The following is a 288,358-nucleotide window of genomic DNA, read 5'->3' on the forward strand; positions in this document are numbered from 1 at the left end:
AAAACAAATGAAGCTGAATGCTCCATCAACAGGTCATCTGGCAATGCCCCCAGCCTCCACCCACCGACAATTATGACTTTGCCAATCACCAGCAAATGACCCCCACAGACCACCCCCAAGGGAATCCATTCCTCAGCAGAAGAAATGGCTGCTCATCCCTGGTATGGAGGGCAGACTGACCCCGTGGTGTTCACAACTTTTGCGAGCTGATGGCTCCATGTCCTTGCTTTTCAGTGAGTTGGCAAGCTGTTGCCGCAGATGGCACAAGCCATTCCAGACCCCTTGGCACTTGTTTTCGCTCCGGTTCCCTGACACAAAGCCATGACGCCATGCAGCGGGATCAATCTGCTTGAATGTCTCCTGGAGCGGTTCCTGGAAGGATCCACCTCAGAACGGGAAAAGTTCAAATGACTGGAAACGGAGCAAAATGAGAAAGTGATTTCCAGGACAAAGGGCTGATTTGCAGCTGTGCTTTGTGCAGCTTGTCTCTTATCTGGCTCTGTCACACGCAAGCAAGTGTGTGTGTGGCAGAGAGAGGAGGAGGAGGAAGAGGAGGAGGAGAGGCAGCCTCGTCTGTGGGTCACCTTTAGCAGCAGCGGCACAAGTATCACAAGGAGAATAATTCAGTCGTTGCTGTTATCAATAGTGTTTGTTTCTAAGTAGGGATGGGTAAGATGGGCAAGAGATTCAATTCATTTCACCCTACTTAATTCACACTTTCAAGAATGATACACGGACCATAATACAGCCATCCTTCTAAACTCCTACTTCTCTGAATTTTGCAGTGCACTTCTCTGGCCAAGTGGCATGGACAGAAATGCACATCCTAGGGTGAATGTGCATTAGAAATGCATACATTAGAGAAAATAACATACAGTGAGCACTTGTATTAGGGAAGCTTGCTTTGCAAAAATGTGTGTATTTGCAAAATAGCATAAAAAGAAGTATATTGGTGCTAAATACGTAGTCTGTGTGAATTTCTTGTAGGAGTCCAACATGCCACATTCTCTCATCCCCCAGATCAAAATTGACTTCTGATTTCTTCTATGCTTCTCTGGCACAAATGACAATGAGAACATAAGAGCATAATTTGAGTTTGCTGGATCCGGCCAACGATCCACCTAGTCCAACATCCTGTTTTCACAGTGGCCGACTGCATACCTGTGGGAAGCTGCCAAGCTGGATGTGAGCATAGCAGCATTCTGCTCCTCTATGTTTCCTGACAGTGGAGGTGGAACATAGCTCTTGTGGCCAGCAGCTGCTGATTGCCTTCTCTCCCGTGAATTTGATCAGACTTGAAAGACTCATTATCCCCACATTCATTTGCTAGAGCCATCAATTACCCTGACACCCAGGCATCATTGCAACTGAAAACACCTCCAATTCTCCTTCCATTCTATCACCAGGTTCTGCTGACTTCAATCCTAATTCCTGCAGACTGAAGCAATACTTTGGGTCCCCACCCCCATTTTTATTTTTTTGGACATCCTTCATTTTGTGAAATCTGCTTTGATCTCGCTCCATCTGCTATTCCCGACAACAGGCAAATAGATTTCTGGTTTTTAAAATAACTTCACTGAGCTGTCGATGGCTGCAGACGGAAGGAGAGGGTTTTTTTATGGCCATTCGGAGCCAGAAAGCAGTCTTTCAGGGTGGAAAATGCCGCCACCATCAGCTTTAGCTATAAGGACTAAAAAATAATTTGCCCATCATCTAACGCAAGCAATTTAAAAAGCAGAAGGCATTGTGGCTGGAAGAAAAAGACATTAGGATCTGCCTTGGTCATCTTTTGATAATACCTTCTTAAAGTCGTGTCTACAATCTGCTAGGAGGAAGAGTTGTCAGTTCTGCACATCCCCACATCAACTTTTCATGATTATTATTTTTTTAAATAAAAAGGGTCTTTATGAAAAGTCATCAGCATTTTTAGTGTGGATTTCTTCTAATGCACATTTTTGTGTGCGATTTTTGCCTAACTGAATTCATTTCTGCAAGGCAGGTTTCCCCCATAGGATGCATTTTGGTGTGTCATTTTAATAAATCAATGCATTATTATGCACCCTTTAACACAGTAGCTGCATTTGGGCATCCAAGCGGTATAAAAAATTAATAAATGCTATAGCAGCAATGTGTTTTCTGCTCATGACTTGGCTGGAAAAATTCATTGGAAATCTATATTCAGAAAGTGCAAATTTTGAAGGATGGCTGTGTTTCATATTACACATATTACATTGGTACATAGCAAGAGGCCTTATGCCGTGTCACCAGACCGGTGGTCCATCTAGGCCAATATTGTCTACACTGGCTGGCAGCAGCTCTCTGGGAAGATTCGTTCCAGAAAGTGTGAATGAAGTAGCCTTGCCTTTAAATGAGAAATGAATCGAATTCCACCCCTTTGAGCGAGACCCTGGCCTCCTACCTAACTTGATTGCCCTCTTTAGCATCTATACCTCACCTTTGCCAACTTGAGGCCCTCCAGATTTTTCAGACTACAACTCCCATCAGCCCCTGCCACCACACGCTGATGGGAGTTGTAGTCCAACATTTCTGGACGGGCACCAGGTTGGCAAAGGCCAAGTTAGACTTTGGTTAGGTGGAAGTTGAGCATCTGACTTTGTTTTATCTGAGCTGCCCTGCTGGTTCTGGGCCCGACGATAGCAGCCGCCGAGTGAATCATTGATGCCACGTAAGGACAATGCTGTCTATAAACCGAATTGTTCTTTTCGCTGAAATGATGCTTGTTAATATTGACTGATCTTCGCGTCCTCCCCCTTCTCCCCCCCCATGTCAAGTTTCCGAAGGTAGGAAATGTTCCCATCTCCTTCTTTGATTTTATTGCAAGATATAAATTTCTCCTTGTCCCCCCCCCCCTCCTTCCCCTGTTCCCATTGCGGAGGGAGGAGAGAGGGATTGCTTAGCAACCAGATTTAAAATAAAATAAAGAAAATCGATAAACTTCCACAGAAAAGCTACAAGCCAAAATTTGATTTGTGTGCTTATTTATTTAATTAGTATTAAAAAGACCTTTCCTCTGAGTTGCCCTCCCTGACGAGAACTCGGCCCAGTGCATTCTTATGAGACTGCATCCGTTTCACAGGACCGAGAACATTTTGATGTAGTGTGTTTTCAATCAGGAGTGGTTTACCATGTAGTCACACATGTGAAGCTATGCTGATTTAAACTGACTTGCATTATGGCTGCATTATGACGAAACAGGTATAGCCATTCCAGCAAACATCAGCAGGCTTAGGAGCCGTTCTAACAGCAGTGGTTTTCTCTGCCCATCAGTTGAACCTGGACCATTAGGGTGAGTGTGGCCCCAGCAACATCAGCTCTGCCCTTAGCCAGTCCCCACCTACTTCCCTACTTACAACCAGTCAAGCAGGCTGGCACTGGCTGCCAGCTTCCACCTCCTTAGACCTGGAGGAGATGGGCATCTGTTTATGCTTTAAGTGAGATTCTAGCATTGCAGATGGTTGGACTAGATGACCCTCAGGGTGCCTTCCAACTCTGCAACTCTAGGATTCTATGAGTTGGCTCTGCCTGTCATTGCTTCTAGCGCCACCTAGTGTTGACCTCCCTGCCTTCCATCCCACCAAAGGAACCCGGCCGACACACGGTTGTGATCCCCTTTTATTCTCCCAAGGAAGTGTGAATTACAGTGGTACCTCGGGTTACAGATGCTTCAGGTTACAGACGCTCCAGGTTACAGACTCTGCTAACCCAGAAATAGTACCTCGGGTTAAGAACTTTGCTTCAGGATGAGAACAGAAATCGTGCTGTGGCGGCGCAGCAGCAGCAGGAGGCCCCATTAGCTAATGTGGTGCTTCAGGTTAAGAACAGTTTCAGGTTAAGAACGGACCTCCGGAATGAATTAAGTTCTTAACCCGAGGTACCACTGTACTAGAATAATAGACTGGGAAGGGACCTAAGGGTCATCTAGTCCCACCCCCTGCGATGCCCGCATCCCAACTCAAGTCACCACGCAGCCGTCTTGTCGGAAGAGAAAGAGACGAACAAAACTAGTCTGAGCAACCTTAAGCCTAAAACTCCTTACTATTTCGGGGACCCCCATCTCTCTCTCTCTCTCTCTCTCTCTCTCTCTCTCTCTCTCAGGGTCAGGGTGTAGGAAGGCGCCGCGGCCGCGAGGAGTCGCCGTCGGGCAACGCTCTGTCCTTGCGGGAGGTGGGGTGGAGCGCGGGGTGGGGTAGGGGGGAAGAGTTGGATTAATTTTCTCTTTTCCCTCCCTTATTAAAGGCAGAATGCTCTCTCCGGCTGGAGGAATGCGGAACCTTCCCCCGTGCAAAGCAGACGGGCTGCTACTGCTTGCAGGAGTGATGCTGAAAGGGCAGGAGGGACGGGGAGGGACGCCGCGCTCCCCTCGCCCCCACCCCTAAGGGCTGCTGCCAGCCGCGCAGGGGGGGGGGTCCTACATGAAGCAGCCCCCTCCCCGAAATCGACAACCCTGCCCTCTCCTCCCCCTCCCTCCCTCCCTCCCGCCACCCCCCACCCCGGCTTGTAAGCCTCTCCCTCGCTGGCAGCTGAGCTCTATGAAGATCGCTTAGGGCAGAGTGGGCGCTGCTTCTCTCCCCCCCCCAACACCTGCCCCCCACCCGCAACGAGCGCCCCCATGGCGAAGGAGAAATATAAGAAGGCTCTGCTGGAACTGCTCCGGAGGGAGGGCAACGACGTGTGTGCGGACTGCGATGCGCCCGGTAAGGCGGAAAGGTGGGGTGGGGGCGCGTGGTGGTGATGGGGGGGGGGTCCTTTCTTGGGCTGAGCTGCGAGGTGGGGGACGAGGGAGGGACACCCCGGAGGGAGGTGGTTTTTTTGGGGGGGGCACGCACCTGCTCCTCGCAGCAGTCTAGCCCCTACCCCTCCCGCACCCCAACTTTCCTTTGACCGCCCCCCCTCCAGCCTCCCAATCAAATTGCTCCCGGGGCTAAGGGTGTGGCGCTAAATGGGTCTCCCTCCCGGACACTGTTCCTCAGCCTTATCTTGGAGGGTGGTAGATGACTGGGTGAAGCTCCTTCCTATCTTTCTTAACCCGATCCCCCCACCCCCCGCCGCCTCCGCCACCCTCCGGTTTCCCCATCCTCTTTCTCCTCCTCTTCTCGGTCTCTGCTAGGCTGTTGCAAGACTCAGGAAAGAGGAACCGGTAGCCGGTGGAAGGGAAGAGCGTCCTCGTTGCGCTGAGAGGGGGGGGGGATGGATATCTGTAAGCTGAGTATATGGGAACCCCCCCCCCAAAAAAAAAACTTCCAGAGAGGAACCTTAAGTCATCCCATTATTCATTCTTAGAGAAAGTGTGTGCTCTGTCCAAGGCTAGCCCTACTCCGAGTAGACCTATTGAGATGAATGGCTCCAATTTGCTGCTTTAATTCATTGCCCTGAGCCAGTTAACATCAATTGAAACACAATATGAAAAGCAGTTTGAAATGACTTACTTTTACAGAAATAAGGTTAGTCATGCCCTTTTCATTTCAGTGAGTCGGATTTGCACTGGAGATATAGATGACAGATATAGCTTTGGTGTGAGTGTGATCCAATGCCAACTTAAATGACAAAGGGAATCGAAGCACAGGATTGTTGGGTGGAGAGATTTTCCCTGAAATATACTGGGAGTCCTACATAACAATCTCGTTCTCTCTGGTTTTGTTGGGAATCAATAGCCACCTTCCTTGGGGTGGGAGGTGCAGTCTGTTTTCTCACCTAAAGAGGATGTTTGGTGTCAACTAAGGATGCCAACTTATCTAGGGTATCCTGCGCCTGCCATGGATCTGAATGTGCCGAAATCAGCAGGATAGGCATCTCACAGCACAGAAAGGTTGCCCTTATTGGCTGTGGAGGACTGACAGCAAAGTCTGCATGGAAGCTGCAGGAGTGTGTGTGTGTGTGTGTGTGTGTGTGTGTTTTGGTGGCAACCTTACAGCTTGTGGAAGAGGTCAGGCACACACACACACCCAACATACTATGAGAAGAGGCAGGGAGATGTCTCTCTTGACTCAGGCGACCCCTCCCCATCCTCTCTCGCTTTCTCCCTGGCTTGAGTTGGAAGTGTTGATGTCATACCAAATGCTACTTTGGGACTCAAGCTGTACGTCTGCTGCGAACTGCAGTGCAGGCTGCAATTCCTAAAAGAAGCCGGAGACAAGCATGCCTGTTTAAACTGGCATTGACAAGGCAGGAGCTGATAGGCTGGAGGGGGTGGAAAGTTGCACAAAAGACAGGAGGGGGGCACAGAAATGGACCCATGTAAACTTAATAAGCTTATTTTATATCTTCCAATCTGTGGAGTCTGGTTGATGGGAATGCAAGGGACGCTGCCCCAGCAACCTCAGACTGACCTGAGGGTGTGTTCGAATTAACACCTTAGAGTGCAGTGAAGTTGCTGGTTCCCCCTGCCCCTTGGTTGTTCACATCAGCATGGCTTTGTTAATGTCAGATTCATATACAGTGGTAACTCGGGTTACAGACGCTTCAGGTTACAGACTCCGCTAACCCAGAAATAGTACCTCAGGTTAAGAACTTTGCTTCAGGATGAGAACAGAAATCGTGCTCCGGCGGGGCGGTGGCAGTTGGAGGCCCATTAGCTAAAGTGGTACCTCAGGTTAAGAACAGTTTCAGGTTAAGAATGGACCTCTGGAACAAATTAAGTTCGTTACCAGAGGTACCACTGTACCTTATTTTACAAGGCATATTATACAGTACTGTGTATAAACTGCATTATACTGATTTACTGTAAATTTTGTTCCATTTAATCCCTGCAAGATGGCCACAAATATAGCTTGGCTTATACAGCGGCCAATAAATAAATACAGTGGTACCTCGGGTTACAGACATTTCAGGTTACAGACGCCTCAGGTTACAGACTCCGCTAACCCAGAAATAGTACCTCGGGTTAAGAACTTTGCTTCAGGATGAGAACAGAAATCATGCTCTGGTGGTGCGGCAGCAGCAGGAGGCCCCATTAGCTAAAGTGGTGCTTCAGGTTAAGAACGGACCTCCAGAACGAATTAAGTTCTTAACCCGAGGTACCACTGTATGTTTGCATACAAACTAGCGGGGCGTAGATGGGCGGGGATGACTTCACCCTACACAGAAGTGCTCATGCCTTGGCAGGAAACAAATCAAGGCTTCCCAATCATTGTAAAGCTTGTTTGAGAAACGACACATCCAACAGTAGTCACAGAATCATGGAGCTGGAAGGGAGCCCCGGGCCATCTAGTCTAGCCCCCTGCAATGCAGGAATCGTGGCCATCCAGTCTCTGTTCACATACCTCCAACGAAGGAGAGTCCACCTCCTTTGCTAATCTTTTATTGCAAGGATCTGTAGGCCCTTTTGGAGAACTGTTGTGTGTCAGCATGGATTGAAACCCGGTGCTTGAAACTCAGTGAGTGCACAATCAACAGGAGGTGCACACAGGGGCAGATGGGGCTCGTCAATTTGGAAGGGAGAAGGAAAACTGGCCCTAAACCTCCGCTGCCTTGCAGCTATCCTGATTCATGAGAAAGGCTTGGGGAGTAAACCCCGAGGAACAATCTGTACCCGCTATCTTTCAGGACACCTTTGGGAGAAGAAAAGGCCTAATAATAATAATAATAATAATAATAATAATAATAATAATAAAATTTATTATTTGTACCCCACCCATCTGGCTTCCAACAAGCTTCCAACAAGATTAAAAATACATTAAAATATCACACATTAAAAACTTCCCTGAACTTCTAAATGTCAGGTAGTTGTTTATAATAATAAAAATAATAATTTATTATTTGTACCCCACCCATCTGACTGGGTGGCTTCCAACCAAATATCAAAAACAATACAGTGTCAGACATTAAAAACTTCCCTAAACAGGGCCGTCTTCAGGTGTCTTTTAAAAGTAAAATAGTTGTTTATCTCTTAGACATCTGATGGGAGGGCGTTCCACAGGGCGGGTTCCACTACCAAGAAGGCCCTCTGCCTGGTTCCCTGTAACCTCACTTCTCGCAGTGAGGGAACTGCCAGAAGGCCCTCGGAGCTGGACCTCAGTGTCTGGGCTGAATGATGGGGGTGGAGACGCTCCTTCAGGTATACTAGGCCAAGGCCTTTGAGGGCTTTAAAGGTCAACACCAACACTTTGAATTGTGCTCGGAAACGTACTGGGAGCCAATGTAAGAGCAAATCCTACACAAATTTGGAGTGGAGTCCCTAAGACATCTTGTACACCTCCTTCCACCAGCTCCTGCAGCTAAACTGGTTCCCGGCATATTGCCCTGCTTTCCTTTGGACCATACCTGCAAGGCTGAGAGGGGTGGTCTTGACATCTGGGCATCCCAGGACCTCCAGACACTCTGCCCAGGACTGGGCTCCAAGGAGGTCACTTCAGTGCTGCTAACACTGCAAAAATAGCATGGGAGGCAGCAGAGAACACAGCCTTAGCCAGTCCTCAGCTATCTGCCTTCCTACTTAAACCCAGTCCAGGGGGTGACACTGGTTTTCTTCTTCCTCCTCCTTCGTCTCGGTGTTGCCAGCGCAGAACTCAGCAGAGAGGAGGTGGATGGGGACCGAACTGCAGTTAGATTGCTCTGCCTGCCATTGGTATCTGTTGTTGTCCTCCCTGCCTTCTGCCCTCTTGGCACCAGCCTCCACTGGGTTAAATCCCTGGCATCTCCATATACGGCTCCATATACCTTTGACTGAAACCCAGGAGAGCCCTTGCAAGCCAGCATAGACAATAGATGGGTCTGACTCTGCTGAAGGCAGTTTTCAGTGCCCGCTCTGACTGGCAGAGGCATCTGCAGGGTTTCAGGCAGAAATGGGCCCTTTCCAGCTCAGCTGCTTCACCCTTTCAGCTGGAAGTCTGGGGAACTGAACCTAGGAGCCCTTATTTACTGGTCATTCACTGTGTGGCTGCTCCCATCTTTTCATTGCCATGCCTTGCCTAGGAGAAGGCCTCCTGCCCTTCCAACTTTGCTGCCAGGCACTCCTTCACCAGCAAATATAATAAACACACAACACTGCTCTGCGACTGTTGGCAGAGACCTCCGAGAGGCACACGGCACGCCGAACTTTGCTCCACAACTTGAATGTGTACCTGTGTTTTTAAAAAATAAAGGCAAACAAGAACCCATCTGCTCCTGACTGCATTGCTGGGTTGCCTTTTTTAAATAAGAAAAAATCAGCAACTGACTGATTTTAAAACAACACAATTTATAAAAAATTGTGGATTATATACTCTGATGAACAGTAGAATAACACAAATTTGTTTCTTTAGGGCAGGGAGTAGGGGATGCTTTGAGCCTCAGGGCCACTCTGGGCAACTTCCTGAGGGCCACCTCTCAGTGGTGGGCGGGGCCAGGGCAAAAGTGGGCGGAGCAACCAGATTAACTGTATAGGCTAGTTCCTACACATACCCAATACACCTGGTTTTTTCCTCCATCCGGGCAAACAAGAGTCATTCTCAGAGTTCAAGGACACATTCCAGGCAGGCAAAAGTCCTGGAGGAAGGTGTGAAGCAAGGCTGGTGAGAGGCATGGCCTTGGGAGGGTCCCAAGGGCCTGGTAAGGATGCCTGGAGGGCCACATTTGACCCTAGGGCCTGAGGCTCCCCCACTCCAGTCAAGGGAAAGGACTGATGTTCTGTGTTCAGAAGGTTCTTTGCTCCCTGGCATCTCCAGGGAGAGCTGCAAAAGTCATCCTTCTCGAAAACCTGGTGAGCCACTGCCAGTCCGTGTAGATAGCACAGACCTAGATGGGCCAATGCACTGACTTATAAAAAGGCAGTCTGTCCATCCTTAGAGAAAAGGCGGGACAAAAACATGGCCTGCCCTATCATTAGGCAGAGTGAGGTAATGTCCTCAGGCGGCACATGCCTGAGGAAGAGCAGGGAGCTACAAACACCTAACTCATAAAACACGTGCCACCAGGGGGAATGTGGACTCCTCCGCCTTTGCTTCTGATTGGGGGCGTTTTGTGATTTAGATGACTGAACAATCTCGTGTTTGGCACAATCCCACTAAATATGACTTTATTTGGCAATGTTCGTGATCATTTGGCATGTTTGCTGCAAATATGAACGTTGCATTCCACTGTGGAATATATTTTACGCCACTCATTCTTTTTAAAGAAGATGGTGATTTTATTCTTCCTGCTTTTATGGATGTTGTTTTTTTTAATTACTTTTAGCTTGATGTTTTGTTTGTTTGAATAAATTGGGGCAACCTGGGGCAACCCAGCAGTGGTGTAATGTGGTTTGCTGGTGCCCCGGGGAAGCTCGGCTGAATGACATGGCCCTCGGTGGGCAAATACCCCTGATGCCTGCAGGCAGGGTGAAGAAGATGCAGCAGCCATGTGCCCTTTGACCCCAGCCTTGCAAAGTGAGGCCGATGCTGGGTTTGCATCCTTCCCACGCTGCCCTACCAGCCCTGCACCTCTTTGCGAGGCTGGGAGCTGATCTGAATGATTTACCTGGGGAGATGGAGAGTGTTGTGTTCATCCTGGACCCCTTAGAGGAAAGGTGTAATGAAAATGAAAAAGCAATTGAGAATACATACGTGTGTGAACCAGATCTCTGGGGCCACTCTCAATGGGACCACTCTCAACTGTGGATCCCTGACCTTGACATGTTGCATTCTCAGTTGGGCAACTGTAGACCTCTCTAGATTTCCCTAGATGATAGGACCTGTGTGATGTAGTGGCAAAGGTCCCAGGAGACCAGGGTTCAAATCCTGACTCAGTTTTGAAACTCAGTGGGTGACCTTAGGCCAGTCACACTGTTTCTCTGCCTAGCCTACCTCACAGGGTTGTTGTGAGCATAAAATGGAGTTTGAGAGAACTGTGTGTGCCACTTTGAATTCCTGGGAGAAAAAGCAGGATATGAATGGAGCAGTAATGCTTGGCTCACTCCCAGGTGTGGTCAGGCTCATTCTGTTGCATTTGTAACCCTGCTGCCCATTCTGCTGAGTGGGATCCTGGGCTTCTGCTTTTGATGGCACTGCTGGTCAGCTCCGATGAGCCCTGGCAAATACATCCAGCCACTTTCCCTGAATTCTTGCATTGCGGCTCTATGAGCCTGCTGTCTCCCTCTGCTTCTGCCAGCTGATGCGTCCATGTAACCTTATTAATCTGACACGAATGACATCTTGCTGGGCCTGGCTTGAATCTGACTGCAGTGATGACCTTGTTGAGCTTTGCCTTGCCTTTCCTGATCAAGAACTTGTGCAATTCCCAAGCCATGTGCTGTGAGAGAACTGGGAGCGTGCCGTGAAAACGTGATGTGGCTCCAGGTTTAGAAGGCTCCCCTGAGCCCCAAAGGCCTGCCAACAGAGGGGCCTGTCTGCTGTGTCTCTGTGACTACCTGCTCTAGCCCTGCCTCTTTCTAGCTACGTAGCTGTTCCTGGGGGACAGGCTCCTTCTGTTGCATCTCTGTAGTGGGCGATTGGCTTGCTCTGAATGTGGAGGTCCAGCAGAATGGGTGCTCCTGCTTGTTTTCCATCCTGTAGTAACCTTGGGGAAGCATCACAGAACAACGAAGAAAACACAACATTGTGTGGATGGCCTCAAATGCACTATTATTGTATCAGTAACGTTGTGCAGAATACACACATGTCTGCACCCCATATTTAACGCTCTATTGCACAACGTTAACTGTGATGGAATGTTCTGGAAAGTGGCGTACTTTGGGGTGGTTGCCCTGGGTGCAAAATTGTTAGGGGTGCAAAATTTCAGCACCTGATGCTGCCTCAATACAGCTGCACGCTTCTGTCACTGGGCTCTGATGAAAACAGCTTCTCCTAGCGAACCAGGAAGTCACCTCTCCAGACAATGGAACGACTCTTCTTTTCTCACCTCTGCAGCTGTGATCTCCTGGGTGGCGCAGATGCCATTAGGGAGTTGAATGCACATGTGTACTCCTTCTGTTTCCCTCCCTCCCATTCCACGGCCGCCCGGCCGCCCGGGCACTGGCGACCCATGCTACACCACTGATCCTGGGAACTGTAGGTTGCTGAGAGTGTTGACCTCACAGAGCTGCAGTTCCCAGCCCCCTAAACAAAGTACAGTTCCCAGGATTCTCCATGACTGTAAAAGCAATATCATAGTGCTTTACAGTGGCGTAGCGTGGGGGGTGCGGGGGGGGGGGCCAGCCGCACCAGGCGCAACATCTGGGGTTAGGGCAAATCCACAGGTTAGGGGGCGCAAATCCACGGGTTAGGGGGCGCAAATTACTTGCCTTGCCCCGGGTGCTGACAACCCACGCTATGCCACTGGTGCTTTATGTGGGTGTTGTGGGTGTGGCCATATATCCACAAAAACAAATGAAACCTAGCCGTCCAGAGGGGCCCTAAATAGTAAACGCCTTCTCTGATGTAGTTGCTTATGTAGCCAAAAGGACACCACATGCGCGTGTGCACACACACACGAGGGGGGGGGGGGATACCAGCAGCCTTGGAGGAAGCCCAAGAAGTACCAAAAAGGGGACTCCAAAAACAGCCCAGTGAAAATTGCACGTGCTTAGTGGGGATGGAATGCTAGTTGGCAGATCTGCTAGGAAAGAAATGGGAAAACTGGGGAGGGGTGAAATGGAGTACTCTGCCAAAGGGCATTGAGGGTGGCTGGCTGGAATCCTGGACAAGAGCACACTCCACACTACAATAGTAGTAGTAGTAGTAGTAGTAGTAGTAGTTGACATTAGAGTTAGGTAAAGGTAAAGGGACCCCTGACCATTAGGTCCAGTCGTGACCGACTCTGGGGTTGCGGTGCTCATCTCGCTTTATTGGCCAAGGGAGCCGGGGTACAGCTTCTGGGTCATGTGGCCAGCATGACTAAGCTGCTTCTGGCGAACCAGAGCAGTGCACGGAAACGCCGTTTACCTTCCCGCTGGAGTGGTACCTATTTATCTACTTGCACTTTGACGAGCTTTGGAACTGCTAGGTTGGCAGGAGCAGGGACCGAGCAACGGAAGCTCACCCCATCGCGGGGATTTGAACCACCAACCTTCTGATTGGCAAGTCCTAGGCTCTGTGGTTTAACCCACAGCGCTACCCGCGTCTCTTGACGTTAGGGTAGAATGGGATATTAGAGCAGATCTCTCCTGTTGTGTTTTGTCTCCCATTCTCCCATTGCATTTCTGTCCCCCACACCACCCCTTACAATGACTATGGTATAATAACACTTTTTAATTTTTATTTTAAAGCAAATTGCCCATTAGTCATTCCCCTGTCAGTTACCACTGTGGGGCTTCCCCCACTTGCCCTTTTTCTGCTGTTCTCTTACTTATCAATACATTCCTAGGAAATTAAATGCGTCTGAGATTCTGCATGGCTTTTAATGCTTTTGTCCTCACAGCAGCCTCCACCCAACCTGGTGCCTTTCCAGCTGTTTTGAAGCACAAGTTTTTGGGAATTGTACCCCAAAACATCTGGAAGGGGACAGGCTGGGGGAGGCTGCTGGAGAGGCTCGGCAGCAGATGATGCTCTGAAATCCATGGGCACTCCCAGTGATTTCAGATCACTTTGGCTTCATTCCTTTATTACTTCTGTGGCTTGAGAAAAGCAAAGACCCTACAAAAATGAGCCATCACATTTGTAACCTTTTCAAGAGTCAGAAACAGCAGAACTAGAAACCCCTTGGTGGGAAGGGAAAGGAAACAAGTTGGATCCTAAGTCCTTTATCATAAACTCCAGGCTTGAGCAAAATGCAAAATGCCCTTTCATGTTGATGGGTCCCCTGAGGCTTACCTAGTGAGTAGTAGCAAGAGCACTCAATGGGTGACTGGGTGATTGAGAACCCAAGGGGGTCATGCACTGGCTTAAAGTGGGATACAGTGGTACCTTGGTTCCCAAATGGCTTGGTTCCCGAACGGTTTAGTTGTCGAACAAGTGTTCCGGTAAGTGTTCCAGTTTGCGAATGTTTTTCAGAAGCCAAACATCCAATGCGGCTTCCACAGATTCCAGTTGAGTGCAGGAAGCTCCTGCAGCCAATCGGAAGCCGCGCCTTGGTTTTCAAATGGTTTCAGGAGTCGAATGGACTCCTGGAACAGATTAAGTTTGAGAACCAAGGTACCACTGTATCACTTTTGCAGCACTCTGAAATTCCAATCCAAAACAGGGATTCGAGATCCACAAAATCAAAGTTTGTGTATGCACGGTGCATTTAAAGAACATCATGCCCCGCCCCAAGAATCCTGAGAACTGTAGTTTGTTAAGGGTGCTGGGAATTGTAGCTCTGAGGGGTAAACTCCAGTTCCCAAGATTCTTGGGGGGGGGGGGGACTATGTGCTTTAAATGTATGCTGTGTATACAGCAAAAATGGCACTTGTCCAGTCAGATATTTATAAGCTCCGAAGTTGGAATTCTGTTCAGTGGTGGGAACTAACCTGGTTCAGATGCCTGTTCTTCTGAGTTAATTACCTCTGTTGGTGATTCCTCTTGGCTTATTAGTGTTTTTCTAGGGATAATAATGTTTTACGGCGTATTAATTATCTTCTGTGTTCTGAAACTGCTTGAATTCTGCCAGGGGAGGTGGTGGCTCCCATTAACCGGGAGCCTCAAGAGCTGAGTGCCTCCTTTTCATAAACAGTCACTGGAAAATTGGGGTCCTGAACTTGAAAATGTTTTAGGCACATAGCTACATGATCATGTTGGCATGGAGATCTTGAGGTGGAATAAGTGCCATTAAGCTGATTAACCACGTGTAGAAGTGACAAGGACCAGCAATTTCCACACACACTCTTGACAACCTGGAAATGCAATAGGATGGCCTTTTTGATAGGTCTATTTTGTATACAGGATGCGGGTGGCGCTGTGGGTTAAACCACAGAGCCCAGGACTTGTCGATCAGAAGGTGGGCAGTTCGAATCCCCGCACCGGGGTGAGCTCCCGTTGCTTGGTCCCTGTTCCTGCCAACCTAGCCGTTCGATAGCATGTCAAAGTGCAAGTAGATAATAGGTACCACTCCGGCGGGAAGGTAAACGGCGTTTCCATATGCTGCTCTGGTTCACCAAAAGCAGTTTAGTCATGCTGGCCACATGACCCGGAAGCTGTACCCCGGCTCCCTTGGCCAATAAAGCAAAATGAGTGCCGCAACCCCAGAGTCGGTCACAACTGGACCTAATGGTCAGGGGTCCCTTTACCTTTACCTTATTTTGTATAGAAAGATTTTACTTAAAACTCTCTATGTGCCGGCACACAACCAAATTCCAAATTCCTTAGCAGTTTCTGTCAGCTGGGGCCTTTTTCCAGAGCAAGACAGTGGCTAACAGTGCAATTATATCTTTCTTTACTTGGAAGTAAGTCCCATTGAGTTGGCAGCCCATGCAGATATTTAAGAACAGGTGCAATATGGCTCCGACTAGCCGCTCCATTTAAAAGCCAAGTCACTGTATCTTGCACTAGTTCATAGGCATCAGCTCCTATGGGCTGAGGTGTGGGTTTGTTTGTTTCTTCTAATTCTTCTTATTTCTTATTTCCTTTATATCTTCCAGATCCAGACTGGGCATCTCATACTTTAGGAGTGTTCATCTGCTTAAATTGTTCGGGAATCCACCGCAACATCCCACACGTCAGCAAAGTCAAATCTGTCCGTTTAGATGAATGGGACAATGTGCAAGTTGAGGTATGTACAAAGGAAAGGATATTGTGTCTTTTGGGGGGTGGGGGACAGACCAGGGCTTGTAACAAAATGGACTGAAATGCTTTCTTTTCAGAAATCCAGCAACTTGGTTTCATTCCCCCTCCTACCTGATTCTCCATTGGTTTGCACATTACAGTGGTACCTCGGGTTACATACGCTTCGGGTTACAGACTCCGCTAACCCAGAAATAGTACCTTGGATTAAGAACTTTGCTTCAGGATAAGAACAGAAATCGTGCTCCAGCGGTGTGGTGGCAGCGGGAGGCCCCATTAGCTAAAGTGGTGCTTCAGGTTAAGAACAGTTTCAGGTTAAGAACGGACCTCCCGAATGAATTACGTACTTAACCAGAGGTACCACTGTATTGCTAAAACAGCACACGCAAGAATCTTGGTTTAATCATGCTTATGATCACATCAAAGCTGCTTTATTTAGGGGCAGGAGAGTGATTATCTTATCTACCCACTTTTTTTTTAGGTTTTCGAGGCCCTATCCCATGCTGCTTTTAAGTAAATATAAAATGTCACGAGATCTGACCATAGATCTCCCACAACCCTAGGCAAGGAAGGATCTGTCCCTTTAGGTACTCTCAGTTTCATTTTCGCTTGGGTTGCCATACACCCAGATTTTCCCGGACATTACTTTTATGTGTGTGTGTTTTTCAAGAAAAAAAAGCTTAACAACTCTGGGAACTTTAAAAAAAAAAAAAATCTCAATTTTTTGGTGTCCGAATTATCACTTCTTGAATTATGGCAGCCCTAGTTTCTCATTTTCCCATTCTTAAATTCAGTTCTCTACACTTTGCAGCACTTTGAAGATTTTCTTCTTCTTAATTTATCATGAGAATTCATCGGCATTTTAATGTATATTTCTCCTAATAGATACACTTTTTGTATGCAGTTTTGACGGATGTACACATTTGTGCAAACAGTTTCCCCCAATACAATGCATTTTTGTTTGTTATTTTCATTAACATAGTCATTTTAATGTAATATGTACATTTTTATAAGCTTTGGGTGGAGATCTGCATCGCAAAATTCAGATGAGTGCGAATTTTGAGCTGTACTGTTTCCGAGGGTGCAGATTCCATAAATATGGCTTTCATATAACTACATAACAACAGCAGCTGAAAAAACAGTGAGGGTTATGCCATTGCAAGCACAATATTCCAATAGTCTTCTCATCAAAACACTGAAAATCCATATATCGCCCTTGGAGGTAATTCATATAAACTCCAAGAATCAGTGAATAAATTCTACTTTAACAACAATATCTCTGTAACTGTCATTATATTCTCTAAATCTGATTTAATAACTTAATTTAGCTGTTACTATATAATCTCTTATTTTGTTGTACCATTCTTTAATTGCTGAAATTAAAGCCCTCCTCTAATTGTTTGCATATAAGGTATTGGCAATTTCTAGCACATAGATTCAACTTTATATGCAAACTGAATCAAATTTCTCCATGGTTTGGCTGTGGGTAATCCTGAATTCTCATATACAGTGGTACCTCGGGTTACAGATGCTTCAGGTTACTGTCGCTTCAGGTTCCAGACTCCGCTAACCCAGAAATAGTACCTCGGGTTAAGAACTTTGCTTCAGGATGAGAACAGAAATCATGAGGCGGCAGCGCGGTGGCAGTGGGAGGCCCCATTAGCTAAAGTGGTGCCTCAGGTTAAGAACAGTTTCAGGTTAAGAACGGACCTCCAGAACGAATTAAGTTCTTAACCCCTGAGGTACCACTGTAATTGTGTGTAAAAAGCTGCAAAAGTCACTGTACAGGGATGCTTGTATGGTGTTTTATATCCCTAATGTCCCCCTCCCTTTTACTTACATACTTAAGTATATGTAAACTACTTTATAAAATAAACTCTGCCTCTGTGTTCATTCAGATCAAGAATTATAGTAACCTATTTTGTTGTGAGGAGGGCTTTTTGTTCAAAAGAACACACTTGGTAGTAAAAAAAACCTTTGTTGATTCTCTGGAAATAGATCTCAGTTGACCTTCTGCCCATCTCTGACATAGCAGCCCTTAAAAGTGAGGGAGGAATGATTAAAATACACTCTGTTGAACAGGACAAGGGCAATTTTGGTTCCCCCAGATTTTTGTTGGACTACAACTCCCATCATCCTCAGCCCGACTGGTTAGGGATGGTGGGAGTTGTAGTCCGGTAACATCTGGAGGGCCAAAGCTGCTCCTGCCCTGATAAGGAACTTGGGCAGGGAACCTGCAGCTGTCCATGTTGGGCTGGGGAGGTAGATTCCATCCTCACCTGTATGGTCCTAGGCTTCCCATCCCTGCTATAGAATTAAGGAAATTGGATGGCAAATTTTCATCTCTCTCTCTTAAACCAAACTTTCCCGTTTTCTCTTGCAGCTGATGGCTTCTAGTGGAAACAGCGTGTCGAAAGCAAAATACGAATCAAAAATCCCACCATTTTATTACAAGCCAACGTTTTCGGACTGCCCGTAAGTACCCCCCCCCCAAAATATAATTTTGCAGCGGTGGGAAAAGCCGTGCGTGCAGCTGCGCCATCTGCAATTTGAATTTTGCTTGTTTCTGCTGAATTTTTAATCCCTCGGTGGGGCTTGACTTAATAAAAAGGCCCTGAGAATTTCTGGCCTCTGCAGATGCTTTGGGGAGCTCAGCACATCGCAGCGCCTCTTCAGCAAATAACTTCTCTTATGCCTGGATGTTTCAGGAGAAATCAATGGCTTTGTTTTCCTTTCCTTATTTCGGACTGTCTTGGGTTATGAAAATGCCAGCTGTGAGCAAGTTTAAAAACAAAACAAAGCACTGGTTGTTGTTTTTTTAAAAAAAATAAATCACAACTTGAGTTACAGTGGTACCTCGGGTTACATACGCTTGAGGTTACATACGCTTCAGGTTACAGACTCCGCTAACCCAGAAATAGTACCTCGGGTTAAGAACTTTGTTTCAGGATGAGAACAGAAATCGTGCTCCGGCGGGGCGGCGGTAGTTGGAGGCCCCATTAGCTAAAGTGGTGCTTCAGGTTAAGAACAGTTTCAGGTTAAGTACGGACCTCTGGAACAAATTAAGTACTTAACCCGAGGTATCACTGTATTTATTTAGAAAGATATATCCCACTTCATAAAATAATCTCAAAGACCCAGTTCGCACATAACACCAAGCCACACTTTGCAATGAGCCCCATGGAGATGTCTTGGCAGGGCTGGTCAAAACGGCAGGAGGAATAGAATGGAAGTGCAGAACTGAATCCTGGGAAGGGACCCAGTGGACAGAGAGGAGCTGATTTAGATATTGGGGAGGACTCTTTTGCCTTTGACTACTCCTATTATTATTATTAATAATAATTTATCTATACCTTGCCCATCTGGCTGGGTTTCCCTAGCCACTCTAGGCGGCTCCCAGTAAAATATTAAAAACACAATAACACATCAAACATTAAAAACTTCCCTAAATAGTGCTGCCTTCAGATGTCTTCTAAAAGTCAGATAGTTGTTTATTTCTTTGACATCTGATGGGAGGGTGTTCCACAGGGTGGGTGCCACTACCGAGAAGGCCCTCTGCCTGGTTCCCAGTAGCTTCGCTTCTTGCAGTGAGGGAACCGCCAGAAGGCCTGAGTGTCCGGGCTGAACAATGTGGTGGAGACAATCCTTTAGGTATACTGAGCCGAGGCCATTTAGAACTTTAAAGGTCAGCACCAGCACTTTGAATTGTGCTCAGAAACATACTGGGAACCAATGTAGGTCTTTCAGGACCAGTGTTATACGGTCTCGGCAGCCACTCCCGGTCACCAGTCTAGCTGCCACATTCTGGATTAGTTGTAGTTTCCGGGTCACCTTCAAAGGTAGCCCCATGTAGAGCGCATTGCAGTAGTCAAGCGGGAGATAACCAGAGCATGCACCACTCTGGCGAGACAGTCCGTGGACAGGTAGGGTCTCAGCCTGCATACCAGATGGAGCTGGTAGACAGCTGCCCTGGACACAGAATTAACCTGTGCCTCCATGGACAGCTGTGAGTCCAGAATGACTCCCAGGCTGTGCACCTGGTTCTTCAGGGGCACAGTTGCCCCATTCAGGACCAGGGAGTCCTCTGCCCCCACCCGCCCCCTGTCCCCCCCAAAACAGTACTTCTGTCTTGTCAGGATTCAACCTCAATCTGTTAGCTGCCATCCATCCTCCAACCACCTCCTTAGCAATACACCTGTCTAGTTGCCTGGCCTGAGTAAGAATTCATGCAGGAGAGTAAGCAAGGGGTTGCTTCTGAGCTTGCCCATGTCATTCATTCCTGCAGGGCCATAGTTTGCCACCTCTCAGTTTCAGGGACTTTCTCAAGCCTCTCTGGTTCTCTGTTTTCCCTCTCTCTGCACAACCCTGTCAGTCTCTGAGTGGAAAAGGCAGCAAAAATTCCTTTCCCGCTTTTGGATTGAACCCAGCGAGCTATTTGTAGCTTCTTGGAAGCCTCCGGACATAACATTATTTATGTTCCTTTCTTAACCCCCCCCCCATCCCCACTTAGCTTCTCCCGGGATAGAAAGGAGAGGGAGAGGAATGGACTGATACCCAGCTGAAGCTACTTGCGTCTTGAGCTTTGAGTCAACAGGAACCTCTGTTGAGGTCTAGTGGCTTGTAGGGCCAATTTGGTTAGCAGCATAAATGTGGGGCTTGCTGTCGATCCTGGTGATGTAGTGATTGACACAGGCAGGAAGGCTCTGGCCCCTGGGGTCTCCCTTCCAGCCCCCAGCCTTGCCTCCTCAGCACTTGCCGCTATTTTTAAAAAATGCTTTAAGAAAATTTTAAAAAGCTGATACTGGTGCCGAAGGATGGAGAAGGGGAGAGAGGAGCTATTCTGCCTTGGTCAGACCGCATCTGGAATGCTGTGTCCAGTTCTGGGCACCACAATTTAAGAAGGATATTGACAAGCTGGAACATGCATGGAGGAGGGCAACCTTATGAGGAATGGTTGAAGGAGCTGGGTATGTTTGGCCTGGAAAATAGATGGAGAGGAGATATGATAGCCATCTTCAAATAGCCTAAGGCAGGGGTCAGCAAACCATTTCAGCAGGGGGCCGGTCCACTGTTCCTCAGACCTTGGGGGGGCATAATATATTTTTTTGGGGAAATGAACAAATTCCTATGCCCCACAAACAGTGGCGTAGTGTGGGGGGTGCAAGGGGGGCTGGCCTCACCGGGCGCAACATCTGGGGGGCGCACGCTCGCACTCGCAGCTCTCTGCCCCTACTAAAATCCACTGGTTAGGGGGCGCAAATTACTTGCCTTGCCCCGGGTGCTGACAACCCACGCTACGCCATTGCCCACAAATAACCCAGAGATGCATTTTAAATAAAAGCACACATTCTACTCATGTAAAAGCATGCTGATTCCTGGACTGTCCGCGGGCCAGATTTAGAAGGCGACTGGGCCTGACCCGGCCCCCGGGCCTTAGTTTGCCTACCCATGGCCTAAAGGCTGCCACATGGAAGATGGAGCAAGGCTGTTGCTCTGGAGGGTAGGACCCGAACCAATGGCTTCAAGCTACAAGGAAGGAGAATCCAACTGAACATCAGGAAGAACTTTCTGGCAATAAGAGCTGTTTGATAGTGGAACGGACTCCCTCAGGAGGTGTTGGACTCTCCTTCATTGGAGGTTTTTAAAGCAGAGGTTGGATGATGCTTTAGTTGAGATTCCTGCATTGCAGGGGGTTGGACTAGATGACCACCAGGGTTTTTTTTTAATCTGCGTTCATACAGCATTATCCAAAAGCATACACATCCTGTACTTCATTAATGAATACTTCTGTTTGACGTGTTCTCAAGCCAGTTTAAGATGGACTAGAGCCTTTAAGCTGCTCCTAATTCGTCTCTACTCAAGGCGTGAATGCCTTTGCATAGGGCAGAGACATCCCTGCCCCATCAATGCCCGCTGGTGTATACATAAACAGAAACGAATCTGACACTAATGAAGCCATGTTGATGTGAACAGCAGCAGACGGGGGGAGCTGTGAAACACAGGAGGGGTGGGGAGGACAGACACCACTGTGCTCCAAGGCGATGATTTGAACACACACACACACACACACACACACAGTTTCCAGTGGATTGCTCAGGGTTAAATGAAGTAAAAAAATTGCAGACTGCTGCATTCTCAGGGTGTGCGTGAAAGGAAGCGGCCGAGTTAAAATTATATTTGTTGAAATATTTCGCTGTGCTGCAGGAGCCCTCGTAAAGGGCTTTTTCAGGAAGCCTGTGGTGAGCCAAAGAGGGAAGCAGAGCAGGGTGGAGGATATACTGCATAAAACTTGGGGTGTTAGCAGCCGGGGAGCTGGAAGGAGCCATGTTTTGTGATCAAGACTGACTAGCATAGCTCAGTGGCAGAGCCCTTCCTTTGCATCATCATCATCATCATCATCATCATCATCATAATAATAATAATAATAATAATAAATTATTTATACCTTGCCCATCTGGCTGGGTTTCCCCAGCCACTCTGGGTGGCTTCCAACAGAATATTAAAATACAATAACCTATTAAACATTAAAAGCTTCCATAAATAAGGCTGCCTTCAGATGTCTTCTAAATGTCAGGTAGTTTGACACCTGATGGGAGGGCGTTCCACAGGGCAGGTGCCACCACTGAGAAGGCCCTTTGCCTGGTTCCCTGTAACTTGGCTTCTTGCAGTGAGGGAATTGCCAGAAGGGCCTCGGCGCTGGACCTCAATGTCCAATTGGACCGATGGGGGTGGAGACGCTCCTTCAGGTATACTGACCGAGGCCTTCAGGTATACCGTATTCAGAGCAGAAGAAGATGTTGAACATAGGAAGTTGTCTTAGGCCCCATCTGTACTATCTGAGGAAAGCAGTGCTGTGCCTCTTTAAACAGTCATGGCTTCCTCCAAAGAATCCTGGGAGCTGTAGGGTTTTATTTTATTTTGGGGTGTTGAAAGTTGTTAAGAGACTTCTCTGCTCCCTCACAGAGCTACCAGTTCTCAGAGTGGTTTAATAAACAACCCCTTTTCCTAGGGAACCCTGGGAATTGTAGCTCTGCGAGGCGAAGTTACTCAACCCCGGTTTCCAAAACAACACACGAACTGTCGTTCAGCAGTTCCTTGAAATTTGTGCACCTCCGAATTTTGAGTGTGGTTCTCCGGCCAAGTAATTTGCACCAGAACCAATGTAGAAGGGTAACGTGTGCATAAAAGAAGGGAAAATATCACACAAAAATCCATCATGTTAAAAGAAAGTGCCTCGCAAAGATGTGTATGTTGGGTAATATTGCGAACAAAAAATATGTTGCCTTAGTAAAAGGGACTCACTTGGAAAATGGTGGACTCTCCTTCTTCTTTAGCTGCATTGCAGGGGGTTGGTCTAGATGGCTCCTGGGATCCCTTCCAACTCTACAGTTCTAGGAGAAATTCTCACTAAAATGCTGATGTCTTTACATGAAGAATTGGGTTGGGGTTTTTTTAAGCAACCTATGTGGAAATGTAGAGAACTGAACTAACGATTGGAAAAATGAGAAACTCAGAGAAACCAAAACTGGCAGGTTTGCCCATCCTAACCCGCACTTCCCAATGCATTTTCCCGTTACCTTCCTTATCGCACAAAGTCCGGCCTTTTGGGGAAGTGGGTTTGTTGCGCAATGCCTGTCAGGCAACTATAATGGCCCGATTTGAATTTGCCAGCATGCGATTCAATCCTACCCAAAATGAGCGCCAGTCTGGAAGCATCTGCAGCCTGAGAAAGGCATTGCCTCCTGGGCCAGCATTTCAAAATCTAAACAGTGTGCGATGCTTGCAAAGTTTTATTGTTGTAGCTGGGGAGCCGACTTCTATTTCTTTCTCTTTTTTAAAATCAATTGTGTATTCAGAGAGGGGATCTGTTATATTTCCCCCCTCTTCCCCCCCCCCTCAAGATGTTAAGAGAAGAAACAGAAATGGAACCAGGATTCCAGTCTGTGTTTCAACTTATTTCTGTACGGTGCTGCTTTCGATGCAGAATTAATACATTCCTGGCTGATTCCTAACCATATATCTGATCCCCCCACTTTTTCCTTTATTTCATTTTTCACAGGCTGCTACGGGAACAATGGATCAGAGCCAAATATGAAAGGAAAGAGTTCATTTACATTGAGAAGCAGGAGCCTTACTCTGCAGGTAGTTGGGCGAAGTTTTCTGAGTTCAAATGTTTCTATTTATTGTTCAAAGATATCATTTAGCGGAATTTGTTTAAAGGCTCGGTTCAGATGCAGTGGGAAGACATGGTGCTGACTACAAAAATTAGTACTGGCAAGCATCTAGCTTATGCAGCCCCCCTCCTCTCGCCCTCCTTTTTCAGTCCCCAAAGAATGAGGCTGGAAGCCATAGTTTCCCATGGTGTCACACTTCCTCAAAACCCAAGGAAAATGTGGTTTGTTTAAACCAAGGTTCCCCATACTTGGATCTCCAGCTGTTTTTTGGCTACAACTCCCATCATCCATAGCGGTTAGGGATGGTGGGAATTGTAGTCCAAAAACAGTTGGAGACCCAAGTTTGGGAAACCCTGGCTTAAACTTTGAGGCTGTTTTCCTCAAATCGTGCCCACCTACCAATGTACAACCATGAGCCTTAAATTGCTCTCCCAATCGTGCATTGGCAAGAGAAAGCAGGCTTTGACTGTAAACTGCTGGATCGGACATGATGTTGTCATTGTGACACCAAGTGATTGACATGTGGGTAGCTCCACCCCAGGCAAATTTGACCTACAATGCTAGATCTGAATAAGTATCTGGTCCATGGAGCCAAAAAGCTTCCCCCATCCCTGGTTTAAACCACATTTTGATCTGGACTTGTTTTCAACAACCATTATTTAAGTTAGGGGTAGCCAATATGGTGCCTTCTAAATGTTGCAGAACTACAACTTCCACAATCCCTGACTATTGTCCATGCTGTCTAGGGTTGATGGGGGTTGGAGTCCAGCAGCATCTGGAGGGGCCCACATGGACTGTCCTTGGTTTTAACTAACCACAGTTTGCACAGCTTGGATATCACAAGGAAGAAGCTTCTCATCTCCTCAAGTGTACCAAAGAGGAGGGAAGGGAAAGGAGGAGCACCGGAACACAGAGCTTACAGCAGCTTGTGTTTTAAGGCAAGGGTCTAGCTCAGGGGTAGAGCATCTGCTTTGCATGCAGAAGGTCGCAGGTTCAATTCCTGGCATCTCCCATTAGGGCTGGAAGGGTCCCTCTGCCTGAAGCCCAGGAGAGAGGCTGCCCCTCACTCTCATGGCCTGGCAGAATGGCTGTTGTAGATGACAGTTGAGGGTTGGGCTTCATGTTGCAGGCCTTAAGCTAGAATACAATCCCGGGCCATTGGCCCATCTAGTCCAGCATCCTCTTCTCTCATTGGTCAACCAGATGTCTTGGGGGAGCCTTCAAGCAGGAGGTGAGCTCAGCAGCACTCTCCTCGCTTGCAATTCCCAGCAACAGGTGTGCAGCAGAGGCAAACTGCATATGTAAAAAAGAAAAAAGGTAAAGGACCCCTGGGTGGTTAAGTCCAGTCAAAGGTGACTATGGGGTTGCGGCACTCATCTCGCTTTCAAGCCGAGGGAGCCTGCGTTCGTCCACAGACAGCTTTCCGGGTCACGTGGCCAGCAAGAGTAAATTGCTTCTGGTGCAATGGAACACCGTGACGGAAACCAGAGTGCATGGAAACACTGTTTACCTTCCCGCCTATTTATCTACTCGCATTGGTGTGCTTTCAAACTGCTAGGTTGGCAGAAGCTGGAACAGGGCAATGGGAGCGGGGATTCAAACCACCGACCTTCTGATCGGCAAGCCCAAAAGGCTCAGTGGTTTTAGACCACAGCACCAGCTGCTAATATCCCTTGTCAGCCTTATCCTCTGTGAACTAATCCCATCCCAAGCCATTCAACTTGGTGGCCATCTCTGTCTCTTGTGGGAGATAATCCCATAGCGTAATGATGTACCGTCTGAAAGAGCACTTCCTTTTTATCTGCCCCAACATTCAACTTCGTCAGTCTGGAAGGAGGCCTGCCATGGAGGAGGCTTCTGAATGCAAACATTTGGCTGCAAATCCAGACAGCGTCTTACGTGCGCTGGGGACGATCTCTTTTTGGTTGTGGCCGCCAGTGTGGGAACGTATTGGGTCTGACGTTTGGCTTCCCCTTCTGTGAGTGCTGGGAAGTCCGGGGTTGCCTTTGCCGAGTCAGCTTCCCTTGTCGGAAGGAGCATTTGAGGCTTGTGGGCTTTGGTAGAAGAAGAAGAGATCTGCTTGCAAATGTGTTTTACCTTGGAACAGTGGTTCTCAAAGGGTGTAGCGCACCACATTGGTGTGGCAGGAGAGGAGGGCAAGCATGGCAGGAAGACTCGAAGACAATATTGTATTTGGGGAATGGTTTGTGTTCTTATGTAGCTGCATTGGTTTATACTTTCAGACGTCCCATGATCATATTATAAAGCAGTTGTGTTTTATATTATAAATCAGGTACTGCTAGGAGTTGCTTTCCCCCACCCCAGTATATTTCATATCAATTAAATTTTTTGTGTGGTGCAACCAAATTTTTATTCAGAAAGTGTGGCCTAGAGAAAAAAAGTTTGAGAAAATAACTTCATCTCAAAAAGCAGCTTGGCGGTTCCCTCACTGCGAGAGGCCAAGTTACAGGGAACCAGGCAGAGGGCCTTCTCGGTAGTGGCACCCAGCCTGTGGAACGCCCTCCCATCAGATGTCAAAGAGATAAACAACTACCTGATATTCAGAAGACATCTTAAGGCAGCCCTGTTCAGGGAAGTTTTTAATATGTAACACTGTACTGCTTTTAACACTTGATTGGAAGCCGCCCAGTGTGGCTGGGGAAACTCAGCCAGATGGGCGAGGTATAAATAAATTATTATTATTATTATTATTATTATTATTATTATTATTATTATTATTATTACATAGTCCTTTTCGGGGGATCCTGGGACAATGTTCCCCTCAAACCAGGGGTGGGGAAGCTTAAAGGCCTTGAGGCCAGATGTGGCTGTCCAGACCTCTGTCTCTTGGGACTCCCTCCAGGCCATGCCCCCCACTGACCTCAATTTGACCCCTCTGTGAGTGTCCTTGCCTGGCTGGAATGTGCCCTTGAATCCTGATCTCGCTTGCCTAGATGCTGGGTAGAGAGGGCCTACTGTATAAAGGCAACATTTGCGTCCATTGCCCCGACCATCTCTGCCTCTGGCCTCGCCCATCGCTCTTGAAGGTTGCTCAGGTGGGAATATGGCCCTTGATCTGAAGAAGCTCCTGTCTTGCCTTGAAGCAACCCTAGTCTGCCTTCAGCCTGCCCCCACTTGCCAGCCTGTGCAGGGGCTGGGGCTGGGCCTGGCTGTCAGCTTCCTCCACCTCAGCCTTGCCCTTGCAGAACTCGGCAAGGAGGAGGATGGGGTCAGAAGAAATGGGTTTGTTGCACAAGACCTTCCTGTCCACTGTAATCGTTCAGCCTGAATTTGTGCGGGCAAATGTGATTGAATCCCATCTGAAAATAGTGACAGCCTGGAAACATCTTAAGTAGTTTTATTTACAATGGAGCTTGACGTTTTTGGCATCCTTCTGTCTCAAGAGACAATGGAGTGTGCCTCCAGGGGTGAAGCCAAACCGGTGTCAGTAGCACCAAAGCAACCTCTGCCTGGGCAGTGTGCATGGAGGTCCTGGGCTGCCCACCTGACAAGACACATCTGTTGGCCGCGCTGATGTGGTCCAAAGGAAAGCAGAGCAATACCTTTGGCATCAGATTGGCTGCAGGAGTTGCCGGAAGGAGGCACACAAGATTGCAGAGGTTTGGGATCAGAGTTTTCCTTCTCCTAGATGAGCTACTATCCCAGGTTGACGGGCCCAATCTGCCTTTCAGCACATGCAGGAACCACCTTCTTGACTGTTGGACCCACTATTGGTCTCATTCGCTCAAACCGCCAGAGCCTATCTTTGCATGCAGGGGAAACTTGAAATATGTGTGTACAGTGGTACCTCTGGATGTGAGCGGGATCCGTTCTGGAGCCCCGTTCACATCCTGAAATGAATGCAACCCACGTCTGTGCATCCGCGGGTCGCAATTCGCCGCTTCCGTGCATGCACGTGACGTCATTTTGAGCGTCTGCGCATGCGTGAGTGGCGAAACCCGGAAGTAACGTATTCCATTACTTCCGGGTTGCTGCAGAGCGCAACTCGAAAATGCTCAACCCGAAGCTGCTTCAACCCAAGGTATGACTGTATGTGCATGCATGTGTGTGTATCTAAAAAGTCTTTTGGAGATAGACTGTCAAGTGTTTGCAAATGCCAAAGCAATGCAGTTGCAGCTCAACTGACAGTTGTACCTTAGTAGAGTCTTGGGAGAGAAAGGTCTTCGCTCAGCTCTGAGGCTCCAAAGCCCAAATGTGCTGGGATGCTTGAAGGAGGATCCTAGAGGGAGAATATGAATAAGCACCAAGGCTACCCCAGGGGTGAGTGAGGAAGAACCTCCATCTGGGGACCACGCCAGAAAGAGAAGTTTGGAAGCCTTGCAGAGTTCCCTGGACAGCTGTCAAAAAACCCTCTCTTCCACTTCGCTGATCCTCACGGCAACCCCAGACTTGTGTTTCTGGAGGATACGCAGAGCAACAGTCACAGCATTCCCAATGGTTGAGAGTTGACTTGGGGCCAGATGACACAGGGTAGTTTGACCCAGACATTTTATAATATTCTAAAAATCCAGCTGGAGAAGCTACAAACTAAAGTGGAAAACAAGCAGTGGGCTGGTTGCTCCTTTCGCATTGCTTTTGCTAAGAATTGGCCTTCAGAGCTTTTTTTCTGATTCCCCTGTCTTCACGGGGGGGGGGGATAATAAAACAGTTGCAATGAAAATATATGCAACTGAGGGTTTGTTGCAGAGGCAGGCAGCTGTCATGGGTGCTCCATATATTGCCTTTTTTGGGCTAGATGACCTCCAGCGCCATTTATGATTCTATGGGTTTGTATCCAGCCAAGTTAGAAATTGAGTAGGGTTGGAATAAAGCTTTCAATTTTGGTTCCTCTCATTTTCTCATCTTTCCAATCTTAAGCTTGGTCCATTCCATTTCCACATCAGTCTGCAATTCTCTCTCTGTGTGTGTAATTTTTTAAAGTTCTCATGAAAATTCATCAGCATTTTAATGTGCATTTCTCTGAATAGTCACATCATCATGTGCAATTTTTTCTAATACACATATTTTTACAAAGCAATTCCCCCCAGTATAGTGCACCTTGGTATGTTGTTTTCAGTAACAAATGCATTTATATGGACCTTGCTTTTTTGTACACATAACTTGGACCAAGGAACTGCTTTGCAAAATTCAGAGAAGTGCATTTTTTAAAAAAAGGATTTCTGTGTTTCGGTTGACTTATTGTTTCGGAAAACACAAATGGGGTAGGTTTGCCTGTAACCGTGAACTGAATCAAATTCCTCCCCCATCCCATACTTAGAGTAGACTCCTTGAAGTAAATGGGCCTAAGTTAGTCCTGTCCATTATTTCTACTGGGTCTATTCTGAGCGCTGGCTCCGCCCCCCTTTTAAGATACCAGAGTGGACCTGAGTGAAGCCTGCTTACTCTCGGTCCACTCCTGTGGCCCCGCCCCTGGCCCCACCATGGATTGGCTCATTTAAATAGATTTGGGTGGGAACCCCCAATGCGGCGCCGGGAAGGCGGGCTGGCTAGGGCAACCCGGTGTGTCTCCAAGAAGATCAGGAGTGCGGGCGCCAGGCCACAAATAATCCACCTTGGATTATTCTGAGTACGCTGAGCATTGGCTTCTTATGAATTTTGTAGGGGCTGCAAAATCCCCCCCTCACAAAACTCATTTGGCTCATACTCCTCTGACAATGGTTGGCTTCAATGACTGGGGGCTTTGGTTGGTTTTTCCTTTTAATAGAATAAGCCCGGCTGCTTCCATTCTTCCCAAAGCCCCCAAATTAATGGATGTATTAGGCTCATTGATTCTGGTGTGAGGAGCCAGTTCCCGCTAGCTAAGTAACAGAGTGATTAAATGCTTCAATGCCCTGCTATTGATCCCAAAGTTATGACTTTTTTCATCCAAGTGAGCTGTTTTCGTTTTGAACGTGGTGTATTAAAGCCAAATAATGTGTTCATGCTGTCCAAACCTTACGAAACGGAGTGTTATTTACACTGTATAAGCCATTTTAAAAACATTAGGAGTGTTCACTGCCATTGGATGTGTTGTATGCAATGGCAACAAGTAATTTTCCTACCCTTAAAGCCAGTTATTGAGCCCTCTAGACATTATTCTGCGCCGTTCTTTCACCAACAGTGCAACTCTGCATTTGTCTACTCGGAAGTAAGCCTAATTCAGTTCAATGGCAATGACATTTTTTCCCAAGGAAGTGTTTATAGGATCCCAACCTGAGAACCTTTGTGGTTATGTTTTTTTTTATATATATAAAATTTTTATTGGTTTTTCACCTTTTATAAAGACAAAATAAACACAAAAAAGACAAAAGACAAAAACATGTATAATTTCAAAAAATCCTACTTTCCTAACCTTGTTCCCTGACTTCCCCCCACCCCCCTTCATGCATCCCAATTCCCAAAATAATGTCAGCAAATTGGTATTTCTCCTCTTAACCATCTTAATATTACCTCTTTTATAATAAAAGATAAATTTTTCCTAAGTTGGACTCAAATTCCCTTCCATCGATTTCCCATTTTGTCTTAAAATAAAGGTCATATTATCTGAACCCGAAGGTCTTGAATGTTTTTAAAATTCTATTCTTCCCTCCCTCCCATCCCCGGTTTTCGTCCCTTCCCAATACATGTCCAAAGTAGCAGTTCTCAGCCAGGGTTCCTCACGTCCGAGGCCTTCCAATCTCTTTCAGTCCCTCTCCGCCGGTCTTGTTGGTAATCCTTTATGTCGGTCATCGAATCACGGAAGAGTTCTATCACCATCCAGCCATATTCTCTTCCCACAAGGGCATTTGGAAGCAACTGCTGAAAAATTTCCACAAGGCCTGCGTCTTCAGAGTCAGAGTCAAGGTGGAGGCCCCAATCATATTTCTTTATTTTAAGTTCCTGTATTTTATAAACTCCCGGGGCTTCCTCCTTTATCTTTTGCATCTTTCGCAGATTTGTAGTAGGTGTAATCCAAAAGTCTCCTTGCTTATATTCCACAGGTGCCAGCTCCTGGTTGGTACTTTCCAGCTTTACTTTCTCTTTTTCTTGTTTAGTCTCTTCCACTTCTTTAGATATCATTTCCGATTCAGCTGTGGATTCTTTCTCATTCAGGTCCACAATACATTCAGCAGAGCTGCTTGTTCCATAAGTCAAGGTCATGAGTTGTTTATTCATAGCAAGACTCTGCTCTTGTAAAATTCCCACCAAATGAAACATTCTTTCAATTTCCACTAGTAACTTTCCCTCCACAGCCATTGTAATTTCACAGAGTTCCCCCTAGAGGGAATCTGGTTACTTAGTAATCTTTCTCCAACAATCCTTTAACTTAATGTTGTTACTTTGTTTCCAACGATTTTAGTTCAGTTGTACCTCATTTTAGTCCAGAGGGATCTTAAATAACAATTTTTCCGCTCTAAACTGTCCGTTTAACAGCTTTGACAGCTGTCAAACTCCGCACCTCTTCCACAAGCTCAAAAACAGGACGCTCCCGGGCCCGGGAGGGGGGGTTGTTTACAACAAGAAGAAAGCTTCAAAAACTCCACTCTCCAGCTCAAAATTTCTTTTTGCCAAATCTTGGAAGTTAAAGTCTCTTTTTTTTTTAACTCACCCCACAAAGGGTAGGCTCTCCAGCTTAGTTCTTATATCGTTGCTTTAGATCGTCTGCAAGAGGGGGGGTGGGGACTTCCTTTTATCACACACCCCGGTCGTCTCAAATTCACGGGATAAAATTCTTAAAGTCCAATTTCGTCTTACTCACGGGTTGTTCTTTTCAATCCGAATTTCAAGGAAGGAAGTCAGCGCTCTTCGGTCATGGCTCGCGGCTTCGCTCAGCTGAGGTAGCGATCGACTCTCAGCGCCGCGCCACCCTCCGTATCCTCTCCGCAGCCTTTAAAAAGGCTCTTCGTGGATCGGGGGGGCGCTTAAGGCGCCCACCGAGTCTTCAGTCCGCAGGCTTCAGCGCCTGCGGTTTTTAAGGGTCCCCGCGTCGCCGGCGCGGCAAGACCCATCCTCAGCTGAACCGATTCCCTCCGCAGCTCGGAGGGAATCCGCCATTTCCAGATCGCGCCAACCCGGAAGTCCGAGAACCTTTGTGGTTATGAAGTGCTGGATCACAGAGATCTAGGTTCAAATCCCCAGTGGGTTGGGAAAGTCCTATACAACACACCATTCTATGGGATTAGAATTGCAGATATATTCTGAGCACAATAACTTTTTTAAATGATTGAGTGAACACTGTCCATAAAGGGTTTTTATTTTTTACATGTATTATTTTTCTGTTCTGTCAGTTGTTGGTTTTCTAGAGAGTGCCCATTTCTGCAGTGGTGTTAAACCTTTGTGTTGCTGAACTTCTCTCCAAAACAACATCTTGGTGACCTCAACTTGAAATCTATGCTTGCTCTAGAATTCTTTTACATTTGGGATAGGGAATCTGGTGCAGATGCTGCTGAACTAAAAACCTCATCACTGCTAGCCATTGCCTATCCTAGCTCAGGTTGATGGAAGTTGGAGCCCAACAGAACTTGAAGGGGGTAAATAGAGCAATTGTAAGGGCTGGATGAAATAACTATAGACTTGCAGCCATTAAGCAATGAATATTTTATTGGGTTTATTGCTGTGTTATCCTTCCCATTCTCCAAGGAACTCAATACAGTGGTGCCTCGCAAGACGAAAAGAATCCGTTCCGCGAGTCTCTTCGTCTTGCGGTTTTTTCGTCTTTCGAAGCAAGCCCATTAGCGGTTTAGCGGTTTAGCGCTATTAGCGGCTTAGCGGATCAGCTGATGAGCGGCTTAGTGGATCAGCTGTTAAGCGGCTTAGCGAATCAGCTGATAAGCGGCTTAACGATCAGCTGATAAGCGGCTTAGCGGATCAGCTGTTTAGCGGCTTAGCGGATCAGCTGATAAGCGGCTTGGGGAAAAGGGGGGGGGGAGAAAAGAAAACCTGCAGGAACTCGCAAGACATTTTCATCTTGTGAAGCAAGCCCATAGGAAATTCGTTTTGCGAAGCACCTCCAAAACGGAAAACCCTTTCGTCTAGCGGGTTTTCCGTCTTGCAAGGCATTCGTCTTGCGGGGCACCACTGTATAGCATTCATGCGCCACTCATTTTTATCCTCACAAACAACCCTGTGAGGTAGGTTAGGCTTAGAGTTATTGACTGGGCCAAAGTCACCCAGCGATATCACATTTGCACTATAAATTTTAAGCTATATAATACCACTTTAGACAGTCATAGCTGCCCCCCCCCCCCAATTAATCCTGGGAACTGTAGTCTGTTGAGAGTTGTTTCCCTCATGGACCCCTGCTACAATTCTCAGAGTGGTTTAATAGTCAAGCCTTCTTCTCAGGGAACTCTGGGAATTGTAGCTGTATGAGGGGAACAGAAGTTCTCCTTGCAACTCTTAGCACCACTGACAAACTACACGTCCCTGGAGTCTTTGGGGTAATCCATAACTGTTGAAAATGGTATTATAGTGTTTCATAGAGTGTAGATGGGGCCTGAGTTTCAGGGTTGAGTTGGACTGAGGCCTCCTTTCCCTAATCTGACATTCAAACCCTATACAGTGGTACCTCGGGTTACATACACTTCAGGTTACATACGCTTCAGGTTACACACTCTGCTAACTTAGAAATAGTGCTTCAGGTTAAGAACTTTGCTTCAGGATAAGAACAGAAATCAGGCTTCAGCGGCGCAGTGGCAGCTGGAGGCCCCATTAGCTAAAGTGGTTCTTCAGCTTAAGAACAGTTTCAGGTTAAGTACAGACCTCCGGAATGAATTAAGTACTTACCACTGTACCACACTATCTGTTGCCTAACAACACTGTGGCCTTTTGCATTTTTCATGTAGCATTTAAGACAGCAAGACCTGACGTTTGCTTGTGCAAAGTACAGATCTGAATCTCCAAATCCCATTAAGTCCCCTATCAGATGATGGAAGTGCAATCTGCATTAGGAGAAGAATCAGATACGTTACCATTAAAGTTCTCCCAACAGGATAAAATAACACTTTTCTTTCATCACCTTAACTTTTAATCCTCAAAGCACTCTGATTCTCGGAAACAACTTTTCTTCGTGCCCACTGATAACTGCTGTTATGAGAGGTGGGTTTGCGCATTAGCTTAGATGGCTTTAGAAAAGGGAATTAGACTAATCCCTGGTGTAGGAGATTGGTCTATCTATGAGACTAATGGCAAACTCATTCCCAAATTGGCTGCAAATGGGAGATTGCATTCACATTTAAAGGCAAACCTTACTGAAGATATTAATATCGTGCAGTTTGAAGTGACTGGAAGCATAGGAACTGACTCCTTTTGGAAGAAAACATTGTCCAGAACCATAAAAACATTATTACATTATTCAAAGTTTTCTTGAAGAACTCTTCAAAATAACAACAACAAAAGACATAACATGATACACCCAAAACATTCATACAATGTTTTGCGCTGTCCAGCACAGTCTCAGCATTTTAGAAATAAAAGATAACTCCAGAAATCAAAACAGCATCTCTCTCCCCAATTCTAGCCTTCCTTAGCCTCTATTGGAGAGCAATTAACATCCTTTTTCTCTCTGTGGCATTCAGAGAAAGGCTAAAGTCACCACCCTTTCAAGATGGCGATTTGCAACTCAATACCTTTTCACCTGACCTAAGGTTACTATGAGGCCAATAGGAGGTGGGGACAGAGAAAGTGTCAGGCAGGAGCCATCCCCTGACTGGTTGCAAGTACATAATAAAAATAATAATAAAAAAAACAGGTCTGTGTAAGCTTTTCTGGACAAAAAGGTTTGAGGTCAGGTGTTGAAAACAGTGCAGTGAAGGTGCCTGCCGCATATCATAAAATATAAATCCCCTTCAGACGCCCTGCAAATCTCGCTGATGTCACTGCTGCAAAGACTCTTTTTTTTCTTAGGAAGGTCATGGACTGCAGTCTTTCTTCCTCACGCTGAGGTTCCAATAAGTATATAAAAACCAGAAAGTGTGTGCACCATAAATAGTCTTGCCTTTACTCTGAGGCCATATATTTCTGTTGACATACCACAGTGTCGTCGCTCTAGACCATTTTATTTTTGTCCGAAGCAGACGAAGCGGCGAGCAAAGAAAACCACAAGAGCACTATTTGTGTAGGGGAGGCTTCTCCCAGTCTGAGCTATAGAACCTTGAACACTGGGCAGAAGAAGACAATCAAAACCTTAAATTTATTTGGAGTACCTTCCCTATTTGGGGCCGTTTAACGTATGGGGTGAGGCAAGGCCTGGATGGTGTGTGTGTGTGTGTGTGTGTGTGTGTGTGTGTGTGAGAAAAGATGGCAACCATGGAGGAAGGCTGTTGTGCTCATGTTCCAGGCTTCTTGAAGGTATATGAATGGCAACTTTGAGAAGACCTTTGATCTGATCCAACAAGGTTCTACTAACATTCTTAACCATAAAACTGGAGGCCATGGAGGGGCATAGATGCTCCCTATGCATAAAGGGCTTTTGTTTGTTTGTTTAAGTGTTTTGAGACCAGAAGTGAAAAGGCTTCACCCATTTGCCTAGCGTCACACCCATGCCCTACATTTGAAGCTCTCATATATGGCTTCATGGGTCATAATGGCTTTCCCCCCAAACATCATGGGAACTGTAGTTTGTGATGGGTGCTGGGAAGTGCTGGCCCGTGAGGTCAGCCCCTTCACAAACTACAGTTCCCAGGATGCTTTTGGGGAAGCCATGACTGTTGAAGTGCTGCAAGAGTGCTTCAGACGCATAGTGTGGATGTTCCCAGGTGGCCCTCTGATGACAGGGAACTATGACTTGGGAAAAATCACACTTTGGTCTTCAGAGAGCTGAGGTGCTTCAAAAGAAGACTGCTTGTTTCACCAGAGGACAAAATAAATCTGTGCCACAGTCAGTGATGCTTTTGTTGTCCTACTTTCAACTACTTTAAAAAAATCCAGAGGAGCAGCCGTTTTTAGTCTCCAGCAGCAAAAGCCATCAAAGTGTCTTTGATATATTAGAACATAAACTTTATTTATTATGCCACAAGCCCATAAAAAGCTGGTGCCGTAAGCTTGTTAGTCTTTAAGGTGCCACGAGGCTCTTTGACACTGTTCCAGTTCTGTAGCTCAGGGGTAGAACATTTGCTTTGTGTGTGTACTGTAACAAACCACAATTCCCATGATTCGGGGGGGGGGGGGGAGGGAGAAGCCTGTGGCTATTTAAAGTGATATGATGCAGCTCTAAATGTACCGTGCAGTGCTGGATTTACGTATAAGCTAAACAAGCTATAGCTTAGGGCCCCATTCTCATGTGGGCTCCCAAAAAAATTAAAGGGGAAAAACCACTGGATGTACATTTCCAAAATATAAGATAAAAAACAAATAAAATAAAACCTACATACAGCAACAGTGTTGATGATGTAAATAATGGGCCCCACCTGTTGGTTGCTCCCTAAAATATCACTGGTTTGCTCATTTCTATATATAGGGTGCCTACATTCTGCATGGACTGGTTGCAGGGCAACCTATTAGGTCCATAAATTACCATATAGCATATACTCAACACAAAAAACTTTGTGTTGACAAAGGACAGCTGGACATATAAAGGGCCCCATTACCTTCAGTAGCTTAGGGCCTCATCAAAGCTAAATCGGCCCTGACCGTGCTGGTGGGGCCCAATCCGAGCAAACCCTGATCCAAAGGGCTAGAAGGAGGTCAAGCTGGGGCTGAAGATTCCAGGCACCCAACACACTTATTGCCTTGCTTTGGGCGCAAAACATGCAAAAGAACCCGCTGTCTTTGCTGCAGTTTCAGTCTTCCTTTTTAATCATTTTTATTAGTTTTTGCATATATTTTCCAAACAAAACTTCACATCACATCATCCTCATTTTGGCTATTATAGCCTGAGACTTCCGTCAACCCTGTCTAGTGATTTTCAAATTTGTTACCTGATCTTGCATTTTATTGTTATAATTAATGCTTTCAAACTTCGTTTCCTAATGATTTCCTTCCTAAATCATTTTACAATAATTTATATAGTCCTCCTTACAAAACTTCTTGTAAACCTACAAGCAATGTTATATTAATGCAATTGCCTTTCAAATAAATCATATATTTCTTCCAATCCTTAAGGAAGTCCTGGTCTTTCTGGTTCTGAATTCTCCCAGTCAACTTTGCCAGTTCTGCATACTCCATCAGTTTTATTTGCTACTCCTCCTTCTTTGGTAATTCTTCCTGTTCCCATCGTTGGGCTAATAGTACTCTCGCTGCTGTAGTTGCGTATAAAAACAAGTTTTTATCCTGTCTATTAACTTCTGTACCTACAATACCAAGTAAAAATGCTTCTGGTTTTTTCCACAAATGTATATTTCAACATTTTCTTCATCTCATTATATATCATTACCCAGAAGCATTTTACTTTCTTACAAGCCCACCACATATGGTGAAAGGTACCTTCTTTTTCTTTACATTTCCAACATTTATTGCTTACTTTATACATTTTGGCTAACTTTACTGGTGTTATGTACCATCTATACATCATTTTCATTACAGTGGTACCTCTGGTTGTGAACGGGATCCATTCTGGAGGCCCGTTCGCAACATGAAAAGAGCGCAACCCACAGCGGCGCGTCTGCGCACGCGTGGGTTGCGATTCACCTCTTCTGTGCATGCACGTGATGTCATTTTGTGCTTTTGCGCATGCACGAGCGGCGAAACCCGGAAGTAACCATTTCCGGTACTTCCGGGTTGCTGCGGGATGTAACCTGAAAGAAAGTAACATGAAGTGGACGTAACATGAGGTATGACTATATGTTTTCTTTCAAAGCATTACATGCTGTAAAGTTTATACCTTCTTTCCATAGCTTTTCCCAATCTTCTAATTGTATATTGTAAGCAAAGTCTTTAGCCCAATGTATCATTGCTGACTTAACCTCTTCATCTTTCACATGCCATTCCAATAGCAAGCAGTTTCAGTCTTCCATCCCGTGGACAGACGGAACAGTAACACTATTGTTAACAAAGTGGTGGGCGCAGGACTGGAAATGGCACAGCTGAGTACATGGCGGCTGGTGGCATTCAGGGTCTTGAGGGTTGTGTTGGGAAACACACAACATCTTTCACAGCGTGCGGCCCAACAAGAACTTTGGCATTTACGGTTTCCCATTGTGTCCGTACGATCTAGCGCACAGACCCTTGTTTCATTCCTTGGCTGTGCAAAGCTGGGCCAGGCCTCGGCAGTTCTGTCCGCCCTTTGTTCCAAAGGACAACAACAACAAACAAGAAGGGAGCTTGTGGGAATATTAAGCAGCTAGCGTAGGATGAGGGAGCACTTTTATTGCCGCTGGAGCCCTTGCCCCGAGTCTTGTCTGATTTCAGAAAAGCAAACCCCTGACGTGTTGCGCCCAAAACCCTCCGTTCCCGCTAATGCTGAACTCAGCTGCTAACGTGCCAGGCCAGTGGGAAGCGAGAGGAAGGGGTCAGCTTTCTCGGACAGATCTTGAGACAGGCAGAAGTTTAGGAAACAGAAACGTCCAATTGGGCATCACCCAGCCAGCCTAATAAGGGCAGAGCATGCACAGATGTCTTCAGGAGCCTCTGAATGTTGAGTTTCAGTTGGGAAAGCAAAATGGAGAAGGGGAGAGGGGATCTCTGTGCTTGATCCTGTAGCAGTTCATAACATCCTGGCTGGTTGAAGCCATGTACAGGAGTAAAGAAAGGGGGGGAGTCTCATCTTCCCCACTTTCAATCAAGTCCAGCTGAACAATTAGCCTCTCCCAGGTCATGACATTAAGAATAGCAGAAGCAGCCGAGAAGGGAGAAGAGGAGTTCAGGGATTTTTTATTTTTTTTTAAAACCCAATATTTTAAAAATAAGCATATAAGTTGTCTGTCTTTGATCCTTTTACATGGTTTTTCAATGTGTTGTGGTACTTCATGGATTGTGATTTGCCCTTATTTTTATTGACCATAGCTTAGCAATTATTTATTGTAATTGTTAATAGGGAATTTCTGTTTCATTATTACTTGCTGGTGTTTTAAGAGTTAATTTTATTGTGTACTATTATATTCTAATAGATTATTGACTATTGTTATTGTTTAGTCACTTAGTCGTGTCCGACTCTTCGTGACCCCATGAAAGAGTCGGACACGAGTAAACGACTAAACAACAACAACAACATTCAATATTCTATTGAATATGACTTTATTTAATATAAGCCGTTCATTTTAAAGTTATGTTTTATTATGATTTTTTGTATTGGATCAGGTTATTATAAGGTGTGTGTTGTTTGTTGTATATTTTGTTGCCGTAAATTGCCCTGTCTATAGTAATATAGAATGGCGGTATACAAATTAAAAGTGAAAATAAATGGAAAAATTCCTGCCAATGTGGTGCCCTCTCACTGTACTCCCATTGCCCCCGTCCTTGGTCATTCTGAGTGGGGGCTGATGGGAGTTGTAGTCCAAAATGTCTGACGGGCATTGGCTCGCCCTGTGCTAGGGTGCAAGGATGTAGTGCAGCATTTTGGTGAATGTCACACGTTAGGCAGATCCGTAATGTGAGCACAGGGCCTCCTTCAAAGAAAACTAGGAACTGTAGTTTCACCCTCACAGAGCTACAATTCCCAGCCCCCTTAAACAAACTGCAGTTCTGGGGATTCTTTGTGTGGGGGCGAGTCATGTGTTTGAAATGCACATTGAACGGTGTATTTCCGACCCAATTGCCTTCTCAATCTGGCCCATGGACGGTCCGGGAATCAGCATGTTTTTACATGAGTGTGGTTTGTTTTTCATTTTTATGGTTGGAAGGGACCCCAAGGGTCATCTAGTCCAACCCCTGCAATGCATGAATGTGTCCTTTTATTTGAAATGCATCTCTGGGTTATTTGTGGGGCATAGGAATTCCTTCTATTTTTTATTCTTCCAAAATATAGTCCGGCCCCCCACAAGGTCTGAGGGACAGTGGACCGGCCCCCTGCTGAAAAAGTTTGCATTCACACATTAGAGCGGTCGCTGTTGTTTCCCGCATTGTACAAAAGGGTGCAATTTAAGGTGTGTGTGTGTGTGTGTGTGTGTGTGCATCTGCACCTGTCTTTTCTTTCAAAGGGCACATTTCTATATTGCACCACTCAGAAAAGAGCAAAATCCAAAGGATAACTATATTCCGATCTGCACAACAGGCCAGACGAGGAGAAACAGTGCTGTTCAGGCTGACATTTTTGTCAGGCTGCCTGCAGTGCATTCTTGTTCCAGCACTGTACAGTGGTGTGTATGTTTTTTAAAAATTTATAGGTGTATATGTATGCTGGTCTGTGACCGCAATAAAGATTTGGAGGTGTTTATCTTTATGACATAATCTTAGCCTCTGCGATGTGTCCCATTTGGATGGGAAAAGCTGGGTAGAAATGGAGGCAATAAATAAAACTTATATACGCACCAGGGGGATGAAATCGCTGACGGAAATAAAATGCATACACGGGCAGCAGTCGTGCATGGACTATATCCTTCAGCGTTTGGTTTAAATATCTTTAGTTCCTTCCTCTATATCATTTTTCTTGTTTAGTGTTAAGTTTTATGGGGGGACGTGGAGCTGAAAAGATCAGCGCAGTCGGGATTGGCACCCAGGGCTGAAATTACCCTTCTGGGCAATGCAGAAGTAAAATCGCATTGCTGGTGAGGGGAGGGTGCCTTTTCCCCAGGCAGCAGGGGAACTTGCCACAAAGCGGACTCACGGCTCCTCCATCAATTACATCATCCTGTCTTGCAGGGGGAATGAGTCATCCAGAGAGGCTGCTGAGTTTCTCGTCCCTGGGCACCAGGGAGCTGGCTCTAATGCCCAGCGCACGCTTCCCAGGGGGAGGCCTGGTGCCTGCAGGCGTTTGTTATTTTGCCGTCAAAGAGCAGTGCGCGTGTCAATGCAGAACGCACTTCCTCTGATAATAGCTGCAGCCTCCGTCTGCGGCTCAGGTTAGCAACTCATGTAAATATGGTGCAGTGGAAGGGATCAGAGGAGCCACTGCCATCTTCAACCTGGTGCCCTCCAGATGTTTCCTCCCCCCTTTTTTATTATTACAGCTCCCATCCTCCCTGATCATTGGGCATTGTGGCTGGGGCTGATGGGAGTCTGAGTTAGAGGCAGGCGAATCTGCCAGTTTGGGTTTCTCATGTTTTTCTAAACATAAGTTCAGTTTTACACATTAGTTTGCAATTTAAACACACACACACACACACACACACACACACAAAAATTCACCAGCATTTTAATGTGAATATTCCCAAATATGCACATTTTTGTGTACAGTTTTGTTTTGCCTACTATACACATTTTTGCACAGAGCTTTCCTCAAATAGAAGGCATTTTGCATGTTAATGTCACTTATTATATGCACTCCTATGCACACTTTATATCTTTATACACATTACCTGGCTGGAGAATTAATTTTGAAGGGAATGCCCATTAGGTGGATTCACCTTTAAATGCAAGATGGATCTAGGTTCTTCCCCCATCCCTATTGTAGTACAAAACAGCAAGAAGGGATCAGATTGGGAAAGGCTGAACCAAACCTTATGTAGCACTTTCACCAACATGGGAAAGACCGTAGCTCAGTGGGGGTGCATCTTCCTGCATGCAGAAGATCTTGGGTGTGATCGTCAGCATCTCCAGAGACCCCTGCCCCAAACCCTGCTGCCAGTCAGTGTAGAGTAGACTGTACTAAGCTAGATGAATCACTGGTCTGATTCAGTCTGATTCGGTATAAACCAGTTTCCTAGGTTCCTATATAATTCAGAATCATGAGGACTGGACCCTTACTTCCCTTTTAAGGAGAGTTCCATAAGCTCAGACTAAATGTGCTGCATTGAGTCCTAAGTATGTCCAGGTATCCTGATCCACCGGCTTATGGGAGTGGTTTGGTTCAGGTATCTTCTTCTTCTTCTTTGGTGATCCCTCGTAGCCGAATAAGATGGTCTTCCATAAACATGGTTTTAACAGTGAGTCTGTAAGTGACTGTAGAGGCCAGTTCTGGAGCCACATGTCCTTCCACAGTGGAGACATAAGTTTCCGGGTGGGAGTTGATCACGGTGTGGATTTGCCAAGCGTACCTTCCTCTTAGCACGTTTCTCGCTTTTGTCCTGAGTTCAAGCTTCTTTGAAGCTCATGACACTTTTGGTAAAGGCTGTTCTCCAAGTGAGGCGCTCGCAAGCCAGTGTTTCCCAGTTGTCGGTTTTTATGCTACATTTTTTTAGATTTGCCTTGAGAAAGTCTTTAAACCTCTTTTGTCGATCACCAGCATTACGAGGATGCAGGGACACCAAACAAGGATGCTTTATTAAAGAAAGGTGTAGACTTACAGCAAAGCAGCCTGCCTTTGCAGATGCCAGACGAACACTGTAGCAAGGAGACAGTGGCGTAGTGTGGGTTGTCAGCACCCGGGGCAAGGCAAGTAATTTGCGCCCCCTAACCCGTGGATTTGCGCCCCCTAACCTGTGGATTTGCCCTAACCCCAGATGTTGCGCCCGGTGCGGCCGGCCCCCCCTGCACCCCCCACGCTACGCCACTGCAAGGAGATGGCTTGTCCACACCCAAGCAAACATGCAGACATTATTTATACACAAAGCAGCATACTTTGTGCAGAACTGCCCATCTATTCACTTGACCAGTTGAGGGCATAGGTGGCAAACAGCCAAATCTTACAGGTAGCTCCCCTTTCTGGACTCACAGTCCAGCATCCCAAGGATAACATCACAAGAAGCCAATTGAATATAAGCACACCTGAGCTCATTGCTGCTACAACAACTGCCAGTTAATTGGAAGGTTATCTCGATTATCAAGATGACATCAGCAAAGCTTTTGGAACAGATCATCTTTGGTTCAACACAGCAGGTGGGAATGTCCTGCCTTTCCATGAGCCAGCTGGACCATCCGTAGCTTCCGGCGCACAAATTATCTGGTGGTCTCCTTTCCTTTTGCAGGTGGGAGAGGAACTTAAGGAAGAGGGAGAAAGCAACCCAGGTGTTTGAGCTGGAGGCTGCTGAATATCTCTTCAGGGAATTAGGTCACCCTCTAAGGGCAGGCAAGGCTGTATATGTTTCAGCGCTGCAGATGACAAAGCAGAGTTTCAGACAGGGCGCTGCAGAAAGGCTTCTGCCAGGGGTGCTAATGAGAGCCCTGGAAAAAATATATAGGGCAGAGATCTGTACGGTATTCGCCTTTCCCCACTCCTCTACCCCGCTGCTCACAGACAGTTTTCACCTTGAAATCCTTGGTGCACCAAATAGCATCTATCCCAGCAATTTCGCCTGCAGAGGAAAACTATTTGCATTATTTAACAAGACGCTGGATGAGGGAGCCTGTCATCACTTAACATCAGAAGAGTCCTTCTGGGTCATGCTGAGGCCCATTTGGTCCAGCATTCTGTTCTCACAGTGGCCAACCGGATGCCCATGGGGAGCCCACAAGCAGAGCATGAGCGCAACATCGCTCTCCCTGCATGTGGTCCTCAGTAACCGGTAGTCGGAGGCCACTGCCGAAACATAGCTCAGTCTAACCTACCTTGCAAGGCTGTTCTGAGTGCCAAACGGGAAGGGAGAGAACAACGTACACCGCATTTTTCACTCCATAAGATGCACCTGACCATAAGACGCACCTAGTTTTTAGAGGGGGAATGCAAGAAAAAAAATATTCTTTGAAGGGAGCACTGAGCAGAGCCTGTAGGCATCCCAGGCTCTGCTCAGCACTCCCTTTCACTGATGGGCTGCCCTTCTCACTGCTTGGGGAAAAGACCCCAAGAGGGGGGGCTTTTCCGGGAGGTGGGGGAAGGGACTGAGGGGCTATCCCCGAAGCTAGAACAGCAAGAGGGAGCGCTGCGCAGCGATCCCTCTTGCTGTTCTGGCTTCTGGGATAGCTGCACAGCCTGCATTCGCGCCATAAGATGCACACACATTTCCCCTTACTTTTTAGGAGGGAAAAAGTGCATCTTATAGAGCAAAAAATATGGTACATGGCCTTGAGACCTGTGAAGGGAAACTGGGAAACTGGAGTATCGTAAGTGTGGATGACTAGTTGATAAATGAACAAGCCACGGGGCAGAGTGGACTTATGCATGCTCCACTGTCATGCACAATGACCCAGAAAGCATCCTGTGCAAATCAGGGGTTGCCTGTTTTGGTTTACAGACGTCTGAGCAACTTAGGTCCAAGGTACCTTAGGGTTTTTCCTTTGCTTTTCCTTAAGGCATCCCTATTTTCATTGGAGAAATATTGGAGGGTGTGGAGTCATCCGATCCCTGAGCCATCTGAAGACAGCCCTGTATAGGGAAGTTTTTCAATGTTTAATGTTTCGTTATTTTGTTATATATGTTGGAAGGCACCAAGAGTGGCTGGTACAACCTAGTCAGATGGCTGAGGCATAAGTAGTAAAATAATAATAATAATGGAATAAAAGGTAAAGGGACCCCTGAGCATTAGGTCCAGTCATGACCGACTCTGGGGTTGTGGCGCTCATCTTGCTTTATTGGCCAAGGGAGCTGGTGGACAGCTTTCGGGTCATGTGGCCAGCATGACTAAGCCGCTTCTGGCAAACCAGAGCAGCGCACGGAAACACCGTTTACCTTCCTGCCGGAGCGGTACCTATTTATCTACTTGCACTTTGACGTGCTTTCAAACTGCTAGGTTGGCAGGAGTGGGGACCGAGCAACGGAAGCTCTCCCCGTCGTGGGGATTCGAACTGCCGACCTTCTGATTAGCAAGTCCTAGGCTCTGTGGTTTAACCCACAGCGCCACCCGCGTCCTTGATAATGGAATAGGACGTACCTATTTTCATTGGATAAATGTTGGAGAGTATGTGTATGTAATGGTTAGTGGATCTCCAATTTTAAACGTTTACACTGTTTTTATTGCATATGCATATGGTTGTCACAGACCGCTTTGGTTTTGTTTTTAATGAGCAGTGGTGCACCAATATTTCCAGAAATAAAAATAAATAAAATCCAGCAGCACTTGAATGGGGGAGATGCTTGCTTCTTTTTGACAAGAGAGGCCGTGAGCATTTTACCAAGCTTTTGTCTGATAGTTTAGCGAGAAAGACACTTTGGTTGCTGGCTGTATTTCACCGTATTGATTTCCAGTGCCTGGGAAGCAAAAGCTATCAATCCTTCCTTTCAAAATGTTCCTTTGGCTGTGATGCAAAGGGAAACAATTCTATAAGGGCTGGAAATTTGTTACAGATCTCCCCCCCCCCCCCAGTCATTTTCTCCTTTAAGCCTTAAAAGGAGAGGTCTTCCACCAGCTATTACTTGTACCAGAGATATTTTTTTTTAATTGTGCAACTGGACAAAAAATGTGCAGTTGGGAAGTTGATAATGTGCAGCTTGAAGAAGGATGGCAAGGGGAATTAGACGTGCTAGGCGTAAGCATTTATTAAGCCCTTAAATGGCAGGCAGTGCCAGAGACAGCAGGTACACAAATTAGATGAAGGTAGAATGGTCCCAATTTCTACAGTTAAATTACTCAAACCATGTCAAAACACCTTTTACTTTGTGGCCAGAACCTCCTCTTCTTCACCTTCACCTCCAGGCAGGTAATGTTTTGTCACAGATTGAAAATCTTCTTAAAAGTGTTCCCTGGGTAGTTTTTTAATTTTTGCAGCAGGGGTGGGGGGCATTCATAAATGAATCATCGCTGTATAGTAGATAAGAACTGCCAACTCCTATGGAGAAACCACCCTTGGAAAAGAGTGTGAGCTAGGAGCCCAGAATGCTTTGTGTCCATTCAGCTTCTTGCTTCCTCTAGTGTTTGGTGTGTGGTGGGGAATTTGCTTTTTCGGAACAAAAACAAAAAACGCACCTGACTCGCACCTGGCTCCATGCCTATGACATCATCTTGAAAGCCTTCCTAGTCTGCTTTCCAAACCTGTCAACATGCTTTCCTCAGCTCCAATTGGCTGAGATTTGGGAGCTGAAGTAGCAGGTTGCTTCCTTCTGAGAAGCGGAGCGCCGAAGTTGTTGAAAGCCAAATATGGTACATGGGTTTTAAAATGATTCGCACACCTTCCCCACCTTCTTTGACCCCTTGTGTAGTTGTGTTGTATATGTGATAAAGGGTGAAGGTATCCTCCTTTGCTTGTCCCTCTGCTAGTTTGAGTTTGTTGGTTAGCTTTTCTATGAGGGTGGTTTCCCATACATTTTGGTCCCATACTCACTCCTTTTTTTGTTACACAAAAGAAAATCTTTAATATTATTATTAGTAGTAGTACAGTGGTACCTCGGGTTAAGAACTTAATTCATTCCGGAGGTCCGTACTTAACCTGAAACTGTTCTTAACCTGAAGCACCACTTTAGCTAATGGGGCCTCCTGCTGCTGCCGCGCCGCCAGAGCACGATTTCTGTTCTCATCCTGAAGCAAAGTTCTTAACCTGAAGCACTATTTCTCAGTTAGCAGAGTCTGTAACCTGAAGCGTATGTAATCTGAAGCGTATGTAACCCAAGGTACCACTGTATTATTATTATTATTATTATTACAGTCATACCTCATGTTATGTTTGCTTCATGTTATGTTTTTTCAGTTGCGTCCTGCAGCGACCCAGAAGTACCGGAAAGGGTTACTTCTGGGTTTCACCGCTTGCGTATGCGCAGACGCGCAAAATAACATCATACACATGCGCATAAGTGGCAAATTGCAACCCGTGTGCACGCGGATGCGCCGTTGCGGGTTGTGTTCCTTTCATGTTGCGAATGGGCCTCCGGTTTGCAACCAGAGGTACCACTGTATGATGATGATGATGATGATAATGATAATGATGATCACCCTTCCCATCAAAAGGAGTGGTTTTGATTTGGGACAACACCGCGACAAAGCACACAGCAGCATCTAGCAAATGCATTTTTGCACCTATTACTTGGAGAACTGCGCCACAAAATTGGAAGGAGGATGAATGTTTATTTTAAAAAAATGTGAACTGAATTGAATGTCTCCTCCACCCACTAATCCATATTTATGATGGCTTGCTTTTGAGAATCTGAGAAGAAAATGATTCTTTCTTCCTCCTCCTCCTCCTCCTCCTCCTCCTCCTCCTCCTCCTCCTCCTCCTCCTCCTTCTTCTTATGAAATGTCTCCTCCGGAATGAACATTCCCCAGCATTTGAGATCTATCACTCAAGCACTCTGCAGAATGACAGTGTTGGAAGGGAACCTCAAGGCTCATCCAGCCCACCCCCAGGCAATGCAGGAATCACAGCTAATATATGAAGCTAAAACAGGAAGTGACTCCTCCTTCCACACACGTCAGATACAAAACAGGTCATATTTTCTTGACTTTTGAGGGGCCCAAATTATTATCGGTGGCCTCCTTCTCACTTTACCTGCCAAGCCTCTGTGATTCGAGTGTGGAATACTGCTTAATTCCATGTTGCATCGTACATGATAGATCACAAGGAGGCTGATGAAGTTCTCCCTCGGGAAGGCTGACAGAAAACAGACAGGTACACAAGCGATGCCTGGAGGATATGGTTGATTAAACCATCAGGCTTGCTCAAGAGCTGACAGTCACGCTTCTTGAGCTTTGACAGTTTTGGAGTCTTTTAACAGTTCACTTCCTCGAATAACAAAACAGCTAGCAGTTTTTTCTCCTGGAAGTATTCAGCCGGGTTGCTCAACGAGCCTTTCACTGACGTATGCCATATTTTAAAGAGCCTGTTCTGATAAATGTCAGCGTGGTGTGGTGGGTAGAGGGTTGGACTCGGGTTCAAATCCCCACCCATGAAGCTCACTGAGTGACCTTGGGCCAGTCACAGAACCACAGAATCACAGAATTGTGGTGTTGGAAAGGACCACAAGGATCAACCCGTTGCTATGCATGAATCTTTTTGCCCAATGTGGGACTCGAACCCACAACTCTATTATCCCAGGTGCTCACACCCTCTCAGCCTTACTTACCCCACAAGGTTGTTGTGAGGGTAAAATTGGAGTGGCTGGGAGAACCAAATGAAGAGTGGGACCATCAAAATGTTGCTAAGGGCCTCATCTGCACTATGCATTTAAAGCAGGACTGCTCCACTTTAAGCAGCCATGGTCCCCCCCCCAAGAATCCTGAGAACTGTAGTTGTGTGTGCATGTGGGTGTGTGAGAGGAGAAGGTGTGTCACTGGCCTAAGATTAAGAGAGCCAGTGTCGTGTAGTGGTTAAGAGCAGTAGACTCATAATCTGGTGAAGCGGGTTCGCATCCCCTCTCCTCCACCTGCAGCTGCTGGGTGACCTTGGGCTAGTCACACTTCTCTGAAGTCTCTCAGCCTCACTCACCTCACAGAGTGTTTGTTGTGGGGGAGGAAGGGAAAGGAGAATGTTAGCTTTGAGACTCCTTCGGGTAGTGATAAAGCGGGATATCAAATCCAAACTCTTCTCTTCTTCTAAGATTTCCCAAGATGCTTCACGGGTGAAGCTGGATTTGAACCTGGGTCTTCCCAGTCTTAGTCCAGCACCCAAACCCAGGGCGGCCCAACTTTTCCTACCAAGTGGGCCGCAAGAGTACATCAACATGGAACCTGCGGGCCGCACACTACCTTGTTGAATGGGTGTGGGAGGGAGGCCAAAATTTCTCTCTCTCTCTCTCTCACACACACACACACACACACACACAGTGCTCATGCTGCTTTCCCAAAACCAGATAAGTGAGGTGCCAGGCTTTGGGAAGGCAGTGTGAGGCTCTGGCAAAGTCCTAGAGCCCTTCCACCACCTTCCCAAAGCTGGGGAAGTGCTAATTTTCTGAGCTGAGCTTTGCCGTTTTCTGCGAGAAAAACATGGAATGGAGTTGAGAGATGATCTAACTTGAGGAGAAAACAGCAAAGACCTGATGAAGAGAGCACAGCAGAGGTTATATTTTCTGAGAATCCTCCGGAAAAACAATCTCTCAAAGGACCTATTGATGGCATTTTACCATTGTACTGTGGAGCGTGTATTAACTTATGGTCTCTGTGTGTGGTGTGGGAGCTGCACGGTCAGGGAAAGAACAATGCTGTCCAGGGTTGTAAAGACTGCGGAGAGAATAATTGGGTGCACTCTTCCCACCTTGGATCAAATCTATGCTTCCAGGTGCCATAAGAAAGCTGCAGAGATAGCGCAGGATAGTGCGCACCCTGGAAATGATCTCTTTCAGCTTCTGCCTTCTGGAAGAAGGTACAGGGTTATAAAGACTAGGACTAGCTGCCTGAGAAACAGTTTCTACCCAAATGCGATTTTGGTTTTAAACGCAGTGTAAGGAGTCTCTATGGGAGTATATTGTATTTAAAAATGGGGTATCAGAGTTTTTAGGGGGATAACCAGGTTGGGATAGCTGCGATAGCAGGCTTGTTGGTTTTTGAATGTCTTATATCATTTTTTCAATTTTGTTGTTCTGTATAGGACAATGACAATAAAGATTATCGTATCGTATTGTATCGGAAGCTGCCTTATACAGAGTCAGTGCATTGGTCCACCTAGTAAAACTGGCTGGCAGCAGCTCTCCAGGATTACTGGCAGGGGTCTGGAGAAGCCAGGGATTGGATCTGGGACCTTGTGCAAGCAAAGCAGTTGCTCTTCTGTTGAGCTGCAGCTCTTTCCCAAAGCAAGCTATGGATAGTTCCCCCACCACCACCCTGATATTTACAAATGGAATGTGACAAGCTAAACTGTTAACATACTTATGAAAATGACCAGAATACAATTTGCTTAATGGCTTTGTTGCGGCAATTCCAGTTAAAGCCAGTGGAAGGAGTGAAAGCTTCATCCTGGATCTGTCTGCTGTTGCCTTGGCTACCTCTAAATGAAATTGCACAGATTCCTAAGACCCTAGTCCTGCGGTCTAAACCACTGAGCCTCTTGGGCTTGAGAATCAGAAGGTCAGTGGTTCGAATCTCCGCGACAGGGTGAGCTCCCATTGCTCTGTCCCAGTTCCTGCCAACCTAGCAGTTCGAAAGCACACCAGTGCAAGTAGATAAATAGATACCACTGCGGCAGGAAGGTAAACAGTGTTTCCGTGTGCTCTGGTTTCTGTCACGGTGTTCTGTTGTGCCAGAAGCGGTTTAGTCACGTTGGCCACATGACCCGGAAGGCTGTCTGTGGACAAACGCTGGCTCCCATGGCATGAAAGTGAGATGAGCACTGCAACCCCATAGTTACCTTTGACTGGACTTAACCTATGCATAATATCTTAAGTAGATTGCTGCTTCCTCCTAGGGATGCTCCTCTCAGGCTCTCCTTTTCCTGTTCTTATGTTTTCCTGTTCTTAAGTCTCCACATTTGCCCAGCAGCCAAGAGATCAGAGCAGCAAACGAGGATCTGACATCTAGCCAGAAGGAGACATTGTGGCAACCACCTCAGTGCCAAAAAAAGGCTAATAATAATAATAATTCGTTTATATGTCGCCTATCTGACTGGGTTGCCCCAGCCTCTCTGGGCGGCTTCCAACAAATTAAGTTTCAAAAAGTTGCCATGGGAAGACTATATTTCTCTGTTGTTGTTGTTGTTCTCTTCCTCCATAGGGTACCGGGAAGGATTTCTCTGGAAGAGGGGCCGTGACAACGGGCAGTTCTTGAGCAGGAAATTCGTGCTTACAGAACGGGAAGGTGCCCTGAAGTATTACAACAAAAATGACGTAAGATAACAGGGGTTGGTTCCAAGGGGCTGGTCCTTTTTTCAGTTTTGAATAGCTAGCAGGTCACGTAATGGGCTCCCTTTGCTTCTTCTTCTTTTTTTACAAATACAAAGTATAAATAAACACAAACTAGTAAAAACATATCTGTATAAGGAGATTCTCCAAATCTCGAGACTTCCCTTCATCCCCTCCATGGGGGTCTCAGTTTAAATATCTACAACTGCATCTTCATCCATACTCCAGTTTTTATATCAAACCATATTGTCCATAATAATTTTTTACACTACAAGTGAGTCAAAATTCTGCTCTTGTTTCCATCTGCTTACAATGGTCTCCTGCTATTATTTTTAATGAAAAAATGATTGGATTATACATTTTTATCATATTACAACGCATCAGATCATCAAACTCAACAAGATACATTTCCCCAGTCCGTCCGTCCCCCCGACTTCCCTCAACTTCCTCTTCTGGTCCTCCCCCCATAATAACTCCCCCTGCTTGCTTTCAAATATCTTCATATGGTATCTCTATATTAATTGCTTACAGTTGTCTCCTAATTAACTTATAATTCCCTCCCCCATTCTTTTATAAAGTTTTTATCCTCTTGGTTTCTGAGTTTTCCAGTCAGCTTTGCCATCTTGGCATAGTCCATCAGTTTGGTTTGCCACTCCTCTCTAGTAAGGACAAGGCTCCTGATGCTTATTTGCTACTTCATTTTTATCCCATATGTAGCACCATCGGGGGGCTGTGCCATTGTACGGAGCACGCCAAGGAAGGTCTCAGCCCCAAGGAACTTCCAATCTAAAACCCAACACGGGGAAGCAGCAGTGAAAGGCAGGGGGGAGGAACCTTCCTTGGACCGAGGGCCAGACCCCCACCTGGTCCACCTTCTGGGGTCCATGTGCTGGTGGTGGGAGGGGCGAGAGGCAAAAGTGTGCAGGGGAGGGGAACTTGTCACTGCAGGAAGAGGAGACACCCATGCCTCTTCACCAGCCTGACTCGTCTCTGCCTCTTGGCCCTGCTCCTCTCCTGCTCCTGCCTCTGATTCTGGACTGCTCTCTGCCACAAACTCTCCCAGCTCACTAAGCCCTGTCACCCCTTCTGACACCTCCTCCTCCCAGTCTGCTCCCTCTTCTCCCTCTGACCAATCATCATTGTTCCACCACCACTGCCCAGACTCTGAGTCTTCTTCCCTTGGGGGTTCCCCAGCTGGTTCCTCCCACCACTCCTCTATGCCCAACCAGTCTGTGACGCTTGTAGACTTCCTGGAAAAGCAGGGACAGATCCACAGCATGCATTGAAACACATCCAGCACACATTTGAAGCACACAGCTCCCCTCCAGGAATCCTGGAAACTGTATCTTACTGAGAATTGTATCTCTGTGAGGGTGAAACTACAGTTCCAATGATGCTGGGCTAGGTATGCCTTTGGTCTAATCCAGCAGGGTCTCCTACCTGGGCTTGGTCATGGGTGTAGTTGCACAGGCTGGGTGAGTCAAGTCTTGTTTCTGGCCCTTCCGACTTCCACATGGGTTTGCCCACAAGTTGGTTCTGCCCAAGGGCCTCCTGGAATCTGGAGTCATCATCACTACCAAGAATCAGAAGTCAACTTCTCCAAAAAGTCTGTTCTTAAGAAAGCCACATATTGGCCATGCCCTGGAAAATGGAGGAGCGGTTGCACCAGGGAAAGAGGGTTCCATAGGGTTCCATAGGGTTCCAGAGTTCCATAGTGGTGTTGCAAGCTGTTCTCTTTTCCCAGGAAGCCAGTTTTAGATACAATCACCTTTTCCGCCCTTTCTCCAGGGCATTTCCAGGCTGCACTATTGCACCCACCTACTTAGGAGTAAGCCCCATTGAAATCGGTGCTGTTTGCTTTCAAGAAGACATGATTTGGATTACTTTGTCAAAGGGGGTTTCCCAGTGAGTGTGCTAAGATGCTGCTGCTCTTTCTTTCATATGGGGCTGAAGCCGTCTTGACCCTTGGGGAAGTGAGAGTCCACGGCACTCCATCATGAACTATTGATATCTAACTGGGTGTGGGAGATGGGTGGATTCCCCCTCCCCCCGGCTATTTCAAAACACTGGTCATGGTGTTGATCTCATCCACCATAATAAAGGGAACTGTTCCGTGTAGATAGATAAATAAAACTTTATTCGCATTAGCCAATGGCCATAGCAACAGTAAAACATTACAGTATATGCAGAAAAGGAAATTTGATATAAAAGCACAATTTAAAGTCCAGTGTTGGTCAATCCATATTTCATTTAACTGATTGTTGGCCTAGCCTTACTTATTTGCATTTTTTAATTGACTTAGGCGTTTGAGCTGCTGCCCCAGGCTGCACTTGTGCCATACATCTAACACATACATCACTTCCCCCAAAGAACCCTGGGAACTGTAGCTAGTTAAAGGTGCTCGGAATTGTAATTCTGAGGGGTAAACTATAGTTCCCAGGATTCTTTAGGTGGAAGTCATATATTCTAAATGTATGCCGTGTATGCAACTGCAGACCAAATAACTGGGAAACTCCCAGGGGAAAGGACCATAGATCACTGATAAGTATTGTATGCGTTTTGCATGTAGAAGATTCAACTCGTGGCATCTCTGGTGAAGCAGAACAGAGTTTCAGGTTATATTGAGTGTTTTTCAATAGAATAATAGAATGCATTGCAGGGGGCTGGACTAGATGACCCTCAGAGTCCCTTCTAACTCCACAATTCTGTGATGTTATGTCTTTACCACTGTACATAATCCAGCTAATTTGGGGAGTGGACAGAGCACTTTTTTGCACATTTCTCTGGGGTGTATGTGTGTGGTCAGGCCCTTTGCCCTTCCTGGAGCTACTGGATCAAGGCTGCACTCTCAGTAAAAGTGCTCTTTTGTTTTGAACGCCTGTGTTTTGCAGAGCATGCTTGCTGCCTTCGCCTTGGCTTCTTATTGCTCTCGGTTTCCTTTCTCCCCCACCCCCCACCCCCCAGGCAAAAGAACCCAAAGCAATCATGAAGATTGAGCACCTGAATGCCACTTTCCAGCCTGCCAAAATCGGGAACCCACACGGGCTGCAAATCACGTACTTGAAAGACAACAGCACAAGGAACATCTTTGTTTACCATGAAGATGGCAAGGTGGGAGCTCTGAAGTAAGAAAGGAGGCTGCTGTAAGAGCCGCCTTGCACGTGTCATAAGGAAAGGGCAGTAGAGAGCACCCATGGGTGGGACTTGCGCATTCCCCATGTTTCTTGGTTTTTGTGCAAACAAAGAAACTACGGCATTTCTCCCAGCTTTGTACCATCTGGGGAGAAAAGAAATAATTATATTGTGATGGCAATGACAATTTCTTACCTGCTTTTCAATGACAAGGGTAAAGAGGTGGATCTTCAGCATATGATGACAATCTAGTCCCAGATGTACCTCTTTCGGACAAGAGTCCTGCATTGTAGGGGCTGCCACAGAGGAGGCCCTCCCTCTGGCTGCCATTCCCTGAATTTCTGAGGGTGCGGGACCTACCAAGAGGGCCATCCATTCTGTAGATCTTAAGACCTTGATATTGAATGGAGATCTGCTGGAGCTGTCCAGCACCTGACAGTGGAGATTAGGCAACAGACTGTAGGTTTCAAGAAAGTGGATGTAGAGGGCAGAAAAAGGTTTGAAATCTTCAGGACATTGGAGAGCTCCTAGGCAAGTTAGATGTTGCCTTGACAGGAGTTGTATGGCATGATGTGTGGAGGAACAAAGAAGCTGCTTTAATACCAGCTCAGACTGTTTGCCCATCTGCAGACAAAGCAGATGCTCTTCTGTTGAGTCATGGACCTTCCTTGCCATCATGTTGACTACCAGGAGCATCAAATATCGCTCAATGTGTTTTTGTGTCGCGCCTGTTCCTGTTGCAAGTGCAAAATACCAGATGCATTGTGAGACCGAAATATACATAGGAGGCTTAGTTTGGTCAGAATCGAGTAAACACTTCCAGAGTTAATGCTAAATACATTACTTCTGGCAAATGAGCCACCATAGCCGGTAGAGGGCAGTGAAGATTTGTTTCCAGGGCTTTCTGCTACCCATGTACTATCTGAAACACAAGGGGTGCATTGGTTGCCAGCTGTTAAATATATTGGCATTATTTTTAGCTCTCCTACCCCACTAATAACCCTGGACAGCTGCTGCCAGCCAGTGTAGACCGTACTGAACTAGATGGACCAATGGTCTGAGTTGGTATAAGGCAACCTCCTATGTCCCTTTGTGAGGCTGATGGGAGTTGGAGTTCAACAACATCTGGAAAGGGCCACAAGTCCCCCACCGCTGCCGTACAGTATCATTTAGTACTGCAGTATAATGGCTCTGGAGGAGGAGGAGGAGGAGAAGGAGGAGGAGGAGGAGGAGGAGAAGGAGGAGAAGGATTCTGCTCTGGGTTACCTGGAGTCAGGAGATGCCGCCTGATCACAAATGGTTTGAGATCCACCTCACCAGTCCTCAGTTCCTTTTGTTTTCTTCTTACAGTTTTCAGATGCAGATAGGTCGATAGATACTTGCACCAGCCATTGCAATGTGCATAAATGCAACTAAGCAGATCAGATTCCCATACTAAATTAGTGATACGGCTTAAAGCTCAGAGAGCATCACTGCGGCCCCTACTTTAGTGCCTGTCGCTAGGAATATGTTCGCTAGGAATAGTTAGTCCACGCTGTCACCAGCTTATCTTGATCTGCAAGGAGAAAAGTCGCATCGTCATCATCAGCTGAGTTCTCTGGGTGAGGTAATATTAATAAAGGTGATTAACTCCTTACGCAGATCTCTTTGCAAAGAGCTCCACAGCAGTGCCCAAAGCAATGTTCCAGCACCACCATCCCTGTGTGTGGACAGGTGCTGTTTGTTTTGAGACAGTTGCCCTTTCACTGACTTGCAGAAAATGTGCATATGCTGCTTTTATCGGGGTGGATGCAGATTTTTTCCACTATACAGTAATTTGAAGAGAGGTATCATAGTGAGGAAAGCTGTGACTGGTCCATCTGCTGTACAGCTGCTAACTATTGATGGGCAATGTCAAGGGCCCCTCCTGCTCTCCCTTCTTAAGGTCATAGAATCAGTGAATCATAGAATTCATTTTGAATCCTAGACTCCTAGACCTGTGGAGTTGGAAAAGGACCATGAGGATTATCCAACCCAACCCCCACAATGCAGGAATATGCAGCTGTCCCATACAGGGATTGAACCTGCAACCTTGGCATTGCCAGCACTGTGCTCTAACCAACTGAGCTATCCTTTTATTCAGGGCCGTCTTACCCATAGGCAGTAGGGTTGCAGGGCACCAGGCGCCGGGCTCTCAGGGGCGCCAGGCCGAGAGTCCAGGGCCCGAGAGTTGAGTCCGGGGAAGAGCCCGCCCGTTGGTTGGAGTGCCGCAATGGGCTCTTCTGTGCCGTGAGTTCGGGGGCAACCGAGCCAGTGAGACGCTGAGGTGGCCAGCCAGCTCTGCCCTCCTGCGTGCCTGGGATTGAGCAACGGGGGGGGGGGGCACCAGGCGGATCTTTGCACCCCGGCGCCACATATGCTTAAGACAGCCCTGCTTTTATTTACACTGAACTTGAACCAGACAGCGCTTCAAGGATGCCTTCAAACAGAGGGCTACCCTGTGTAAAGCGTTTTGGTTTTCTGGATTTGACACCTCCCAGTGACTTGCAAAGTGTGCCTTCTATGATCTGATGAGCTGCTTCTTCTTCTTCTTCTTCTTCTTCTTCTTCTTCTTCTTCTTCTTCTTCTTCTTCTTCTTCTTCTTCATAAACCTGTGGTCCAGTAAGGCAGAAGAAGCAAGCAAGGCAGTGTTAGGTTTCCCCATTTTTGCACCCCGTTTTTTGACAGGGCTGGCAAGTCTTGATCGGCTCTGATCCCTGCGAAAGCATACAAGGATGAACTTAATTTACTAGACCTTGGGGACACAGCCCTGCTGACCTGCCTCTGCCTCTGCCTGCCCTTTCTCTGTCATCAGGGCACCACTTTGTAGCCGAAGCACCCTCTGCAGGCTGTCTCCCAGCCTTGCAGCAAATCTCAGCAGCAAGCTCTGGCCAGCAGATTTCTTTAAATGTGCTGCATTGATAACATACTGTAAAAGGTTGTTGCTGTCATTACGCCTGTGGGCTTGCCTTCGAAATGAAATCCTCAAAGGTGGTGATCAAAAGGCTGTAGGTTTGCTAATACAGTCAAACCTTGATTCCCGAATGGCTTAGTTGCTGAACAAATCAGCTCCCAAACGCCGCAAACCCGCAAGTAAGTGTTCCGGTCTGCGAATGTTTTTTGAAAGCTGATCACCTGCGCAGCTTTCTGCTTGAGTGCAGGAAGCTCCTGCAGCCAATTGGAAGCCGCGCCTTGGTTTTCGGGAGTCGAATGCACTCCCAGAACGGATTAAGTTTGAGAAACAAGCTTCCACTGTTATATATATAAGATTTCTAATAATTATCATTTTATGTTATATGCATTCTCAGGGCCCCTGCAGACATCCTTTTTCATTGCCCATTCATGAGGATTTGTGCTCCTGAGGGAATGGGGGCAATGATACGTGTTCAGACATCTGAAGGCAGCCCTGTTTAGGGAACCTTTTAATGTTTGATGTATTGCAGTATTTTAATATTTTTTTGGAAGCCGCCCAGAGTGGCTGGGGTATTTATTATTATTATTATTATTATTATTATTATTATTATTATTATTATTATTATTATCATCATCATCATCATCATCATCATCATCCCCATTTTCAGTACTGTTTATGACTGTAAAGATTTTGCAGCAGACGTACCATTTTGTTTCCATTTGGTGCCTGTCCTGTAGCTCCCTGCTGAAATCCTGTAACTTTTCACATCGCAAATAATCCAGGGGTGTTGCTTTCGTTGCACTGTAGTTGTTGTTGTTTAGTCGTTTAGTCGTGTCTGACTCTTCGTGACCCCATGGACCAGAGCACGCCAGGCACTTCTGTCTTCCACTGCCTCCCGCAGTTTGGTCAGACTCATGTTTGTGGCCTCGAGAACACTGTCCAACCATCTCGTCCTCTGTTGTCGCCTTCTCCTTGTGCCCTCCATCTTTCCCAACATCAGGGTCTTTTCCAGGGAGTCTTCTCTTCTCATGAGGTGGCCAAAGTATTGGAGCCTCAGCTTCACGATCTGCCCTTCCAGTGAGCGCTCAGGGCTGATTTCCTTAAGAATGGATACGTTTGATCTTCTTGCAGTCCATGGGACTCTCAAGAGTCTCCTCCAGCACCATAATTCAAAAGCATCAATTCTTCGGTGATCAGCCTTCTTTATGGTCCAGCTTTCATTTCCATATAGTGCAAGCGTGACTCTCCAGAGCCCTATCTGGACTATAGTTCTTTGCAGTGGACTCTAGGAATTGTAGCTCTGTAAGGAAAATGAGGGTCTCCTCTAAGCACCCTTAACTAGCTACAGTTCCCAGGATTATTTGGGAGAAGCCATGGCTGTTTAAAGTGAAATGACTCTGCTTTAAATGGAAAGCACCCAGACTTTCCTTGACCAGAAGTACGGTGAGAAGTTCAAATGTGGGCAAAGGAGGGTGACTGAGATGATCAAGGGTCTGGAAACGGAGTGTTTTGAGGAACGGTTGAGGGAGTTGGGGAAGAGATGACTAAGAGGGGATATGATAGCCATCTTCAAATATCTGTCATGTGGAAGATGGAGCAAGCTTGTTTTCTCATACTCTGGAGGGTAAGCAGTGGATTCAAGTTACAAGAAAGGAGTTTTCGGCTAAACATTAGGAAGAACTTTGTGACGATAAGAGCTGCTTGACAGTGGAACAAATGACCTCAGAAAGTGCTGGGCTCTCTTTTTTTGGAGGTTTTTAAACAGAGGTTAGACAGCCATCTGTTGGGGGTTCCTTAGCTGTGATTCTTGCATTGTTGGGGGTTAGGCTAGGTGATCCTCAAGTCCCCTTCGAACTCCACAATTCTATGATGGGATTGGACTCTGTTATGACTAGAGTTTTGTTTTTAATATCTGTTTTTATTACACGCACACCCCGTTTGTATTTTTATGTGTTGCTTAGAGATTTTAAAGGTTTAGAAATTATTTTGAAACGTATGTATTAGTAATAGATAAAATACACGAGGCAGCTTACAAAAATAACAGTGAAATGCAAAACGATTAACCTCCCTTCCCCCAAAAAGAAGTCTAACGCAAGCAATGAGTTGCCATGGAATAGGCGATTCCTAAGTTTATTAAGGACTGAGTCCCAGCAAACACAGTGGGACTTTGAAGGAAGCGCGCGTAAGAACCGTGGCGAAGACCAGAATGCTACAAAAGCCCGCAGAAGTAACCACCAGCAAATTTAAATTGCATTTGAATTCAGATCAAATCAGAGTTGACCTGAGGCTGGTGCAACATCTATGGACGTGCCCTATTGCTATGCCTTCTGCCTCTTTCCCCTCAAATGCTGTTTTCTTCCTCCTCCCAGGAAATGGTGGACTGGTTCAACGCCATTCGCGCCGCTCGATTCCATTACTTACAAGTGGCATTCCCTGGAGCGAGCGACCTTGATGTGAGTTCCTCATTCTCTCTCACCTTTTCTCTTTCTTTCTTCATTGCTTGATGTGTTGCTGTCAGTGCCTGGGGAGAGTCCCCTAAATCTCTTCTGGGGTTTTTCTCCCCATCCCTGTAGAGCTGATTTGCATAACCGGAAGTCCTTGTGGCCGAGAAATCTATTTTGTTGAAAATTTCCCTATATTGCAGAAACAACAGAAGGAAATGGTCTCGCTGGCAGGATTTAAATAAACATTTGCAATTTTATTTACAGAGAACAAGAAGTACAACAATGTGATAACATAATAGTGTAATAATAATAATAATAAAAAATTATTTATACCCCGGCCAAGACTGGGCTCGGGGCGGCTAACACTGAACAGAAATACAGAATAGAAATACCGAATAGAAATACAGTTAAAAACATTAAAAACAAAACAAAACAAACAGTTGATTAAAATATAAGTTAGAATACAGTTTAAAATGGAATTTAAAATGCAGCCTCGTTTTAGTGGTAGCCTATAGATCAAAGCCATAAGGGGAGAAAACGTGAAATATTCACCAGGGCCAACTATCCACGCTGGTCCTACATGGGCCAGCAAAAAGAGCCGAGGGAAAATTTATATACAAAATCTCATATAAGGGGAGCCATCAAAAAAATAAATAAATGAGGGGGGATGTATCATCTGACGTAATAAACCAGAAATGGTAGTTGAGGGAAGTCAACAGGGGGTGGGGGGTTGGAAAATGTATGTTTAGCAATGATATTGGAGACTTGTTTTGAGAAAAGAAAATTAATAAAAATTATTTTTTTAAAAAAGAATAATATTTCCCTACAGGCTGCCTGGTATCCTGCCTGAAAAACCAAACAGCCCCTGCCAATCAGTGTAGACAATACTGAACTAGATGCTCTGACTCCCCCTGTTCCTAGGTGTTTCTAGTTGAGTGGTCAGGAAGGGACCATTACGTTTCCGAGCACAATTCAAAGTGTTGGTGCTGACCTTTAAAGCCCTAAGTGGCCTTGGCCCAGTATACCTGAAGGAGCGTCTCCACCCCCATCATCCAGCCCGGACACTGAGGTCCAGCTCCGAGGGCCTTCTGGCGGTTCCCTCGCTGCAAGAAGTGAGGTTACAGGGAACCAGACAGAGTGCCTTCTTGGTAGTTGTGACCGTCCTGTGGAATGCCCTCCCATCAGATGTCAAGGAGATGAGTAATTATATAACATTTAGGAAACATCTGAAGGCAGCCCTGTTTAGGGAAGCTTTTTAAGGTTCAATGTTTTGCTGTGTTTTTATATATGCTGGAAGCAGCCCAGAATGTCCAGATAGGTAGGGTACAAATAAATTATTATTATTATTAGCAGGACTGAATCTCCCAGTCTTTGGAGACGGCAGCCAGAGATGGCTTTTAATCATGCAACTGCACTGCTTAAGTAGTGGGAGAAAAAATGGCATTGTCTTCTCTCTTGCCCTTGGCCAAAAGAAATGGCTGATCAGCATTTCGGCTTGGCTGAATGTACTCCTTTGGATTATAAAATCATTGCAGTACATTTTGTGCTGATGGGGGTCCTTTGGAGCGACTTGTTCTTCCTCCCGCTCTGAGGTTGTGTTTGTAGCAGAAATCAGGCCCTGTCGTGGATCCCCATAAGTATTTCAACATGATACAGTCCTAGCTTATTCACCCCAATGGCCCAGACAGCTGCAGCCTGGATGGCTTGCTGTTTGCACATGTCTGTGATCAGCTGGTTAGAGCATGGTGCTGAGAATGCCCAGGTTGCAAGTTCAATCCCTGTATGGGGCAGCCGCATATTCCTGCATTGCAGGGGGTTGGACTAGATGATCCTCAGGGTCCCTTCCAACTCTACACTTCTGTGATTTTATGAGTCTATCAGGCTTCCTGAGTCAGACTACTGGTGCACCAAACCCAGACGTTCTCCAGCCCTTTTCAGCCCTGCAAACAGGGAGATGCTGTGGGCCTGACCTTCAGAGCAGGTGTTCTGTCCCTGAGCTACACCCTCTTTGTGACATTTGGACAAGTGGGGATGTTTCTTTGGCAGGGTTATGATTCAGAAGACTCAGGGCAGGCGAAACGAACAAAACACTTTTTGCACATTGCAGAATTAACTTTATTCATTTATGTCCATTGCTTCCCAATACTCTGCCCTTCCCCTCACCAGAGCCCAGGGCAGCTAACAGCTATCTCAAAAATATGGCCTATGGAACTACCTGCCACAAGGTACGGTGTCGACCCCTTTGAAGAGGGAGTAGCGAAATTCATGGAGAAGCCTTGAATGGCTGGAGAATAGCTAAATAGGAGCTTGTGGTTCAGAAGAATAGTGTCTCTTGATGCCAGGGTGTTATGTACTGAGTTGAATGGGATCCAAAATGCAGCAGTCAGATTGGTCCTAGAACAATAGGATTCAGAATGCAGCAGTCTGATTGCTCCGCAGGAGCCACCCAATCCAGCTCCAGGTGGAAGTGAATCCGCAACCTGATTGGCCTACAGGAGAATCCCGGAATTAGCCAATCATGTGGGGCCCATCGTGTAAATAATGTATCTAAAGCAGACATTCTGGGGGAACTTCCATTCCTCCTCACCACTATGAGCTGAATAAAGAGCATGAAATCCACACTCGACTCCGAGTATATTTCACAGGGTGTTGTTGCTTTTTAATGGGAGGCAGAGAGGGAGAGAGCTGCTGCCTTTGTGCACAGGGATGGGGAGCTTGTAGATTTCCAGATGCTTGCTAGACTGCAACAACAACCTATATCCTGCTCATGGTGGCAAACACTCAAACAAGTAGAACATCCAGAAGCCAATTCAGTCTAAATGCAGGATGGGGAAAAGAGCTCTACTTGCTGAAGGGTTTCAGTAGGCATTGAAAAGATGCCTGTCACGAGGCAGGGACTCCAAGGGACAGGTCCTCCCTATAAGTATCTGCAAGAAGCCCTCGGTGCACAGTGAGTGGTTGGGTAAATAAGGGGTGAGATGATTTTTCAGGAAGCCTGGTCTCAAGCTGTTTATTTTTTTATACACCAAAACCAGCACCTTGAACTGAGGCCAATGGTTAATTAGAATAATTAGAATCATAGAAATAAGGACAAATACACATACTTACAAAACAGATGTTAAAGGGTTCCTGTAAACAGACAGACAGACAGACAGACAGACAGAGACACACCCACACCAGAACTGTAAGGTTGGAAGGGACCCCTAGTGACATCTAGTCCAACCCCTTGCAATGCAGTAATCACAGCTAAATAAATCACAAATTGTTGCTGGAATATGGAGAAGTGAATTTAAGATTGGAAAAAATGAGAAATGGAGAGAACTGGAATTTCCAGACCCCTGATTCTGTGACATTTATAAAAATGAGCTTTTGAAACTTCTTGCAACAGACTTTCAGCACTGACAAGTTCACTATAGAAGGGTCTCAATCTAAATGTGAGGGTTTCTTTTAAAGCGGCTATTTTTTATGTGCATTCACCTAAAGAGGGACCTTGAGTTCATGTATCAGCTGAAAGTTTCTGGGTGAATTGCAATGGATTGGTACATAGATGAATCTTATGGGCTGTGAATAATGGTGTTTCTGATCATTTGTTTGTTAGCGATAAGTGTTTTGTTGATTAAACTAGCTGCAGATTGATGCAATTGCTGCTGAAAGCTGTATCTCCTTTTTTCTGGATTGCTTTGACCTAACCAACTATTAGAGCATTGCCTTGAAATTTACAAAGTTCAGTTTTCAGTACTCAAGTCCCTTATTCAAAGGAGCATGTGTTTCAGTGCATGACCTGTTCTTCCTTTAAATCTGACATCCAGTGAAATACACTCAGAGTCGAGTGTGGATTTCATGCTCTTTATTCAGCTCATAGTAGTGAGGAATGGAAGTTCCCTCGAAATGTCTGCTTTATATACATTATTTACACAATGGGCCCCATGTGATTGGCTAGTTCCGGGATTCTCCTGTAGGCCAATCAGGTTGCGGATTCACTTTCACCTGGAGTTGGATTGGGTGGCTCCTGCGGACCAATCAGGATGCTGCATTCTGAATCCTATTGTTCTAGGACCAATCAGACTGCTGCATTCTGAATCCTATTGTTCTAGGACCAATCAGACTGCTGCAATTTGGATCCTATTCGACTCAGTACATAACATCCAGGCAGGTGGGTGAAGTTGACTTAAAAAGGCCCCCATGGGCCAAAAGGTGAGGCTTTGGTGAGCAGCTGCGGACAAGAGGTTCCCCACTAATACTTTATAAAAACGACAACATCCATTCCCCATATTGAAAATGCTCTTTGTTTCAGTGATTTGTGCTCTCCTTCTTGATTTAAGCGATTGGTGCGCTCCCTTTGGCATTTCAAGGTCCCCAGAGCTCCCAGATCTTCACCAGTGTTTCAGCATCTCATTTACTTGCAAGAGTTTTGCCTGAGAATGCATTCTGTTTAGCTGTGTCTAGGGGCAATTTGTTCTCTCTGGTGTGCTTTTGGGAATGCACTATAAATGTTCAAGCACTGTCAGGTGCTGGGGGGAACTGTGGTAATGACTGAAGCCCCCTGATTTTTCCAGTTCTTTCTACTCAGAAGTAAGTCCTACTGAGTTCAGCAGAAATGATTCCCAGCTACATGCATACAGCATAGGTGTGGGGAACTTTTTCAGCTTGCGGCTGACATTCCTCTATGGGCACATTCCAGAGGTGTTGGGGCACGAGGCAATGGAAGCACCTCTTAGCTTTGCATATTAGGCTGCATTCTGGCCTTGCAAAAAGCCAGAAATTTTGACACGGCCCTCTATCCACCCAGGCAAGCAAGAGGCATTGCCACAGTTCAAGGAGGCATTCCAAAAAGGCTGGAGGAGGGGGCGGAGCTGGGCTTGGAAGGGGCGTGGCCTGGGAGAGTGTGGAGCCGAGGGCCAGAGAGAAAGGACTGCAGGGCCACATTGGATCCCTGGGCTCTGAGGATTCTCACCTGCAGGGTTGCAGCCTATATCTTGGGGGGGGGGGATCAAACCCTCGACTAGCGCAGCGCAACGGATGGGAAGACCATGTGGGAATTGTGTGCCAGCTGTCGAACTGTGTCGTGTCTGCTAATCCACACCTGACTTCTGTTTTAGCTCTGGCTAAAGTGGTCAGCCAAATCTATACTGAGTCCATTAACACCCAAGTTTTTCTCATGCATTATTTTTTTTTACCCACTATCTACTACCTGCAGTATCACTGTCCCTTATTTCTCACCAACTCTAGCTGGTGCCAAAGCTTTCTAGGAACTACTTGAAGGAAGGATACATGGAAAAGACTGGGCCAAAGGTAGGGGACATGTTTTGTTTTCTGTCTATGCTAAAAGAAAGAATATTCTTATTTGTGCTGTTTAGAAACTTTGGGGTGGGTTCAAGTGTTTTATCAATGTTCTGCCTCACGTTACCAGAAACCAACCATGATGCTTCTGACTTACTATTTTATATTTATTTATTATTGCAATTACATCCCACTTGTCCTCTGAGAAGCTCAAGGGAGCCTGCATAGCTCTCCTCCTCTCCATTTTATCCTCACAGCAACCCTGTGAGGGACATTAGCCTGAGGGACAGTGACTGTTCCAGGGTCACCCAGGGAGCTTTCTGGCTGAGGAGTTGAGACTTGGTTTCCCAGGTCGTAGTCAGACACTCACAACACTGCACTGCGTATCTTGTGCATCAGTGCTCTGTGCTCAAGCCCTATATATAGCCATGTTTTCCACATTGCACTGTCTACTACACGCTATGTTGTAAACTGGAAATAGACGGCTTAAAAATCCACATCGTGTTTGCATTTTATGGCTGGAAGCCACGGCATCACATCAGATCTAAAATGAAGCGGCCGTCACATCCAAAGATAAATAAATCTTTGGGGTATTTCTCCATGAGCTAGAAAGCTGACATATACCAGTATACTTCGTAGTACAAGCAAATTCCGGAGGCCATGATGTGAAACCCCAAAATGGCTACGATATTTTTACACTAGCTAGACAGCTGAAACCTCGTAATAGTTCGCCCCGTAATAGCAGGGCAAAGTAGCAGCTGTTTGGGGCTGACTGACTCAAGTAGCTCTGGATGGGGTCAGTCATAAACAGTGCCTTAAATTGGCCTAGATTTGGGGTGTGTTTGTGGGCCTGAAGCACCGAACCCAAAAAAGCTTTGCACCCCAAATTCTGCTTAAAGAAAAGCTGAATTATGCAACACAGCCACCACTGGCCAAATGGAGCTGTTTTGCATACAATCTTTTATTTTTGCATTATTTATTATATTTATATACCATATTTTGTCCTCCAAGGCACTCAGAGTGGCATCCATTGCTTCCTGCAAAGAATTATGGGCGCTGTATAACAGACTTTGTGCCAGGAAGGCAAGTCACTATGCCACCTGCACTCGCATCATAAACCTAGCTGTCTAGGCCCCAGATGATCAAATCGCCCACTATCGGGAGTATCTCCATCCCTTGCGAGAGTATCGTTGGCATGACAGAACAACTCCTCATTGCTCAGGGAAATGGGGCCCTTTCTAAGGGATAGTTTCCCTCAGAGTGACGCCATCTTTCCTGGAGACCCTCCTTCTCTGTGACAGCAGGGAGCTGTCACTCTGGGAGTGGGACGCAGATATCGTGTCCCTAAAAGCTTTGTCCACCAACATCTCAGCCTCTTTCATCTTCTCCAGGTCAGCCATCTTGGCCTCAAGGGAACAAACCTCATTCCCTGGGGTGTAGGAGCTCATTGCGCCAGACACACACCCATGACATCTGCCTGACTGGCAGATACATGTGATACTCTGTGCAACACAAAGGACAGCCCTGCATATCTGTGTTTATAGTTTATTTGAAAGCTTGGGATTTGTTCAGTCACTAAGGTGAGGGGCAAAGCAGTCTTCCTTAGTCTCCATGCCCTGCTGTCCAACTCCCTCAACTCACATTGGACCATGGCGTTCTGTCCCTGGAGCCAAGAGGCCTCACACACACTCTCTCAACTGACATCTCAACATTATGAAAGGCCCAGAAGCTCAAAGGTTTTGATCAGACTCTATTTGGGTTACTTTTTGTTAATTTTCAAACTTGTATATTCTGCATAGCTAGGGAGTGCCCCGAGTAAGTAAGAAATCACTATCTTATTTTTGAGAGGCGCCATTTTCCTCTTCCAAACTGGTGGGCACTTAACTCTCCAAGTTTGGATCCCAAGCTGGGATGAAGAGTCTGAGCTTCAGAAAGGTGCACTTATCATGTGTATACCTTGAACCTGGCGATTATCTCCAGACGCCACATCCTAGGCAGTTTTTTGGGTCATCTGTTCCTAAATCTAGCCTCGAAGGCAAGCACACCGGCCTTGCTCACTATTCACACTTCACCATCTCTATCCTAATTAAGAAGACGTGCAGAGAGATTAATTATTTTCTTGTTGCCGTGAGCCAATAGCATTTTAATCAAACTGTCTCTGTGGCTAACCAATTCATTACCTGCAAATTAAATAAATCTAGGCTTTTCACCATACTTTAATTGACAATGTCCCTTTGTAGGGGGGAAGAAAGTTGTTCAAGCATCGGTAGCATTGTTGGAAACGATTTAATTGTCATATTTACATTTTGGTATTGCATTTCAACATGCTCTATTCGCACCCAAAGAAATAAATTAATGGCCCGTAGCTGCCCTCCTAAGCAAACTGATTGGAAATAAGTCCCACCGAACTCCATGTAATACAAATGTTTCCCCCCACTGTTTATTTCCTCTTTCCCACTCTTTAGCAAACCGAAGGCTTCAAGAAGCGGTGGTTCACCATGGATGACAGAAGACTAATGTACTTCAAAGATCCCCTGGTAAGGCCCATGTTTGCTAATGATCTCAGGCTGCTCCAGGGACTGGCAACCGCAGAACTTCATGGCAGGATTTCAAAACATTCCACTTTCCAAAAGGATTTTTATCTTTGCTTTTAATGATAACGATTCTATGCATATTTGTTTTCAAACAGATTCATTTTCAGTGGTGGCCATTTTATATATATTTGTATATTTTTTGATCAAGTGGCTTATAAATGTTCCAAATGAGTAGGGGAGGGGAATTAATTAGGGCCAGCAAAGACTAGAGATAAGGGTGGATTCTGTTCAGTTCACCTTTTTAAGTCAATCAACCCGATTTGCACCTCCTTAGTTAATGCACAGATCAGAACAGGAGTATCTTTTGAATTTCACTGTTCTCTGAATTTTGTGATCCAGTTTGTTTGTTCGTTCATTCTTCCATTCATTTCTGTCCCACTGGTCCCAGAAATAAGATGGGACAGACTTACGAATGAACATGTGCAAAACTGTCGTGGAATGGAACTAAATTGATCTATCCAGTTTTGGGGAACTGCAAGTGGGGGGTAATGGTGGTGTGTTCATGTCCTCCTGTTCATGGGCTTCCTATGGGCATCTGGTTGGCCACTGTGAGAACAGAAGAAATCTATTCTGCCTTGGTGAAACCACACCTGGAGTCCTGTGTCCAGTTCTGGGCACCACAATTTAAGAAGGATGTTGACAAGCTGAAATGTGCACAGAGGATGGGGGACTGAAGGACCTGGACCAAAGGCCAAGATGATCAAGGGCCTGGAAACCAAGCCTTTTGAGGAATGGTTGAGGGAATTGGGTGTGATAAGCCTGGTAAAGAGGAGACTGAGAGGAGATAGGAAAGCCATCTTCAGATATCTCAAGGGCTGTCAAGTGGCAGATGGAGAAAGCTTGCTTTCTGCTGCTCCACGCAGTAGGACCTGGATCAATGGATTCAAATGGCAAGAAAGATTATTCCAACTCAACATTCAAAAGAACTTCCTGATAGAATCATAGAATTGGAAGGGACCCTGAGGATCATCTAGTCCAACCCCCTGCAATGCAGCTGTCCCATATGGGGATCAAACCTGCGACCTTGGCGTTATCAGCACCATGCTCTAACCAACTGAGCTATCCATGCGAGGTGATGGGAAGAGCTCTTTGATCATCTCAGGAGGTTGTGGACTCTCCTTCCTTGGAGGTTTTCAAGCAGAGTTTGCATGACCACCTGTCAGGCTTTCTTTAGCTGCGATTCCTGCATTGCAGGAGGTTGGACTAGATGGGATCCCTTCTAACTCCACAATTCCATGATTCTAAGATGATGGACAAGACAGACCACTGGCCTGATCCAGCAGGGGTCCTCTTATGTTCTTGCCCTTTCACAGAAAAGATAGAACACAATTTTATTAGCCTCAAGTTGGAGATGCGCAGACTGATTGAGATGAATGGGGAAGATAAAGAAAACTGAGAACAGAGGGGCAATGGAATAAATTACTGTCTGAAGCGGCAACATTTCCCTTTTGGGCTGCAGTTCTTGTGTGAAGTTGCTTCTGTCAAGGATGCTGAGGATCAGTTGGGATGCTGGAAAAAATGGGAGAGACATCCTGTTCATTTGGAAATGACTTCCTTGAAAGGTTGGGGCTTAGGTTTTGTTTTTTGTATACAGCTTGGAAGCCTCTGTTGAGAAAGGATAGTGCAAAAAGGGAATTGTAGTTTCCAGTTGCCTGAAATAAACCTTAACCCCCACCCCCACCCCCCAAAAAACCAACTTGCTGCAGAAATCTTTGAAGCCAAGAAGGCAGGGACATTACGTCAGCTGCTCTGTGGTAATTTTGTTTGTTATCTCATGCAATGCCTTCATCATAGGAGATATATAGCAACAGTACTTTGTCATAAGCCCCGAAGCCATTTTGAACAGGGACAACAGTGTCAGGCCTTTGGAAACTAGGGGACATGGATGAATTTTTGGAAGACAAAAATGCCGGTGCCTCCTTGATCTTCTGAGATCCTATGCTATGTCGCCCGCACAGGATGCCTTCGCCAGGGGGGAAGTCTTTATTGGAAGCAAAGAAAACAGCTACAAGGTCTTGGAAGGGCTCCCGCCGTCCATACAGGGAAACCACTGGCAACATGGAATCACCATCGTGACTCCAGACAGGAAGTTCCTTTTTGCCTGCGAGACGGAAAGCGACCAGCTGGAGTGGATCGCAGCTTTCCAGAAAGTGATCAGTAGGCCAATGCTGCCACAGGAATATGCAGGTGAGGCGAGGGGTGGGACGTGACTGGGAATGATGGCGGGTCATCATGGCTCGGTGGCACAGCTTGTGTTTTGAAGATTCGGTTGCCAGCACCCGCTGCTGAAAGGAAGACCTAAGCCCTGTAAGGGAGGAAAAAATGGGTTTCCTCATTAGCCATTTAGAAGGCAAGAAGGTGGAGAGGCAGAGGAAGCTTTCTTAGGCCACATTCACACTGTTTAAAGCACTATCATACCACAGGCATGGCTCACCCTAAAGATTTATGGGAGCTGTAGTTTGTTAAGGGTGCTGAGAGTTGTTAGGAGGCCCCTATGACACTCCCAGGGCCACAATTCCCAGAATTCCCTAGGAAAAGGGACTGACTGTTAAACCACTATGGGAATTGAAGCTCTGGGAGCGGAAGACTGGTCTCTTAACAACTCTTAGCACCCTTAGCAAACTACAATTCCCAGGATCCTTGGGGGGAACTCATGACTGTTTCAGGTGGCATGGTCCTGACTTAAATGTGCAGCGGAGATGGGGTTTTCAAATGTATGCCTGGAAATTAAATCAGTTGACTGACTTTTCATCAATCAAGCTATTAATTAATTGATTCACTCTGCATAGGGAATAAAACAAAGAAGTATACAGTACTTCCTTTGTTTTAGCATATACATCATATTTTAAAAGATGCACTTTGTACAGTACTTTTTGGAGAGTGATTCCTGTGTCGTTTTTACTCTGCCTGCTGGTCTGATTTTTTTATTTTTAAAGTTAACCCTCTTTGTTAAGTTTCTATGGAATATCTATCTATCATTTATCTATCATCATCTATCTATCTATCTATCTATCTATCTATCTATCTATCTATCTATCTATCATCTATCTATCATCTATCTATCATCTATCTATCATCTATCTATCTATCTAAATCTATCTATATCTATCTATCATCTATCTATCTATCTATCATCTATCTATCTATCTATCTATCTATCTATCTATCTATCTATCATCATCTATCTATCTATCTATCTATCTATCTATCTATCTAATCTATCTATCTGATGTTCCCTCCAAAACTATTATGTACCTGCCATCTGTGGTTTGCATTAGTAGTTTTATAATCAATCAAAAGCATTTAAATCAATCAACTAACTGGCTGAACTTTAAGACATTGGGTTGCATCCTGTTTTGTACACAGAGCAGACCTACTGGAATTAAAAGACACAACTAACTTGCTTTCATTAAGTCCAATAGGTCTGCTGTGAGGAAAACTTGGATGCAAACTGATGGTTGTATTTGCATTAATGGTCAGGCACCACATAAGATTGCTGCTGTCCTTTACATGTCAGTGTTTTAATGCTGTTGTTTCCCCCCTCCTCACAGTGGAAGCCCATTTCAAGCATAAACCATAGTAGTATCATGCTGGACAAAAAACAAGGAAGGAGAATCTGTTTACAACCCAATAACATTGTTTGTTCCTTGCAATGTGAGCAACGACAACATATTCAGCGAATCATGTCGGACTGGCAAGGTGGGAGGTGCTATAACAGGGGCCTCTGGGCCGGCGACAACAGTGTTGTGGGGCCAAAGCAGACACCTTTTTTTTATACATATGAAAAGTTGCATTTCCTAAGCTGGAGGTGACGATGCATTTCTTAACATCTCAGGCTGTCTGAAGCACTTCCCTTGGGGACATTGTCCTTGAACATGTGACATTTGGCAAGAGGCTCACCGCAGGAGATTTGGGAAAATACCCACAGTCCACTCCCTCCTTAAGCAGCAATGTTGCCCAAACACTTTCTTAAAGGGTCTAAACATCTCCAGCGACCAAGGATGTCTTTTTCAGAGGATGGCAGCCGTTTGCTTGACATATACCGAGAAAACACCCAGGAAAGGGTGTCCTTTGTTATGCTTAAACCCACTAGGAAGAATCATCACGAAGCCCAGAAGCACTGTGCACGATGCTGACATTTCAGCAAAAGACAACCGCCGGCTGGTCACCGCATCCTGCGAAGCATCACTTCATACAACTGGTTGACAAAACGTTTATGCGCATTGGTCTGTGGTTCGCCTGTCACCTTGTGATTCTACAGGTCTAAGCAGCAGGTCCACCTCTGCTGGCTTTGGTCATGGCGTGTGGCAGCGGCGGCTCGTGAGGGGGAAGGCAGAGGAAGTGGTGCTCCTCCACCATCATGCTTGTCATGAGAGAGTGAGGCACTGACAGTGAGGTCACCACCAATCTGAAGCTCCTTTAATAGTGAGCGCACCACCACTCAGATACCTCTGCCTCTGTCCCTCCTCACTCTTTGAACAACCACTGGTGTTTAGGCATTGGGACCTGTTCACGGAGTATTTGAATGGAATATGGTTATTCCAAGCCATGCAGCCTGGTGTGGTTCTGGGCTGAGGCAGGCAACTTGGTGGCTGAGTTAAAAAGTCCCTCCCCTAATTTCACCCCCCACCCAATATGCAAAGAGGGGGCAGTGTTTACCTGTCGTGGCAATTATGCTTGCAGCTCCAAGTGTGTGTCTTTTTCATTGCTCTTTTTGACCTACTGGGCTTCAGCGCGATGACTGGAAATCTGGTCCCCTGGAAATCTGGTTCCATTTGTTGACATGATCTTATGATGAAGCCATTTTGGAGTGAGGGCAATGGCTCCTGACCTCACTCTTGATGGACTCCCGGGAGTGCAACTGATAATGCTGGCACCATCACAAGAAAAGTGGTGGAAGCCGTGGAAAAGGTAGAGAAAGGCTTTCATATATGAAACTTTTCACACTCTTCCTCAGCTCCAACAAAACTGGTCCACCAGAGAGGCTCTTTAGGATCTGTTTGGCTACCTCTCTGAGGTTATTGATGTAGGCCAAAAAATGTGGCTACCTATATTTCTTTTTTACTTGGGAGGCCACAGATTGAGCAGGCCCAGCCTGAAGCATGGTAATCAGACCTACCTTTCCTTTCTGAGCCCAGAGAATGTTGTGACTTTCTTCCGATTTTCATTAACAAAGGGAGCCATTCGTTGTAAAAATTCACAGGAAAACTTCTTCCACATAAGCTCACTGTTAACATCATGGGATTCTCAGCTGCACTCTTGCTGCCGAGCTGAAATATATCCAGTCCTTTGGAAGTGTGCCCACATACACACTTTATTCCCAAAAATGGTTGAATGGCTTTGTGTGACTGGTGTGGTTTTGAGATAAAAATTAGTATGTGGGAAACTGGGCACAAATTGGCAAGCTAAGCACTTTTAAGGCTGCAATCCTGTGCGCTGCTTGGGAATGGGAGTTATCTCAGTGGGCAGAACACCTGTTGTGCATGCAGAAGGTCTCAGGTTCAATCCCCACATCTCCAATTAGGGCTGGGAAAAACTCTTACCTGAAACTCTGGAGAGCCATTGCTGATCAGTGAAGCCAAGACTGAGTGAGGTACCTTTTGTCTGACTTGGTATAAGCCAGCTTCCTATCAGTGCAGTGGGATTTTCTGGGATTGGCCTGCATCACCCATGGTTTCAACGAGGGTTAAGCACATGCTTAAATCTCTCCCACTGGATTCCATAGGTCTTGAAACAGGCTGGGCCATACCTTTGCTTTGGTATGGCCAGGTGGATATTGCACTTGTCCTCTTCATGGAAGAGAATGGGGAAACCTTCTGTGCACAAGTGAGCGCACAGGGCTCTCTGGACAAGGGTGACTTTCAACGTTCCTTCTGTGCTGCTAAATTGTAACTTGAGAAGTGACCTTAACACAAAAAAAGCACACTGCTCTGAGAAAACGGTGGGGGAATCGAGCCCCGAAACTTCCTGAAGGATGGGGAATTGGCCTGTGATGTTAATAACAGATGGACACTTTGACGAAACAAAGGCTCTTCATATGGCCAATCTGAGACCATTCCAGGCTAAGCAAAAGCCCTTGCAGAAAGTTTCATGGCACACCATAATCCTGCAACCTTGGCATTATCAGGAGGTGGACTCAAGTCCCTGAAACCCATGCCACAATAAGATGTGGCACAAAACAAATATCTTTGCTGATTTTGCTGCAACTGACTCCTCCCCCTGCAACTACTCCTCCCCCTGTAAATCGATCTGGCTCTAATTATGTGCAGCTTGTCACATAACCAGAGTCCTCTGGTAGGGATGTCTGTCTGTATAGCCCGAATCCTCCACCCAATCCTCCCCAACACAAGTTCAATAGGCCCAGCTGATCATTGCAATATGGATGAATGAATTCAGAATGAACACCACATGAGCTTCCAGAGACAGACTTCCCTTGCTGGATTAGGGTGAAAGTGTGCGACTTGCTCAAGAGTGCATCTCTGCAATCTTACCCCGGGCCAGCCCTACTATTTGACAAAGTGGGCAGCAAAAGCTGGGAGGACACAGCTGGGTGGGTCTCAAGCAGCCTTCCTTGCGCCCCACAAACTAGCCTGCTGCCTTCAGGTATGGTGGAGGAAGCTCTCTTTGCTGCCAGTGTTGAATTAACATTCACTTGCCAATTAGTTCAGTTTCTGTACGTGAATAGCGGGGCGGGAACACACCACTGCATCCTTTGTCTCGGGCAGCAAAACGTCTTGGTCCAGCACCGATCTACCCATCCCTGCACTGAAGCTTGTCCCAGTCTTGTACTGGGTTTGTATCCTTTTCACGCTGATGAGCAGAATGGAGCTGGTCCTCAGGGCATTACTTGTTTTGGGCCCAGACTCTGCAATGCCACTGCCTCATTCAGGGAAAGCCAGAAACATCCCACAGGGTGTCCATTGAAAGAAGCGGCATGTGGGCAAGAGCAATGGACAGAACATCCCTGTTGGTTTCCTCCCAGGGTTGACTTAATAGCAGCTTGCTGGTGGCTGGGTGGGTGGGAGGTGTGGAAGTGAAATGGTTCTGTACCCAAGAGATTCCTATAGAAAACTGAAAGGGCCATTTCCCAGGCTCAGCACGCAGCTTCTTTGGGTAGCTGCTGGTGGTCCCACTGTCCCAACCAAAAGCATTGCTGGTGCCTGTTCTGGCTACCACCTGCCGCCTTTGGGGATCAAAAAAAGCAGCTGGGGTTGGGAACTGCTGTGTTCGTTTTGCACAATGTTCTGCAGTGATGCTTAATCAGGGCCATTGTGGGAAATTGCAACAGTGGCATCGGGACCTTGGCGTCTTCTGCAGGTGTCCCTATCAGGTACACACTCGCAAGGGCCCTCTGACACAGAAAGGGGGTGCTCTGGAGGGCTTTCTGCTAAGCCCACCCCCCTGTAACCCAAAGCGGGCCCTACAAGCCTCCCCCCCCTCAACAAAACAACCTCAGTTTACACAACAGTGGTAATATTTATTGTTCCAAAAAAACCCCAAACAAACCACTATGCACTGTACAGGTGGAATGCATCGGAAACAAGTCAGGAAGCAAAGTCCATATAGATTTGGTGAAAGACCCATTAGCTGCAATGGTTGTCCTGCAGAGGTTGTTGGACTACGGCTCCCATCATGCCTTATCATTCGCCAGGGTGGCTAGGACTGATGGGAGGAAGAGTCCAACAATATCTGGAGGCACTGTGCTGGCTATTCCTGACCGAGGGCATGAGATCGTAGATCTTTTTTACCCCTGCTCTGGTTCGCCAGAAGCGGCTTGGTCATGCTAGCCACATGACCCAGAAGCTGTCTGCGGACAAACGCCGGCTCCCTTGGCCAGTAAAGCAAGATGAGCGCCGCAACCCCAGAGTCGTTCACGACTGGACTTAATTGCCAGGGGTCCCTTTACCTTCACCTTTAAGTGGCTGTTGCAGAAGTTCATAGATTTTGCTGCTGCCAGATAATCACCCCCAACTAACAAACCTTCGCTGGGACTCTTGAAGTTAGCAAACAAGTTACAATATGGTAAATATTTCTGCCTTATGCTATTATAAGACACACGCCCCCTGTTATGGTTCTAGCTGTGTTTACCTTTCTATTATAGTAATACTGACAGATTTAGCCAGCCTTCATGCTTTGCCAACATCTGCTTGCTCTACCACTTGGTTGGCGCTTCGTCTCCCCCCTCCAACACTGCTGAATTATATTAATTCTCGCTGCCCCCACAGGCTCAACAATAATCTCCACCAATTTCTCAAATTATGTAAGAGAGAGCACACCCACAGCAGTATCAGTGCCACACACAATACAGCCTTGGTTTCCCCCTGAAATGATTGCTCAACTTCAGTAAAAGGGAGAAAGGTTGAAGCTGGTATGTTTCAATTCTCAGAACAGAATGCATTTCTTTCTTAAGTCAGTGTTTGTAAGATAAATGTCCTCTTATCCATTGCATACATGTGTTAAGTCGCTGGTTATAAAAAAATTTTGGTACTCAATGTCATCCATGCCAATAAATTATTATTCTGTCTGATCAATGGAGACAAATGTCTGGTTAAATTTGTGGAGCAAATAAATTGGTGGCGCAGGCAACATGATAAAAGAGTTTTCAAAATATCTATCCAGTATCAGAAGCCGTTTTAAAAGTGAAGACGGCATTATTGCATCTCAGTAAGTTTTACTTATAGCACACAAGAGCAATAAATACTTGCCCACAAAGGAGCCCAACTCATGCAGAGAAGTGACGGGAAATCTCATCTGAGCAGGTTATTCTGCACCTGGAGAGACTGGATGATCCAGTCATGCCTGATATGTGACATGTGACAGCAGAATTGCCTGCCTTGCAGCAGAGGTTGATGGGAGGACTGCAAATCCAGATCAGTATATCATGCAGAGGCACACCAGGCAGCCTCCTCAAAAGTAGGCAGCCTTCCTGAAATAGGATGATCCAGTGATGTGAGGGGGAGAGATGCAGCAGAGTGACCTTGGCCCATCTCCTCCCCCATGGAGGTTGATTAAAAGGCAGTGAAGCCACAGCCACAGAGATGTGCGTACATCAGGCAGGCTCTATAGTTAAGCTGTTTGGTGCTTAACTATTCTTCATAGAACACTAGCCCTCCTGAGGTTGGAAATTCCCAGTACAGAAGATGAGTATGTCGAGGCGAAGGGCTCTCTGAAGAGACAATGCAGGCATGCCGTTAGCTATACAAAACAAGTTGCACCGGGTTTTCCACCTTTGCCAGGTGACGCTTTCATACCTTTCAGAGGTGCTCCTGCAATAACAGCTGGCTCCAAACCAGCCAGGAGGGGCTATACACCTGTGGAAGCAGGCTCCCCTGCATCTTATAAGGTACAGGTGGTAGTAATAAGGAAGAAGCTTTCTTCTAGGGCAGCACCTCATACATGGAACTCACTGCCCCAAGATCTTAAATTAGCTCTCCCTTTACTTACGTGCTAGGGATGCGGGTGGCGCTGTGGGTTAAACCACAGAGCCTAGGGCTTGCTGATCAGAAGGTCGCGGTTCAAATCCCCGCAACAGGGTGAGCTCCTGTTGCTCGGTCCCTGCTCCTGCCAACCTAGCAGTTCGAAAGCACGTCAAAGTGCAAGTAGATAAATAGGTACCGCTCCGGCGGGAAGGTAAACGGCGTTTCCGTGCGCTGCTCTGGTTCGCCAGAAGCAACTTAGTCATGCTGGCCACATGACCCGGAAGCTGTACACCGGCTCCCTCGGCCAATAAAACAAGATGAGCGCCGCAACCCCAGAGTCGTTCACGACTGGACCTAATGGTCAGGGGTCCCTTTACCTTTACCTTTTTTACTTATGTGCTATCAGTGGCTGAAGAGTTTTTCCAGCAAATCATTGAGATTCTGGTGCCGTTTAACAGTGCTATCCTTCTTGGTGTATATTCAGCCAACTATTCACTTTCAGAGGGACTCACTCTAAGTGTGAATAGGATTGGTCTTAAATATTCCATGTTTGTTCTGCCTCTGGGGGTTCCTTTAGTTGCCTTTAAGGCTGGTTCTGTGCTTGTTTTCTTCTCCTTTTAATATTACATGCGAATTGCCTTGCAGTGCTGTATTGTGAAGGGTACATGTGAAGGGTTGAGCTTTGGAAGGCAGGATACAATTACCGAGATAAATAAATAAGCATCTACAGCCGAATCTGGAGCTTTGTGTGCTGGAATACACTGGACAGATGAAAAGAAGTACTTATTTGCACAGCACATAGTTAAGACTACGGAATTCGCTCCCATAAAATGCAGGGGTGGCCACCAAATTGGATGCCTTTAAAACAGGCATGGCCAAACTTGGCCCTTCAGCTGTTTTGGGACTACAATTCCCATCATCCCTGACCACTGGTCCTGTTAGCTAGGGATGATGGGAGCTGTAGTCCCAAAACATCTGGAGGGCCAAGTTTGGCCATGCCCTCTTTAAGACAAATTTATGGAGAGGACTAACTAGGCACAATGGCTATGATCTTCCTGTGTAGGGGGAGGCTTCTGAATATCAGTTCCTGGAAGCCACAGGTGGAGAGAGTGCTGTCATGCTCAGGTCCTGCTTATGGGCTTCCCACAGGCATCTGGTTGGCCACTGTGAGAAGAGGATGCTGGACTAGGTGGGCCACTGGCTTGATCCAGCAGGGCTCTTAGGTTCCTAATGGGTGTTACATTTGCAGTTCCCTTTCATGATCCAAGAGCTGAGATTATATGTATGCAGAGTAGACAGAAAAGGGCAGTGAAGAGCAACGTCTACTGCTAGTCATGAGTGTATGGCTCATATCGGTTTCACCACAATCTATATAGCTAAAGAAGGAGCTTTCCCTAGTGCCCAGGAGCAACCCCTTCTCAATGTACTCCTGCAGGACTTTGCATCAAGGTCAGCTCATACCCTTTGCCGTTTCATAACATTCAGCTTGCTTCACAAGGGGCCTCACTACCCAGGAAGCATTTCCCAACTTGCATGGGGCGTGTTATTTCTGCAAATGCCTTTAAAGGCCGACACCTATTTCACAACCGAATTTCAGAGAAAAAAGGCCTTTCGAGCTCAACAGAGGAAAGATTGGCAAGAACGTGGCACAGCAGTGGGACTCTTCCAGGATTGCTCAAAACACCAGGTTTGGGTGCTCAATCCATTATATTTGGAGCCTGCAAATAGGAGGTCAGTTCTGGGCATCGCACATGAAGGTGGATGTTAAAGTGGAGGAGGGTTCAGAGAAAAGCTGTGCTGATGAAAGGTCCTGAATGAAAAACCCTATGAGAAAGGCTGAAGAAGTAGGTATTTTTAGCCAAGTGAAAAAGAGGATTACAGACAAGAGATGTTGACAGTTTTGAAGTATTTAGCAGTATCTCAAGAGAGAGGGGACAACCGTTTATCCTACTTGCCAAGGCTGGGAGGGAAAAGGCCTGGTTTAAGATACTTGGATGTGTATTTTGGCTAAACAGCAGGAAGTACATGCTGACTGCAAGGACCCTAACCAGAGGAGGCTGTGAAAATCTGGAGCTGTCAAACAAAAGATGCTTGATTGAGCACCTGACAAGGATGCTCTTGGTGCCCTGCCTGAGGGATGGGGAGGTGGACTAGGATAGATACTGCACAGAGCCCAGTTTTATTCTGTGAGACTAAAGCAAGCTAGTGAAGCGCAGGAGCACAAAAACCCAAGGTGTGGAACAGAAAAGCCCTGGGTTCAATCTTACTTCTATTATGAGCTCACCAGAAACAAAGACTCTTGAAGACCTAATAATGGCATAAGCTTTCTACATCATATCTATGAAGAGCTCTCAGCTGTCATAGTCACACAATTAATAATAATAATAATAATAATAATAATAATAATAATAATGATGTTGCATTATAACAGGGGCTACCAACCCTGCTCGTTCTGCTTGCCAACCACATACCCATCCATCTACACACTGGTGCAGAGAGAGTAAATTGCAAACTGTGAGGGTCAGATGGCAATGAGATGCAAAACATAGTCTACAACACGACAATTAAAGCTTAAAACAAGCACTGTGATTATAGACAAGGGCAGCAACTGGAGATTACACTATGAACCTATAATTGGTAGGCAAGCTGTTCTTTTAATATCTGTAATATAGGGATAAGGTCTGCCTTAAACGGTTAGTTGGGAGGATGTGATGGGTTAGAAGAGACTGTCTGATTAGCCAGAGAGATCTGGCATACTTGCTTTCTTATTCAGAAGTCCATGAACACTCCAACACACCATTTTGCTTGGATGACCACACAAAACAAATGCCAAACCCTTGCAGATAGCAAAACTCTTGGGAATGCATGGGAGATTTTAGGCTTGCTATGAATTATGGAGTATACAAGAAGTGAGAAGAAGGAAATGAGGGGCAGGTGGGGTTCGTCAACTTGGGAAGGTAACCCAACTAGGGAAAGGAAGACACTGATTCTAACCTCGGCTGCCTTGCAGCTACACTCACTCACGAGAAAGGCTTTGGGAGTAAACCCTGCTTTGCAGGACATCTTCGCGAGAAGAAAAGGCTAAGCCTACACAAATCCGCAGTGGAGTCCATAAGATTGTTGGGTGGTGCCTTGCACTCCTCCTTCTGGCAACTCCTGAAGCCAAGCTGGTGCCAAACATCTTACTCTGCTTTCATTTGGGCCACATCAACACAGCCGAGGGAGGTCTTGTCGTCTGGGCAGCCCAGGACCTCCATACACATTGCCAAGGCTTGCTGCATCCTGGGGAAGCCACTATGCAGTTTGTCTTCAGCTCCAGAGGAGCACTCCATTGTCTCCCAAGACAGACAGATGCCAACGAGAAGAAGAACCAAGGAAGGTGACTTACCTTGCCAAGTCATTTTGTCCGTTTTTACTTAGACTAGTGCTGCCTGCTACTGGCCGGCAACAACTCTCTAGGGTCTTTCTTCTCACCAGCTACTTGATTCTTTTTGAACTGCAGATGCCAAGGACTGTGCCTGCCACTTCCTGCATGCAGGGCAGTGGTTCTGCTATGGCGTTGCGATTTCCTACCCCACCCAGTGTTAGAAATTCAGATAGATAAGCTAGGTGCCAAATGGCTTTTAAACCAGGATTATAGTCTGGCCTAGCTGCCATTTTTGGGCCAGATGGCTCAAAAACACACATTTCAATCTGACTTTTTGGTTCCTGGAATTCATTCTGATTACGCAGATAAACAGTAACAGATAGAACTCTACAAGATGTGTTAAAACAGTCCAGATCCAAGGATACGCAGACACGCGCCTTCAGATGGTGGAGATGTCAGGCACCATCCTGGCACCCAGGCATCTTCACTTGGTCACAAGTGGCTGGCAGCCAGGTGTAAAATGGGCCTGGCGAATTTCAAACAGTGACCATCACCTGAAACCAGCTGGGGTCTTGCACAGGGCTTCTCTCATCTCCCTCACGTCCTTGGGCAAGCAATTCTGAATTCTTGGAAACTGCACAGTTGCCGTGGATTAAATCATGTCAGTCATGCTTACTATTATCACAGGAACCACTTGGTACAAGCTTTTGGTCTGCACATGGATACATACAATCATACCTGTCCCAGCTGATTTGGAGAGAACCTTGCATGTAGTTCAACCAAACAATATGGTGGGCGTAGGGATGAAGAGGGAGAATTATTTCCTAACACTCCACACTATGCATTTGCTGTTGTTAAAAGCAATTCAACATTGGGGAGGGGTGTTGGACTCAGAGATAAGAGCCCCTTTTGTTTCTGAAAACAGCAAGAAGCCAAGAATGAAGGCTCTGGTGCCACCTAGTGATTCAAAATAAAATACAAAAGCGTCCCCATGTGATAGGTTTTCAAATTAGGGATTTGGATTTAGCTTGGCTGTTGGCGTCTCTCTCCATGTGGGTTTTTCTTTTAAGGAAAAAAACCAGGAACAACCCACACAAGCTGCTAAATGTCAGCAAGACATTGGGAGGAGGAAAATGAATTTTAATCAGTGTAAGAACCTTGAAATAGGCTACCGATTGCAATTTAGGCAGAGCATGTACAAAAATCATGAGCGCCATTCATCAAAATGCTTTGTTTCACAGCATGAACCTGCTCATTCTCAGCAGTGGGTTGTACAGTACAGGTGCATATTCCAAGTTACCTTTGTGCAGATTCTCGAATCCTTAAACACTTTTGCCAAAACTGTGCTTTGGGAAAGCTTGAAGCTTCTCACTGAAATTAGTGGTAGCAGATGAAACATTTTGCCCTCCCTAATAATCTTCCCTTACAATGTGCAACTGTATTATTATTACTACTACTAGATTTTTTAAAAATCTATTTATTATTACTACACTTAGATTTTAAAAAAATTATAAAGGCCCCACCCTTCAGATTACAATCTAAGAGACACGACACATAAGGAAAAAAGGGATGAGAAGGGAAGAGGAAAACAAGCCAATGTAAGAACCAAAAACTTTCCCAGTACCTTAATGTACAGTTAAAACAGCCACTAAGCCTAAGGACATAGTCTAAGGAGGCAGCTGCCTCTAGCCAAATCAATGGGAGTGGGGCCTGCTGCCTTACCTCTCTGAAGGTCAACCATAGCTAAAGAACTTGGTTTGTGTTCAGGCTTGAATAGGGCCAACAGTGGTCTTCAAGTGGCCTGACCAGTGCTCTGTATGAACAGAGGGTGTGCCATAAAATGTGTCTCCAAACAGCAGACTTTGTGAGGGCTCCACAGAAGAAGCAAGAAAAAGGGTTCTCTAGAAAGCATGAAACCTGCAACCTTCATGACGCCACTTTCCCCAGCTGCAGAATACTCCCCCCCACCCCGCTTTACAATTAATGCTGTCAAAGGAAGAGATTCAAAGCCAGAGGAGGCAGCTTGTCACATATAATCTGTAGCATGGTTTTGCTATATAGAAGTAGCAACATACGGCATTGTGTGCTACAAAAGGCAGCCTCTCCCAAGGTGGTGTGCTCCAAAGGTTGTTAGACCAGAATTCCTCCCATCAGCGGAAGCCAGCATGGCCAATGGGAGTTGTTGTCCCACATGAGCTGGAAGGCACCAGGCTGGGGAGGTTCAGTTCAAGGGTTCATTTAGACAACTAAATGGTAGGCGTGATTCTGCTTTTCTACATGGAACAATATCAAAGCTGCCTGCCTGAGAATTCATATTATGTGCTGCCTGAGAAAGGCAATCTTCCTCAATACACCTTGTTTCCAATGAAAGCTATTTGCAGATGGGTAATAGATGCTGCCAACTTTCTACATCTCACTAGTTCTTACCTAAAGCAGGCTCACAACAGCAACAACAAATATAGTATTCTGGGAATTCGCCTCCAGGAACTGGAAAAGCACTTTGCAATGAACAAGAGCCAATTTTTGTGGAAAGAAGGGATGTAAAGTATGAAAACTGATTTTGTTTTATAATGCCATGAAACAAAGGGTGTGTGGCATACCAAAAAGGATTACAAAAGATATTAAACCTGCAAGAAAGATGGAAGATGCAGATGCAGAAAGGCATGAAAAGCAAACACCCTCTAGATGGACTGAATGAAAGGACTTTAAAGTATCTGACTACCCAGGATTGGAGCAGCTGCATTTCTCAGGCCAGAAGAACCAGTTTGCCTACTGCAGAAACTGCAAACCCTGCAAAATCATTGCTCAAAGTTCTCACCAGAGACCTATGAAACAGCTGATCCACAACCATGTTCAAAAGCCAAGAGCAGTAGAGATCCCAGTATAAAGTATTTATTTAATACTCAACAATTAACACAAATTCATCCTTTTATTTTTATTTTTACAGTAAATAAAAATGTATTATTCCCCCTCATGCATGATCACTGTATTAATCTAAGCCTTTTTAAAATTTTAAATGTGAAAAAATAAAGTGTTTCCCCCATTTCATCTTTTAATCATACCGCTAACATCTGGTGTTGTGCATTAATGGAGACAAGATGTAGAATTATATTAAGCCTAACATGTGGTTTGCAGTTACTTGTAATTTTGTTCTTTTCTTTTTTTACATAAAGTGTTAAAATGAATCAATAAATCATCCCATAAAAATAAATATTGAACAAGAAAGAACCAAGAGGTCTGCAGCTTCCCCTTCTCCAAGGATCACCCTGTTTCAAATATTTGCATGCTCTGTTTCGTCTGCCAAAATGCAGTGTTTTGGCTGGGTTGTAGCAAGATCACTGAATGGGTGCAGGGGGGGGGGGGAGCTGTCTCTCGGGGAATGAAAAGTATTTCAGCCACAGTACATATACATACAGTGTTAACTGGACTCAGAGAGGGTCTACTTTGATTAAGCCTTCGGTATTCAAGTGATCCACTTGCATTAAATCACATATATTAAGAGTGGAGCAAGACCTTAAAGATGATTTGGTCAATTCACAGCCCACACGGTATACTCAAAATCACCCTGGGTTTCCAAATCATATCATTTTCTACAATGGAAATTAATTTGGTATTTCTGCTTGGGGTTTTGATTTCTTTGGCTCATCTTGAAACGCTTTTGGCACCGGGTCTACCGATCATCCGCTACAGCAATTACAACTCTGCATTTTACGGAGTCCCTTGGTGACAGTTAAGCGCTTAATTTATTAGTTTACTGAAACAAAAGTGTAGTTTTTAAAAAAATGTAAAGCAACAAATGTGTGTTTCAGCTTTATTTAGTGTGACTGTGAAAAGAGGGAATACTGCTCATGGAATCACAGAGAAGGCTACATCTCAGTCCATCACCAGCCAGTGTTATCAGAGGTCCACTAATGATCACACCAAATCAGCTCTCTTGGCTACCCCATTGCATTTTTACATAAATAATATAGACCAAAACATTATGAACATCTCAGCAACCTTCTTTTAAACAGAACAGAGGAGCCCTTTGACCTGTTGAGAAACGACTGCAGGACTCGTTCTCAAAGTGTCTTTTCTTTCTTTTATCCCCCAGTGAGCACATGGTCAGATTCCAAGCTGCTCTGGAAGGTCTCAATCCAGTTCAATGGGGCTGCTGTCTTCCTGTCCATCTTCCGTGTCATCCTCCTCCCCAGCTACCATCAGGCTGTTTAAAAGATTGCCTAGGATGGAAGTATAGGACAAGGGGAAAGTATCAAGAAGCGGCCATTTTCGAATGCCCAGTGGAAGGGCAAGTTCCCACATTCTGTTTGAGAGATATGCTGAAATGACAGCTGTCACCTGGTTGTCTGCCAGGGTTGAGTAACCTGGTGACAAGACACTAGTGTTGTGTCAAACATGCAGCAGGAAACATTGGATTAGCTGACAAGTAGCTTTCTAGATAGGGACGCAGGTGGCGCTGTGGGTAAAAGCCTCAGCGCCTAGGGCTTGCCGATCGAAAGGTCGGTGGTTCAAATCCCTGCGGCGGGGTGCGCTCCCATTGCTCGGTCCCAGCGCCTGCCAACCTAGCAGTTCGAAAGCAAGTAGATAAATAGGGACCGCTTACTGGCGGGAAGGTAAACGGCGTTTCCGTGTGCTGCGCTGGTTCGCCAGATGCAGCTTTGTCACGCTGGCCACGTGACCCGGAAGTGTCTCCGGACAGCGCTGGCCCCCGGCCTCTTAAGTGAGATGGGCGCACAACCCTAGAGTCTGTCAAGACTGGCCCGTACGGGTAGGGGTACCTTTACCTTTTAGCTTTCTAGATTGAGGGAGATGGTGCTATTTTTCTGACAAAATGCAGACTGTAAGTAGGAAAACTGCCATCCGTACACACAAGCCCTAAGCCCTGTAAGCTACTGAACTTCAGATGACAATGAGTGACAAGCATCCAGCAGTCTCTTTTCATTTAGATTATCTTGTTTATCTATGGTGTTAAACTCACCTAATAGTCCTCCATAGGATGATGTTTGTTTGGGTGGGACACCAAAGAAGAGCTGTCCTATTCTGTCTAGATACTAAAAAAGCACAAGAAAGGGGGAATGTTATATTAATAATAATTTATTATTATTTATATCCTGCCCATCTGGCTGGGTTTCCCAAGCCACTCTGGGCAGCTGCCAACAGAATATTAAGAACACGATAAAACATCATACGTTAAAAACTTCCCTAAACAGGGCTGCCTTCATATGTCTTCTAAAAGTCAGATAGTTGTTTATTTCCTTGACATCTGATGGGAGGGTGTTCCACAGGGCGGGTGCCACTACCGAGAGGGCCCTCTGCCCGGTTCCCTGTAAACTCACTTTTTGCAGGGAGGGAACCGCCAGAAGGCCCTCGGAGCTGGACCTCAGTGTCTGGGCTGAATGATGGGGGTGGAGACGTTCATTCACATATACTGGACTGAGGATGTTTAGGGCTTTAAAGGTCAGCACCAACACTTTGAATTGTGCTCGGAAATGTATTGGGAGCCAATGTAGGTCTTTCAGGGCCGGTGTTATACGGTCCCAGCGGCCACTTCCAGTCACCAGTCTAGCTGCCGCTTTCTGGATTAGTAGTAGTTATTACTGTAGTTATTGCTGTCTCAATTCAGACACCACACAAAGCCATGGTTTGCATTAGCTGTAGATTAGAATCCAAACCATAGCTCGATCCTCCAAATGTACTACAATGTATGACTGTGGAAAGCTATTCTCATTTCCCCACCACTCAGCTCCATTAAGTCCATTCCTTAGTCTATGACAATTCCCTAAAGGAGAATTAATGGCCATAACTATGGTGTATCAGTTTTGACACCCTGCCAAACTATTATTAAAGATCCTTAACCATGCTCTGATGTCCGACTGAACCACAATAATTCCTGCACAGGGAAAACCAATTAATTTCTAGCAACAGAATTACACTTCGTTTGCCTCTCCCCACCCCATTCCCTCCTCTCTCTCTCTCTCTCTCTCTCACACACACAGCTTGTATTACTACTTTTTGGGTGTAGCATTGCAGGTGTGAGGCTTAACTGCCAATGGCAAATACATGCAACGCAGCCATGAACTTGCCAGATGACTTCAAGGCACACTGCTATTCTCTCAGCTTCAGCACCTCTATCTGCAATCTGGGGGACAGTAATATCAGAAGAGGCAGATTTAGGGGAGCACAACTGATTCACCCGCAATGGGCGCCACAACAATGACTTAGAACAGAAGGCAAGAGGTGGAGGACACTGAGCTTTGGCATCACACAGGGTGCCACTGAAAGTTGAAAGCCCCAAGTCTGCCACTGATATCAGCCTACTTTACAGTATGACTGATATGTGAGGTGCTTTGAACACTTGAAAGTCCCATGTAAGCATCACCCCCTCTTGAATTAGTCTCTACACACACACACACACACACACACACACACACACACACAGAGCTTTGTAACCCTGATTTAGAGGACACTGAAAGCAAGGTTGATCTGCATGCTACCTTTAAGGTAGCCTCTCTAAATAGCAATCATCATCACCATCATAAAAACCACCTGTGGCCCTACAGGTGTTACCTACTGGCCATGCTGGCTGGGACTAATGGGTTTACAGTGGTACCTCAGGTTACAGACACTTCAGGTTACAGGCGCTTCAGGTTACAGACTCCGCTAACCCAGAAATAGTACCTCGGGTTAAGAACTTGGCAGTGGGAGGCCCCATTAGCTAAAGTGGTGCCTCAGGTTAAGAACAGTTTCAGGTTAAGAACGGACCTCCAGAACAAATTAAGTTCTTAACCCGAGGTACCACTGTATTTAGAGCAAGTACTTATATACTGCCTATAGCAATCCATCTTAAGGCAGTGTACATGCTAACCAGCAGCATCTGGGAATCCAAGGCTGGGCAAGGATGCGTTGAGCAATGCGCTCAGCAAATATGGAGAATAGGGCATTTTCAGTGGTGGGGCCTAGGCCCTGAATCTGCTTCCCTTGGGAGAACTGTTTAGCACCTTGCCTTGAAGCCGTCAGAAAGATGATGATGATTTATAAAATTTGTATACCACCCATCATCTGTAAATCTCAGGGTGGTTCATGAGATTGATAACATGCTTTTATTTCGAAGTGCTTTTATGCTGTCCCAGAGTTTATGATGCGGCTGGTTCTTTTAATAAACTAAGTTGTTTCTGAATCCAATTTAATTGCACTGTTGCTGCTTTATTGTGTTGTGAAGTGTTCGGGGGAGGGGCACATATGGAACTGAAAAGCACAGAAGCAAAATGAAAGTTTAAAAAGGTGACCGTAAAGGAATTAAATTCCACCAATTTAAAAGTTAACTTACTTCATTATACATAGGATCCCTCTTCAATGAAGGTTGATACTGTTCACACAATACTGTAAATACTGTTAGTTTTCCTCTAAAAGAGAAGCAACAGAGAATGTAAAACCAGGCACAAGGGCAAAAAAAACGACAGCATTGTGCTTTGCGGCTAAAACAAAACCATACCCATCAACTGCCAGCAGCAGAAACCAAATGAAATTGAGCAATGGCTGTACAAAGGGAGGACCTCTTTCTATGGAAGGATGCTTCTGTGTATAGGTCGTAAAAACCACTAATGCACTGCTTTTGTTCTTCAAGCACAGGAATCTGAAAAAAAGGAAACAGAATTTTTGAAGTTACGAATAACGGCAAAAGGTTTAGAGAAGAGCTATGTACAATATCAGTGCTCAGACAAGAAGAGCTCAATGAGCTTAACACTCTTTATTGTTTCGTGCTCACAGAGCATACCTGAAAATTTGCATATTAAGCAGGTCGCCTTCACTGTAACCTCTGGCGTCACCACTATTAATGTATTAGAGAAGGGAAATTAAGGTCGAGAGTGGAGTCTTGCGTTGGTGGTAGAACGCTGTTGCTTGGAGGACAAGCCTGGGTGCTTGTGGTTTAAAGCCCACCTCAGCTACATTCTCACTATTCTCTCATCTCGAGAGATACAGAGGGTAATAAAACTGACCTACCTCATGGGTTTGCCCATGAGCACAGGGTTCACAGTCCTGCTCTCTGTCCCTGCTGGGGAATGTGTTGGTGAAGCAGCAGCAAGCAGGATCGAACCTTGCACATCTGTGGGCATAACCCAGTGATGTCAGCTGATGGGACAAATGAGTGTGTTTCTGGGGAAATGGCTATGTGGGCCAATTTGGACCCCTTGGTGGGCCAAGATTAGTCTGTGACGCAGAGCTTGTATACCTTTCTGCTCCTTTTTTTATTTAACGGCTCACATTTGTATCCTGCCCTTCATCTAAAGATCACAGGGTGGTTCACAACATAAAAAGACAAAATGAGAACACCATATACAAAACAAAAGAAAAGCAACAGCAAACCAATAACCCCTCCTTCCCTTATGGCTAAAAAAAGTTATCTGAACAACCACACAAGCGTGTAAGCAAATTAAGATCAAAACACATACTGTAACACTGCCTGAGCGACAAACATGTCCACTTCGCTGCGATAACCCCTGGATGAGGAATATTCTACCAACATGTTTGCACATCCTTCACCGTCTGTGGAGTGCAAGAAGTGATACCGAGATTCACAATAGTTTTGCTCTGGAAAAGAAGTTGAAAAAGAAAATCAGTTGGCTGTGTATCTCTCTCTCCCTCCCTGTGGGTGTGTGAAATATGTATATAACAGTCTCAGTTTATATTGGCAAGGTGGAAACCATTTTACTTTTCGAGAATATTGCAAGATTTGAACAAGCCAATAAAGAAAGTACATTATAGCATGCAACATGAAGGTTGGAATCCTAAGACATGAGTGAAGTTTATTATTATTTTAATTCAATATTCTGACGAAAAATATTCCATTATTTTAAAAATGTTGCAAGAAATTGATAAGAAAATAATGCAGTGGTAAGTTACTTCCTTGCACATTCAGAACAATAATAAAATAAAAGGTATCTTAATAAATAGATGCAGATTTCAGCTGTTTTTGCTGTTGATGACATTGCCCTGATGGTCTTGGACCCAGAGACAAACCTGTTGGAGGTCATCAGGGAAACTGAAGCATTTGTTAAAATAGCCAGATTGACCATCAATAAAACTAATTCAGAGCTGCTATGTTTGAACGTCCCCTCAGAATTGCAAATAAGGTTACAATTCAAAACAGGCTTTAAACTTTGCCCACATCATATTAAATACCTGGAAATTAATATCACAAAATCCTACAGTACAGAGCCAACTTTTGGTCAATGGTGAAGAGTATAAAAAAAAGGGGGGGAGGGACCTTAAAACGTGGTCCAAGACATCCGTGTTGTGGATGGGGAGGGTAGCATCAGCCAAGATTATGATATTGCCAATGATTTTATTTCTGTTCCAAACTTTGCACATATGTACTTATACTCTTAAGAAATGGCAAAAAATGATTGTGAACTTTGCATACGACAGCAAAAGACCCAGATTGTGCTTAACAGTGTTGTATAAAAATATCTCAGAGGGAAGGGGCAGGGGCCCAGCAAATCTGCAAAAATACCACGATGCTGCCCACATACAAAATGCCTTTGGCATGATGCACAACATAAAAGGAAAGGCATGGGTGCAAATGGAATTTGATAAAGCTATGCAACACAGAATCCCAAGCATACATTTTAAAATCCATAATAAAATTATTCTAGAAATGAATAATTGCAAAACCCATTTGCAAAAGCAGAAAATCTGGCAGTCTTGGGTCTCCAAATTAGCCCCACCTATATCACCACTAATCCCATCCACATTGCACTTTTACTCACCTGAAGGAAACCTGTTTGATGTAAAATGGAAAGGAAAGGGCTTATACAGACCAGGTAATCTCTACGAAAATGATAACATTCTTGGAGCAGAATAAATTATGGAAAGTTTGGGTGAGGTCAAAAAATTTATTTCAAATCCAGAAGTTAAATTCTCAAGCATCATTGAGGCTTTTGGAAAAAATTGCTTTTAAATGTGGCTGAGCATTCTAAAAAAAGCTTATATACTCCATGATCTTGCTGTTGGGCAATGTTCAAACACCAAACAACTTTGGGAAACAGACTTAGGCACTGAAATTGAAGAAGCTGACTAGAACAACCAATGGACAAAAAAGCCATTTAAAATGGGTATCAACATGTGTAAGAGAAAACTCCTTTAAGTTCATTGACAAGTGGCATATGACTCTCTTAAGACATACATAGAACATCTTCACCCACATGCTGGGCAACTGGTACAACATTCCACATTCCATGTGGAGGACATATGAACTAGTACAACCATTCTTGGAACCAGTATTTGCTGAAATAATTAACAATCAGAAAGTACTGCGTAATGAAAGTTTGGGTCAATTAACAATGCTTAAGGAAGGGCAACTTGCTTCATTATATAAGGAGCTTACTATTTTTCTTCTGGTGGTGGCACAATTACTTATAGTGCAGAATTAGAAAGGACTTGAATATCTGACTATCACACAATGGAGATAGGGCATACATTTTATCCAGAAAAAACTTATGAAGAAGGTACATGCCTTGAACAATATATATGATGTGGATGATTTTACTGAAGTTTGGCAACCCTTCATAAAATACTCCAACAACGCATGTGGATTTATGGCAAAATCTTATACATTCATCTTCTGTTCCAGGGGAAGAGGGTGAAAATGGGGAAAATGTCTTGTTCTGCCTATACATTGTTGAAAACTAGTAAAATTTTATTTATTTAAGAAAGTTTATTCCTTGCAGATCATAACAGGCTGGTGAAAGCAGACACTTTAAAATAAAATACCTATCTCTCAATTATAAGTTAATAATTAGTTCGCTATTTTAGATTCCCTAAAATTAATAGATGAATAAATCATTTTAAAATAATTCTTCTGAATTTTCCAGGTATCATTAAGAAGGAAATTTAAAAAACCTAAAAAAAGGAAAGTGATTAATTAGATTGTTCCTAGCTAAGTATGTTTTTAATTGAGCATTCCTAATGGTCTTTGTTAATGAATTAACAAATGCCACTCTCTTGTCATTCTCTTGTCTTCCCACTTTTTCTTATGAAATCAATAAATTTAACCATATAGGCTACATCCCAGATTCTTAAAAGGCGTTTTTCAAAGAATTTTGGGTTGACCTTTCTCGATCTACAACTATTTGACCATTTGGCCACTGTCAGTAAATGTATTAACTATTATGTCTTTCAGGTAGCCTAGAGGAATGATTAAGAGATCAACAGACATCTCATAACTGGTGTTATTTTCCATTTCACTTATTATCAGAACCAAATTTCTAATTTGAGGGCAAGCCCAAAATATAGTTTAAAAATGGGCATGATACCAGTTACATCTCCCAACATTTATCTGTTGTGTTTTTGTATATTCTGCTTAGTTTTCATGAAGTTAAATATCTCCTGAAGAATAATCTATATAGGGGAAAAAATTCAAATGGTGTGTGAAATGTGGATTTTATTTCCATTGCCATGCTGTATGTGGAATATTGTCATTAACCTCACCTTCCCATGTACCTAGGAAGGGATGACTAATAGTATCTAAATTTGCTGAGATTTTACATAGCTGACCTATAGTGTCTTTGATTGTTAGTTAGTTAGTGCAGTCACTCAATGAGTTATGCTTAGCACTTATGGAGGTCACTAACTAACTTATTTGTAGAGACTAAAAATAATGAGAGGCCAGAGCTGCCAGTATCAGCAACTCTGCGTTAACATATTTGCAATCTCAGATTAGACCATAGTCCTCTCATATTTTAAAATTCCCTAATACTTGTTTATCTGTCAGTTTCTCATTACAATAAACTGCAGTGTAAGGTGATGAGCCAGGTCTTTATCTATTTTTATAAGTATAGGGAATTTTAAATAGAGTGCTAAAGCACGGATTAGATTGGATTTGAGCCAGTATCTCTAGTATATGTAGAAAGGTGTTTAATAGGTGTGGAAAATCTTTGTGCCGCCAGCCTGGTAGCTTTATCTAAAGTAAACCACGAGGTTAAGTGGTGCCACACAGCTCTGTAATCTTCCACAAAACAAAGTAAGGTGCTACCCTATTTTCATTCAATCGGCATAATGTTCTACTTTGTTTTTAAAGTTTCTAGTCCATATGAATGCACGGAAAGCTTGAGTCATTTCAGAGGGTTATCAGAGGTCAGAAATATACAAGATCCCTTATCCTCCCTCTTCTACACGCTCCACTCTACCCACCTGCCCCCTTCTCCCCACTCCCTCCATATTTCCAACAGGTCAAACAGTGGCTGATAAAAGTATGTTAGCGACAAACTGTGAACTGAGTAAACAAGAATTATGAATTTCCTTGAAACGCAGCTTGAATTTGTGTGGAGAGTGGAGACAGCAGCATAGAATATGAACAAACTTTGGTGAAGGGCTGCAGCTCAATGAAAGGACATCTGCTTTGTATGCAGAAGGTCCCAGGATCAATCCCTGGCAGTTTAAGGGAGGGCTGGGAATGCCCCCTGCCTGAAATCCAGGACAACTGCTGCTAGCCAGTGTAGACAATACTGAGCTAGCTGGACCAATGGTCTGACTTGGTATATAAGGGAGCCTCCTACGTTCCTAAAGCTGAACACTTTTGAAGAATATATGCTGTATTTTATAACATACGTATTATAACGTAGTAAGACGCTGAAATACATTCATGTTAAAAGAAGTCTATTGAGCAGGTGTCAATACTGTATGGATATGAGGGATCGGAGGCCTAAAAAAATCTAGAGACATGCTGCCAAGTTCCTAATTTATCTCTGTTGTGTTCATCCCAGATTTAAAAATAAAGCAGACACTGAACACACACTAATCCAAGTTGCCATAATCTCAAGCAATCGGGCCAGACCAGGTTTAGTATTTTACAAGCCAAGATCTTTCACTCCAGTCTGATAGGCTTCAAGGCTGAGCATTAAAACAAGACATTTAAAAGATGCAAGCTATGCTCTCGAGAGAGCTATTTTAAGTATTCCCACCGGTCTGCATGTACCAGTTGGGACATATAGACCCACCCTCAATTCGATATCCCAGATCACTTTGGAGATCCCTCTGTGTTTCAGAGGTGATTGGAAGTGCAGTATGGGAGCTGCTCTTCAAAGCCCCCTTTGGGGCATAGAACTCTTTTTAGATCTAGGCCACAGTGGCCTGGTACACTAGTCACAGTAAATCACACGTTCATGAACTTGCCTTTCCTGTTTGTCTCATTAGAGGACAGCGGAAGCAAACCACAATCCCTGGTTTGACATTATGTCCAAACCAGGGATTGTGGTCTGTTTCGCCCACTACAGATTGTGGTGCGTTGGGAGCAAAACAAATGATTGCCCTGAGCTTGTATGTAACACTAAGCCATGGATCATGGTTTGTTTCTTCCTGGCATGAGCAGGGAGGAATAAATTGACTGGGTTCAGCATATTCATGGTAGAACAATACATGCAAACAAAGCCAGTATCTGGATCTTTTGAAGAGCAAGCAGCCAACCAGCTTAATGGCCACTCACATTAACTGTTCCTACCTTTCCACAGCGTGATGGCTAGCAACTGGTGTAATTTTGGATGCCCAAGTTTTCCTGATCCGCCACTAGACCATTTCAGCGCCCTGGAAACAAAGGCCACTCTTTCAGGTGAATTTGGATCCATCAGGCTGAACACTTTGGCCAGGTTCTCTAGAAGCAACCACAACAAGCAACACTTAGCTGAACATTCTTTTAACGGCAACTGCATCCTTTTTGTTTAAACACAAAGGTCGTGTAAAATTACCAGAATATACGCAGTTAAAACGTCTTTAAAGCGTGAGTTTCTTTAGATAGAAATCAGCAAAGAACACCTAATTGACCTCTCCGCTGCAGTGCAAGGAGCCACACCCTTTCCTAATACGTGATGGCATGTCAGGGGGCAAGTTCCCTTGTTGAATGGCTTAACACAGATGTTCTGAATCTACCATAATTTCAGGCAGGAGAAGAGAAGACTATCTTCCATCAGAGGATGCTGTCAAGGACCAAAGCCTGAAGATGGAGTTGGGTTGCAGGACACCAGGTAAGTTGCCAGGTTGGCAAGCTACAAAACTCTTTCTCTCCCGGCCTTCATTCTGTCCCCTGGATCAGTGGTCAACGTGGAAAAGACTCTCCAAAGGATTTCCAGACTGGCAGCTTGTGTGAAGAGCTATATCAACTGCATGCTTACCGAATCAGGCAGTCTGATAAGTAAAGGGCAAAAAGGTCGACCCGCAAGCAGTGAGCGCATCGCCAAGCAGACTGGAGAAGTGGCTGTCCATCAAAACGGCAGAGAGGTCAATTATTGTGCAGACATTACAGGTTGTGCCTGTGTTGGGGAGAGGATAGTGCCAAAGATCACGCTCCACCTACAAACAACTCTAGTTTACTCAGAACCATGGTCAGTTCATTATAAAAGTTTATTTTTCAGAAACTTGGCATCAGTCGACGATAGGTCTAGCAGAGGCTTCTAGCCATGGTAGCTCATGTTTGGTGTTCAGAAGCAGCATCTCTCAGGTAAGTAAGGCAAAACAACAAAAAGCGAAGGATAGCTATCACCTTCATTCACACACAGTTTGTAAGTTGTCAGAGCCACCTGGCTGGCCACTGATGGAAATAGTGATGGACTAGATCAGAACTGTTCTGGTCCAGGAAGACAATTCTTAAGTTCTCCCAACTCAGGGTGACAGAGGACTAAAACAAAAAAAAGGAATCAAAGCACTTGATGCTACTGCTTACACCTCAGAACTCTAGGTGCCCAACTATTAAACAAAAACCGAAGAAGCTCTTACCTAATAGCTCATCTGTAACTTTTGCATCCGATTTCTCTAGAGTCTCTAGAACTAGCATGGACAAATCAGCAGCGCTGTTTTGCTGGAAGATACAGAAGAAACAATACTGAATAGATTGAAGTAAACCATCAACATTAAGAGGGAAGGGGGGTGTATATGTCACAAATTATATATAACCCCCCCCCCCCACTTGGATTGTGTCATTAATGTTGCTTGGACTAATTTCCCCGAGACTTCTGAACGGTTTTATTCAAACCAGCACAAATATGCTGGTGAAGGCTGCTATCTTTATATTCTATTTGTAGAGAGCTTTTGCAATAGTCTAAGAATCAATTATTTAGGGTGTGCTTATGTCTTACATAGGCTGCTGCTACCACTCATTCAACAATGCAACCATGAAGCCAGGCAGCTAGCTCCCCATTTTTCTAAACTTAAAAGGTTTCTGTCTAAGGCAGTAGGAGAAGTGGAAGAGCCGAGGCTGTGCACACTGTTGTATAAGATACTCTCTTCCAGCCTTCGAAGATTGGGGGGGTGGGGGTGGGGAGAAAGGAAAGAGGGGCAATCTGAGCAGCTGTTCTAGAGTTGCCCTGTGCTATATATTAAACTATTGTTATAGTTTTGGCAATAATGAGCCTCTCACTTTCCTAACTTCAAAGGGCCACTAAGAGAGAGACATAAGCACAGCAGTTGCATTTGCCACCTCAGTGCTTTCCCAGAGTAACTGCTCATGCACCAGGTAAGCGAATAAGTAGCAGATTGTTAGGCTGCTTTAAAACTGCTGCAGTTGGCCACAACCCAGCATTTATCAGGGCATTCCCACCGCTATCTTTCAGTGCTCAATATTTATTACATTTACACCATTTTGAATGGGTCTTACTTGATTGTGACTGAAGAACAAGAGGGCCCCCGAATACATGAGTTCTCTAGCTTCCACATGTTTGCCTTGTGACATGTACCTGCACATGGGGGGGAAAAAGAGTGAAAGGTATTCAGAATACAGCAGAAAGAGGCAAGCTAGCATATGTTTGAAAACGCTTTGTACTGAATGGATTTTTATCTTTTAAATCATGAGATGCCGCAGACTGCAGGAACAAACAAAAACTTGTGGAAGAAATGTTCACGAGAAATGTATTTTGAATTGCCCCTCAATCTTAGGGGGGCAATTTACACAGGTACCCACCTAATGAGAGAATGTATGCATATAAGCATTCCTTGGTCTCAAAGAAGAAAGCAAACTGCCACCCCACTCTACCCTCCAAAAAACCAGACTGCTGCACAGTGTTCTTGGCATCCCATTGCGAATCCATATATTCCTGGCGAGGAGAGAGGCTCCTCCTGCCCACCAACCGAGAAGACAAGAACACAGACAGAGAGAAGACTGCGAAAATCGAAACAAAAAGCCAAACAACACCTAGTATGTAAATGAAGATTCACCACATGAATAAGACATCATTATTTAAGAACTATTTTCCCACTGAGCTGCCACCCAGCTGTCTTTGGCAGCAGCATCAAGCCTTAAAAAGAAATATCTCATTTATTTTCTTCCTACAGTGCAGGAAGCCCCCTCCAGCCATGGCTTGTCAGTATTCGCCTCCGAGGAAATGGAACCTGCTCTCTTCTTCTGCAGGTCAATCTCTGCAGGAGGATGGAGGCGGCTATCTCTAATCCTGACCGAGTGGCCCCCACAATCCCCTGTAGCCTTTCCCTTGCGCTTTCAAAGCCCACCACACCCTGCCACTGGTTCCAGCTTTCCTGAATTTGCCAAGCCCCTGCTGATTTCTAGACACCAGTGTTATGTGCTCTGCATTTACAATGAAGGGGTCCTTCCGGCTGCTGCTTTCCCATCTAAAATCCCCAAGCAGGGTGTGGCATATGGCAAAGCAGCAGTTAACAGCAGCTGAAATCGACAGCCTCAGTAAATTTGGACAGGCAGTAAAAGTGTGACCAGATGGCAACGTGGGTTTGATACTTGCATGCCAAACCAGAATCTCAGGAAGATGGCATAGCAGGCAACCTCAAAATGCAGACACTTTTTGGGGGGGGCACATGTTCACAGTGTAGTTGCCCTTGTCATATGGGCTGCATGACCAAACAGATCCTATGCTCACTAACGCCCACATCATGGATGGGATGGAAATAGCAAATGATTAGCACCACACAGAGCAGCTGAAGCATGCAGACTGCAGGTGTTTACAGTGCACACATCTGCCTATCTTCGAAATTGCTGCACCCTAGGAAAGCTTCAGTACCAATGCTCCCGCCCTCAAAGATTAAAATCATATACCATATTAGCGCAAGCTATTCCATACATTCTAGGAAGTACCTTATTTCAGAACCTTTTCATTCAGTGCAGAGATTCACCCCAACTCCATATAGCCTGCAAAATCGTTACCTAATGCCCACAAACAGACAGTTTCCTTCCAAAAGCCACCGTCTTCTTCCAGCACACAATTCTGCTTTGGTGATTATATGAGATTCCCCATTTCAAAGCCCTTCTCAACTGCCCCCATTCAAAGTGATTTTGCCCCTTTCTACATACTAGGATAAGGCAGAGGTACACAAAAGGGGTTTTTGCTCATAGGAACTTTAGCATTCATGGTCACTTTTTCAAAGTATCTGTGAGAAACCAAACAAGCATAGCTCTATATGAAGCAACTGCTTCCAAGCACAAGGACATAATGAAGCTTCCATAGAAAAGGGCAATTTCCCAGATGAAGCACATAGTTTGCTAGGGGGCAGACAAAAATTATGGGTATTTTCAGTGCAAAAAAAGTGAATTTTGGCAACCCCAAACATTCTCCAAAATATCCTGGGGTTGTGTTTGTGCTTTGCACTTTTTCTCACTGCCGCTCTCTGCAATTGCTCAGCCACACTGTTGTTTTTTAACGCCATTTTAAAGCCACATTCTTCCTGCTGATCTCTGAACTAGCCAATTAAGGAACATGCAATCAGAATTATAACATCAGGGCACCATATAGCCAATCCTGACATCACAAAGACAAATCAGAGAGGGTGATATTTACTCTGTTTTGCAGCCCCTGATTTATTGCCAAGATTGGGGATACAATTCACAAGGGGTAAATTGATTTGCAGTTCTACTCTAGTTTTGGTTCAGTCCGAATCAGATACAGTTCTCCTGAGTGCATCAAATTTTTTCTTTCTTTTTTTCTTTTGCAAAAACATAGGTTTCTAAATGGTACAGCTATATGTGAAAATAGGCCAGGATATGGGCAATACTTAATGAAATCACAAAAACCAGAAAAGGTTCCTTGATTCTTTCCATAATTATCCTACCGTATTATGCAAAAAAGGAAACAGATTTGTTTAATATGCTTACCTTGCAGAGGTCACCAAATCCCATTTTTCTTGGCACCGAATTTGTGCAGTGCCCAGTATCACAGCTCTGATCATGGTTTAATCATAACCTTGACTGTTTTACTAAGAGTCCAGACCATTATTTTCCACTGCTCTGGAGTATCAGCATGACTAAGAACATCAAGCTGATATTATGCTCCAATTAATAGCTCCCAGACTTTTTGTTTCATCAGTTATGTTTACAGAAATGAAACAACATAAAACAAACGGATGAACTATAGAATGAAAAGCCTGCACCTCTCAGGTTTTCTGGAATTATAAATAATATAGCAGAACTGTAATTAACTTTGCAGCCATGCAGTTTGGAGAAGATACCAACCACAAGTTTGCTATACAGCACCTGAAAGCACCCCAGACCACAGTGGTACAAAGAGAGCAGGTACTGCCCAAATCATCACAAGTACCACATCAACATATTTCCAAACTTGTCACAATGAGATCTACTTTCTATCATTTTATCGTCGGCACAAACTCAAGGACATCCTTCAAACCTAATGTTCAGATGTTTATAATCTAAGAAATCTAACAGCTTTGGTAAATATGCAGTGATAAATTAAAACAAGGTTAATTTCAAACTCTTAACAGTTCACAGATGTTCTATGACATCCTTACAATATGTACAATTGCCATTTCCTCTGCAGTAATTTTCACTAGGGTTTGGACAACTTAAAAAGATACCCTTACACAACATCTGGGACATGAGCTTCTTTTGTGATCTTTCAAGCACTCTTGAGCCTTCCCCCACACTGCTGGCTTTCAACAGAATTCAAACTGTGAACTCAATGCCATCTAAAGCATCCTAAAACCTACCACTTCAGGCCAGTTCACAAAGGACCTTTGAAAGGTTTCTTGTACTGCTTGTCTATAAATGGAATTTAAAAGTGAACTAAGTACTTTTAACAAGCTCATTCAACTGCCTTGATCCAAATAAAAAGACTTGTGTGCCAAATAAATTTTTGTGTGTGTATCTCAATCTTGATCAGAAAATGGAAGGCTATGCCTAGCATCAGTTGTTAGGTTAGATTACACGAAGACAGTTAGGCTACCTTTGAATACAGTTTGGAAACGACAGGTAATGCAAAATTCAGCAGTCAGATTGCCATCTGAGACCAGAAAGAGAAGGTCTGAGAATATTACACAGAAACTGGTCCAAATGCAGTAGCTACCAATTAATTTCCATGCTCAATTCAAACTGCCGAGGACCCCAATACCAGAAAGACCACCTTTCCCCACATGAACCAACGCTGACCCCTATAGCCTTCATCAGAGAAAACCTTTACTCAGGCCTTTAGTTGTTAAGCTAGCCTCTAGTGTGGTGTCATCTTGTGCATGTGGGGAGGAGCAGGACTTGTCCTCATTCTAATGTAGGATGAACATTTTAGGAATGTTGTATTGTACATTGGTTTCAATATTATTGGCTTTTAATTGACTGTATTTAACTCTTTTATTTTATCTCATTAAATCACTTTATTTTATTTTTTTTATAAAGCAGCTAACAAACAACTTTAAATGTTATTGCAACTTGTTTGCTGAAAATCTCTTTACACCCAGGCTTCAGTTTTCATTTTTTATAAAAATCATGTTATATATCCCCATATTTCCACAAGCTGCTCTCGGTGACAAATGATATATCAACCTTTAAAGGAATCCAACCTCATTTTATTTTCCATTTCAAATGAGCGGTTCAGTTGACTTAATGTACTGCAGCATGGATCTATGTTTCAGAAATGACTTGATCAAGTGTCCCAATTTCTCAGATCTGCAAAAAGCTTTGTATTTCCAGGGTAAGAGAAATGGGCCCGAGGAAGAAAAAGACAAAAGCTGAGACATGCAATTATCAACCCTAACCTGAGAGAAGTAAAAACTTGCACCATAATAAAATAAAAAGGTAAAGGACCCTTGACAGTTAAATCCAGCCGCGGACAACTCTGGGGTTGAGACGCTCATCTCGCTTAACTGGCTGAGGGAGCCGACGTTTGTCCACAGACAGTTTTTCCGGGTCATATGGCCAGCATGACCAAGCTGCTTCTGGCGAAACCAGAGCAGCGCACAGAAACAGAGTTTACCTTTCCGCCGGAGCGATACTTATTTATCTACTTGCACTTTGACGTGCTTTCGAACTGCTAGGTTGGCAGGAGCTGGGACCGAGCAACGGGAGCTCACCCCGTCACAGGGATTTGAACCGCCTACCTTCCAATCAGCAAGCCCTAGGCTCAGTGGTTTAGACCACAGCGCCACCCGCTTAAATATTAAAATACTGTAGTTAATATTTAAGGTTCTACAACAGTCCAATGTTTTTGCTACAACGGAGTAGCACAACCAACCTCTCCGGAAGCTGTAACCTCAGAGAAAGGAACTAGCAGATAGTACAAACCCCTGTTCAACCATGATGTTCACTAGGCAGCCTTGGGCCAGCTACTCTCTCAATCAAACCTCTCATGGGTTGTTTGTGGGGATTTAACTCAGGGATAGACAACGTGGGGTGCTCCAGACGTTCTGGACTATACAACTCCCACTGATAATGCTCACAACTGGCTTTTTGTAGACAAGTAAGATAATTTCTGCAATAGCTGGTGATTTGTGATTGTAATGGAAGCATAAAAGCCCATGTTCCCAATATGCCTTGAATATATTTCCAAGTGTCATAGAAATATTTTCCCAAAGCTATGCCTTATATTCAAATACTTCAATTTCTCTGATCTATACTGTATAAGGATTTGTATCAAATGGGTAAGAAAATGAGACAAGAGGAAAGTAGAGAGGGAAACTGAGGTGCAATTATCAACTCCAACCTGAAAGTACAAAATACCAACTCAGTTAGCTTGAGTCAATGAGACCTTTGCCATTTTTCTACCCATCAATGCATTTACCATTGTCTCAAACTACTGCAATTACAACCAGACCTCTGGGGAAATATTTGATCTATGACAGTGCTTGACTCAGCTCACACATTAAAATATTTTCCCTCTTCTAGCTGCAAGACTCAAGGCAGCAATAACAATTTCCACTACGGCCACAAATTGAATTCCTTCTCCCACTCCTGATAATGAACAAGGTTTCTTCTCCTCTATACTTCTTGTCTGATGTAATGGAACTTGGATGTAAATGCTTCCACCTGTTTTAACCTGTTTTACACACTGACCTCAAATGCATCTGCTTATAATCCCAAATATCCTCTCCATTATCCCAGTACTTCAGGTTGACTGGGATACTGGCCGCACGTTATAGATAACTAATCAAAAGGTTATACTTACTCATTAACATTTTAGCTATCCTGTCATACACACTACAATGAATTTGTTCCAAGACTTTCTGTACAGGTAAAAGGATTTCTCCTGTACAGAATGCCTTATTTTAACTGTGCATCTTCACTTGCTGGCTTTGTTTAAATATGTTGCCATCTGCTCCAAGTTCTAAAGGTGCAGAGGTTAAGTGGTTCAACCATAGCTGTCAACTTTTCCCTTTTCTTGCGAGGAATCCTATTCGGAATAAGGGAATTTCCCTTTAAAAAGGGGGAACGTTGACAGCTATGAGTTCAACTGAAAAGAAAAAAACCTATAATCATGCTTATAATGAGAACCAAGTGTCGTGAAAACCCAATACCATTTTATTTCAAAGTGACTTACCTCCCTGCACCCTGCATTGTTAGTCTGTTCCACCAGGTTTGGGAGGTTGGGGTCCTGACTGACTCCAGCTGCCAAAGCTGAGGTTGCTGAACAGATTCCTGAGTTGCGGTCTTGTTTAGGGGTTTTCGTTGCTGTTATTGATAATAATTTTTTGTATCTTTCTTCTTAGATATTATAATGATTTATGTGGAAAGTCTTCAATTACGGTTGTGTATTTTTCAATGTATTTTATTTATCTGTTGTGGTTTATGTATCCTTTTGTTATGTTTGTAATTTTTAAAATCTTTTCATGTTGGTAAGCTGCCTTGACTAGGGACGCGGGTGGCGCTGTGGGTAAAAGCCTCAGCGCCTAGGGCTTGCCGATCGCATGGTCGGCGGTTCGAATCCCCGCGGCAGGGTGCGCTCCCGTTGCTCGGTCCCAGCGCCTGCCAACCTAGCAGTTCGAAAGCACCTCCGGGTGCAAGTAGATAAATAGGGACCGCTTACCAGCGGGAAGGTAAACGGCGTTCCGTGTGCTGCGCTGGCTCGCCAGATGCAGCTTGTCATGCTGGCCACATGACCCGGAAGTGTCTGCGGACAGCGCTGGCTCCCGGCCTATAGAGTGAGATGAGCGCACAACCCTAGAGTCTGGCAAGACTGGCCCGTACGGGCAGGGGTACCTTTACCTTTAAGCTGCCTTGACTATGGTTTTAACTATGGAAAGGAGGCATACAATTAAATGATGATGATGATGAAGTAAGTATACAAAGTAAGTATACTTTGAAGGCTCCCAGAGTAACAGTTACATTGTGTCATAGATTTTGACAAGCTGAAGCCTGCTTGGTCAGATACATCTGATGAAGCCAGATCCAGCCTACAATAGCTTATGAAACAAGGCATTTCTGAATCTTAAAATAAACATAGCTTTCCCTTCTCAAATATCACTAAGATGTGTATCCACTTGCTGGATAAAAAGGTGGTTGTAAAATAACCAATGCCTTGCTAGATCAAAGAAGTCTATCTAGTTCAGCAATGTGTGAGCAGCACACTTTGTGCTCTCCCCACATAGTTCTCAGTGGTCTACTGCTTCTGAAAAATGGAAGCTCTATTTAGCAATCAAGATTAGTGACTGAGAGCAACTACTTCCTATGAATTTGTTTAAGCCTTCTCAGAGCTACCCAAGTTGGTGGCTGTCCCAAAATTCTGTGGAATAGATTCTACTCATTAAGTGATGAATGAAGCAGCAATAGTTCCTTAATAACCTACCGCTAATTAAAATCACTGGCTGACAGTGAGTGTTGTACTAAGCAAGATTAAAGAGAAGTAGCTACATCACTCTGCTACAACAGAAGAAAATGCTAGAAAGACTGCTATTTCCAGTTACTGGTACTGCAAATGCTTACTGCACTTACCAGGTCTACATTTCAGCTTTGAACAAAAATGTCACGCAATGTATAACTCTTGCATTCCATGGTCTTTTCAACCCATTGTTTACTGTCCTTGCCGCCTCACCCCCCAAAGCATGCCAAAATATATCTGCCAACTAAGGATAACCATGCATCTGACAAAGTGGGCACCAACTTACACATGAAAGCATTGGCACAATAAACCTATTAATCACTCTCTCACTGAATATATTACACAGGGCAATTGTAAATGCATTGAACAGCACTTCTGACCAGTTTGCACCGGATCTTGGAAGGCTGCAATTAAAGAACTACAGCCATATTTCCATTGCAGTAATTTAACACATATATTAAAACTCATAAAGCAAGATGAGCTGGCTTCCGCCCTTTTCAGCTGCTCTGATGCAAACCACATCGCATCAGGGCAGTGGAGGGTGGCTAGCAAAGCTGTTTGCTTTAAGCCTTTAACATCTCTGTTTCGTAAGTATGTGCATTTGTTTTGTGGGTCTGTGCTTGCGTGAATGAGACAGGGAAAGCAGTTCAGTAGTGGAACGTTCTCCCTCGGGAGATCCTGGAGTCTCCTTCCTTGGAGGCTTTTAAGCAGAGGTTGGATGGCCATCTGTCATGGATGCTTTAGCTGTGATTCCTGCATTGCAGGGGGCTGGACTAGATGGACTCTGGGGACTCCTTCCAGCTCTACAATTCTCTGTTTCTATGGTGTGTGTGTCTGTATATAGCAAGCTTCAACATCTGTTTTGTAAGTATGCGTATATGCGGGGTTTGTGTGCGTGTATATAGGAGCATCCATCCACCCACCTACCTACCTACAGGTACGTATACACATACAGACGACTCTAAACGCCTCACTCATTAACTCTGCCCCCCTTACTCTCCCTCCATCTCTCTTCTGATCCGGAGTTTCGCATAGATGGGGGGACACACCGAGAGCCCCCTCCTCCCTCCCGCGAACCCCGCCCCTTTTCTCGACCAATAGAACTTCGGCGAATCGAGAAAGGCAAGAGGCTCAGCCAATCGTATTGGGGAAAGGGCGGGGGCGTGCGCGCGGATACTGGTGCGCAATTAGAAGCGTCTGGAAAGAGGCGGGGCGAAGCGAGGAGTATATTCACGGCGGCGCGGGGGGGGGGGAGGGGGGCTATGTGTGAAACGAAGCGCGAGCGTCGCCCCGGCGTACCTGAAGAACAGCGTCCGGTACATCTGGTGTGCCTCGTAATAGTCCCCTTTCTCCACGCTGGCGCGGAGTTTGCCCTCGACGCGTTGGACGCCGCCCCGGTTCCGGCCGCTGACGGCGCTGCCGCCCTTCAAGGCCTCTTGCTCCGCCGCCATGACTGCGGGGCGGGGAGAAACGCCACACAAGACGGCCGGAGTTGCCTCACGCAGCGCGGCGCATGCGCGGCGGCGGCGGCCTTCCCGGCTTCCGTCGGCTCCGCCTAGTCAACAATGGGGAGGGTGGCGGCCGCCGAGGGACATGCGCACGCAAACGAGCCCCGCCCCCGGCGTCTCCGAGAGTGTGACGTCCGACGTGGCTCGGCGCGCGCCTCAGATGAGGAGGGAGGGGGTGTAGGGCGCAGGGGGCGTCTCCAGCGGCGTCTCCATGACGACGTTGCCTGCAAGGGGGTTGGACGAGATGATCCTCGTGGTTCCTTCCAGTTCTATGATTCAGTTCTCTTGCATGTCCCTCGAGTGCTTCTTCGGATTCCTGGAGGAGTTCGTAGGATCAAGGTGGATCCACTACCACCTTTGGTGGGACTGATCTGGGGTGCAGCGATTTGGGCGGAAGGCTTCTGGTGACATAAATAAGATCCTAAAAGAAAACATTTTACTTTTGCCCAAATTGGTTTTATTTTATTTTTTGAAGGAAAGAATATCAAGATACAAAAATTAAAAGATTTCTTACATTGCCTTTTTTTCTGCACGCCTACCGATTACCCAAAGGTGGAAGACATTTTTAATTTAACACCACGTTATGGTGAAATAATATTTGGAAAATTGCATTACACGAGAAATTTACCTGATCCTCGTTTTTGGAAAGGAACAACCTCTTTTGTCTGTTTGTTGGGATTTCATTGAATACATAAAGAAAATTTACACTTTTCTCTTCCACAGCCCTAGGATAGGTAACATCTAACTCACTGAACATTTTTCTTGACATAGTAGCCTTTTTTCTTGGTACTCCTTGTGTCTCTGATGGTTTCTTGTTGTAGGTTTAGGCTTAGGTTTCTGTATATTGTACCTCATTCTCTCGTTCGCTATGACGGTAGTCTTCATTTCTCTATCTTATTGCAAATATAAAGATAACCAGCTGTATCATTTTTTCTTGTGAATGTAACATCCCATGCCAGCCTTGGTTTGGTTTCATTTTTATGCATTTGTCTTATGAAGTTTTATTTTGATACTTGGGCTATGTTTAAACATAATAAACAAAAATATATTCTGGACAACAGAGGTAGCCAGCACAACACCCTACCCCTCCTCACACATATTTTGTCTGAAGCTCCCTTGTGCTCCAGCTATCTAACACACCACTCTACAAAATATTAATCCAGAACTTATTTTAAGTAGAAAAGGGCAGCAAGGTAACTCCTTCCTTTTCCCCATCTGCAGCAATGCTCTTCCAGTTTCTGACCCATTGGCTTTATTATTTAAAATGTTTTAGACACTGAAAAGGCATGTAGGAGAATCTTGTAAAAGCTAAAATGTGGATGGAGTGCATGTTGGATGTGTGGGAAACCTCACAGCATTCATTCTATATTGACACAGTCAAGAGCCAGTTTTTTGTTTATATATAAAAAAAACAGATGGAGCTGCACGCAATTCATCCAGAACTGCTTCCGCCTTACAAGACATTGCTTCTTATTTGGGAAGTACCCAGGAAACATCTACCTTCATCAGTAATGACAGGCCATGGAAGCTGAACCTGTTAAACTACCAACACAATTGAAACGAACAACATTGGTACTGGGTGTATCTCTGTAAACAGACGTGGCTAAATTACTCTTAAAAAAATGTGGCAGAAGAAACCACACCTGTCCTATTTGTTATATTCTGAACATGTTTCAAGCATACTATTTGTTTCCAACAGAGTCAGGTTTTTATAAGGGCAAGAAATTGCAAATCTCTTTCAAACAGGCACAACTAAGCAATTTTTGTTCTCTCTCCTGCAGTTAGCAACCAAATTGCATATTTGCTCCCTCATTGGAAAGCAACGATGTCAAGTTGATAGATATGCTTCATTAGTACACAACAGCTTTAAACTGTGACAAAAAACTTCCATACTAAAGTATTCTGAAAATGTTCCCCTGAATACATTTTTTATTTACAGATGTTCAGGACTGACTTGAACAGATCAATTAAAACAGATGTTTCATTTTGCATTAATGCTACTCCTCATTTCCAGAAAGAGGAGACAAGAGGACAAAGCTAGAAGAGCTGCAGGAGATCCATGACTGGATCTCCTGATGTTTCCTTTTCTCCAGTTCTTATTATGCAGCTGGGCAGGGTCCCAGCTTGTAGATCAATCACCAGTTCTCTTTTAATCTTTCCACTGCATTATTTCCTCAGTCTAGATAGCTCCTTCCCCAAAGCTGCTAGGCTAGGGAAAGCATACAGATGCCCAATCACTGATCTCGCCTCGTGTGACTCCAATGAATCCTCACAAAGCATGTAATATGATACTGGGTACAGACTTAAGCACTGTGCAAAAACACTGCAGGGTTGTCATGAGGATAAAATGGAGGGGGGGGGATAGCTGTGCTTGAGCTCCTTGGAGCAAAACCAGGATATATTGCAGGTATTTAGTAGCAAACCAGTAGTAATTTAAGAAGTAAAAGCATTTCTTGAACTTTTATATAAAATTTAATTCTTGCATGGTTGTGTGTTTCCTTCACACAAGACACACACAGCAAATTCTACATGCCCTTGGATCTATAAAACGTGAACAAAAGTACCTCCATAATATACTTTCTGCATAATTTGGGGGAGGAAGGCAGAGCATTTGGTGCAGAGATAGGCCAAGAGAACCAGAAGAAGAAAATGCCATACTGAATTGGACCCAAGTTCTGAGTCTGGTAGCTGTTGTCAACCAGATTGCTCTGGAAAGGTCAGAGGTGGGGAATGAGTGACTGCTGTCCTATTTGTATCTGAAAGTCTGGTCACCAGAGGGACAGGCCTTTGCAGATGGGGGTTACCTTTAGCTATCAATAACCATTGAAAGATCCATCCTCTCCAAGTTTGCTGAATTCTTTCCAAGACTATTTATGTAGTAGCTTAAGTGGTGTGGCACATTGCTTTTCTATTACATACATAACTGTGCTGTGTGCTGGGCAGCAATCATAAACCAGATTGTCCTGAAACAAGTCACTTTGCACTTAAATAAGATGACTGCCAGCTGCCTTTCAGCGGCTTTAAAAATTGCCAAGTTATTACAAGCATTCAGCATAAATACCAAAAGGGGAAAAAAAGAAAACTTTTATTACTTAGTTCCAAATATTACATGCACTTTCCAAAAGTTAAACTCTTAAAACATTTTCAATAGCTTCTTGTCAGTTTGGAGGCAGCAAAGGATACCAGAGACAAATATTTTGAAAAAAGCATTTACAAAAATACATTGCACAAAGTCCTATCTCACGTCTTTAAAAAATAAGTTAGTGTTATGCAAAATATTCCCCACCCCGTCAACTTCCCCCATTTGGATTTATACAGGATAATTCTGATTTATATATTTAACCTACAGTTTATGTAACAGCTGTACAGGTTTTAACAAGCTCTTCTCAATAGGCCATTGGTTCTATTTCTAGCTGAACTTAGGCGAGCAAATGGTCTTCTGGAAATAAAACTCTCTATAAATATTTGAGGACTCTTTGTGCAACATACATTAACTCTCCATTTTGTCGTTCCCAAAAGAACAATTATTATAAACTCTCCAAAAAAGCAAAACGTAAGGTAAGATTTTCACACGCCACCACTTTCAGGAATCTTTTTTCTAAGGAAGGTTTCTAATAATAATTCCAATTTAAAAGATGTCAAGTTGTCGGGGCATGCAACAAGTTCCATGTGTAACAAGAGCTTTAGGAAAACTTCATTTTCTGTCTTGAAGTTAATAACCATGTTATTGTGTGGGTGTTTTTTTAAACAGTTGTTTTGGGAGAAGTGTTGTCAAAACTTTGCCCCTGAGGTTTCAACAACATTCAATCTTGTGAAGTTTCCTCTGGCTTTCCAGAGATTAGCAGCAACCCCAGAATACCCAGTGAGGCTTGGGATATTTAACTGCACAAAAGAGAATGTGTGAATAAGCCCCAGGGATGAAACATGGTTGCAGGTTGCCTCATCTGAGGTTTAGCATTTCTGGCATCATCCTTTTAATTCTGGTTCCACTTCCACTTCCTTATTATTTCCCATCTTTCAGGCCATTTCTTATTGATGAGACCTCTTCCTCCTTTATTCAGCATATACTTCTGTTGATAATACGCTCAAAAGCTTGGCCAATTTTGTACTTAACACTCATGGAAACCTTCTAATTCATTCAACTGCTATTAGCTACTGTAACCATCAACTTGCTTAAAAGGAAAGTTGTTAAAAAATCAAAATTTAAACCCATTTATGTTTAAAACACCTGTTAATGATGCTTTTTTTTTCCTTTTGTTTTTCCAGTTTGGTTACCAGTCTGAATAGACTTCTGGCTCTATTCCTTTCCTATCTGTAACATTAAAACATAATATATTCTTACCAAATGTGTCTTTTAGCAAGATGTTCTTAGACAATTCCAGATGAAATCAGAACCTTTCCCTCAAAAACACAACACTGGTGTCAAATCCTGCTGAGAATTTAAAAGTATGTGAAGTGGCACCAGGTCTGGGAGGTTGTGGCCAAAAGGCAATGTAGCAACTACTGGTGCCACACAGTCTCCACCCCTTAAAGAGGGCTTGTGCTGGAACCACATGCAAACCCCGTCAAAGTGACTGGAAACTATTTAACTGCAGAACATGGTAGACTGCTTCCACGGTCGTTTTTTAAAAATCATATACGTGGGGAAGGTGAGCCACCGCAATGAAAACAGATTCCTAGCTGCCAAAAAAAGAAGTTTTAAAAAGCTTATATTGCAAAGTAATAAAATAGATATTTACTAGCTTGTTAACTGAGTTTTGCAAATGAGAGCGGTTGGCATGCAATATTTTTCTTAGAATGAACACGTTAAAAATATAAAGCTGTCTGGAAGGTACAAGCTGAGCATCCGAGCAAATAACCATTTGGTTTGATATACAATTCTGTTGGCAGTCTTCTATACTTAGCCAAGAACTTGGAACCTGCAGCCCATCACGTATCTTTTAAGAATTCCAGTGTTCCAGGCTTTCCCTTTATATACATATAAACAGAAAAAATATACACCAAGAAGTAGGAAAGGGTACATAGGGTTCATTCAGCAGGTCTCCCATGCACTCTAAACCGATAGAGGCAAGTGTACTCTGTATGGCCCCAGTTAGAAAAAATTCTTAGCTCCACTATCTGGAATGGTTTTTCAGTTGTCTCCTAAAAAAATAAAGGACGAGGGAGAAGTTAGAACTTAGCAGATAACTTATTTTAAAAGTAATTTGTCTGTAGAATAAATTATATTGTTATAAATGTTAAATGCTATGAATTCAGTCCAGCCCTTGTTAACCACATAACTCATACCAGTTATTTCTTAGTGCAAAAAATTGGACTAAAAGGGTGCTTATGGTTGTACCCAAAACCTACTCACAGCACTCACTGACATTAATGGACATAAGTTAGGGTGGTATCCAGTGCTAGTCCTACACAGAGTAGACCTACTGAAGTTAGTGGATGTGAATAACTTAGGTTTATTAATTTCAGTGGGTCTCTTCTCAGCAGGACCTAGCAACCCTTAGTCATGTTCATTAACTTCAATAGGTTTACTTTGAGCAGGACCAGTACTGGACACAACCATTAGCTTTTCGGTATTTTGTCCTTAAAAGAAGCAGGATTACAATGTTGTATCTATAACTGTTGCTACAGCTTCCTTTGCATTCAACTTTACATGCACTATTGCAGTCAAAATACGTCAAAAATCCATCAAGCCCATGCAAAAAGGCAGGGCCAACAGTTCACAGATCAATTTATGTGATATTAGAGGAGGGGAGAATTTGCAGTTAGGGGAATTTGAAATGCAAATTTCCTCCAGTTTGGAAAGCCTTGTGCTACTTTAAGATTTCTGTGAATGAGCAGTAAGTACGCTAGTAAAAAAACTCTGTGGGCTTATATGCAAGACTGGAGCAAACCAGAATTTTATATTTTATTTGTCACATGCATGATCTAGCTTCTTTGCTTTACAGTAGCAAATCCAAACCTAATACTATTTGCATTCATGTCAATACCTCCAAGAGTGTAAACGAAAGAAAACCTAAAGGCAGATAGGTTTTGTACTAATGTTGACATACCGTTACTTGAAACATCTGTAATGGCTCTCCATCTTGATCATAAATATACTGCCCAAGAAGTACGCCCTCTTGTTCATACTCACTTTCAAGACCCTGCCAACACAAATGTTTAATATTATTCTGAATTCTCACCAGAGAAGGTAACTATATGATTCAGTTTTAATTTCAACCTCTCTCAGTCCCTATTAAAAGACAAGATCACAATAAAAGCATGTAGGACACACAACATATCCCACACACACCCTGAATATTTTTAGGATATGAAAAATATGAATTTACTACTTGGATTTCTACAAAGACCACCACAAAGTCTCAGGATAATTGCAATGTAAAATACTAGAAATGGCTGAAATGTGGTCTGTATGCACGAGTAACTTTTATAAACCATCACATCTTGGCTTTCTACTTCAATTTTAACACGAAATATATTAAGTTGAATGTGTGATCTCCTGTTCTTTTCATTTCTTTGTTTTACTGAAAATTCGTTTATGTTATCTATCTGGGTACACTGAAAAGCTAATCAGAACAGTCTGTTCTTACAGCTGCTTGTACAGATGTCAAATACAGTTCCCAAGGGAAGAGTTTTGAAGCAGGCACATCCGGGGAAGGTTAGGTGATAAATCAATACACTGAGGTATAAGAAGTCCTTTTCCTTTGACCCCCCCTTTTATAACAATTGCAAAATACGTAAATTTGAGGAAAACCACCCTAATCTATTTTGTCAAAGATAAAGCTTACATATACTGAAAAATCCTTTGGAGCACTGGTAATATTGCCTGTTGGTGAAAGTGTTTTTGGTATGTGTTCCAGGGTGAAGGCTGTAGGATAGATCATCATGGAAAGCCTGACAACCAGATATCCCTGTGATCCTTTGAAAGCCCAGCAGTTTCCAGGATGCATGTCAGGCTTAAGGGAAGAAATAAAAAAAAGTTACAGTTCCATTAATAAGTTTAAAAATAACAAGAGATCTGACATTATAATGTGGACAAAGCATATACTGAGAAATTGCATAATTTCCTTAGATGGTGCGTATCCTTTAAGTCATGTAGCTCAGCAGCTCAAAATTATAATAACTAAAGTACAGCAACATAATAACGCCGTGTGGCATCATCATAAAAAATGTGAAGCAATTATAATCTGAAATAGCTTCCTTTAAGAAACCTTTAAGCAACTTTTGTTGCATAATTCAGTGGTTTTAAAACTTTCTGCACTGTTTTGGGAAATCTACCTATTGTAGGGGAATTGAGTGACATGTTTGAGGTCTGTTTGGTTTCACCATCACCTTCTCTAAACTTACTGTGCCTCCTAAAATAATTATGAGCTGACCTTAGTTTGGTGTGATCTGTCTCTTTGTTTTGTTTTTAAGCTTAGAATCCCCACAGTCTACTTGTATATTTTATAGTTACAAAGCAAGAGGTATGACTGATCTGCATTGTCACCCTAAATGTGCTCTCTTTTTTAAGGACTAGATCAGGCTTTCTAGTCCAGCATTCGGGGGGGGGGGGGAGAGAGAGACACCTCAGGAGCCAACAAGCCATGTTCTGCCTTTTATCCAGACCTGTTGCATACTCAATACCCCTGTACATGAACACTGCAGAAGGTGCTTATTGGTGGGCAAGCAGTTTTTCAGGGAAGTTTATTACCGATCTTCTCACTGAACACCCTGAGAAGCCACAGGCTTCCTGTGTGCACAATTTGAAAACTACTGGTGTTTTTTTACAATGCATTTTATGCATTTACAATGGATAAAAAATTATGAAATAGCTAATAAAAGAAGCTCAGTGTTGGGTTAGTGACAACTGTCCTGGCTGTATAAGGGCATACACCCCTACGGAACAGCCCTATACTTCAAGAATGTGCACACACGGGATATACTAGACATCAGAATTCATGACTGTAACATCGTTTCAGAAAGCCGGTCAACATTTGGGTTCTGAAGAGTGCACAAATTTAGCTGCAAAGCATCTCAGTGGTAAGGAACTGAGCAACAGTCAACATATAAATGCACCTTCATCGAATTCTTGCCAGAGATTCTGGAAGAAAAGCTAACAAGAGATGGAAACTAAGTGATAGCAAGGTTAGCTCATCCAATATTGGCACAAAATTCATTCCTATTCCATGAGCAAAGAAAGAAGCTGATGCCAGGATGCCAACAAGATGTGAGGAAGCCAAGATACTGCTGTACTAAGCAGAAATGACCTTACCTGTTGAGACAGAAACCCTTCTGGACAAAAGTCCTGAGCAAGTTATGCCTTTAAGAGGGAAAATATGTTTCCCAAGTGTTTTAAAAGTCACTAGCCTTTTAATTACCTGGATCACTACGCGAGGAGATTGAGAGAAGTACCACAAAGGAATTCCAAAGAGACTAATTAGAGCTGTTTTGGTTTCGTACGTCTCTGAACAGCGAGTACTCAAAATACTGCCACCTTGAAGAAACAAGGAAACTATTCAGGTTTGTTAATAAGACAGTGCGGACTTACTCTGCGTGTGCCTCTTCATTCTTTTTAAATACTAAAACCTTGTGGTACTTAATGCAGCCGTTTTCAACCCTTGGCAGCCAACTATGCTTTGGGGGACTACAGACAAGGCAGCTAGCACAAACTCTAGCTGCTGGACAGCAGTCTGTTTTCTCCTTTATAAAGAACAGCCTCACCTTCCTTGCTCTAATAATCTAGAGTCCAAGGGCTGGTGGTGCAGATGGAGCTGGCTCTTCTGCTCTTAGCTGTGGTTGAGCAATTAGGAGCTAGCTTTTCAAATATGTGCTCCCCCTTCTCCCACCTCTTCCCCTCTTGGCAGTGAATTATTTACATTCCCACCACCTGAACACATGGCAAAAATATCTATGCCAATCTTATTTTTAAAAAATAATTCTTAAAAGCAAATTTAACAAATAAAAAGGAAAACGAAGGCAAAAAGTGAAGGAAAAACAAAACCCACTGTTGGCTCATATTTAGGATACAATAATCATCTGTATATCCTTCTTAAATTAACCATATATATTGATATAAGCCACCCAGATGTCCAAACAGGTATCTACACAAGATGGATTTTTATGGGAAATAAGTTCAACTTTAACAAGAGCAGTGCTAATCTCAACCATGACTCCTACTGACTAGCGTTCCTTTCTAAACCAGGTAGAAAGAGGTTTTCAGGTTGGAGAATTTTAGCTTTCCTAGTGATTGATTTAAAGCACATTTCTAGATTCCTATAACTGCAGAGTCAAGAGTAAATTGTTCTTTCCTCAATGCAACTAGCCGTTAATCTCCAGGGGTGCCCAGGCCATATTTCCCAAGCTGTCTCCACCCACTTCTCTTATGTCTGAGCCTCTTACACACAAACTCTATTAGTCTCTGAGCTAAAGCCTGTTATGGGATGAAGTATTCTATATTTATTTATTTGGGGGATTTATACCCCAGCCTTTTGACAAGTGCCCTGAAGGCAGCTTACAAAACAAATCCATTTAAAATCAAGCAAAACTGGCACTGAAAGCTACAAAATGAAACAAAAGAAGTAGCAAGTTATAATTAGTATAATGCTGTAGCTCTCAAGGGGGGTATGAAGTTGAGTGAAAAGTATGGCCTGGGGGAGAGATGGTAGAGGGTAAGGAGGGGTTGTGCCCTGGTGAGAGCCCCAAGGGCCAGAAAGAGAGGCCTGGAATACTGCATTTGCCCCCCCCCCCCCGCCTAAGGTTCCTCCCTGCTATTTTAGGTGGTAGTCAAATACACCCAGGGGAAAAGTTAAAGGGTTTGGGGGCCACAACAGGAAAGGCTCCTAGAGCCAGCAAACTTTTGCAGAACTTACTATCTGTAATGAAGACCAGCTCAAAATGTTTAAACTATTTAAATGGTTGCTCAACACCTCTGGTAGAAGACAGGCAATATCCCCTCAGAACTTACCTCCAGATTCCAAGGCAAAGTCAACCATGCCAGTCTTGTCTTGTGAAAAGAGTTTCAGTGCGTTGTTGACAATAATGCGTGCTTGCTGCAAATATACGTAAGAGGAATATGAGAAATTGAGAGTAAGCACTGTATTTCAGCATTCTGACACACTGATGTCAAGTTGCGCTTTTGCCATAGAATTGTTTTATACAGCATTACCCCAAAAAATGTCTCTCTGAATTAAGAAAAAGTTCATGAAACCAGTATAAGAATGTAAACAGAGGATGCCTGTTGGTATTCTAAAGCAGTGACACTACCTGTTCCTAATGCCTACCAACTGTGTTCCCAGTGGAGGTGGGACAAAGAGGGCCTTCAAGGCCAATCTTAACTTTCAGGCTTGGGCAAACTAGTCTTTGAAGCAACATATGGGCAAATCTGGTCTTTGATGTGACAAAGCCTCAGGCGATTAACAGTTTTAAAGGTCAATGCCAGAACTATGAATTGAGTTAGTGTTCAATAGTACAAATTGTACTCCTGAGCAGTAACCAATACAGTCAATATGGATGTGCTGTCCTCTTTATGAAATGCCATTCAGAATGAATGGGGCTGGTTTTCCTTTTTATGGCTGGAATTTTATTGATGTTTCTCTGGCTGCATTTTTAATTCTTAAGCAGTCCAATCTGACAATTTGATTTTTAAATTATGTTTGTGTTTGTTACATTACCCTGATTACATTATTTAATTTTGTTGCATATCTATCTTGAGTGCCGCTCTTATTGGCAGAAAATGTGGTATGTAAATTTCAAAAAAATGTTTCATCAGGATTTATTTTATATGCCTATTATTATTTCCAGCTTTATAACCCAGCAAGCCCTCAAGACATCACCTTCGCAGATCCAAGGTATCATCATCTAATGACACTGATGAAATTATAATTTCAAATATTGGAGCAAGACTAACATTTTGTTCTGACTCAGTGAGGAACAAAGAACTCACATTAAAGTCAATTCACAAACTGTACTTAACACCACATAACTATTTTACTCGCCAGAATGTTGGAGGGGATGCCAAACCCTTGAGATGTGCTTTCATTTATGCTGGGATTGCCCAAAGGTTAAATGCTTTGGGGATGCAGTACCCTATGAAACTGGAACTACAGTGGTACCTCGCAAGACGAACGCGTCGCAAGACGGAAAACCCGCTAGACGAAAGGGTTTTCCGTTTTGGAGGCGCTTCGCATGACAAATTTCCCTATGGGCTTGCTTCGCAAGACGACAGCCCATAGGGAAATATCCGGGACAGCGGGGAAGCGCAGCGCGTCTTCCCCACTGTCCTCGGACCTCCTCCGAAGCCTGGCGGCGGGGCGGGAACACCTCCTCCCGCCGCCGCCGGGCTTCGGAACGATGCTCCGAAGCCCGGCGGCGGGGAGGGAACACCTGCCCCCGCCGCCCGGCTTCGGAACGATGCTCCGAAGCCGGGCGGCGGGGCGGGAACTCCTGCCCCCCCCCGCCCGGCTTCGGGACGATGCTCTGAAGCCGGGCGGCGGGGCGGGAACACCTGCCCCCCCGCCCGGCTTCGGGACGATGCTCCAAAGCCGGGCGGCGGGGAGGGAACACCTGCCCCCGCCGCCCGGCTTCGGGACGATGCTCCGAAGCCGGGCGGCGGGGAGGGAACACCTTCTGAAGGCGGGCGGGGGGCGAAAGTCTTTGCTCCCCCCTGCCTGCCTGTCCCGGAGGGCTTTCGAAGGCAGGCGGGGGGGAGCAAAGACTTTCGCCCCCCGCCCGCCTTCAGAAGAGGTCCAGGACCTCTTCTGAAGGCTGGCGGGGGGCATAAGTCTTTGTCCCCCCTGCCTGCCTTCCCAGGGGCTTTTAAATCGCCCAGGACAGCGGAGAAGTCCTCTGCTGTCCCGGGGCGATTTTAAAATGCCGCCCGCCAGCATTTTAAGATCGCCCCGGACAGCGGAGAAGTCCTCCGCTGTCCCGGGGTTTTTTGAAATGCTGGGGGTGGGAAGAAAAGCCCTTGTCTCCCCCCCCCCCCAGCCTTCAGAAGAGGTCCGGGGACAGACTGTCCCCGGACCTGGTCTGAAGGCGGTTTCCCTAGGAACGCATTAATTGATTTTCAATGCATTCCTATGGGAAACCGTGCATCGCAAGACGAAAAACTCGCAAGACGAAGAGACTTGCGGAACGAATTAATTTCGTCTTGCGAGGCACCACTGTACCATAAAATGCCAGGATACACCTTCTCCACACCAGGCACTCCTTAAAGACACTACATTGTACAGCGAGCGATTAGCTGGACACTTTCTTATTGCAGCATGATTCAGAATTTTGCAATTGTGAACAGACTTGGCAGGAGTTAATCTGGATTATTCGTATGCAAAGGTATGGGACGCTGTATTATTTAAAAAGCTGACATTCAAAATAAGAGTCCTTAGAGGCCAAAGTAAAAAAGATACCATTACAAAATCATACCACACTAAATTAAATTTATGTTAATAGACATAAACATGGACTATCTCCATCTCAATCTTTTTATCATTTATCTAAAATATTTGCGCACATCTTTCTCCTGCAAAACATTTGTAGTTGAAGATGAATTGCACTTACTGTCTTAAAAACGAAATGCATAGAAACTTAAGCATAAGTTTAATGAAGCTATTTCACAAAAGTGCAATCTAGAGTTTTAGTGGAAATGTACAATATTTTTCGTCTTACTTACCGCTTCTGTGATGCCTGAAATCCCAGCCTCATTCACAACGCTCGTTACTACCTCTGAAGTTGACTTTGTATTTGCGACAGACATGTGGAGAGTTATGTTCTTGAGGATCTGCAACTCCAGATCTTGTAACAAATTTTGCAAGTCACTCTTGCTCACAAATTTGGATGTTAGCCACTGAAGCAGTGATTCTGGCAAGTCTCCTCGTTGGTTGCCAAAAAGCATGATCTTGACTGATTCTTTAACTTGGGCATCTACCTAGAAACATATCATATGGCAAGTTATATCACTCGCTTTGTATCACTTTCCAAATAGAATAGTGGTTCTCTTAACACACATACTTATTTTAGTTTCCTGCTATTCCCAACAATCAGACTGCTGTAACATAAAAGTTGAGGTGCTTCAACATTATGTTTTAATACACTAAGTTAGGCAACAAACCATATTCCCTCTGTCATAGTCATTCGTGTTAACTATTCAAAGGAAACAAGTCAGAAATTCCACTGGGTTTCTATAAACCCCTTCTGTGGGCCTAATCTGCTCTTTGGATCCCAGCTCTACAGCCTTTAATCCATTTACCATGATCTTCAAATGGAATGACAAGGATAGCCAGAAGAAAATTCTAAATAACTATAAGCTAGTGCCTCCCCACAGAAATTGAGTAGGCCAGCCTCCTGCTTTTAGACAGTCCTGTAAAGTCCTGAAACCAATTGCATCTTATGGTATTGTATTTTGAGTAAGCTAAACAGACACAACCATATGCTTCTCAGCAAATCAATCCCTCCAGCAATCTTGCCTTGGACACAAAATGCTTTGTCAGAACTGGGTGCACAAATACAACATATTAAACTTCATTCAGGGAAGTCTCCTTTTGAACTTACCTTTTCATGAAGGGTATCCATTCTGTCACAGCAAGTTTTCAAACCCTGTGAACTTAGCAGTTCTGATTTCATGCGACCTAACTCAAGTTCTAGGTGTTTAATCTTGGATAACAGATGCTTGTTTTGTTCATCAGTGTCACTGACAGCACAGAAAGATAATAAAAGACAAAGTTCAAATATCAGAACTATTAGTAACAGATCTAGTAACAGTCAACAAAACATTACGCTGAAGTAAAACAAAATGAGCAAGTTTTTGGCAGAGAGATGTGTTCTCCATGCATGCAAGAACATATCTGATGTGATAAACACGGTCCCTCTACTCCACTATGAACAAGGAAAAAAAGCAGCAATGGAGATGAAGGTATGAACCATTCACTTTTTGCTTATTATTCATTTGGGGAAATGTTCAAAGCCACCCAAAGTTCATACGATTCTTTGGAAATTTCTATATAATTCAAAGCATTTTGTTGAATTTGCTACTATACGTAGACATGAAACAGACATTAAATTCCAATTGTTGTTTTAAAGTAGCATGGGTGGGTGAAAATGCTGAATTCCCTTACTGCATAGTTTCAGCACAAAGCAGCAGTAAACTAATCAGCAAACAAACTGAATTTTGAAACTTTAAAATCAATTTTCTGGGAATATGGTTTAAGCCGGTGTAAAACAAGTATAGAATTAAAATAAGTCACCAGAAAGAAAATAAATTCTGAGTTGGTGGAATGACAGAATGATATTCCAGACTTATAGCAAGTTTTAGAATGTAATTTCAAGATGCATATAGTGACCACAAAGGCCAAACATTCAGTAGCTAAAACCACCCCCCTTATAGAGCCACCCACCCATTTTTAATTCAGAGGTGTTAAAAGAAGAACAGTTATCATCAGTTTACAGGCTAGTTTTAACTGCTTAGTGGCAAGGAGCTAGCTGCAGCCATACCTCATTCTTTGTGCTTTGGTTAGCTCAAGTTCCTTTTGAAGGCCCTGAAAAATAACAAAATGATTAAATTCACATGGAACATCCTTAATCTGAACTACAGAAGAGATGCTGTGAAGAAAAGATTCCCAGACAACAGAAACTTGGACTTGGAAAAAGTAGAGGATGAGGAACCAATTTGCATACTTTCTAAACTTCATTCAAAATTTCTGATAGCAATTTTGACATATTCATGCCATGGTGGAATGGGGGCAGGTGAGAAAAAGTGGAAGAGGCACTGGACTCCAATTGGGACTGCATGTGACTTGGGGAACAAAATTGCTCTTAAACTACTCGGTGGTGGTAGTTATTGTAATCCAGCTCTTATCCATTAACTCAACATATGGCTATGGGGGAAGGGAGCGCATCACAAGAAAGGAAGGCACAATCCTTCTTCCAGAGAAGAAGCAGAAACATTACCTGACATATGGAGATCCACATAACACTCTGGATCCCAAGACTGCAACTTGAGGTTACTAATCGTATTTTCACTAGGGCCTCTTTGCAAGTGAAAAATCCTTTCCTCTTTCTGTCTGATGTTTATCCAGAATAAATCTTGTTTGGTCAAACCAACTGTCTTCCATTATCCCAGCACATATCTAATTTTTTAATGCTTTTGAGAAATGCTTAGAGTGCTAACTGCAATTTTTTAAAAAAATGTTTCTTAATGCTGGAAAAATAGATCTGCCTTCCAAATTTGAATATTCTGGTTCTCACAACTAATTATACATTTGACACACTTTTGGCCTTATGAGCAACTTGTGGTATTTATCCTCACAACCATCCTAAGAAGCTAGTTTGATTGACAGATTATAAAGTGCCAAGGGGTACCCCCAGTGAGATTTTTAGACAATTGGAACCTAGACTTCCCACATCCAAGCCCAGCGTAATAGCCATTAAACTACCACTTTGTGCCCAAAGACATCTCTTCCCATCTAGGCAAGCAAGAGGCATTACCAAAGTTCAAGGAGACATTCTTGCCAGATGACCAATTGGAGGAGGGTTTGCAACAGCATTAGTTCTAGGAGATAATATCCAAAAATAGAGAGGCCTGGACACTCACATTTGGCTCCCTGGCCTGAGGTTCCACACTCATGAGGTGACAGATTTCTCTTTTTCTTCTTCCCCTTCCTTAAGCATATTTGCTTGGAAGCAACCTGTGGATTTCACTGGGACTTACTTCCAATCAAGTATTCTTAAAATTACAGCCTTTGCTACTGAAAGAAACTCTTAAAGCAAGTCTATCACTCTTTTCATTACCTCCGATTTTTCTGAGAGTTTTGCAAGGAGATCTTCTAAAGCTACAATGCGCCATTCATGTTCTTGGTGCAAGGTCAGAAAGTCATGCTTTAAAGATAAAAGAGAATAGTAACTTTTGAAGTTTATTGCTCACAAGATCCCTCCCATATTTAAATATTGTATGGATTTTAACCACACAACCCAAAATAATATCTGAAGCCATATTTAAGTACAATGACCATATGAGAGCTATTTAATGCAGTTTGAAAAGGTAAAGAAGTAAAATGGTATCATTTTAAAATCCATTCATGAAAAGCGTATTTTCTTCCTTTAAGAGACAGTGATTCAACTCTTAAGCTAATCATAGGAACGTGTGTTAAATGTACTGCATGTTGGGCTTTATATCAAATAATGCATTTTTAATGTTACCATCCTCAGGTTAAGCACATGCATTTGGCTGAATGGAATTACAATGAAATGCTTCCAGTGAGAATGACTATAATGCAATTTGCTAAACTATTATCATGTGCAAGCTGAAAACACTTGTATCCCACCCACACAAGCTCTCATTTCCCATGTCAGTTCTAAACAGCCTCCTACAACAGAAGTATTATTGAGTATTTGAATGACAAGTCTGTAATGATCACATTAAAACTCCCAAGTTTTAAGAAACAGTTCCAAACAAATTACCGCTGGGTGTAGCGTTTCATCAGGTTTCATTTCTTTAATATGCTGGCCCACCACATTTTTAATGAGTGTCAGCATTTCACTTTTGTCATTCATCTGGGTAACTTGATCTTGAAGGCTTTGCAGGAGAAGTAGCATTTTACTATATTCTTCATCCCGATGATGCCATCTCTTAGACATAAAGGCCATTTTCTTTTCCAGCTCTATCACACGATCTGCATCAAATACCTTCATAGTTTCCTATAATTTTAAAGGGTATTTATTCATTTATACTCCAGCTCTGTTCTAAAACATTCATAGTGGTTTACAATAACAAAATAGCTCACAACTGCAACAAATTACAGTTGTAAAACAAAACAAAAACCCTTAAAACATGTTAGAGAAGCAGACTAAAGTAGCAGCTGCAGTTAATCCTGAATAATAACACCATTCAGAAAAGGTCCAATGAAATAAAATTGTCTCCACTGTTTTGCCTAAAAGCATGCAGTGATAAAAATGGTATACCTCTCTTGGGAGTTTATTCCAGATTTTGGGATTAATTCTCATTATCCCCAAAGCAACGAATGACAAAATAAAATTTAAGAGACAGATTTAAACCATACACTGCACATGGAAAGGAGATGGGGAGGAGTCCAAAGGTCATCCATTGGGGAAGGGGCTTTTAAAAAAAAACACAAAGCAAAACTATGCACTATGCATATTGATGAGCTATCTATCAGTCAACACAACGTGTGAAGCATCAAGCCAGCCTCATGCTCTGGAGTTTCAAAAAGAGAGAGCCTGTCAGACACCTGGAAAGTCAAGACAGACAGCAACAATAGTTCCTGGTAGGCTGCTGTACATGGCTGGCATATGTCATGTTTGGCATAGCAGACTAAGGCCTGCACAACAGGAACAAAATAATATGGCCAGTTCTTGGTTGTATCACTCCCAACCCTCCATAATAATGGCAGGTATTCATTTGCAGATGGATAGACCAAAGGCCATCATCTAATAGGAATGTGAGTAACATCCGGACCCCCTTAGCCTTCACATGCGAAACAAAAAGCCTTAAGACACATATTTTTAAGGAGCACTTACATCGGGGTATGGAAGAGCATAAGAGTCATCGGGCTGAGGCTCAATGATATTTGCAGAATCTTCCCAGCTGTGTATTCTGTGTATGCCCGTCCAATTCAAAGCTGGCAATAACGAAAGGAAACCTTCAGTACCCCAGTGCCATAATCCTAAAAGAAAGAAGGCAAAAAGGGGTAAAGATAAAGCTCTTGATAACAGGAAATCCTCAGATTTTTTTCTAAAGTAAGTTCGACAAAATAAACCAACTTTAATTCGGCATTAATCATTAATAACTTTGACCACAGTCTATATCAGGGGTCAGCAAACATTTTCAGCAGGGGGCCGGTCCACTGTTCCTCAGACCTTGTGGGGGGCCAGACTATTGTTTTTTTTGGGTGGGGATGTGTGTGAAATGAACGAATTCCTATGCCCCACAAATAACCCAGAGATGTATTTTAATAAAAGGACACATTCTACTCATATAAAAGCATGCTGATTCCCGGACCATCCGCAGGCTGGATTTAGAAGGCGACTGGGCCGATCCGGCCCCTGGTCCTTAGTTTGCCTACCCATGGTCTACATCCTTTCTCAATGCAGATATGAAAACTATGGGAACTCAAGAGCAACAGGGAAGTGCCATGACTCAGTTGGAAAGCATATATGCTGCATGCGGAAGGCCTCAGCTACAATCTCCAGCATCTCCTGATAGGGCGGAGATCACGGAGAATCACTGCCAATCAGCGAGTGTGATGTGGACCAACAGCCTGACTTAGAATAAAGGAGCTTCCAGTGTTCCCAATAAATCCCAGGGCCCATGCCCTCCAATAAATTAATGATTTCTACCAATTCCGCTACTTAAAACCTTTCAGTCATCCCACTATATGAAGTGCTATTCTACATAATTATTGTACTTAGACACTTCTGTTGCTACAAAGATTGACCGTCAGTGTAGCTGGGCACACTCTTAACCTTCCAGCTGTGGTGGGAGCGGACCACACCTACATGGATTGGATGTTGGGCTCTGCAATGAATTATTCATCATACTTGTGGCTCACCAGGTACTAGGCATGTGTACACACACACACACTTCCAGACCTAGGCAAGCAGGAAAAAAGGCTGCTCAAGCTTCTAGATAAGTGTTTCCCAAACTTGAGCCTCCAGTTGATTTTGGACTTCAATTCCCATAATCTCTGACCACTGGTCCTGCTAGCTAGGGATGATGGGAGTTGTAGTCCAAAAACAGCTTGAGATCCAAGTTTGGGAAATTATTCTAGATCTGGGATGTCCAACCGGTTGATCGTGATCGACCGGTTGATCGGGTGATTCTGATTGAATGACACACCCCAAAAACCCTCAACAACTTTGGTGAAGGCTCCCCCCAAAAAGCTCAACAACTTTGGTCAATCCAATGGGTAGATCACTGCCAGTGTTTTTATAGTGAGAGTAGATCACATCTCTTGGAAGTTGGACATCGCTTTTCTAGATGAACCACTGTTATGTGGCTGGTTGGCTGCATTCAGTCTGAGTAGGCCACATATGTAGGCTGAATACACACAACCCTATAAATAGGTAACCTAGATTAGTAAGATTTCAGGCTCATTCTACTGATACATTTCCGCCTACCTAGCAACAGCAATAGCGGGAGGAGAAACAACAGCAGTCTGAATATCTTTGGAAGGCATCTGGAAAATACATAAAGGAATTTCACTGCAATTAGCTCACTGCCATTGGTTGCCTGAACATGTAACATATAACTGAAAATTTCAATTCCATTACTTAAGCTCTTTATGACCGTGATCTGTAACAATGCCAACAACATTATGAAGATAGTTTTGTAACCAATTCAGAGAGAAAACAGCAGCACATATTAGACTACAGACCACAATCTAGAACAGTTTAGACTTGCCCATAGGCTTAAAAGGTGCCTAGGAGGACTTTTCTCTCTTGAACAGTGACTTGGTGTGATGTACTGCAAACTGCCTCGAACGCATTGATGTTCTCAACAGAAGCTTGTGTTCCAGTCCTGATGGTCGCAGAAAATAAATTGCATGGATTTTAGGATTGTGGCCATTATCTCTCCTCTGTTCTGTGTTATAAAGTCAATTTTAAAAATAAATTTAGAGGAGTGATGTGGGATGGATTTTTTTCCACTGCTATATACATCCATTGAAAAGTTTCCATTTGTGGAATACATTACTACATACATTTTTTAAAAATAACATAATGAATTAATACAAGTCAAACTGAGCAACTGGAATGGGGACAGGAAGTTCTTAGAGCATGGCCAAGTTAATTTAACCAGTTTCAGTGCTAACATTTTCTTTCTTTAAAAAGATTTGCCATGCTTAAAATATAGTGGTACCTCAGGTTAAGTACTTAATTCGTTCCGGAGGTCCGTTCTTAACCTGAAACTGTTCTTAACCTGAAGCACCACTTTAGCTAATGGGGCCTCCCGCTGCTGCCACGCCACCGGAACACGATTTCTGTTCTCATCCTGAAGCAAAGTTCTTAACCTGAGGTACTATTTCTGGGTTAGCGGAGCCTGTAACCTGAAGCGTATGTAACCCGAGGTACCACTGTACTTACAAGTATTCCAATAAACTGAATTTGTTTTTATGTACATTAACTATGCTTTATTTTATTTTATTCATTTAAAAGGAAGATATTTAAATTCAAATACTTTTGGGGGGAAACTTCTGAGATATTTATACAGCAAGGGAAATTAACATGGCATACTTTTTTAGTTTTGGTTACTAAAATAAAATAATTATCTATCTATCTATCTATCTATCTATCTTAAATTGGATCCCAATCTGCTCAGGGTAGCATTATTCTTTCAGAGAAAATCTACCACTTTGCCTTGAGAACCCCAGTACTGAAACCAGGAGGCAACTTCTTAGCGTAGCTTGCAGAATTTAATAACCACCAGGCAAGCTCAGCAAACTGAGTGCTTTCCAGGGCACATGGTTCATCATAACAGGAACAAGCAGCAGCAAGCCTCTGCCTGTGTGCACCCTGGCACCCACAGCATAGCTGTGAAGACTGGACACTTTCATTTCCATTTTCAGCTAACATCAGTATAGCATTACATCTGTAACCTAATCGGTGGTTAACGTTAACTATGGCTTGTTGAAACATGTCATTTTTATAATCAATGGTTTGAAGCTGGATTATATCAACCAACAGCAATAGGATTAAAGTTAACCACCGATTAGGTTACAGATGTAATATTAAATATTAAAATTAATCACTGTTTGTCCTTGACAAACAGTGGTTGTTTTAAAACGAAAATGAAAGTTTCCAATCTGCTTGCAACCACATCATGGAGTTGGGGGAGAACATTTGTGTCCAAGACTCCCTGCGCTTTGTAATAATCCAGTGGTTTGTCATAATGTATGAACCAGCTGAAAAATGAGACTGTATCATCTTTAATCCAATTGATTCCAGTGATAAAACTGTGATGAAGAAAACTGATCTACAATCATGGCTCTTCTAAACACATGGTGATCAAATTCTGTTAAGAAATGCTTACAAACCTTGTAAGAAGGAACACATTCAGCAAAGAAATCAGAGTAACAAGTTGATACCATCCAGTCCCAAGCCACCAGAACACTCCTGCAGCTGCCTTCCCTAGATGAGAACAGACAATGCTGGCTGAATTGGGAATGTAAGATAATCACCAAAGACAATAGTTTTCAAACGTTTGGGTCTTCAGGGAAACTTTTCCAAATCAACATGTCTGCTGGGAATCCCTGTAAGTGGATGAGGATCCTGGGACATATTCTAAGCCACACCCTCCGTTCACACAGACACTGGCTAGGGCTGCAGAGCTCAGCCACTATCATCCATGAACCAAGATGGACCCAAGGAGACAGCCAACATGCCCCTGTAGCTTCACACTGCAGGGGATGTTCTGTAAAGTTGGGCAAGTAGCCTCTAGGGAAAGTTTGTCCACCATTACACATCTTTTCATTGAGGAGATCTAAGCTTCCCTGGAACACAGTTTGAAAACCACTGGCTTAGGAGGAGACCAAGTGGAAGCAACAGGTGAGTGCTGTAGAAGAATATTATAGGACATGCAGATTTTGGGTGTAAATGAGTATTGGCAAATGACCACACACATGCAACATTAAAATCGGTCCATAACACATCATATTACAATCTATATTCATAACCTGAAATGTCACACACACATGCACAAAGTCATGCAGCAGAGAGTGATGCAGTAGCAACTTAAGTCTGACAATTTACAAAAGAAAAGTGCATGCTGAAGCTGCATTCGTAATATGTACTTAGTGTGTCAATGAAACCCCTTGGGGAATGAGATGAAGTAAGATGCCCAAGGTTACATGGAATAGCAAGGAGTCAGTTTCTCTATTTCTGAGAGCAGCCCTCTGTTTTCACAACTAGCTAATTCTGCCTTGCAATACTGGAAGCAGGCACATCGTATAAGGTATATGCTGGGTTATTAATAAGCTGTGTACACAACCATGCTACAAATGTTAGCATTAAGCAAACAATGATGGAAAAACCAAAAGGATGCTTGAAACAAGTTCATTTCCTACATGAAAAGCGCTTCAACGTAGGCAACAATGTGAAAACTAGCCAGTCTACACAGTGGCGGAGGAGGGGGGGTGCGGGCCGCTCAGGTGTCATCACTGAGGGGTGTGACAAAATGACAAAAATATGAGGGTGGTTTTTTAAAAAAACAACAACCCTGGGCTCACAAAACTTTTTAGTTCGGTCAACAAACATAATGAAATGCAAGTGGCACTAGGTGCCACACTGTGAGGGCCGGCAGTTACTGAGGGGCCTGCAGCGTGCGCCAGCCACACGTCTCTCCTGGGAGTGAAGTGGTGGCTTGGGTGCCTGCAGGTTCCGCGCTGCCTGAAACGACAGCGTGGGGCTTGCACCCGCCCACTGCCTCTCCCTCAGCCGCCCTACAGCTGAGGGGAAGGCAGCAGAGAGGCTCCATGCAGCACGCCCAGCTCCTATAGGTGGCTCGCCCTGCCCCCGGCTGCAGGACGTGTGGGCCGCCCCCAGCACCCAAGCGGCTAGCTATGCCACTGAGTCTACACACAAGTTTCATCCTCTTTTCCAAATAAAAATGCTGGACATTCAGGAACTAAGAAGGCGAAGCTGTATAGGACGATGGAGAACACTTGTGACCTTTTGTTCATAGTAGGGCTAGTGCCTGCAGGAAATAGAAAGTGATTGGTTCCTCCTGATCTCCGGACTGTTTAGGTAGGTAGTTCTATACAGAGACTTCAGCCTATTGATTTGAAAACCTTCTTTCCAGAGCCCATGCCTCAACAGGTATACTGATGGTGCAAACACACCCCATGGCACTTACAGGAAGTGCTTTTTGTGTAGGAAATGTTTCTGTGTAGCATTTGAAGCTGCCCTAAAGATCACAAATCCAGGTTAAATCAGCTGATCACATCTACCATAAGATGTCAGTATGCTTTAAAAGGCAGAATACTCATGCAAAAGCATAAACATACACACACAAAATCAATAGTAACCTGGAGACACAACAGCTAGCCAAAGGAGTGACATAATCTTCCTGGACACAAACCATCCTGCTGTTCCCATTCTTTGTAACATATGTAGCAAGAAGTAACCTAATATAACACAGATGAATATGAACACAGAAAATGGGGAGCATCTTCAATTAAAAACACTACCATTTTAAAACACTCTGGGATTGTTTTGTTTTTCATCCACATACAAACTATTTTATTAGCATTACAGCAGAGAAAAACTGGAACTAACATTATAAAGAAACATTGGATTTGATAATTCAACAGGCTCTGTTTTCCATGGGTTTACTACCATGTTATTTTTAATAAACAAGAATGGTTTTGAGAGAGAATACTACGTACTTCACTGAAAGAGTCATACTGCTAAGCATTTGTTATTAAAATTAAAAGACTGTATTTATTAGGTGCAGATCTATTTTAGCTAGAAGATTTTGGGGGGACGACGACCAAAAACTCTCTTCTTTAAGATTATTGTTCCTCATCTGTAACATTCCATTTTAGCACAATAGCACAAGCTATTGTATTCTGCCTTCCTAACTGTTCTGCAACATATGTAGAATGAGGATTATCTGCTCCAACCTTCCTTCATGACAGGGGTCAACCTAAACTCATAGCAAGAGCTGATAAGAGGTGTTGGCTGACACAAGCAAGTCACTCTAATCTACTTTGCAAGAAAGCTCTAAAAACAACAACAGCGAGAGCAATTAACAATGAAGAGATTGTGATGATGAGAGCAAAAGAAATCAAAATACGAAAACAAAATGGTGCAAGTCAACCTGTGTAAGAAAAGATGTGCCAAATGGTCCTTGCTACTCTTTTAGACCTTGAGGATTGCATGTGGGCTGTTGTGTGTGTTTCAAGGTGTTTCTTCCCCTTACAGTCATCACCTGTTGGTTGTGGTAACAATCAATTAATATAACACATTCAAGAAGACAGTGGTGTGCCAGATATGTCACAGAAATTTATTTCCCCCAGATTCCTCCCCCAGAATCTTGGAGTGTTTCTGCCTCTTGTCAATAGAAATGGGAGCAGGCAGCAATGCAGTGGGAGAGGCAGCATGCCACAACCTCTGTAGTCTGTATCACTTGACACATTCATGCTGCAGATTTGCCACCCAACCTTTAGTGACAAATAAAATTAAATCCCATAGACAGTTGCATCTATAAAGACAACTGTTAAAAAGCAATTGATAATAAAGCACTTAGAGAGGTAACAGAGCAAACAACTGGAACTTCCTGCAAGTGCAGGATGAATCATGGCCAAGATATATTGCTTTTCCAGCTTCCACAAAATTACGGAATATCCCTGCAAAAGTCAGAATTATTAACAGGGTTGTTATGACAAAATGGGAATGCCACCATGTATGCCACCTTCATCTCCTTAGAGGAAAGGTGGGATTTAAATGCAAAAATAAATAAAATAACACTTTTTCAAAATCTGTCAAACTTACACATTGATTCTCCATTCATACCCAGGTGGCCATCTTCCCTGAGAAATTCTTTTACATTCATGCTTCCACAGTAGCTAGAGTGAGCTGCAGCACAAGAAAAACAAATAATTAAGAAGAACAAAGATTTTCACAGGCTACAAAAACAGAAAATACAACCCAGAAAGGTCCAACAGCAGGCACGATGTGTCCACTGCAATCTTTTGATTTCTTTGCACAGCATCTTTCTCAGATAAACTGCAATGTGACATGGAAAGTCACCTTATTTACAAAAGCAGCTCACCACCCCACACCCAGAAAGGAGAAAAAGGGGAGAGCACAGGTATCTTTGGAGTAGTGTGGTGAAGAAATACAAACATAAAGACCCTCAGGGTGTGCCTATTTTAAGGCCAGCTGTTCTTTGGATTGTACCCATATATACAGTACCCCAGTTTGCACATAGCTGACAGCAAATAAATGATTCTCTTTTGTTAAAAGCTAGTTGAGGTCCTAAGAAACTCAACCCAGAAAATGATGTTTAAGTTGAACTAGCTAGAATGAGCTATGCTCCATCTTAGGTTTGTTTTTTTTTGCGGGGGGGCGGGTTGCTCATGAATTCTGCTGGTCTGCATTTCTAAGGCTATTTATATTCCTGGGTGATTGTTGCTTGCTAATATTTGTCCTGCTTAGAAGCCTTCTAAAGAAGACCAGGCCTGCTGTTTCTGACATTTTAAACACACTCTCTTTTCACTTCTGGAGACCAAAGGACACCAGAAAAATATTTTAAAATACTTTAATATGCTTTGATTTCCTGCAGGAAACAAATCGTGAAAGAGAAACCAAGTACATCTTGATGAGAAAGGCCATTACAAGACGACACCAGGATCCAAAGAGGTCACCAAGGGCTCAGCCCCATATGGTGGAATTTGCAGATCAGAATGTCATGTAACACAGTACCAAAAACAGGTTTGCCATGGTGCTTGAGTGTCAGGTTTGGAACTTAACTGGTTAAGAAGTTCCCATGATGCCTCAACATTCAGACGTCAGCAGTAGAAGCTGGGAGGAGTCTGGGAGGAGTTTCTGTCCTGTTCCCCTCTGGTCTTTGAGGGAGAAAGACGTAGCCTGTAATGGCGGAAAGGAGCCCAGGAGATCCCTGGGGGAATGTCGGAATAAAGAGCTGAAATGGACAAACCTGGACTCTGTGTGTGTTTGTCTGGAAGCTAACGGAAGGACGTGACAGTTTATCACCGCTGTGTTTATCTCTGCTAAGGTGTGACTGAGAGCTACCGGACGACGGAGCTGAGTGGAGCTGAGTGGCGCAGCTGAGGGAAGCGCGCCGGACCGGGCTGCCATAAATAGCTAATTGAGGGCCAATAAATCAATTAGCGGGGTCCCAAAATACCAATTTGCCACAGGTTATGGGCCCCAGAGGGGGGACTATTGGCACTGTTGCTGTTGCTGCCAGGTTTGCAGAGTCTAAAAAGGGCTACCTGGGAATGTGCTGTTGCTGTGAAGCTTCAGCAGGAGGCCAGAGCCTGGAGAAGGAATACAAAAGCCTAAAAAGGCTGGAGCCCCTGTCCCTGATGCTTTAGCCACAAGGAGTGCTGCTGAGCAGGTCGGGGGGGCGAAGGTTTCCAAAGGCACGTTTAAAGTTTTCCACTGTACGTGCTGGAATGAAGTGGAGGTTCAGAGGGGGCGGAGCTGGCAAGGAGTGCTTTTCCGGAAGAAGGAGAAGGAGGCCAGCGGGAGGAGCCCAAGGCAGTGATTTAACATCTGCGTGAGGAGCTTGGAGAGAGGCAAGCTGCTGGGAGCCCTTTACCTACCACTGGGGGTGCAGGAAAGCGTCCTGGGAGCCCTGGGAGCAGTGGGGGGGCGGTGAGCAGTAAAAGCACAGAAAAGCCTCTTTTTCCAGAGGCTGCCAAGAGATGTTTGCGTCGAAAGTCGAAGCCTGGGAAACAGGACACAGCTACAGACTTCAAGGCCAGCCATCTGCTGCAGAGGGAGATACGTGCTGCAGAGGTGTCTGGGAACTCTGAGATAAGTCCAGTCTTCGGAGCAACGCAGGATGTTGCGGTTTTGGACGCTGCCAAGGACAGAGGCAGCGGGACGTTTGTTGCTTCTATGGCAACTGTGGAGAACAACTCCAGCCAGAACACGGTGACACGCTGGGTGTTTTGGATTCTACTATCAGGCAGCACCTGATAGGCAAACTGCGGAACTGCAGGGCTGTTTAGACAGGAACAATTGTTTAGCAGACGGAATGAAAAAGTCGGTTTCTGCTGTGGCTAACGTGTTTTTCTCCCTTTTACAGGAGGAGCAAGAGGTCTGCGTTGTGCCGGGACTGAATTGTTGTCGGTTATCTGTATCTGCTCTAATGACACAGGGGTTCAAAAAAGTGCTTTGAAAATGATACCTGTTCCATTTTCAGAGGGGGACGACAACGGGTCAAAAGCGAAGAAGGAGAATAATTTCTTTGTTCTGGAGACACCTCTGGAGGGTGGTGGGAATGCTGAAAAAAGCACAGGTGAAGTGTGCTAAGGTTCCCAAAGATGTGCAAAAGTTGCACAGGTGCACAAAAGGGTACAAACTCCGGAAATGTGGGAGGTCCCAAGGGTGCAGGGCATGCAAAGGCATGCAAAGGTACTTGGTTTTCCCGGGTTTGGGAGGGTAGCCAAGGAAGCTTTTGAGCTTGTTCACACAGATCTGTCAGGACCCAGGAAGTGTGGGAGTCTGGGTGGGGCCAGGTATGTGCTATCGCTGACAGATGACCACAGCCAGGTTGGCTGGTGTCTCTCTCTCAAATCACAGGGGGAGGCAGCGCAACTGATCAAGGATTGGGTTGCGGAGGTGGAACTAAGGTTTTCCACCAAGGTGCAAGGGTTCAAGAGCGACCGAGGGTCACAGTTTACTGGGTCTGCTCTGGAGGAGTTTTTCAAGGAAAAGGGAATACGTCACCAGGTGACGGGTGCAAAGTCTTCTCAAGGGAGAAGGGAGGCTGTTGCTGAATCCGGTGACGGGGATAAGGTCCAGAATCAGGGTTCAAAACCCGGTGATGGGGACCAAGTCCAGGGTCAGGGTTCAGGGCAGGTTTGGGCATCTCCAAGGGTTGTGAAAGGAGTGTCCAGGTGTGAGGCTTCATCTCCGGTAAGCGTAATGGAGAAAGCTCACAAACAGGGTGTCAAGTCAGAGGGGGAAGAGTCTGACGGAGAAGACACAACTGCTGGTCCTAATGGGTCAGTAGGGTATCAGGTCACAGGTGCGTGGAAAAGTGTCGCACAGTGTGATTCTGGGAATGTGAAGGGGTTCAACAGGTGCCTGGGAAAGATGCCGGGAAGGGGCACAAGGCAAAGGGGAAGGTGTTGAACTCAGAAGGTCTTGCCAGAATGTGAGGCATAGAGGGGGTGTCAGGTTTGGAACTTAACTGGTTAAGAAGTTCCCATGATGCCTCAACATTCAGACGTCAGCAGTAGAAGCTGGGAGGAGTCTGGGAGGAGTTTCTGTCCTGTTCCCCTCTGGTCTTTGAGGGAGAAAGACGTAGCCTGTAATGGCGGAAAGGAGCCCAGGAGATCCCTGGGGGAATGTCGGAATAAAGAGCTGAAATGGACAAACCTGGACTCTGTGTGTGTTTGTCTGGAAGCTAACGGAAGGACGTGACAGTTTATCACCGCTGTGTTTATCTCTGCTAAGGTGTGACTGAGAGCTACCGGATGACGGAGCTGAGTGGAGCTGAGTGGCGCAGCTGAGGGAAGCGCGCCGGACCGGGCTGCCATAAATAGCTAATTGAGGGCCAATAAATCAATTAGCGGGGTCCCAAAATACCAATTTGCCACATTGAGAAACATAACTCCAAAGCGCTCTTGGGCATTAGATGCATAGTTCTTTGTATCCAGGGCCAATATTGCAAGCACAATATTATGCAATGGAAGTGTGGGTTTCCTACAGAAGCTGCAGACCATCCCAGCTCCCTTGGGGACAGACTGGTATGATATATGTAGATGAAAACACACTTGTCACATCCACACATTACATTTCTGGGCATTCATGTAAAAATGTTTAATGGGACTATCTTAAAAACGCAAATGAGAAGCAGTAGTTGGCCAATGACAGCCAGGAGTTACACTTCTCTGGCGGAATATGAAATACACCTGACCAAAGCAAGCATGTTTGTTGTTAAATACACTGTATATAAACACTAAAGAAAGAAGAAAAACCCCAGCACTTAAAGACTGGGACAGTGTGATTTTTATCTATAATGTAATGCAATTTAAATAATCTACTTTCATAATCAAGGTTAAGCTTTCATTCAAAACCCACTATTCATGCCTTTTCAAGAAAGGAAGAAAAAAGGAGAACCTGCACCAGTGCCTTGTGCCTGCATACCGATGCTTCTAAGAGGAGATATATATATATATATATATATATATATATATATATATATATAAAAGGCAGGCAACTGAAAGCAAGAAAGAAGCCAGGTCACCAAAGAGGACATAATAAAGATGCAGAGTGAAAGACATGAAGAAGCATACACCCACTAAGGCAGCAGAGGGGTTCAGAATTTGTTTTTTAAGTGTGTGGCACGGATGGACAAAGAAAAAGATAAGCTAAAAAACAAAATACCTTTACAGTCATAGCCCAGCTTCAGCAAGATCATTTGAAATAACTGCACTATGAGTGATGAAAAAGATGTTGTGGTATACTTGGCTGCTCGCAGAATCTGATTTGTGTAGAAAGGGAGGCCCCCTATTAAAAGAGCATCAGTAGCATGTTAGTTGCTTCCATTTCTCTACTGACTAACACAGTGAAAATACAAAGCTAAACCACGCAGGTGCAGTATGGTTATTTCTTACTTTCCAAAATATGATAAGTCACCCCATGGCAACAGTTATTTTTATCTTTCATTCATTCAAGCACATGGAGAATAAGTGGGGTTAAAAGACAACAACCAAGTTACCGAAAAACACTGTTAAGTACCAGTCCATGTAACTAACAACTTCAGAAAAATATGTAGCACAATGTTTCCTGCATTCCTTGCTTTGCAAATTTACTAGCCAAAAGTTGGCAGATGAGCAAAACTGGTTAGCGCAAAATGTGTTCTTCTTCAGCATTCAAATAATTGCACGGAAAGAATGAGCCGCTCTCAACACTAATTTCCATGGGATACATTCAGACAAGCAGAATGCAGAACTCCTCAGAAGCAAAGACAATCAATACTACTGAGAGATTGTAATCCTACAGTTTCATAGAGGCTGCTACTAAGTAAAGAAACCCGAATGAGATGATGGATCATTCTGGAAAATAAGACAGAGGTAAAGAATGATGTGTTAGATACAGTTGCTCTGGGAAAGTAGTTCTGGAGATTGGTTTCTCACTTTCAAGTGCCCAAAGTTTCCTCCTTTTAATTCTTCCTCATTTAAGAATGTAACCACGCTCTAGTAACTCTGCCTCCTACTTCAGATGCCTATTGGCACAGCTTATGGAAAGAACATCAGTTCTATGGAGTTTTTCTGAACAAAAATGTGATCAGATGCCTTCCTCACAATGAAGATATGCAATGTGAGTTTACCATACGCATGAGGGTTGGATAAACCTGTTCATCAAGAGAGCCTACCAAGTTCAGATGAAGCAACCAATTCCTACCATGCTGGTGTTTCTATGCTAGAAACGGCTTGGGTTTCTCTGTTTTTGATTAGAAAGAATGTCATGATCTTCAAAAAAGGATCAGCAGCACACAAGAACTTCCTTTGTACCAGAAGCAGTTGCAGACAGATTGCCATGGGAACGTTCTATTAAATCAAAAATTCCCCAACCTTTAGGACTAGAATCCTAAACCAATGTAACTCAACACATTTTTCACACAGTAAGATATCATTCATGCACCATTTCTCAACAGTGGTAAACCAACAGAATGAACACCAATATTACTTACTAGACTTGTGTTTTTGGCTTCGATCCCTGGAGTAAATTCTTGAGGATGGCATGCGAGCAGCCGAGTATGCTGTGAGGACCTCCTTCCTCTCAGAAAGCATGCTGCAGTCACTGCAGGTATACCCATTGCTCAGTGTTGTCTGGTTCTCAGCTGTTGCTAAGTCACCATTGCCCTGAATCACTGTAGTGTCTCCACCTGTTGAATGGCAATAAATGATCTAACAATCCAAATCCAGTGAATTTGGGAGAGAAGAAATTATAATGAAAAAGACTGCCTGGTTACCTTTGAGATCACCATCATCATCAAGACCTGAAAAGTAAAGGGACGCTTTGTTTAAATTCAAGGAGGTGCACTATTTCTAAGTCAACGTTAACTGCTATACCAAAAGAAATTCTCCTGCTAATTCTAGAACAATAAACAAGAAGCATAGTGGAAACTTTACTATGTACAAGGGAGTATCTTTTTTTATTAAGAACAACCATTTATGTTATCTACCAAACAGGGTTACATTTCCAGGCGGAAATGTAAAGCAACAAAAAACTGTCCTTTATTACCCGTGTTGCTACTGGGGAAGCTAGATAATTGGAAGCACACAATGTTTCTGTTGCTTGGTTACCACTTGCTCTAGCTGTAGCTCACTACATAGTAGTAAAACAAGGCGGTTAATGCCAAAATTAACACTTAAAAATGCGCTACTAGTAGTTAACACAGGTTTCTTCAACCTGACGTAAGCGGAGGCCTACAACTAGGCTAGTTAAATAGCATATGGCCTACAACTACGACAGCACCTTTCTCTGCTCACACAGGATCAAGATCTTCTCTGACAGTAGCGCTGCTCATTTGGCGCCCAGTCCTGCAATCCTTACACCAAAGTAAGTGGGAAATTGGCCTGAACAAGGTCAGACCTCAAGTCAGAAACGATTATTAGGAAGGAGGGAGGAAAGCTTTATACACATTATGTTCCTCATCTGTCTCCCCAGGTACAGTAGCCCCACAGATGCTCTTTTACACAGACTTTCCAAATAAAAGATAATTTATCAAGGTGGACTAAGGCTTTGTCTCAAATCTGTCCTTGAAGTTAATTTACAGTGACATAGCAGCACCTTACTCCACTTGGAAATTAATGCACTTGCTCTACAATTCTAGCAATCCCCACACAGCATGCCTCCTTGAGAGGAAACAGGATATAAGCTGCTTTAAAAGAGTCATCTGTCCCTCTGTTTCCCCTTTCTCTAGTTTCTCAGGCACCTGGTCATTAAAAAAGACATTAGTGAATCTTCCACAATTCTCCTAGTGTTTTACATTCAGAACCTCTGTTTACCTTGCTATTTCAAGTAGAAAGCAGCCGGATTGCAATGCATATTCTATGTATTTTGAAATGTACCGCTATAAAAATACTTCCATCTCAAAGGGTTTTTTTAATTTACAAAATCCCTGAACAATTTACAGATGGAAGCAAAACCAACACTGTAAGAATGACAAGTCATCTTGAATGAAATCATATCAGTAACTTTTATATATGTCCAAAATTCAAATTGTAACATGGGGCATTGGCACTATAGGGTGGTGCTGTGGGTTAAACCACAGAGCCTAGGGCTTGCCGATCAGAAGGTCGGTGGTTCAAATCCCTGCGACGGGGCGAGCTCCCGTTGCTTGGTCCCTGCTCCTGCCAACCTAGCAGTTCAAAAGCACGTCAAAGTGCAAGTAGATAAATAGGTACCACTCCGGCGGGAAGGTAAACAGCGTTTCCGTGTACTGCTCTGGTTCTCCAGAAGTGGCTTAGTCATGCTGGCCACATGACCCGGAAGCTGTACGCTGGCTCCCTCGGCCAATAAAGCGAGATGAGCGCCGCAACCCCAGAGTCGGTCACGACTGGACCTAATGGTCAGGGGTCCCTTTACCTTTACCCAGCAGGCATTGCCTCCTCCATCCTCCCACCAAAATGAGTGCCACCTGAGTGCAACTTTTCACAGGGGAAGTCAATGACAGGGTTTATATTTGAAACACACACACTTTACAGGACCAAATTTACTTTTCAATACAGAATCCACAATTCCTTGTTTAATAACTCTCAGAATCTTCAGCCATCATGTATTTCTGCTGAAAGAATCAAAGTGTGGGTTTTGTTGCAGACATATTCACAACTCTGAAGGTGATAGTAAGCCTTCATGCTCCACACTCTGTGAAAGCTCATTCTCAAAATACTAAGTTGGACCCAGAGAGATCCTTTAAGTACAAATTCACTTGCATTTGGTCAGCAGAATTTAGAGTCATAGATCCACATAGGAAGCTGCCATATTAAGTTGAAATAGTGGTCCATCTAGCTCAGTATTGTCTCTACACTGATTTATAGTAGGCCTCCAGGATTTTTGACCAATCTTTTGCAGCCTTGCCTGGAGGTGCCAGGGACTGAACCTCAACTTTTTGCAAACAACAAAGCATGTGTGTTGTTGAGCTATGGCTTCTCCCTCTGTTTTAATCACAAAACTGCTTCTGGAATTCTTCCTATATACATATATAAAGTTTTGAAATGTAGTACAGTTGCTGCTATTTAAAAGACAAAATCCAAATCCTCCTTGGGCATCAAGGATCCTAGTTGTGCCACCAAACAGAACGTAGCCTAAATGTGTAACCATTTCTTTCTTACTCTGCCTTATTGCGTATAACGCAGCTTGCCCTTTGAACTAGAACTGACACCACAGATAACAGCATACATGCTAAATATACAGTATGTGTATTGTAGAACATTATTACCTACCCCAAAAATGGTCAACAGCTGTCTGCTCCTGTATTGAAGACTCATCCAATATGGTTGACATTAAAGATCCATCACTTGCGTGGCTACTGAAACTACTGTGGCTAAAACTGGAAGAGCTGGGCACACTTTTTCTTGGGGTATGTCTTACAGAGCCAGACTGTTTCACCACACTTTTACGCTGCTTTACAAACCTTAAAGAAAAAGAAATGTCAAAGCATACATGTGCAACATTCACCAACAGTTCAGGCATACTAAGAATCTGTAACACAAGGCAAAAGAAAAGGGGCATAATAATCCAGCAGGTCTTCTGAAGCCATGTCAGTGTTACTCTGGCTATAGCAACAAAAAAAGGAAGCAGTTTTCCTTTCCCCTTAAGCTAGGAAGACATCTGAAGGCAGCTCTGTATCAGGAAGTTTTTAATGTTTGATGTTTTATTATGTTGTTATATGCCTTGGAAGCTACCCAGAATAGCTGGGGCAACCCAGCCAGATGGGTGGGGTATAAATAATAATTTTGTTGTTGGGAAACATTACTCCAATGTTAAAACCGTCATAGAGCAGATAGTGGCACAATTCAAATACACCAGTCTACTGCCTATGCTAACCACAGGGTCTATACAATGTGGAAACACAGATTGTAATCTACACAATGAGGCAAAGTGCAGTTTATTTCAGAGTTGTTTGCTGGTTCTTTGTTTTCTTTCTGTTAAGAATTCCTAGCTTAGTCGAAATGACAGAGAAATTAGGAAACCACAATCATGGCTTCACAAGGTGTCTGAACTGTGTTGATGTGTGAAAACTGAACTTCCAAGGTAGTTTATGATAACAATAAATCTCTTCCTGAGAATTGCTAACCTATAGGTGCCCATGAGGAAAGAAGATCCATCTTATCACAAATTTTGTAGCATACACAGAAAAACGCTTTCATTCTGCTTCCAAGCATCTTTGAAAGCATATGCATTGTGAAAATATCAAGCCAGCCCCTCCCAGAGTTCCAGATGACTCATGAGAGGAGGAGGCCAGTCTGTGACTTTGCACAATAATCACAAGCAGTGACAAACACTGCTTCTGGACAACTCTGGTACCTGGTGTAACATCACATTCTTTTTTCCAAAGGACTCATGGGAGGAGAGAAGGGTCACAACTATACATAATGGTTGCATACCAAAGCTGTTCCAAATTTGTGTATCTCTGTTTAAGCCAGCCCTGTTCTATAGACTATGCCAAAATATATGCAGAAGTCCTTTTTTAAATCACTGATCCTAAACTTGGAAACAAGTCCAATTAAAATTAAATAGCTGTAGCTTCTAAATAAAGGAGTATAATCTAGGCAAAGTTAACCCTTTAAAGTCCCACTTTTAATGCATGAAGTAAGTAAAAGTCGGCATTTCTCCCATTTTAAATCAATTGCACTTTTATTTTTTTGACTGACTATGCCAATTTTATTTTATTTTTAGCACTAGAAATGGTCACATCGTAAACAAAACAATACGCGCATATACATTCTGAATCCTCTGTTACTGTAATGTTATTTCCAAGAAACAAGGTCCATGAACTTTGGAGATTAAATAAGCATCCTTTGGAATGCAGATTAATAGTGGGGTTTCTTATAGGAAGCCCCACTGAGTAACATGTGACTTATGTTGTCCTACTTGGAAGCAACTCAGAAGGGACTACTTTAAAATAAAGATGCAGTAACAGGGTTTAAAGAGTGCCACTCACAAACCATTTCTTTGGGATTAACCCAATGAACAGTTCATACATTTTCTACAGGGGATAGGGTGGCTGTGCAGGCAATGTGTACATGTGAAATGGTTCTTACTTAAGTCCCATTGAAGTCAGAAGGAACTGTATTACATGCCATTTGGCGGCTTTTGAGTTCTCATAAGAAACCAAGATAATCCATAATCCTAAAATGTTTTTCTTGTGAATATTACCTCCGTCCATCGAGTATCTAGTATGATCATATTTGTGATCAGCCAGAATCACAGATAGAATAAACAATTTAAATCATGGTAAGGGAGGGGTACACAAAAGATATTCCAGCTAATGACTGAAAAAGGAACAAGATTAGAATAACCTGAATGATACTGCATAGTTTTCTTTGATGAGAACCTCCAATGAGAAACTCCCCCCCACCCCCCAAAAAATGCAATGTTAACCACACTGAGTGCACAATGCAAAACAAGACAAAATGATTACTAGAATTTCCAGTTACAGAGTTAATCAATCCATTTGAATAGTCCAGAAATGTAACCAGTCACTGGTCACCAGAGAAGCATCTCCTGTGGTTGACAGGTCTGAAAATAATGCAGCCATGTGGACTACATATATAGCTGTCTTCAAGATCTACTTGCCTCTTTTATTTTAGCTGGGGACACAGAACACTGAGCTTACATTAATGCTTCACAGAATGACCAGGTACAAAGGAGGATCTTGCACAGAGGGGGAAGTTTGGCAAGAGCAGCTTGTTAAAGATGTGAGAAAAGCTGCCCCACTCTTAAGATTATGCAACTATTAAAAGTATAGAAGCTCCATCCTCAACTAACCAGTACTTTTGAGTTTTTCGTACAAACCACACTCTATTTGCTGCTGCTACTTTTCTTGGACTCAAGTCACAAAAGCATGTGCTAAAAGGTTAGGGAAGAAAACCTAACTCAACTGGAGGCTACAATAGTAACTAGTACCATTTTGAAACAAATATTCTTTTAAAGAAATTCTACAGTACAACAGAGGTACTTGCAAAACTGAAGCATCACCTTCAGTTCTCCAGGAGAAGATGCCAAACTTTGGGAGGAGCAGTACTCCTCTTTTTGCCCACTGAAAACCCAAGGGAGAGTCAAAGTTTCATGCAAACCTTTTAAAGAAAAACTAGTAACTATCATGATTCCCAATGCAATATAGAAATACAAAACAAAAATCACAGCATGCAGTTGAACCCCTTAAAATTTAATAGAATGGAAGCAGTAAGAAGGTAACTTACATGAAGTACCTATTAAAAGAAATGCTTACTTAGTTGACTGGTCTGCAAATGCCTTTTTCCCACCATAGGAGCCGCTGCCACCACCAAAGATGCCTTCATTGTGTGTATCCTCAGGTGTGTTATATGTTACAGCAGACAAACGTAAGCTGCGCCTTGACATTCTTGGGGAGTCAAACACAGGGTCCAGTTTGTGTTCAGTCTCAAAATCTAGAGCAGTTGATGAGTAGCTTGAACTATAAAGGAAAGACAGAAAAATATTTTGGTATATCTGCTGAAGGCAGCAGGCAGCTTCTCAACAGAGATGAGGAGACAGGAGTATAATTAACTGCTGTTGAGCAATCCATACGGATTGCTGTTAATGCTTCCAAGTAAAAATCAAGGCACTTAAATCTTTGAATCTCTTTGGGTCTTGCTCATCTGAGAGTCCCCGTTTCTCTGTGTGCAAACCCACCATTTTATTGAAGATCATCGGGTTCAATGCTACTTCCCATCATGCAGAAAGATCAGAACATCGGAAAGGAACACCATTCTTTTCAAGGTTTGAAATCTACCTCTTTCTTAATCTCAAGGGGGAAATGTGAGGCCCACTTGCTTATGAAGACATTCAGGATGTGAGTTGTTGCAAAATAATCCATTTTAATCATCTGCTGTTATACAGGATTGGACATTAAACAAAATAATGTCCAATTATTTACTTATTGCTATGGAGTGGGCGTGTATCTTTTTATCACTTTAACTAATTTCTCAGAGTAGCCTCAAAAGGTTTTAAATATTTTAAATGAATGAATAAATAAATATTCCAGTGCTTCAGGAAAGTTAGTTTTGAAGCCTAGAGTAAAGGTGGGGAATCTCAGGCCTCTCTATTTGGCCCTCGTCACTCTCCCCAGGGTTGTAACTTCTCCCACAGACCATAACTTCATTGAGTGCTTTTGCTTTGCTGGAATGTGTCCTTGAAACTGTGATGATGCTTCTTGCTTGCCTGGGAGAACAGAGGTATGTATGTTTATATAAACCTCTAATTTTTGAATGGGTGGACTGTAACCTCTTACACAAAGAAAGCGTCACATCTCCTGTTCTGCCACTTTTGTTTCTGGCGCTGCCCACCACTGGTATGCACTCCCTGGAATGCTGCCAAGAAGAAAATGTGGCCCTCTGGTTCCAAAAAGGTTTTGTGTTTTTATCATCAGTTTGAATTTGTCTGAGGACTCAGTCTGGGTAGTTTCACTTGCTTTCAAAATCTTGAAGCCTAAAAGGTGTAGTAGCTTGGCAAACATGGCCAGAAACTAAGTTTACAAGCAGAACTGTGACACAAACTTTGGAGTAGACGAGGCAGGTGCTCTCCACAAAGGATCACCTATTGGTCATCCCTATGCTACTTTCTTCCTGCAGCACACAGCTTCACTTTTGCACGTAAAACATCATCCCATGTGTTTCCCTGCCCAATACCACCACTACTACTACTATCAAGTGGCAGGATACATTGAAGTCATCATTATGAAAGAGTGGGGGTGACTGACATGGTGACTCTCCCCATGACTGAAATGCAATCTACTGTACTTGCTTTGGAAACTGCAATTAGTGCAGAATGCTGCAGCACAGTTGCTGACAGGAGTGAGACCTCGTCAGCATATAATGCATCTGCTCAGATATCCACATGGGAACCCAATTTGTCAAATGACCGAGTTCAAGGTATTACTGTTAGTATATCAAGTCCATAACAGCTTGGGACCAGTTTAATTGTGGATTGCCTTACCCCATAAGTATCCATTCACTCCAACCTACAGAACTGGCACTGTTACAGGTGCCATACAACACTTGTTCCACACTTGTAAGAATGTGATCTTTTAGTGTGGCAGCACCATCTATTGATATCAGACAGGCATCTTTGCAGTACTCAGCACCCGCTTTTGGTTTATTATATTATGATTGTTTTTAAATACCTGTTTTCATTTGTTAATTCTAATGCTTTTTTTTGTAAACAACTTAGAGGTTTTATTATTACAATCAAGCAATGTGGTGAACTAATAATAATAATAATAATTTTAAAATGGTGATACATTTTTCAAGGGCCAGCACAGTGCCTGTAGTAACAAGTGGTCTGTCCTTATATCCAGGGAGCCATGTTAGTCTGTTGTAGCAAAAACAAAGTTGTTAAATGCACCCATGAAAATATAAGTTATTTTAGGGGAAACTAATTTAGGATTACATTTTTAAAAGCAAAACAATGGTATGAAGAGACTCCCTTTTCATGGAGAAAAAAATGTAATGCCACATTAAACCAAATGTCAGTGAAGTGGAACTAACGCTGAAGAGAAAGCAGCCTTGAGCGTTGTGTGGTTAGTGTCAGAGGGAGGAAAAAAACAGAATTCTGGCTTGAGAATCTCATTGCTAAAAGTTATTAAACTGAAACTGTTGCAGGCCAAAAATGGCTTATCTTCTGAGTTACACCAATAAAACTCAGAGACAAAAACATGCACAGCTTCAGTTTTAAAAGCAGGAAAGCCAGGAGACTGCAACCATAACAGAAGATTGGGTTCAATCATTTATGGGGAAGAATGGGGTAGCTCAGCGGCAAAACATGTGCTTTGCAAACAAAATGTTTCAATCCTAATAAGTATGTCCAGGTAGGGCTGAGAAAGACCCTTGTCTGAAACCCTAGAGAGCTGCTGCCAATCAATGTGTATTACTGAGTCAGACCATTGGTTCACCTAGCTTGGTATAAAGCAGCTTCCCAGGGTCCAAGTTTTATACTCTAGACTTTTAATTGCATATATAAACATATTGCTCCATTAATTCTGCAGTTTCACACATAGGGAAAAACTGCATATAGTCTTCCCTTCCACTGGCATGGAAGGGAACATTCCAGCACATGGGCAGAGGAGAGTCTAAATTATTTGCTAATCATTTTAAGATTAACCACCACAAAGGAGAATTATCTCCAGCTTGTCTAGAAATAATCAGGGGTCTGCAGGGATTGAGTGTGGAGTGCCACATTCAATCATGTGTGTCGAATCCCTACCCCCACCCACTGTCTGAAGTGGGACAGCCCAGACACAGGTTTGCTGTCTGAGAGACAACTAGGCCATGCACAACAGCCCAAATCGTATTGGGCCTCAGATAAGCTGGACCAGGGTTGCTTAAGATGCATTAAAAGCATGTTCTACGATAACTGACAGATGGGGAAGTTCAAGCCCAGGAGCCGAAAGCAGGCCTCCAGGTCTCTAGCTGGCCTTTGAAACTCTCCCCAGGTTGCACCCTTCACAGGCCCTGCTTCCAAGCCTGAGTGTTCTTTGAATGGGTCCTTGAACTCTGATCATACCTCTTGCTTGTCTGAATAAAGGACAGAGATGGATGCATGTAAAATTTACAGGATAACCAGCTTCATATAACCAGCATGCTTTAGTCTAATTAATGCATGAAGGGTTTAATACATAGAATCATAGAATCATAGAATCATAGAGTTGGAAGAGACCACAAGGGCCATCGAGTCCAACCCCCTGCCAAGCAGGAAACACCATCAGAGCATACCATAGAGTAAGCTGTCCTGCCAAGCTTAGCTATGTCACTTCCCCTTACCCTGGGCAGAAATAGGTAAACAACACTTTGTTCCCTGCTTCCCAGTCTACTTGAGGACTCAGCATGTGAGGAGGTCTGAGCTGGTTCCTCCAGCTCAGCTGCACTACTCTCAGCAACCTCTCCTGTTCCTATACAAATAGTTTAGTAATGTTTTACCGCTTTGTAACTAAGCTACTTTTTACTGCCTCTGCAACTTTTCTAACTGACGTATGGAAGAACACATTATTTATTATTACCCATAGATCTTAGGGCAGGCTCCTGAGACCTTTGGTGAGTTTGTAAGTAAACCAATTTAAGTTACCTAATGTGTGTTCTATGCTGGGAAACTTCGGAAGGAACTTTTAAATGGGACAGTTTTGGAACTCACCCAGAATAGCATATTTTAAAGGTTTTACATCCTACATTTTCAAACTTTATTTGCCTCATATTTTATGAATTTATATCTGCTGGTTTTCTCTCACCAAATAGTACTTGCCCCAAATTTGAATCTTGGCATTCCGGAATTCTCTTCCTTTTATATCTATTTTTCTTGAACCAATAACATTTATATTCATTCTTCCTCCCACTTTTGCCTCTGGCCTCACAGGCATGTGGCCCTCAGAAGGTTGCCCAAAATGGAATGTGGCTCTTGGGCTGAAAAAGATTGCTTGTTCCTGTTGTAACTTCATTTAGTACCTGGCAGTTCACAATTTTGCTTTTTAAGGGAGTGATGGCAATAGTCTATTTAAACACTCCCCACAAGCTACTATTGGCACTTGTTATTATACGGCTGTTTTTATTCTACTTCTGCAAGTGATGGACTACAGGCACACTATTCAAATGAAGTACCAGGCGCTACAGACAGCTGCCACTAGCCCCAATTTGTTTTCACTTGGCAAACACCCCTATTTGTTTAATAGCATATTTGTGAGGGCTGCTCACAAATGCAGATTGTTTTTCAGGTCTTATTACTCTAGCTAGTAGCAGCATAAATGGTGTCCTACAAACAAGAAAATTGCTCAAACATTAACAGTGCAAGAAAAACAGTTGTGAGTTGTAAATTTCAGAGATGGAAATAAATCCACAAAAGTAGCCAGCCCCATCTACTTCTCACACATGCTATGTTGGTGGCACAGTGGAGGCTGGAAAGGGGGAAGGATACAACCCCTTTCCAGGTAAAGCAAACTTCTTACCTGGTAGCCTGGAGGTAACTGACCACCAGCAACCAAACAAATAGCTATTTACAAGGCTAGTATGAGAAAAAGAGCTACAAAATACACCAGTTTATAAGCTCCACATATTTTTCATGGTGACTTACTTGGGGCATAACCATTATTCAGTAATACTCAAACTTGATCTACTATTTTCCCTTTTCATCTAGGTCTGGGCAACCTGACAAATCTCTGACAATACTATCTTCCTAACAGTTACCCCTGCCCATATTAATACTGCAGGATTAAACATTAAAAGTTTATTGCAAAACTTAGCAATAAAAGCACAATTACGAGTAATAGTAAATTTATACCTTTGTACTTACTCTGCAAAACTGACAAGGATTCCTCATTGCAGGATGGAACTATATTGTTATCTACACACACACCCTGCCATGTAATACCCCCCACCCTGCATTTGCAAGCTAAAACAATGGTATTTGGGTGTGGTTCCCAAATACTTTATTTACAGCTACTGCCAAATCCTGAGTCACTGTCTTAGTCACCAGTGGTGCTGGATTAGAATCTACTGTAAAAACCTAAAACTGCTACACGTAGCTATAAACAGGAAAGTCAGTGAGATTTATGATCAAATGCCAGGTTTCTTTCCTTGATTTAAATCTTGCCATGAAACCACAACATACAAAGAAACCAGGTTCTATAGAAGGCAGCTTCTCTATAAGGAAAAAGATTCTCACCTGAGTGCATAAGTATAGCCAGTGTTCTCTGGCACGCATTGGGGAGGGGTATACGTGTGAAGACGTGAAAAATCCATGGTCACTGTTTCAAATCATACTGCAAAAAGTTGAAAACACAGTGCTATATAACAGTTTAAAAGACAGAAAAAAGAGCTCTTGCTTGGTTCAGCCGGTACTTTAGAATACTGCAAATAATGCTTTGGCAGAGGAGGAAAAAAGCCACTGGTATCAGAAGTAGTGCGCATTTTTAATGTGGCTGCTAATGTTAGATATCCCTTATCAAAAGTCACATGAACCCTAAGCACTTCCTCTTCTGGACAGCTTTTTCAAAAGTCTAAGGCATGCTCTCTTCTGTTTACAAAGTTCTCTTAAATGGTGTAACAAAAAGCTAAACCCTGTCCATACCTACAGTGCTGCTTATAGTATACTTGACAGATACTATTAAAGTGCACTTTGCTGAAAAAAGCCGAGTTCACAACTCCCACAATAGTATTTTTTTCCATTGATACTAAACTAAAGGTTTTCTAGGTATTGAGAACTGCACCAATCAAAACAGTTAAGTAAACAAAAAGTGATGTGTTTCATGTAACAACACATTTTTCTTTTAACATTTCATTTGTGCCACTGGAATGGAAAGAGGGAGTCTGGCTCGGCTTGTGCTTTGAAAGAGACAGCCCTGTTTAGCTGGGATTGATTCAACTAATCACCTCGAAGAGAGCAAAGGCGCTTATGTACACACCCTAAAGGCTGATCCAAAATGCAATCACAAATCTAGTGCTAGATCTATATTCCTGGAACTTGTTTTAGCTCAGGCATTTTAAGGGAGTCACTTTGAAATGTTTAGACTGTGATCTAAAGAGCCACACAGCTAGTTTTGCTCATCCAAAGGGCCTTTGGGTGTGTGTTTTTTCAAGAAGCAGTACCGAATGCAAGCTACTTTTAAAACTAAGCATTTGTAAAGTATTTTTGTATGGTTTGGGGGGGAAAATCCCACACAGCTCACTGAAGGTCTTGGATGGGCCTGCAGTAGCTCTTTGGATTCCAGTCTTATTCAAAGCATTCTTATCCCAGGCTTCAGCAGAAAATGTTTCAGAGTAGTTTCCAGATCAACTAAAAAAAGAAAGAAAAACTCCAGCCTTGCCTTCAGGCTTATAGTGTAAAAGACTAAAGGAAAAAGAAATGGGTAGGGAGGAGGGGGGAAGCTAACTCAGGGACAATTTCTTAAAGTTACAATTCTTATAGAGACCAGCTGGGGTGGAAACAGTTCAGGTGGCCTGATGGAATAATGGAATGAGGAATGATGAAATGAAGAAACCCAGCAAGATGGGCAGGATATAAATAATAAATCATTATTAAAATTATTATAATAACCCTTGCTGAGTGACAGGTGATGATGATGAAGAGCCAAAAGCAACCGGTCTCCCTGCAGAGCTGATGGAACAACCCTGCTTCCCTTCTCTAATTCTGCTGCAGCCTGAAAGCAGGATTTTTGAGTTTTCAGTCTTTTACGATGAGTATAAAAACTGAATGGATATTAGCTGAAGGGCTACTAGACTGAAAGTGAAGGAAACACTAAAATTTTAAACAAAACCACAATTTAAGGTTGCAAAATGCCTAGATTTATGGAGCAGTTCAAGTAACAGAAGCATGAAGAAATGTTCTTTCATAAGAACACAACACAAAACATGGAGCAATATTAGCTGTAAAGGCTGGTATTTTTAGACTTACTGGGCAAAAGGGTGCCTTCAAGGCTGATATAAACTAATTCACCCTGTTTTAAGATCACATCAGGCGCACAAACACTGCTCATCTGTGCTCTTATGTGCATGCTAGACACAAACCAGGGATTCTATTCTGACTGCTTACATCATGCTAAGTGTCAGCAATCATCATCAGTACAGGACTAGGAGGAGGGAGAGGACGAACATGCAAGAACCAAAGCCAACCCACCTCTCCCATGGTGAGCCTTAAGAAGAAGTGATGTGCTGCCCTCAAAGGGTTGTATCCAATGCTAGTCCTACCAAGAACAAACCCTCAGAAATGCATGAGCATGACTAATATAGTCCCATTCATTTAAAAAGGTCAATATTGAGTATGAAGTATTCAGCTAAAACTCATAGTGACTAAGACTGACAAAATGCTGCTTTGGACAAAAGGAGGACACTAGATGACACAAGATTCTGGTTATTAAAACTAGATGAAATCCAGTGCTTGCTTTTAATATAATAGTAAGGCAAGTTACTCATGCAGGGCCAGGTTCTCAGAACAGTTTTAATCTGTCCTGTACCAATGTGCTAAAACAGGCAACTACCGCTATGTGCATGGTCACACATACGTGCACAGTGCCAAATCTGGAAGCAATGTGAAAACGTCATAAGGATGTCACTGAAACATCACTAAATTGGGGGGTGGGGCAGGGTGTTTGCAGGCTTTTTCAATGGGCTTTCTGATTTCACACAAGTGCAATGACCCAAAACACAACCCCCGTGCAAAGAGGGAGTTGCCAATATTTTTTAAAAAGAATATTATTTCACATAGAGTGGCTGGGGAAATCCAGCCAGATGGGTGGGGTATTATTATTATTATTATTATTATTATTATTATTATTATTATTAAATAATTATTATTAATTATTATTAATTATTATTATTATTAATAATAATAATAGCTATAATTTGGCCTTGAAGACAAAGAGGTTTATAAGGAAATGTTCACTCCATTTGTGAAATGAGCACCTCATAGATGAAATGAAGTGCTCTGTGCTTGCTGTTCTGACGGTGACAGAACAGGCTATGGCCAAACACATACAGTAAGGTAAAAGGCCTCAGTCCAGAATTAACATTCACACAACCACAGCTCAGTAGTGTGGAGCTGGAATGGTAAGGCGGTTCTACCAGACAAGCACATTCGGAACACAGGCAGCGCACGTGAATGTGTCCAGATTGCAATGCCTTGACGACAAAAATTAATTAGCTGTAATTTGCTTCAAAACCCAGAAGAGGAGTTGATGCTCAGAAACACCCCAAACACCTGACCAACAGAGAACACAGAGTACGTAGGTTGGGGAACTTGTTTATAAAAGTTCTACGACAAAGTACAGAAAGTTAATGACCTTGCAGCTAATTTTAACAACATTTGTGCAATTTGACACAGTGATGTCTTCACCCTATGCGCATTACCTGGTTTATTTACTGGCACCCACAGCCCAGCAAAACTCCTATTCAATGAAGTTGTCATCTGCACATGCACAACAGAGATCTCAGATCTACACATCTCTGCTTAACTGCAACTTACATTTACAAATCAGATGGAAGCTGGTTTGAGAGATAATGCATCAAACAGCAGTATCTCCCAGGAAACTACAAGATGCATACGAATTGCAGCTAACATCGTATGTACAGTTTCAAATATCAGCAGCGGGAGGGCACTGGAGCCGAAGTAAATGGGAATGTGTACACAGTCTCAGAAAAGAGTTTTATCCCAGTCCATAAGTGTACTGCATTTATACATGCAATTTCTAAAACTATGTGTGCTCTATACAGTGTTGTTGTTGTTGTTTAGTCGTTTAGTCGTGTCCGACTCTTTGTGACCCCATGGACCAGAGCACGCCAGGCACCTCTGCTCTATACAGTATATACATCCAATTGTTTTATAAGTGTTTTTTCTGTAATGTGAAATCGTTTTGAGATGGCTCATAGGAAACTATTCATAAATAAATAAATAATGTCTAATAATCACCAAATTGGCACAGTTACTATCAAGTTTAATTTACAAGATAACCAGAAGTTGAAATCAGGTTATAATTCTGGTTTCAGCCATAGGTTTGAGGGGAGTCTAAGGTTAGAGGTACCTATTGCAATGCTGGTTCAGATGCAATGTGAAACAACAGTTTCAGGGAAAAGAAGAGGGAATAATAAGGGAGGGGTGTGTAAGAGAATGGGATGCTCCCAATTGCCTGACTGGCTTGGCAACTGGGCAATGCACTGTCTGAACTGGACCAGTGTAATTACTCGTATAAAACTGCAAAGCAGTGTACCCAACAGCTAGAGATACTGGAAACAATTGAGAAACCTGGCTGTCTACAGTTCCCTCTGGGCCCAAACACAGACTAAGAGACACTGTTACTTACCAAGCAGCATTGCATCAACAAATCTAATTTTGACCTGGCTGCTCAACAGCTGTCGTCATCCTCCTGAAACCCCACATATGAAACCTTAGATTGCCAGGGAATGATCTTTAACAGGCACAAACACAAGCTACGTAGTGAGCTGTGACTTGTGTTCTACAGGAACTGGACACATAGCTATTATTTGCATACATCCCCCTTTACTCAAGTTGGAGATGAGCTGTTTAATCATTAAGATTCCTTTCCCACACAAGGCATCTGGCAACTTTCCAAGAACTAAAACTAAATATATTTTGCTCCTTCTTCAGACTATTCTGTATAGCTACAATCACAGCGAGAACTAACGGCAAGGTTATTGGAAACTCCCACTTATAGCTAGTATTGTCTTCAGCCTTCTGTTGCAAAAAATGCAAGTGCATACCCTGAAAATGCAATCTAGTGTAGCATTAATATTTCTGCGGAAAGGTCAGGTTTCTAGAAAAAGCAGGCACTGATCCTTGGAGGAGCACAATGACCCTCAGACTCATAAACAAGAGAAAGGACGTTTGAAAATCTACAAATATGTAAGCACAAAGAACTTCTTGGTATGAGCTTTTGTGTGCATGCACACTTCTTCAGATGTATCTGTGCATGCACACGAAAGCTCATACCAAGAACTAACTTAGTTGGTCTTTAAGGTGCTACTGGAAGGAATTTTTTTGTTTGTTTTGACTATGGCAGACCAACACGGCTACCTATCTGTACAAAGAACTTGGTTATTGCTAAACTTTCTCTTTGGGAGAAGTAGATTGGGGCAAAATTTAGTGGGACAACTGTTCGTTTGTTTGTTTTTTACATGGAAAGCCCAACAAATTCATATGGAAAGTCAAATAAATGTTAGCTATGAAGGATGAGTTGGTGCGGAGCACAACCCTGTCTTCTTGAAAATAAATACACTCATTTTCTATGACCGACAATGCTCTTGTGGCCCCCAATTCATGGGGGAAATAAACATAATTCAAAACCCAATTTTCCAGGTAAGCACTCAAATAGGTTCAGAAGGAAGGCCAGTAAGAGCTTTCAGGACTAAGGAATGGTTGCAAGTGTGGCACCTGTGAACAGAGCGAGAGTAGATAATGAACTTACTCCTTAATTATTATTTTTATTATGTGAGATGATGGGATAAGAATGAAATGTAGATGTTGACTGTTTTAATCTCTTATACTGTTAACTGTAATTATTTTTAAACTGTTTTTATTATTTAAATTTTAAATTTTAATAGTCTATACATTTTGTTAAGAAGCTACCCAAGAATGTTATCAATCATTGCCATCTGTCTCTTAAGAGTAATGATTGCTGAGCTCTTGGTCAGCCTGTTGGAGAAGGCTAAGAAGTCCTGACCAGAGGCAGAAATGGAATGGAGTGTTTCTCTCTTGGGATCTGTGGATGGCTTTCCATGTTATTTCATAAGTCTGAGAAGCAGAGAATCTGCAGGAGGTCAGAATGGTGTTAATTGTTTTCCTCAGAATCCCAGTCTTGACAGCATTGCTGTTCAGTTTTGAAGCATAAAAGTATGACTGATATCAAAGGGATGGTAGATTGGGCTCTGAGAGAGAAGACAGTGAGATGAGGAAGGGTCAAGGGCCCAGAATCTCACATTCCATTAAGTCTGGGAATCTTGGTCAGCCATGTAGAATATTTCAGATTTCCATGTGGAATGACTGTGTCTTGCATAGGACTTTCCCTAAAAGTAGAGAGACAGAAAGGTATATAGGAGGCCTAGTAGCCACTGTATAAAAAGTGAATCTACCACTTAATATCCCCATTATTGGAATTTGGAGAAGCAGTGTGCCATTTTGGGGTTCCTTTGGACACGAAGAATATATTGACAATTAAGAAGCCCAGATTAAAAGTTATTTAATGAGTTCTAGATGATACTGTCCTTGCTGAAACCAAAAGAAATTCATAGATGAGTCCACCATAAATTTCAGCTGCCCAGCCCAAAATAGCTGATCCACTCAAAATAACTTCTAAGTGCAGAGCCTGGGTACAAGAATGGGAGCTCACACCAAAATAATTGGCAGTGGTGGCTTTGATGGAAGTGGAATGGTCTCCCTCAGGAGGTTGTGGACTCTCCTTCCTTTGAGGTTTTAAAGCAGAGGTTGGATGGCCATCTGTCCTGGTTGCTTTAGTAGAGATTCTTGTATTGCAGGGGTTGGACTAGATGACCCTTGGGATCCCTTCCAACTCTACAATTCTACGAAAGAAGCATCCGGATCAAATCTATCATAGGCCAGCACGATTCTTCCTATCAAGAATTCATCTTGAATTCTGCTTTTTGGGGGGAATCGCTGGCAGTGGCGTAGCGTGGGGGGTGCAGGGGGGGCCGGCCGCACCGGGCGCAACATCTGGGGTTAGGGCAAATCCACAGGTTAGGGGGCGCAAATCCACGGGTTAGGGGGCGCAAATTACTTGCCTTGCCCCGGGTGCTGACAACCCACGCTACGCCACTGATCGCTGGCATGGGTATTAATGCAGCCACGAAGCCATCCACTGAGAGGACAGTGCACCTATCTATCACTTCTATGGAAGAGGATAAAACGTTTTGTGATAGGTTTGGAAGCCACAGCATCTTGTCCTCCCTTTCCTGAGCCTGTGATCAAACCTGTGTGGGTTACGAGGCTATGAAGTTATAGAAGCCTTAAGAGTGATGTGTGAGGTGCTGCACTCTTCCCTCACTTTCTGTCAGAGGGAAGATAGGCTGAAATTCCTGAATAAATGAGCAAGGAGGCCTCCAAACCCACATCTCTGTAGAAAAACTGAATAAGCACAGGAACCTCCTGCACAGAAGGGATATCAAAATTGCTGTCCCTGCCTTGGACCAGAGAAGGGCTTAAGCCAGCCCAGCCTGCTCTGCTGTCCTGTGACCAAGAATTATCTGGCCACAGAGTGCACAGAGAAAAATATTATAAATTCAAATGATCCAAGAAACATCTCAAAAAATTGTGGCCAACTCCTACATTATTGCATAGAAGACAGAGCCCTGTTTGTACCTCCAGTACCAAATTTACTCAATGTATAGAGAGGAGACAAAACAATGAAAGCCAGTGTGGCATAATGGTTAGAGTGCTGGCTTCTGACCTGGGAGACCATGGTTCAAATCCCCACTCAGCCATGAAGCTCCTTGGGCCAGTCACTATCTCTTAGCTTAACATACCTCACAGGGTTGTTGTGAGGATGAAATGGGTGAGAATATGGCTATAGTGCAATAGCTTCATCACTCAAGTAAAAATAGCCACATTTTAAGAGGGAGGGGGATTTTCTGCTCCTCACAATGATTCCAATGTGTCTCTCTGTACTCAGCAATCTTATTGACAGAAGTCCATGGCTCAGGAGAAAACTATGCAAATTGCAAAAGGCTTCAAACTTTCACTTTTGTTTTTGAATAAGGTTCAAAAATAAGACTTTTTTGGTGGGGTGGGGATCTCCACTTATTTTTCTTAACAGGTCTGGATGGTGGGATGGTAGTAATCAGAAATACAAAAAGTGGTACCTGATATTCTGTTTAAGTAAGTTGTTGATGCAACTCACATGCTACATTTCAAAGCTGCTATTATTCTTTTTAACAAATTCAGAACCATGGACATCAGTTTCCTTTTGCTGCTCAATTCACAGCTTGTGATAAAGAATATGAATACATTCCACTCTAGTTTCACTTTTGATAAGGAAAAGGGATTGAAGGAGTAGGATATTAGATGTTCACAGAAAACAGGCATCTTTTAGAACAACTGGAACATATCTCTTATAAGAATATACTAGCAGTAATAATACATAAGGCAATAATTGTCTATAAAATGGGCCTTCATTTTAGAATTAAAAGGATAGTATTACTGATCAAACAATAAACAAAACATCCATAGTGCAGGTTTAAAAATCAAGACCTGCTATTCTAAAGCATTTTAAAAACAATATGGTTACTTATGAGCCATAATATGCTAACTATGTATATTCCAAATGCCTCCTCAAAACAAACTGAGCTATAAACTCTCTTTTCAGTGTAGTACATTAAATTATGGTTAATGCAGCCAATAACAAATAGCTTGCACCTTCAGATTTTAAGAACTTTGCTGCTGCTGCTGCTTCAGCAGTTTACAAGCAAATCTAACTATAGTATTTCATTTTAGTCACTGAAAACTCATTCCCAAAAATCTGAGTTATTTTACAGGAAATATCTAACATTTTTCAGCCTCTTTCACGTACCTCCCCACATTAAAATTTAAAAAGAACAGGCTGAAAAGCAAAGAGCTTCAAGCAAAAGTAAATATAGTACAACATTTATGGCAAAAGACAGTGTTTCAGAAAGATGTACCAATCACATGTTTAAAAAACACAGGTATTCTGACATACAAATCTGATCATCTATAATATATTGCACTTGGTGCAAGCTTTAACTGTAATATTACTTAGACTGTGGCTGTCAAAGGAGAGCACATATTACAACACTGTAAATAATTTTTTTAAAAAATATTCTGAACTTAAGAGGAACATACATAGCTAAATTGCAGTTAACAGAACATGGAATTTATAAAAATACTGAGCATTTTCTACATGCTTCAGATAACATGAGTGTTTTCACTTTACAAGCTAGTAACCCTGAAAAACAGCAATGATTGAAAAATCCAACTCAACTTGTTCTGTACAATAAGTCAGTCAGATCCCAAATTACTAAGAAACAAATTGCAAAACAAGGCTCACTAAAGCAGAACAAGCAAGCAACTCGGTGCTTTGGCACAGCTAAAAACAAACTCAAGTTGCCAAGTTACGCTCCAGATCTATCAGACCTACACAAATGATCAGAAAACAGCAGCAGAGGTACACCTTCAAACCTGGATCTTTTCAAAATGCAGCATCATTCATCCCACAGAGAAGGAAGGAAGAATACTTTAATTCAGCATTGTGTTCCAGGATGGGGCGATCTCCTGCCCAATAACTCAAAAGAAGTTTGAGAGTTGACAGCGCATTCTTTCTGTTCCACACTGCAGAATCCCAAAATGGCTTCCCAGCGTCAACAAAGCCTGAAGGATCAGACGAATCTAATCCAGCCTCTTAAAGCTTCCATTGTCACTCAGAGGCAGACTTTGAATTTATTGGACAAAGCTACTTCAGCCAGCCCACAATATTTAACCACTTAATTTCCTTCAAGGATGTACATACTGAAAACCTTTTCCCAGTGTTTTATTTATAGTTACAGGTTTCCATGGCACTTTTATTCTCACCTTTAATTAGCTCTTTAGCAAGGAGAAGCTACAATACTGCACAGAAGATCCCCCCCAACATGCTTTTGTTGTTTTCCTAGGCAACCTGCAATGTTCTGTTTCCACAACATGCTTCTATTTAGCAAAAGGAAGGCAGGGAGGGGGCGGGATCAGGCTGTTCCCTGCTTTTAAAAAATACGCTCTGGAGACCTATGAGCAAGAACTCCATTAAACCTGTGCTAGCAAAACTGATACTTTAATAGCAAGGAGGCAAGTGCAGTTATTCAAATGCTAAACAACGTTCTTATTGGCGGCGGGGGGACGGGGACGGGACCTTTACCTATGTAAATTATCTGCACAGCTCTAGCACTTTCATCATATGCAAAGCAAAATTTGAATGTCAGGAGCATTTTCCTTATTCTTTGGAACAACTTAACTTAAAAACCTTTTCCTACCTCAACAAGAGCTGGCCTTGGAGGAAATATTAAAATGTTATTAAATATTAAAATCATGCAAGGCTAGAGCTTTTGAAATCTGGCAACACGAGTTTATTCATCCCACCTAGCACTGTCCAGAGCCTCCATCTTCATCTTAGAGATCGTCAGCTTTCACAGTGCTTAGGTATGCAGCTCCCCACTCCCCTCTCTGCCTCTCATTGCTGCCACCTGTTGCTCACCCACATGCATGCCATACCTAATCGAAAGGGTGGCAGTACTCCCCCCACTATTGCTACAGTGATCCCTTGCTCTTCCTTCCCTCCCTCAAGGTTCCCATAACCTTGTCAAAGGAAGCCTCTCTGAAAGCCTCCCTCCCTCAGCTCAGTTCAACAGATAAAACAAAACTGGCAGCTCATCCAATAGCTCATTCATGCTCATTCTTAACCCTGACATACAGAAGCAGTTGTCTGGGGATGCATGAGACCATGACATTCTTTGAATATGCAGGATGCACTCTAGTGAACCCCCAAGGACTAATCAATACTCAAATAGGGCACAAGGTTTGGTGCATTAAACTGGCAGGATGGTGAAGCCAATACACACCCGAGGAGAGGGCAAAGAGAGGCTTGGCCCTCCCCTGATTATAGCACATGCCTCCTCAGCATTACACATATCAAAAATGCCCGGAGCAGTTGTTTAAAGTTTTCTAGCTTCAAGGAATCTGTTTAGCATCAACTAGCCCACCAAAAGACCCAAGTACTTTGTGGTGTGCTCTAGCCGCACAGTCATTTCAGAGAGGGTGCCACCCAAGTTTGTTGGGCTCACCTCACCAAATCACCATTAACACATGTGTATTAGAAGTAGATGAATCCCTGGATGAATCCCTAGCCGGAATTATGATTGCCGGAAGAAATATCAACAACCTCAGATATGCAGATGACACAACCTTGATGGCAGAAAGTGAGGAGGAATTAAAGAACCTTTTATTGAGGGTGAAAGAGAAGAGTTCAAAATATGGTCTGAAACTCAACATCAAAAAAACAAAGATCATGGCCACTGGTCCCATCACCTCCTGGCAAATAGAAGGGGAAGAAATGGAGGCAGTGAGAGATTTTACTTTCTTGGGCTCCATGATCACTGCAGGTGGTGACAGCAGCCACGAAATTAAAAGACACCTGCTTCTTGGGGAAAAAGCAATGACAAACCTAGACAGCATCTTAAAAAGTAGAGACATCACCTTGCCAACAAAGGTCTGTATAGTAAAAGCTATGGTTTTCACAGTAGTGATGTATGGAAGTGAAAGCTAGACCATAAAGAAGGCTGATCGCCAAAGAATTGATGCTTTTGAATTATGGTGCTGGAGGAGACTCTTGAGAGTCCCATGGACTGCAAGAAGATCAAACCTCTCCATTCTGAAGGAAATCAGCCCTGAGTGCTCACTGGAAGGACAGATCATGAAGCTGAGGCTCCAGTACTTTGGCCACCTCATAAGAAGAGAAGACTCCCTGGAAAAGACCCTGATGTTGGGAAAGATGGAGGGCACAAGGAGAAGGGGACGACAGAGGACGAGATGGTTGGATAGTGTTCTCGACCTAACTGCGGGAGGCAGTGGAAGACAGAAGTGCCTGCCGTGCTTTGGTCTATGGGGTCACGAAGAGTCGGACACGACTAAACAACTAAAGAACAATAATTAGAAGTAGACATCTAATACTCCCCTGCACCCCACAGCTGCAGATTTCTGGATTTCTTGCAGCACCAAGCAAAATATCTTTCACTTAAGCTACTAAATCTATTATTATGTAGTACATGATAATGAGCTGATATAGTAAACCAGTTCAATGAATTCTTCAATAAATCAACTTGGAAAACAGAATAATAGGAGTGAGTTTATGAGCAGTGCCTGCATATCTATATCATATAGCAATATATGTTGTATTTCTCATCCATGTGATGTTCCATTTATAAATTTAATAAAATCATGCCATACAGTGTAAAAACCACCTTTTTCTTTCTCTCCCCTTTCCACCTTCAATTTTGGTCATATAATAATAATAATAATAATAATAATTTATTATTTGTACCCCGCCCATCTGGCTGGGTTTCCCCAGCCACTCTGGGCGGCTTCCAACAAAGATAAAAAATACACTAAAATGTCACATATTAAAAACTTCCCTGAACAGGGCTGCCTTCAGATGTCTTCTGAATGTCAGGTAGTTGTTTATCGCTTTGACATCTGATGGGAGGGCGTTCCACAGGACGGGCGCCACTACCGAGAAGGCCCTCTGCCTGGTTCCCTGTAACTTGACCTCTCGTAGTGAGGGAACCGCCAGAAGGCCCTCGGAGCTGGACCTCAGTGTCCGGGCAGAACGATGGGGGTGGAGACGCTCCTTCAGATATACTGGACCAAGGCCGTTTAGGGCTTTAAAGGTCAGCACCAACACTTTGAATTGTGCTCGGAAACTTACTGGGAGCCAATGTAGGTCTTTCAAGACCGGTGTTATATGGTCTCGGCAGCCGCACCCAGTCACCAGTCTAGCTGCCGCATTCTGGATTAGTTGTAGTTTCATAGATGCTTCAGTTGAGATTCGTGCATAGCAGTGTGTTAGATTAGATGACCCTCAGGGTCCCTTTCAACTCTACAATTCTACGATTCTATAACATCATTGCCATGGTTAGAACATTTCCAGGTATAGTTTGGAATTCTAGTGCCTACATCCCCCTACAGTTTGGCTATGTTTGGCTGCAGTTTCTCTGCACGTGTACACCACAGAAGCACACAAGGAAGTATACTTGTGCAATTATCACACTTGACCATCTATATTTAAGTTGCCTGTGTGTAGGGGCTTCCAGTTCAATTCTTTTGCTTAAGTTCTGATGACCCTTAGACTAGTTAAGAAGACAGAGTTGATGTTCATCTTCTTCAGAGATAACTAAGAAACACATATAAATATGAGAAAGTTTGCAGTAAATAAATCAGTCTAGCCTCACTTAGTAATGGAATAGTTATAGTCTTTAGCACCATAACTGCACACTTAAAACCTGCCTGCCAAGGTAAATTTTCCTTGTTTCAACGTTCAAAACCTGATGCGCACACTTCATTTTCCATTTCTTAATGCCATGCTGGCACCATCATGTTCCATGCTGTACTGCCAAGATCTTTACCATTTTAGCCTGGATCACAATATCACTAAATCCATAACTCTACTTCAGAACCACATAAGCATGCTAAAACCAGAGAGACAATGTGAAAGATGGGCATTACAAAAAATCATAGTAGACCAATACCAATGGTCTACTATAATCAACGATTTATTTTGTTCTGTGTATATCACAATGTATTTTTGTTGCTATGGCCGACGGCTGACGCAAATAAAGTTTCATTCATTCATTCATTCATTCAATGGGGCAAAGCCCCAAAATATGTTGTATTCAAGTCTTCCTTGCATAATTAATCCACTACTGTTAACAGCAGCAATGGCAATAATAACTAATAGTACTGGAGACATCACCATATGTTTCCTGGCATTTATGCAACCTGTCATCAAATTCTTTATTGACAAAAATATACCACCAACGCCCAGCAAGATGCCAACCCAGTTGCAATGCTAGCAGAAGGACATCTTTTCATTTGAATAAAGCATGCTGCTTTTTGTTTCCCAGCTGTCTGTTACAAACCCCCAGACCACTCTGGAGCAAAGTACCACAAATAGTGAAAGCACAGAGAGCCGTTTGTTGCTCTTTTGTGGACAGGTCATTTATCTGCCAAAGAGACAGAAGGCACAGCTGCTACTGTTCTAATCAGAACTCTATTAAAGCCTTGTGAGCCTGGATTATCCTTATAGGACTAACTGTGCCACATTCCCATATGAGGGGGTATATCTGAATATAATACACTTAATAATTTCCTGGAGAAAGAAAACATAACTACCTGCCTGCAAAGTGCTATCCAACTATTTTCACTACAAAATATGACTACCAAAACTTCATGCCTGTTCAAAACCACCTCTCTCACTGTGAATTTTTATATCACTTGCTTTAATTTCTTCTTACTTACATTGTCCTCAGCAACAATCGGAAGGAAACAATTTTACCACAAGTTACTAAAATCAGGGTGCTACTTAACAGAACTGGGTCAAACGCCCACTATTTTAAGCAACTTTCATATGTATTTATTGGACACAGTTCTTCCTATTCCAAGTCTTGAGGCGGGTGATAATATGCTTGAATCCATCACTGGCTACTAAAAACCAAATTAAATCCTCATACGGTTTTTCAGAATAAATACACTTTTCAGAATAAATACACTAAAGCATTATTTTCCATAGAAACTCACTGAAGGTTATTTATTTATATTACTGTATTAAAATATTTATAACCCAACATTTACCAAACATCCCATGTCAGAAATATATGCTGTTAAAAACAAAAATTAAAATAAAACAAAAACAATGTAAAACAAAACACAGAATTCAGTTACAAATAAAACCACCAGCAGCAACAGAAACTCAAATGGCTAGACAAAGAGGTGTCATCAGCTGCTGATGAAATGACATCAGTGTTGTAGTGAGACATACCTCAGAGGGGAAGTCATTTCAAAGGCAAGAGGCCACTGAAAAGAAAGCCCACCCATGGGTCCCTACTCCCTAAATCTCATTAGGCCTGGGAGCCACCAGCAGAGCTTTCCCTATGGGTCTTAAAACTCACGCAGGTTTTAATGGGAGGAGGCATTCTTTAAGAAAGTTGGGTCCTTAGACATTGAGGGGTAGCCAAGAAAACAATTAATGTGTATCCTTACAGATTTTGATTTGGTGTCTATATAGTGCAGTTGAGAGCACTCCCTGGTGGTCTTAAAAGTTGTAGTGGCAGTCATAGGAAGTGCCTTACACCACGTTGGATCATTTGTTCATCTAGCTAAGCATTCAGACTAGTTAGTACCCCAGGATTTCATGTAGGAGTCTTTTTCCAGTCCTACATGAAGATGCCTAGTACTGAACTTGGGACCTTCTGCATGCAAAGCTGGTATTATTCCATTGAACTACAGTCCTTCCTGTAACCTTTTGCATGCAAAACATGTGCTCTACCACTTAGCTGTGCAGCCTTTATATTAGACTAACTTATGTGAGCTCATATTCCACCATACCCAGGAGCAGGAAAGTAGGAAATAGTAGGAAAACTATTAGTTATTCACTGATTGATAGTCACATGACACATGAGTACAAGTCCCAGCCCAAAGAAAAAAAATCACAATGAAACTCAAAGAGGTAGCATGAAAATGTAGAAACCAACCATAAAATGTCTGACAGAATAAAGATATTTCCAACACCAATCTAAAAACAGGAAGAAATAGAATTTCAGCTATGTATAATTTAAAAAAGAAAGATAATATAATGCCAAAGTGTGAAAGTATTGGTGACCACTAGACAGACTGAAAACAAACATTTAAGAAGTTTTAATCCTAAATTCAGGCAGGCCATACCTTTATCAGAACCTCCCAAAACAAGGAACAAACTTTCAAATGCTCCATAAGTTTTCTTCAGACTGGATGTGAAAGCAAAAGTAGGCGGAGTGAAGAGAGGGGAAAGGAAGGAGGGGGGAAATTTCACTTCAAAAAAATGGTTACATTCATAGTTTGTCCTCCAAGTGGTGCAGGGCAGCTTACATGGTCCTCTCTGCACAGCCACCCTTTAAGGTAGGTTAGTCTGAGAGGGAGGAACTGGCTCAAGGACACACATTGAAGTTCACAGCTGGGTGGGGACTTGAACACCAGGTATTGGTATGCTACCTTGAATGAAAGGCAGATTATAAATGTAATAAGATAGAAACAACAAAACCATCAAGGTAGGCATTGCGACATTTTGTCGACATCTTGGTTTGCCCCATTAAAAGTATTACCTGGCTGCAGCTTTTGGAGCCTTCTTATGGAGCAGCACGGGCTACTTTCTATTTTTATTTTAATCCTAGAGGGGGAACCTGTGGTCCTTCAGACTGTTGTTGGATACCAACTCTCATCAACCCTAATAAACCCTAACTTGCTAAACTACCTTAGGGATAGAGGTATTTTAGCAAAATGTGGAGGATCACAGGCTACCCACCCCTGCCCTAGCTGGAAGCTAATGCATTTTTATGTAGTTGATTTATGCTCCATCTTTCATCCAAAGGAGGTCAAGGTGGCATACATAGTTTCCGCCCTCCATTTTATTCTCACAACAGCCCTGTGAGGTAAGCCAGGCTAAGAGACAGTGATTTGCCCAAGGTCACCCAATAAGCTTCATGGCTGAGTGGAGATTTGAACTCTTGTCTGCCGGCCCAACACTCTTAACTACACCACCACAATGGGTTGGGCAAGCATTTAAGAAAATACATTTCTGGAATTGTTCTTTTCAAATTTTAAACTCATCTTTTATTGTATGTGCATGTAAATGTTTCACAAGGCCTTTAGCTCTTAATTATCTGCAGCCTCCAGTGGATGGAATGATTTAAACCTGCCTTTTGAAAACGGATTTATCCTTGTTTATTCCTTTTATTTTATGCCTGTTTCAATGGACGTGTTTGTTGTAAGCTACTTTGGTTTTTAAAAAAGCAACCAATAAATTGTATGTAGGTGTGTGAATGGTCGTTCCCCCCCCCCAAAAAAAATGAATCATTGAGTAGAAGGGGTTCCAAGGGTCATCTAGTCCAACCTCTGCAATGCAAGAATTCGTTTTGGGTTTTGTTTTGGAATAGCAGCATGCAACTATTTGTTCATATAAAAGGGGAGCGCAAAGGGGAGTGAGAATGAAGCCACCAGGTATTTCTCCCTCCCCGCCTTTCTCTCGATTTGCTTGTGTGGCCTGAGGGGATCAAAGAGAAGAGCCCCCCCTATTGAGGGGGGGAGAAGCGAGGGTGTTGGGTGGGGGCCTACGAACAATCCTCGCCCTAAACTGAGGAGGGGGGGATTTCCCCTTCTCAACCTCGACAATAAAAAAACGGAGGCTGCGGTGGCGGTTGTGGTGAAGAAACCTAGAAACTCCAAAGCGAATGAAGGCGGCGGCTGCTGCGGCAAGCAATGAATCCCGCCGAGAAACCGAGAGAGGGCCCCGTTAACATAATACCGCCGCCTGCTCTTTCCCTTTCATGTATTCCCGGGCTAGAGACTAAGGAAAAGAAAGGAAAGGAGAAGCAAGAGCCATGGAAACAGAGTCCACCAGGCGCCTCGGCCGCAGCGCGCGCTCTGTCTCTCAGCGCGGCCGTTAGTTACCTGACGAGACGCACGCGCACGCGCCCTGGCTGCTGGCTGTCGTCGGCGCACCTGAGGAAGGTGACGAGGATCTCGCGCTGCTTTACGGGAGCAGCGCCGCTACGCGTCCGTTTCCCGCCCGCCCCCCGCCAGCCTCGCTTGACTGAGGGGAGCTGGGCGGGAGGCGTCGGCGGACTCGCCGCTTCCCTGAGAGGCCCCCAGAATTTCTCTCCCTCTCTCTGCTCCTCATGCCCCGCCCCCTTCGGCCGCGGGCAACGGTTCATTTTCGAAAATGGCGGCAACCGCAGGAATGGGCTGGGCTGCGGGAAGCCACGCCCACCGCCCGTCTTCCACACGGAGGCGGTTGGTCAGGGTAGGAGAAGCGCTCTCTGCACATGCTCAGTGGGAAAACGGATATTTCTCCTCAGCCGTGCTTTTTTCCGTTTCCTTCGTTTCTAGGTGTGCCTAAACCGCACCTCCAGTTCCGAAGCAGGGATTGCCCCGCGGCAGAGGCGTAGGAAGGTCAGGTGGTACCCAAATTTATTGTCACCCCCCAACATGGATTTTTTTTTTTGCCTGAAAAAATGGTTTTTTGTTATTTCATATTTCCTTACAAAGGAATAATAATAATAAACAACTTTTATTTATATCCTGCCCTCCCGGCTGAAGTCGGACTCAGGGCAGCTATCATCAGATATATAACATTGATATAAAATCACACAATAATTAAATTACCTCCTAAAAACATGTCAAAATCAAATTAAAGTCTAATTAGATGGCTTTCCGCAGGGTTAGGGTTGGGAACAGTAAGTGCTCCACTGAATTGAAATTTCAGCCTTCACGACATAGGAAAACGGCCAAGTAAACAGCTATTTTCATGGAGGAGGGTCAAAATATTGACTGATATGCATGAAATTTCATATATAGCTATATAATCCCTAGTGTAGTAAAATAAGACCTTTGGAGCAGGCATTTTCTAAAAGGTTTTTATGAACCGCCCTTGTAGGGCAGTAATTGTTCTCTGATAATTTGTCACACACACACACACACACACCGCCCTACACCCCTGCCCTGCGGCACCGTACAATACATAAGGGGGGGGGGGGACACCAAGTACCAAATAAAATATGGAAAGTGAAAACAGCAAAAAAAAATTAATCTGAAAAGTACCTGTTGAGGATAAAGCGAAGCCCACGAGGGTGGGGAACCTCTGGGTATCCTTGCACTACAGTGACCTTATTAATCCCTTAAGAATCAGCCTTTCTCAACCTGTGGGTCTCCAGATGTTGTTGAACTACAACTCCCATCACCCCTAGCTAGCAAGGCCAGAGCTCAGGAATGATGGGAGTTGTAGTCCAACATCATCTGGGGACTCACAGGTTGAGAACTGCTGCAAGTCATACTAGCTGGTGGTGATGGAAGCTGGAGTCCAACAACATCTGGGAGCCTTTAGATTGCATTTGTTCCAAGGGTTGGTTTTTGGTTTTGTTTTGTTTTGAAGACTGTTCTTCAGCTGGAAAAAAAATAAGATAGATTTGCAGTTTACAAAGATAGTCCCTGACCTTCGGTTTACAATTCTAAAAAGACGAAGACACAAAATGAAAGAGGGACTGGGAGGGAGGAGAAGGCAAACTTGGATGCACTAGAACTGAGTTGGCAACAGTTCCTGCAACATCCTGCTAAAATGGACTACTGTAGTTGAAGGCTGGGGAGAGCGAGAAGTTTCTGGTGTTTTAGTTGAGCCAAGTGCCATGTCTCCCTAGGGTACAGGACTCCTTAGCATCCTTTAGGCAGAGTATATACTATTCACTGTAAACTTGGCTAATATGGCCAGGCAGGGAGTATCACCCGATTTTTATGGAATGCTTCTGGCATCTTTATTTAAGCCGCTCCTTTATAATTGTTTTGAATCTTGTTTTTGTTATTTTCTTCTGTGTTTGTTTCTGTATGTAGCTTGTGAGGACTATGCCCTAAAAGGCAGCCCCAAATAGAAACAAAATAACTAGGAGCGAAAGGTGAGGCACAAAGGAGTTTATAAATTAAACCCAATTTAATTATTAAATGGCTATTGTGCCCTTTGAAAATATTTTTGCTAGTGGGGCTCAACAATAAATACATACCCGCACACAATGATATGGTGAGGTCTGCCTAGCCCCATTGTGGACATCTCTTTGGTGCCATGCCCTGCCCATGCCTTCTGATAGTGAATATGGTATTTAGTTACCTCATCACTCATCCCTTGCTTCAGATAATTTAGAAGTTAAATACAGCTTCTGGGTTACTTATTTCCATCAACTGTGAACATTATGTCTTCCCTCTCTTTAACCAGTTTCATATCCACAACAGGCCACATGCTCTTGCCTCATGAATGCTGTTTGCTCAGGAGCCTTTAGTGAAGGACTTTGCTGAACATTTTTTAGACCATTTTTTTACTTACACACACAGAGAGAAATGTATCCAACATAAAACCTACCCCATCCTTGGACACCAAAAGAGAGAGCTTCTGGATACACAGACTCAACACCCTAACACCCCATTGTCTTATCTTAGAGGATAATGCACAATCATTAATCGATGCATTGAATTGTTTAAAACTTATTTTGTACTTATATAGTAGATGCCACCTTCTTTTCTCCACTATTTTTAGACTTTGGCTCCTAGTGTAGAATGTTAAGCCTCTTTTCTGTTTTGCCAAACACTTGACTTATACACACACACACACACACACACACAAATATGGACACATGTGATGCATTTTATGATAAAGTATCAAAAAACCAAATGACATACATTAAACATGTCACCAAAACTGGGCACTGTAAGCTAACATGAGAAATCAGTTATTTGCAATGGGAGTTCAGTTACTTGCAACCCAACCAATCAAGGAAAAACTGGTTCATTTAATAAAGGCACTTAGACATGGAACAAAAGAAAAATTGCAACAAACCAAACTATAATGAATATCGAGAGAGAAATGCAAATAATTTAATTATTATCTATAATTCATTCATTCCTTACCAAAACCCATCTATAGTTAAGACTCCTCAAATAACACACTCATCACATAGTAATCCAAAGCAGTATAATGATACATGCCCAGGATATTGGGTATTTACATTACCGGAAATGCGGTAACATAAATTTAAGTGGAAGGAGATTGCACTTTCTTGCTCTTCCCGCAATGTATGCATGTTGTCATGGCAAGACACATCCAGTCTTAATTCAAATAAAGACAGCCACTCCTCCTTGCACTGATGAGTGTCTAGGTCGGGGTCTAAATGCTTCACACTTGAGAGTTCCAATAGCAATACTTTTAAAAAACTACCAAGGTCAAAAATAGATTTGAATTCTGCTGCTTGGTAAACCTTTAAATGTCTCCAGATCTTCATTCTGTGTCATAGAGATTTTGTGTCATACAGATTTTACAATATGCATGGTAACTTGTATAATACACAGCTGAGAAACACATTGTAACATCATTCAGTGGTCTAAAGTTCACTGCAGAGATGTTAGATGTGGGATTTGCAACAATATGAAAAACAATGTAACTCTTATTCACACATTTGTCTTTTCAAGTTTTTTTTCTGTTAAAAAAGTTAAAAATATTTTGCCTGTAAGAGTTTTTATTTATATCTGCATGAATGTCAGTATGTGGCAGCTGAAACTTCTCCATTTACTGAAGTCTCAACATTGTATGGTACAAATGAGAAGTCACAGCCCACAAAGGCATTTATGATTCTGAGTATCTCCAGCCCGTTGATTCAATGTGCAGCAGCAACTGATCACAGTAGGCTGGAGAGCGATGTTTGCGCACAACTGCTTCAATTTCTTTTGCCAAGCTATCTGGATAGAGAACACCTCCTTCTTTCAAAATATCTGCAAAACACAAGTTTATATACAGTTACCAAAAACAGCTTGTCCTTCACTTCCTACTGTTTGCCAAAAACACAGGAGCCTTCTTAGCTTAGAAAGCATGCATTTTTTTCAGAAACAATATGAAGCTGATCATACCAAATATAAATACAAAACTTTTAAAAGCACATGAACTTTAAGTATTTTCATTGTTTCTCCCTGTGTTGCAAAAGTAACTCAAAATCCTCCTAGACTTTTTTCAGGAAAAAAATGATCCCTCCGTGGATTCTTGTTTATTTTTATGCAGCCGACACAATTAAGAGCCCCATATACACACCAATGCAAATTTGAGTATTTTGTGCAAAGGAGCTGCTTCCTCCACTGAAATGGAGGAAAATCTTGCTGTATTAATGCATTGGCGCACCTGCAAGAAGAGCTCAGTGCAATTTGAGCCTAAAGTTGCATGCTTCAGTCACAGGCACAGTGCTTGGTGTACCTATAGTCAGTGTCAAGCAAGTTAAAATGACATTTTGCACAGGTCTTAATAAGATAAACCAATCGTTTGGTGGGTAGATTATGAAAGACAAAGATTGCAAGCCTGCAAAAATTATTTTCTCAACAACAGTAATAAAACCTTCCACAACAATTGGTGAAGCTACTCCTAACACAGACAAGTCAAACAAATAAAAAGGGACATTAGAGAGTTTAGTCCAGATCTACAAGGAAAGTGTAAACTCATATTTTATAGAGTTCTTCTACCTACCTCATTAGCCAAACGAAGGCATCCATGTGTACATTTATTCAGAAATTACTTCTCATGGGATTTAGTATAAGCAGGACTCGTATATCTGTGCCTTTGGAAAGACAACCTCCTCCATCCCTTCCTCTCCAGTTCCTTCCAAGTCCCTTCCTTTGATAATTGCTGCCCTAGCAAACACCTTACCTTCTCAAAGCAAACCATCTTTCACACAGAACGTGATTTCCCACAAGCACTTAAGATACTTCACATTGCCAGAGCACTCTCCTCTACCCAGAAAGATCAAACAACTCTCTCTCTTTCCGGACCCCCATTTGGAGTCACAGCTACTACTGCCCCAGAAAATAGGTGCTTAATCCAACTTCTTAAAAAACATCAAAGGGACAACTCATTCAAGGCTTACCTAAGACAGCAGACTGGATATTCTGGTCAGGGTCATCCAGGTAAACCAACAGTTCTTGATACAGGAACTCAATGTTGGTTTTTAATAGGGCTTTCTTTTCGTCATTGTTTATACATTTGAACCAGCTGAGCAAGGCATTGGCAGCTGCTAGTCGGACCTCATGCGATGAATCATCCAAACGCTTTAGGAGTTCTGAAAAATGATACAACAGCACCAAGTTTACTATATGGACACTATGCCATATTCAGTAACAAATGAAAATTATGTTGCAAAGAGATGGGGAACTTACTTTGTTCCTAAAATTTACACTCTGCTGACTAGGATCTAGTAGTGTCTCTCTCTCACACACACACCAATTAAAAACATTCCATACAATAAAATTAACACAACAAAGCAACGTGAAAATGTCTTTATTTTCTTCAATTGACTTCCTGAATAAAAACGAAAAGGTAAGGAGATTCTATGCCAGGTATGGGAACCTGTTGTGCACCTCCAGGTTCTGTTGCACTCGCATCCTCAACTGCTGGCCATGCTGCCTGTGGCTGATGAGAAACAGAGCTTAACAATATTTGAGGGGGCACAGGTTTCCCAATTGCTCCTCTTCATACTGATCTGTCCTTCCCAGCAAAACCACAATTGTTGCCTGTGGTTAGCAGATTACATTGCTCCCCCCCCCCTTTTCTTGGCTCAGTTATGTTCAAAAATATAGCCCAACAGAGTCATTGCTTTAAAAGGGCACCTTCACATGTGTGAACCACTTGTTTCTGTTCTCCATACAAGTTTGCGCAGAGATCACGTTTTACACCATTTCAATCTGCAGGGGTCAGCAGCTGCTTTTGCAGATACAGCAGCACTTGCTCTGACTCTCATCAAACTGCAAGTGGCTCAGGGCATAGCCACACGATGCAAAAACCTTGCTGGAGCTAATCCGCCCAGGCCTCCTATGGGAGAAAGTATACAGGAACCCCACCTGTGCTACTTTCAGCTTCCCCAAAAGTAAGATGAGCTGTAAGAAATTAGCGTTCTTGTGTCAGCTGTCATTATGTAAATTTGAAATTAATTTTAACACTGTGGGTATTTACGTCATTTAAAAGAAACACACCATGTAAACTAGATGGGCAAACTGTGACTTGGGAGGCACAAGTAGCAGAGGCTAAGAGGGCCTCTTCACACCTGTACATGCCTATGGGTCTGGTTATGGTAACCAGTCAGGTCCACTCTCCACTCAGACTGTCTTGCACTCTCCTGCTCCACAGTTTAGCAGGCTAGAAGGTAAAACATAAGAAGGTGCAGGAGGATGCACCTGTACCTGTGAACTTGAGGGGCACATTCTCAAACAAGAGAAGTCAGAAAGATTGGCCACCACTACCAATGGCTATCATACCTGGATAAATTTTGCTGAGTTCAAATTGTTTTATGCAGCCGTCTAGAAAAATGCTGATTATCCGACAAGACATTAAGCGTGTCATTTTGGAATCTTCTTCCAGTGTGGCAACTATTTTGGGCATCAGCACATCTTCAGCTTTCAGCATCTGAAACCAAGGAAAGGAACCGCCAGCTTAAGAAAAGGGGACTGCAGTTACAACCAGTTCGATTTCTGTTATTGTCTGCTATTATATTCACTGACGTCTGCAGGACGCAGGCAAATGCCAAGGACAGGGACAGATGCTAATAAAGTAAATCTCTTAAGAGAAGCATTGTCTTCTTGGCTCATTCACTGAGCAGATTTTTCCTTTAACCACAGTGAACACCTCGACGTGTGGGGATTTGCTCCTGAAATCAAACATGCATTCACATAGCTTGTTCTCAATTGCTTTACACTTTTGGCTTGTTCAATTAAATTTACGGCAGATATAATAAAAATGGCCAGGTGAAAATATGAACTGCCTGGCCCTAAGAGGAGGTTATGATGAGTTTGGGTTTCCTATACAGAAACAAGACACACAGAGAACTCCTCAAACTATGATGTGGCAAACTGCTTTTGAAACTATCAAAAGCAGTTTGTGATATGGCACTGGCATCAGAGGAAGGTAGTGGGGGAAATCCCCCTGGGCACATGCACGCCCGTTTGCTGTGCCTAACCCTCTGGATCCCAGCCATGTCCTCATGACCTTTTCATTTTCAGCGTATCTGCCATTTCAGCTCCGTGGGGTACAGTAGTTTTCTAAAACCACAATGGAAATATTTCAGGGGATTAGGCACATGCTTTGAAGGCTAGGGAAGCAATTCCAACGAACATATGACATGGCTGCAACCACCAGCACACTTTTGTAGTGAGAGATGAATGATTTAAAGTTAGCATTTCTTTAGTATTCCAGAAGATGGTGCTCATGTTCAAATTTAAGCTCTTAAACCAAGAGTCTTCAACCCAAGACGCATCATAGCCCCATCTTGCAACCAATATACCCTCTACCCTTAAGCTTTTCAATTTCTAAAAAATCTTAAGGCAAAAGCAGAAAGAGGACCATGTCTATAGTACTGGTGTGACACATATTCTACTAGGGTGCAAACCATGCTCTACACTACACAGCCTGCTTTTGCGTAAAGTATGCAGAAGAACATTTGCCTTCTAATAAATGCAAGGATGTGCATGTCTTGCATCCACCCTAGAGGAATCTTCTGAGCTATCTTCCAAACTGTTTAGTCTCTCAGTCAAGTGAGTTTTATTGTCTTGGCCATAAGCAGCCACAATATCCAAATATAGACAAACAGTAAAAGTCAAACTACATTTGTAACAGACCACCCAAATCTCAAAAGAAAGAAAAATATGGATTGTTAGGGTTTGTGCACAAACTCTACATCAGAGATAGGGACAGAGAATACTTAGTGTTACTCCTTTCCCAAGTTGTACGAAACCTTTGAACAGCCATTGCCTACTATTTCATCTGCCTCCTTTTTTGTTGCGAAGCAGCTTCTCATTCTCCAGATCTTCCACACAAACCTCTGTTACCATGTGTGGTTCCCAATTAATAACTCTCCTCACACTTTGTTCAGTTCAGGGGTCTCCTCCATACCCTTTCATACTCCTATATCATGTTTCAATTTTATTCTGCTGCAGCGCAGTTAAGATATGTACCAGCTTGGAGAAACCATTTAGGACAAGGATCAAGTCAGTGCCAGATCACACAAATGGCAAAAGAATATAAGGAAAGCTGATAGAAATTCTCTATCTAGTCTAACATACTGCTTTCTTGGGTGGTCAAGCAGAAGTCTCCTGGGAGCCCACAAGAGGGGCCATAAGGCAATAGACTTCTGATGTTGTCTAACAGCAACTGATATTCAGCAGCATAGCTTCTCCAAAGTAGTTTGATTGAGCTATTTGGGCAATAGCTGCTGAATTTACCCCTTGAATTTGTCTAATCCTCTTTTAAAGCCCACTTTAAAAGAAACTGATCCAAGCGTCAGGCATTTTTTTTCCTTTAAAAACTATGGGCTGGATCCAGACTCTGTTAGTGGCACCAAGTTCCCATTAAAATCAGTGTCATTTGTTAATTATTACTCACTTTTCACATTCATTTCAATGGGACCTAGGTGTGACTAACTTACTCCAGCTCCAACCCTTTATTTTTATGATTTAGATAGCATTGCTTAATATACGAATGCAAAGCTCCAATATTATAAAACCTAAGGCCACCTTTTAAAATTATTTCATCAATACTATTTGTGAAGCAGACAGATCTGTGAGGGTGGGAGAGGGGGAAAGGAATGACCCTGGAGGGGGACTTTGGAAGTCAGTGGGACACAGCAAGGATCTAAATACAGGTAGCAATGCATTTAAAGTCACTCGCTAAAGGATTTGAATAAAATTAAATATAAGTGCCAATCACTTGCCACTTAGCCCAGTGCCTTTGCTCTCTCATTTGACAGGATGCTGGAAGGTGCAAGCAGATTTACTTCTTACTGAGCAATTGGACAAAATATTGCCTGCATGTGACTTCCAGGCTAGAAATTTACATATTTTAAAATAAAGCCTTCGACATTCAAAGAAGGGGTCAGCTCTCTAATAACTCTCTAACAACTTCCCCACCCCTGCAAATAGCTGCTGCCCTGTTTGCAAGTGAAGAGTTTCATAATTTCTGTCTTCCTTTATTGCAGATCCCTCCCCTGCCATCAAAAATATTTACCATGTTAGGAGTGACCCAATGAGAAAATGCTTGCTAACCAAGTATCAATTTTCAGGCTAAACCCATATTCTAAACTTGTCTTCCTATGCTGTATTTTGGCAAGAGCTTTGATTTATAGAAAGACAGAGATGATTTGCATTTCTGGATGACAATATTCAGAATGGCTGTCAGGGGAGGAGGGGGACGTTTACCTCTTCTGGTGAAAGCAGTTCACTGTAAATAAGAGCCCAGAGGCATGATACAGCAGTCGTGCGGATGGCAGCTGCTGTTCTTCCAGCTTGCCACTGCAGATTAGGAGCCAGGATGTCTTTTATCAGGATCTCAAGGTAGTTACAAAACTGCCTGAAGCCAAGAACAAAGAGCAGCAAAATAAGAAGCTTTGTGTGAACGTGATGGAATGACTGGGAGGGTGAAAAAGCACATTTTCAGTCTTCAAAACAAGATAGCCAGAACAGGAAGAACGAAGCATGAAAAAGAAAAAGAATGAATCTAATATGATGACAGTGTATGTTAACAATACTTCATTACTCAGATTTCTTTTGAGGGAAAGTAAGTGGACTTTGTATAAACATTTCAGGAGGAGGAGAGGCAGAAATCTTTCTCAGCTTCAGGCTCTGCAAGGTATGTTCCTTGTCATCCCAACAGGCCCCTTAATCTAGTGTCTCAGAAACAAACCACTCCAAGTTGACTTGAAGAGGCTTTAATGTTTCTCTATATAATAAAAATGTAAGAATGTTGTTGTGTAGCCCACGTGCTGCATCACAAGCCTGGATTTCCATGAAGTCAGGGCAGGGAAAGGGAGCAAAAGTGAAGATCGCTTGCACTACAGAGTCGCTATGGCTTGGGAGCAGCACTGAGAGGGGAAAGTAGTTTTGGTTTTTTTTACAAAAATGACAGAAGTTTAAGGAAAGCAAGGATGGAGGCACTCTGAGAGGCAATGGCAGAGGGTTTGGCGAGTGCAGCATGCAAGACCTTGGCCCCAGTATACAAGAAGTTACAATTGTTACAAATTCATCTTGTCAATTTCAAACAATGAACTAACCATGGAGCATTTACCTGCCTCAGAACTTAATCTCAAGCATCAACATTCCTCTGTGATACAGGCCAGAATCAGGAATAACTTTTCAGATATTCAGATATGTTTCTATGGCAGCAGAATGGGGACCTGCCATGTTTCTATGGCAGCAGATAAGGGCCAACCTATACTGGTCAATACCTTTGGTGTAGCACTTGGGGAACTTTGAAAGTATGAAAACGGCAAAAGCTTTTAATATTAAATGCTCATTTATGCAACCATACGCCTACGTGTTGACATCTTGCCTATCACCCAGTGGTCATGCTCAAGTGATGCCCTATGCATGATCAAATGTTGCGTGTTCCTTGGCAAATACTGGAAAAGCATTTTTGCAGTGATGTGTAAAATGACTGATTACGCACATGGTACCGGCTGCATTACCCAAGGGTTGGGAGCCTACATGTGTAGCATTTTCAAGCAGCTACTGGCTACCAACAGTTATTAGTTGGCCCTCACAAGACAGATTTCCCAATCTTATGTATATTTTTTCCTCCAGCAGGTGGCATTTAAGAATTAGTAGTGAAGACAGCAAACAGCTCTAAGCTCAAATAAAAACCAACAGCTCAACATGCTTTCATCCCATTCTAACATTAGCTCTTTTTAAATGGCATTTAGATGTGCCTAGTTGAGCCAGAATGAGGATTCACATTCAAATGTGCATGCTACTGAAAACAATGCAATGCAGATGAATTGCAATTGACGTGGATACACAATCTAACGCATACTGGCTTTCCACCAGCAAATGATATCTGCACAGGTCTCCCAAGCAGGATCGGGGCATTTACATCTTCGAATCAAAATCAACTAAAGGCCCAAATGGGCTGCAGAAATTGCTTGAAGTTAATGTGCACATCAGCTGCCTGGAGGGAAATGGCCAAATGTGTGCCTCATGGCAATATTCAGGATTGTTTTTTGCATGTTACCAAGAGTCCACAATGCATTGATTGTATTGTGTTAGTTCTGTTTTATTTTGAGGTACAAGGGCCCTGTGACTGTTGTGACAAGGGGCCACATAAAAAGACCTTAATTATATTTTACTATGGGCCACATTTTAAAAACAAACAAGCATACACATGACACAGCTGTGTAACATCTAGCCAGCTTGCCATTGGCAAAAATCCACAATGCCCTACAATTTCTATAAACTCCAACAAACATGGTGGTCGTGTGACCATGCCTGAATGCACCTCTATTTTTAAAAATGTATTACTGATTGTATTATATTGTATTATTAAAAGCTATATAGCCGTTTCCTCCATCAAGTCATTTCAAACCAGTGTTTGGCTCTGAGGTGGTCTATGCTAAATGACCCCTGAGAACCTTCACGTTTTTGGTAATGGCTTCTTTTAATCCCTTAAATAAAATGTGTCAAAAACACAAAAGATGGGTTTTAGCAGAGCCACTTACTCACTGGCAAAGGAATGCTCTCTGCGAAGATGAATGCATTTAGAAATGTGTTATATTAAATATCTTTGAGGTAAAAGAGGAATAGCACTGCCAAATTGTTCGGAAAAATGAGATATCTGCTCAAGAGCTTTAACAAGGCACATTGCAACCTGTCAATTTGAACCATTCACACACACAGTTGCCAGAAAATAAAGTCTATTGCATGGTTAAAAGAAAGTGCACACTTGCTTATAAAGATGTGGTAGCTGTTCCAACATGGGAATGTGTCTGGCTTTTGCTCAAAATGAGACTTAAATTGCACCCTTCTCTTCCTATTGGGGACCTGAATTGCTCTCAATATTAGTAATTATCAATAAAGCACCATTACTGTGATTGTAACAGTGAAAACATGAAGAAATCATGCCCCTTCCCCCGAGAATGGCTTACCCATAATGCAAAAACACATGATTTCAATTTGTCTTTGTTAATGGATGAAGAGAACCCCCAGAAGAGCAAAGGGAAAGACAGGCCTCAAGATAGTGCTTGAAAACAGCAAATCTTGGGGGATTTAAACAGAATACTAGAATAAGAGACATGAAGCCTCTTTAACTCCACCCCACCCCCCAAGAAAGAAGTTGCAATGCAGCCTTCAAATAATACTTCATTTTTAAATTAAGCCTTCATAAAATCGATAGATTGGCTCCTATAGCTATTCCTTTCATGCAGATCCTCTGAATGACTTTAAGAAAATGTTTCATGAAAACAAGGTTGCAAAGATAGCTTTTTTGCATAGAGGCACTGCAGTTACAATAACGTCAACATGGAAAATCAACAGGTGCAGCTTTTTCCAGTACGGAGATAGCAGTGAGTGTAGCTATGCCTAATTATTTTTGCCTGTCCCACAGCTGCTGAAAGGACAGAACCACTGTCAATCCTACATAAAAATGCTGCTATATTTGGCTTATGGGATGTTCTTAAAGTAAGCAGTTTTGTTTTTGTTTCAAAATGTTCCGAAAGTACAGGTTCTACTTCAGAGAGGCGTGGGGAGACCCTGACCATTTGTAATCCAGTTAATACAGCTTCTGTTTAAGATTTCCTAGCCTCCACTTTACCAGATTAACAACAGTCCTAGGGATTTTTCTATGTGTGCCTGAAAAAGTCCAATTTAAACTATTTTTGTCTTTGGGCCAGCTTGGTTACTAAGATTGATGTACAATCGCTGACATCATTTTATTCTGGAGTGTCTCAGAATTCCTCCTTCCCTTCTCCCGCCCCCCCCCCAAAAAAAACTCCACCTGAGGCTGCAGAATGTCAAGGGTTACAATGCAAAAAATGGCTGCTTGCCAGGAGATTAGGCAGGTGTTGGGACTTGCAGGCTGGCTCCAGTCCAAGCATTTGAAGATTCAGAGGATGTCCAATGCGTGGCATAAGGTTTGGGAGTAGCAGAAGCAGCTTCTGAAAATGCCTCCTGCCTTTTCCCCAAAACCAACCCCACCCCTTTAATCCTTATCTACCTCAGGGGTTCCCCCTCATTTCCCCATCATACATTCAGCACATGTCTACATTTGCTGCCAGAAATAAATCAAATCTCACTATGCAATAATATTTCAACATGTTATTGCCATACATTGTGGGAATTCATAGATCAGGGGAGGGACAGCATTCTTCAATCAAATCCACTCTACAGTATATATGCTTTCTACGATTTAAGCAAGTGTCTAGAGACACAAGGAAGGTCTCTTACTGGAAAATTCCCATCCAAGGACCTGTAAACTCAGGAAGTCCCTTTTCTACACAACAAGCTTCTAGGCATGCATGATCATGAGTACAGTTCTAAAATCATAATGAAAGCTGGAGTTACTATGGGCATAATTGAAGATGTGTTTACAGTAAGCTTTGAATTGTGCCTTTGGGTTTTTCCATTTCTGGACTTGGCCTATTGGAACATCTTATATTGCTTTTATACAATTTGTGCCAGTGCGCTATAACAACTTCCTTTGACTGGGACTATATATGAGACAGATAGAGAATAGAAACATCTGAGAACAGGTGTTATTGTGAAGGAACCAAAGAATTGCAGAGTTGGAAGAGACCCTAAGGATCATCTAGTCAACCCCCCTGCAATGCAGGAACGTGTAGCTGTCCCATATGGGGAGCGAACCTGCAACTTTGGCATTATCAACATCACGCACTAACCACATCACACAGAGCACCAAACCACATCTTCTCTTTAAACAGCAACTGGAAAACACAACAGGCAATGCTAGAGTTCTCATGTCATGGTCAACCACAGTTAAAAGTTTGTTGTGAATGCACAAATGCACCCATTTCACTCCCCACCCCCAATGCAAACCAGAGCAACAAACTTTGGACTTTTGGTTTGTCTCTCTCCAAACAAATCATGACTTGAAGCTAACTTTGTTTTTGGCCTACCAATCGTGGTCTGAGTTATGCAAGCCACAATCCCATTTTGGACATAATGCTAAGCCAAGGATCATGGTTTGTTGTCCATGCTAGGAGATAAACAAAGTGAGTGAAATCAGCTAATAGCTTATTGTGAACATAATGCTTTATGCCATTATGTGCAACTGAATGGTGCTTACCCCTGAGAATTGATGGTCTCATTTGGTTTCTGAAGCAACTGGGATAAAGTACTGAATAGTTTCAGACGCATCCTGGGATCTCTAGATGTCTGAAGACATGTTTTAAGAATGAGAATAAAATCCTGAAGAGCTTTGCCAATCATAGGGCCTAAAAAATAAAAGTGGAAACACTGTTTTGTACTAGCAGGAATTAGTAGTATTGTATACCTTGCATCAAAAGGCTTAGCACTGAAGACAAACAAAAGCTGTAAAATAAATTAAACTCTTCCCTCTTGAAATGGAAGAAAGCCAAAAAGAGGAAAAGAGCAAAACACATTTTCTTTTTGGATTTTGGAAAGACAAGGCCTGGGAAACATACACAAACTCCAATACACCAGAATTTGTGAACCTACTTCAAGCTGAGGTTGCAACCACCAGTTTGAAGCAAACCAAGGTTAGCATGAACACTGGTCCTGATGCAATACTGCCCCATTAAAAAATTTCAAAAGAAAAGACAGAGGGAAATATGCACAATCGAAGGGAGAAGGAAGCTCACAGCTGCTAGTGATCTCTTAATCATGGTTAAAAGGTGGGGGAATCTGTATTTGCATTAAGCATATGTTATCCCTATCACTTTAGAGGCTTCATTCCTTTTGGAATTATTGTGTTCACCCATGATCGTTCATTCATACCAACTCTGCTAAGTCCACATTACCTGAATGAGTGGCAATCACATCAAACTGTAGTAATTCTGGAGAGAAGCAGGTCCAACGCTCGTGAGTTAAGGATACCCATTCCATAAGTTGAGATATATGTTGTTGATAGAGGCCAACTGCACCCTCCAAGTGCTGCACCTGAGCCAATGAATCCATTGCCTCTTCTAACTGGGGGGGGGGGGGGGGGGAGAGAGAGAGAGAGAGAGAGAGGCAAAAAAAGTTTAGAAAGTGTTGGTTTTAACCAGCTCACTGTGTGAATCCTCACACAACGGGCTGTTAAAAACAATGATGCTTTGAAAACATGATTTATTTATTTTTAACCAGCTGACTAAAAAGAGTGTTTAGCTGTTTTTCCGATCATGCCACACATGAAATGGTCCTTTAAACAGCCACCTTTTCTAGTGATCAGTTTGTCTGCCTTCAAGACACAACAGTTTTATTTTTTTTAATCTAACCTTCTGCAGCCCATTTATATGCTCTGCTATCTCATCTCGACTCTGGTGTGCCTAAATTGCTGTAACCTGCCTTGGGACCTGCTGACGAAGGGCAGGTAAGAAATATAACAGTAACAGCAAAAGAAAATCCCATATCCAACTGCCTGCTTAATCATTCTGTTAATTCTTCTTAGATTGCTGCTCCAGCTTTGATCACTTCTTAAGATTCCTGTCCTCCTCCATTCGACTGCTACTTTGACTTCTTTCTTCCAGCTTCTTTAGATAGTCAGTTCCCCTGCAACAACCAGGACCTCTCTCCCCTGCACTAGTCCTGCACTGGGAACATTAAGCAAACGGAGCACATCTGCCTGTCTCTGGGAGCCTTGGCTTCAGGCTGTAAAAGCAACTATACCTGGGGAGCACTGTTTGGATAATAAAGTATGCATCATCCATTTTCAGGATTTTCTCAAAAAAAGAGAGAAAAGATGTTAAGCAGAAAGGTGAGGTTCTTAAGGTTCAATGAATGTACTGTTCACCAGGAAAAGGCTCAATTTTCTCAAAGGACATCTATTTGGATGCTATCAGAACTGAGCATTTTCTTCAAACACAACCCATTTTTCTTCAAAATCATGTTGTTCAGGAATTTTTTCTTTTAAAATAAACCAAACAGGCCCCCCACACTGAAAATCGAGATTCCTGTAACTTCGTACAAGCGTCGTGACTCCATACCTCTAAGTATTCTTTCTAGCTTTTGTGTATAAATTAATGCAGAATTAAGGTGTATTACATTTACAGTTTTGAAACCAACTTTCAAAATTATGACTTTTTTGGAAGTTGCTTGTCAGTGATCAAGGGCCATAAATACCAGCTGAGATTATCATGCCTAGAGCAACAGTACAGGAAGTAAAACAGTCATTATGAAGAAGTAAGTGAAGAAGTAAATGAAGAAGCAAGTCTGGCAACAAAGCTTGCTTGGGCCACCAAAGAGCTACTATGAAAAGATGGGCGCCTGATTTATTTGGCATCCGACTTGGGAAGAAAGTGATTTATGGTTCGGAGATAGCCATCAGGAGGAAAAAAGGCCAGCCTTTATCAAAGGCATCTTTGGCTGTTGCCTCCGATTTTAAATAATGACTGAAACATTTTTAAACTTAGGATGGGTGTGGAGGTGAAAAGGGCAGCTACCGAAAAGACATTGCTGTATCCTTTGACTAAGTACAGAAAACTTTAAAAAAAAAAAAACATATTCTGAGTTATCGCAATTGGCACAAAAAAGACTAGTATCATTAGCAGATTATTTCTTTACGGTTTTGAGAGAATGCATAACCTTAGGCTGAAGAATACCCAATGTATTCCCTGTACAAAGTATATTTTGGGTTTGCTCCGACTTGCAGGTTTGTGGTTGCTCCCCCCCCCCTTCTTATTTTTTAGCTAAGATCACCCCTTCTGCAGCATTTGCAAAAAAACCACACGCTTGGGTCTTTTTTCCACAATGCTAGCTCCAAGAGATTAAAACAAATCCACCCTTTGAGACCACTTCTTTATGGATAATCTTTTCCCTTCGGGGAAGTTCCAAATAAAGGTTTTATAATGAAGCTCAGATAGTACTCTGAAATCCTGCCGTGAAACATGGTACACTGCGTAATTAGTGAGGGTAATTAAAAAGGTCTTGGTTTTCAGCTTTTTGTCTGGCGGCTTATAGGAACGGACACAGCTTGGTGATAGAGCACACGATTCGCATGCAGAACGTTCCCCAGTTCAATCCCCGAAACCTCCACTACAAGGATTCTAGGTAGCCAGTTTGGGAAAGGCCCTGCTGAGGATCTTGGAGAGCTGCCATCAGTTGGACAAAACCAAATTGCACCACCGATAGAATTTGGTATAAGGCAGCTCTGCTTTTTCAGTTGTATCATCACTTGGGGACACTACAAAGCTTCATGGGCTAAAGCAGGGAAGCCTATAGACCCTTCCAAATGGTGCTGGTGTGTAACTCCTGTCATTCATGACCATTCGCTATGCTGGTAGGTGCTGATGGTAGGTAGAATCCAACAACACCTGGATGACGACCGGTTCAACGTCCTGAGGATAAAGGGCCAGCTTTGGCAGCCCAAATATGGTGAACAGGCTTAGCCATGCTGACCCCGTGCTTAGTACATTTTCAGGCAGTAATTTTTATATTTCTGTTTTTCAGATTGCTTTATTTTTAGTCTTTGCTGCTCACTCGCGAGAGTCTCAAGATGCCACACCTGGAAAGAACCAGTAAGTTCAATGGCATCTGACTTAAGGAACCAAACAAAATCAAAACGCAGGACCATACAGCAGTGGTTCTGTCAAGGTTACCTTCACATGCAAGGGTCCAGAAGTTGGTATTGCTGTTATTGTTACCAAAACCTTCGTTAGCTGAAGGCTTACTTCTTTACAGTCCTCTTGGCATACATCAATGAGCGCTTCCACACAGCAAAGCAGCTGCTCCATGTAAAAGACCTACCAAATACAAACAGAAAGGAAATGCTTCCACAAGGCAATTGTTGACGTTCTCGCGTTGCTCCGCTGTAAGTCACATGGCCATATCCATGCTGTTTCATGGTGGTCATGAAAGCCTGTTTTCTCCCGTAGTTACAACTATGCTCTGTGGCCAATGGCCATGTAAACACAACAGGAAACAATCATTATATGAAAAGGACCTAGGGGTCTTAGTGGACCCCAAGCTTAACATGAATCATGAGTGTGATGCAGCAGCAAAAAAAGCTAATGCTATTCTAGGCTGCATAAGCAGAAGTATAGTTTCCCGATTATGGGAAGTAATAGTCATGCTCTGTTCTGCCTTGGTCAGACTATACCTGGAGTACTGTCTGCAGTTCTGGATGCCACAATTTAAGAAAGATATTGATAAGCTGAATGTGTGCAAGGGAGGGCAACCAAGATGATCAAGGGTCTGGAAACCAAGCCTTATGAAGAACAGTTGAAGGAGCTGGGTATGTTTAGCCTGGGAAAGAGGCGGCTGAGAGTAGATATGATAGCCATCTTCAGATATCTAAAGGGTTGTCACATGAAAGAGGGAACCAGGTTGCTTTCTCCTGCTCCAGAGGCTAGGACCTGAACCAATGGATTCAAGTTACAAGTTCCTCCTAAACATCAGGAATAACTTTCAGACAGTAAGAGCTCTTTGACAGTGCAACAAACTCCCTTGGGATGTTGTGGACTCTCCTTCATTGGAGGTTTTTAAGCAGAGGTTGGATGGCCATCTGTCATGGATGCTTTAGCTGAGATTGGACTGGGGTTGGACTAGATGACCCCAGGGGCCCCTTCCAACTTGATGATTCTGATTACTGTTACCAAAGCTGCCCTAAAAATGGTTGCGGATGAAGGGCGGTATGTAATGTAATGTAACGTAACGTAACGTAACGTAACGTAATGCAATGCATCAAGCCTAAGGAACTATCTGAGACAAGACTTACAAACACTTACAGGATCTGGATACTGTCTATAATTGCAGCTTATTTTGCATTCTCCTTACCTCTTCAGACCGCTGTCTTATTTCAGGGCAGTCCAGTGTGCTGGCAAGGTCCACCAAATGAGGCTGCAAGACTTTCCTTGGCGAACCCCTTATAACTGCTGCTAGAACCATGAGGTAGGATGGCATAGGCACTTTTTTGAGGTCAGACGTGATTAACTTCAGAGATACCGCTGGGCTGACAAAGGCGCCAATCAGCTCTGCTGCATTCACACACTATGAAAGGGAACACAATCACGTTGCCCAGATTATGAGAGGCAAAGGACCAAACAAATTCAACGTGGCCATTTTAAAAACAAAAACCGAGGGCACCAGCTTGCTTGCCTTTGCTCATTTTAAAAAAATGCTTCAGAAATTGCCTTGTAGGCCTTTCCACTCTTTCACTCATAATTTTATGGATGACAAAGTTTTCTTGACATGTATCAAAGAAGCTCAAAACGAGTGCTCAGATGCCTTCTTTCAGCACCAACCTCTCAAACAGGCATCATGCCAAATAGCATATTGATGGCTTACCAACCTACTTTAAGCCATGCTTTCACATTCTGGTTTACTGGCTAGTAACAAACCACAATCTGTCCATTCAGATACCATGCCACACCACAGTAAGCTTCCTTAACCATGGTTTGGAGTGATGCCTCAAATTGAGCCCAACTTTTTACTTTTTAGCAGGGAAGAATGGCAAGTCCTAAGAACGAAAGAAGAAGCCTACTAGATCAGACCAGAATCCCAACCAGGTGGAATCTTGTCTCCCCACAGAGGCCAAAGTGATGCCTTGGGGAAGCCCTTGGGCAGGACACAAAAAGAGCTGTCTTCTCCTGCTGCTTCTCCCAGCAACTGATACTGACAGACCTACTGCCTCTGAATCCCAGAGGTTCAATATAGCCATCATGACTGGCAGCCATTGATAGACTTTTTCTCCATGCCATTCCGGCACACGCGAGCTTTCGAACACTACAAATGAGTAGCCATTCAAATCCAATTATTATTTTTTCAGAAATGGACAAAAATGCAATATTCTCTTCATCAACATTATCATTTGTAGTTTTGCTTGCAAGTTTTACTAACATTATGAAATGGGAAAGAAGATCCTTAAGCATTATTTTTACCCATAGGAGTGTCTTTTTTACTGTTTACATGCTGTGCTGCTAAATAAGCATGCAAGCTTTCTTAAGGTTGGGTTTTAAATGGCACCTATTGCAAATAATAAAGTGGATTAATTATTGCTTCTACAAAGACAAAGGAAAACAGCAGGAAGGAAGCCTAAACTTGCCATGTCTGAACACCGATTAAAGGTATCACATGGAACACACATACTTTAATATAGTGGGAGGATTATGCAGCAGAAAGAGGGAGAAAAAGATAACGTGAAATTAACTAGAAAGGGCATGAACTGCACATAGTTTTAAAATGGAATTTATCCCCCCAAGCATTTACACTTTAATCTCCTGCTTATGATTTTTAAGAGGCTGTTAATGCTTCACTTGGCCAGCACCACAGGTGATACTTTGAACAATCTCACCATTGATCTGTACAATTGAAGAGATATACATTTAGTTTAAGAGTGCCTGTATAAGTTTCCTATCTGCCCTGATCTAGCAAGGATGATCCACAAGTGGATTGCCTTCCTGGACTGTCTCCCACACATTCAAAAAAACTGCGTAGCATGCAGGAAGAAAAACATCCAGGACTTGGTTGTGCTAGGTTTACTATGGTTAACAACCATGGAGCACAGTTATGTGTGGTGAAAAGGTCTCTGCAGAGAATTTACTAAAATGGGGGGGGGGGATGTTTCCAGAAAATTTCCAGCTGGATTTCTCCATGGAATTTTTTTCACTTTTATGATTCATATCATAAAAACAACTCAATAACTAAATGAATGGACACAATCAAATCAAATCTGAATGGATACAGTATTAGTCAAATCTAAAATAAAAATTATAATAATTAACTTCTTTTCCTAGGAAACAAATGTATTTATGCACTGCAGCATTTCAGGAATGCTAAAATTAGTATAAACAGTCCTGTCCTCCCCTCTTATAATCTAAACAATGCAAGGGAAATCTGTGCTACTGAGTTATCTCTTAAAATATTTACAAATGTTCCAAGAAACAAATGTTCCAATAAATGTTCCAAGTAAAGCTTTGAATTTGTTTGAACCTAACATTTAAACCACACACAGCTATTTAGCTATTAGGAAAACTTTTAGAATATTTATGAAGCGTGTAACATTAAGCCAACTTTTTAGTTTTACCAAAGACAAGTCCGTTAACATGCTAAACCAGGTCTCTGTCAGCCCAGAGGAGCAGAAATCTTTCTGGAAACCGTGTTTCACAAAGGGGGTGAATTTGAAATTTGCAGACTTACATTCCTAGTCACATTACTTTCCTCATCTGAGCACACCCGGTATAGAGTTCTAAGGAGGAGTTCCATGTGCTGTGTGATGTGGTCCTCTACATGTTGCAATAATATAACCAGAAGCTGTGATGCCTTTATTCTGGTGCCCTCAACCCAGTCAGTTATATCATGGCAGAGACCAGGAAGTATTTTGAAGATGTTTCTGATCACCAGCTCCCGACATCCCAGATCTGGACGAGTCACTAGAGTGAAATAAAAAATTAAAGAAAAAAGAGAGAGTGAGAATTCAGGGTTAGGGAAAGGCCTGTGAAACCGCTGTATGTTTTTAAGTTCTTGAGTCACAACAGGTATGCCTACAATGAAACTAGAGTACGCAAGCTATACCCAAAGCACTAAGCACATTTTGTTTGCAAATGCATCAAAAGGAAATGAAATACTGTAATCACACAAAAAGAAAGGGTCAGCTCACATAGGTGGTGCTGTTACCAAACCTTCTACCTGCACACCCAACTATTTGCATGGACAAAGTAGTATTGGAAAGTGGTGGTACATAGAAAAAAGATGACCTGCGACTACCGTGACCACAGCAGCCCTATTTGGACCAGTCATGATAAAAGGTATCACAGAAAGGGCACCTAAAAAAGTACACATGAACCTCCAGTTTATATGCAGCCTTCTGCATACATGTGGAAAAATACGAACCTTAGCCAGCACCCTTATATATGTAAATAGGTCTACAAATATCCCTAATGTGATTTTTTTAAATGCTCCAGATGCACCTTATTGCTCACTTTTCTGACTTTTTCCATTGCAAAACCCTGAAAAGGCTCTCTCCAATGTCCTACCCCCTCCCCCGTCCCGCAAAACTGCTCTGCTGTTTGATTCAGAAACATCAGAATATGGCTTTATTCTTTCTCAGGATGTTGCTGTTGTTGCTCTTTTCCAACACTGCCAGTACGATTTGTAAAACCTTTTCCTGATATCTGTCTGTTTTGTAGGATGTAGAGTTTGAATTACCTTTGCTGACAGAGCTAACAAGTCAGCTCTATCGAAACAGCCTGCGATTTGGCTGGACACTCTTGATGGGTGGACATAACATTCTTTTGGCAGTCTGGCATGAACTGTGAACAGCAGCTATAGGCAATTCAAGACTAATGAGGTGTCATTTACTATCCAGATGTAAAAGACACAAGCATGGCCCTAAGAAATGGGCAATGGGATACTTTATTTCTTATAATGTAAACTGCTACAGCCTAGCGTTCCGTTCAAACATTAAGAGGTTGAGTATCCCACCTTCAGAGGAGAGGTGGATGGCAACCAGAGACAGGGGCTTATTTGGTGGTGGCACCAATGCTTATGCAGTTTTCCCTCCCGACTGAATGATCCGTCCAGCACTTCCCTTTTAAATTTTTAGATACCATGTCCTTTTTAATCTGCCGAAGCTTTTAAGAAACAACACTTTGTTATCTGATCTGCAGAGAACTCTTGTGTAGGCCATTTTATTTATTTCAGGGTATTTTCTCAATTATTTATTTTTATTGCTTGATGCTTGCTTCTATTTTTTTCAGTTTTGCAGCTCTGAGTTTTTAAATAAATTGTATTTCAAAAGGTCTTCTCGTTTTTTATTAGTATGTATTGTGCACCACTTTGAACATTTTATTTGTTTTAAAAAAGAAAACATAAGAGGCAGGACATGCAGTTCTGAAATAAAGATAAATGAAGACAATGCTAATAGGAGGAGGGTTGTTGGTAAAATGGAATTGACTGAAGGAGCGGACTCTCACAAAAGAAAGCCCTCAAGCATACTGCAGTTTTGCATGAGGCCCTCTACTTGTGTGGCTGTACAAATAATAAAAAAAACCCTGATGTAAAACTTAAACAGGATGCAGAACACAGAAGTGTTTGTGAAGCACCTACTTAAAGGGAAGGATCTTCAAAGGCACTCTGAACTAAGGCTTCTTTTTGTCATGGAAGAGAGCATTTGGATTATGGAAATTGACAGCAGAAAAACAAAGAGGTCAAATTCAGAAATCCTGCCTGAGAAGACAAAGATAGAGAGTGGCATCCCATTTGACCAGAGGCATCTCCCCCCCCCCCCTCACCCCCCAATGATTTTTGACTGGTCCTTTTCAACAGTTCCCTTCATTTCTGATGCACAAATGCAGCTATTTCATCCGCATATCTCACTCCTGTCAAAGGCTTCTCCGCTGCCCCCTACCTTTTCCTAACCTGTCTGCACCCCTATCCTAAGGCAATGCTTTCTTCTTCTTCTCAGTGGAAAGTCGCCCTATTGTCAGGATGGCTTTCAGTTCCTTCTTTGCTTTTCACCCTGACCTGCAATCTCTGTCAACGGGAGATCAAAGCACACTGAGGCAGAGGTGTCAGGTTCATTAGCTTGCAGCTAGAAAAACTGGGGTTAGAGAGAAAAATTCAGGGGCAGGGGGAGGAAGGAAACGGGTGGTCTGCATTTTGGAGGTGAAGTTCTTCAGAAACCATTTAGCTAGAGAGAGAAGCAGATACTGAAATGTACCTGTTAAATGGAAGTCGAAAATTAAACTTGGTGCCTTGGAACGTAATGTGTTTATAAAGTTTATAATGTGTTGGCACTGGGATGATTAGACTGTACGTCTTGCCTTGATCTAACTAATACTGTGATGCATACATAAACTGCTATCTTGTAGTAAAGGTAAAGGTACCCCCGCCCGTACGGGCCAGTCGTGTCCGACTCCAGGGTTGCGCGCTCATCTCGCTCAAGAGGCCGTGAGCCGGCGCCATCCGAAGACACTTCCGGGTCACGTGGCCAGCGTGACGAAGCTGCAGCTGGCGAGCCAGCACCAGCGCAGCACACGGAAACGCCGTTTACCTTCCCGCTATAAAGCGGTACCTATTTATCTACTTGCACTTAAGGGTGCTTTCGAACTGCTAGGTGGGCAGGAGCTGGGACCGAACGACGGGAGCTCACCCCACCGCGGGGATTCGAACCGCCGACCTTGCGATCAGCAAGTCCTAGGCACTGAGGTTTTACCCACAGCACTACCCGCGTCCCCCTATCTTGTAACCCCTGCATAAATGGGGAGTTGCCTGTACTTTATGTAACTTGGTAAAGGGATTTGTTCTTGTATGTATTTTTTTTGGGGGGGGGGGGGATTTTCAAATCAATTGTGCTTTACAACTTGAATAAAAAAGGGAAAAGGTGCCAAAAACTGTGCCAAATATTTCCCCAACAGGTTGTTTACAGAAAACACCAAAATAAACTTTAATGAATTTCACCAGGTCTAGGAGTTCTGAAAATGCCCCAAATGTAAAATGAGGAAGCATTTGCTATTAGCATTGAAGACGTCTGTAAAACATGTTAAATCATCAGCAGTCAGCCTGTAGCACAGACACCACACGTTGCACAAGCTGCAGTCATTTGGGGCAAAGGCAGAAGGACCTGTAGCCCTGGCTACTTCTATACTCCTGCCTTGGTGTTCCAGGTGTGCTCGTCCCCAGCTCAATAAACTAAAATTACACCAGAGCGCAGCAACCTCTCATGTACTGCAGTGCACATGAAAGCAGCAATCGCTCATGCTTTGGCCTCATCTCTACATCACAAAAGGCTTGCCAAAAAGACTGGCCACTGTTAAAGTTGTCACAGCCAGGTAAGAGCTTGTCTCGTACAATTCTTTAGCAAAGGGAGAGAGAACAAGAACCATTCCACAAACCTGTTTTGAACTTCTTAAAAGATATACTGAAAAATTATCAGGTCAGTTGTCTAAAAAGGTCCATAAATCTTTCCACAGGAGATGCAATTACAAGGTGTTAGAAGGCACGATGCATGAAAAATCTCAGCTCAGCTAGGCAGTTGGGGGGTTGCCCAACCTTGTGATCTACACTTGTTTTGCAAAGAACATTGTCTCACACAGATCCCTTAATGCTTGTTATTACTCACCAGCTATCTCTGCTGCATAACAATTTATCCTCTAGCACCCGCTTGGCTGTTATGCCTCAAATTATTACAGTAGTCTTACCAAAGCTACTAAGTACTCTAAGTATCATCACATGACCCCTAACTACAAAGAGATTATCTAATAGACAAACATTTTGTTTTTTATAATATTTCAAATTTTAAAAGAACACGTTAAATTTCCTAATATTTCAAAACGTTTGCGTTTTACTTTCTCATTAAGAAATGCTTTGTACCTGCCATATCAAATAGCTGCTCATTACAGGCTTGTAATAACGGGACAAGAAATTTGCACCCTGAACATTTTTTCATTATACTCACATCCTGGAGGATAATAAGGTGGCACAATATAGAAGTCAAGTTTATCTTTAATATCGTTCTCGTTTTCTTTTTCCCATTGCGAGCCTACTTTCTTCCAATAAGTAAGAGCCAGTTCCCTAAGTGCAAAACAAAGGCATCAAAAACACACATTATATATAACATACACAAAGAAGTTTAACAAGTGTGTCACTTAAAAACAACAAAATCCCTTTTCAGCAAATCTGAAAGTGTTGGGTTGTTGTTTTTTAAATCACACTCTCAGGCAATCTCCACAGCTGCATATCTAAGGTCCCTGGAATGTGGTACATGTGCCAGTCACTGAGTGTAGCCTCAAAGGACAATCTGCATGTGCGAATGAGCCATCACAGATTCATCAGAATAGGCTGACCTTTCATATTGCCTATTTCAACTCAAAGGACATACTTTTCAGTGCAGAGGTTAAAAAAAAAAAAGCATTCAGCTGAGAGTCATCAAGTAATGAGAGATCCTTAGGTACTTGGATGTGTCTTCATTTGGCTGATGCTTGAGAAACAGAAGGAAAGCAAGTATTCTGAGCCTTGGGTCTGCTCTTGGCTCTTTTGCGTACAGCAGTAAATGTTACTTTCTGACTGGAAGCCTTTGTGCATACAGCTTCCACCTTCATTCATTTCAATACACATACATTAGCAATGGACGAACACACCATTTCAGTTGTAGAGCTAGACAGCATGGTCCCACTCTCTACTTTAATACATGAGCTGCAACATCCAAATCCAGCATAAATTATATAAACTGGATTCTGAGTTCTACTTACTTGTTTTCATGTATTTCGTCAGTAAGGCCACTGAGTAACAGAGGAATTAACTTGTGAAAATAAGAATATCTATCCCGCAGGTGCAGTAGCCACTCTCCAGTGACACTGGTAACAGCCTCTCTAACCTAGAAATGTTTAAAAGCAATGTATGACACATTTACATCCATCAAATATAAAAACAGACCATTGTACTACATTTTTTTTTAAAAAAAAACCTTAACTCGTGCAGCCTGAGGTTTCGTTAAACTTCTTTTAAAAATAAAGGTTCAGCTTTCTTCATACATCCCTGCAAGTTCTTTGAGATGGAGGGGGGGGTTGTTTGTTATTATGTTATGTATTTTTTGTGATTTTATACTGTAAACCGCCCTGTGATCTTCAGATGAAGGGTGGTATATAAATTTAATAAATAAATAATTAAGAAATAAAAAGAAATATAACCCAGGCAGGCTTTTACTTTACCCTTCACAATAACACGCAAACTGGTGTTCTAGAAATTTAGATTTAAAAGCCTCATTTCAAACAGGAAAATCTTAAAACAGTCTTGGAAATCTGACAGTAAATTAACCTAAAGAGAAAAACTGTTCAAGATTGCAGTGCTAAAATTAAATATTAAATATGGTCTCTCACATGTATCTTCAAGAAAGAACTGCCTGGATTACAATTTAGCCAGAACCAAGTTACCTGTGGGATCTCATCAAAACACCGCTGGGCTAGGTGAGAAAGCACATCGTCCAGAGACTTCACATTGCCATACTGAATCACTGCTCCTGTAGCCTGAATGACAGCAACACGGACTCTATAGTGTTGATGGGAAATTGCTTGCATTAAGGGATTGATCAAACTTTCTGACTGCATGTGAAAGGTATCTGGCAGAGGAAAATAAAGAAAAATTATGTTACTCCTGGTGAAGCAGTGTAGTTAGGTGTGTGCACTGTTTTATAATAGCACACAGAATGCTGAGCAAAGACTTGGACACTAGCAATATACACCCTCCAACGAATCTGTAATGGTGCTGTGGAATGGTAGAACAGCAATCTTAATTTTACTGAAAGATTTCATGTCAGCTGCCTTTTTTTGTATTTTCTGCAGGGGGCGGCGGAAATGCGAGGTCACAGAAAGGCCAAAGTGGGGCCAAGGTGAGCTTTATCATACATTTTTGAAAGGGAACTATTTCACATTAGCGTTCTTGTCTTAAACATGTTTCTTATGAATAAATGTTATTGATTTATTTAAATGATGTTTTAACCTTCAAGTAAGCATAGATGAGTGCATTATTTTAATTTCCAGTTTATATGTGCAAATTGCCTTCAGATAGGGTCCAGCATACTGGTTTAGCCATGGGGGGGGCAGATTATGTCTCTTGGGGGTGACTGCCCATCCTCTTCTGACACCACCTATGACTTGGCTTCTTCAGTCTGCTGCTCTTAACAGCCTGGGTTGCTTAAGTTTTCACTTCTCCTGTGGTCTTTTAGTAAGATGTAGTTGCCTTATATACAGAAGCAGTCCTCTAGCTCAGTATTATTTGCCACACCCAGGGTCACTAACATATGCCCACAGAGGCCTTCTCTGGCACTCACAGGGTCCTCCCCACCCCTGGGACACATATACAAAGTTAGGTTTGGTACCAGATTTTAGTTGTAGGTGTGTACTTGGTTCCAAGGTGCCCATGTGGTGCCCACAGGAGTTTCTCGTTTTCAAATGTGTCCCCCTTAGTTGGGAACCCCTGGCCTGCACTGACTGGCAGCAATTCTCCAGGGTTCTAGGCTGGGTTCTTTCCCAGCCCTACCAGGAGATACCAGGGGTTGAACCTGGGACCTTCTACATGCAACGCAGATGCTCTACCACGGAGCTGTGGCCTTTCCCCAAGTGCAAATGCAGGTAGGGGGATCACATCCACACCATATTAATTTAAAGCACATGGCTTCCCTGAAATAGAACTACAATTCCCAGTACCCTGAACAAACCAGAGTTCCCAGGATTCTTTTCGGGGGAGAAGCCATGTGCTTGAAACATATGGCATGGATGTGGCCAAAAACAGGGCTCCTGTTCATCTCCACTATAAGTGGCATTGTGCCTCTGAACACCATTCGCTGGGATCACTGGTGAGCAGAGTACTACTGCCACTGTGAGAAGAGGATGCTGGATCAGATGGGCCCCTGGGCCTAATCCCGGAGACTCATTTTCTTATGCAACTTCATTTGCCCTAAGAGAAGGAACAGTGATCTGTAGGGCTTCCCTCACGCTTGATCTGGAAGCTGCAATTAGTCTAGAATGCTGCAGCAGGAGTAAGGAGTAAGGCCTTGTCAGCATATAACACCTACACTCAGAGATCTGCACTGGTTGCTGATTTGCTGCTGGGCCAAGTTCAAGGGGTTACTATCAGTAGATGAAGCCCCTATCAACTTGTGACCAGTTTACCTACAAGATCGCCTTACCCCGCATGTGCCCACTTGACTGCTTTGATTGGCACAACTGGCACTTTCACAGGTGTCATATAATACCTGCACTACAAATTCAAACACTTTGTGTGGCAGCGCCTGCACTTGGGAACACCTTGCCTATGGAGATCAAGCAGGTCTTGCCTTTACCACACTCTTTTTCGGCACCTGCTATAAACATTCCTGTTGCAGCCGCGCGTACCTGGATACTTAGAAAGTTGAGGTCATTTCAATCTATTTTAGCCGGTTAACTTTTGCATGTTTTAAGGAAGGGTTGAGGTTTCTTATTTCTTGATTTTACGGTTTTACCTTTTGGTAAACCGCTTTGAGATTTATTTTAAATGAAACAGGATAGCTCAGTCAGTAGACCACGAGACTTTTCATATCAGGGTCTTGAGTTTGGAGTCCCACGTTGGGTGAAAGATTCCTGCATGGTAGGGGTTGGATGTACAATCCCCCCCCGTGGCCCCTCCCAACTCTACAAATCTGTGATTCTGTGAATGAATTTGCGCTGTGGTCTAAACCACGGAGCCTCTTGGGTTTGCCGATCAGAAGGCCGGTGGTTCAAATCCGTATGACGAGTTGAGCTCCCGTTGCTCTGTCCCAGCTCCTGCCAACCTAGCACTTCAAAAGCACGCCAGTGCAAGTAGATAAATAGGTACTGCTGCGGCAGGAAGGTAAACAGTGTTTCCGTGCGCTTTAGTTTCAGTCATGGTGTCACGCTGCACCAGAAGCGGTTTAGTCATGCTGGCCGCATGACCCGGAAAGCTGTCTTGGGACAAATGCCAGCTCCCTCGGCCTGAAAGCGAGATGAGCGCCACAACCCCATAGTCGCCTTTGACTGGACTTAACCATCCAGGGGTCCTTTACCTTTTTTCTTTACCCTATAGCAACCCAACTCCAGCTGGGAAAAAAACCTTTTCTCCACTGCTCTCCAAAGTGCCCTGGCCCCCTTTCCTTCTCCCCCCGCCCCAAGCCAGGCTTCATCTCTGCACCCTCCCCACCCTCCAGTCCACCAGGCAGCCCCTTCCCCAACCCTACAGGCATCGCGGCCCCCCTGCGCGCACCTGGCATGGCCTTGGCGCAGGCGGCGGCTCCCGCGCAGCCCTCTCGCTTGGCCTGCGGATACGGGTCGAGGAGGGCGCTGCGCAGGGCGCGCACCAGCTCGGGCAGGTAAGGCGCCAGGGCGTCTCCCCGGCACGCCTGCAGCAGGAGGCTGAGCAGCTGCAGGAGGCCCAGGCGCAGCTCCTCGCACGGCTCGCCTTCGCCCGGCGGGAGGCCCAGGCGCTGCGCCAGCGCCGGCACCAGGAAGGGCAGCGCCTGCTCCGGCCGGCTGCCCTGGCTCACGCCGTGGCGGGTCAGCTCCAGCGCCAGCTCCCGGCAGCGCTCGGCAGGGTCGGCCACCAGGCAGCGCGCCAGAGGCCGGAGCATCTCCTTGGCGAACACCTCCTGGAGCACCGGCGGCGGCAGCGGCCGCTCCAGGACCGCCGCGCGGAGGCCGGCCAGCGCCTGCAAGCGGGACTGCCGGGACCCGTCCTGCAGGCGGTCGAGGTGCCGGGACACCGCTTGGCTGACCTCGGCCACCCGAGGGTGGTGGTCTCCGATGGCCCCAGGCTCGTCGGCCATGCTGCCGCGTGCCCGTTGCTAAGGGAAGGCGGCGGCTAGGCCCGTTGCTAAGGGCCCCGACGCGGCTTCGGGGCCGCCGGCGGGGTTTGTTTACGGCGCCCGGCGACGTGCTTTACGGCAGGGGCCGGAAAGCGAGGACGCGGCTTGGCGTCAAGAGGAGGATGGGGGGGGTGCGCGGGCTCGCTAAAGCAGCGCTAACTATACTCAATAAGCAAGGATCGCTGCCTGAGCTCTTACGCTTTTTTCTACTAAGTTGCCGCGAAGCCGCTTACGAGAGAACCCTAAAGCAACACAAAAGCGACGAGTCAATAAATAAAATGCTTTGCAATTCATAATGTCGTCGTCGTTGTTGGCATTTGTCTGTCTCAAGCGACAGTGCACCTCGGAGGGTGAAGGCAAATCCACCCCAAGCACTTCTGCCATTTCAGCCTGTTTCCTGGAAACAGACTAATTCATTTCTGGTTCCATCGAAGGAGAGCCCAGGGGAGTTCACCCAATGTCAATGGTTACTGAATTCTTGTTGTCTTGAGAGACAATGGAGTGTGCCACTGGGGGTGAAGCCAGTCCTCTATGTTAATGGCAGCAAAGTGACTTCCTTGGGACGCAAGTCTTGGTAGTGTGTCTGGAGGTCCTGGGCTGCCAGACCACAAGACCCTCAGTCTCATTGAGGTGGTCCTGTAGGAGTTGCTGGAAGGAAGCATACAAGGCTCCATGCAAGGTCTTGGGACAGCAAGGCAAGTGTGTGCCTTCGCACAGCGTTTTGTGCGCCCAAGTGGGAGTGTGGTTAACGTGAGTAGCAAGAGGAACCTCTGCATTCTTAATAGCAAAGCAGAGATTCTACTAGCAAATAAAAGGAGAATAGCTTTACATTAAAATGACAGATGATAAGAAAGCACTTTCCCTTTGCTTTTTCAGTCCTTCGTTCTTGATTTTATTTACCATTTTCCCACACACGCTGAAAAAATCATGCTCAAAGCTGCTTATGACAAAGGAAGCAGGAAGGTGTTTCAAAATCAAACAGTGCAAAAGCAACTTCATAATGAAACAAAAGCAAATGTAACAACGTACCAAAACATACATGCGATTTAAGTTCTATAAATATAACAAGATTACATTAACAACATTACTCCACCTGTAAATAGCAAAAATAACAAGGGAGCTGGACAGTTTCCCCTTGATCCTAAAAAAAAGACCCTCCCCTGCAGCAACTTGCAAGGCCTCATAAAGGCAAGGAGTGAGATAGCTGGAAACACCTCTCCCATGTTTAATTGCCACAACATTGGGGGTGGACATATCAGGACACAGAAAGGGCCAGCGAAAAAAGATGGGTTACTCCAGATGTTCAGCTCCAGCTGCTATTTGCCTCTGCCAGCATAGCTAGTGATGATGGGAGCTGTAGTGCAGCAACAGCTGGGAGGGTCTCTGGCTTAAAATATCATATACCGTATTTTTCGCCCTATAGGACGCACTTTTTCCCCTCCAAAAATGAAGGGGAAATGTGTGTGCGTCCTATGGGGCAAATGCAGGCTTTCGCTGAAGCCTGGAGAGCGAGAGGCGTCGGTGCACACCGACCCCTCTCGCTCTCCAGGCTTCAGGAAGCTATCCGCAAGGCTTGCGAGCAGCAGCCTGCAGCCCGAAGCACGGGGCGCGCTCTAGAGCGCGCCCCGTGCTTCACACAGATGTTCGCAAGGCTTGCGGATAGCAGCCTGTTCTGCATCCCTGTCACCCCTCTTTTCTTCATTTTGGCTGCTTGGTTTTGGGAGAAGGAGAACTGTTGCTACTGTTAAACAACAGGGAGTCAGAAATCCTTGGTCATCTGCTACAAATCACGCCCCTGGTGCATAGCTGTCAACGTTTCCCTTTTTTTAAGGCAAATTCCCTTATTCCGAATAGGATTACTCGCAAGAAAAGGGAAAAGTTGACATCTATGCCCTGGTGTAAGCTGTCGCCTGAACCCTTTTAAGTTATGATGCCAAGAACTGAACCTGGGACCTTCCTCATGAAAAGCCTATATTCTACCACTGAGCTATGGTCCTTCATGTAAGGGAAGTGTATTATAGTGCACAATCTGTTCACAAGTGACCCAGATGAGCATATGTACAATATATTAGTCTTCGGGACTCATTATAGGTCACAGCCTGACCTAGGATGAGTCACAACAGCAGCACTGCCACCATACAAATGTACAGTGAAATAAAAATAATAATCCTCAGATGTATGCTTCAGCTACAGGTGGATACCAGGTCTGAAAAGACAAGGCCAACCAAAGTCAAAGTCCAGGGGGTCACGCTGTCTATCGGCTTCCTCTTCTTTAGGCTCAGGGTTTTCCCTTGCAGAACCTGGGAGGTAGGAAGAGGGTGGGGAGCAAAACTAGACCTAGTGTGTTTTGGCTGCCATTGGCTCTAGCTACATCAGCCATCAGCTCTGTCTCCAGCCACTGCTAGGCTCATTCCCTTCTGCCCTACTAGTCCCAACAGGCACCAAATCCTTGCTTCCTTAAGCCATCACCCCAGATCCTTGCCTCTCTATCCAGTTCTCCCCTACCTGTTCCATTTTGGGTGAGTTTAAAATCACAGCAGCAACATCATCATCATCCCCCAAGCAAGTGACTGGACTAACATAACCACAAGCATCGCACAGGGCCTGGAGCATGTTCCTTCCCAGCCTGTGTGTGTGTGTGTGTGTTTTTCTCTCCATGCAGGAGGGAGGCTGAACTTGCCTATGACTGACAGCCAGCTGGGACTTCCTGTGTGTGTGGGTTTGCTGCTGCTAGCGCAACAGAGCCTTAACGCTTTGTGTGCAAGGGGAATAAGAAAAGGGGGGGAATCAAAACACAGGCAGACAGACAAATCTGGGGGTGGATAAGTAGCGGGGATCTCTTTTGCCGGGGCTTTTCTGAAAGCACACGGAGGAGGGGAAAGGGGGATTCACGAGCAGCCAGCCAGCCGCTGGAGGAGGAAGAGGAGGAGGCTGCACTGCGGAATAACGGGAGCTAAAAGAGGAAGAGGTTTGTAGCTGCCGCTGCTGCTTGTCGCTGATCCAGCAACTCAGGTATTTAGCTATGGTCCCCTCTGGCATTGCACGCGCAGCCTGCTCTTGTCCCACTAGCGCTATGGAGAGGGGATCTCTGATCTCTTCCCCCCACTCACCCTCCTCTCTCTCCATCCCTCCTTCCTCCCTTGCTTGCTTTTGGCAGCTGTTCCCCCAGCAACAATGGCTGAGAGAATTAATTCAGCACAAAGGGCTGTTGCTGATGGAGACGGTGGAAGAGGGAGGGGGGAAGAGGATGAAGGATACCCCTCCTTCTCCATCGAGAGCGAGAAAGAGGGAGAGAGAGAGAGAGACTGCGATGGTGCTTTGTTGGGGGATATAAGGAGGCATTGGGAATCCTTGGGGAGACAGCCTTTCCCCATGTATAAATCAAACCCTAGCAAGGGTTGAGGATGTTTGCGGACTGCAACCCTCAGTCTGAATCACTCACAGTGTTAAGAGATGTTGCTCTTTTGGGAAGGATGCACAAGGAAGGGGAGGAGGTTTCCCTCGCCGCGCAGCTCTTAAGGCTGTGCAATTTTATTTATTTGTTGCTCCGTTTCTCAGTTTTCTCCCAAATTTTAATCTTCTTCCAGTTATTTGAGATTCAGTTTGACAAGAGATTGGACCTGCCGTCCCTCCTCTCTTAGAAGTCTTGTGGGGATCACCTTCCAAAAATATGTGATGTCAGGTCCTCTGCCAATGGGGGATCCGTGCATGCAAAACACATCCAAATCTTGGACCTACGCTTACCTAAAGAGAGGGAAATGCAATCAGTGATTAACACCGCACAGTCCGCTCTCTTGTTTGCACATCCCGATCAATCTCAGTTGCAGTTCGAACACGTGTCCTTTTATTTTGGATGAGCTTGGCGTCTGAAATGCATTGACGGGAGGAATGGGTCATTCACCCTCTTGTTTGCTTTGATGAAAGAGGAGTGCTGGTTTATTGTCTTTCACGAACAAATATTGTTTCCTTGAGATATTTTTCTGCACTAATATCTAGAAGCATAAAAACACACACAAAAAGGTCTGGAGGTGCTATTCTCTGTACCACATTTGCTGGAGAATGAACTGAACAGTTCAGAATTTGACAAAGAATAGTATGCAATGGTTTCTTTGGAATTTGCAGAGAGAGGAAAGGAAATAGCATTGGGGGTGTTCTGTATGCCAAAAGGCTAAGCCACCACCTCACCAGGTCCATTAGATAAAGATCAGTTTCCCAAAAACCAGTGTCCAACAATTATTATGAAAAAATATTTAATAGCAAACCAGTCTAGTGCAGGCAGAGCTAGGATACTTTTTGCTCCATGATGCAGAAGGGGCAGAAGATTATGTAGAAAGATCATTTTCACTTTTTTGGGGGGCGTAAACTTCTAATGAAGAGCCTACGACTTATAACACACTGAACATTTAAGGACTGCTACATCGTAGGTTTGCTATTCAAGCCTTTGGGGTGAGAACATGCAGTGAATATTCTATGTTGCTGGCAGATGATTTGATAGGACTGAGATACTGAAAGTTACTTTTTGCCCAGTATTTGAAAACTTGATTTCTGTCCCGTTTTGTACACCTGAAGACTTTGGAGAATGGCTTATGCTTCTTGAAACACCATGCCGTTTTCTCACCCAGGTTTGTTGTCTGTTTACAGTCACAAAGATGGCTGCTTCGTCCTCTTGCAATGTGGAAGACGACGAGAGCCTGAAGGGATGTGAACGCTACGTTCAGAAGCATAATATCCAGCAGATTCTGAAAGAGTGCATTGTCAACCTCTGCATAGCAAAACCTGACCGGCCGATGAAGTTCTTGCGAGAACATTTTGAGAAACTGGAGAAGGTCAGTGATTGTCAAATATGCACAGGGGCAAAGGGCAGAAATGTAACAGCAGGGCAAAATCAAAGATACTTCCAGTATTTAGGAAGCTACTTGTTACTGACTGAGACCCTTGGTCTGTCTAGCTCTGTGATGTTTACATCACGGGAAGGTGTGAGGTAGTGGTGTTGTGGGCCAGAACCACAGGTCTTTCCTGGCAACCTCTACACATCCTGTTTGGGGTTGGGGGAGAAATTCTATTCATTTTAAGGTGAATCTACCTATTCTACGGGGGACGTGGGTGGCGCTGTGGGTTAAAGCCTCAGCGCCTAGGACTTGCCGATCGAAAGGTTGGCAGTTCGAATCCCCGCAGCAGGGTGCGCTCCCGTTGCTCGGCCCCAGCACCTGCCAACCTAGCAGTTCGAAAGCACCCCCGGGTGCAAGTAGATAAATAGGGACCGCTTACTAGCGGGAAGGTAAACGGCGTTCCGTGTGCTGCGCTGGCTCGCCAGATGCAGCTTGTCATGCTGGCCACGTGACCCGGAAGTGTCTGCGGACAGCGCTGGCCCCCGGCCTATAGAGTGAGATGGGCGCACAACCCTAGAGTCTGTCAAGACTGGCCCATATGGGCAGGGGTACCTTTACCTTTACCTTTACCTATTCTACACTTTCTGAATCAATATATGAACCAGAACAAAGCCATCCTTTGAAATTTGCATATCTCCAAATTTTTCAGTGCAGTTTTCTGGCCAAGTAATGTGCACAAGAATTCATATGGTGGGGGTAAAGTGTGCATAGAAAGGCATATATTTGTGAAAGTAACATGCAGAATGCATTACATTTGTTGAAATTGCTTGCAAAAACATATTTGGTTGCGCACCAAAAGGTGTGTATTAGGAGAAATTTCACAACAGCGCTGATGAATTTCCATGAGGGGAAAAGGAATCCACAAACCGATGTGGAGATCTGGAGAACTGAAGCACGGGGAAATGAGAAACTGAGAGAAACAGAAATGGACAGATTCGCCTATCCCCAATTCCTGCCCCTTCCTACTTTTTATAAACAAAAAACAAAGTGAAATCCTTGCTTACAGGACGCCTGGCCGCTTTATAGAGTGTAGTGTGGAAACCTCAGCCACCCACCACCCAAATTTCCCAGAGCAATCTTTACATATAAATCAGAATATGCAAATTTCATGCCGAGTTATGTCCTTTGCTATGCCCGATGCCAAGGGCTCCCACAAGTGGGGCAAGCACTGAGCCTTGTGCGTACATCTACTGTGCAACGGTGTAAAACACCATTCATAGATGGTTCTAAGCTTTAGGTAGCACAGGCACAACATTATGATACAGTCATACCTCGGGATAAATACACTTCGGGCTGAATATTTTCCGGTTGCGCTCCGCGGCAACCCGGAAGTAATGAAGTGCGTTACTTCCGGGTTTTGCCGCGTGCGCATGCGCAGATGCTCAAAATGACGTCACGTGCATGCGCGGAAGCGCCAAAACGCGACCCGCGCACGCGCAGTCGCACGGACACGGGTTACGTTCACTTCGGGATGCAAACGGGGCTCCGGAACAGATCCCGTTCGCATCCTGAGGTACCACAGTGGTACCTTGGGTTAAGTACTTAATTTGTTCCGGAGGTCCATTCTTAACCTGAAACTGTTCTTAACCTCTGCTGCTGCACAATTTCTGTCCTCATCCTGAAGCAAAGTTCTTAACCTGAGGTACTATTTCTGGGTTAGCGGCGTCTGTAACCTGAAGCGTATGTAACCTGAAGTGTATGTAATCCGAGGTACCACTGTATAAGCCTCTAAGTTAGTGGGGATCAGGGATACCCACAGCTTTCGGGCTCTTGTCCTGGAATCTGGGAAATGTCAGCAGACTCTCTGCTGGATGCAAGAATGGGACTGTCCTCTCTGGAGTCTCTGTTTGTCCAGACCTTGGGACATGCTGCCGAGGATCCTGGTGTGGGGGAGATAAAACTGTAGCAATCTAAAAGCAACCAGCCAACCTCCGGCATTCGAAATGATAGAGAGTTTATTTCGGTAAAGAACAGTGATTAAAGAAGGGGGGGACAGAGATAAGCAGAGTACAAGATAAAATAAAATGCAAACTTAGCATCTAGCTAGCCTAACACTTTCAGTAAACAACTTGCAAGGCTGGCATAAGCAGGAATGGTCAAGATTTTTATTCATTGTTTATTTGTAAGATTTTCTGCCTGCCCTTCACCGTTAAGGTCCCAGGGTGGGTTGCTACAGTATAATATACAGTTATAAACACAGACAAAACGGTTACAGGTATTTTTTAAAAAGCCAAGAAAAAGCATTCAAAAACTGTACAGTACACCTCCATCAAATGAGGAGGGTCCCACAAAGCAAAATACTCACCAGAGACCAAGGCAAAGAGGTATCTTTGTGGTAGACAGCAAAAGGGAGATGCAGGTGGTAAATGAGCCTTTGTGAGGAAGGAGTGCCACAATTTAGGGTCTGCCACAGGTAATGCCCATTCCCATTTCCCCACACTTCTGAGCATGGGCGTAGCCAGGATTTATTTGTTGGGGGGCAGGCAAGCTTTGTGTTTTTTGGGGAGCAGAACTGAGTTATCTGTGATGCAATTGGTCAGCTAGTTAAGCATTTTTATTTATTTGATTGGGAGGGCAGCTATGTCCATGCTTCTGAGGCTGGTGGAAGTATCCTGCAGACCTTCTTCATGCCTGAAGACCAGCAGAGGAGGCCCTCTTGGGAGTTCCACCACCCTCAGAAGTTCAGGGAGGTTGTGGTGGCTCAGGAGAGGGCATTCTTTGTGGCAGCTCTTAGCTAGCCGAACTCTCTCCCCAGAGAGGTGTGTCTGGCACCTTTCTTGTATAGTTTCCCACCACATGCTGAAGACACATATTTTTGCCCTGGCCTTTGACCCTTGAGATATGTCTTTTCAGAACCTACCCCATTTCTGTGACTGGAATTTGTTTTAACTGTTTTTTTTTTAATTATTGAATTTTAAATTGCTGTGTCCTGCCTTGGGACCTTATGGTGAAGGATGGATAAGGAACAACAACAACAATTTCAGAGAGCCACTGTGGTGGTTTAGTGGATAGAGTGTAGGACAAGGACATGGGACAAGAGGGTTCAAATCCCCACTCAGCCATGAAGCTCACCAGGTGACCTCAGGCCAGTCACTGTCTCTCAGCCTAACCGACCTCACAGGGTTGTTGTAGTGATTAAGGAGGGGGGGAACCATTTATGCCACCTTGATCTCCTTGGAGGAAAAGGTGGGATATTGTTATTATTTATAATAATGAGAATCATACCAAATGAGTCTCCTTTGCTGATCTTAATACCCAAGAGGGCCTGTGGGGAGGAAGGTGGTCTTTCAGATATTTGGGGCCTAAGTTGTTCTGGTGAAGACGAAAACGAGTTAAAATCACCTCACGTGCGCTTGGGTGACAGAGGGGTGGGTAAGAGAAGCCCAACTCATAGAGAGAGGACTGTGGGGCAGGCTGAGGCAGACCAAGTGCACAGGAAACCTCCTGAGATGCTTGCTTGGCTCGGAGGTGATCATTGCTTTACTTAGGGAATGAAAGAAGAGAAAATCAGAAGGATCATCTCTTGTGTTCCTGTTGAGCAGAGTTAACTAAAGAATTAACTATCATGTTTTGGGAGGGGGGGAGCGGTTGCTTGAGATGTGTCTATCCTTTGGCCCTCCAGATGTTTTGGACTACAATTCCCATCATCCCTGGCCACTGGTCCTGTTAGCTAGGGATCATGGGAGTTGTAGGCCAAAACATCTGGAGGACCAAAGGTTGGGGATGCCTGGTCTATCCAGTCTTTCAATGATGAAGTCTTTCAAATAAGGAAAGATGCAGAAGGAGAGGTGAGATTTTGTGCAGGCCCTTTTGACACCTGAATCTGAATCTTCCTTGGATACCTCTGCGACGCTTTAATCGCAAGGCCTTTGGAAGAGGATTAGACAAATTCACAGAGGGCAAGGCTATTGATGGTGCTGTAATGCTGAGCTCGTGCACCTGTTGCATTGTCATATATGCAAAAGAACACAGGACAGATCCCAAGATGTGCAGTTTGGCTTATATTACTGACCTAGACAAGATCATTGTTTGCTGTTTTATTAATTTATGCTGTGCTTTTCAACTGAGGTTGATTTCTAAACCAAAAAAAACTTTAATAAAAATACAATAAAAAAACCCCTGAGGTTGATTTCCAAGAGGAATTACAATTAAAATTGGTATGTGTGTATGTAGAAATGATCAGCTATATCAGTTTCAGTTCTCAGTTTCAAGTCTGAAATTTAGTTCTCCACATTTCTGCAGCAATTTGCATTTTTCTTTTTTCTTTAAAAAATCCTAATTAAAATATGTTAACATTCGAGTGCAAAATTATTCTTTAATAAACATATTTTTGTATGCGGTTTCAACTAATGTACATATTCTGGCAGGCAACTTGCCATAACGTAGTGCATTTCTGTATGTTATTTTTCAACAATAGATTCATTGTGTGTGAGAGAGCTCAGTCAGTAGAGTATGAGATTCTTAATCTCACAGTCGTGGGTTTGAACCCAAATTGGGCAAAAAAATCCCGCATTGCGGGGGGTTGGGCCAGATGACCCCTTCCAACATTACAATTCTGTGATCCCGTGTCTTGTGGGAGAGGTACATGCTCTATAACAATTTTATGCACATTTTCCCCAATATATGTATTTTTTAAAATAAAAAAAAATTGCTTGTTTGGAGCACTGTAACCACAACATTTGGGGAAGCTGAATTTTGAAGGATGGCTGTGTTTCACTACTTGTATTGTTTCAGAAAGTGCAAATTAAGTCGTTTTGCCTTTAAACGTGCACTGAGCCACTGTTCTTCCCCCATCCCTCTGTGTGTGGCATTCTCCTCTGGCTCCTGGCCGTTGATGATTCAGTCCAGGCTCTTTGCTGGGCTGTGGGGAGAGCAGAAGGGCCTGGCGGATGGGTAAAGATGCTAAGGCACTTTATCTTCGACCAGGAAGTGTGGTTGTGCAGAGACACACAAGATGGTTGAGCAAAGACTCTATAAAAGTGTGCAGGGTTTTGAATGCAGTTTCTGAAACCTCGTCATTTGGTCTGCCTCTTGGTTGTGTAGCTCACCTTCCCTCCTCATACGCGATGCCAGTGGGCGAGTGTTTTGTATATAACGCATCATAATAATAATCTACTGTTCCGCCGTGTTTCCAAAACACATTTTGAAATGTGCCAAAGGCAAAGTTTCATCTTCAGTACATGAGAAAGAAGCTTTGTGTCTTAAGGCTTGGCTTCTTGTCAACAAGGAACAACGCAAGCTTGGCTAAATTATGGATACGTACATTTAAAAGATGTTCTTTCCTTTTCTCCTCAGTTATTAGTATCTTCTAAAAGTGCGGCGGTATGGTGGAGGTCAGAAGAGAGCCCACCACAGTTCTCTTCCAAAATTCAGCTTATAAAAAGAGGCCCATTGTGGGCCCAATGAGTAGGTTTTACACAAATTCAGACCATGCATTGAAAACACTCTTCTACAACTTTAAGAGCCATGGCGTCCTTCCTAAAGAATTATGGGAATTGCTGATAGCAATTCTCAGCACCTTTAACAAACTACAGTTCCCAGAATTCTTTGGGGGAAGCCATGGCCCTTAAAATGGCACGAGTGCTTCAGGATTATGGTATGGATGTGGCCACAATGTGATGGCGGAACTAGGTCTTGAGCTTGCCTTGTCAGACTCTGAAGTTGAGGCAGGCAGGCCTCCCAGATAACTGAGGGCTGCCAGCTGAGTTAAAACATGCACAGAGACAGGCCAGCCCAAAGCCAGAAATCTGACTGAGCAGAGGAAGAAACAGGTGGACTTCCCCATAACAACTTCGAGTCAGGAGTGGCTGGTGCCCATTGATACTGGTAGGGCAGGAGGTCAACAGTAGGGGGAGCTATAGCCAATGACAGAAAAGCCAACTAATTCTAGCTAGGTCCCCATTTTCCTGCCTGCTCAGTTCTATAAGTGCTCAGGGAAGAAAGGGAAGGGCTTCTGAGACCCAATTCAGCTGGCCACCATTGGTATAGACTTCCGTGCCTAACAGTCACTCTCTGATTGAGTACTGGGATTTTACTGAGTTTTATTGCTATGTTCTTGCTTTTATCTGCTTTTTTAATGAAGTACTGACACCTCTCTCTCTCTATTTTACTGCCCATGGCAGCCATTTTGCACGTTAATCAAGATACAAGCACTGGCACCTCATTTTGTACCTCCCAAAAAAGCATTGGTTGCACGTGTTGTTGTTTCATCTCATCCTTGGTGTTATTCCCTGACTGGCAAATATCTTTGAACTTTGATCGTTCCTCTTGCCTGCCCGGATGGGCGACAGAGAGGAGTGTGTGAATGTATGTAGAAAACAATCCACCATACAGAGATGAAATTTACGTTAGTTGCGTTTCCCACTTTGCCTCTGTCCCCATTGATGACTGCCATGTGGCCTCAGAAGGGAATGTGACACTCAGGCTGAAAAAGGTTCTGTGCTCCTGAGGTAACTCACTAGGTCACCTGGTGCTCCATTGGGGCTGCTCGGCCCAGTTTCAACACAACACCCACTCGCCAGCGCTTGCTGGACCTGGAATTGGAGTCTCTGGCCCAGAGATCTGTGGCATCTTGGACTTGAGGAGCTCTGGTTCAGTGGTGGACCACTGACCCTCAGCTTCTAGTCCAGTTTTCTTTCACCTTGGATACCCAGGCACTGATGGACTACAACTCCCATCATCCCCAGCCAGCTTAGCCAATGGTCAGGGATGATGGAACTGCTTTAGTCCTGGAAATTGCCAGAGCTATGACTAGGGTGTCCTATCTTCTGTTTGAAAAATGTTGGAGAACTGCCTTCTATTTGAATGGTGTCTACTCTGAGGTCAGCTTAAAGTCAAACACCCCTAAGAAGGGAGAACAGGTGCAGGACCTTGAAGTTAGCAGCACCTGGATAACAGACTGAACAGGCACACAGGTTACCTGGTCACAGTGATATTACTACTACTACTACTACTACTACTACTATTATTACTATTATTATTTTACTATTTATACCCCACTCATCTTGCTGGGTTTCCCCAACCACTCTGGTCGGCTCCCAACAGAATATTAAAAACACAATAAAACACCAAACCTTTAAAACTTCCCTAAACAGGGCTGCCTCCAGATGTCTTCTAAAAGCCAGATAGTTATTTATTTCCTTGACATCTGATGGGACGGTGTTCCACAGGGCGGGCGCCACTACCAAGAAGATCCTCTGCCTGGTTCCCTACTAGGATGGGGTGTATTGAATGCCTATTTAAATTGTAGTAATTATTTCCAATTATCTTCATCTTTACATGTAAACTAGTACATGCAACTGATAGGCAAATTGGTGTCCTGTTTTGTTCTCTCTTTTTTGGGAAATGGATAAGTGGCCACCTTAGTCGTCAGGACATGCAGCCAGATTGGCCCCTGGGTGAGCCAGGAGGATTCCGTACTTTGGTGCCAAGTCCCCTAGTTTGATATCCCAGCAGTTCCCTTTCCCATCCAGCAGATGCTGGTGGCACAGTGCACCAGCGTAGGATTCTGACTCTGAAGCTCATGGTTTCCGCCATGTAGTCACAGGCAGCTGCTCCATTAGGGCAAAGGGGGCACTACCCCACCGGCTTCCGTCTGCCCTCAGCTAGCCAGTACCTATCTGTCTGTTTTCTTACTTGCAATTGGTCGGCTCCGCCTATCATTGGTTCTGGCTCCGCCTCCTGTTGGTCATTTGCCTTCTGCCTTGCCATTTCTAATAGGCACCAGCTCATAGCTGTCAACTTACAGATTTGAAAATAAGGGACCAGCAGCCTCAAAAATAAGAGATCAGCAGCCAAAATAAGGGATTTTCAGAGCACAGGTATGTTCAACTTCTGAGCCCCTCCGAGCCAAAGGCAGAAAGCCCAGCCAGCAGCCAAACGAAGTCTCAAGTGGTGGTTCCCACAGCGCAGCAACCTGGCAAAGGGGATGCAGCAAGGAAAACCACCGTCACCTCTCCGCTGGGAAGCGCTGAGCAAAGGCGAGTCAGCAGGCAACACAGCCGATTTGATCGGCACAAGGCATGCAAGCTCCACCCCCCAGTCATTCTTAGACTCCTTATTGTGTGAGCAACGCAGCCAAGCAACCCAGTTGGAGCCTCCCTCCTCCCTGACCGGCAGGGAGGGAGGGAGAGGAGCTGCTTCCTCTGAAACCCGGGAAATTCAAGGGACATCATCAATAAGGGGCAGCAGTGGGACACAGCGCTGGGATAAGGGACTTTCCCGCCAAATAAGGGACGGTTGACAGCTATGTGTGACCAGCTGCCAAGACATTTCCTTGCTAACTTTTTTCTGTGTTTGAGTTATTGGCATCAGCTGAACTCAGACCCATCAACCTCTAAACTCAAGAGGGGACGGGTGATGTGTTGTTGTACAATCCTGCTTTAATCTTCAGCACAGCCAGAGTGGATTTGACCCCCCCCACCCTAATAGTTGCCACCTTCCCTTATTAGTATCTTGACGTTTTGCAGAGCAAGCGTAGCTGTGTTTGCAGCTTAGCTTGACGTTACAGCTTAATGCATCATAAAAGCCATGTCTGCAGAGATGTGGGTATGAATTTTGCATGAAAAGCTTGCGTTTCAGGATGACGGCAGCTCTGTTCGGCTAAATGAGCTTTGAAGGATGGGGAATGTGCCTCCTTTGTGCTCGACAGTGGAGCAGTCAAGAGAAAATGGGGATGGAGGCTTTGAGAAGGTCACTGCTTGTGAAGGAAAGTGAGGATGGAAGCAGGAATGGAGCAAGAATATTCGCTAAGTAGATTTTACTAGAATCCTTGATAAGATGTGTGAACAGATTGTTTCAGAGGCAAACAAGGCCTGGTTTTATTCATTTGTTCAACAAAATTTATATATACTGCTTGATTGTAACAAAACCTTTAAGTGATTTACAAGAAATATTAAAATTACCAGCAAAAGCAGCTAAAAATAAGTTGTTAAAAGCATTATATATCTCTGTCTAAAAGCAATATTAAAACCAGCAACCAAATAAAGAGAGTTTTAAACATGTAAACCTCTACGTGTCTAGATAGTATTGCCCAGGCATAGGCAAACTTGGCCCTCCAGACTACAACTCCCATCATCCCTAGCTAACAGGACCAGTGGTCAGGGATGATGGGAACTGTAGTCTCAAAACATCTGGAGGGCCGAGTTTGCCTATGCCTGGTATTGCCCAAACACAAATGTTTTAAGCAGGGGCCAAAAAAACAACAACCCACCACAGTATTGTGCAGATGGGGCCAATGTGGCAGCGCTGGGGAAGCATCACAGAGCAAACAAAAGCAGAGGAAATCCATCAAGAATGCACTATTATTGTGCCAATAGCATCTTGCAGAATACACCCACAATAAAACACCAGTCTGGGGCGAGTGGGAGCTCGCGGTTCCCTCACTGCAAGAAGCGAAGTTACAGGGAACCAAGCAGAGGGCCTTCTCAGTAGTGGCACCCGCCCTGTGGAACGCCCTCCCACCAGATGTCAAGGAAATAAACAACTATCCGACTTTTAGAAGACATCTGAAGGCAGCCCTGTTTAGGGAAGTTTTTAATGTTTGCAGTTTTGTTCTGTTTTTGGTCCTCTGTTGGGAGCTGCCCAGAGTGGCTGGGGAAACCCAGCCAGATGTGCAGGGTAGAAATAATAAATTTTTATTATTATTATTATTATTATTATTATTATTATTATTATTAGATACTTGCACAGGCATTGTGATATTTGGAAGTATGCAGCACAAGACATTTGAACCAGGGCAATGTGGCTATAGTCAAGGGAAATTAAAAAACAAAAGCCAGCCCTGGTTATAAATCCCAAATATATTGCACAAACCACTGCATGGTAATCCTTCTAGAAGCAACAAGCTTGTTACTAAGATGGTTTGTTGATGATGAGCTGAAAGTTAATCTATGAAGACAGCCATTCCTGTTCCTGGCCAATGTGGCCAACCAGGAGCATGCGCAGAAGGGTGCCTTAGCTTTGTGAGGAGTTCCATGACCTCACAAGGCAAGAACACCTGCCTGAAAGAGAACATAATTCACATACAGCTCTTTCCCAAGCATTTGAGTCTTTATGTTAATTTAGGGTTGGATTGCCAAGGGCAATGGCAATTCTCTTGAAAAGTTTACAGGATTTGATAATAGCTCATGTTCTTATAAGGGAAAGAATATTGTGGGAGGAGAAGTAGAGCTGGAGGAACATAAGAGAGATAGTAAAGGTAAAGGTACCCCTGCCCGTACGGGCCAGTCTTGCCAGACTCTGGGGTTGTGCGCTCATCTCACTCTAGAGGCCGGGGGCCAGCGCTGTCCGCAGACACTTCCGGGTCACGTGGCCAGCGTGACAAAGCTGCATCTGGCGAGCCAGCGCAGCACACGGAAACGCCGTTTACCTTCCCGCTGGTAAGCGGTCCCTATTTATCTACTTGCACCCGGGGGTGCTTTCGAACTGCTAGGTTGGCAGGCGCTGGGACCGAGCAACGGGAGCTCACCCCGCCGTGGGGATTCGAACCGCCGACCTTTCGATCGTCAAGCCCTAGGCGCTGAGGCTTTTACCCACAGCGCCAATGAGGTTGTTATTATCATGTGAAGCAGAGATAGGAGACCTGTGCTCCTCCAGACCTTGCTGGACTACAGCTCCCTTCATCCCTGACAGTTGGCTAGGCTGGTGGGAGTTGGAGTTGAACAACATCTGAAGGACCATAGACTACCCATCCTTGCTGTAAAGGATGCTGATGTTACATCATCATCATCATTTATATACACCCTTGGTTTACATCAAAAAATACAAAATGAAAACAACAACAACAACAACAAGTCCTCAGTGTGTCCTGAACCCCCTGGTCTACCTAGCAGCAAGTCCTGCTGGTGTATAAAGGTAAAGGTAAAGGGACCCCTGACTATTAGGTCCAGTCGTGACCAACTCTGGGGTTGCAGCACTCATCTCATTTTATTGGCCAAGGGAGCTGCCGTTCAGCTTCTGGGTCATGTGGCCAGCATGGCTAAGCCGCTTCTGGCGAACCAGAGCAGTGCACGGAAACGCCGTTTACCTTCCTGCCAGAAGAATTTATCTACTTGCACTTTGATGTGCTTTTGAACTGCTAGGTTGGCAGGAGCTGGGACCGAGCAACGGGAGCTCACCCCGTCGCGGGGATTCGAACCGCCGACCTTCTGATCGGCAAGTCCTAGGCTCTGTGGTTTAACCCACAGCGCCACCCGCATCCCTCCTGCTGGTGTATACGGTATGTCAAATCCAAAGTCAGGGAATGTAGTCCAGGGTCAATCCAAATAAGCCAACCCCAAAGTTCACCAGTCAGAAAGCATAGTCCAAAGCCAAAACCGAAGCACAGTCCACAGAGGTGCCGGAGCATCCAAGCTGAGGTCCATCAACATTGTCAGTTTAGCAGAACCAGCACCTCAGCTCTGCTTCCCGTTTATACCTTGCATGTTGATTGCAGCATCTGGGCTTGACAAGGCATGTGATTCTCACCTGTTCCGAGCCTGCTCCACCTGGGCCGTGGGCCCTTGCCTGCCTCGGCCTCCCTAAGCATACCTCCCACTGCTCCCTGTGCCTCAGGACCCACCTTGTTCATGGAGATGGGGGCCTCTCTGGCCCTGATGGGGGCCTCTCTGGCCCCCTCTCAGGCACAATAGTCTTCCTGTCTTCCGAAGTCAGCTCTGAGCCCTTACCCAGACCCAGACCCTCATGTGATGGCCCTGCAGCCTCCAACTCTTTGTCCAGTCAGGGTTCACAACATCAACATCTGGAAGGCCACCCATTTCCTATCCCTGGACTAGCCTGTAAGGTGCCTGCTCAAGGGCAGGGTGTGCCATAGCCCCTGTTGTTGAGAGATGGGATTTCAGTGTCTCAACTTGCCTGGGAATGCATTTGGTGTCAGATCCAGTGTCGGTTGGCCTCTGTGCATTGTTGAGTTCAAGATTTCTTCCTTGTTTAATTAGTTAGTTGCCAACAAGGGTTCTATGCTGCAGCAAAAATTAATACATTAAAAAAATCTTTGTTTGAGACTTCTCTATCTTCTTTTTGAAATGTTTAGGGTTTCCAATTTCTCACAAGTGTTTAAGAGAGTTGGATTTGCCCACTGTTTTTCTGTATTTTGTATTTTTGCACTTGTTTATACTCTTTTTGAAATGATAAAAACATGAAGCTGGGATTGCAGCCTCTGTAATTAATTAGCAACAATAGCGATGCCGATTCACTGTGGATAATTTCAAGGACAACCAGAAAAGAGTTTTAGAATTTTTGTTTCGTTTTGTAGATGAAATGGTTTTCAGGGCAACTTGGGTGATGTTTCTTAGGATCAATCCTGATGAAAAGAAAGGGATGGAATAATTTATTTGGAACATGCTCTATGCTGTTATTTTTCAGAATGCTGCAAGAGGTGGAAGAGAACAAATGGAGAGCACTTAGGTGGTATTTAATAGCTAGCTTTTTCTTTTGAAGCCCTTCCCGGAAAAATCCATATAGTCAATTTGAGTCTAGCGCTTACAAGCTGAAACCTCTTAGATGGTGATGGAGGAGGTCAACAGATGTAATGACAAGGAAGAAAATGCTATTTTCTTGGAAATAAAGAATCACTGAAATAAGCAAGTCCCGTGGACCTGTCAGGAGATTTGCTTTGTAGAATTGGAAAAAAAACAACAACCTGGAGTAGGTTATAAGCAATCTTACAGCCTTTGGCTGAATTTTATGCAGCCGTTGGCTTAATTAAGAAGAGCCAGTGTCCCAATCAGTCCAGCATCTGGGTGCCCACTGGGACTGGTGGGGCAGAAGGCCTGGAGGTCCAACAGTAGGTGGCGCCAGAGCCAATGATAGGCAGAGCTAATTCTAGTTTTGTTCCTGACCTTCTCCCTGCTGAGTTCTACAAGAGCAACACTGAGATTAAGGAGGAGGAAGCCAACAGGCAGTGCAACTCTTTGGAATGGCGGGAATTAAGAAGGCAGGAAGATAGTGGCTAGCTGAGGGCAGACTGAGATTGGTGGGACAGTGCCGCATCAGTCCAAACTGACCAATGTCCACTGTCCCGTTCTCACAGTGGCCAACCAGATGCCCCCTGGGAAGCTCGCAAGCAAGATCTGTACACAGCAGCGCTCTCCCAGCCTGTGGTTTCTAGCAATTAGTACTCAAAAGCCTACTGCCTCTGATAGTGGAGACACAACAAAGCCACTTGACTGACCTTGAGTACTGACCTTGGGTACTATGGAGGCTGCTCCTTTAGGGCAAATGGGGCACAGCCCCCAACCACCTCAGTGGCATCAGCAGCCCCCACCTGCCTGCCTTCTTACCTACACCCAGCCCAAGGGGTGGTGTTGGCTATCAGCTGCCTCCTCCTTCTTTTCAGTGTTGCCCTTGTAGAACCCAACAGGGAGGAAGAGGGTGGCGACAAAACCAGAAGTTGTTGGCTCTGCCTGTCCACTGGCTCTGGCGCCACCTACTGTTGACCTCCCTGGCTTCCGCCCTATGGCCACCACTGGTTCTAAGCATCTTGGCTGGGGGTGGGTGAGAAGCGCGAGACACCATTTGCTGCTCTGCCTCAGGCAGCAATATGTCTTGGACCAACTCTTCTTTCTCCTTCACTGAAATAAGAGTACAACAAGGCCCATTCTATTTTCTGTAGCCCTGGGGCTTTGTGTTTGTCTCTCTCTCTCTGTGTTTAAACCAAGCATGAAGTCAAGGAGAGAGTGTCCAAACTCATAATATCTCTGCGCTTGTGAATTATGCGTGCCATTCTGGTACATCATGAGAGCTTGTTGCCATGATGACAGTTTTAATAAATAAATAAAAGGACGGGTGAGGTGTTTACTTGTGACTTCTGTTGATGGCTTCATGGCAGGCTATGTCGGAAGATGGATATACTTAAAGGGCCCCTCTTGAAAGGTTTGTTGATTGTTCCTTTAAAAGATTTGCTACAACTGTGTGTGTGTGTGTGTGTGTGTGTGTGTGAGAGAGAGAGAGAGAGAGAGAGAGAGAGATAAAGAGAGAGAGAGAGAGTGCGCAAGTGTGCGGTTTTACCCCAGGATATGTGGACGATGACTTTTTAAAAGCTTAGCCCTGGCTGTCGTGTCTTCCTGAGTTTCCTTGCCTGAGTTCTGTAATGGATTTTCGAACCTGGGCAGCAAAGAGAAGCATATGGGGAAAGCTAGCTGCTTCGCTGCGTAGAAAGGGAGTTGGTAGCGAAGAGATCTCTTTTTAAACAAATGAACCGTATGGTAACTTGCATTTTTATATTTACTCTCTAACAAAAAAAAAAAAAACCCAAGCTAAGTGGGAGGGCTCCTTTAGAAGAAGTATATAAATGTTAATCTTGATGCATCCCTTGGATTTTGTACTTTATCATTTCAAGGTGCTTCCCTCAGGTACTCGGCTTCTAAAGTGGGGTTTTCTGTCTCTCTGTCTGTTTGATTTAATAACCTTCCGGTTCCACCATTCTAACATTGTTCATTGCAGCAGGCAGTCCAATAAGGGGCCCTCCGTTAAGTTTACCATGCACCAAAGAAGTTGTGGGGGGAGGAAAGCAAAGTTGTGGTCAGGGCGATTTGGTGCTGGGAAAAGAGGGGGCAAGACAGTGACCTCGGACTGCAAAAAGCCTGTTTTGCAGTGGGAGTTGCTTTATAAATCAGTCCCCAAAACATTTGGGGGGGGGTGTGAAATCAGATATGGGGAACGGAGGTGATTTGTGTTAGCAATATTTGTGGCATGGTGAATCCAAAGTGATATAAAGCTAGCCCTCTTCTCTTGATGCTAGCAGCTATCTCAGTGTTTTTCCGAGTGCAAATTCTGAAATGCAGAACAGATGAGTTTTGCCTTGTGGTCGCACAGAATCCTCAGTGCTGCTGTTGAGGAGCTGATGTACAAGCCGTTCCGAGCCAGCAGAGTGCAAAATATTGGGAAGCCTCTATGAAAGTGAGCTCTTGTGGGATCTTTATTTTGGGGGCATTTGAGGATGAGGTGGCATCTAGGCATTTGGGAGGAAGGCCTCAGGTATGCATACGGGCCCCGCCTGAAGCAGAAACAGGTGACTCCAAAGTTTCCTTCCACTAACTCTAATATGCTGTGGTCTGCTGTTTCTGAAACATGGTTGATCTTGCTAGTCAGCGATCATTTACTGCTGCTACAGAGGTACAGTTTTTCTTCTACAATTTTCTTTTTAAAATGTTGGTGCTGCTATGCACCATTCTGTGTTGTTTGTTTGTTTATTGTATCTATATGCTGCCTGCCTGGAAGGAACTAAATACAGTGTACCTGGCTTCCTCCCCCCCTTTATCTTCACAACAACCCTGTGAGGGTTTATTGAGGTGAGAGATAGTGACTGGTCCAAGTTACTCAGTGAGCTTTGTAACCAAGCAGATATTTGTATCTGAGTTCCCCCAGATTTCATCCAGTGCTATAACCAATAAACCATACTGGCAGATTTGTGTATCGCGGTTTCAGGTATGTATCTATGCCACAGGCTCAAACTGGATTAATAGTCATTCTAATCTGGGAAATTATTTTTGTCAGAGAAGCTTACCATCTGCAAACAGAGTATTGTTCTCGGTACCTTCACCAAATTACAATGCCTAGGATTTATGGGAAGCCATGCCAGTTAAACAGGTACCATACCAGGTTAAGTTAGTGGTGTGGATGCATCTGGTGACAGGATAGTAGGAATCTGTTGGAATGTTTATGGAGGGCACCGAGTTTGCAGAGAATGAACAAGACTTGCCTGTTTAAAAGCTCTCTTTTGACAAAGTTGAGCTCAGAAACAGGCTGGAAAAGTTTCTGTGGTTTGGAGCAAATTTGTTCTTCTGCTGAACGGAACACAAACCTTTTGTTCTTTTATTATTGAATTTCTAACACACCTATCACAATACTATTTAAAACTGCAACGTTAAAAACATTTTAAAACCAATTAGTGACAATTTGCATTGCAAGTATCACTCATTCATCAGCCAAGATCATCAGTTGCATCAATTTTATATGTTTGCTCCAGGGTTCTTAATACTCTGTAACTGGTGGCATCAAATTCCATAAGTTCATTTTGTGAACAACTGTGGTCTGTCCTGAATCTCTTCCAAGGGAGATGTGGAGAGTGACAAGACAAGAACGGGCTTTCTCTGCAGTGGCTCCCTGTTTGTGGAATGCTCTCTCTGAGGAGGTTCGCCTGGCGCCTTCATTATATACCTTTAGGCGCCAGGCAAAAATGATCCTTTTTAAGCAAGCCTTGGGCTGATCGATATCCAAAGCCCTTTTAAAATGCGTTGGAAGGGGGAAGGTTATTGGGTTGTTTTTGTTTTGATTATGTATTTTGTGGTTTCCTATAGTGATTTTATGTTGTAACCGCCCTGAGATGTGGGAGTATAGGGTGGTATACTACTACTACTACTACTACTACTACTACTACTACTACTACTACTTATTATTACACTGGGTGATCTTGCATTCTAATAGAATGAGAGGAAGAGAACTCCTCTTTGTCCTCATTCTCCATGCTATGCGTACTCCTAAAAATCTCTGCAATTTAGTTCTCTTCCCACCTCCTAAAATGGAAATCTCCAAAGGACCTAGCCCACGGTGAGTCAATATAGTGCCCCAAAGATATTGTTGAACCCCAACTCCAATCAGCCCCAGCCAGGAAGGCCAATGCTCTGGGTTGGTGGGAGTTGTACTCAGTAGTGGAGGGGCAAGTTCAAAAGTGCAGGGTCCATCCATGACAGTCACAGCCATCTCCCTTCTAAGATGATGCAACTTTCTGAGTTTATACAACCATTAGAAATGCATTGCAGAGATCATTGCAAACCTCCATGTATTGCCTTGGAGTTAGATCTACTGTTTTCTATGCATGTGCAAGTGATGTGGAGTGCTCCAATATCGCTTTTTGGAACGACTTAAGTTGTATTTTCTGTGAAGCACCATTGTAGCTAACAGTGCTTGCAAACCATTCTCTTGAAACGGAAGCGCTTTGTGTTTTCAGCTTCCTCCAAATGCTTTGGAGCAGGCAGTGGATAAAAAGGCTCCTTTCCCATGCTCTAAGACGCTCACAGGGACCCTGCTGCAGAAACGGTTGTGGGTGATTGACACCTCACAACGCTGGCCCCTGGCAGCACTGACTGTTTTTCAACAACATATGGAGGCCACTGCTTTTACTGTTGACCTGGCCTCTCCTTGTCCCCTTTTTTTTGTGCATTGTTCCTAGCTCAAAGATAATCTTTTGGAGATGGTTGCACATATTCCTGCTGACTGGTCCATGAATCACCTGTTTTTCTCGCCGCTCTTACGCCTTTTGGGAAGAAGCCATTAAATCAGGAGACAGTTTTGAGCACCGCACTCCTTTCTTTTTTTCTCATGCTACAGCTGATGAGCTAACCATAACTCATTTCCTGTGTCAATACAACCAGCTGATTAAGATGGTAATTAGCCACATGTCTGACACCGAGATCCGAGCTGTTCCCTCCTCCGCACCCTGCTATTTGGTAGACACACTTCCTAAATTGTCTTGTCAGTGCAATACTAGAGGTGAGCAGACTTGGCAGGGACTCTGGCCCAGTGTATGGCACGACAGAACATGGCGATGAGCAATCTGCTTGGGTCTGGAGAGGTTTTTCGCTGGAAAGCTATCAGTCAAGTCGCTTTGAGTCAGGAATGGAGAACCCATAGCCCTCCAGATGTTGTTGGACTGTGGGGCTTGGACTCAAGTGTAACTCATTGGTAGAGCATATGCATTGCATGCAGAAGTTCCCACTTTCAGTCCCTGGCATCTCCAGCCAGGGCTCGCAGATACTCCTGCCTGAAACTCTGGAGAACCCCTGCCAGCCGGTGTAAATTCATCTCCCCCATCACTTTTGTTTAGGTGGATGAATAGGGCACTCCAAAAGGACTGCACACAGGGGCCCTGCAGACCATAAATCTGCCACTGTGGTCCTAAGCTAAGTAGCTATTAGGGGGTAGCTTTGTCATCTGTGCCATCCCATACCCTCCAATATTTTTCCAATGAAAATAGGGATGTCCTGTTCCAACATCAACATCATCATTTTATTATTTATACAGTGGAACCTCTGGTTACGAACAGGATCCGTTCTGGAGGCCTGTTCGCAACATGAAAAGAGCACAACCCACAGTGGCACGTCTGCGCACGCGTGGGTTGCAATTCGCTGCTTCTGTGCATGTGTGTGGCGTCATTTTGTGCACATGCGCAAGCGACAAAACCCGGAAGTAACCCTTTCCGGTACTTCTGGGTCGCCGCGGGACGTAACGTGAAAGAACGTAACATGAAGCGGACGTAACATGATGTATGACTGTGCCCCACTCATCTGATTGTGTTGCCCCAGCCACTCTGGACGGCTTCCAACATATATAAAACTTTTAAAAACTTCCCTATACAGGGCTGCCTTCAGATGGCTTCTAAAGGTTGTATAGTTTATTATCTCCTTGGCTCAGGGGTTGCATAACTCCATACCCACCAACATTTCTCCAGTGAAAATAAGGACGTCCTAAAGAAAAGCAAGACGTTCTGGGATCAAATCAGAAATCGGGATGGCTTCTGTAAATCCAGGCCTGTCCCTGGAAAATAGGGACACTTGGAGGATCTGCTTTACTGGGTGGTGATTTGCACTCTATGAAACGTTCCACCTGATAATAGGCAGGCCACCCATGAGTTTGTAAAATCTTTACCTCCCTTTCCGTACGCCACAGCTTCCAGCGGAGGATTTTGATCTCACTGTTAATTGACTTTGACTGGGATATGTGCGTGTGTGAAATCCTAGAAAATGTAAATTGGGAGGTAGTGAATGCGATTATTGTGCTTTTCATCAGGGAAGCCAATGTGGTGCTCTTCAGAAGTGGTTGGGCTACATACAACTTTGTCATCCTTGGCCGTGATTGCCTGGGGATGATGGGAGTTGTAGTCCAACACCATCTGGAGGACACAACATTGGTTATCCCAATGTAAAGCATAATAATCAAGGGATTCATTTAAGCATGTGCAGACTGTCTTTCTTTTAGTGCGGAGGAGCCATAGGTAGCCCACAATCATCTGGGATTAGGGGTGATGACTTTCCCATCAAAGGGTATATATCCCAAGCAAGACTGAGCTCTATCACCTACCCTTTATATACACCCCTACCCTTCTTTCCAGGTTTCTAAATTTCCTAGTGATTGTGGAAGGGAGATGGATAGGTTGGGATGATTGAACATTGCCTCTGTCTGCTATTCTGCAGTTCTTTGGCGTTTGTAGGAATAATTCTCTCTCACACACACATACAATCCTCTTTTCAGCTCCAACTCTTTCCCCAAACAATGTTTGTCGGTAAAATTTAACAGTTATGTGTACGATGATTTTCAGTTTTGCAGTTCAAAGAAATAGCCCTCCAACGAGACCATTCAGTGTCCCTCTCCTATATAGAAACCCAGCTCTGTAAAAATTCAGAGCTTGTTTTACAGCCGTGCTTGGGGGATTAAGTCCTAATAGCAAAAGCGGTTCCGAAACTGCAAATCTCATTTTTGTACCAAGAGTCTGACAAGAGCAAATATTTACAGTACGTAGCCTCCGTTTTCAATGTGGGATGACGACTGGTGGGGTTAACTGGTATGAAATGGTTTGGGCTGGCAGTTGTGGAGGAGAACAGGTTCTCACTCTTCTTTCTCCCTTGCAGGAAGAATGCAAACAGATCCTGGCTTGGCAGAAATCCAACTCACAATCGGATTCCCACGATGACGAAATTTCTCCTCCGCCCCCAAACCCGGTGGTCAAAGCGCGGCACAGAAGGGGTGGAGTCAGTGCGGAGGTGTACACGGAAGAAGATGCGGTTTCTTATGTCAGGAAGGTAAAGATCTGCGGGATCCTGTTCTTGAGACCAGTGCTATAAATGGCTTATTGACGCACACACAGCAACATTCCCCCACCCCCAAGCTGCGTCAATAAGCTACCGTACCTATCCAGAAATCAAAAGTGATGCTGAGTTGGGAACAGACTAGAACTTCCCCATTAGCTGGATCTCCAGAGCCATGTTTTCTGCTCTGCCCATAGAACCATATAGTTAGAAGGGATCCCAAGAGTTATCTAGTCCAACCCCCTGCAATGTATATGTAAATTCCTCACACTATGGCTAGCCATAGTGCAAAAGGGCTGCAGTCAGCTCCCCTCAGCTGGTGGGCAATACATTAATCCCTACTGGAATAGCTACACATGACAGAGTTCTCTGTGGGGAACGTGGGTCCCATTCACAGCACCCATTCAAATCACTCCTATAGCACTTTAACAGTCATGGCTTCCACATAAAGAATACTGGGAATTGTGGTTTGTTAAGAGAGTTGTTAGGAGACCCCTATTCCCCTCCACAGAGCTGAAGGGATGCAGGTGGCACTGTGGTCTAAACCACTGAGCCTCTTGGGCTTGCCGATCAGAAGGTCAGTGGTTCAAATCCCCCCAACGGAGAGAGCTGCCATAGCTCTGTCCCAGCTTCTGCCAACCTATCAGTTCGAAAGCACGCCAGTGCAAGTAGATAAATAGGTACCGCTGTGGCGGGAAGGTAAACAATGCTTCTGTGCGCTCTGGTTTCCGTCACTGTATGCCATTGCGCCAGAGGTGGTTTAGTCATTCTGGCCACATGACCCGCAAAGTTTTCTATGGACAAACGCTGGCTCCCTTGGCCTGAAAGCGAGATGAGCGCCGCAACCCCATAGACGCCTTTAACTGGACTTAACCATCCAGGGGTCCTTTACCTTTACCCTTACCCGTAGAGCTACTGTTCCCAGAGCTCCCTGGGAAGAGGGATTGTTTGGGAGGATTGCTTTAAACGTATGGTGGGCTTTCAGCAACACTTGGTGGTGGCAGGTTCCCTGTTTCTGCATGGAAACTAAAAGCCCAGAGAACACCATTGAACAGCAGCATGGCATGAATAGCGAGAGCATGAAAGGAGCCTTCTACCCCTTTCCTCTGCGATCCAAGATGATTAGGCTGTTCACATCGCTAAGTGAGCCCATGCTGAGGTTTCACATGCCCATATTGGCACGCACGTAGTTTCAGCCAGGCCTGCTGCTGATCAGCCCAACAATTTCATCAGGGCAGAGCGCAGAAAATATACCAGCTCCTACAGATCACCAACACAGCCGCCTCTCATGTCCCAAGTGGCAGCCATCCTATGCAGAAGCGATTGTGCGAATGGGCCCTGAATCGCTTCATCCTTGTTTCTCTTCATGTCAAAACAGTTCCCTGGGCTTCTCTCCCAGGTTTAAATAAAGCCATGCTGGCAGCCACCCAGTATTTGAGACAGCGAGTTAAATGATTAATGTATCTCACTGCATAAGATGCATTTACAAAAAGTAATATTTTATAAGATACTGCCGGCTGCTTAATTATTTCCTAGTCAGCTGTTCTTAATATCCCCATTTGATGTTCCTTGCAGGGTAATAATGCCTCTCCCTCTCCTGCCCTTTTTCCCTTTGCTGGCACAGTCCAGGTCAGGCTAGCCCAGGGGCTCCCAACTTCTCCATTAAAATGTGGCTCAAACTTCATTTTACAAAATACATGCATACTTCAGTGCTCAGTACATTGTTACAGGAAAGGGAAGGGGGTGGTTTGGGTGATGCCTTTTGGATCCCCAAAAGCCTGTGAATTTACATCTGTAAGATGAGAGTTTGAAGGGACTGCTGAAGGGGTCAATCCGGTTCCTTTGTAAGATCACAGAATCATAGAATTGTAGAGTTTAAGGGGCCCTGAGGATCATGTAGTCCAACACCCTGCAATGCAGGAATCTCAACATATGGTCCCCATCCAACTTCCACCAGCCCTAGCTGGATCATGGATGATGGGAGTTGTAGTTAGGTACCCTTGGGCTATAGACCCCCCTCCTCTAACCACTGCACAACAGGGGCTTTCATCATTGCATCTGATCCTCATTTGAGATGTGAAGTGCATCAGAAATATGAGGACTTTATCTGGGCTCTGATGTTCTCATGCACTGTTATATATGGCTATACAGTGGTACCTCAGGTTAAGAACTTAATTCGTTCTGGAGGTCCATTCTTAACCTGAAACTGTTCTTAACCTGAGGTACCACTTTAGCTAACAGGGCCTCCTGCTGCCACCATACAATTTCTGTTCTCATCCTGAAGCAAAGTTCTTAACCCAAGGTACTACTTCCGGGTTAGTGGAGTCTGTAACCAGAAGTGTCTGTAACCTGAGGTACCACTGTACTGTACTGCTTAGATGTGTTATTTTTAAATGTTTCTTAATTTTTGTTTAGAAAAAGATTATTAGGAATTTAAAGCTCAGGAGCACCCCTCATTGTGAGATTGTCCGTGGTGGGGCCTTTGACTGAACCTAGATTGTTGTGTCTCTCTCTTCCTCCTTGCCTAGGTTATTCCCAAGGACTATAAAACCATGACTGCTCTGGCAAAGGCCATCTCCAAGAACGTGCTCTTTGCTCACCTGGATGATAATGAGAGAAGGTAGGATATGATCCTCTGATTTCACCTTATTCACATTTTGGTTATCCATTGCTAGCTGAGTGCCCATCTAGGACTGGCAACAGGAATGGATAATCAAGCTGGGTTTTAGCCGAGCAGTTGAGCAGCGGTTTATTTCACTTATTCATTTGTTAAATTTGTGCTCTTCTTTCCACCAAGCGGTAGACATTTAAGGGTAAGATGGTCACAATAACCTTACTTGACCATTGAGACCTCTCGAGAACTGCAGGCACTGCATTTGATTCAAATTGTCTTCTGAGTTGAGCTCAGTGCAAAGGTGGATCTAAGAGAGAGCGCCCGGTGCGGTTGCACCAGGCATGGGGCTTCTGGGGCACTGCAGCAGGAACCACAACTATGACAACCATCAGAAGGTGAGAGGCAGTGGGGGGTGGGGTGGGAGGCCGCTGCCAGATTTTGGCATTTCATAGGGCGCCACTGAAATTTGAGGCGCCAAAGTCTGCCGCTATTCAATGTCATCCCGTTTAGTGAGTTTGCCACAGAAACCCGGCATGCACAGCACTGATTGGCTGTGGCCTATAGCATCGTTATCCCCTAGAGCAGTGTTCCCCAACCTTGGGCCTACAGCTGTTTTTGGACTACAACTCCCATCATCCCTCGCTAGCAAGACCAGTGGTCAAGAATGATGGGAATTGTAGTCCAAAAACAGCTGGAGGCCCAAGGTTGGGGAACACTGCCCTAGAGAACCTTTGCAACTCTTTTAAAACTGATTGTGTTTTTTGAAAAAAAACTAAGGTGACATGCGGATGTTTGAATGAATAAAGGTATACTCAGTGCTTAATAATAATAATAATAATAAAGATGAGAGCCTGCATAAGGGGAAGGATGGCTGTAGCCCAGTTGTGGGTTCAAACCACTACTATGTCATTTACGTTGTGGATGCAGGAGGAAAACAGGCTCACCCATAGAAGAAAGATTCAGTGGGTCTCCTGTTTTAACGTTCAGTTTATATACATCTGTAAGTAACGTGGTACAGCTCAGCTTTGCAGAGGGTGCAGTCCACAACCCGTTCACTGCAGAGCAGCCCAGTCAACTTTAATGGAATGCTTCCGGACTAAATAAGTTATGGATTACAGCCTAGGTTTCTTGACCTGAGCGGCGCTGCATCTTGTGAGGTGGCAGCTGGGCTTATCCTTGTCCTTTGTTTCCAGAAACAAAGGTGGTCTTTGAATCAGCTACAACAGCTGTAAGAGCCTGGTATGCCCTGTTCTGTCAGCTGCTGCGCGCGGATATTTAGACTGCCCGTAACAGAATACTTCAAGCATTTGCTAACTCCAGATGATTTTGTCGTTTGTTCTTTCTTTTCTTTTTTTTAAAGTGGGGCTATGCAGTATTTTAGTGGCTGGTGGTAAGGATGGATGGCAGCCACAATGTGAGTGCTTCCTGGGAAGAATTTGCATGTCTGTGCATTCCGTGTCACAGGCATCCCTCAGGTGCTTAGGGTCGTGTCTTTGGCAGTAGACAAGCCCATTTTTTTGCAGCTGGACTGATGGACGATGAATGACTCTCCTTCACTGGAAGTTTTTGAGCAGAAGTTGGATGGTCATCTGTCGTGGAAGCTCTAGCTGAGATTCCTGCATTGCAGGGGGCTGGACCCCCTCGGGATCCCTTCCAACTCCACAATTCTATGAGGATGGTGATGTGTCCTACTTTACAGAGGAGAGGCCTCCATCTGAAAGCAATCCTCAATTTTAGGGGTGGGGGGAGCCTGTTTATATTTTAGGGAGTATTTTAAAATTTGCACCTATACATACAAATTTTCATACATACATTTTATGCCAATCTGCACAAATCTTCCCCTGTTTTTTATTTAGCAATGTGCTTTCCCCTCTTTTTAACGATGCGTAGTTAACCCACGACCAATCTGCATGGTACAATGCTGTGACATCACAGAAGGAGCATTCCTCTAAGAAATAGGCACCAAACTAGATGGAAAGCATTTATATTTTTGTGTAATGTGCAGGAGTGTGTGTGTGTGTGTGTGTGATTTCAATTAGGACTGCAACACGGAAAGGGGAAAGGAGAAGTTGTTGTTTTACTCTTTCCATCTGCCTCATGTTCCTGATGGAAATTAACCCCCCTACAGCTTTTGGTTTGCTCCTCTGAGAGCCAGTGTGGTGTAGTGGTTAAGAGCAGTGGACTCGTAATCTGGTGAACCGGGTTCGCTTCCGTGCTCCTCCACATGCAGCTGCTGGGTGACCTTGGGGGAGTCACACTCTCAGCCCCACTCACCTAACAGAGTGTTTGTTGTGGGGGAGGAAGGGAAAGGAGAATGTTAGCTGCTTTGAGACTCCTTCGGGTAGTGATAAAGCAGGATATCAAATCCAAAATCATAATCTTCTTCTCCTCTGGAGAACGTTTACATGTAGGCTTCCATATTTGAGTGGGTGGGGATTAGCGCAATAGCGCTGAGATCCATGCCCTTTCCTCAGATCCAAGGCTAATGGGAAGTCCAGCGATTGTTTGGCCACTTGGTTGCCGAAAAAGCTTTGGTTGGGCACCAAAACCCCTCAGTTGCACAGTAACCAAACCAGTAAGCCCCCTCCCCCAGGACAGTTTTCCCTCCAGGGAACAGTGTGCCATAGCTCAGTGGTAGAGCACTTCCGACGTCAAGACCTGTTCGACAGAGAGATGGACTCCCTTGGAAGGTGATGGACTCTCTTTCATTGGAGGTTTCCACAAAGAGGTTGGATGGCCATCTGTCAGGGACTCTTTAGCAGTGTTGAGCTATAATTCCTGCATTGCAGAAGGTTAGACTAGATGATTCTTGGCATGGGATCTGGAACCCCATATCTGGGTGTTCCCTGACTTCGCATCCAGCCCACCCAATTACGTTGCATTTCACATAACTAATCCTTGTACATTTCTCAGCATGCCATTAATCATAGCACATTAAGGTCCTACAATATCTGCTCAGACATACTGCTGCTCCTGTTTTTCAGATTCCGTTTTTTGCCATGATCTCAAATCACAGCCAGCCACCACGGTGCACATACTGCCTTTTGAGTCCCATGATTTCATCGGGGGAATTATTTTGTTCCTGCCTTTTCAGCTGAAAGATCAAGTGGTTCATGTCTGGTCATAAGAGGGTAGCCATTTTGGTCTTTGCCACCTGGTGTCACTGTGTTCAAGAAATTTGAATATACATTTACACAGTGCTCTTTTTCTATAAAAAGAGGTGCTGGAACTCACCATGAACACCTCCCTCATTCTCTTAGCGTGGCAGTGGCACCCACCAGAGACATGCCGGAACTGAATTCCTGTGAGTTCCCCCTGGGGGGAAAAAGCCCCGCATAGTGTGACACTGATCAGGCAGCCAAAAAAGACAAAATCTTTAATTGTCAGAAACAGAAACATTACATTATCGTTTAATTCACATTACACTTCTGTTTGGTTGTAACAGAGCATCTCTAGCGGGCATAGGCAAACTTGGCCCTCCAGATGTTTTGGGACTACAACTCCCATCATCCCTAGCTAACAGGACCAGTGGTCAGGGATGATGGGAATTGTAGTCCCAAAACATCTGAAGGGCTGAGTTTGCCTATACCTGATCTCTGGAGTAAGAGGACAACCTGCCACTTCCAGCAGGGAAGGAGGTGGACCTGCCCTCCTTGATTTGCACAGGATGTCTGGATAGCTGTTTGTATGGACACATCTGGCAGTCCCATAACTATTGGACTGCATGCACACCTGAGAACTGTAGTTTACTCCCACAGAGCTATGATTCCCAGTGCCCTTAACCAACCAGAATTCTCAGGATTATTTGGGGGAAGTCATGTGCTTTAAGTGTTTGGTATGTACCTAGCTGCAGAGAGGGCCTTTTGTATGGCATGAACAGCATTGAAGCTACACAACTTGGCATTAATGCAGCCATAGGCTACTTGCCTTGCCCACAGTGCCAGTCTAGACCTCTGGCCAGGAAGTGCCAGCCCCACAACCGCAGGGATGGATGCTTCCACTTCCATGTTGTTTTAAAGTGGGAGGCTAAAGTCCAACAGGTGGTGATGAGGAAGACAGCTTGAAGCCACATCTGGAGAAATGTGCTTTTGCTCTGCATTCCTGCAGCTGCTTCTCCTATGTTCTTCCAGGTTGCCCTGTTTTAACATTCATCGTATGGCCTTTCCCATGATTGCAATTCCAAGTGTGCCTCTTTATTCCATGGTATATATGAGATACCCCTCCCTTCTTATGCACGCACCAGGCGATTGGATTATCACGCCTCCCCAGAGATGGGATATCTATCTATCTCTGTGTTTGACCCAGGCTGCTTTGCTGAGAGGCTGAGAACATCACTAAAACAGACTTGAGGGCTTAAATGGAAAGACGTCATACCATTGGAGGGATGGAAGAGGAGGAGGAAGTTTGTACTGGCAGAAATTGTGAGGCTTTGTTTTGGAAGCTGCTCTGCCTTCTACCCAGTGGGGCAGAGGGAAAGCATGTTATGTCAAAGCAAGAGGCAGGCTTAAAATCACAGATCTGTAGAGCTGGAAGGGACCTCAAGGTCATCCAGTGCAACCCCTTGCAATGCAGGAATCACAGCTAAATAATCCTTGAAACATGGCCGTACAAACTGTGTTTGAAATCTCCAATGAAGGAGAATCCACCATTTTTCACGGTAGTCCGTTCTGCGATCAAGCAGCTCTTACCGTCAGAAAGTTCTTCCTATTCTTGAGATGGATTCTCAAGCTGTTGGGTGGTATATACCGTATTTCTCGCTCTATAGGATGCACTTTTTCCCCTCCAAAAGTGAAGGGGAAATGTGTGTGCGTCCTATGGAGCGAATGCAGGCTTTCGCTGAAGCCTGGAGAGCGAGAGGGGTCGGTGCGTACCGACCCCTCTCGCTCTCCAGGCTTCAGGCAGCTATCCGCAAGTCTTTGGAGCGCGGTGGGAGTTCCCGCCGGGCTCCGAAGGCTTGCGGATAGCAGCCTGAAGCCTGAAGCCCGGGGAGTCCAACTCCCGCTGCGCACCCCGGGCATCAGGCAGCTATCCGCAAGCCTTTGGAGCCCGGCAGGAGTTCCCGCCGGGCTCAGAAGGCTTGCGGATAGCAGCAAGCTCCGGGAGTGAAGGCGAGGTTGTGCGCAAACTCGCCCCCGCTCCCAGACCCGTTCTGGGGGCTGGGGTTGGGGGAAGCTTGGGTTTCCCCCAGCCCCACGGCTAAAAAGGAAGCCAAGACAGCGAGCTTTTTCTTTATTCCCTCCCCTAAAAACTAGGTGTGCCCTATGGTCCGGTGCGCCCTATGGAGCGAAAAATACAGTAAATACTGTTAATGAAATTAAGTGAAGAAAGGAATAGCCTTTAGGGAGGGATCATATCTCAGTGGTATAGAACATATGCTTGGGTTACAGAATGTCCCATGTTCAACCCCTGACATCTCCAGGTAAGCGAATCAGGTAGCTGGAGACGGAGGGAGGAATCTGGAGAGTTCCTGGGGATGACAACACTTTGATACTGTGCGCAGAAAGACGAAAGAGAGACACTTTCTTCCTTGCTTACGATACTAGAACCTGGGACAAGCCAATGAAACTGTTTATTGGAAGATTCAGAGCAGACAGCCGCAAATCCTTCTTTGCACAACACCTTGCTAAACTGTGGAACTCACTGCCACAGGATGTGGTTATGGTTGTTAGCTTGGATAGCTTGAAAAGGGGGTGAGACTAATTCATGAAGGATAAAGCTATGTGCTACCTCTACTGCCAGAGGTGGCAACCTCTGAGTAGCAGCTACTGGGAAATGCACTTCTCTGAATTTTCTGAAGCAGTTCTCCAACCGAAATAAATGCATATATTGGGGGAAGCGTGCACAGAAATGAAAATAGCATCCGAAAATGCCCCATGCTAAGAAAAATGTGCACAGAACTTATTATTGTTATTTCATTTATGAATCACTTCCCACGAGGCATTCCAAGGCTATTCACAACATAATAAAAGCATTTATAAACAGGTACACACATATAAAAACTTATACAATTGCATATATAAAACATTATACTCCCACACACAGGGTTAAAATAACTGCATGTATAAAAACAATGGGTTGTATTAATAAACTTATCTTTGTCCTGTACTTTAATTTTAATGGTTCTATTCTAAGTAGGACTAGCATAGATTACAACCCGTTTAAAAAACAACAGCAGTTTTTTAAAACAAAAAAACAAAAACCAGCATATATATTTTCATGCAGACTTTTAAAAAATTGCAGACTGAAGTGGAAATGGGGTAATATGAACCAGAGACAAGAAAATAAAATGAGAGTGACAGATCCGTCCCTCTCCATCCAAGCCCCCCAAATAAACAGCCTCCTCAATTTGATATTGTTTTTTCAACTTGGATCCCGTCACCTCCTTCCTTACAATGGAGTCGGATTTAATTAAGTATATGAAACTCCATCTGCTTGTAGATATCTCCCACCCCGACCACTGAATCATTTCCTTTCTTGAAGTCTCACCTAGAAGTTCCTTCCTTTTTGCAATAGGCCCTAGTTTATTGCCATCTTAATCACTTTCCTCCACCCCCTGCCCCCATCGCCACATCCTTGCATTCTTCCTTTGCTGGAAGCAGCCAGCAGAAACAATTGGAGGCGGAACCAAGTTGAGCGCAGATTTCACTAGAAGGAAATCTTATACCGAGTCAGAACCCATCTAGCTCAGTATTTCCAACACTGGCAGGAAGCAGCCGGTTTTACTCCGGCATCTCTTTCTCAGCATTACCTGGAAAGACGGGGGTTTGAACCCAGGACCTTCTGCATTCAAAGCAGCTGCTCTGCCACCAAACCACAGCCCTTTGCCGATCATAGTAGCAAACTTTAGTGTGCAACTCTGTTCCTGGTGGTAGGTGTCTGGATCCATTGGGTTGGGTATAATGTTAGCTCTACTCAGACCAGACCCGTTAAAAAGAATGGGCTCACTTAGGTCCATTGGGTCTGTTCTGAGTTTAGGGCTCACTTTCTAGACAGAGCTCAGCGTTTTAAAGAACCATGTCAGACTGTTGCTCCGTCTAGTTCAGTATTTTGATTGGCAGGATTGTTTTCCAGCCTCACCTGGAAAGACCAGGGATCAAACCTGGGGCTATTTATTTATTTAGCATGCCAAGCATGTTCTCTGCTATGGAGCTATGCCCCTTCCTCATAGGAAAATTTATGAGGTTGCTTATTTTGTTAAAAGGAAGTGAGGGATTTGCTTCTTGAGGTGCGGAATAGATGCAGCGGAAAATGCGTAACTCAGAAGTACACAGTGGCTGTGTTAGGTCTAACAGCATACCCCTAAACCGTCCCGATTTAAGCGGGACATCCTGGAATTACAGAAGCAATCTCAGCTTCTGATTGGATGCCCTGTTTTTTGGGTCTTGCGCGAATAGCTGGCTGGTGCCAGAGTGCCAAACCTAAAGACTCTAGGGTTTTTTTTGGTAACCTTGAGCGAGTCACCTGTCTCCTGGGACAGCTCAGGACCAAAAGACAAGCGTCCCAGTTTTGATCAGTGGGGTGTTGGAAGGTATGTAACAGTGCATTTTCATTTTTCGGGGGGTGCATTTTCATTGGCATCATGACTGGGGGGTGGGTGTTAATTAATCCTCTACACCACAGGAATTCCAGCCCCGGTGAAAACAGGTGTTACTTGTGCCTACTCTCAATTTTAAAAGGATGCTTCCCTCTTTCCATGTGATGCATTTATCATCATGTCTACTTTGGAGCAAAGAATGGTTCTGATGGATTTGGTGCTGCTTCAGTGCAGAGAAATGGACCAGATAACCTTTTCAGTGGGGCTTCCTAGCCCTGATCTTCTTGGACTTCAAGTTTTAACCGAAAGGAATTTGCACAGTGACTTTCCTAACGTTTCATTCAGAAATAAAATGTCAAGGCCATGCATTTTTTCCTCTTTCTTTCTTATTTTGGCTGGGGTAATTTTGGCTCAGCCTTATGTCAAGCCCTCAAGGGGGTGGGCGGCGGCGGTGGGGGGGCAAGGATTGTAAAGCATTTCCCCCCTTCCTTTGCAGTTAACATTTAGAGAGATTAGAACGCCAGAGGCCATTTTTTTCCTGAGCTGTTTTATAGAAGAAGGCCTGATCGCACTTGTCTGAGCCACATACCTGCTTGAAGTCATATTTGCAAAGGAGGTTATTGTTGTCAGCGTTTGATTAACAGAACTGTATAAAGCAGGCAGTGGCAGCAAAAACAACAAAAAAAGCAAAAGTCAAAGATCATAAAGAAAGTTAGAGGTGAAACGTGTTGATTTTGCGAATCCAACAAAGGGAGATTTCTTCCATTTGTAGTGGGGGTGCATTAAAGCAAAGAGGTTTGGGAACTGTGTGGTTGAAACCTTAAGAGAAAGCTCGCAAGCTGAGTTACTTATTAGATTTTGTTAAAAAAAGAATTCAGCCCCTATATTCCTGTGAGATCCAGATCCTACGTGTTTTGACCATTTCAAAGCTGTTATTTGCCAAAGCACAGAAGAGAACATGTCAACCAACAAAGCAGGGTAATCAGAAAAATCTGGAAACAACTGAGCTTCATTAAGTTGTCAGCAATGCTGAAGAAGAGAGTTAATTATCAAGAAGAATTAAATAAATGGAATCAGTTAACAGCTGAGGTAAAAACAGAATTAATTGGATATTTCGGGTGTTCATGTGGATTACTTTGTTAGATCAAGAAAATGAAAAATATAAGGCAAGTAAAAGAATTATACCTTTTCTTTCAAGCACGGATCTCTAGCTCTGGAGATTGGTCTTGACATGAAGGAGATATCATGCAACTATATTATATTGTGATAATTTATTCAAGCAGTTTTTATCTCACCATTCATCAGAAGTGATGCCAGGGAACCTAACAGATCCAAAGGTTTTCTCTCATCTGTTCAATACTCATAGCCTTTTCAGCGGCGGCTCCCCATTTGTGGAATGCTCTTCTCAGGGAAGCCAGCCTGTTGCCATTGTCTGTCTTTAGGCAACAAGCAACAACATGCTAATTTGCCAGGTTTTGAATTGGAAGGGTAGTTGGCTATTAAAGGAGATTCCGGCGAAATACTAGGAAGAACTTTCTGATGGTAAGCGTGTTGAATGGTCACTTTAAAATGTGAAGGTTCATTATTGTTTCACAAGTTGTGTATGTCTTTAAGGGCCAGGGCAAATAACGAGACCCAGTCTTACAGCTGTGAAACATAGCAGGTGCTGCTGAGTTGTGTTAATCAAGCTGTGTCAGCAATTGGGTGTAGTATATAAGGAGCAGCACCTAGCTCTCCCATTACCCTGGGGGATGGGTTGGTGGTTGGGTCTGGTTTGTTGATGATGTATTTAGTGTATAAGGAATTTTTGTTTTTGTTATTAAAACCTTGTTTAAGTTACCGTATTTTTGAGTCCCTTTTTAATCCATGGTCTCCCCAGCAAGCTCCCTGCAGGGCTACTAAACTGCAAATAGCCAACAAAGAGCAGATGGGAAGAGATAGTGGAACGGACTCCCTCGGAAGGTGGTGGACTAATCTTCACTAGAGGCTTTTAAGCAGAAGTTGGATGGCTGGCTGTCATAGATACTTTAGTTAAGATTCCTGAATTGCAGGGGGTTGGACTAGATGACCCTTGGGGTCTCTTCCAACTATACTATTTAATGATTCTATGCCTTTGTATCCCAGCTTTTTCTCCAAGGAGCTCAAGGTGGTGTACATGGTTCTCTCCCTCCTCATTTAATCCCCACAATAACCCTGTGAGGTAGGTCAGGCTGAGGGATAGTGATTGCCCCATGATCACCCATGACTGAGGGGGGATTTCAACAGAGTGCAGTCAGTACTTGTGGTTGTTTTCAGTTCACAAGCAATACACAGTTGATGACTGTCCCCTGCCTCCCATTTGCATAGCATTTCCTTGCACTGAAGTGAATGGTATGGAATATGGTAATGGCGATGTCATTAATTATGTAACTGATGACATAAAATTCCACTACAGTGGACAGCGAGGCGAATAATGTAGTTTTTGCGATAAGCTGAACTGCAGTGAAGCAGACACAGCGCAGCATGTGACTGATGGGCAGGGCAGAAATCAGTGCCTTTTTAACACCCCATTTCCCCATGCTTAAGTTCAGTTCTGCATATTTCAACATGACTTTGTGATATCTTAGGAAACAAGTCCTCATGAAAATTCAGCAGAGTTTTCTGTGTATAACGTACACATTTTTGTCTGCAGTTCTGCCTAACAGACACATTTTTGCAGTGCAATTTCCCTGTCTACAATGCATTCTCATATGCCGTTTTCACCAATACATGCATTTTCATGCACACTTTGCACTAGCAAATGCATCTTTGCACAAATTAGTTGGCTGTGGAACTGCACTGCAAAATTCAGAGGAGTGCAAATTTCAAAACATGGCTATGTTTCAGCTTGGGTATTATTTCAGATGGTGTGAATTAAGTAGATCCGCCTATATATATATATATATATATATATATATATATGAATAGAAATTCTGCATTCATCCGTAGTCACAATAAGGCTTAGGAAAAGAAGTTGCTGTAAAGCTGCTGGTGTGAAGGGGATGCAGAGACGTAAGAGGAAGGGAGGGGTTTCTTCAAATGAGCTTCCTCAGGAGCTCAATCATGATATCTTTTGGCAGCTGGCACCAGAACTCAGTATTTGCCAGTTCCTTCCCTTCTCACTCCCCACTGCTGCCTGCCATTCATTCTCTAAGCTCCATCCACGATTGTGCAGAAGGTTCCTTTCCCAGAAGTTCAGCATGGAGCGAAGGGTAACACTTTAGTTCATGATGGTCATTTCCACTTTCTCTTCCTTCTGAAGCAACATGGTTGGTGTGTGTGTGTGTGTGTGTGTGTGTGTGTGTGTGTGCCTAGGGACTTGAGAAATGTTGCATCATCCTAACAATGTTAACCAGGGCTCTCTCTGTAGCAGGGATGATACCCAATGTGGCATCCTTCAGAGGTTTTTGGACTCGCAACTCCCATCGCCTCCAACCAGTAGTGGTCAGGCATTATGTGCCAAGGGCTCTTCAGTTCCATCAGGATCTGCCATGGTTTGGTAGCTCCAGGTGGAAGGCGAGGAGGAGAAGGAGAAAGGATAAGAAGCGGGGGCAGAGAGAGAGTTTGAAGGCAGCCACCTAGGTTCGGAGGGCTGAGTCAGTGTCACTCAATGCTACCTTGTAAGTAGGAGTGAAACCACCATAAAAACAGTGTCCCCCAACTCATGGGGATGAGCCAGAATTATACTGTATTCTTTTATGGTAAGGTAGTATCAAGTGTGCATTAGATACGTTTCCTCTGAAAATATAAAAATGGGACATGAAAATCCAGAATCAATAATAGTTGTCATTATCCCTCACCCCAACCACCCGAGTCTTTTTGTTTTTTAAGCGTAATAGAGAGGCAGCTTGATTAAAATAGCATCATGTTTACTAGATTGGTATTTATAACCCAACAAAATCACGGCACATTAATTATCTGAAATTTAAAGTAGCAGGTGCTTATTCCTGCTCATAAAACTGTCTCGTCTATCTTATGTACCAGGTTCCTGCATTTTCATTTGGGAGAGAATGGCTGAGGGAGATCGAGCCATTTTGTGTTGCAGTGGTGGGTCTCTGTAACTGGTGGGCTCTAGGGCGGGGGTGAACAGCTTCAGGCCTGAGGGCCCAAACTGCCCTTCCAAGCCTCTCTATCTGGCCCTGCAAATTGCAGGCATGGATCCCCTATGTGGACTGGGACTACAGTGGATGGGGGTGGTAAAGGCTTAAAGTCTCTGTGTATTAGGTTCTGCTTGCTGATTTAGCCACAGCCGTTTGGTTGGCCACTGTGAGAACAGAATCCTGGATTGGCCTGATCCAGCAAGGCTCTTCTTATTTGCTTATGCTTGGCTCCTGATCTGGATCAGGCCCCTTGCCATAAAGCTATGCAGCATGTAGTTTGAGCCTCAGTCCGAATGTGTTCAATAGAGCTCATATCAAAGACTGCAGCTTTAAATTTCTTTAATCAGCTGACTAATCTGTTAGGGCTGTCTCCAGACATGTGTGGAGTGTACCCAAGAGTGCTATTTTTTATTTTTAAAAAAATTAAAGCACAGCTTCTAGAAGAAGTTTATAATGAAAGCACTGAGCATAGACTTTTCTGGCTTTCCATCCTTCTGTTCTGGCAGCCATACATGAGGATGAAATTCTGGTCCAGCCAGTAAAATCCTGGCAGGTGTGGAAGTGTCCTGGCTGAGCCGTTCAGCTGCTTTATCATTTGAAAACAAGAAGAAAGGAGGGCAGACAGTGAAATCTGGCAGTCAGGCCCAGAGGCCTGCATCTCTCTCAGCCGACTCCTGTGTGTGAAGTGCTAAATCTCTGGGAAAAAAGAGGTGCTCCATTCAATTTGGGTGCTGTACAACTGCTACCAATTAAAACAACAAAACATTCAATGGATTTGCCGTCTGGGGCAGGGAGGGAAGGGGGAAATAGGCTTTCAGAACAATGTTGAGTAAAACAGGCTCTCCCTTTTTGGTCAGCGTGCTGCTGCAACAGTGCTGCAAGTCGTCATGAGGTAAACATGTGCTCACCAGGGCCTGCATACGTTCCTCAGCTCCTTCACGCATGCACACGTGGAACTAAGGGCAGAGGCGTTTTTAGGGTGGCGCGACTGGTGCGGCTGCACCTGACGCCATGCTGCTGGGGGCGCCGAATTTTAGCATTGCCCAGGGCGCCATGACATTTGAGAGCCCAAAACCCGCTGCTGCTAAGCTCTTAGGGACAGATAAGCAGGAGACACACACACCCTGAAGCTGATTGAGACTGATGAACAAACTGGGCTCATTAATGCCCGCCATTTCATAAGGAAAGCGAGACTCCCATCACAAGCAGTTTTTGAAACTGCATTGGAAGGCCTTCATTGATCCTAGTACAAAGCGTATGTAGCTGGCATTCAGCCTGTACAGCAGCACTGGGGCCTGGTGGGGTCTGGTGGAGAGCCACACCTAAATCTAGGGCTGGGGAGCAGTGCTGGGGAACCTCAGGCCCAGGGCCATTTGCAGCCTCCCAGACCTCTGGGCTCTCCTCAGGCCACTCGCCTTTTCCAGTCACACCACCTACTGGCTTCCTTGAGGTTTTCCCCTTGACAGGAATGCATTATTGGACTCCCATGACGCCTCTAGGTTCCCTGGATAGAGAGCATACCCTCCAACATTTCTCCGATGAAAATAGGGACCTCCCATTCCATAACGATAATTCTTACTATTTCTACCCCACACATCTTACTGGGTTGCCCCAGTCACTCTGGCCAGCTTCCAATATATCTATATAAACAGAATAAAACATTTTTTAAAAAAAATACCTATACATGATTGTCTTCAGATGGCCCAGGGGTTCGGATGAGAGGGGTGTGCGAGTGCGCATAGAAACTGCCTGTACTGAGGTAAAACTTCTGTACATTGCTCTTCCTGATTTTGCCTCTGGCCCAGTCCGCCATGGGCATGTGGTCCTTGGGAAGGGCACTCAAATGAATGTGGACCCTGGACTGAAACAAGGAGAGGGCGGTGGTGAAACTGGGAGAGGGAAGAGCTGAAAGCAGAAGCGCATCAGTCAGAAGGTGCTGCTCTATTGACCAGAGCCCCATTCACACCATGCATTTAAAACACTATGATGAATTCCATTTCATTTTTATAAATACCACATTAGGTAAAGGTCTGGTTCACTACAGTAACAATTCCCCCCCCCGTTTTTGCAATGTACGCAATATCCTTTTTGTTCTCTTTTGTTTTCTGCATGGGTACCATTTCTTGTTTCTTTTTGTGCCTTATTTCACTCTGTGCACTTGTAACTTTGTATTTCCCCCCAATAAAAATATATATTAAAAAGCGCTATGATACTAATTTAAACACTCATGTTCCCCGCCCCTAAGAATTATGGGAGCTGTTGTTTGTTAAGGGTACTGCTTAAAGTGGTATAATACTGTTTTAAATGTGTAGCGCTGATTGGTCCACAGTTAAAACAACAATTTAAAGACAGCCAAGAGGCCCAGATTAAGTCAGTTTTTCTAAAAGGCCCGGATAAACAAAAATATATTAGCCTGGTACCCAAAAGAGTACAAAGATGGCACCAGGCCAGCCTGTTTTGGAAGGCTGCTCCATAAGCAGATGCTAAGAGTAGAAAGGCCCACTCTGTGGTGTTTACTCACCTCACTTCATTCAGAGGGAGCACCCAGCGCATGGCGTCCAAAGAGGTTCTTAAGCATTGGGTCAGGTGGAAGAGGCAGTCTTTCAGGTAACCTGCTCCCAAGTCATTCAAGGCTGAATTTAATCCTCAGGCTATGAGAATAGGCCATCATGAAACAAACCACACACACACACACACACACACACACACACACACACACAGCTTTTCCATCCCCTCAAACAACACTTTTCAGTGTATAAAATTCATGCATTCAGATGTCACCCATAAGTGAATACAGTGGTACCTCTGGTTGCGAACAGGATCCGTTCTGGAGGCCCATTCGCAACATGAAAAGAGCACAACCTGAAGCGCCGTATCTGTGCAGGTCCGTGGCGCGATTTGGCGCTTGTGCACATGTGCGAAACATGATTTAGCGTTTCTGTGCATGCACGAGCGGCGAAACCCGGAAGTAACTCTTTCCGGTACTTCCGGGTCGCCGCAGGACGTAACCTGAAAGAACGTAACATGAAGCAAACGTAACATGAGGTATGACTGTTTAACAATCCAGGAACAAAGTGACGTTATCTACCTGGGTGAACCGGCCCTCAGGTTTGAGCCCAAAGGAGTAAGGCAGCGTCGAGTACAAAAGTTCAGGATTAAGTGGTTTGTGGGGTGGCAACGTCCATTGTCCTTGCTGTGAAGGGTGCCTGTGATGTTTGCTCAGAGCTGGTTGTTATCATTTGAAGACATCGGCAGCCAGCTTATTACAGACAAACACGAGGAGGAGGGCCATTTCCTACTTTGTAGTGTTCAGCATGAAAGACCCGGAGGAAGCTTTTGAAAAGGAGCATCAGCAATATTTACTTAACCGAGTGTAGGCAAACACATGGGAGGCCTGGAACTGCTGGGATTTCTTAGTAAGAAGTGATACTGGGATTTAAAAGTCTTACTCAGGAGAAATGTGTTGTGAGCTTTCTGGAACGGATGCCAAAATACCTCTGCAGGTGAGCTAATGTGCCATCATTTACACACTTCTTGTACACAGAGTCTTCCAGTCCTCTTTGCATAAGTAAGAATGACTATATGCGTTACAAGACAGAGATGGTATTTATAACTCTAGAAGAAACTTCAGTAGCTTTCAGGGCTCTCTGCATGTTAAAACCTGCAGCAAGTCTTTGATAGCCACAGCCATTAAAAAAGAAAAGAAAAATCTTCTAAAATTTGATTTTCTTAGAGAAGGCAGCTGGGGTATTTTTGGTCATTATCCAGTAGATAAAACTTTCGTGTCTGAACAAATTCTCCCATCTTCTTTTTGCTCATCTAGCTAACACGAACCTTAACATTACATGCTTGTACCTTTTTCTTTTTTTGCTTAGAATTTGATGTATCGTGGTAGAGCACGGTATCAAAAAAGCACTCAGCAATTCCTGCACTTAACCTCTCTTCCTCCTCGCAGGGACTTTGGGAAGGTTTTCTGATTACAATGTGAAGCCAGGCAGAATGGACCAGCAGAGCTCTGCACACCAGGATGGTAGTTTCCTAGATCATAGAATTACAGAGTTGGGAGGGAGAAGAACATTTCATCCAACTCCCTGCACTGCAGGAATATGCAGCTATCCTGTTGTAGTCCCATGCTGCTCAGTCACAGCAGAGCTCAGTGGTAGGCGAGGCCAGCCAACCAGCCACGTCTCAGGGGGGTACTTGCCTGGGGGCAGAGTCCATATGCCAGGTTCAGTCCAGTCCTAAGGTCAGGAGTATCTCAGTTCACGCAATCAGACAGTCCAGGGGTCAAGGAAGCTGAGAGTCCAAGGTCGCAAGAAGCAGCAAGGTCTGGCCAGGAACGACAAATGTTGTTTCCAGCAACTGACTGAGGCTGGAAACCTAGCATAAGAAAGCTGGAGCCAGCTGGTTCTTATCAGGAGCAAGAAGGCTGATCAGCAGCAGGTGGAGTCACTCTGCCTCCTGCTCCTTCAGGCTGCTGCTCAACAGGTGAAGCTGATCCCTGGCCTATGACATATCCCTTACAGGATTGAACCTGCAACCTTCGTGTTATCAGCACCACACTCTAACCAACTGAGCTATCCAGGCTGTTTGGTCCTGAGGTCCACAGAGGGGAGAGAACATAAGAATGTACAGCGAGCCTTGCAGGATCTGATCAGCAGCTTATTAGGTCCAGCATTTTATTCTGAGATTGGCTAACTAGGAGGCGTCAGCACTTTTCCACTCAATTTTATTTATTTCATTTTTATTGACTCTGTACCCCACCTTTTTCATTAAGTGGTATATAATTCTTCTAAATAATCATACATATGCAGGGTTGTAAATTGCACTGGGAGCCTTCACAGGTCCAGGAGGCTGCCTGATTTAGCAGTTTCCCGTCAGCTTTTGGAGGGCTGCAAAGATGCTTGGGTGTGGGGTTCACCCGCAGCGCCCCCCCCCCCAATTTCCCTTGCACAAATGAGTCGAAGGTTGAAAGAGGGCCCTCTGTCTCCTTCGAATCTGGGCCCTTTTGGTTTTTATCCCGGGATTGTTGGAACTGCAGCCTTTAAAATGTGTTTGACATTGTTTGCCCTTCTCAACATCATCTTCACATGCTGTTCCGAAAATCCTTTGGCTCAGAAGGCGGGATAATAATAAACAGAGGTAATAAATAAACAAAAGAACAAATAAACATGCGGCTTTGACTGCTCCTGCTCCACCCCACCTCCTGTGAGGTGCTCTCCTTGTGGGCTCAGTTGAGGGTGTTGGGTGCCTTGAGGCACGTCCTTTGTCTTGGGTAATAAAAGTTCAGCAGAGCAAGGAAAATGCAGAACACCTGTCGGGTCTGTCAAGCCTTAATCTACGGATTATAATGGTTTTTAAATTATGAATTTGTGACAGGCACTTCCCTACCTCCCCCCCCCATGAGCTAAAGACGTCAGCTTTCAAAAAAATATATGTATGAAAAGAAAGAAACACTGAACAAGGGCATTGCTCTCACAAAAGATATACCATTCCTTCACAGAGAACTCAGCCGTGGAGCCATAAGCTCCTACGCCAATGTTTGCCTAGCGGTTTTCAGACTTTCAGAGAATTTTGTTTACAAAGGGTTGTCTCAGCTGAGGAAGCCCTGCGTTTCCACACTGCAGAAGATTCTGGAGCAAGTTTGGGCAGAGTTCAGGCCAAGGCCAGCCCAAGGCATCTTCTCGCCTGAGGTAAAACAAATAGTGCTTCGTCCTGCGCACTCCCATAGTATCCTTAGCTACTAACCCTCCGCAGAAAACTTCAGAGGCAGTTTTCTCCTTCCCTGCTGGTAAAAATACAACAATGCTCTCTGTGACCAACAATCGCGTGCCTTTTATTTACGCCTTCTATGTTACTGTTTAGGGACGCGGGTGGCGCTGTGGGTAAAAGCCTCAGTGCCTAGGGCTTGCCAATCGAAAGGTTGGCGGTTCGAATCCCCGCGGCGGGGTGCGCTCCTGCTGCTCGGTCCCAGCGCCTGCCAACCTAGCAGTTCGAAAGCACCCCCGGGTGCAAGTAGGGACCGCTTACCAGCGGGAAGGTAAATGGCGTTCCGTGTGCTGTGCTGGCTCGCCAGATGCAGCTTTGTCACGCTGGCCATGTGACCCAGAAGTGTCTGCGGACAGCGCTGGCCCCCGGCCTCTTGAGTGAGATGGGCGCACAACCCCAGAGTCTGTCAAGACTGGCCCGTACGGGCAGGGGTACCTTTACCTTTACCTTACTATGTTACTGTTTATTTCGACAATTTTTATGTCACTTCATCAAAGGAGACCCGATACAATATGACTTAAAATGAGTTAAAACTCATTCAGTTTAAAATCAGAATTCAGTTTTAAAAACCTGCTGGAAATAAGATGAAAGATTATCCAGAAGTGCTGGAGGTTCAAGGGGGCACACCTGACCATAAAATTGGGCCCACAGTATTGAGCGTGCAGCTACTGTTGGATCCAAGCTGTGCATCTGTGTCATGGGGGATCCACTAACAGTCACCCCTCACAAGATCTCAGTGATTAGGCAGGGCTATAAGAGATCAGGCAATCCTTGATATATTCTAGACCCAAGTTGTCAAGTGTCCTGGGAAAAACAGGACATCCCGTTTTCTCACATGACAGCATGGCGGCCATTTTGGGTGCTGCGATATTGCAGGATTTTGTGCTGAGGTCTCGCCCAGAAGAAAGCGCTTCTCTCCTGGGGGGAGTGCTTTTTCGGGGAAACGATCTCGCATGGCACCCCAAAATGCGTGTTTTTGGGTGCCGTGGGAGCACAACCCCGAATATGTTTGTCTTTTGGGCTCTGGGATCTCGTGTGGTTGGGACTCAAGATGCTGGAGGGTATGTAGGGTCCTTGTAAATGAATACAGTGGTACCTCGGGTTAAGTACTTAATTTGTTCCGGAGGTCCGTTCTTAACCTGACACTGTTCTTAACCTGAAGCACCACTTTAGCTAATGGGGCCTCCCGCTGCTGCCACGCCACCGGAGCACAATTTCTGTTCTCATCCTGAAGCAAAGTTCTTAACCCGAGGCACTATTTCTGGGTTAGCGGAGTCTGTAACCTGAAGCGTATGTAACCCGAGGTACCACTGTTCAGAAACTTTTAACCTGGTCCAACAGTGTATGGGCAGCCAGTGCAGACTTTTGATCACCAGAGTTGCGTGATGGCGCCAATCTTCCTCCATTGACAGTCTCACCACAGCATCTTGTAGCAGCTGGAGACTCCGGAAGAGGCCCAAGGGGAGCCTTTCCAAGACACTGCCTGAGGTCGCAGCTGCACAACTGCCAAATGGTAGGGCCGGCCTTCCTTCAGAGTCACTGGATCCGCTTCGTTTTGTTTCGAACAAGAGCCCTGAGGCCTACCAACCCGAGACAGGGGGCAAAACATTGGCTCCGAGGGGCACTTCAAAATAAAGATTGTGGTGACTTTGAGCACGTTTCTCCTTTCAGCAGCCCCACATAGGAAGAAAATAAAGCCACAGTGGCCAACCTGATGCCTGTGGGTTGCTCACAGGCAGGGCAGGAATGCAGTAGCCTTATCCCATCATGTTCTCCAGCGTTCAGAGTCCTGTGCCGCCTGAGGTAATATATAGCCATCATGACTATTAGCCAATGATAGCCATGAAATTGGGGCGTACTCTCCAGTCGGCAAAGAAAGCCTTATGAGCACGTTCCATCTCATTCCCTCACATCTTCATTGGCCACATCTGGAATGGGAGCTGGATGCAGTGAGGCCATCAATTCCCGGAGGCCCCTTGGCCACCTCTACAGAGCATCCCAATCCCCACAGTGGCTTCCCCAGCAGGGGGCAGCCTTGAGCCTGCCAGCCACTCCCCTAGCCGAGTCCCTGTCTGCCTCTGAATCAAACAGAGGCTCTCCGGCGAAAATATAACTCTTCAGGAGCAAACGATAGTGCTTTGGTTCAACTTTATGACCGGGTGTTTCCTAGATCCAAGCCTGAGCGAGTGAATTTTGGAACTGCTGGACAGGAAATAAGCTAATAATGGGATTTTGCAATGCTCAGTTTCCCATATATGGGAGCGAAAATTTGCCACAGGTTAGTTGCTGACCTCCCGGCTATTTGGGTGAATCTTTATTATTTATTATTATTATTATTATAAGAATTCCCTTTGTTCTCCTTGCTCATGTGGCATGCTGAGGAATGTGCTGTACACCAGGGGTGCGCAACTCAAATCACTCCAAAGGCCATTAAAACAATATTAACTCAAGGGAGCTGCACAACTGCATTAATCACCAGAAAGAATTTTTATTATCATTTTTAACTCATTATCCCATGCTTTGTTAACTTCTTGTTTGCCACAGCACCCTGGAGCAGGCAGTCTCATTTCTCTGATCCATCACAGATCTCTCTGAACCCCCCTTCCCTCTCTCACTTCATATAATAATGCTTTTTTATGCATCTTTTATACATTATTCAACTTAAAACATACAGGTAAAGCACACGACTTTCCCAAAGAATAATAGAAACTGTCGTTTGTTAAGGGTGCTGGGAACTGTAGCTCTGTGAGGCAAACTACAGTTCCCAGAATTATTTGGGGGAACCATGTGCTTTAAATGTGCACACAGCCTCCCTCTGCATCCCACAGTGTACCTTCTCTCTGCGCCCTGTGGCAATAAATGAATTTGCAACACCTTGTTGTTCTGTGTGCTGCTTCAGTAGGAAGCAATTGGACAGTTCTTCTTGAAGCGCATAGTATTATGTCTTTAGCCACCGGTGTTTTATTGTGCATGTGTTCTGCAATATTTCATTGACACAATAATACTGCCGTAGTGGTGGATTTATTCTGCTTTGTTCGTTGTTCTGTTATCTTTCCCCAATGCTACTAAATTATCGCTGTCTGGAAGGGCTATAGCGCAACAAAAGCAAGAGAAAAATAAACCAGAACCTCTGTGGTATAAAACAGTACAGTGGTACAGTGGCGTAGCGTGGGTTGTCAGCACCCGGGGCAAGGCAAGTAATTTGCGCCCCCTAACCTGTGGATTTGCGCCCCCTAACCCGTGGATTTGCGCCCCCTAACCCTAACCCCCAGATGTTGCGCCCGGTGCGGCTGGCCCCCCCTGCACCCCCACGCTACGCCACTGCAGTGGTACCTCGGGTTACATACGCTTCAGGTTACATACACTTCAGGTTACACACTCTGCTAACCCAGAAATAGTGCTTCAGGTTAAGAACTTTGCTTCAGGATAAGAACAGAAATCGGGCTCCGGCGGCGCAGCAGCAGCAGGAGGCCCCGTTAGCTAAAGTGGTGCTTCAGGTTAAGAACAGTTTCAGGTTAAGAACGGACCTCCGGAACGAATTAAGTACTTAACCTGAGGTTGCAAATGGGATCCGTTCCGGAGGCCCGTTTGCAACATGAAAAGAGCGCAACCTGCAGTGGCGCGTCTGCGCACGCATGGCTTGCGATTTGCCGCTTCTGCGCATGCACATGACATCATTTTGCGTGTCTGCACATGCATGAGCGGCGAAACCTGGAAGTAACCCTTTCCGGTACTTCCGGGTCACTGAGGGATGTAACCTGAAAGAACGTAACATGAAGCGGACATAACATGAGGTATAACTGTATGGGATTAGAATTCAGCAGGGAGGACGATGGGGGGACAAGAATTAGCACATTTGTCATTGGCTCTGGCGCCCCCTACTGTTGGCCTACCAGCCTTCTGCCCAATCATTCCCAATGGGCATCTGCCACTGGCACTGAGTAGGCCCAGCCCTCTTATGAACTGCGTGGGCTGACTCATGGAAATCCCAGCATTCATCAGGATTTCAAGTTTTGAAACTGTTCACATTTCTCCTTGTATGAGAATGTCATTAAAGGCTGTAAAGAGGCATTCGCTGTCATGGTTCCCAAAGACACAGAGATAAATTATTATTTCATATGCTTTTAGCGGCAAGGATTTTATATGCAAAATACTGGGGGAGGCGGGGGGGGGGGGGAGAGAGAATGTCCCTGTCTAAGGGGATAGCTTATTAAATTATGGGAACTGACAACTCCTGAGCAAAATCACTTGGGTTAAACAAGGGGAAAATAAAATAAATTGGAACAAGAATAGGCGATGTTCAAAGAAGTCCGGAAAAGCAGAAAGAGAGGGATTAGCTACCATCCGTTCTCAGTTGTATGAGAAGATATGAATATGAATCTCCACAAATTGTAGACTTAAATACATAAACAAAAGGGTTCATCAATGCCTACCTCCAATTAACTCCAATTACTTATTCTTCTTATTAAATTATTATTGTTAAACTTCAGTGATTATTTATGTTACTAGGACCAATGTTAATTGCCTAGTTCATTGTTTTGCTGTTGCTGTTTATAATGTTTAGGAGCTGTCCTAAATCACTATTTTTCATTTTGACAGTTTTCCGTGTGTGTGTGTGTGTGTGTGTGTGTGTGTGTGTGAACTGCTCTGCATTAAGTTACCGCAAATAAGCGACCTTAAACAACATGCCAGCTTCTTTACATGCTGAATGTGAAGAATCCACACATCATGGGGAACTGAAGGCTTTCAAGCAGGACAGAGAGCCAGTGTGGTGTAGTGGTTAAGAACGGTAGTCTCGTAATCTGGGGAACTGGGTTCGTGTCTCCGCTCCTCCACATGCAGCTGCTGGGTGACCTTGAGCCAGTCACACTTCTTTGAAGTCTCTCAGCCCCACTCACCTCACAGAGTGTTTGTTGTGGGGGAGGGAGGGAAAGGAGAATGTTAGCCGCTTTGAGACTCCTGAATGGGAGTGAAAGGCGGGATATCAAATCCAAACTCTTCTTCTTCTTCTTCTAAATAGGTCTCTTTCTCTTTTGCAGTGACATATTTGATGCCATGTTCCCTGTCACACACATTGCTGGAGAGACTGTCATACAACAGGGTAAGCGTCCCACCCTGCATATGTCTGGTGGAAGCGTGAAATGCATTGCTCCATGAACATCCATGTTTGGGGGGAAATGCTGTGACCTTGGAGCTCAGCCCCTGCCTCTCTTCTACAAAAAGGGGGGCTGAAAGAGTGACTTCTCTAGTGGGTAACAGGAACGTAGAATCATAGAATCATAGAGTTGGAATAGGCCACAAGGGCAATCGAGTCCAACCCTCTGCCAAGCAGGAAACACCATCAGAGCACCCCTGACATGCCTTCCCATGCCTTCTGCTCTTGTTCCAACTCCTCCCCCAGCCACTTGCCACCCATCAGGGTTTTCTGGGTCTAGAGCAGGGATGGGAAATGGGTCTTCCAAGAGTTGCTGTAGTGCAACTCCTATAATCCTTGAGCATTGGCCACAGGGAATGAAGTTGATTCGAGCTGAAGCTCAACAACAAGCCACAGGTGGTGGGACTGTCCATTAGTTAATGAATTTTGGAAACAGATTGGTATAGAAATATTGGAAGTTGTAGGTAGGAAGGTGGAAATATCTAAATTAATGGTACTTATTAGCCTGAGTAGCACCGAGTTATGGGTAAAATTGATGGTAACTGCAGCCAGACAGGTTATAGCGAGTAATTGGAAAAATGCAGAAGAGCTAGGGGTGAACCAATGGAGGAAAAAATTGAATAATATTATAATTTTAGAATATCTAACTGTGAAGATACACAGAATGAAAGGGTTTAAGGTCAGTGAGAAAGAGGAGGATTGGTTTGAGAAGATACTGAATTATTTGGGTAGATTTGAACAATTTGGGGAAATTAAATTGTTAAAAGTTAAATAAACCTTGTGGAGCGAGGAGTGTTAATGCATATAGAATTGTGCATATGGTCGATTTGAATATGTTATTATTGATTATGTATGCTCAATGTATCGGCCACCTGGGGGGTTTCACTGTTGGGTTTTGGTTGTTTGTAAAAATAAATAAAGAAAGAAAAAACATGCTACAGGCCTTCCAGTCTTGGTCCAGAACCTAGGCCAATGGTTCTCAAAGGGTTTGGCAGGAGAAGATGGCGGGAAGGCTCAAGGACAATCTAATAGGCATTTGAATATTTCAACGTAGTGTAGTATAGTATCAAAATAATTTTGTTGGGATATACAACCAGGGACAGTATCCACGCCTCTGGCTGCTCTACAGTTCTGCTCAACCTGTTGTTGTGAGCAGGGATTTTCAACTCTGACAAATATGAAAGATGAGAAACGAGAAAGTTTCTTTGTGTTGAGGAGAAGATGCACATTTTTTTGGTCTTAAATTAGACCTAATATAAACAAGATTACCCGGCAAAAGCAAGCTCGCACTTCTCATCGAGTTTGTACACATGCTTAAGGTACATATCTAAGAGGCTAGTTTAAAATTATATTTTGGGAATGGTTCATGTTCTTATGTAGCTGCATTGTTTTATATTTTCTTGATGTCCCATGACCGTATTCTAAAGTAGTTGTGTTCTATAACACCATCAAGCACTGCTAGGAGTTGTTTATTTATTCCCTCCCCCAATGTATTTCTTGTCAATTAAAAAATTGGCATGATGTGAGCAAATTTTCATTCTGAAAGTGTGGTCCAGAGAAGAAAGTTTGAGAACCACTGACTTAGACTGTTGGGAAAGTGTAGGGAGAGCAGTTGGATGGAGAAAGTGATGACTGAGAAGGAGGTTTAGTTGCCTTTCCACCTGCCTGCCATTTATTTGGTGGAAGAATCGTCTTCCCAGGAGAAGTGACCCATGGGCTTTGAAGGCACCAGCCAGAAGTGTAGCATGTATTTATTTATTTATTATTTATTTATTGCATTTACATCCCACCTCCTTCTCCAAGGAGCTGAAGGTAGTGTTCACGATTCTCCGCCTTCACGTTTATTCTCCACAACAACCCTGGCAGATAGGGCTGAGAGGCAAGGATTGGCCCAAGAATACCCAGTGAGCTTCAGGGCTCTGTGAGAATTTCAACCCTGGCCTCCCAGGTCCTAGGTCTGGCACTCTAAACACAAGCTTTCTGTAGTGCTGGCCTTAATTCACTTGAGAAAAGCTGCCTGAGTATCTTTGCTAGAAACACAATTAATAAGGAAAGCTGAAATTGAAGATGTGTTAATGAGAGTTAATATACTTGGCAGTTCATCATGTCATGCGCTTACTTGCCAGATGGCTATGCAGTAAAATGCAGAAATACTTTAATTTCCAGCGATATCCTGTTGATCATGAATATATAAGGTGGTATTTTGAAATAACCAAATACACAAGTTGGAAATGGGAGCTCTTGCCTGGTTCCATGAGTCTGCGCGAGAGTCTGCTGTCTCCATTTTGGAAACGGTTTGTGAAAACCATCAAAACTTGTTTTTGTTTCCTTGCAGGAGACGAAGGAGACAACTTCTATGTAATCGACCAAGGAGAAGTGGATGTAAGTGCGAATTCACCTCTTACCTGATGGAATTTTGTGGTTTCCCTTCAGATCTTATTCATGCTACCTCGGGAACAGAAAAAAACTGCCTTATACTCAGACCTCCTGGTCCACTTAGTATTGCCTACACTGACTGGCAGTGGCTCCAGTCATCCTTGGCATGTCTGGAGGGACAAAGTGTGGGTTGCCACTTGCATTGCTGGACATTGTGTAGATCCTACAAAGAGAGAGAGAGAGAGAGAGAGAGAAGCAACTTCAAAGGCACATTTAACTTCAGTGTGGACGAGCCATTTGTATTATGTTCGAACCAAGTCATCGTGCCCTAAAAAATACTTTCCCTCTTCCCATATGTCCACCCAGCTCAGTTTTAAAAACCTTGCTTCCACGATAGGTTCTAGTCCGAAAGGGAGCAGCTCTTTGGGGCTGACTTGGCTTGCAAGAAGCAATTTTCCCACGCGGCACAGTTCGTGAGCCAAGCTTATTTGTCCGCGTGAAGTAGGTTAATGGGGTATCATATGCAAACAAATTACTTTAGAAGCCATATTAACCACACCTGTAGGCAAGACATTTTGCCACTGGATGATCGAGATGGAAGGCTATCAAGATGGAATGCACCCGAGGGGCCGCGAGAAAGGAGAGCAGACTATTTTCGGTAATCACCCAGTTTAGTTTACGTGTAGCTTGCCTCTTCCCATAGAGGACGAGAGCGGCAGCCTCGGGCTGATGGTTTCATCTTCAGGAATCTCACTGTGCTCTTCAGAACTTGCTCCCGAAGGGCTAAACCTTGAATTGGAGGTGCTTGCAAAAGGAGCCCTTTCATCAAGCAGATGCGAGATTCGTCCTGGCTGTATAGATGCCTGGGCACCCGAAAGTTCTGTCCCATGCCATTCAGGGAGATAGCATTACAGATAGGGAAACCAGCTTAAGAACTTTAGAAACACACACACACACACAGGCTGGATTGTGCATCTGTTAAGGGATGACGTTGAGATACAAGCAGAGATCCCCTTAACCCCCTCCAGTCTGGAACAAGCATCAATAGATTCAGGAGAGTGGTCCTTTTTATTTTTTTTGTGGGGACAAGAACCCCAAAATCCCATGATGTACAGAACATGCCCAGAGGCCATGAGATGATGATGGGCTGTTTTAAAAAAATGAAGGGAAGGGAACACAATGGAGTAGATGGAATGCCAACCAGGGAGCATTCCACTCTGCAATTTTTTGTTGCAGAACCTGGTGGGTGTTTGTTGCTGCTGTTAACAATCATCTAGAAGATCAGATGCTTGAGGTTGTTGTTCTGAAATCCTCTTTGTAGTTTTTAAAAGTAAGCTTTGGAAATGTGATTTGTGTGTGTGTGTGTGTGTGTGTGTGTGTGTGTGTGGGTTATTTCAGTAATGGCTAATCTCAGGGACGCAGGGATCAGGTTATCTGATGCGGAAAGTCTCTTCCCATCCCTCTTCTATTTCAAGAAGCAAGCGGTGTATTTTAAGCTGCCCAGCAGCTCCTTGCAGTTATTTTAGTGAGAGGCATCTTCTTCTTCTTTTTAAAAAAGTGCTTGTTTGTGTCAGGGGACCGTCTAATTGGCATTGTTCGGAATTGAAAACCTCACACTCCGAAAGTCACTCCTCAGGAAATCCGTGTGACTCATTGTTCCTATCAAGGAAGGTAGCAATGCCACATCAGCAGGTCAAGGAGGGGAGGCAAAACTTGACAATTATCACAACTGCAGTGTTTATAGACGTGTGGTAACGTTGGATTTATTTTTAAAACTTAGTGGCACCTTAGCAGCCAACAGGCTTGCGGAGGCATGAGCGTGGCCAGGAATCTATTCTGCCCTGCAGTAAGGGGACAGGCATCAAAATCTGGCACCTAGGTACCCCCAGATCCTGTGCCAAGGCAGGTCAAATTGTGCATGCTAAGAAACGGTGCACATTTGCTCCTTCTCTCAAGGTCTACTGCCACTAGCCGCCTCCAAAACTCTCCTCAAAAAAAGTGCACTTTCTACAAAGCCTTCAGCTCATCCCCACAGACTCCATCTCTTGCTGAACCTAAGGCTGTGCAAACCCAGGGCCGGATTTAGGTTTGATGAGGCCCTAAGCTACTGAAGGTAATGGGGCCCTTTATATGTCCAGCTGTCCTTTGTCAACAACAAATTGCCACTGTTTTTTGTGTTGGATATATGCTATATGGTAATTTATGGACCTAATAGGTATCTAAACCCATCTGCACATAACAAAATAGGAGCCTGCACAACACAAATCACTGTTGCTGTATGTAGGTTTTATTTTATTTGTTTTTTTATCTTATATTTTGGAAATGTACATCCAGGTTTTTTCCCTTTAATTTTTTTGGGGGCCCCCAAGAGAGTGGGACCCTAAGCTATACCCAGTTTAGTTTATACGTAAATCTGGCACTGTGCGCACCCCATCCATATTTAAGCACACCCCATAATAAAACTAAAACTACCCTAATAAAAATAAAACTACCCCAGAAGCTCTGGTTTTCTCCTCACAGAACTACAATGCCCAGCACCCTTAATGAACTACAGTTCCCAAGATTCTCTGGGGGGAAAGCCCTGAGCTTTAAACGGACAGTGCGGATGTGACCACTGGTCAAACTACACATTGCAGGGATGGATCCTGAGCATATACTCTGCTGCTGAGCTGTTGCCACTCTGTGTGGCTGTCATCTGTCAGCATTCTGCAGAGTGGGCCATATCTTGGTGATAGACCACATGTTTTGCCTACAGAAGGTCTCAGGTTTAAACAACAGCATCTCTGGGTAGGGCTAGGAATAGCCGCTGCCTGAGACCCTACGCAGCCACTGCCAGTCTGTGAAAACAGTGCTGAGCTACATGGACCAGTGGTCTGACTCAGTATAAGACAAGCACCCTGTGTTCGTTCTCCTGGACAAGATGGACAAATAGTCTGACCTAGGATCCATCCATCCATCCATCCATCCACCCACCCACCCACCCACCCATTTCTCTCTCACCTTTCCTCTAAGGAACTCAAGATGGTGTATATGCTCCTCCCCCTCTTCATTTTAACCTCACAACAACCCTGAGAGGTAGGTTAGGCTGAAAGAGAGCATCTGGTCTTAGGTACCCAGCAAGCTTCATGACCTAGTGGGGATTTGAACCCTAACGAACTCCATCTGCAGGAGTCTCATATGTTTGCAGAATGGTGCTTGCCTCCCTCTCATGTACCTCTAATCAGCGGGGGGGGGGGGGGACATAACCATGCTTGGAGAGGGGGGGGGAATCATTCCATCTAGCATTCTGATGAAACACATTTGCCTTAGTGTGATGTTGAATTCTTCCCCTGGTCTCCCCGGTCCTAGTCCAACACTCTAACCTCTACACCACACTGCATAACAGCTTGGCTTCACTTGATCTGCTGACAATGGCCCCTCTCACAATTGGATGCTATTACTCACAGAATACTTTGAATAAAAATAGTGTTGTTCTTCTTGACAGTATTTTTTTTTATTATTTATTAAAGTTTTTAAACATTCAAAACACCAAACACTTATAAAACCATCACCATTATACATTAAACAAACATGAAATAAGAAGAAAACACACAAAAATAACTAAAAAGATAACACATACTACAAAGCAACAGCAAAATCAAATAATTCATAGCCATATTATCTTTCTCTTGGACCTCCTCACATCTCCCGTTCCTGCGTTCCCAATTTCTAGAGTTATAAACAGCAAGTTATGACCTTATTTCATACCTTATTTTGTAGTTTTCCAATACTATGTGAATATATATATATTTTTCCTGAACTTAAATACTTAATTTAAACATAATATTAATCTTTAGATTTTTATTCTTCTGAGGTTTCACTTATTCTCATATTCTCTTCACCTTATTTACTGATGCCCTGTTATTCTCATTCCTGCACCTTTCTTAGCACTCATATAGTTTACAATGTTTTTGTAAATAGAGTTCTTCTTGACAGTATTCCGCCTGTGTACATACATAGGTTAACTTTTTCCGCTAAGCCTGATTTGCATATGTTTAAATGAGTTGCCCTTGGCTTTTACTCAGAATGATCCATTGACCATGTTCTTTTGAGTCCTGGGTTGCCCTGGAAAGAGGAGAGAAAGACTGCTCTCTCTCTCTCTCTCTCTCTCTCTCTCTCTCTCTCTCTCTCTCTCTCTCTGTGTGTGTGTGTTTGGGGGGGGGCGGTCAGATCCTGTTGCATCCCCATTTCCATCCCTAGGAAGCCTGCTACTTTGCTATTACAATTGATCTTCCAGTCACCTTGTTTATTCACATTCAAAGTCTCCGAATCCAGAAAATCTAGATAGAGAAGCAGCTTAAGTCTCTTTCCGTCTTGGTGGTCAGACAGTCGCATCGCTTCCTCATGAAGCCTGGCGACCTGCCTAAACATATCTGGTGAAACATAAATGATGGGCTTCCAGAAAAAAAACCCCTCTGAAAGTACCTGCTCCAAAGTGTGTGTTTTTGATGGGGGGGGGGGGAGGAGTCCCAGATCTATATTTCCAAATATAAACCTCCTTCCTGTTGGTTACTTTCATTTTACAAGCCTCGCTCTTTCCCCCTTTTCGTCCCTGCATAAAAAGAAAATAAGGCTCAGCCGTTTCACTGTAGAACAGCTCTTACGGTCAGAAAGTTCTTCTTGATTTTGAGCTGGAATTTCTTTTCTTATACAGTGGTACCTCTGGTTAAGAACTTAATTCGTTCTGGAGGTCCGTTCTTAACCTGAAACTGTTCTTAACCTGAGGTTCCACTTTAGCTAATGGGGCCTCCTGCTGCTGCCACCGCGCGATTTCTCTTCTCATCCTGAGGTAAAGTTGTTAACCTGAGGTACTACTTCCAGGTTAGCAGAGTCTGTAACCTGAAGCGTTTGTAACCCGAAACGTTTGTAACCCGAGGTACCACTGTAACTTGAAGCCATTGGTTCAGGTCCAACCCCCTGGCACAGGAGAAAATAAGCTTGCTGCATCTTCCATGTGGCAGCCCTTTAGATTTTTGAATCTATATCATATCGCCTCTCACTCTCTTCTTTTTCATCATCACCATCAACTGTTTGCTTGCATAACTACAGTACAAAGCACACCATATGAAGAACGGTCGAAGCAGCTGGGTATTTTAGCCGGGAAAAGAGGAGACAAGAAAGGAGTTACTGCTCAACATTGGAACGGGCTTCATCAGGAGGCTGTGGGCTCTCCTTCATCTGAGTTTTTAAAGCAGAGGTTGGATGGCTGGGCTGGACTAAATGACCCTTCAGGTCCCTTACAAATTTACAGTTCTATTATTCTATGAGAGCAGCTCACTACATCACCAGAGTTTACATAACAAAATATAAAAATTCCTCAACATTTAAGTTGAAAGGCATAGCAAAGTTTAAATAGCCACGGGCGTGAGTATTAATAGGCTAATCAAAACACCCAAATAGATATACACTTAGATTGAACAATGCACAAATTATTCATACTAATGCTAACAACAGACGTCAAAAATTAAAAAAAAACACAACCCACTGAAATAGCAGCAAAAATAATACGCCTTAACCAAAACTAAACATTGCCCCCAGCTACAGCAACTAAACAAGACCCCACCCTGGGAGCCTCTGGGCAGCTGCAGGAACAGCCTTTGTAGCTGGAGTCACAGAGGGTGGGAAAGGGGAGAAATCTGATTCAGTTTGCATTTAAAGGTGAACCTACCTAATTTATGCTTTCCAGACACTATGCAAACCGAAGCAAGCCACCCTTTGAAATTTGCACTTCTCCGAGTTTTGCAATGCCATTCCCCACCCCGGGTCATGTGTGCCCAAATGCACATATTAGAGTAAAGCGTGTATAAAAAATGCACATGTTGGTGAAAATGACCTGCAAAAAAATTAATAATTAAAAAATGCATTATGTTTGGGTAAAATTGCTTTGCGAAAATGTGAAATTCGTACTAAAAATGCTGATGAATTTTCATGAGGATTAAAAGGAAGACACTAATGATAAATTGCAGCAGATTGCGGCGGGGGAGGGGAGATAAACTGAAAGAACAAAATTGTCAGATTTATTTTAATTATCTTACCTTGGTCTAGTCCAGCATTTTGACTGGCAATAAATGGCTCTCCCATATCATAGGCAGAGGTTCCCCCCAAGACCCATTTAAATAGAGAAGCCAAGGACTGAACCTCAGGCTTAATACGTGCAAATCATGTGCTTTTCCACTGAACCCAACACAACTCTACTCCAAATAACAAACTTGGTTTCTTATATTACTTAAATTGGTGTGCATGTGTCCTTTTCATCTCTCAAGAAGCAGATTTCTTAAAACTTTCCCCCACACCCTGTCTTTGGGTGTGTGTGGGGGGGGGGGAAGTGCTCCTTTTGGCTGATATTTTTCACCTTTCTTCATTCTTTCTCAGGAAACCAGAAGGCTAAAATAAGCTGGGACCTTAAAAAGACTTCTTCCACGTGGACAATGTTTCATTCTTCCTCCTTTTTTAAAAAAAGAGGCAGATTTGCAAGTAAACTTAGCGTGACTGAACTTTCAGCCCAGAGGACAGGATGACAGGGCCATGTATCATCAATACACTTTGTCATCATCGCGAAAACAAAATTTACTGTGTCATGTCTGGCCAAGCAGTGAGGTTTTAAACTTTGAGTACAGTGTCTTCCTGTTTCAAACACTCCGGTCATTTGTGTTAGTTCCTCCAACCCCCAAAGCACACTTTCCCCCCCTTTCATGAGGCTGATATTAGAAAATGACATTTTTATTGGGGAAGTGAATGCAGGTTCTTAAGTTCACATCGCTGGAGAATTGCAACACGTCCACACAGCTACATTATGCGCTCCTTCTTGGTCACTAGGGAAGGGAGAAAGGGTGGTTTCCGAGCACAATTCAAAATGTTGGTGCTGACCTTTAAAGCCCTACACGGCTTCGGCACTGTATACCTGAAGAAGCATAGCCACCTCAATTGGTCAGTTCAGAGACTGAGTTCCAGCACCGAGGGCCTTCTGGCGGTTCCCTCATTGCAAGAAGTGAGCTTACAGGAAACTGGCAGAGGGCCTTCTTGGTAGTGGCGCCTGCCCTGTGGAACACCCTCCCATTTGACGTCAAGGAAATAAACTGGGCTCTTTTTATTTTAGATGGAACTCACCAGAACTCAGTTCTGGCACCTCTCAGGTGGTCGCCATTGCTATTCTAAGAGGTGTTCATGGCACTGCTTTTTCTAGAAAAGTAGCACTGTAAATAAACAACTATTTGACTTTTAAAAGACATCTGAAGGCAGCTTTGTATCGGGAAGTTTTTAATGTTTGATGTTTTCCTGTGTTCTGTGCATTGGCTCCCAGTACATTTCCGAGCACAATTCAAAGTGTTGGTGCTGACCTTTAAAACCCTAAACGGCCTCGGCCCAGAATACCTGAAGTAGCGTCTCCACCTCCATCGTTCTGCCCGGACACTGAGATCCAGTGCCGAGGGCCTTCTGGCAGTTCCCTCATTGCAAGAAGTGAGGTTACAGGGAACCAGACAGAGGGCCTTCTCAGTAGTGGCACCCGCCCTGTGGAATGCCTTCCCTTCAGATGTGAAGGAAACAAGTAGCTATCTTATCTCTAAAAGACATCTAAAGGCAGCCCTGTTTAGGGAAGTTTTTAATATTTAATGTTGTATTGTTTTTAACACTTGATTGGGAGCTGCCCAGAGTGGCTGGGGAAACGCAGCCAGATGGGCGGGGTATAAATAAATTATTATTATTATTATTATTATTATTATTAATTTTAATTTGTTGCCCACTCTGGGCAGCTTCCAACGTAAAATAAAAGAACATAACAAAACATCAAATATTAAAAGCTTCCTGATACAGCGCTGCCCTCGGTTGTCAATGGAAGCTTGTGGAGTAGGTTACCTCCTTGACATCTGACAAGAGAGCATTCCACAGGGCGGGCGCCACTACTAAGAAGGCCCTCTGCCTGGTTCCCTGTAACCTCCCTTCCTGCAATGAGGGAGCCTCCAGAAGGCCCCTGTGCTGGACCCCAGAGAGCTACTGTCCGTCCGTGTGGACAGTAGGGAGCTAGATGGACCAAAAGTTTGACTCAGTATAAAGCAACTTCCTGTGTGCCTGCGGCCCCAGCAATTGCTTGAATTCCACTTTGCTAATGAAGTTTATAAAGCAGAGGCGTGCGGTGGGGGAGAGAAAGGCATCCCTTTTATGTAAAGATCTTTCCCCTGTTCCATGCTGGATTTCTTTTGAGTTTCACAATGGTGGTGTTTTCCTGCAAACTTCCTTGCAGCTACCTTCTCCTCTCCTTTCAAGTCCGACAGTATTGCCGAAACAGAAAGAGGAAGACAGTGACAGCCCTGCCCCTTGGTTCTGTGCGCGCCAGACTCTACAAAGAGGGTGCGTTGGGGGAAACCCTCAGATGCCAACACACCACAGGGAGCTGGAAACTCAAAGAGCAAATGCAGCCCTTGTACTAAAAGCAAGAAGACTTGAAATTCTGTCCGCAAAGCAGGTTGTTCCACCAATCACTGCGGTTGTTTTTAGTGACTCTGTAAGGAAATGGCTCAGCTATTGTTTCTGGACTGTTGACTTACAGAGACCCATAGCATGTGAGGGAGACAGCTATTTTTTGGAATGTGCATTTTGCAACGTGTATTTTGGAAGAACAGTCATTTCCCCTTCAACTAAGTTCCTAAATTGGTTTTTTTTTTTTAGAAAAATCTGTGTATTAAACTTCCTTGAAAATTCAAATTAAAAAAAACAAAACAGATACAAAGGGTAAGTTATTAATATAACAGGCTTTGTACAGCTCAATAGCTATACATAAAGATAATCTCAATGCATTCTGCCCCCTTTACAGGGTTTCCATTACAAAATTCTTCTTTACAGGGTTGTGAGATGAAGAGATAACTCAGAAGTCCCATAATCTAGTGTACATCAAGGATGAGGAAGGAGGAGGCATTATCCTTTACACTTGTGTCATCAATAAAGACTTTCCTCAATTTTTTCCTCAAATGGGTTGACTATCTTTTGCCCCTGGTTGCCCTTAACTCAATAAAACCAATTTAGTTAAGGGTAACCAGGGGTTTTGTTTTGGAAAAATCTGTGATATTTGCAGACATTCACAAATTATATTACTGTGGAAAATGGATATTGAAGTTGGAAGGATAAAAGCTTGACATTGGTTAGGCAATGGTCTGAATCTCTTATTGCCCTTTCTCGTTTGAATCTATGTCTTGCAATTGTCAATCTCCTTTGGACAACACATGAGAAAGCCTATGCTACTATACATTGGGTGGGGCGGAGGGGAAAAAAATTAGGGCAAGGGCCACATTCTCTTCTGAGCAGCGTTCTGAGGGCTGCTGTCAGGCTTTAGGGAATCCGACCCCCCTCCCTCATGGCAGGCTGCCAGTAATGGAAAGACAAGAAGCTCTTACCAAGTCTTTTATTCAATATTCACAGAGAGAGCCGTAGAAATGCTGTCTGTTGGATAATGGCGTTGCTTCGAGTAATCTCTTCCCTCCCTTCCCTTCTCCGTCGTCAACAGCCTCACCTCCCTTACGGTGTCTGCTTAGGGACAATTGCCTCTGGGCTCTCTGCTCTCCTACTTTCATTGCTCTCCGTGTTCTGGGAGAACGGGGGGTCTGGAATGCTCTCTAGCGATAATGCGTCAGCCAGCTGTTCCTGCTCCGCTTCTCCCGTTATTTCCCAGCTTTGCCCCTCTTCTATCTCTGAGCTGTGACCCTCTGCAAACCACCGTTGTAAATCTATACCATCTTCCTCTTCTCAGGAAGCTTCAGGAGAAGGGGGAGGCCATCTCCACCATTCCTCTTCAGTCCATGTCAAAAGTTGGCAGAGAAATGAATGTAAATGTTTCCTTTGTACATTGACCTCTGCACACACACCCTTCTCTAGCCTCCATCTGGGAAAGTAAGGAGCATCATCAGAGCTCAGGAACACATTCCAGGCAGGCCAAAACGTTCTGGGTACCAAACAAGGCCAGTGAAGGGTGTGGCCTGATGGGAGTAATGACAGCCACATAGAAAGGCCTGGAGGGCCGCATTTGATTGCCTGGCCTGGGGGCCCCCTTCTATATACTGTATGTTTCAATTAACACTGATGAATTATTCTAACACATAGAATCATAGAACTGTAGAGTTGGAAGGAAACCCAGCTAGATGGGCAGGTAATAATAATAATAATAATAATAATAATAATAATAATAATAATAATAATAATAATAATTTATTATTTGTACCCCGCCCATCTGGCTGGGTTTCCCCAGCCACTCTGGGCGGCTTCCATAAAAACCAAAGATACAGTAAAATATCACAGATTAAAAACTTCCCTGAACAGGGCTGCCTTAAGATGTCTTCTGAATGTCAGGTAGTTATTTATTGCTTTGACATCTGATGGGACATCTGAAAGGGCAATAAGAGATTCAGATAATAAATAATAAAATTGTTTTCATCATCATCATCTAGTCCATGGGTAGGCAACCTAAGGCCTGTGGGCTGTATCCGGCCCAATCACCTAAATCCGGGCCGCGGACAGTCCAGGAATCAGTGTGTTTTTACATGAGTAGAATGTGCACTTTTATTTAAAATGCATCTCTGGGTTATTTGTGGGGCCTGCCTAGTGTTTTTACATGAGTAGAATGTGTGCTTTTATTTAAAATGCATCTCTGGGTTATTTGTGGGGCATAGGAATTCGTTCACCCCCCCAAAAAAAATATAGCCTGGCCCCCCACAAGGTCTGAGGGACAGTGGATTGGCCCCCTGCTGAAAAAGTTTGCTGACCCCTGATCTAGTCCAGCCCCCTCCAATGCAGGAATATGCAGCTGCCCCATACGGGAATCAAACCTGCAACCTTGGCGTTATCAGCACTGTGTTCTAACCAACTGAGCTATCACTGATGCTCACATAGCTTTTTTCCCTCACTGGCAGGTGTATGTGAACGGAGAATGGGTCACCAGCATTGGAGAAGGAGGAAGCTTTGGAGAACTCGCCCTCATCTACGGAACGCCAAGGGCTGCAACGGTTAAAGCCAAGACAGACCTCAAGCTTTGGGGTATCGACAGGGACAGCTACAGGCGCATTCTAATGGTGGGTTTAAAACCTAATTATTTGCCTAAGTTATTGCTGCTATTTCACTGGTTCCTTTACAGATGCTGTAAACCCATATGGTGCTTTAGTGTTTTACAACAGAGGTTAAAGGTTTTGAAAATTGAGGGTTTGGTGTCTGCTCTGCTTGGAAAATCAACAGCAGTGCATGGGTTTCTACTGTGGGAGAGAAAGGCACTGTAAACAGAATGCACCATCCCATATTGTCTTTATGAGAAGTGAGATGCTTCCAGCCTTCCCCTTTTGCCTCCAGAAAAGTAGCCAGCAGGAAAACGGTCAGGACCTGGCTGGGGTCACGTCATGGGCGGCCAAACCCAAATCTAAGCCTGGAAGTTGCAAAAAGGATGGAAGTAGTGGGAAGCTGGAACCTGAAGATCAGCAAGTATAGTTTTACTTAACAAGTGGAGGCTGAAAGCCCAGCCCATAGTACTTAGGCTACACTTGGCCAATCCAGAGACTCCATATTGCCGGCCAGTTGGAAGGGCTGATGTTGCCTTATCCTCATCCATTGAGAGTCCTTCCTCACCCCACAGAACACCCTGCCTGCCATTATAATAATTGCGCAAGAGAACATGGGATGTACTGCAAACGGTAATTGGGGCATTCCTGGGAGAGGAGGAGCCCAATGGTGGTTGGTCCAGCCAGGCCAACGGAGGGGGCTTTGCTGCCTCACCAATTTGCCAGGTTTATTTATTAAATTTGTATACTGATGGAGCCAAGTGAAATGTTATGTTTCGTTATGGTTTATTTATATGCTGCTTTTGGGCCACAAAGGGTTAACCCTCTTCAGCCCCACATTTTTGTTCTTCCAGCCCTCTTTTTTTAAGACCTCTCCCCTTCCTCTCTGCCTGTTGTTTTCTCTAGGATTTATATACACTCGGGTTCCACTTACAGAATACAATGTGTTCTGTGGAAATTGTAGACTTGTTATGTGAACGTTTGCCGGGAAATTGTTTATTAGGCAAATGTTCACATAACAAGTCTACGACTTCCATTGTTTCCTATGGAAATATTTTTGATTTGGGATTTGTCCGATTCTCCCCTTTTCCCCCAATGGTTTTTCCCTAAAGTGGCTGCAGCCCAAGGAAAACACTGATTTGTCCGATCTCTTCTGTTCTCTGTTTTGTCCAATCTTGCTCGTTTCCTGCATGGTTTCTGCCCCAAAATGGCTGCCGTTCACCAGCAAAGCAGAAACAAGCAAGGAAATAAGGAAGTGGGCAAACTCCTAATGTTTGGATATCTGAATCTGCGGTACTTATAGTGTGACATTTGGGCATAATTCTTTATGTGTGGATAAGTGAATTTTTGGGACGCAGGTGGCACTGTGGGTTAAACCACAGAGCCTAGGGCAGTTCGAATCCCCACGACGGGGTGAGCTCCCGTTGCTCAGTCCCTGCTCCTGCCAACCTAGCAGTTTGAAAGCACGTCAAAGTGCAAGTAGATAAATAGGTACTGCTCCGGTGGGAAGATAAACGGCGTTTCCGTGCGCTGCTCTGTTTCTCCAGAAGTGGCTTAGTCATGCTGGCCACATGACCCGGAAGCTGTACCTCAGCCAATAAGGCAAAATGAGCGCCGCAACCCCAGAGTTGGCCACGACTGGACCTAATGGTCAGGGGTCCTTTAAGTGAGTTTTTGCACAATGAGCGGGTAGATAGCAGGACCTGGTGTAGCCTTTGCTAGCCCCCATCCCTCTTCCTTGTATACATCCTGGCTCCATGACCTATATCAGCCACTTGGCCAAGCCAGCCTTGAGATGTGGCTAAGCCAGCAGCTACTAACAGACAAATTGTAAGTGGCTTACATATTAAGTCCGCAGTCAACCCATCAAAAATGGGTAAAAGACAGTTTGGGTTTCAAGGCACCAGCGCACCTATTATTTCAGAAATTTCCTCCATCAGCTCTTCCTAAAATTTGTATGCCCACTATCATTTCTAAATCGATTAATCATCCTCCCCAAACTACAGCTCAGTCAGTAGGTCTTCCCCCATCCTTTTTCCTACTAGTTCCTTTTTTACTCACTTTCTCACCCAGTAGGTGGGAAATACTTATTGCTGTTAATGAGAGAGATCAAATGGAGCATGTTGTGCAACACTTTTCTTGTCAGCCATAACTTCTCTGAGGGGGCCCTGCTACTTACCGCACTGGGCATCTGACTAATCCATCCAGGAGTCATTTATTCGTGGCCTGAATACCTTTGCGGGGCTCTTTTTTTGAGTGTGTGTGTAATAACCAGTAGCGTACATACAACTCCACATCTGCAAGGCAGCCCTGAGGATGATTGAGTACGTTTCCTTATTGGGACATCCTTCATGACTAATGCAAGTTAGTCAGCTAGTCTCTCTCCACAAACTATCAGTCCTGTTTCCTCAGCTTGAAGCTGTCAAACATATAAATAATATTGGGATCTATCCAGCTAAGTTCTATGCAGAGCATACCCACCGAAATGAATGAACCACTCATGTCCATTCATTTCATTGGGTCTACTCTGTGCATTGTATACAGCCGACTGAGTCTGCTGAAGGAGGGCGAAGAAGAGTGGTTTAGAAATCTTTAAAATTAATATGCTTAAAAAAATAACAATCCTTCAACACTTTTCAGAAACGTGGTTCCAAAACCCTGTTTTTGCCAGCCGCTCTTCAAAAGAATTCGGGATTTGAGAACATTTTAAAAATTCCTCCTGCCCCCAGAAACTCTCAGCTCTGCGATTCTGTGAATAACAAACCCTCAGATGTAAAACAAACCCATTGCTGCAACTCTACTTAGCGCCGTGGAACGGATAGTGCCAGGGTCTTTTGAAGTATTTTGGTTTCATGATCAGCAACGCGTTTGTTTCAGCGGCTGTGTGCGCACAGACTGTTTTGTGCTCTGCTAAGAATGTTCCATTCTAAGCATAATTCAATATCAGGCTTACATAAGAATTAACTAGGGCTTCACACTGGGACCTCAAGCCAGCTCCCCGCTTGCCAGGATCCGCCTTCTTATTTGCAACCTGGGCCTGCTCTCCCCATTCTCCTGGCTTCAGTTGGTTGAGCTCCCAAATTCAAGGCGCAGCTTTCTAGGAAGCAGCCCCTCAACTCCTGTTAGCACAGATGTCGGGGGTTCTGAGGATGGAGAGAGGGAACAGGGGAGAGGAGGCGAAAGGAAGCCCGGAGTGAGAGAATGAGATGCAGAGAGGGAACCAAGCCAGGGGGAGAGCGGATTGGAGGAGAAGAAAAGGAGATACCACAGAGGGTGGAGCTGATGGGACTAGGTGGTTTGTTGTGTGCTTTGGAATCGAAATTGAATTGAAATTGAAATTGAAATACTTTATTGTCACTTGTACAACTTGTATACAGTGAGATTACACGAGCACTCCCCACTCAGCTCTCTTAGTCTTAATTCCCCTCGTTTACTGACCAAACCCGAAAGTCAGTTGCCCTGTTGTTATCTTTTCATTCAGCAGCCTAACAGCCCATGGATAGAAGCTGTTTTTTACCCTGTTGGCGCAACTAATCATGCTTCTGTATCTTCTGCCCGAGGGCAGGAGATCCAGAAAGTGCCGGCCAGGGTGTGAATCATCCCTGAGAATTTTCCTCACTCTCCTGAGGCAACGTTCTTCCGCTATTTCATCCAGCGGATTCATGGGACAGCCCATAATATCTGTCCCGTGAATCTGCTGGAAGGACTATTCATACAAGTCCTCCTTTGGGGCTTCCCATGGGATATGGCTGGCCACTGTAGGAACAAGATGCTGGACTAGATAGGTCATTGGTCTGATCCTGCAGGCTCTTCGTAGGTTCTTATGTGATAGACAGGGACAGGGGAGGGCTTCAATGCAGTTCTTACTTAAAGGCAAATCTCTCAAATTCGTACTTTCTGAAACAATATGGGAAACATAGCCCACCCCCGCCCCCCTGCATTGAAATTAGCAATTATCTGAATTTTGCAATGTAGTTCTCCAGCCAAGCATTGTTTACAAAATTTGTAGAATTGTAGAGTTGGAAGGGAGGGACGCTGTGGGTAAAACCTCAGCGCCTAGGACTTGCCAATCGCATGGTCGGCGGTTCGAATCCCTGCGGCGGGGTGCACTCCCGTCGTTTGGTCCCAGCGCCTGCCAACCTAGCAGTTCGAAAGCACCCCCGGGTGCAAGTAGATAAATAGGGACCGCTTACCAGCGGGAAGGTAAACGGCGTTCCGTGTGCTGCGCTGGCTCGCCAGAGTAGCTTCGTCACGCTGGCCACATGACCCGGAAGTGTCTGCGGACAGCGCTGGCGCCTATAGAGTGAGATGAGCGCACAACCCTAGAGTTTGGCAAGACTGGCCCGTACGGGCAGGGGTACCTTTACCTTTACCTTAGAGTAGGAAGGGGCCACAAGAGCGATCTAGTCCAGCCCCCTGCAATGTATATATTGGTGGTGGTGGTGGTGAAGCAGGGGTTCCTCTCCAAATTCCCCCTCCACTGCTTTTGCAAACTTCGTTGATGGCTCCAGCCTCTGCATGGGTGGCACTGTTTGGGCTGCATAAGCAAGGCAGTGTTATTATTTATACCATTCTTTCCACTGCCAAGCATTTTGGAAATGGCTGATCCGCTGTTTGGGATTGCTTTATGCAGTTTTTATTTTTATTTTTATTTTAAATGAATTTACAATGTCTGTTGGACAGAACTTCTCTAGTTGTTGTTGCTTTAGATGCTTGGTAAAAGTAAGGGGTTTTGTTTTGTTTTTACTGGAAATGATTAAAAAAAACTTGGTCAAGAGGGCCAGGGGCCTGCTCCAGATTACCAGAAGGAATGGGGAGACTGGGAGGGCTGGTTGGTGTTGCCCCCAAACAACTGCATTTGCTGTCTCATTCTTAAAAGTCACAGAACCCTGGAGTTGAAAAAGGTGAAATGGCTATGAGGACCTTCTAAGCAGGAGTGCCCCCTCATACTCTAGCTGGAGAGGAGGGATTACCAGTGTGGTCATGCAGTGGTTAGAGTGTCAGACTAGGATCTGGGAGACTAGGGAGCCATCGTGGTGTAGTGGTTAAGAACGGTGGACTTGTAATCTGGTGAATCAGGTTCACTTCCCCGCTCCTCCACATGCAGCTGCTGGGTGACCTTGGGCTAGTCACACTTCTCTGAAGTCTCTCAGCCTCACTCACCTCACAGAGTGTTTGTTGTGGGGAAGGAAGGGAAAGGAGATTGTTAGCTGCTTTGAGACTCCTTAAGGCAGCAGTTTTCAACCTGTGGGTCCCCAGATGTTGTTGGACTACAACGCCCATCATCCCTGAGCTCTGGCCTTGCTAGCTAGGGATGATGGGAGTTGTAGTCCAACAACATATGGGGACCCACAGGTTGAGAACCACTGCCTTAAGGGGAGTGAAAGGCGGGATATCAAGTCCAAACTCCTCCTCCTCCCCCTCCTCCTCCTCTTCTTTCTCTTCTTCTTCTTCTTCTTCTTCTTCTTCTTCTTCTTCTTCTTCTTCTTCTTCTGGGTTCAAATCCTCCCTCAGCCATGAATCTCACAGGGTGACCTTGGGCCAGCCACTCACTGTCAGCCTAACCTACCTCACAGGGTTGTTGTGAGGTTTAAACGAGGAACAGGAGAACCATCTAGGCCACCTTGAGCTCCTTGGAGGAAAAGGTGTGACATCGATGCAAGAGCCAACAAGCAAATAAATAAAATTACACAAAAGAAAGGAGTTTAGGGGAGAAATGGCTCTGTGCTGGTCCCGGGGGTAAGGTACCGTGGGTGTAGCAGAGTCCACACGAAGAGGGGCGAGGTCCGATGCAGAGAGCCGGGCGGGGAACAGGAACGCTGGAACAGAAGGCTGAGCAGGTAACAGGAACACCAGATGGACGGGAACAGGAGGCCGAGCAGGGAACAGGAGTACCGGATAGTCAGGAACAGGAGGCCGAGCAGGGATCAGGAACACAGGAAGGTCCGAAGCCAACAACGACGTTGCTCCCGCAACCTGGGGCTGGGCTGACTGGGCTTTTATCCTCTTCTAAGGTCAGGGGCGGTCCCGACCCCCAGGAGCCCCGCCTCCTCTGGCCTTAAGGCGAGCACTCCTCCTGGGGGCAACCAGTTCCCTTCGCCTCTCTGCCCTAAGCCTCTGCAGATCAGGAGAGGCCGAAGGGTTACTGGGCCCTGGAGGAGGCTCACCTGTGGCCACTGAGTCATCAAGCCCCTCTGGGGCCAGAAGGACTTCACCTGGGGCCAGCTCCTGATGCACTGCCACAGGTGCAGGCTCTTCAGCATCTAGGCCTTGCCCCAGTTCAGCCGGCCCTGGAGGCGGGGACTCCTGTGCAGGCTGGGATTCCTCTGTTTCATCCTCCGAATCGGAATCCCAGGCCATCACACCATCCCCCCTCCCAGGCCCCCCCCTCAACCGAGGGTCCGGACCCGGCTTGCCGGGGTACGTCGCATGGAACTCTCGGAGGCAGGCAGGTGCGTGGACGTTGGCCGCTGGTTCCCAGGAACGGTCCTCCGGTCCGTACCCCTTCCAGTCAATGAGATACTGCAGCTTTCCCCTGCGGTATCGGGAGTCCAGGATGCGTTCCACCTCGTACTCAGGCTCTCCCCGAACCAACACTGGCTGCGGTTGGGGACGGTTCGGGTGGAACTCGTCGGGTGGGGCCACCGGACTCAAAAGGGACCTGTGGAAGACCGGGTGAACCTTCAGGGTTGCGGGTAACCGGAGACGGAATGCCACAGGAGAGACTTGGTCTACGATAGGGAACGGGCCGGTGAAGCGGGCGTCCAACTTCCGCGAAGGTCGAGAGGGGTGGAGATGGCGAGTGGAGAGCCAAACCAGGTCACCGATGCGAAGTTCCGGCCCCACCTGGCGGTGGCGGTCGGCCTGGGCTTTGTACGCTTCCTTGGCCTGGTGCAGTTGCTCCACCAAAAGCTGTTGCTGGGACTGGAGCTCTTGAAGCCACTCCGTCACCGCCGGGACCGCGGATGCCGGCAGCACCTCTGGAAACAGCCGTGGATGATAACCATAACTGGCCTGGAACGGGGTCTGCTGGGTGGACGCATTCACCGCGTTGTTATAGGCGAACTCCGCCAATGCCAGGTGGTCGACCCAGTCATCCTGCTGGTAGCTGCAGTAACACCGGAGGTACTGCTCCAGCACCGCGTTCGCCCGTTCCGTCTGGCCATCGGTCTGTGGGTGGTAGGCTGACGAGAGGCAGACCTCTGTCCCGAGGGTCTGGTGTAATGCTCGCCAGAACCGGGATGTGAACTGAACGCCCCGGTCGGACACCACGCGCTCAGGTAGTCCATGCAGGCGGAAGACATGCTGAAGGTACAGCTGAGCAGTTTCCTTGGCTGTGGGTACAGATGGACAGGGAGCGCAGTGCACCATCTTGGTGAAATGGTCGGAGAAAACCAGAAGGCAGGTACAGCCACGAGACGAGGGTAAGTCCACTACAAAGTCCAACGAAACCGTGTGCCAAGGGCGCGGTGGAACTGGCAATGGCTGAAGTAGGCCGGGGGGTCGCCCGGTAGGTCCCTTGGCGCGACGGCAGACATCACAACCAGCAACGTAGCGAGCCACGTCAGCCTTCAGGCGGGGCCACCAAAACTCACGACTGACCAGATGGGTGGTCCGATACCGTCCAAAGTGCCCCGCTGCTGGGGCATCATGGGCCATCCGGAGAACCTCCAGCCGTAGTGGCCCTGGCGGGACGTACAGACGACCGTGGTGCAGCAGAAGGCCCTGATGCAGGACCAGCCCCGGATACTGTGGGCTGGACCCTTCAGCCATCTCCCGGAGTCGTTCCTGGGCCCAAGCGTCGACCCGCTGCTGTTCCCGCACCCGAACCTGCAGTGGCTGCGCCTCCTGGGTGGCCAGGAATGCAGCCGGAGGTAGGATCGTGGTGGGTTCTGCTTGCTGTACCGTGTCTGCGTTGTCTTCAGGTTTCCGGGACAGAGCATCCGCCTTCTGATTCTGAGAGCTAGGGATGTAGCGGATCCGAAACTGGAACCGGGAAAAGAACAACGCCCACCGGATCTGTCTTTGGTTCAGCTTGCGGGTGGTCTGGAGGTACTCCAGGTTCCGGTGGTCGGTTCTCACCTCCACCGGATGTCGTGCCCCCTCAAGATGGTGGCGCCAGACCTCAAAGGCTACCTTGATGGCCAGTAGTTCCCGCTCCCACACAGTATAGTTACGCTCCGCTGGTAGGAGCTGGCGGGAATAGAAGGCACAGGGTAAGAGTGGCGCTTCAGGATCAATCTGTTGAGACAAGACGGCACCGAGAGCCGTACTGGAGGCGTCGGTCTCCACCACAAAGGGTCGCGAGGGGTCAGGATGTTGTAAGATTGGTGCCCTCTGGAAACAGGCCTTCAACCCCTGAAACGCCTCCTCTGCCTCCTTGTCCCAGGAAAACGGTGTCTTTGGGCGCAGTAGCCGGGTCAACGGGGTGGTGCGATGAGCATAATCAGCGATGAAGGTCCGGTAGTAATTGGCGAACCCCAGGAAACGTTGTAGGTCCTTGCGGTTCCGGGGTGCCGCCCATTCTTGAACCGCTGTCACCTTCCCTGGGTCCATTTGCACCCCATCCGGAGAGAGCCGGTGACCAAGGAAGTCCACAGTCCGCTGATGGAACTCGCACTTGCTGAGCTTTGCGTACAAACGGTGCTCACGCAAGCGCTGCAGCACGGTCCGGACATGTCCCTCATGGCGAGCCGGGTCACGGGAGTAAATCAGTATGTCATCCAAATACACCACCACGTACTTGTCTAACAAGTCCTGAAACACGTGGTTGATGTAGCGTTGGAACACAGCAGGCGCGTTGCACAAACCGAAAGGCATAACCAAATATTCGAACTGCCCGTACCGGGTCCCAAACGCTGTCTTCCACTCATCCCCGGCTCGGATCCGAATCAAGTTGTAGGCCCCCCGGAGGTCCAGCTTGGTGAACACCTGTGCCCCTTGCACCCGCTCCAGCAGCTCCGAGATAAGGGGCAAGGGGTACCGGTCTGGGACGGTAATTTTGTTCAGGGCTCGGTAATCATGGCAAGGGCGGAGTTCCCCACATTTCTTCTTAACGAAAAGCACTGGTGCCGCGGTAGGCGAGGTGGAAGGCCTAATGAACCCACGCTCCAGGTTCTTGCGCAAGAAGTCCTGCAAAGCCTCGCGCTCTGGCTCTGTTAGAGAATATAAGCGACTCACTGGTAAAGGCGCTCCGGGTTGGAGGTCTATGCCGCAGTCAAAAGGCCGATGTGGCGGCAGCTGGTCTGCCCCCCGTTCCTCGAACACGTCCTGGTAGTCCTGATACACGGCTGGGAGCGTGGGTGCTGCCTCCTCTGAGGGCGCGGCCGCCAGCGTCCCGGATTGAGCATGGGAACATGGGTCTGGGAAGTGCACGGTGCGTTTGACCCAGTCAATCTGAACGTTGTGGGCTTCCAGCCAGTCCATCCCGAGCACCAGGGGGAAGCGGGGCATAGAGGCAATGTCCAAAGTTCGCAACTCCCGGTGCTGCTGGAAACACAGGACCAGGGGCTGGGTCTCCTGAGTAACGGCACCTGAACGCAGAAGTCGTCCGTCAATCGCTTCCACCTGGACCGGTACTGGCTTGTTCCGAAGTGGCACCTGATGATGGGCGGCAAAAGCAGCGTCCATATAGGAGCGGGTTGCCCCTGAATCTACCAAAGCATGGGTGAGGATCCAGGGCCCACCTGGAGGGTATAAACGTACCGAAACCATAAGATGTTGCAAGTCCATTGGTGCAGGCCCATTCTGCGCGGTTTGGGACCCCCGGTAGCTAGGGCCATCAGCTACTGGGGTTGGCGGTTTCCCTGCGGCTGGCGTTTCTCAGGGCAGGACCGAGCGAAGTGTCCACTTCCGCCACAGTAAAGACAGAGATTTCCCTCCCGACGCCGCGCCTTCTCTGCGGGGGAAAGGCGTGGCCGCACTGCCCCGAGCTGCATAGGCTCCTCCGTTAAATCAGTTGTGACCGTGGGGCTGCCGGAAAAAGCTGGTGCCGTGAACTGGAAGTGTCGGCGACCCCGGGCCTGACGACGATCCTCCAACCGGTCGTCTATAACCGGTCGTCTAGGAGGCCGAGCAGGGATCAGGAACACAGGAAGGTCCGAAGCCAACAACGACGTTGCTCCCACAACCTGGGGCCGGGCTGACTGGGCTTTTATCCTCTTCTAAGGTCAGGGGCGGTCCCGACCCCCAGGAGCCCCGCCTCCTCTGGCCTTAAGGCGAGCACTCCTCCTGGGGGCAACCAGTTCCCTTCGCCTCTCTGCCCTAAGCCTCTGCAGATCAGGAGAGGCCGAAGGGTTACTGGGCCCTGGAGGAGGCTCACCTGTGGCCACTGAGTCATCAAGCCCCTCTGGGGCCAGAAGGACTTCACCTGGGGCCAGCTCCTGATGCACTGCCACAGGTGCAGGCTCTTCAGCATCTAGGCCTTGCCCCAGTTCAGCCGGCCCTGGAGGCGGGGACTCCTGTGCAGGCTGGGATTCCTCTGTTTCATCCTCCGAATCGGAATCCCAGGCCATCACAGGCTTCAAGGGTCCCACCGAAAGCATACACAAAAACACAGTCCTCTTTCTGAAGGCTTGTCAGGTCCAAATCTGGTTGGAAGGTAAGTAGGCGAGGGCTTGAATTTGCCCATCGCTCATTGGTGCCTGGACAGCCAGCAATGGCCACTTGCCATGATGGTTATGCTTTGCCTCCTCAGCTGGAGGAAGCAATGCTTCTGAATATCAGTTGCTGGGGACCACAGGAGGGGAGAGGGCTCTTGTGGTCAGATCCTGCTTGGATGGGCCATTGGCCTGATCCAGCAAGTTCTCCTTACATTCTTAGGTTCATAGAAGAGTGAGCAACGCTCACAGCATGTCACTTGGTGGCAGCCTCCCTCACTATGGTGATATGTATCTATATTTGAATTAAACCATTTATTTCTACATTTGCATCCATGCATGCAATTTAGCACATGCAATGAGAGCCAGTGTGGTGTAGTGGTTAAGAGCGGTGGACTCGTAATCTGGTGAACCGGGTTTGATTCCCCGCTCCTCCACATGCAGCTGCTGGGTGACCTTGGGCTAGTCACACTTCTTTGAAGTCTCTCAGCCCCACTCACCTCACAGAATGTTTGTTGTGGGGGAGGAAGGGAAAGGAGAATGTTAGCCGCTTTGAGACTCCTTTGGGTAGTGATAAAGCAGGATATCAAATCCAAACTCTTCTTCTTCTTCAATTCCAACGAGCCCCTTTTCGTCCTCTTGTTTTGGCAATACCTTAGTGGCCAACCTAAGCCCAGGGGATGGGGAGCATATGAAGATGGGCTGTGATGCACTTACAGATTTCTGAGAGGAGAACTTGGTTTGCTGCCTCTCACGATATCTTCTGAGGTCAAATCTATTTGGCACCCTCTTTTGACAACATGCAGGCGGTTTGGTATCCTTTCCTCACCGGAGTGCATTTGCCAGAGTTCTGTCCACTGTGTGCTTAAAGAAATGACCATTACTTTCCATGGAAAACCATTTTTATTTTTTTTGCACCGACTAAAAGATCACCGAGTCAGGTGGATTTCCCAATCTTTTCCAGTTCAGTCTGTCTAGCCGTGTAGCTTTCATTTAATTTTTTTAACGTGTTCCTCGTTCACCCCTCTCTTTGGGATTTTCACCCTCTAAATATACCTGAAGACTTTCCACTGGCTTCTCTTGTTTGTCCAAAGTTTCCTTGATTGCTGTCCGCCTTGGAGAAGGGCGGCAGGAGGACGGGACGTGCGGTGTTTAACAGAATGAAAAGCTGCAAAGCTTTAAATGCTTATCCTGCCCCCCATAAATCACTGCTGGATTTTTTTTAAAGCAATACTTCTGAACTCTGTTTGCCGAGATGTTTCTGGCAATGAGACATCCAGATGGAACATGGGGCCGCAGGTGCAGGAACATCAGAGCCACAGAGATTGAGACTGTCATCTCCCTGGCCAGTTGTGTGACGGTGTGTTTGCAAAAAGAAACCCTAATCGAAATGGCATCAGCTTTTATTTTCCTGATGCCATATCATGTTGCAAACCCTGGACTCACTTCACTGCCTGTAAATCCCTTTTCGGCATTCTTCTTTCCTACTGAATCTTTGTGCCTTTGTGTTTTGTTTTTTTATGGCCTGGATACCAAAGTTCCAGTTTTCCAAAATGCATCTTATTGATAACCCAGCAGCATATGGTTTAGAAGTATCTTATTTTTTTATGATCTGCTAACACATTCGGTTATTACTTTATAATAATAATAATAATAATAATAATAATAATAATAATAATAATAATAATAATAAATGACTTGTGTTCAGGACTAGTCAGTTTAACAGCATACTGCTCTCATGTATACCCAAGCATAAGTCCCACTGAGTTAAATGGTACTGGAAAGTATGCTTTAGGATCACAGTCTAAAGACTGTTCTTCATTCATCAGCTGTCTTTTATGCAGTGCACTGATTCATTGAGACATTAAATTTGCACAATTTTTTATTATTATTATTAGGATTTATATCCCACTTTTTTCTCCAAAGAGATCAAGGTGGCATACATGGTTCTCCCTGTCCTCCACAACCACCCTGAGAGGTAGTGACTGGCCCAAGGTAACTCAGCGTGGGCTTCATTGCTGAAAGGGGATTTGAACCCTGGTCTCCCAGGTCCTAGTACAGCACTCTAATCTCATCCACTACTGCCCCAGTACTGTAATATTACTGCATATTATAAGGACAGTGTCAAAATGGTGAGTGTTTCGTGCAAACATTCACCCTGTGAAATGGGTTCCTCTATTTTGGCCATAATTTTTACATTGGGGGGGGGGGGGACTGGAAAAACAAGCTGATGGTGTTTCTGCTTTCAGAGAAAGGCCAGAAAGCATTGTGCTTACTTTGAAGTGTCATCACATAGCCAAAGACATTGTTATTGTCAGGAGTTCAGCCTACACTCGAGTAGGACCTAGCCATAGACACATGCCCGACTGGCATGTTCTCTTCCTCCTGGTCGCTCATTTGGGAGCTTCAAAAGCTTTATTCAGCCCAAACACCACAGCGACTGATGCCAACAGACACCGGCACACTTAGGGATCCGCAGAGTTTGTGCATCATGCGTAACAGACCTCAGCAACTCAGCATTTTGGCTAATCTACTTTATTTACATATAAACACACACGGAGCCCTGCAATATGGCTCCCTCTCTCTCTAGCATCAGACAGCATAGAGAAAACGAAGAAAGGACAATAGTCCCACTTCATGGAACACAGTAACAGAAACATCCTGTCTCTGTCACTTCTCACTCTGTGGAATCAAAATATATACCGTCATGTGAATGACAAAAATCCCATGACTGCAATCATGGAGCAGGAATTCTAACAGTTATGACATCATCACCCTAGCCATGTGATCCTCAATTGGCTATATAATGTAGCCGTCAAGAAGACAAATCTCTTAAAGAAGAATTTAAGAGGATCAGTGAACCAGAACAAAATGGTGCAGAAGACACAGGTTTCAGGAAGACTCTTGGAGAACTTGTCTGGGACCCTCAGGCTCCCACTTCTGCGCCAAAAATGTCCTTACACAAAAGTTGTAACTTTGGCCTGCAAATGACCAGTACATTTCAGAGATGTGCCTTTCAGAGAAGTATCAGTCTAAACAACAGAAAGATAGAAAGAGAAGCCACCATAGAAATAAAGCTACAGGGATAGTCTGAGAACCTGGAGGTTCCTCACTCTTGTCTTATCTCCATGCAAACTCCTCTTCTGCAAACTGAGTTGCACCCACATTTGCAGAAGGTGCATACTTGAATTCAACCCTCCCCTCTGAAAATAGTGACAGTCTGGAAGTGCCCTTCAGTGTCAAAAGGTATTTTCCTACAGGAAGCAGCTGTAGGTTAGTTTTGTTGTTGTTGTTACAGTTTTATTCTTTCACCCTCCTTCCAAGCTGAATTCCTGCTTCCCCATCTCTGGCCTGCTTTTCCTTTAAACTATTCCAGGCTGTGGTTGTGCAGCCCTGCCTGGCTCCTTGATTACTGCTTCTTAAAATTCTTCTGCGCCCACAGTCATTTTCAAAGAGCAGTAGATGCGCCATCTGCCTTTGCTCCCCCCCCCCCCACCAGCCCGCCCACCTCCTTCTCCCTCCAAGCCTATCGCCACAAGGCACGCACCTGCCTGGTTTTCCACAGCCGCCAACTTGGGTGCATGCGCCAGTCGAAGTTTCCACCCTGGACGCTGCTGCAGGAGGACATGGATGGATGCACAGTGTCCAGTTTTCCACTTGCTGTCCCACGCTGAGCTGTCAGGCTTTGGCGAGGGCTTGTTGTTAGAATGTCTAGCATTTCCAGGGCTCAGGCATCCTGCAGGATCAGGAGCCAGGTTCATCCGACGGGGAGGTCAGATAAGGGTCAGAGCCGGCCAAGGCAGTTCGCAGCAAACACCCCGGCGAGATAGGCCTGAGCACACACCGTGTGTTTTTTCAGCACTTATCTTACTGAGCCTGTCACTCAGCGAAAGAACATCTGCTTTGCACGAATCTGATCCCTGGCATTTCTGTTTAAAGTAGAGATGGGGAACTGGTGGCCGTCCAGATGTTGTTGGATATCAGCTCCCATCAGCCCTGATGGTCAGGTGTGATGGCCTGGGATTCCGATTCGGAGGATGAAACAGAGGAATCCCAGCCTGCACAGGAGTCCCCGCCTCCAGGGCCGGCTGAACTGGGGCAAGGCCTAGATGCTGAAGAGCCTGCACCTGTGGCAGTGCATCAGGAGCTGGCCCCAGGTGAAGCCCTTCTGGCCCCAGAGAGGCTTGACGACTCAGTGGCCACAGGTGAGCCTCCTCCAGGGCCCAGTAACCCTTCGGCCTCTCCTGATCTGCAGAGGCTTAGAGCAGAGAGGCGAAGGGAACTGGTTGCCCCCAGGAGGAGTGCTCGCCTTAAGGCCAGAGGAGGCGGGGCTCCTGGGGGCCGGGACCGCCCCTGGCCTTAGAAGAGGATAAAAGCCCAGTCAGCCCGGCCCCAGGTTGCGGGAGCAACGTCGTTGTTGGCTTCGGACCTTCCTGCGTTCCTGATCCCTGCTCGGCCTCCTGTTCCTGACTATCCGGTACTCCTGTTCCCTGCTCGGCTTCCTGTTCCTGACTATCCGGTACTCCTGTTCCCTGCTCGGCCTCCTGTTCCCGACCATCCGGTGTTCCTGTTCCCTGCACAGCCTCCTGTTCCAGCGTTCCTGTTCACCGCCCGGCTCTCTGCCTCGGACCTTGCCCCTCTTCGTGTGGACTCTGCTACACCCAAGGTACCTTACCCCCGGGACCAGCACAGTTTGCTCCCGCCACACCCGCACTCCCCCTTCGTAGGGGTGCGTTCGGGAAGAGCCAGAGGCCATGGCTGAACAGGCGGCTGCACTGGTGGCTTTGGCCCAGGAGAACCAGGCCTTGTCTCACACCGTGCAGCAGCTCAGTGACGCGGTTGTGGCACTTCAGCAACGCTTGGAAGCCCTACCGGCTCCTGGGGCCGACGCCCCGGCTCCGGGCAAGTACCCAGTGGCTTTGCCTGAGAAATTTGATGGAGCCCCGGCCAGCTTTCCCATGTTCCTGGCCCAGGCCAAGCTGTATATTCAGGGGCGAGCCCGGAACTTTCCTGACGACCGCACCAAGGTGCACTTTTTGATTAGTTTGTTAAAGGACCAGGCGGCCAAGTGGGCGTTGCCGCTACTCAGGCAAGACTCCCCCTTGCTGGCAGACTATACGGGGTTTTGCAATCGTTTGGAGGCCGCGTTCGGCAACCCCCAGAAAGAGAGTCAAGCCAACCGGGCGATTCGGCATTTGAAACAGGGCAAGTCCACGGTGGCCACATATACCACGGAGTTTCGGCTGTTGGCACAGGACTTGACCTGGAATGACTCGGCACTGCGGGACCAGTATCTCGAAGGGCTTTCGGACGAGGTACTGGACCAGTTGGCCACAATGGAACGCCCCACCACGCTGGACACTCTCATTCAACGGAGTCTACAAATAGACGACCGGTTGGAGGATCGTCGTCAGGCCCGGGGTCGCCGACACTTCCAGTTCACGGCACCAGCTTTTTCCGGCAGCCCCACGGTCACAACTGATTTAACGGAGGAGCCTATGCAGCTCGGGGCAGTGCGGCCACGCCTTTCCCCCGCAGAGAAGGCGCGGCGTCGGGAGGGAAATCTCTGTCTTTACTGTGGCGGAAGTGGACACTTCGCTCGGTCCTGCCCTGAGAAACGCCAGCCGCAGGGAAACCGCCAACCCCAGTAGCTGATGGCCCTAGCTACCGGGGGTCCCAAACCGTACAGAATGGGCCCGCACCAATGGACTTGCAACATCTTATGGTTTCGGTACGTTTATACCCTCCAGGTGGGCCCTGGATCCTCACCCATGCTTTGGTAGATTCAGGGGCAACCCGCTCCTATATGGACGCTGCTTTTGCCGCCCATCATCAGGTGCCACTTCGGAACAAGCCAGTACCGGTCCAGGTGGAAGCGATTGACGGACGACTTCTGCGTTCAGGTGCCGTTACTCAGGAGACCCAGCCCCTGGTCCTGTGTCTCCAGCAGCACCGGGAGTTGCGAACTTTGGACATTGCCTCTATGCCCCGCTTCCCCCTGGTGCTCGGGATGGACTGGCTGGAAGCCCACAACGTTCAGATTGACTGGGTCAAACGGACCGTGCACTTCCCAGACCCATGTTCCCATGCTCAATCCGGTACGCTGGCGGCCGCGCCCTCAGAGGAGGCAGCACCCACGCTCCCAGCCGTGTACCAGGACTACCAGGACGTGTTCGAGGAACGGGGGGCAGACCAGCTGCCGCCGCATCGGCCTTTTGACTGCGGCATAGACCTCCAACCCGGAGCGCCTTTACCAGTGAGTCGCTTATATTCCCTAACAGAGCCAGAGCGCGAGGCTTTGCAGGACTTCTTGCGCAAGAACCTGGAGCGTGGGTTCATTAGGCCTTCCACCTCGCCTACCGCGGCACCAGTGCTTTTCGTTAAGAAGAAATGTGGGGAACTCCGCCCTTGCCATGATTACCGAGCCCTGAACAAAATTACCGTCCCAGACCGGTACCCCTTGCCCCTTATCTCGGAGCTGCTGGAGCGGGTGCAAGGGGCACAGGTGTTCACCAAGCTGGACCTCCGGGGGGCCTACAACTTGATTCGGATCCGAGCCGGGGATGAGTGGAAGACAGCGTTTGGGACCCGGTACGGGCAGTTCGAATATTTGGTTATGCCTTTCGGTTTGTGCAACGCGCCTGCTGTGTTTCAACGCTACATCAACCACGTGTTTCAGGACTTGTTAGACAAGTACGTGGTGGTGTATTTGGATGACATACTGATTTACTCCCATGACCCGGCTCGCCATGAGGGACATGTCCGGACCGTGCTGCAGCGCTTGCGTGAGCACCGTTTGTACGCAAAGCTCAGCAAGTGCGAGTTCCATCAGCGGACTGTGGACTTCCTTGGTCACCGGCTCTCTCCAGATGGGGTGCAAATGGACCCGGGGAAGGTGACAGCGGTTCAAGAATGGGCGGCACCCCGGAACCGCAAGGACCTACAGCGTTTCCTGGGGTTCGCCAATTACTACCGGACCTTCATCGCTGATTATGCTCATCGCACCACCCCGTTGACCCGGCTACTGCGCCCAAAGACGCCGTTTTCCTGGGACAAGGAGGCAGAGGAGGCGTTTCAGGGGTTGAAGGCCTGTTTCCAGAGGGCACCAATCTTACAACATCCTGACCCCTCTCGACCCTTTGTGGTGGAGACCGACGCTTCCAGTACGGCTCTCGGTGCCGTCTTGTCTCAACAGATTGGTCCTGAAGCGCCACTCTTACCCTGTGCCTTCTATTCCCGCCAGCTCCTACCAGCGGAGCGTAACTATACTGTGTGGGAGCGGGAACTACTGGCTATCAAGGTAGCCTTTGAGGTCTGGCGCCACCATCTTGAGGGGGCACGACATCCGGTGGAGGTGAGAACCGACCACCGGAACCTGGAGTACCTCCAGACGACCCGCAAGCTGAACCAAAGACAGATCCGGTGGGCGTTGTTCTTTTCCCGGTTCCAGTTCCAGATCCGCTACATCCCTAGCTCTCAGAATCAGAAGGCGGATGCCCTGTCCCGGAAACCTGAAGACAACGCAGACACGGTACAGCAAGCAGAACCCACCACGATCCTACCTCCGGCTGCATTCCTGGCCACCCAGGAGGCGCAGCCACTGCAGGTTCGGGTGCGGGAACAGCAGCGGGTCGACGCTTGGGCCCAGGAACGACTCCGGGAGCTGGCTGAAGGGTCCAGCCCACAGTATCCGGGGCTGGTCCTGCATCAGGGCCTTCTGCTGCACCACGGTCGTCTGTACATCCCGCCAGGGCCACTACGGCTGGAGGTTCTCCGGATGGCCCATGATGCCCCAGCAGCGGGGCACTTTGGACGGTATCGGACCACCCATCTGGTCAGTCGAGAGTTTTGGTGGCCCCGCCTGAAGGCTGACGTGGCTCGCTACGTTGCTGGTTGTGATGTCTGCCGGCGCGCCAAGGGACCTACCGGGCGACCCCCTGGCCTACTTCAGCCATTGCCAGTTCCACCGCACCCTTGGCACACGGTTTCGTTGGACTTTGTAGTGGACTTACCCTCGTCTCGTGGCTGTACCTGCCTTCTGGTTTTCTCCGACCATTTCACCAAGATGGTGCACTGCGCTCCCTGTCCATCTGTACCCACAGCCAAGGAAACTGCTCAGCTGTACCTTCAGCATGTCTTCCGCCTGCATGGCCTACCTGAGCGCGTGGTGTCCGACCGGGGCGTTCAGTTCACATCCCGGTTCTGGCGAGCACTACACCAGACCCTCGGGACGGAGGTCTGCCTCTCGTCAGCCTACCACCCACAGACCGATGGCCAGACGGAACGGGCGAACGCGGTGCTGGAGCAGTACCTCCGGTGTTACTGCAGCTACCAGCAGGATGACTGGGTCGACCACCTGGCATTGGCGGAGTTCGCCTACAATAACGCGGTGAATGCGTCCACCCAGCAGACCCCGTTCCAGGCCAGTTATGGTTATCATCCACGGCTGTTTCCAGAGGTGCTGCCGACATCCGCAGTCCCGGCGGTGACGGAGTGGCTTCAAGAGCTCCAGTCCCAGCAACAGCTTTTGGTGGAGCAACTGCACCAGGCCAAGGAAGCGTACAAGGCCCAGGCCGACCGCCACCGCCAGGTGGGGCCGGAACTTCGCGTCGGTGACCTGGTTTGGCTCTCCACTCGCCACCTCCACCCCTCTCGACCTTCGCGGAAGTTGGACGCCCGCTTCACCGGCCCGTTCCCTATCGTAGACCAAGTCTCTCCTGTGGCATTTCGTCTCCGGTTACCCGCAACCCTGAAGGTTCACCCGGTCTTCCACAGGTCCCTTTTGAGTCCGGTGGCCCCACCCGACGAGTTCCACCCGAACCGTCCCCGACCGCAGCCAGTGTTGGTTCGGGGAGAGCCTGAGTACGAGGTGGAACGCATCCTGGACTCCCGATACCGCAGGGGAAAGCTGCAGTATCTCATTGACTGGAAGGGGTACGGAACGGAGGACCGTTCCTGGGAACCAGCGGCCAACGTCCACGCACCTGCCTGCCTCCGAGAGTTCCATGCGACGTACCCCGGCAAGCCGGGTCCGGACCCTCGGTTAAGGGGGGGGCCTGGGAGGGGGGATGGTGTGATGGCCTGGGATTCCGATTCGGAGGATGAAACAGAGGAATCCCAGCCTGCACAGGAGTCCCCGCCTCCAGGGCCGGCTGAACTGGGGCAAGGCCTAGATGCTGAAGAGCCTGCACCTGTGGCAGTGCATCAGGAGCTGGCCCCAGGTGAAGCCCTTCTGGCCCCAGAGAGGCTTGACGACTCAGTGGCCACAGGTGAGCCTCCTCCAGGGCCCAGTAACCCTTCGGCCTCTCCTGATCTGCAGAGGCTTAGAGCAGAGAGGCGAAGGGAACTGGTTGCCCCCAGGAGGAGTGCTCGCCTTAAGGCCAGAGGAGGCGGGGCTCCTGGGGGCCGGGACCACCCCTGGCCTTAGAAGAGGATAAAAGCCCAGTCAGCCCGGCCCCAGGTTGCGGGAGCAACGTCGTTGTTGGCTTCGGACCTTCCTGCGTTCCTGATCCCTGCTCGGCCTCCTGTTCCTGACTATCCGGTACTCCTGTTCCCTGCTCGGCTTCCTGTTCCTGACTATCCGGTACTCCTGTTCCCTGCTCGGCCTCCTGTTCCCGACCATCCGGTGTTCCTGTTCCCTGCACAGCCTCCTGTTCCAGCGTTCCTGTTCACCGCCCGGCTCTCTGCCTCGGACCTTGCCCCTCTTCGTGTGGACTCTGCTACACCCAAGGTACCTTACCCCCGGGACCAGCACATCAGGGATGATGGGAGTTGTAATTATTAATAAATTTTTTATTAATTTTACAACATAGATTAAAAACAAAACAATACACAATACATAAACAAACAATACATATAAACACGTATAATTTCAAAACCTCTTTTTCATAAACCCTTGACATTTTAGCACTCATTAATTTTCCCTTGACATTTTAGCACTCATTAATTTTACAACAGTTCTTAAGATATACTTTAAATTTCTTCCAATCTTCTTCCACCGTCTCTTTTCCTTGGTCACGGATTCTGCCAGTCATCTCCGCCAGTCCCATATAGTCGATCACCTTCGTCTGCCATTCTTCCAGCGTGGGTAGTTCTTGTGTCTTCCAATACTTCGCTAAGAGAATCCTTGCTGCTGTAGTAGCATACATAAAAAACGTCCTATCCTTCCTTGACACCAATTGGCCGACCATGCCCAGGAGAAAAGCTTCTGGTTTCTTATGAAAGGTACATTTAAGGACCTTCTTAATTTCATTATAGATCATTTCCCAGAAGGCCTTAATCCTCGGGCATGTCCACCAAAGGTGGTAGAAAGTACCTTCAGTCTCATTACATTTCCAGCATTTATTATTGGGCAAGTGATAAATTTTTGCAAGCTTGACTGGGGTCACGTACCACCTGTAAATCATTTTCATAATATTCTCTCTTAAGGGATGATGGGAGTTGTAGTTTAGCAACAGCCAGAGGGCCAGAGAATCTGACACGGCTTGAAACCACGGTGAGCCTAGGCCTGTATTGGACCTAGACCAAAGGTGGAGAACTCCCAAGTGACCGATTTTTGCCCACGTGGGTTGAAATCAAAGGTGCCTCGGTTTGCAAGTCGTAACCAGGGCTGATTGCCAGGGCTTGCAAAGCACCGTGCCTGGGACTCCACAGGTGCTGACTGCCAGGAGCAAACTCTGCTTTGACGCAGATGCATCCTTATGTAACCTACACCTGATGCCATGCATGATATCAGTTCTGGTGTAGGATGGGTAGGTGTGACTTGGCCAGGCCAACATATCCTTGTGGGCCCAAACAGAGAGGCCCGCTGGACCTAACAAAGCAAGCTGCCTTCAGTGACCCAGTAGGCCGAAGCCAGCTCTCAGTAGCAAACCATGTTCCATCCCTGCTGTCTCCAGGGAAGAGCTGGAGAGCTTCTCAAATAAGGCAATAATGGTCTACAGGGGTGGCTCAAGGTGTTGCGGCACCTGAGGTGGAATGCCCCACTGCTGTTCCCACAATGTAGGGGGGGGGCAAACTCCATAATGTCTTCTCCTCAAGAAGCCCTTGAGGAGTTGTCCCCACTGGGTAGGGGGGCAGATCATTTATAGATTCCCTCACACCCCCGCTCAGTGGTGGAGCTATGCACCAGCTTTGCCTTTTAGGAGAAGATGGTAAAAGCCACACCTCTCAGTGGAAGGGAGATCTGTCTCCTTGCGCCTAGAGGCCAGGGAGTCCCATGGCAAAGCTGGGTGTTGGAATGGGGATGCCTCTCCTTGGGAGGTTGCCGCCTCACCCTGCCTCTTGGGTGGGATGGCAATGATGGTCTAGCTAGATCAGTGGTAGCAGCTCTCCAAGGTTCTCCGTAGAGGTCCTTCCAGCAATGCTACTCAAGGTGGTATGGTGTAGTGGTTAGAGTGCTGGACTCAGGTTCAAATTTCCACTCAGCCATGAAACTTTGCTGTGTGGCCTTGGGTCAGCTCTCAGCCTAATGTGCTGCACTAGATTGTTGCAAGGATAAAATAATAATAATAACAGAGAGACATATGCTTACCACCATGAACTGCTTTGAGGAAAAGCTGTGCTATAAATGTAAATCCATAATCAACAGTCTTGGTGCAGTATATGTGTTCAGTGGGACAATCCTTGAGTGTCAAACAAGTTTAATTATTGTTCCCGGCATCTGGGAACTATATGGCGGCATGCTAAGGAACCCTCTTGCAGAAGCTTTCCAGAGTTCCTTGCAGGAAGCCATGACACTTAAAAAAGGTAAAGAAATGAGATGGTTTCTCAGCGCAGGTGGTTATTTCTTTATAAAGCCACCTACGCTTGCTACGTGCTGTATAAAACGTAGAAACAACAGACACCCCTGCCCTCAGGCTTAAGCTCTGAAACGATAAAGACACAATTAAGGACAAAAGGGAAAAAAAGCACAAGGGGAAGGAGACTGGGAAGGCCAAGGTGAGCAGCTGTCAGAAGAAGGCACTGCTGAGGCAGAAGGACCAAGTGGCAGTTGGATGAGGGAGGCCAGTGGAAAGGGCCTCGATCCGACTCCCTCAGCTTAACTGCTGGTGAAGGCCTGTGATACTCATCCTACCAAGGCAGCATCAACTATCCTGGTCGTATGTCCAGCTCTCCACATTTCCACATCAGTTTGATAATTTTTTAAAAAATCACCCCCATTTTTGTGTTTTCCCTAATGCACACTTAGAATAAAAAAATCCTATAGTTGGAAGGGATCCCAAGGGTTGTCTAGTCCAGCCCCCTGCAATGCAGAAATCACAGCTAAAGAATCCCTGACAGATGGCCACCCAACCTCTGCTTAAAAACCTCCAGGAAAAGAGAGTCCTTTGCCTTCCAAGGGGGTCCACTCCACCGTCAAACAGCTTTTGCCCTCAGAAAGTTCTTCCTAATGTTGAGTCCGAATCTCCTGGCTTATTATTTGAATCCATTGGTTCAGATCTTACCCTTTGGAGAAGCAGAAAACAAGCTTGCTCCATCTTCCATGTGGCAACCCTTCCGATATTTGAAGGTGGCTATCTTATCTCCTCTCAGTCTTCTCTTATCCAGGCTAAACACACTCAGCTCCCTCAACAGCTCAGTTTCCAGACCTTTTATCATCTCGGTCACCCTTCTCTGCACATGTTCCAACTTGTCAACATCCTTCTTAAACACATTTTTGCAAAGCGATGTTCACTAATATAATGCACTTTTGTGGGTTATTTTTACTAATATATGCATTTTAATGCAGAGTTTCACTCGAATACAGCCTTTCTCGACCTTCCATCCCCAGATGTTGATGGACTACAGCTCCCATCATCCCTAACTATCAAGACCAGCGGTCAGGGATGACGGGAGTTGTAGTCCAACAACAGCTGGGGAGCCAAGATTGAGGAAGGCTGTGCTGGTATATATGTACAGTGGTACCTCGGGTTAAGAACTTAATTCGTTCTGGAGGTCCGTTCTTAACCTGAAACTGTTCTTAACCTGAGGTACCACTTTAGCTAATGGGGCTTCCCGCCGCCGTCGCCGTGCGAGTTCTGTTCTCATCCTGAAGCAAAGTTCTTAACCCGAGGTACTATTTCTGGGTTAGTGGAGTCTGTAACCTGAAGCGTCTGTAACCTGAAGCATCTGTTACCCAAGGTACCACTGTATATTTATACACATTTCTTGGCTGGAGAACTACATAGCAAAATTCAGAGAAATGTGAATGTCAAAGTATAACCATGTTTCGGTTCAGGTATTGTTTCAGCATTCACATTTCACTGTGAACTGAGCTGAATTTCTTCCCCACCTCCATCCCTGAACTGATGCCTTTTTGGCAGGGTTGGCATCAGATTATTTGTTGCCTGAAGTGAAGCAGCCAATATACACACCTCCCCCCCATCACAAATCAAGGTGCTTGGTACGTACCCAAGTCCAGCCAACTTATTTTGGCACCTGAATGCAGAAACTCCTCCAGGGGCCTCTCCCACCTCCCTGGCACAAATAATAAATTAGATGACTAACAAATTGCTGCCCTTTCATGACACCCAGAATCGGGTGCCTCTGAGGCTACCGCTTCACCTTGCCTGGGGGGTAAGGCTGCTGGCTGAATAAAGGTCATCGCTTGGAGAACGAGCTTACTGTCAGCATAGAGAAGGATGCCCTCTGCTTGCTCCTTGTAGCCGCTGTCCACTTCCTTGCCTCCTCTCTTAGTTTATCAGCACCCTTTCCTCACAAGGAAGACGAGGCAGGTGCCCTTTCCCCCTTTGCTATAAGCAAACATCCCAGTGTTTGTTTACGGCTTAGCTGCCCAGCCCAGCTTCTGCTTCCCCGGTCCTTGATAGATTAACATGTCACCCCTCTGCTAAGTCTTTTTTTGTGGCCTCCTCTAAGTGTGGGGCTGGCAGGTGCGGAGCCACAGAAGAGGAAGACAGGAAGTGATTTGGTACAGCTCGGCATTAAGTCTGCAAGCTTGAACCGGCTAATTGGTGTGATAAATCGGTTAAAGCGTTGATTGCAGATCTGAAAAGCCTTGCAGTTAAACCGGGGGGCTGTGCACAGCGGGGCGTGGATCGCTCTGAGGCTGCTTCCCAGCAGCTGGAAGGAAAGGAGAGTGGAGCTCCCCACTGCCTGGTGAGCGTCCCCCTCCAAAACAAAGTCCCCCTGGATGAAATGGGCCATGCAGCCCAGTCTTGTGCATCTTTGCTGGGAAGTTAGCCACTACAAGTTCCACTAAACCCGCATCCAAAGAGAGGGTGGTCATTTACACATAATAATAAAACCAAAACAAAATACCTGCATGTGTATTTGCATATGCTAATTTATATGTATCGGTGCAAATTTAGAAATTGTTATTATAATTTTAGATAGGAGTTCACCATAGTGGGGAGGACTGGGGTAGCTGAGTCGGTAGAGCGGGAGACTCTTACTCTCTGGGATGTGGGTTCGAGCCCCACTTTGGGCAAAAGGTTCCTGTGTTGCAGGAGCTGGAACCAGGCAGAGGGCCTTCTCGGTAGTGGCACCCGCCCTGTGGAACGCCCTCCCACTAGATGTCAAAGAGAACAACAACTACTAGACTTTTAGAAGACATCTGAAGGCAGCCCTGTTTAGGGAAGCTTTTAATGTTTGTTGCATTACTGGGGAAGCCCAGCCAGATGGGCGGGGTATAAATAATAAGTTGTTATTATTATTATTATTATTATTATTATTATTATTATTTTATTATTATTATTAGAGTTAGATGACTCTCGTGGTCCCTTCCAACTCTATGACTGTGTCCAGGTGACCTGTGTGCCTGCTCAGGCCCCTTGAGCAACATAATAACGTGAGAAGATCCTGCTGGATCAGGCCGATGGCCCATCTGGTCCAGCATCCTGTTCTTACAATGTCCAGTCAGATACCTCTGGGAAACCTTCGCACTGGATCTGAACACAAGAGCACTCTCAGCTCCTGAGGTTCCCAGCAGCTGGTATTCAGAAGCATTGCTTCCTCCAGTGGTGGAGGCAGAGCATAGCCATCATGGCTAATAGCCCAACCGTGGCTGGGAAATTTCGTGGCTGCTCTTCCTCTCCCTCCTTAGTGTTCTTCATCTTTGAGCCGGGAGGCCTTTCAAACAGAGGGCAGTGCTGTGGCTACCCTTTAAACAGAGAGCTTATCTTAGGCAAAGCAGGGCAAAAGACCACCTACTCCCAAGTGTTATTTATTTAAGTATCAGATCTTAATAACCAGTTGTACATTATGAGGGCAGGTTACAAAAATTCAGAATGAAAAGCAACTGGTACGTAGGACTGCAACCTTAGGAGCGGCTGCCTTTCTCTAGATTTCATCCATCCATCTTAATTCACAGCCCTTTACATACTGCAGGGCACATGCAGAACTCCTGTACGAACAGGTTTCTCCATTCACTCCAGTGGAGAGGGAAGCTCTCTGCATGTGTCCTAGTGTGTGTCCATAATTTCCCCCTTTCACTATAGGCTCCCTTATATCCTGTGCTTCCGCCCCTCCACCCCCAGGGAGACAGAGACATATATAAGATAGGAAACCAGGCGACGAGCTCCATTCTCAATCAGGCCTTTGGGGACACAGCACTGCCACTTGAATAGCTTCCTCTTGTTTTAATTACAGGCTTGCTTAACTTTTAGAGGATAACGAGGCAGTTTAATCGAGCGATTAACAGATAGATGCCTCTGCTTAGCCTTTCTTGTTGAGAAGAAAGAAAAGAGTGATGGGCCCAGATTCACCCAGCTTGGTTTCATTTGGTCTGTGTGGTGAGAAAGCTGGCGGAGCTCCACCAGGCATTTATTTGACACCCCCCTTTTGCTTTTCCTTCTTGGGGGCTTAACTGATCCCAGGTAGAGCTGCAAAAGAACTTTCTCCTTAGGCTGTTCGCTTTGGCAGCGCTGAAGTTTTGGAGGAGCAGGGAGACAGCAGCAGATGCAGTCCGAAACAAGAAAACAAAAACTGCAAGTGCACATTGTGGGAAATAACTTGTGCATCTTGGCAGCTTCGCAGCGAAACTGCGTTGTGCAGCACGGGGAAGGGCGTGGCTCAGTGCCGGGACATTTGTCTTGCATGCAGAAGGTTCCTGCTTCAGCCCCTGGCACCTCCAGGTAGGGCTGGGAATGTCCCCTGCCTGAAATTCTAGAGAGCCACCGCTAGTCAGTGTAGCCCATGGGTAGGCAAACTAAGACCCAGGGACTGGATCCAGCCCAATCGCCTTCTCAATCCGGCCCATGGACGGTCCGGGAATCGTCGTGTTTTTACATGAGTAGAATGTGTGCTTTTATTTTAAATGCATCTCTGGGTTATTTGTGGGGCATAGGAATTCGTTCATTCCCCCGACAAAAAAGAATATAGTCCGGCCCCCCACAAGGTCTGAGGGACAGTGGACCAGCCCCCTGCTGAAAACGTTTGCTGACCCCTGGTAGACCATATTGAGCCAGGTGAACCCAGTGGTCCTGTCTTCCTAGGGGTGGGGAACCAATGACCCTCCTGTTATTGCTGGACTCCGACTCCCATCAACCTCAGCCAGCGTTTTATTTCTTTATTGCATTTGTATACCACCTTTATCATCCAAGGAGCTCAAGGTGGTACACCTGGTTCTCCTCCTCCCCATTCCATCTTCACAAGAACCCTGTGAGGTAGGTTAGGCTGAGAGGTGGTGACTGGCCCAAGGTCACCCAGTGAGCTTCATGGCTGAGTGGGGATTCGAACCCTGCTCTCCCATGTCCTAGTCCAACACTCTCACCATTACACCACGCTGGCCAATGATCAGAGATTATGGGAGTTGGAATTTCTAGAGCAGGGGTCAGCAAACTTTTTCAGCAGGGGGCTGGCCCACTGTCCCTCAGACCTTGGGGGGGGGGCGGACTATATATTTTTTGGTGGGGGAAATGATGCAAGAGCACCATGAGCCCCGGTGGATGCTTACCTGTGTCTTGCAAGCGGTAGGGGCTGGCAGCAGTGGGGGGGTGGGGGTGGCAGGACGATGAGCGGCACACAAAAGGGCTCTGGAGAGGGGCTGCTTAAAATGGTGGCTGCTCAAGCGCTGCTGCTGCTGGCACCAACAAAGCCCAGCCCTCTTTCTCCTCTAGGCAGGGCAGGGAGAAGCCAGGAGGAGGGAGGGAGTAGGTGCCACCACCACCATGTGAGGGAGAAGGAGGGAGAGGGGGAGGGAAAGAACGCATGCGCTGGCGATCCACGTGGTGATTCCCGGACCATCCGCGGGCCGGATCCAGAAGGCAATTGGGCCTGATCCCGCCCACGGACCATAGTTTGCCTCCCCATATTCTAGAGGGTCACAGGTTTCCCCACCTCTGGGGTGGCGGATAGAGTATTGTATTTAGTTTTGGGCGTCCCAGAGTTCACATGCTGTAACAGGAATCCTGTGGACTAAGTATTGGTTCAGAGGCACTTTGATACTTCTCAGGCACGGCTCATGCACAAATATGTGACATACTGAAAACTAAAGCAACAACAGCAGACAACTTAAACAACAACAAATGCTACAAAAAGGCACAGTTACATATAAGATGTTAACTGGCACCTGCTCCAGCACTGAGCAATGACCCTTCCTCTTTCTTCCAACAGGAGACAACTTCTGGCTGGCTACTGCTGGAGAGACAGACTGCTAGACAGCAGGGACTTTTTTCTCCAGTTCCTACAAGGCAATGCTTATTGGCTTCACTTACTCCCTTTTCTCATTCTCTTTCAGGGCAGCACCCTGAGGAAGCGGAAGATGTACGAAGAATTCCTCAGCAAGGTCTCCATCTTGGGTGTGTTGCCTTTCCTTTCCTTTTGGATATTGTTGCACCGATGAAAAATATACGGTGGTAAAAAAACCATCAAGGAAATACGCAGAAAGCCTGTGTGCACATGTATAAAGCCTGGTCCACACAACGCAGCAAATTAAGGTTGTAAGAACAGGCTGCTGTACTTCAAACTGCAGGTGGGAGATGCATCTTTAAAAAGAAAAGAGGAAATCTCCCATATATAAAATTACTCCCAGCAATTCAAAAACAACCACAGCTGGCAGTGGGCTTAGTTAGAGCATTTCTCCCTGATGAGCAGGACATTTTCTGTCTTGTTTTTGTGGGAGGGTTTTTAATATAGAGGAGCCTCCAAAAATGCCTTTTTCTCCCACTCACACAGTCTGAAGTGGTGCAGTCCTTTCTGCCATCGCCCTCACATGGGGTTCGCTGTAGCCCAATGGTTCCCAAACTCAATATTCTGCAGATCATTGGGAAATTGCTTAGGATCTTGGCAGACCACCTGTTGACATTTCTGTCAGTTCATAGCAATTGAAATGCACTACAGTGGTACCTCGGGTTAAGTACTGAATTCGTTCTGGAGGTCCGTACTTAACTTGAAACTGTTCTTAACCTGAAGCACCACTTTAGCTAATGGGGCCTCCTGCTGCTGCCACACTGCCGGAGCACGATTTCTGTTCTTATCCTGAAGCAAAGTTCTTAACCTGAAGCACTATTTCTGGGTTAGCAGAGTCTGTAACCTGAAGCATATGTAACCTGAAGCGTATGTAACCCAAGGTATTCTAGCTACTGTATGGTCCCCCCCCTCCAATTCTGCTGCTGCTGCTGCTGTTGTTGTTACTTTTATATCCTGTCTTTCTTCCGAGGAGCAAAAGCTGTTGTTCGTAATTCTTCTCTGCTCCATTTTTATCCTCACAACAACCCTGTGAGGTAGGTTAGGCTGAGTGACGTTGCCTGGCCCAAGATCACCCAGTGAGGAGGAGGAGGAAGCTGTAAACAGGATGCAACCTAAGATGTATCAGTGTAAACAGCCAGGAGATAGAGAGAGAAGTCAGCATAGATTTAAAGGTACAAGGACAGTTTGGGAACATGGAGAACTCTCACTTTTGTTGGCATTAGCTTCGTGCAGATCCCTCTGTTGCAAGGTGAGTTGCAACCAACAGCTAGAGCAACAGATGCAACTCTTTCCTTTGTACAGTAGGCTACATTCCAGCCATTTATAAGCAAGAGGTTTGCGCGCGCACACACACACACACACACGCTCCATCCAGGCAAGCAAGAGGCATTAGCACAGGACACATTCCAGGCAAAAAGGTGTGTAAGGGGTGTGGCTTGCAGTGAGTCCCCAAGGGCCAGGCACAAAGGTCTGGAAAGCTTCACTTAGTCTCTGGACTGAAATTCCTCACCCCTGATCTAGATGAACTGGCAGCATAACTCTTATCCCAAGGATATTAGACAGGAGCCTTTGCTAGCCCCTCCTGGGGGACTGGACCTAGGACCCTCTGCATGCAGATAAAATGATTTGCCACGGGCTGGTTCACAGGTGTACTGGAGTGGGAGAGGATGGCCACCCAGCCGCCAGCAGTCACAAACGCATTTGTTACTTTGAATGAAATGTTGGGAACAACAACACTGATTTAATACCAAGACTTCGCCTTAGCATCTTCCTGGCAGAGATAAGAAAGACACAGGACTCCTGGCATGGGCGGTCATAATTTTCCTCTTCTCCCATGCCTACCACAGCAGGGTTTTGTACGAGTGCAACCCTTCCTGGAATAGTTGAGCAGTCATTTCTCATTTGGGCAGTCAGAAAATGCAGGGAGTGTGGAGAGATATGATTGTGCCGTAAACTATTAGGTTTCCCAGTTGACAGGTGAGAAATGTTTCCCCCGCTCCACTAGATGAAAGCAGTTCTTAATATTGCTTGTATGTTTAGTCGGAATCCCCTTTCTTGTAACTTGAAGCCATTGGTTCGGGGCCTAGCCTCCAGAGCAGGAGAAACAAGCTTCCTCCATCTTCCATGTGACAGCCCTCTGGCTTGGTAAAAGGCGGCTTCAAGGTGTTCATATGCGTTCATGTATTGAGCGCACCATTTGAAGGGCTCTCAGAGGACAGCCCTCAATTGGAGGAGTGTGGTCCAAGTCTGGATTAAAGATAGATAACTCATTGACGTTGCTCATCAACAGGGAACAGGATGAGTGGGCATGCAAGTCTCCTTGACACAGCCAGCCCCACTATGATTAAATGTATTGGATTTCTATTTAAATTGGAGTAATGATTTTTAAAATGGCACCTACACATTAAAAAAATAAACTATGCAAACTTTATGCAAATCTGCACCCTCTTTTCAGCCTTGTTTCTTTACTACAAGAAAGAAGATTCCACCTAAACATTAGGAAGAACTTCCTGACAGTAAGAGCTGTTCGACAGTGGAATTTGCTGCCAAGGAGTGTGGTGGAGTCTCCTTCTTTGGAGGTCTTTAAGCAGAGGCTTGACAACCATATGTCAGGAGTGCTCTGATGGTGTTTCCTGCTTGGCAGGGGGTTGGACTCGATGGCCCTTGTGGTCTATTCTAACTCTATGATTCTATGATTCTATTCTATGATTCTATACTTTTCTTGCCCTACCATTAGGCAGAGTGGGGCAGCTGCCCCAGGCAGCATCATTGGCACCCTACCTATAAAAGGAAGCATTCAGTCCATAACCATGGGACGGCGGGCAATAGGACCCTGGCTGGCTCAGATCTAACTCTGGATTTTCAGCTTTTATTTAAAGCAACAACAAAGCACGAAAGCATGCATCTTCCAAATTATTTACAGTATAAAACCTGCTCCCACCTCCTAAGATTCTGGAATCACTAAGTCAACAGAGCCTTGTTTTTGGATGCCATCACGTTGAATTTAATATTATTCAGATGTAATAGCATTAAATAACTCCTGCCATATCAGATTACCTGTATTTCACCCTCTGTAAGTTTAGACTCCAACACTGCTAAAGTTTCTGGCTGCAGGCTTGAAGAGGCTGCTAGCAGGTGGTTCAAAGTTGTTTCCCACCTTCAAACTTAACAGATATAAGAAGGGACCTGCTGGATCAGACCAGGGGCCAATCTGGTCCAACATCCTGCTCCCACAGTGGCCAATCACGTGCCTCTGGAAAGCCACCAAACAAAGGGAAATCGCTGTCTTCCACTGTTGTTTCCCAGAGACTAGGGAAACGTCTTCGTACCTCTGCTGAGTTTGCCCCTCTTCTCTACTGTAACCTTCCCTGAATCTGCATCTCCCCTGAATCCTGCCTACTGCCTGCTGTCCCCTGTTAGGTGCCCTTTATATTTCCAATCCTCACTGACTCCTCAGCCTCCCAATCCTATTACACCACCAACATCATTCTGGTTTGCACCCTGCAACACGCCTATTAGACAATAGCCCTTTACCATTTTTGCTTGGGGGGGGGGGGAAATGCACTTGAACTTCTTATTGCATCACAAAAAGGAGAACTTGCAATTACCCTTGCAATGCTTAGCAGAAGGTCTGGGATATCATCCGTTCCAGCCTGCCAGAAAGAACCTGCATTGCAGCGATAATTTTAAGAGTGCCAATTACGGCAAATCAGAGCGAGCAATGGAAAGGTCCCAGCACCTGCACTTGTAAGAGGCAAATTAAAT

The 288,358-nt window shown here is 45.0% G+C and overlaps 5 protein-coding genes and 1 long non-coding RNA gene across 34 annotated transcripts in view; 2 read left to right on the plus strand and 4 right to left on the minus strand.

The window, feature by feature from the left end:
* The first annotated feature begins 4,208 nt into the window (after positions 1-4,208).
* Positions 4,209-75,276, plus strand: ADAP1 (ArfGAP with dual PH domains 1). 2 transcript variants are annotated; one of them, XM_028705353.2, is made up of 11 exons: positions 4,211-4,715; positions 15,467-15,597; positions 17,992-18,083; positions 23,668-23,750; positions 50,236-50,348; positions 53,328-53,474; positions 58,797-58,880; positions 64,101-64,163; positions 66,617-66,688; positions 68,704-68,932; positions 70,297-75,276. In XM_028705353.2, the coding sequence occupies exons 1-11, from the start codon at positions 4,631-4,633 to the stop codon at positions 70,323-70,325; spliced, it is 1,128 nt and encodes a 375-aa protein (XP_028561186.2). In that variant the 5' UTR covers positions 4,211-4,630; the 3' UTR covers positions 70,326-75,276. The 2 variants fall into 2 exon arrangements, with proteins under 2 accessions (XP_077774673.1, XP_028561186.2); XM_077918547.1 differs by lacking the exon at positions 58,797-58,880 and having other exon boundaries at positions 4,209-4,715.
* A 7,131-nt stretch (positions 75,277-82,407) lies between these two features.
* On the minus strand, positions 82,408-104,100 carry GET4 (guided entry of tail-anchored proteins factor 4). Of its 2 annotated transcripts, none has more exons than XM_028705874.2 (9): positions 103,873-104,100; positions 95,172-95,250; positions 94,295-94,376; positions 93,027-93,176; positions 87,982-88,120; positions 87,024-87,164; positions 86,859-86,934; positions 84,510-84,582; positions 82,408-83,751 (listed from the first exon to the last, which is right to left on the minus strand). In XM_028705874.2, the coding sequence occupies exons 1-9, from the start codon at positions 104,022-104,024 to the stop codon at positions 83,663-83,665; spliced, it is 981 nt and encodes a 326-aa protein (XP_028561707.1). In that variant the 5' UTR covers positions 104,025-104,100; the 3' UTR covers positions 82,408-83,662. The 2 variants fall into 2 exon arrangements, with proteins under 2 accessions (XP_028561707.1, XP_028561708.1); XM_028705875.2 differs by lacking the exon at positions 103,873-104,100 and adding an exon at positions 103,505-103,539.
* Positions 104,101-107,147: 3,047 nt separating this feature from the next.
* SUN1 (Sad1 and UNC84 domain containing 1) lies at positions 107,148-162,937 on the minus strand. Of its 22 annotated transcripts, none has more exons than XM_077918557.1 (23): positions 154,715-154,831; positions 145,668-145,764; positions 140,233-140,436; positions 137,222-137,412; positions 134,746-134,772; positions 134,464-134,658; positions 133,155-133,277; positions 128,559-128,642; positions 127,885-127,995; positions 127,091-127,189; positions 125,102-125,195; positions 123,189-123,247; positions 121,590-121,735; positions 120,513-120,749; positions 119,844-119,930; positions 118,548-118,591; positions 117,609-117,747; positions 116,731-116,985; positions 114,028-114,112; positions 112,442-112,557; positions 110,870-111,037; positions 110,132-110,224; positions 107,148-109,223 (listed from the first exon to the last, which is right to left on the minus strand). In XM_077918557.1, exons 2-23 carry the CDS (start codon positions 145,742-145,744, stop codon positions 109,110-109,112), a joined length of 2,748 nt encoding a protein of 915 aa, XP_077774683.1. In that variant the 5' UTR covers positions 145,745-145,764; positions 154,715-154,831; the 3' UTR covers positions 107,148-109,109. The 22 variants fall into 22 exon arrangements, with proteins under 22 accessions (XP_077774683.1, XP_077774681.1, XP_077774680.1 ...); XM_077918555.1 differs by having other exon boundaries at positions 154,659-154,830; XM_077918554.1 differs by having other exon boundaries at positions 154,651-154,830.
* Positions 129,140-133,148, minus strand: LOC144325432 (uncharacterized). Its single transcript, XR_013390585.1, has 2 exons — positions 132,365-133,148; positions 129,140-129,513 (listed from the first exon to the last, which is right to left on the minus strand). It is a non-coding gene; the product is annotated as an uncharacterized LOC144325432 (long non-coding RNA).
* Positions 162,938-165,415: 2,478 nt separating the features above from the next.
* On the minus strand, positions 165,416-193,062 carry DNAAF5 (dynein axonemal assembly factor 5). Its single transcript, XM_028705906.2, has 13 exons — positions 192,444-193,062; positions 189,620-189,804; positions 188,939-189,063; positions 188,146-188,261; positions 183,888-184,120; positions 181,527-181,739; positions 180,350-180,493; positions 177,575-177,743; positions 176,881-177,028; positions 172,008-172,158; positions 169,077-169,224; positions 167,693-167,884; positions 165,416-166,556 (listed from the first exon to the last, which is right to left on the minus strand). Exons 1-13 carry the CDS (start codon positions 193,000-193,002, stop codon positions 166,411-166,413), a joined length of 2,529 nt encoding a protein of 842 aa, XP_028561739.2. The 5' UTR covers positions 193,003-193,062; the 3' UTR covers positions 165,416-166,410.
* Positions 193,063-195,767: 2,705 nt separating this feature from the next.
* PRKAR1B (protein kinase cAMP-dependent type I regulatory subunit beta) overlaps positions 195,768-288,358 on the plus strand; it is a 119,276-nt gene continuing 26,685 nt past the window's right edge. The window contains exons 1-8 of one of the 6 annotated variants that reach the window (XM_028705700.2): positions 195,768-196,053; positions 197,664-197,867; positions 217,556-217,726; positions 220,261-220,352; positions 242,807-242,868; positions 245,258-245,304; positions 256,233-256,391; positions 284,643-284,703. In XM_028705700.2, the coding sequence (XP_028561533.1) occupies positions 197,691-197,867; positions 217,556-217,726; positions 220,261-220,352; positions 242,807-242,868; positions 245,258-245,304; positions 256,233-256,391; positions 284,643-284,703 (769 nt within the window). In that variant the 5' untranslated portion in view covers positions 195,768-196,053; positions 197,664-197,690. Of the gene's footprint in view, positions 196,054-197,663; positions 197,868-211,889; positions 212,135-212,689; positions 212,829-212,908; positions 213,045-217,555; positions 217,727-220,260; positions 220,353-242,806; positions 242,869-245,257; positions 245,305-256,232; positions 256,392-284,642; positions 284,704-288,358 lie in introns of those variants that run through there. The other 5 variants (XM_028705701.2, XM_028705699.2, XM_028705702.2 and 2 more) reach the window with 5 other exon arrangements.

The sequence above is a fragment of the Podarcis muralis genome, chromosome 14, assembly GCF_964188315.1.
Source record: "Podarcis muralis chromosome 14, rPodMur119.hap1.1, whole genome shotgun sequence".
NCBI lineage: Eukaryota > Metazoa > Chordata > Lepidosauria > Squamata > Lacertidae > Podarcis > Podarcis muralis.

Bases quoted from the DNA above. Each gene is read 5' to 3' on its own strand.
- GET4 (XM_028705874.2), bottom strand. From the start codon at position 104,024: ATGGCGGCGGAGCAAGAGGCCTTGAAGGGCGGCAGCGCCGTCAGCGGC. The intron at 87,165-87,981 runs GTATGTGTTTTG...CCTTTTTTTCAG, and splicing joins GTCGCTCAGGCAGTGTTACA to ATTCCTGTGCTTGAAGAACA. The intron at 84,583-86,858 runs GTAAGTTAACTT...GTGCTTTTTTAG, and splicing joins GGGATCCTATGTATAATGAA to TATCTAGACAGAATAGGACA.
- DNAAF5 (XM_028705906.2), bottom strand. From the start codon at position 193,002: ATGGCCGACGAGCCTGGGGCCATCGGAGACCACCACCCTCGGGTGGCC. The intron at 189,064-189,619 runs GTAACTTGGTTC...AAACATTTCTAG, and splicing joins GTTTTGATGAGATCCCACAG to GTTAGAGAGGCTGTTACCAG. The intron at 180,494-181,526 runs GTAAGGAGAATG...TGTATTTGGTAG, and splicing joins TAAGACAGCGGTCTGAAGAG to GTCTTTTACATGGAGCAGCT.
- ADAP1 (XM_028705353.2), top strand. From the start codon at position 4,631: ATGGCGAAGGAGAAATATAAGAAGGCTCTGCTGGAACTGCTCCGGAGG. The intron at 18,084-23,667 runs GTAAGTACCCCC...CATTTTTCACAG, and splicing joins CCAACGTTTTCGGACTGCCC to GCTGCTACGGGAACAATGGA. The intron at 53,475-58,796 runs GTGGGAGCTCTG...TCCTCCTCCCAG, and splicing joins TTTACCATGAAGATGGCAAG to GAAATGGTGGACTGGTTCAA.
- SUN1 (XM_077918557.1), bottom strand. From the start codon at position 145,744: ATGGATTTTTCACGTCTTCACACGTATACCCCTCCCCAATGCGTGCCA. The intron at 134,659-134,745 runs GTAACCAGGCAG...GCCATTCAACAG, and splicing joins TGATGATGGTGATCTCAAAG to GTGGAGACACTACAGTGATT. The intron at 120,750-121,589 runs GTAAGTGCTCCT...TTAAAATTATAG, and splicing joins ATGCTCTTCCATACCCCGAT to GAAACTATGAAGGTATTTGA.